This window comes from Felis catus, chromosome C1 (genome assembly GCF_018350175.1).
Source record: "Felis catus isolate Fca126 chromosome C1, F.catus_Fca126_mat1.0, whole genome shotgun sequence".
Lineage (NCBI taxonomy): Eukaryota > Metazoa > Chordata > Mammalia > Carnivora > Felidae > Felis > Felis catus.
This window is the reverse complement of record NC_058375.1, coordinates 95,334,332-95,619,950: the sequence shown is the minus strand read 5'-3', so window position 1 is coordinate 95,619,950 and position 285,619 is coordinate 95,334,332. Positions and strand designations below refer to the sequence as shown.

The 285,619-nt window shown below is 50.6% G+C and overlaps 1 protein-coding gene and 4 long non-coding RNA genes across 8 annotated transcripts in view; 1 reads left to right on the top strand and 4 right to left on the bottom strand.

Moving 5' to 3' along the window:
* The window catches only part of LOC109502533, a 12,447-nt gene extending 8,895 nt beyond the window's left edge, over nucleotides 1-3,552 (bottom strand). For both annotated transcript variants that reach the window (XR_002744652.2, XR_002744651.2), the window contains exon 1: nucleotides 3,186-3,552. This is a non-coding gene — a long non-coding RNA (uncharacterized LOC109502533). The remainder of the gene's footprint in view (nucleotides 1-3,185) is intronic.
* A 53,488-nt stretch (nucleotides 3,553-57,040) lies between these two features.
* LOC109502532 lies at nucleotides 57,041-60,182 on the bottom strand. Its single transcript, XR_002744648.2, has 3 exons — nucleotides 59,789-60,182; nucleotides 57,849-58,003; nucleotides 57,041-57,242 (listed from the first exon to the last, which is right to left on the bottom strand). It is a non-coding gene; the product is annotated as an uncharacterized LOC109502532 (long non-coding RNA).
* Nucleotides 60,183-60,334: 152 nt separating this feature from the next.
* Nucleotides 60,335-64,226, bottom strand: LOC111561793. The gene is made up of 2 exons (XR_002744649.2): nucleotides 62,770-64,226; nucleotides 60,335-60,735 (listed from the first exon to the last, which is right to left on the bottom strand). It is a non-coding gene; the product is annotated as an uncharacterized LOC111561793 (long non-coding RNA).
* Nucleotides 64,227-71,538: 7,312 nt separating this feature from the next.
* Nucleotides 71,539-281,127, top strand: KCND3 (potassium voltage-gated channel subfamily D member 3). Of its 3 annotated transcripts, XM_023258982.2 has the most exons (8): nucleotides 71,539-71,669; nucleotides 78,431-79,608; nucleotides 270,124-270,286; nucleotides 276,411-276,512; nucleotides 276,844-276,933; nucleotides 278,387-278,443; nucleotides 279,621-279,868; nucleotides 280,679-281,127. In XM_023258982.2, the coding sequence occupies exons 2-8, from the start codon at nucleotides 78,503-78,505 to the stop codon at nucleotides 280,878-280,880; spliced, it is 1,968 nt and encodes a 655-aa protein (XP_023114750.1). In that variant the 5' UTR covers nucleotides 71,539-71,669; nucleotides 78,431-78,502; the 3' UTR covers nucleotides 280,881-281,127. The 3 variants fall into 3 exon arrangements, with proteins under 3 accessions (XP_023114750.1, XP_023114751.1, XP_003990512.1); XM_023258983.2 differs by lacking the exon at nucleotides 278,387-278,443; XM_003990463.6 differs by lacking the exon at nucleotides 71,539-71,669 and having other exon boundaries at nucleotides 78,200-79,608.
* LOC109502530 lies at nucleotides 81,406-85,220 on the bottom strand. Its single transcript, XR_002161179.2, has 2 exons — nucleotides 84,849-85,220; nucleotides 81,406-81,795 (listed from the first exon to the last, which is right to left on the bottom strand). It is a non-coding gene; the product is annotated as an uncharacterized LOC109502530 (long non-coding RNA).
* Nucleotides 281,128-285,619: the final 4,492 nt, after the last annotated feature.

The following is a 285,619-nucleotide window of genomic DNA, read 5'->3' as shown; positions in this document are numbered from 1 at the left end:
CTCAAAAATGTTTGTTGACACTTTCTATAATCTTTTCCCTGACCACAACATGAAGTTGTTAGGAGGATCAAAAGAAGTGTTTTGTCAAAAATAAGGTAAAAACAGAGAGGGAGACAAACCATAAGAGACTCTTAAATACAGAGAACAAACTGAGGGTTGCTGGCAGGGTGTTGGGTGGGGGATGGGCTAAGCGGGCAAGGGGCATTAAGGAGGATGCTTGTTGGGATGAGCATTGGGTGTTGTATGTGAGTGATGAATCACTAAATTCGATTCCTGAAATCATTATTACCCTATATGTCAACTAACTTGGATGTAAATTAAAAAATAAGTAACACAATTACATTATATAAAAAAAAGAAGTCCTGGGGCGCCTGGGTGGCTCAGTTGGTTAAGCGTCCGACTTCAGCCAGGTCATGATCCCGCGGTCCGTGAGTTTGAGCCCCGCGTCGGGCTCTGGGCTGATGGCTCAGAGCCTGGAGCCTGTTTCCGATTCTGTGTCTCCCTCTCTCTCTGCCCCTCCCCCGTTCATGCTCTGTCTCTCTCTGTCCCCAAAATAAATAAATGTTGAAAAAAAAATTTTTTTAAAAAAAGAAGTCCTTTGTAAACTGCAAAGTGTATATAAGTGACAGGAACTTCTATGTCAGGACAGGGGTCTGCAAACTTTTTCTGCGAAGAAACAGGTGGTAAATTATGTTAGGCTTTGTGAGCCATACAGTTTCTGGCAAAACTACTCAGTTCTGCCAGTGTAGCGGGAAAGCAGCTACAGACAATAGGTGAGTGAATGGCAATGACTATCCACCAATAAAACTTTATTGACAAAGCAGGCAGCAAGCCTGCCTTAGCTCGTGGACCAATTCACCAACGTTGTGTTAGGAAATGGGGTGGGGATAGGGCTCCCTCGGGCTGAGTGACCGAGGCCTGCTCTGCAGCTCTCTCTAGAGCTCCATGGGGAGTGTTTGATGTGGATCCACTGGGAACCCCAATCCACAGGAGCCCCACCTCCCAGCAGGAAGCTTAAAAGGAACGCGAGAATTACCTTCCACTCACCCTGCTGGCCTCTTGTGAATCTGCAGGGCTGGGCCTGGGAGGGACTCTACAGGAGTCAAGGGTCACTCCCATGCTCAGCAGGAGCCATCTGGAGCAAGAAGTGTGCAGTCAAATGCCCAGAAACAAAGTAGACGATAAAAATGAGAGACGGATGTGGGTACAACCCAGTCTACCTGCGATTTTCGCACTTTTGGTTCAGGACTGGAACACATGTGTTTCTCTGCTATGAGAAAACAGCAGAGCAAGCATGGTAATAAGTGCAACTGATACTCAAGGTCAAACAGCAACAGGGAATGGAGGAGACTGGTGACCAGATAGGTAATGCCCCATGTACAAGGCTATGGGGAGCTGCTACCTCCCACTGGATGTTGCCACCTGGGAACTGGAGACCAGTGTGAAAAGATCCCCCATCTTCCAGCCCAAGCTGTGAATACAGATTTCCTGGCAAAATCTTCTGAGTTTGAGTATTGGATCCATTAAAATAAACAAAACAGATCTCGAACAACTAAGAAGATAATTTTGCACTTGTAAGTTTTTAGATATCTAGAAACAAAACCTTCGAGTCCTGCTCTAGAGAATGCAGGGCTGTGCAAGGAAAGGTTTCTGGGGGAGAAGCCCAGGAACGTTCTATATTCGGGTTTCTCAGCCTCAGCATAATTGACATTTTGAGCCAGAGAGTTCTCTGTTGTGGGGACTTTTCCTGTGCATTGTGGATGTTTAGCTGTATCCCAGGCCTCTACCCACTAAGGCCAGTAGCATTTCCCCTCCCCAAGTAGTAACAACCTAAAGTGTGTCCAGTCATTGTCTAACATCCCCTGGAGGCCAAATCACCTGGATTGAGAAGCACTGGGTTAACCCCTCCAGAGACAGAGAGATCAGACCAGGAAAGGGACAGCGGTGAGTTACAAGCCTGCCAAGTCGTAGGGCTTCAGCAGCGATTAGTGGGCAAATGTTTCTAAATGAGCAAATTTTAATTTAGACCTAAATCTCCATTATTGTCTGAGGCTCAGGGAAAATTGGTGACCGTTTAAAATTATTAATTGGAACCTGCTGCAAATCAGTGGAGGGTGAAAAGCAGAAAAGGTCCAGATAATGAACTGGGCTGGAGCAATGGGGGGCAGAGGGGCAGGGAAGGTGGGGCAGTGGCTGGCGACTGAGTGACGAAGGAGCCACGGCTGGCTGGGAACAGGGAGTCCTGCCAGGGGAATCCAGAGACCGTCCTGTGGGAGCCGCAGAAGTAGGGATCCTGAAGATAGTCAAGTGTTCAGGCTTAGAAGGTCTGGAGCCAGAGCCCAACAAGTCCCATGAGGAGCGTGACCCGGCAGGGACAGACGCAGGTAGAAGAAATTCCCGAAAATAAGGAGGAAGGATTCCTAAGGCAACGGGCATTTCCTGAAGTATTCAGACACCTTGGTGCTGCGCTTCACAAAAACCCCTCCAGTTGGTGAATCGATTCCTTCTCATTAAGACTCAGAAAACCACAATAGATACAGATGGTCTTCAGACCCAATAGTGTAAAGGTTTAAGGTCCGACCTTAAAGGTTTAAGGTCCGACCACAGGTGCTGGAGGCCTGGAAATGCGGAGGAAGGGGTACAGGGATTTGAGGGACAGATGCGCTGATGGTTGGAGGGGCAGGCCTGGGGGTGGTGGCACAGGACAGTGAGAAAGAGGAAGGGGCTGAGGAGGTTTCCTCTGGAACAGAAGGCGAGCTCTGAGGAAAGTCTGTGGTCAGAGGGCCGAGGGCGCTGAGAGGCTCCAGAGGGAGGAGGGGGAAGGGCTGGAGGAGGACAGCTCCGTCTCACGCCTCCTCCGAGTTTGGATCTAAGTGAAGCCCTAGTAAAGCGGGGTTTCTCTTTTTGAGTTTCTTGCATGGATGCTTGAGGTCAAAAGAATACAGCTTGGTTTGCCACGCTAGAAAAGTCCCTGAGGCCCTGGCTGCTGGCCTCCAAGGGCCTCCCAGGGAGGGGAGCCGAGGAATGTTCTGAGCCCTGGCCATGTTTCTGGGACCTCAGCAGCCAGAGCTGGCCATAGTAGGGAAATGAAAACCCACATTCCAGCCCTCTAAGCAGGCAGGGCAGTGATCAGCAGTGTCATTTCATGGATAAAAATACTGAGACACAGAGAAGTAGTGACTCACCCAAGGCCATCCAACCAGGAAGCCGCAGGCCTGGATAGTTGCCCAAGAATCCCGACTCCTCTTCCAGGATCCTGTGCAAATTCCATGTGGCTTGTTTTAAGGGACTAGAGCCTGTGGATGCAGAGTTAACGTGACGAACGGAGCCTGAACCCAAGGTAGTCTGTGGGGAGCAGTTGGACTGTGTCGGGGGCCCCGTGGTCTGCCTGGGACCCTTCAGCAAGAGGACGTGAACGGTGCTGTGAACCTCAGACAAGCCCGAATCGACTGTCCGCCCGGCCCAGCCTCTCCACGTGCATGCTGACCTTATTTCCCTTTGACAAGGCATGCATGGTCTTCAATAATGCAGGCCCCCACCTAACACAGAAGAGGCCTGTCACCCAAAAATAACTTGAAAAGCACACAGAGGGAAGCAGATAAGCATTCACAATCATTTATTTATAGCGCGGAGCACAAAGCTGTCAAAGAGACTATAGGCAAGCGACAGCCACAGCAACCCTTGGGGGGCAGCTGGGCACCTCTCCCACCCCACCGAGCTGCCTCAGAAATGTGCCTTCTGGATCTGGCCCTGCCGGGTGGGTGTGCAGAGAATTAGAAGACAGGGTGAGGTACAGGGTAAGGAGGGGAGAGAAGGAGCAAATGCCATGACCTCTGTTGAGTATTAGATCGGAGAGCTTCAACAGGAGCATTTTGAGGTCCCTATCACTGGAAGGGTTTATGCAGAGGCTGGGGCCTCCTCACGACTGTTTGGTAGAACTCCTGCTTGGGCTGGGAGATTGGGTGGATCAGTGCTTTCTGACTCTGGCTGTAGCCGAGCAAGGGAAATGTTTGCTGTCATTTCTGCTGAGAGGAGAAACACCTGTGGCTTGGGTCCTCTCTCTGCCCACTCTTTCCTCCTTAGCTGCAGCCCTTGGGTCCACGGCATAGAAGTCATTCTCCAGTCTGGATTGGACACTGTGCACTGGACAACCTCTAAATCCCCTTCCAACTTTCAGTTGGGTTCCGGAATATTCCAGAGAGCCTAGCGCTATACTCTTTAGAAAAGAGACATCAAACACTCATGCTGCATAAACAATTCTTTCAAAGGAACAAAAGGGCTGAGAAGTCAGAGAATTTCAGACTCGTATAACAAAATTATTATTCAGAAATTTCGATGATGAAGGTGCCGTTGGAACTCTAAGTGTGTGTTTTGTTAACTGAAAACCCAAAAGAATACACTGGTTGATCAAAACCGACAACACCAAAGTTAAACGTCACCGAATCCGGAAGAGCACGCGGAATCAGACCCAAATCAGCAAAATTCTATCTAGACCATCAAAGTGAATGGCAGCCTAGTTCCCGACCACAGATGGTCAGCAAACGCTTGCAAGGCCGGGAGACCAGCCAATGAGTGAGACAGAACATCTATGGGATTCTCCAGTACTCACCACCGATTCCTTCCCTCACTCGAGATGATTGCTCCGGATGGCACTCAAGGTAGACCCAACAGTGGTGTGTGAAGGCAAGTGTAATCGCTAACTGGTCAGTCATGTTACATGTGAGGAGCAGCACTGTACGTTTATGCCGTGGCCTGCCTGCCAGCAAATCAAAGACTCCCTGTGTGGCTTGCAACGTGTCAAGGGAAACCACAGGAGTACATGACAGACCCCTTGTCTCAGGGAGCTGAAATGGCCTTGGGGAAAAATGACGATTAGGTTTACTCTTTTTTTTCCTGCATTAAGAAAAACTAATTTGTTTTGAGGTCATTTCAAACTTCCTGCCAAGTTTTAAGCACACCGCAAAGAATTCTTGTTTCATGTCCCTTCACCCAGATTCCCTCTTTGCTAATATTTCAGTGCATTTTCCCCTTTTATGTGTGTGTATGCTGATTTATTTATCTGTGTTTATGTATACCCATTCTTACTAAGTCTTTTTCAGAACCGTTTGAAACTGAACTGCAGACACGACATTGTATTGCTCGCAAATACCCCAGTGTGTTTTTCCCCCAAACGAGGACATTCTCCGCATAACCACCATACAACCCTGCAAATCAGAAAGTCTGCATGGATACAATATCATCACCCAATCCACAAACTCCATTCAGATGCCACCAGGTGTCCAGACAACATCTCTTTCCTCTCTGGTCCAAGTTGCCAACAAGAACCGGGCACTGCATTTGCTTGTCGGGTCTCTGGAGTATTCTGTATCTGCCACAGTTCCTCCGTCTTCCCGACTTGCGCGTCCTAGACCATCTGAAAGAATACAGGCTTTATATTCTCTCGGATGTCGCTCAACCTAAGCGGACTCGTGTTTCTTCTCGGCAGAGCCGGATCGGGCTCTCCTGGCAGGAACACCGCGGAAGTGATTCCCCACTCCCATCAACGCGTTACACCACTTGGCGTCCATCTGTCTCGACACTGGTGGACTCTGATCACGTCGCCAACTTCTCCGTCTTAAAGTCACCATTTTCCCGTTTGAAATCTAGCAGTAATATGTATGACGCCCATATCCTGATCCTCATCTAACCTCTGCCCACCAGCCTGAGCCTCCATCGCTGACACCAGTGTGAATCAAACACCGCTGTGATGGTTGCCCAATGGCAATTTTCTATTTCCACGATCCCACCCTCACTTATTCTGCATCACGCTTTAGGGAGGAGCTTTTCCTGGACAGTCAGTCACTCTGGAAATAGTCACTCTGGAAAACGGTATGGAGGTTCCTCGAAAAGTTAAAAATAGCACTACCCTATGACCCAGCAATTCCACTGTTAGGTATTTACCCAAAGGATACAAAAATACAGATTCAAAGGGGTACATGCACCTCGGGGTTTATAGCAGCATTATCAACAATAGCCAAACTATGGAAAGAGCCCAAAATGTCTGTCGACTGATGAATGGATAAGGAAGATGTGGTACACATACGATGGAATATTACTCAGCCATCAAAAAGAATGAAATCTTGCCGTTTGTAATGACATGGATGGAACTAGAGAGTATAATGCTAAGTGAAATAAGTCAGTCAGAGAAGTACGCATACCATATGATTTCACTCCTATGTGGAATTTAAGAAACTAAACAGATGAATATAGAAGAAGGAAAAAAAGAGAGAGGGAAGCAAACCATAAGAGATTCTTAACTATAGGGCCACTGGGGTGGCTCAGTCAATTAAGTGGCTGACTCTTGGTTTCGGCTCAGGTTCACAGTTCATGGGATCCAGCCTTACATTGGGCTGACAGCATGGAGCCTGCTTGGGATTCTTTCTCTCCCTCTCCCTCTTCTCCTCCCCTGCTCTCTCTCTCTCTCTCACACACACACACACACACTCTCTCTCTCTCTCTCTCTCTCTCTCTCTCTCTCTGTCTCTCAATAAATAAATAAACTTTAAAAAAGAGAGAGAGAGGGGTGCCTGGGTGGCGCAGTCGGTTAAGCGTCCGACTTCAACCAGGTCACGATCTCGCGGTCCGTGAGTTTGAGCCCCGCGTCGGGCTCTGGGCTGACGGCTCAGAGCCTGGAGCCTGTTTCCAATTCTGTGTCTCCCTCTCTCTCTGCCCCTCGCCCGTTCCTGCTCTGTCTCTCTCTGTCCCAAAAATAAATAAATGTTGAAAAAAAAATTTTTTTAAAAAAAAGAGAGAGACTTTTAACTATAGAGAACAACTAGGGTTGATGGAGGGAGGGAGGCCATTCAGGATGGCCTGAATGGGTGATGGGCGTCAAGGAGGGCACTGTTATGATGAACAGTGGGTGCTATGTAAGCGATGGATCACTAAATTCTACTCCTGAAACCAATATTACACTGCATGTTAGCTAAATAAAATATAAATAAAGTATTTTTAAAAAGAAAAAGAAGTGCTTTTCCTTCCCTCATATTTATCTGTTGATTCCTTGATTATTTATTTATTTATATCAGTATGGACTTATGGATTCTTATTTTGCTCAGTGGATTGTATCTCTTATCACCATTATTGTTTTGATGCTAAATCTGGCCTAGATTTAGCCAGTGAGAACGCCTCCAAGGTTGAACATATACAAACACCTGTAATACCATCACCATAATCAAGGAATGGACATATCCAAACCTCCCAGAGTTTCCTTGTGTCCCTGTGTGTGTGTATGCATGTGTGTGTGTGTGTGTGTGTGTGTGTGTGTGTGTCTGTGCATGAGGAACACTTAATTTAACGTGAGACCTATCCTTTTAACAAATCTTGAAGTGCACGTGACCATATAGTCACCTACAGTCACCATGTTGTACAGCAGATTTCTAGAACTTATTCATTTAGCACCACTGGAACTGTCTACCCAGTGAGAACATCTCCTCATTTTCACCCCCACTCCAACCCTTGGCAACCACTGTCATATTCTCTGCTTCTGAGTTTTACTATTTTAGGTACCTCGTGTAAGTGAAATCATGCAATGTTTGTTCTTCTGTGACCAGCTTATTTCACTTAGCATAATGTCTTCCAGGTGTATGCATGTTGTTGCAAAAGGCAGGATTTCCTTCTTTTAAAAGGCTGAATGGCATTCCATTGCATGTGTATACCACATTTTCTTTATCCATTTATCTGTCAATGGACGCTTGGGTTGTTTCCATATCTTGGCCATTGTGAATAATGCTGCAATGAACACAGGAGTGCAGCCATCTCAAAGAGATGAGCGGATTTCAATTCTCAATACATATACCCAGAAGTGGGTGTATATATATACCCAGAAGTGGGATTGCTGGATCATATGGTAGCTCCATTTTTAATTTCTTGCAGAATCTCCATACTGTTTTCCATGGCTGCTATACTATTTTTCATTCTCATCAACAATATACAAGTGTTCTGATTTCTCTACACCTCATCAACAATTGGCATCTTTTTTTTTAATATTAGCTACCTAACAGGAGTGAGATGATACCTCATTGTAGTTTTGATTTGCATTTCCTTGATAATTGATGATATTGAGTATCTTTTCCCTATACTTGTTGCATTTATATGTCTTCTTTGGAGAAATGTTAATTCAAGTCCTTTGCCCACTTTTTGATTGGGTTATTTGTGGTGGTGTTGTTCTTATTGTTTGCTGTTGAGTTGTAGGAGCTCCTTGTATATTTTAGAAATTAACCCATTATCAGATATATGGTTTGCAAATATTTTCTCCCATTCTGTAGGTTGCCTTTTTGTTTTGTTAGTCGTTTGCTTTGTTGTAGAGGCTTTTAAGTGTGATGTAATACATTTGTCTATTTTTGTTTTTGTTATCTACACTTTTGGTATAAACCTAGTAATGATAATAAGCATTTATAGAGCAGTTACAGCATCCAGGCACTATAATAAGCTCCTTGCTATGTTAAATCATTTGATTATTGCAAATTTATGAAGTGGATACTATTATTATTTCTGTAAAAGGGTAAAAAAATTTCCAAACTGTGGTGGATTAAAGATGGCTACAAATTCACTGTGACTCACCCCAAGGAAAGCTGGGGCCTATTCCCCCACACTTACACCTGCAAACGCCTCTAGCCAGTAGAATGAGATGCAATGGTAATACCTGAGTTTAGGCTTTAAGAGATCTGGGGCTTTCACTTTGGACCACTTGGAGCCTTCTCCCATGAAGCCAGCTGCCATGTTAGAATTCCAACCTCCTTGGGGTGCCTGGGTGGCTCAGTCGGTTGAGCATCCGACTTCAGCTCAGGTCACGATCTCGCGGTCCGTGAGTTCGAGCCCCGCGCCGGGCTCTGGGCTGATGGCTCAGAGCCTGGAGCCTGCTTCTGATACTGTGTCTCCCTCTCTCTCTGCCCCTCATTCTCTCTGTTCATTCTCTGCCCCTCATTCTCTCTGTTCATTCTCTCTGTCTCAAAAATGAATACATGTTAAAAAAAAATTAAAAAAAAAAAAAGAATTCCAACCTCCTAGAGACCACCATGCTGTGAGGAAGCTAAAACTCACCACCTGTAGAGAGAGATACCACTGGAGGAGCACTGAGGAGCCAGACATATGAATAAAGCTCTCTAGGACATTCTGACCCAGCCTAGCCACCTGAATGACCCCAGTTAACACCTTCTGAGACATAGTAACTACCAAGCTGAGCCTTACCCAAATACCGACTCATTGAATTATCAGCAAATAAAATAGTTGTTATTTGATGTTATTAAGTTTTAGGGTACGTTTCTATATGGCAAAAGATAGCCAGACAGCCAGGAAATAACTGAGCTGGGACTTGAACCTAGTATGTCTGGTTTCACAATCCATGATATTAACTACCACACTGTACTACCCCTTTAATGTATGTGGTACATATAATAAACACAATTGAGTGATTATACTGCAACATCCAAAAAATCTTTCCTCAGAGTAACATTGACACATATCTGGCCAAATAAATGTGTATTCTCATCTAGCAGACACATTTGGAACAAGTTTACCCACCAGTGTGTGCCCAAATCCATATAACCTCACCACTGAAACCATAAAGTATATAATTATAGCTTATCATTCACATCCAGTGAGAAGTGGTTAGTGTATTCATTTTCTATTGATCATGACAAATTAATGTTTATTCATTTTTGAGAGACAGAGAGAGACAGAGCGTGAGCAGTGGAGGGACAGAGAGAGGGGGAGACGCAGGATCTGAAGCAGGTTCCAGGCTCTGAGCCGTCAGCACAGAGCCCGATGTGGGGCTTGAATGGCGAGATCATGACCTGAGCCCAAGTCGGCCACTCAACCGAGCCACCCCGGCACCCCGATCATGACAAATTATATCACAAACTGGTATGTACCATAGAAATATAAAAAACATAGGGACTGTTTATACTATATAGTCATAGCAATGTTTATACAATGCTCAGTCTCTTACAAGGCTGAAGTTAAGGTGTCAGTGGGGCTTCGCGCCTTTCTGAAGCATGGAATCCTCTTCCACACTCATGTGAGAGATTTCAGCGCCTTGCAGATAGAAGACTGAAGTCCCGTTTTCTTGCTGGCTGTCATTGGGGCTTGCTCTCGGCTCCTGGAGGCTGCCTGTAGTTCCTGGCACAGGATCTCACAGCCTCAGAGCATGGTAGCTTCCTTTCCCAAGGACAGCAAGAGAGTCTATCCCCCACGTCTGCTAAGGATGAGTTTTTAAAAATGTAATGACGTAATCACAGGAATGATACCTCATCACCTTGGCCATATTATGTTGACTAGAAGGAGGTCACGGGTGTTGCTTATACTCAAGAGGAGGGGATTGTGCAAGTACCCTGGGGATTCCCATTAGGGCGTAACTGCTACAGTTAGCCTTCCATGATTTCCCTTGGTTACATCCATTTCCTGCCCCCAGTTTTCTATACAATCCACTGATGCCAAGATTACTTGATGGGGGAAAAAAAGGCAAATATGAAACAGGCAATCCATGTTGTGGAAGAGGTGACAAAGATCAACTGACGCCATGTGCTCTAGAACCTGAGTCAGCACGCTACGTGTGATGGTCTCTTCTGTTACGTGGTGGAATGAACTAGAAGTCTTAGGTTTGGGTTCAGCCGTGTACAAATTGTGTAGCATAGTCATTTAACTATTGAGATTTTTTGCTTGTTTCCTCATCTGTGAAATAGGCTTAGGTGACAGAATGTAAACAAATGGGCTTTGTGGACAGTAAGATTTACAAGGCTCTGCAAACTCAAATGTTAAGGAAGTTTAAAGGCACAATCAGCACTTTCCATTGTCCCTTCCTTTCTGCCTGTCCCTTCCCTTCCCAGCACAAAACAGAAGAGGCATCTCGGGCAGTGTCCCCTCTGGTACCCAAGGATGTAACACTGCATGATGTCACTTACATGAGGTATCTAAAATAGTCAAACTCAGAAGCAGAGAATGTGACAGTGGTTGCCAAGGGTTGGATGGGGGTGAAAATGAGGAGATGTTCTCACTGGGTAGACAGTTCCAGTGGTGCTAAATGAATAAGTTCTAGAAATCTGTTGTACAACATGGTGACTGTAGGTGACTATATGGTCACGTGCACTTCAAGATTTGTTAAGAGGTTAGGTCTTATGTTAAATTAAGTGTTCCTCCCTCTTGCACTGTTGGTGGGAATGCAAATTGGTGCAGCCACTCTGGAAAGCAGTGTGGAGGTTCCTCAGAAAATTAAAAACAGACCTACCCTATGACCCAGCAATAGCACTGCTAGGAATTTCCCCAAGGGATACAGGAGTACTGATGCATAGGGGCACTTGTACCCCAATGTTTATAGCAGCACTTTCAGCAATAGCCAAATTATGGAAAGAGCCTAAATGTCCATCAACTGATGAATGGATAAAGAAATTGTGGTTTATATACACAATGGAGTACTACATGGCAATGAGAAAGAAGGAAATATGGCCCTTTGTAGCAACGTGGATGGAACTGGAGAGTGTGATGCTAAGTGAAATAAGCCATACAGAGAAAGACAGATACCATATGTTTTCACTCTTATGTGGATCCTGAGAAACTTAACAGAAACCCATGGGGGAGGGGAAGAAAAAAAAAAAAAGAGGTTAGAGTGGGAGAGAGCCAAAGCATAAGAGACTCTTTAAAACTGAGAACAAACTGTGGGGCGCCTGGGTGGTGCAGTCGGTTAAGCGTCCGACTTCAGCCAGGTCACGATCTCGCGGTCCGTGAGTTCGAGCCCCGCGTCGGGCTCTGGGCTGATGGCTCAGAGCCTGGAGCCTGTTTCCGATTCTGTGTCTCCCTCTCTCTCTGCCCCTCCCCCGTTCATGCTCTGTCTCTCTCTGTCCCAAAAATAAATAAATGTTGAAAAAAAAAATAAAAAAAAAACAACTGAGAACAAACTGAGGGTTGATGGGGGGTGGGAGGGAGGGGAGGGTGGGTGATGGGTATTGAGGAGGGCACCTTTTGGGATGAGCACTAGGTGTTGTATGGAAACCAATTTGACAATGAATTTCATATATTGAAAAAAAATTAAGTGTTCCTCACACACACACACACACACACACACACACACACACTCACTCACACAGGGACACAGGAAAACTGGGAGGTCTGGATACGTCTATTCCCTTGATTGTGGTGATGATATCATGGGTGTTTGCATATGTTCAAACTCATCCAAATGTACACACTAAATATGTGCGGCTCTTCATGTATCAATTATACCTCAATAAAACTGTTGAAAAGAGATTTAAATAAAAGTGTTATTTCCCACTCTGGACTGTGATCCTGGAAGGCAGATGTTAAGCTTAATACATCTTCATTCTTCATGGCTCTTGCTTGGGTGGCACTTTGACATGTTAGTATAAACTATACGAAATTGGCTGATATTTGACCTTTCTGACATACAAGGATGGCATTTCATATATTTCAATCTAATAGCATATGCTCAATAAATGTTTATTGAATGAATGATAAGGACTTGGTATTTATTTGAAACTAACCAGTTGACTCAATGAATTTTAGCCTGAGTCTCTGTTCAAAGCCAGACTTCTATATCCAACTGCCTTCCTGACTTTTCCTGTTGGGTGTCTAATAGGCATCTCCAACTCCATGTGTCTGAAATGAAACTCTTTCCCTAGAGCCCATTTTGCACCCCTTTTTTCCCCATCTTGCTCATCCCAGTAAATGACATCAGTATTCCAGTAAAAAGCGTAGGGATACTCTTCGATTTCTCTCTTCCTCGTAGCCAACTCACAAGCAAGTCTGGTTGAGCTCCTTTCAGACAACACCCTGGGCCTGGAACCGCCCTTTCTGCCCTGGTCCAAAGCTCCATTGTTTCTCACTGGGTCTCTCTAGTGATCCCTCTGATTCCATTCTCGCCCCGACTCCCCAACCTCCTAGAGTCCAGTCTATACTCCGGACCCCAGGTGAGGCTTAAAAATGAAACTCTGGGGGCGCCTGGGTGGCTCAGGTGATTGAGCATCCAACTCTTGATTTTGGCTCAGATCATGATCTCACAGTTTCATGAGTTCAAGGCCCGCATCAGGCTCTGTGCTGGCAGTGCAGAGCCTGCTTAGGATTCTCTGTCTCCCTCTCTGTTTGCCCCTTCCCCAGTTGTGCATGCATGCACGTGCACTCTCTCTCTCAAGAATATTTAAAAATAAATAAATAAATAAATCCTTTTCTCTTAAAAAAAAAATTCTCTCTGCCCCCTTCCCCCACTTGCACACACATTCTCTCTCTCTCAAAAATAAAAAAAAAAATGAATGAATGAATAAATAAACAAAATGAAAATTAGACCATGACACTCCTCTCTCACAATCTGGGACAGACCATGTCTCCAGTCTCCTCTCCTATATGCTCCCTCTCTTCCAGTCCTGTCTGTTACACTGGTTTCCTGATGTTTTTTATTTTTTATTTTTTTAATGTTTATTTTTGAGAGAAAGAGAGAGCGTGAGCAGGGGAGGGGCAGAGAGAGAGGGAGACACAGAATCTGAAGCAGGCTCCAGGCTCTGTGCTATTAGCACACAGAGCTCGAACTCTGCAACCATGAGATCATGACCTGAGCCAAAGTCAGATGCCTAACCAACTGGGCCACCCAGGCACCCTTGATTTTTTTTTTAACATGGCAGCTCATTCCCTCCCTAGGGCCCTCCTGCCTGGGACCCTCTTGCCCCAGATACTGACATGGCTAATCGCTCACTTCATTCATGTCTCTACCAGCTCTCACCCCCAAAGAGACCCCCTCCACCCCCAATAGTCTCCCTGACTCGAGTGGAAGAGGGTGAGACTTGTCCCTGACTTGTTCATCACCCTCCATGTGGTGTCCACTCAACAAATAGCGAATAAAATTTAAAATTACAAATGGAATAGAGACATGGGAAGCTGGGGCTAAGGGAAAAGGAGGGAGATACGAAGCATTTCAAAAGGTATCAATATATGATTTCCAAAAGTGACATATTTTTTAAGGGAAAAAATAGAACTAGTAAGTCCAGTGGCAGTACGGAGGAGGGTGCTCTTGGAAAGTTCCATGGCAGAGGTGGCATTTGAGAGAGGTGGCATTTACCCATTTTACGGTTCCACAGCAAGTAAGTAACAGAGACAGAATTCTAATTCAGGCAGCCTGACTCCATAGCCCTTGCTCTTAGCCAGTGGGTGAAATGGAAAATAGAGCCCCAAGTTTGGCTACGCTTGAGCTGGGCAGGAGAGCAAGAAGGCTGCCCAGGGTCCCCAGGGAGTTCCCTCAAGGAGTTTCCTCTTCCTGACTCTTCTAAGATGAATGGGTAGAAGCATGCACTGGGCTCGCCCCCAGTGTGAGACGGCCGCTCAAGCCAATAGTGCTGGATCTGTTCTAAGACTTCAAGCTCTGGATCATCGCTTTTAAAACACCACCTATTTTTAAAAAGAAGAAATGAATTTGTTCAGTTTTATTCCCCGTATTTGGATAACATACAGAAGCCACTTAGAGCTTAATATTAACACTCTACATCAATGTCGGCCCTGCTCTCAGTGGCGCATGTCACATTTCAGCCATCTGCAGACTCTAAATGTTAGACTCTAAATGTTAACTTGGTTCCTCCCCAGCAGCAGAAGCTGGAAAATTCAACGAGAAGCCCCTCCCTCTTTAGCTCAGAATTTCTGCAAGAGGATGAGTCTCAGGACCATCTGTTTGTAGGGATATCTGAGAACCTGTCCCCAGCCGTGTCATCCTGTGTGGCTACAAACATTAGCCCTGAAGCTTGGCAAACACCAGTCATGTGTCTCAGTTAACCCCTGGATGTGCCAGTGCCTCCCAGAACTCTCCGTCTTCAAAAGGATGAAGGGGTGCTTTCTAGGATCTCCAGGTCAAATGACATCTCAGGTCAAGTTGCTATTTCCTCCGAAGCATGCTCCCCATGTTGGTTCTTGTACCCAGTTTTCTGCCCTGTTCTCCCAGTTGCTCTTTCTCCTTCTCTCTATCTCTCCAGTGCCTGCTGCCTTGGGCCCATCTCTCTTATTGCCCCTTCTTCCCCTACTTCCCTCTCTGTCTCCAGAACAGCTTGCCCTGGCCTGGACCCATTACTGATCTCTTCTGTTACTGATATTTCTTTATTGAGGTATAATTTACATACAGTAAAGTACACAAATCTTCATGGACAGCTCAATGGCTTTTGATATACGGACAAAGCCATGGAACCAACTCCCGGATCAAGATATAGAATCTCTGGCACGCCAACAGGCTCCCCAGGGCCTCTCGCCTCACTGAACGGGGGACCACTGTTCTATCACCCTTCTTGAATTTCCTCTAAATGAGATCATACAGGATGTCATTTCTAGTTCCTCAGCCATGGCGCTGTGGAAAGGAGGAAGTGTAGCAGAGGGAGGCCTGGCGGGCCTCCTTACATGGACTCACACTGCCTCCACCCCTTCTTGGAGGCCCGCAGTGCAGAAGGGCTTTGTGTCTGGAGTTGCCCCGGACCACACTGGCCTGGCTCTGGAGTGTTCCTGGAAGGGTGCCCATCCCTGGTCCCCTGGGAGCTGCGTCCTGCTCCAGGGAGCTTCAGCTACATCCTTAAATGAGCTCCACAGATCCCTGCACATTCCAGATGGCCTCATCTTCCTTTCTATGTCACCATAGAGCATCAGGTATAAAAAGCAATCAAAAAGATCTTCCTATTTCTTTTTTTTTTTTAATTTTTTTTTTCAACGTTTATTTATTTTTGGGACAGAGAGAGACAGAGCATGAACGGGGGAGGGGCAGAGAGAGAGGGAGACACAGAATCGGAAACAGGCTCCAGGCTCCGAGCCATCAGCCCAGAGCCTGACGCGGGGCTCGAACTCACGGACCGCGAGATCGTGACCTGGCTGAAGTCGGACGCTTAACCGACTGTGCCACCCAGGCGCCCCAAGATCTTCCTATTTCTTAAAATGAGAAACTAAACCACAAAGTGCCTCCACTGAGACTCGAAATCAGGCCTGTTGACCCCATCCTGTGTTCTTTCTGCCCCCTCTCCCTCCCCTGGCACTTGCCGCTGATCTTCAGAATGTATTTCCCACCAGGGCCCACAGAGCTGCTGTAGGGACCAGTCCTGAGGTGGGGCCCAGGGATGAGAGATATCCCTACCCCAAAATTGACTTTGCCTTCCTGTCCCTGAGATCTGGAATTGCTTTCACAGGGACTGTGCCCATCACGCCGTAGTGAGAGAGTGGACTCAGAGGCAGACATCCCAGGATGGGAAATACATTAACTTCACACTGTTTGCAAATGATAGCTAGCCTTTCATTCATTTATTTTTCTATGAAGACTTCTAAGGCTTACTATGAATCTTTACTTGGAATAGGTTTGGACAGGAGGGAGGGGGAGCCCAGTGGCCCTGGGGGCTGGGAAAGTAGAGATGACCCCGGGAAAGGGGAAAAGGGCATAGGCAGCATCCATGGAGAGCTCCTCCAAACCCCAGAGTGGGAGACTTCCTCAGCTTCCTGCGGCCCCCGATGAGCAGTGTCATTGTCCTAGAGACCTCTAGACCCAGGGATGCCACCAGACAGGTGAGGCTGCCCTCCACTCAGCACCCCCTCCTCCCCTCTGTCGTCTGGGGTCTCCTGGCCTGATGGAGCAGGCTATCTCGCCACCCAGGAGCTTCCCTGTGATGGGGGAATGGGAAATCTCACATAAGAGGGAGCAACTTGGGGCCACAGAGGAGTAAGTGCCTTATATGCGGGTGTACACAACATAGGTCAGCTGAGCCCGGAGGGCTCAGGCTGATTAGCTCACATGTGCCCAAGCATGTATGGGAGCCATGGCTAGGCGAGACTTGAAGGAGAGATTTCATCCTGCCCTCATTGATATTCAAGTCAGGGGCTGGGTTGACCAGCCCGAGGCTAATCCAACTATCTCCCTCTTACAGACAGAGCTGCCAGGGAGAACCCCCATCTTTGATCCCCACATGGCAGTGTGGGCTGAAATCAGGTGTAACCCCATTCCCTCGTCTCTCTCCAGTGACCTCCCACCCCACCTTCACCACCCTCCGCTTCCTGTCCAGCAGAATCCTTGGCAAAAGTTCTGTCTGCTCACTACATGCTTATTCTGATGGCTCCCAACTCACCAATCCATGTGCTAGTCATCACTTGTCCCTCACTGGCTTCTGAGACACACTCCGTGGGAAAATAACGTAAAGTACCCAAGTGTCTTTTGGTGTCTCAGATCCCGTGGCCGAAAGGTGGTGGAACTGAGGCTCAAAGCTCCATCTCTGATTCTGAGTCCAGAGATGTTTCCTAGGATGAGGAGGCAGGGGCCTTGGTGAATAGTCACTTTGAATCTAGGACTTGGGGTCCTCACTAATGCCAGGAGACTGCCTTCCTGTAGGGCAGCCTGAGTTTAGTCCCCCGGGTTTTCTCTCTGCATTCTTTGGCTCAGCCAAGGAGCTGAGGAGGAGGCTGGCGGGGTGAGAGGCAGCAGAGGAGAGCTGGAGTCCTGTTGCAGGAAAGGGAAATTGGGGGGCGGAGGAGAAAGATGGTAACAGGGATTGCCTGGGAAGTTTTGGCATATTAATGCCCAGTATAATCCCCTCTGCCTCCCCATTCAACCTTTGGGGGAAAAAACAAAGTTGCTCATCAATGTTTTTGGAGGTGTGTGTGTGTGTGTGTGTGTGTGTGTGTGTGCATGGTACAGTACCTGCTGACACTGGCCTCATGCAGGAGCTACAGCTGAGCAGCACAGCCAGAGGAGGTCCAGGGACAGGGAAGTTTCTCATGTGAGGCTGACAGCATAGCCTGCCCCCTGCCTTGATCCTGCCCAGGCTCAGCGTCCCCTCCCCTCCTGCCCAGGACTTGGACAAGTCGCCTGCCCGTGAGCTCACCCCTTGGGACAGCATCTGACACACTCCTCTGGAGGTTTCAAGGTGAGATGCTGCCTGGAAGTTAACCAGGAAGATGTCTAGAGGCACTTGCAAGGACGGACTTGAAAAAAGAGGCAGGGCGTGCCACAGAGATGAGAGAGGAGGAAGATGGCCGAGAGCTCCCGGACTCGGCTGTGCTGATTTCTCATCAGCTTTGAAGGTGGGGAGAAAGAAAAGAGGATTTTTTTTCCACCCTCCTTTTTCCAATAAGCACCGGAGCCACTCAGAGTTTGAGTTATAATCCTTATTGACTCCATCTGCTAGGAGGGAGGCGGGGGGAGAGAGAAAGAAGGGAGTAGGAGTCAGGCTCCAGGGCCAGGCTGAGGGGCAGTGAGTTGGAGGGACGCCCAGGTCTTGTTTGTCTTCTCTCTGCCTTGGCCACAGGCCAGGGAGGACACTAGTGGAGATGGGGCACTTGAAAGAAATCCCTGGAGCCGAGAGCTTCCAACTGCTGAGAAAAGGAAACCACAGGTTTAATTATCCCCCAAATTAGGGGGTTTCTTTGTATTTTGGATCTATTCTTAGTTCCAGAAATTAACAACAAAAAAAGCTGTGTACCAAATGCAGAAGTGAGCTGAGGTTCTGTAGAAACTGGGGTGGAGGGAGCCTCTCACACTACCTTCAGGGAGCTGCCTTGCTCGAGATCATCTGGGGTGTGGCCCCAGCCAATGACTGGTGGAGGCGGGGTGAAAACCCCAGCCACTTCAGCCCAGGAAGGACATCTTTTCTCCAGAGCTCCCTGACGGGGGACCAAGGCTATGGTATGGTGTCGAGGACTGGCCTCTCCCTCCACCTACTCCTGCCACGGTGTTGATCCCAAGGGCCCTCTTCATTACACATCCCGCAAGCTCAACTGGCTCTTTGAGTGTATTTCCCAGGGAGCCTTCCCAGCCACATAAGACCACCAGGACTTGTAATATGTGCAAGAAAGGAGTAAGCAGGCTGTGTGATGGAGAGTGACTGCAGGGGGGCCGGAGTGGGACTGGGGGTCTGCTATAAGTGGGATGGCTGGGACATTTGGCTTGACACCAGACAAGGCACCGATCTTGTGAAGAGTTGGAGCAAATGCTTTCCAGCCAGAGGGGACAGTTAGAGACTCCAGGGCATCAAAGGGCCTGGCATGTGCCTGTGTCTCCCTAGGTGAGAATATGGATGAGGTGGGTCATGGAGGGGCCCCCAGCAGAGAGGACCTGGAGGAGAGGCTTAAAGGTGAAGTAGTTATTTCCAGGCATGAAAAAGGGGGAGAACATAGAGAAAGGTATAGAGTAAGAAGGATCCACCGTGGCTGGAAGGTGAGATTGGCCCATGGCAATGCAGGGAAAGGGGTAGAAAGATAGATTGGAACCAGAGTTCACGGTGGCCAACTCTGTGTGGGAGGTGGGTGGGTAGGGGCGTTCTGAGAAGAAAACAGAGAGCCGTGCTGAGGTGCGACTGGCAAGGAGAGACTGGCACCTAGGGGACCAGTCGGAGGCCCCAGCAGGAGTCTAGGTGAAGCCCACGAAAGCTAGCCTAGAACAATGGCATGCGGCATAAAAAAAGGAAACTGATTCGAAAAATGTTTTGCAGAACTCAGATAGAAGGAGGCTGACTGGGGCTGAGGGGAGAAGCGGAGAGTGAGCACTGGCTTTCCTGGTTTTGTTAACACAGAAAGGGCAGCAGATTTGCATGGTAGAGGTAAGGAAGAGATGCCAGAGTCCACGTGATGGTTACAGGTGAATTCAGAACAGGAGGGAAGGCTCTCCAGGAAGTCATTCATCATATGTGGGCCCTTGAAGGGAGCTGAGGCCCTCAGGAGAGAATGCAGCATGAAGTGAGAAGAGAGAAGCCCATGGAGACCATGCAAGAGGCAGAAAACCCACCACGGAATCCTGAGCAAGGATGCTCGGAAATTATGCAGGGGAAGCCGGGAGAAGGAGGCAGGAAGAGTCAGACTTCGCACTACCGAGGAACAAGGGTCAAACAAAAGGAAAGGACGGAGATGAGTTGGTGGCCTGGGAGGAAAGCAGGGTCAAAGAATGTTGTTTTGATTTTTAGGACTGGAGGGCATTTCACATGCACATAGGCTTCTGGGAAGGAGCCAGAGAGGTGGTGATAAAAGAGCAGGGAACTGATGGCTTCAGAGGCGGGAGGGAACGGCATCAAGCATGGGGGATGAGCCTGGAGAAGGGTCAGCCCCATCCTCCTCTGAACCGGAAGGCAGAGACAACATGTGCGGGAACAGGCAGATGTGCCTTGAGGCCAAAGGACTGAAGTCAGGGCAAGTTTGCCTTTGATGGTCTCAGCCTCGTCAGTGAGGTAGGAGGTGAGGTCACTTGCTGAGGCCTAGCCAGCAAATGTGTTTGTTCAGGACAGACACCTAGTCGGAGTAGCCTAAGTACAAGTGGAGATTTATTGGGAGGCAAGCAAGTAGCTCACAGATGAATTGGCCAGGAAAGACAACTGAGCCTTGTGGGGACAGTCTCCATCTCCCTGGGGCCACACGGAGTCCCGTCCCCACCTCTCTCTGACCCTCCCTCCTAGTCTGCCCCTGTGGAGCCCTGGAGTCCAAACGTGGGCAAATCAGAGCTTCTGTGTCCCAGTTCCTAGTTTTCAAAAGATGGGGTCTAATTGGTTCTTAACCTTGGGCAGATAACCACCTTTGGTCCAATCAGAGGTGGTCAGGGTTTGGAACCTACTGAATCCAGGAAGATTCGTCGGACTCAACATGGTGGAGGATGGACATGGAGATAAGTGGCCCCAAGAAGGAGTGTTGCAGGTCTGAAGCTTCCAGCATGCTCCCTGCCAAGGTACCACGAGCCAGCCCTCTGAGCCGACTGAGGCTGGAAAACCTTAATGCATAATGGAGCTCATCAGCAGGGATGTGAGGTTTTTCTCTAGCTTTCAGAAGATTGGGAGCAGAAGTGGAAGAATCCTGCCAGCCCATTGTCTCACAGTTGGAGGGACTCGGGAGGTAATGGGCAGGAAGGCTAAGCAGACAAGGGATTTGGGTTGGTGACAGGATAGATGAAATGGTCTTACCAGGACTGGATAGGGAGATACCATTGTGGGAGATGGGTGTGCTGAAGAAACAGGGAACAGTCGATGACCAACATCGGGGAAAGGGGGAAAAACCAATCTGGGGACTTCAGGAGGTGGGAGAGAGGCCAACTGAGCTTGACTTACTGTCAGGACCACTGGGTCCTGCTCTCCTGATCTTCACTATCTGTACGTACTCTCCACTCTAGACAGGAGACCAGTTTGCTGAGCTCTCCCCACTTCCTCTGAGAAGGTTGACACACGACTTTGGCCCAGTAAAGGATTCCTCCAGGCCCTGATAGCTATGTAGCATGGAGAGCAGAACACGACCATTATCACTTTGTAATGCCCTCAGAAGTGTGGAGAAAGCGCCTCACGCAGAGAATCAGCATCTTCCCTGCCCTCATCCCATCAAGGAACCTTCTCACACGTCCATATTTGATGGCCCTCACTTTCTCCGTCTGGCTGACACCAGCTCTCCAATTCTGCCCGATGAATCGAGAGCTCCCCTGTTGAGGGGAGGCCAAAAGTACGGAGGCTGCAGTGTCCAGAGCAGTGGAGGCTGGCGGAGGTCCTGAAGGGAGAGGCCAGCACTGGGCTCCTCTGTCATCCTCCATGCTCCTTCGAGAAGCTGGCCTGACCTGGAGCAGGAGGAGGACTTGAGGCCAGACAGGAAGGGCAAGCATGACCAGCACTGGAACCCCATTCTCCAGGGATTTTGGAGTCAGAAAGGTCTAGCTTCTCCTCTAGCAGACTCAGTTCCCTGAGGGCAGGGCCTGTGTCTGACGGACGTGTTCACCTCTCAGTCCTTGGCGGTGGGCCTGTGGCCGCCCACACGGGTGCTTAACTGAACAGATGAAGCACGAGACTCTCCGGTCGTGGTGAACTCAGTGGCAGAACTGCCTGGAAGCAGGTGAACCAACTGGGGCAGCTGCCGAGACCTGAGAACCCTGAACCTGGGCCAGAGACGTGCTTCAGAGAAACAGGCTGTGCGCTGCAGGCCAGGGCTCCCGAGGGAAAGCTCCCTGTCACTGTTCCAGAGCGTCTTCTGCACCTTGGCCCAGAGGACAGTATCTGCAGGGAACTTCCTCTTTCTTAGGGTTAAATGAGGAGCCACAGCCTAAGTCCAACTGGGACAAACTGGGCCTGCTTTGGGAACGGTGTCACTTACTGGGTTAAAGTTCAGGTGTTATTCATTCATTCATTCATTCATTCATCCATTCATTCATCCATTCATTCAATAATTTTACTGAGAGCCTTCTACATTCAGGGTATCAGGAAAACCATGATGAACAAGATACAAAGCACTCATCTCTTCAAGGAGCTCTCGGTAATGTCTGGAATGATTATTTGGATGCAAGTTAGAAACTCGCTGAAAACTAGACAAAATAATAAAGGGGGATTTGTGGAACGATGCAAGCATAACCTATGGCAGCTGGGGACAAGAAGTACAACCAAGATCCAGGAACAACATCCTCCTTCCTGGGGAGGGACGATGTCTCTCTTCTCTCTGCAGACCCGCACGGCTGGTTCAGCACCACATGGCAGTAAGTGGCTGCTCCAGGCCTGCCCTTGAGGAGGCTTCCGGTTCTAAAACCCAACACCAACGCCTTCAGCCTCTGTCCTAATATTTACTCCCTTGGGTTCAGATGTCCACCTCAGCTATGGCTTAGGAAGGAAAGGACTGGTGGCCCAAAGGGCAGATGGAGTGCTAGGGGTGGGTAAAGGGGGTGGGGAGAAAATCCACCTCCCTTCTTGTTCTCTAACTCAACCCATGAGAGTGGGGGGTGGGGCTCCTTTCCTGAGACCTGCCCCCTCCCCTGCCCCACCGCCTAAACCACACAGTGACGCTGAGAAGGAAGCCCCATCAAGGCAGAATGAAGTCTCTTTCTCCTGCTTTTCAGGCTGGGGAATCGTTCCATAATTAAGGGGAAAAAAATGACAAATGCAGCGATGGGCAAGTCCCCATACTTCATCCTTATAGCCATTGAATGAACAGTGTAACACATAATGCTTTATTATAACTTTCTAATAATTACAGTTATTACTGAGTTCATGTATATGGAAAAGGCAGAAATACCATCACTGTGTTAATCCATGAGGCCTTTCAATGGGATTTATTGAGCAATAAGTGAATTCCAACCACTTGGCATGAAACAGAAGACTTTCCCCAGCACTATTAGTTATTGTGAAACTCAAATAGCTCACACAAGACCAGGCAGTCTGCCCCAATTATTTTCTCCTCCTCCAGGCAGTCTGCCCTGATTTAGAGGGCTGTGTTTAGAACTTCCCTCTTCACAGTAGAGCTAGCACCCACACTCTCTTAACGTGTCTCAAAGGTCATGAATGTCAGCCCGAATGTTGAGATAAATGTTTTCTGTTTGCACAGAGCTTTACAGTTTTCCAAATGTGATCACAGACATGATCTTTCTGTTTGAAAGGTCAAAGGAAAAACTCTTCTGAAAATAGAGATATATGGGCACGAGGGCCATTAATAGACTCTGCTCTCGGTGGCTTTTGTTGGGGGGGGGGCAAATTGATTTCATGCCAAAGCCTATGCCATTTTTAAGAAGTGACCCAGCCCTTGACAATGACCATATGCAGTCAAGGAAGGCCTATGGGTACCTGCTGTAACCATCAGTGATCAAAAGGGGCTCTTTTGTGTAGCTGGAAACAGACTAGTTCTCTGGGCTCTGGAAGAGGGGCGGAGGGGCCAGAGCCAGGATCCAAAAGAAAGAGACTCAGTGGAAGATTCCATTTGTCCCAAGGCACAGGATTGGGTGGGAAGAGTTGTCCAGCAGGAACAGGACAGCCTTGGTAGTACAGGGCTTCCTGAAGTTTGGGAGTTTGGTTCATCAGTTTATTCAACTCATGCTTACCTAGTACTCACTTTGTACAGGTGTGTGGGCAACCCCACTCTCAGAGAGCTCACAGGCAAGTGGGGCAGTCAGACAGTAAATGTGAGCAACCACCCAAAAGCACAGTGACATGTTGTAGAATGGACTACAGAAGGAGGGGGAAGGGAGACAATGTGAAAGAAGGGAGAAGGAAAACACAGGGACCTTGATACTGAGTGTCCAGTAAGTGCTACAGGCTCACACAACTCCTTCTGTCCTCAGGACCCTGAAGGTAGATGTTACTAGCCTCCATTTTTATAGATAAAGAGACCAAGGTTCGGGAGAGGTTAAGTAGGTTATCCAAAGTCATCAGGTCAGCACACATTTTTGAGCACCTGCTTTGTAAATGACCCCACCAGGACTGGAGCCCAGTCTGGCAGGTGCAGGTGCGTCAAGATGGCGCAGGAGAGTGGAGGACAGTCCCCTGCTGGGGAAAGATCAGGCCATGTGGCTTGACAGCTCACAGATGAGAGAACAGTGAGAGAATTTTAAGATAAGGAAGGTCAATTGCTTCCCCAAAGCATGGATTCCCTCTGCAACACCTTTGTGGAGCAGCCATGCAGTCTGTGTGCAAGCATCTTCAGGGATGGGGTTCACTTTGTCCACAGGAGTCACCCCATCTTTGGGCAGCTCTCACAGGTGGAATGTCCTTTCTCACATCAGACCCACCTGCCTCATTCTGGGACACAGCCAGCAGGCTGGGACTCTCTTCTACATGAGCTCCCTTTCTAGAGGATTTCAAAACCAAAAAGCCTACTGAATCCAAAAGAATGACTGGACCTTGTGGGTGTAATTTCAGGCCTAAGTCCCTTTTGGGTTTACTCTTCTGCAATTCAAAGATAAAGAAACCAGAGGACCCCTCACCTGGGCCCGTATAGACATCTACTATTCTGCTGAAGGGGACCATGGAGCTGTCCCTTCTCTTCAGAACCCAGAGGACCAGCCCATCCCTGCAGCCCAGCGTCTGCCCCAGGGTTGTCTGGTTCCCCACAAACACTGCTCCCATTGCTACCATGTTGGCTGGCTGCTGGAATTCATGGTTCTTCCTGGAAGACCCTTCCAATCACAGTTCACTCATCACCAGGCTCTGATTGGCAGGTGACTGGCGGAAGGGGTTCCCCCTTTCGTTGTGCACGGTGCTGGAGAGTGATGAATACCTGCTCCGACTCCTACCCCAGCTGCACTGCTAAACCTGCTCCTGCTATAAATCCCTCTTCCAACAAGGGAAATGGGGCCACACGCAGCCTTGCAGGCATCAAACTGTGGGTCTGCCGCCTTGCTAAAGTGATGCCCTTCTGAGGCCCTGTAATAATAACGTAGCCGGAAGACCATGGGCCTAGTGTCCAGAGACCTGGCTTCTGTCCTTTCTCTTTCACTACCAGGCTGTGTGATTTGGGACAAGATCTGCCCTCTCTGAGTCTCAGGCCTTCCATCCTTAAAATCAGGGCCTGAGTCACTAAATGATCCCTGAGATGCTTTCCAAGCTCTAACACTGTAGGATTCCAGACGTGTCCCGGGACTGTACATAGATCAGCCTGAAGCTTAAGGCCCAGCTAGGGTGTCACTCACACATCAGGAGGAGCTCAGACGCGATGACCTTCCAGGCTTCTTCTAGTTGTGGAAGGCTGTGAATTCGCTCCCCCAGAGCACTGAGAAACAACCAGAATGCCTGGCCCCTGGGCAGGGACCTGGGTCTTGTTCCACCTGTCTGCAGCACTCAGTCCAATGGCCCCAACTCTGACGGAAGGAAGGGCAGGTCAGTGTGATGGCCGTAGGTGTTCCTGAAGGCTCTTTCTACGGGGGTGCTCGTGGGTTTTCTGGATGGGAGTTTGGTGGTGGGGGGGGGGTGGTGATGGCGGTAGAATAGGGGTGTTCGGAAATGACAGAGAGATAGGGTAGCAATAATCACTGAGTGCCTGTGATGTGTGTGCCAAGGACTTTACTAAAGCTTTCACAGCGGTTTCGTTTTGTACAGAAAGCCCAAGCAAGGTCTTCAGCAGAATGCCTGTAGCGTTTGTTTCTTCCTCTGGACGCGGGTGGCACAGTGCGTTCAATTTACGAAAATGCATTCAACTTAGGACATGAGACTTTCTCTATATGGTCAACAACAACAACAACAGCATTTTGAGTTACTTTATGTAATACTCACACATGCTGCTGTCCTCATTTTCCCAGCGATGACCTTGAGGCGCAGAAAGGTTCAAGAGCTTGTGCAAAGGCACACAGCTTGGAAATGGCGGCGCTGAGTCTGCAAGCAAGATCCGGCTGGCTTCAGAGGTGGTGCGCACCCACCCCCCGCCACTCGGGTGCCTCTCACCTCACCTGCCCCTAGCCGTGCTTGCAGGCCAGGAGCCTAAGCTGGAGGGCTGGGGCTGGGGGTGGGAGAGGGAGGGGCCGGAAGGTTGCAAAGACCAATAAGTACAATTCTGTCTTCAAAGAAGCTTCCAGCCCCCTTGGGGGAGGCAGAGAGGGCACAATAATCGAGACTGTGCATGCAGGGGATGGGGACCATGCCAAGCAACAGCCAGGCATGGAACCCGTCAGCCTCGGAGTGTTGGGTGCTCTGAATAGGAGCCACTGTCATAGGCCTCCGGTGGGGAGAGGCCAGATCTGGGGCTAGTTCTCTTTTAACCCCTTCCTGCCCAGGGCTGCTGCCGCCGAGGTGACCGATGGGCCCTGCAACCCTGCTGGCATCGCAGGGTGGCGTGACTGGATTAATTAGGCTTTATTAATAGGCGAGCACTTCATGAATTGTAATTAAGCAGACGTGCATCTGGTGGCAGTGGTGGCTGAGGGTGGGAAGAAGTGATTCCAGGAGGCTTCGGGGTACCATTAAATATGAATACTCTGGCAGGTGTATATACAATACAGCCGGGACTCGGTCCATGGGCCTCTGTCACGCAGGCTGCCCTGTTAAATAAAGTACCCTGGTGTCTGAGATCCCGATTTATTCGATAAACATGTCTTGAGCCTACTGTATGCTCTCCTCTCTCAGTGAGACAGACACAGTTGGGGATGAAAGTTCAGGGAATAGAAGAGGCCAAGTATCCAGTTCTCTCAAAAAGACAAGGAAGTGATAGGGTGCTCTAGGGGCAGGGACAGGAGTTTGGGGCAACTGTCACATATAAGGGCTCCTTCTTGAGGCAGTAAATGTCACCTTACAACACACACACACATACACTCATGTATCAGATTACACCCCCTCTTTCTGTCTCTGTCTCTGTCTCTGTCTCTGTCTCTGTCTCTCTCAGTCCTTGGCCGAGCAAGGCAAGAGGCCTTTCTGTACCAAGGTGCTACAAGGGCCATGCCGGCAGACGGCCAAAGAGGCAGGGACAGACACGGGCAAAGCTGGGCTAAAACCCCACGCAGGGTACAGCCTGGGAGGTGGAGCAAACAGTTTGCTCAGCAGAGAGAGGGGCCTGGAACCAAATGTTTAGACAGGGGACGGCATGTTTAACTCATGGAAAAACAGAGTGCCAAATGATGAGTGGGCTACGGAAAAAGAGGTCTGAACAGTGAAATCCTCCTGTGTTGCTGCAACCCTGACAGCATGACAGATGTGGAGAATAAACTTCCATCTGGCCTTTTCTAAACCCACCCCGACTTTCCATTTGGCCTCAGAAATACCCCAGAATCACTTCTTTTGCCTTTCGGAAATCTAGGATGTTTCCAGTTTACCCGCCTTCTGCCTCTGTGTACTTTGCAACACAGCCTGCGAGATGGGCCTGACCATGGACTGTTCTGTGCACCTCCCCTTGCCGGGCTTGCTCGTGCTGTTCCTTCATCCCGAGATGCCCTTTTCACTTTTCAACCTGCTCATCTGCGAAAGCTCAGTTCATGCGTAATCCCCTCGGAGAAGCCTTCCCCGAAACCGCCAGTCATAGTTAGCTACAGAGTAGCTTCTCCTGCTCTCCTGGGCTGTACGGGGAAGAACCTGGAGTCAAAGGCATGGATTCGAGTCCCAGCTCCACTCTCCTTAGGCAGCAGGCCACTTAATGGCCCTCGACCTTGGTTTTCTCACCTGCAAAATGGGAAAGATGGTAGCACCTTCCTGACAGGGTTGGAAGATTAAATGATGACTCAGGTACTCAGCATAATGCCCTCTAGGTCCAGCCATGTGGTGGCAAATGGCAGATTTCATCTTTTTTGATGGCCGAGTGATAGTCCACTGTATACACACCACATCTTCTTTATCCATTCATCTATCAAGGGACACTTGGGTCGCTTCCATATGTTGGCTATCGCAAATGAGGCTGCAATAAACAATCCTTCCAAATTAGTGCTTTACATGTTTCTTGGGCAAATACCCAGTAATTCCACTGGAATCACGTAGTTCTATTTTTAATTATTTTTGAGGAACTGCCATACTGCTTTCCATAGTGACTGCACCAGTTTGCATTCCCACCAAAGGTAAATACCATATAATTTCACTTATAAGTGGCGTTAAAAAAAAAAAAAAAAAAGCAAAATGAAAAGGCAAACAGGCTCAAATACAGAATACAAACTGGTGGTTGCCAGAGGGGAGATTGGGAACGAGGAGTGAAATGGGTGAAGGGGGCCAAGAAGTACCAACTTCCGTTTATAAAATAGATAAGTCATGGGGGTGAAAAGTTCAGCAGCAGAAATACAATCCAATACTATTGTAATAACATTGTATGGTGACAGGCGGTGACTATACTTACCACGGTGAGCATTGCATATTGTTGAGAATTGTGGAGTCTCTGTTCAGGATACACCTGAAACTAATATAACACGGCATGTCAACTCTACTTAATTAAGGTAAATAAATGAATAACTGGCAACACTAAGAAAAGGAGATTAAATGAGATGAAGTTTGTAAAAATGCCTTATCAGTTATAAGGTACGTGTCAGCATAAGAGCCTGCTTAGTACTTTGTGTTCGTCGTCGTCTATTTGTTTTTTTATTTTATTTTTGAGAGGGCGAGAGTGAGACAGAGCACACGTCGGGGAGGGGCAGAGAGCGAGGGAGGCGCAGAATCAGAAGCAGGCTCCAGGCTCTGAGCTGTCAGCACAGAGCCCGACGTGGAACTTGAACTCACAGACTGCGAGATCATGACCTGAGCTGAAGTTGGACGCTTAACCGACAGAGCCACCCAGGCGCCCCAGTCATTGTCTATTTGATTTGACGGGAAGTCCCAGGTCTTAAGGCTTATTTCCCTAGTGCAGTGGGTGCTCACTGCCTGTTCGTTGAATGAATCACTGGCCGAACGAGGTAGAAGCTGAGGGCTGGTTGGGTTCATGGTTTCCTTCCGCAGGATCCTGGGGGCCTGCGTTAGCCCAGCAGTAACCCCAGGCAGAGAGAGTGTGAAGTGAAATGTTGGGGGTAGCACAGGAGTATGTGCCATCCTCAAAGGCCAGGGTGTTTTAATTAGTATAATTAATGATGGCACCAACTGGCTCATTACCTGATGGAATTAATGGAGATCATTTGTCTCCTTACAGCAGCCTTTCGTATTGGCGGGGGCTGTCGGGGAGATGGGGAGATAGCACACGTTCTCTGCCCCGGGGAAGGATTCCTGAGCCTCCACCTGATCTGTCTGCTCTCCAGAAGTCTCTCTGGGTCTCCCCTCAGCAGCCCCCTGCCCAGGGCTTCCGCCACCATTCTGGAGCCTAGCTCCACTTCACTTTAGACTAAACAGTGGGTATCTAAGCACAACTATGTATAGGGATTTAAAACATAACAGTGGCGGGAGGTCTATCTCTCCCCTAAATCTCCCCCTTTCTCCCTCCCTAACCCTTGACGGAGGCCACACTGACCCCATCATCAGTCTGGGCTTGTGACTCCCATACAGCCCTCCAGTAGCTATTAGGGACCCATCTTAAGAGACCCTCGTCTCCTGCTGCTAAGGCTGACTTTGGGACAAGCTTGAGACAAAGCAGTTAGGCTCAGTGACGTCTGATCCCACTTGGAGACACATGGGCTATCTCTTCCCCTCCGACACTGCCTCAGTTTTGAGCTCTTCTTCCTTTTGACTGTGAAGAAGTACCTTCTGCAGCCGGAATCTTGAGTTCTACCATCTTTATGTGGGAGCAGAATCAGAGTGCCTGGACCCAGCTCCTTTCCACACAGCTGAGAGCACACAGTCCGGGCAAAAGAAAATTCTCCCTGGAATCCCTCGGCCTCTGGAACTCGCGGTTGTGTGCAGGCATTTGTGGGGAGATACTGAAAGTCCTGGCTTCTTCAAGGACTGTGATGGTCAGATAAAGGTTGAAGCCCCTGTGGGGAGCCAGGCAAATGCCTTTAAATCATCCTACAGAAGGATCCAACTGGCCCTGCATATTTCAAGCAATAAAGGGTCAGCCACCCAGAAAGGAATGTCTACCACAGAGCTCAGCCCCAAAACTGTGATCGTAAAATAATGGAATAGGGGCGCCTGGGTGGCTCGGTTGGTAAAGCATCCAACTTTGGCTCAGGTCACGATCTCACGGTCTGTGAGTTCAAGCCCCATGTCGGGCCCTGTCCTCACAGCTCAGAGCCTGGAGCCTGCTTCAGATTCGGTGTCTGCCTCTCTCTCTCTGCCCCTCCCCCGCTCGTGTTCTGTCTGTCTCTCTAAAAAATAAATAAAATATTAAACTGTAAAATAAAATAAAATAAAATAAAATAAAATAATGGAATAAACTTAACTCTGGCATATTTCAAGGCACATCTATAGACCAAGAACATTGTACATATGGACGAGCCTCTGTAGCTACCTTTTTGAGGGTGTGTGTTGATTTCCACATGAATGTGTATTTGTGTGACATAAATGCGTGCTCTCTGGTGTTGCGTGGGTCTGTCTGTGCCGTAAGTGTATCTGTGTGCAGAGGCTGTCTCTGGAAATGTGTGTGAGCCTCTGAGGGTTGCAGGTCTTTCTGTGCTGGTGGCTACATTTGTCTTGTTGTGAGTATATGTGTATAGCTTTCTGTCTCAGTCTGTATGTGGGTGACTAATACAAACAGTAAGGACAAAACATCTGATGAGTCAATGAATCCCCCCTTTTCCTTTGACTGGACCGTAGAGGCCCGGAGATTGAACACTGACTCAATTCATCTACTAATGGAGTGTCACCCACGGGGCAGTATAAAAACACACAATAGCAACATTGTAACATTCCCTACAGACTATCCCTTAATGTTTCAGAGCGCCCACCATTCTGGGATCCTGGTCTACACCGGGAACACACTGTGGGGGCAGAGATAACCAGGGGTTACATTTGTGTGTTTGCTTACAACACAGCTGGCAAGGGTACTCTGTGGCATTTATCGCTGTTGTCCCTGTGGACCGTCTCGTGCATGACCTGCAGAGACCCCGGGGCCTGTAAGGGCCAGAGCAGCATCAGGAGAAGGCAGAGGCACCATGCAGGTGTGCGTGTGCGTGCATGCATGCAGGTGTGTGTTATGATAATCAGGGCCACCCCATTGCCCAACTCCAGAAATACCACTTGGCTGTGTCTCCTATGGCGTTCCAGGAGACATTCACAGCAAACACAGCCCCCGGCCCTGCACCAGTGCCGCCAGCCCAGGCCCTTTCTTGCTGTAGCTTCAAGCTGAGGTGGAGGCAGGAGAAGGCCCAGCACATTCCCGGTGGCTGGGAGTGGCTCCTCAGGGTGTAGAACAGCCAGAAACCAAGTCCTCCTCCCTTGGAGGGTTACCGTGATTTATTTTTTAAAAAAGGCTCTTTCTGCTCAATGGGGAAAGAAATCAGATGGAAAGGAGGAGGAAGAAGGTGAAAAAAAAAAAATCTTTAAACCTGCATTTTTACTTTGGAAAGGTCAACGGTGAGAACTTGCTTCCTTGCCAACACAAAGCCGGTGCTGGTGCTCAGCGGCCTTCTTTGGATCGATATGACACTGATCACCTCATAAAATGGTGTGGAGGTGACAGGCGCCAGGGTGAGGGCCGCTGGAGGGAGGAGTGCCTGCCACCAGCTCTAAGCCCCTGGGGGTCAGCTAGAGGCTGAGCCCCGTGCTGCCCCAACCTGCCCCCGGCCAAGCCCTCCCACCGCCCCCTAGGAGACCAAGGCCATCTGTTCCTCACTTGCAGGGGTGCAGCTCTGTGAATGGCTGTCCTTGCTTATTTTTGTGACTTTGGGAGCTGCCTTCCTTGAGCAACCTGGGCCCCCATAGTCAAGCCACCTACCTCAGTCTCCCAAGGCTCAGGCCACCCCAGAGTAGTGGTGTTGCGGCGGCGGGGGGGGGGGGGCTGTTTGGAAGTAGTAGGAAGGGCTGGAATCCTTAAGCGGGACACGGGGGGCATTTTACCATTGGTCAATGGAGCCACTTGCATATTTTGTCTTATTTGCATGAGACATAGAGGTGGAGCTGAGGGAGGGAGAAGTTGGGGGCACGGTAGGTAGCGGTGACCTTCATCCCGGAATCCTCTGTGCATATGCTTGGCCTGCACATGGGCCATCTGGTAAACCCCTTGCACCCTCAAATGATGCACAGCATTGACATCTTCAGCCAGCCCTGGCCATAAGGCACAGCGCAGACGGTCTGCCGGCTCGGGGGTGTGAGGGGCAGGAAAGGGGGACAGTGACACTTTCAAAGAATGGAGGACGCTGTTAACATGTCAGTCCAATTATGGTAATGTGCTGGGGTAATTGGCCCTCCAAGGGCGAAGGGGATGCACATGAGTACAGTAATTGCAGGTTCATTTTGCTCTGCATTCTTTCTCCTGCTTTGGTGACTAATTATTAGTATTTAGCAAGTGGATATTGTCATCTTCAAAGCAGGTGCAGCTGTGGCTCAGGCATTGGAGCTGGGGCCAGCTAAAGGTCAGCTTCTGCTTGGGGATAATTAATTTGTCTTTTATGGATCTGAAATGTGCTCCAACCTTGTCTCTTCTCCTTTGCTTCTAAACAAACAAACAAACCAAAGGAAAGGGGAATATACTTTGTGGTTTATTTCCATACAATTTCCATTACAAGGCCGGAATTGACAAATAGGGGTAAACAACTGGACGGGGTCATGTACCTCTACCCTCTCTAGACAAAGAGCCAGAAATTGATCCCCCAGGCAGGATCCACATGAATAAAGAAGCCAAAGGGTCCGGGGTGACCATCAACAGGTAAGTACAGTCTATGGGCTCTTGATACCCTGTTTGTTTATTGTCACTTATATAGTGACACTCACTTATATAGTGACTTATATAGTCACTCCGTCCCTAAAAGGATTAACATATCGGAATTCCAAAAGGGAGAGGAATAATAACAGTGAAGAGCTGTAGAGTACCTACTGTGTATCAGACACTCGTTTTACCTGTGCACATAAACTACTCACTTGGTTTAACAACAACCCTAGGATGTAGGTGTTCTTCTTACTCCCATTTTACAGGTGAGAAAGTGAGGCTCAAATAACGGGAACTTGTTACTCCCAACTAAAGTAACAGCTGACAATCCCTGGGCTGTCAGATGCTTAACAAAACCCCTTAACGGAGTGTGGCGCTAGGCTGAGTGCTCTGGCCCGCCAAGTCAGGCAGCCCTCCTTAACGTGACTTCGTGGAGGCCCACGAAGAAACCGTGGAGGTGTTTTCTTACGATCCACCTGCCTGGGCATTTTTATCCAGGAGCATGATGCCTGGTAGAATTTTACCAGAGACTCAGAAGAAATCAGTGTAGATGGAAATGGAAGGGAAATGGCCCCACAAGTCCTGCCTCTTCACTGAGTCTCCTCGACAGCCACAGCCCATAGAGCCCTTTCTCCATCCCAGCGGCCCCGTGCCCCACTAGAGAGCTGGCTCAGTTAGATTCCCGCCTATTTCCATAAGCTATCTTGCCCTGTGCTCTAGTCTCATCGGACCTGCTTGTCTCTCCAGCGAGGATCCAAATGCATTTCGGCCGGGGAACTGGCCTGTGCTTTAACTGCTCCTGTGACCCTCATCCCTGCCCTGAGCACCTAGTGGGGGTCCAGGAACTCCTGACTGAATCAAATTGGGAGGTGGAGCGGACAAGGCTTCCCCTCTGACAGTTCGGTTGGTGAAGGAAAATCCCTCATTTTTCACGTTGGCTGGGCAAACAGGATAATTTAGGAGAAGTAGGTGTGACCCTCTCATCCGTATACATTCTAAATGCAGAAGAGTGCATTCCTTACTTTTGGAAGTTTCTTACGATCCGCCTGCCTCGCAAAATGAAATTCCAATCATCGTTCTAAGAAGAGGCTGGCAAGCGGGGAGAAGTATATAGGAGAGACGGGCAGCAGACGTGAATAACTACTTGGGGAGCTCAGGTTGGCATTCCAGGCCCGCTGCGGCAGGGCAACAAAATTTTGTTCTGTGGTTTTGCTGCAGCCTACATATTGATGCAGCCAACTGAATTCCCCTCTTTGCAACCTGACCTCCTTCTTACTGTGAAATGATCTCATTTCGAGGCTAACCACAAGAGGTTTGGCTGGGCACCTGGCATGCCGTGTGCCTGGCATTTGCAAATCTTCATGCAAAGTGCAATTTTTTTTTTTAAGACAGTAAATAAATCCTGTCCAAAGAAATCTTGGAAAGGTCTGCTCCCAGCCACGAGGTGAAAAGAAAAGCAATCGCTCTCCCCACCCTCACAACTATTATCTGCCTCTCTTCTCGAATGTTAAGGCTTAAGTCGCTTTTAATTTTAGATCAGGAACAATCTGATTTGGGGCCAAGGTCTTTTTTCACTGTCCTTCAAAATGTATTAAGCTGTGGTGTTTTTCCACCTCCGGCCTGCTCTGTTTCAGTTTCTTGAGTGCCCAAAGCTGAAGCCCCACCAAGAATGTGACCTACAGCCAGGATGCAGTGAGACCATACCCTGCAAAGAGCATCCCCCTCCTGCCTGCAGCAGGAAGTCTAGCAATTGTGAAAAAGAGAAGGGGGTTGTGTATCATCTGTCCAGGTTTGGGGGGAGGTTCTTGTCACCTCCTTGGCCAAGTGTGGCCATATCCACATGGCCGCCCAGACAAATGACCATCCAGCAGACCGAGTTCCCAGAAGCTCAGGCCACTACTTTCTACTTCTTCCCAGCCCAATCCCTACTGTTACCACGGAGAAGAGCAGGCCCTTGCAGATCGGGCTGTTCCTTGGCCAGTGCCATCTTGCTCCCAGTCTCCAGCGCCATCAGCAGACCATGAGACTTGAAGGTCATTCCTTTCCAGCTCTGCAGAGGACCCAGGCATGGGGTAGGGGAGGTGCTGATACCTAGACCTTCCTTCACGTTCTGTTGGCAGAAGTCCAACTACCCGCTCAGCCTGGCCTGTGACACCTCAGCTCTGTCTGTCTCCCGGGGTGCTCTGCGTCCAGCCTGAAACTCCATCCAGGACGAGATGTGTGGAGATGGCGGGAGCTGAGACACATAAGACCCATTTCCCTAAGCTGACTCTGCCTTCCCTGAGACATCAGCATCCAGTCTACTTGATGGCACATCAATCCTCTGATTTGGCTCCTTCAAGGTCTTCCCTACCTCAGTGGGCAGACCTGACTCCAGACTCCGACCCGCTCCACACTCTCCCGTCTGCAGTTACTAGACCAGGTCCCAAGATACGACCATGGGGGCTCCTGTTCACCTGCACGGTCTGGGTACCATTTTGGCGTCCCATTGGTAACAGAACACTCTCTGGAGAAAAGCGTAAAAGTTGGGTAAAAACCTACTGACACTCTTGTGGGAAGCCTGCACGGTCCTCTGCAGGCCTCTGACAAGAGGAATGTGCTGGGGTGAGGGAGGAGGCAGAGTTAATAGGGAGGATGGAGGTGAGAAGAATTTGACTCTAAGCCACTGCCGGGCCCCTCGGGATCCCAGGCTCTGCAAAGCCTAGGAAAGTGACAAAATATTTATGTTTTTCACTTCCCTCAGCCACAGCCTTTCTTGGGAACATCTGACAAGGTTGTTGGTGAACAAGCACATCCAGCGTGCAGCCAGACAGGCTCGCAAGGTGCTAAGGAGGGAAGCGGCGGCGGCGGCTGATGGAGCAGCCTCTTCCAGAGGAAGCAGGGCCCTCCCCAGCACCCCTGCCTGGCGCCAGGGTGCCGGCAGAGGGGAGAATCGGCCTCTGGAAAGAGACGAATGTCTCTGGGCTGCAGTAATGAAGTGTCCTGAGCCCGGCCTGAGCGCTCTTTGGGGTGGGAAAAGGGGGGCGCTGTCAGAATGGCGTGGTCAGGGCGAGAGACTTGCTTTCCTAAAAAAATCTGGCTATATATGGCTCTGAGTCAGTACAAAGGAGTCTTTGGAGGGACCTCAGTAACTCACCTTGTTTCGAGTAGGTGATTTAGGATTCAAAACACAGGGGACCCCTTGTTCCAGTACTTGATGCGTCACCCCCCACCCCCAGCCCTCTCACACGAAGACGCGGCTGGGAGTGAAACAAGGTGCTATTCCTCAATCCTGACCTTCGTTTGAGCTGACCTGTCATCCCACATATGCCCCTTCCTCTTTTTTCTCTTCAGACTTCATTAGACTCAACATGGGAAGGGCACCGGGATAAAAATGATGTGGAGAATTTTCTCCCTTCGAGCCCCAAACAGCTGACTGTAGGAGAGTTGCTGTCCGTCATGTGAGATCTCCGCTTCCCCGTCATGGTGCTGCGCTTTCAAAGATTAGATGTCTCTAATAAATATTTGACCCTCCAGGGGCGCCTGCGTGGCTCAGTTGGTTAAGCGTCCAACTTCGGCTCAGGTCATGATCTCACAGTCCGTGAGATCGAGCCCCGCGTCGGGCTCTGTGCTGACAGCTCGGAGTCTGGAGCCTGCTTCAGATTCTGTGACTCTCCCCTGTGACTCTCTTCTGTGATTCAGTCCCTCTCTCTGACTCTCCTCCATCATGCTCTGTCTCTCTCTGTCTCAAAAATAAATAAACATTAAAAAAAATTTTTTTTAAATACTCAACAGTCCAAAAACTATCTTCCCTTTGGTTAGGACACCTTAAATGCTAGTGTGGCTTTAGAAACCAAATTCAAAGTTCTTCCCTAGGCCACAGAGCTCTCTCCTGAGATTCATCCTAAAGAATCTTCGGGGTCTTTTTTCCTCCTATGCATTGGCCCATACCTTCTTTTCTTCTTGGCTATGCGCTTCCAAAGTCCCCAAGGTATTATTTCCACTCTCTACCTTTTGACTTTCCAAAGGAAAATATTTCTTTCACTTGTTCAACAACTGTTTATTGAGTACCTTTTATATGTCAGGCCATGGAATAGTCAGCAATGCTGCCATAATGCTGCGTAAGAAACTACCCCAGGGGTGCCTGGGTGGCTCAGTCGGTTAAGCATCCGACTTCTGCTCAGGTCATGATCTTACGGTTCGTGAGTTCAAGCCCCGCATCGGGCTCTGTGCTGACGGCTCAGAGCCTGAAACCTGCTTCAGATTCTGTGTCTCCCTCTCTCTCTGCCCCTCCCCTGTTCATGCTCTGTCTCTCCCTGTCTCAAAAATAAATAAAACATAAAAAAAAAAATTAAAAAAAAAAAGAAACTACCCTAAAATATCAGTGGCTGTCAACAACAAACATTTGTTTTCCTTGCTCACAGAGCTACAGATTGGCTCAGAAAGCTCTTCTTCAGAGCTGAGGATTGGGTTCGGGTCTGTTTCACAAGGCCTCATTTTTGGTTTCAGAAAGAAGAAATAATAGCGACATATGAAGGCTCTTCTCCTGGCAGGAAGAAATAGCTCCAAAAAATCAAGCCAAGCCATGTAAGTGTGTTTAAGGCCTTTGGTCAGATGTGTGTGTATTTTACTCCCACTAACATGTCATTAGCCAAAGAAAGTCACGAGGCCAAGTTGAAAGTGAGAGGGTGGGGCGCCTGGGTGGCTGAGTCCAGTAAGTCTGACTCTTGATTTCTGCTCAAGTCAGGATCTCAGAGTTTGTGAGTTCGAGACCCGCATCAGGCTCTGTGCTGACAGTATGGAGCCTGCTTGGGATTCTCTGTCTCCCTCTCTCTCTGTCCTTTCCCCACTCTCTCTCTCTCTCTCAAAATAAATAAACATTAAAAAAAAATTAGTGAGGTGGGGAAGAATGCTCTGCTTCTAATTAAGCCATGGCAAGTGCAGGAAAAGAAGGAATAATTGTGAACAAATAATACAATATAATACAGAACAGATCCTACTTTCATAAAGTTCAGAGTCTAATATGGGAGACGGATATTAAACATGCCAACAAGTAAGCGAATATAGAATAAGCTGGGATACGTGTTATAAAGGAAATGAATAACACAGGGATGTACTTTCCAACTGGGAGGGCTACACACAGACTCTGTGAGGTGGTGTCAGTTAAGCCAAGGTCCGAAGGATGAAAGGGAGCCGGGTTTGCAGATAGAGGGCAAAGAGCTTTCCAGCTGGTGGCAAGGACTTAGGCAAAAGCCCCAAAGAAGCAACGGTGTCCCTGTGGTTGGAAAACTAGAGTGAGATCCAATGTGGCTGGAGCGTAGAAGGAAAGTGACAATAGTGTGAGCTAAGATTGAAGGGCCCTGACATGTCACTGCTCTCCCCCCAATCTCCCAACTATTGCTATGTATTCAGTGCTGCTAAAGAAAACAATGCTGCTAAAGAAAACAATAACAACATCACCACCTCCTTGAAGCCTTCTTAGGTTGATCAATGCGTTGAAATCACTTTATGTTTCTCTAAGTGAAAACAAAGACAAAAACCAGTAAGACAAAAAAACCCCTTCAGTCTGCATGTTGCAGGGGCTTGTGCTGGGCCCAGGCTGGAACTGGTGGACCCCTGCCCCACACAAATGAGGATCTCAGGAGTCTCGTGGGAGAACCATCCTATAGGGGGAGAGAGCCAGGCCTGATAGGTGGTGCCTGATGACATTATAGATTTCTGAGCACAGCTTTTTAGGGGCCCCTCAAATCTGCCCCGGGCATAAGGGAACTTTTCAGACTGGTGGGAAAAGCTCCCTATCGTGATTAGAACATGTTTGTCTTTTTTCAAGACTATCAGACTATACACTTAAAATGGACACATTTTTACTGTATGTAAATCATACCTCAATAACATTGACTTTAAATTTTTTTTTCAACGTTTATTTATTTTTGGGACAGAGAGAGACAGAGCATGAACGGGGGAGGGGCAGAGAGAGAGGGAGACACAGTATCAGAAACAGGCTCCAGGCTCTGAGCCATCAGCCCAGAGCCCGACGCGGGGCTCGAACTCACGGACCGCGAGATCGTGACCTGGCTGAAGTCGGACGCTTAACCGACTGCGCCACCCAGGCGCCCCTAACATTGACTTTAAAAGTAAAAAAGAAAGCAAATAATATATAAAAATATCTATTTACACACATATAATTTTTTTTTAATCTTTGAGAGAGACACAGAGTGCAAGCGGGGGAGGGGCAGAGAGCGAGGGAGACACAGAATCCGCAGCAGGCTCCAGGCTCCGAGCTGTCAGCACAGAGCCCAACATGGGGCTTGAACTCACAGACCGCGAGATCACGACCTGAGCCAAAGTGGGACGCTCAACCGACCGAGCCACCCAGGTGCACCATCTTTTCAGATACATATAAATGTATATAAATATAAATTGGGGGCTCGGCGGGGGTTGGTGGTGCCGTCTAGTGGACAGAACAGGACCTACTGGAGGACGGGGATCCCATCCCGTGGAAGCGACGGCGATACCCAGTAGTATGAAGATGTGCATGGTGGCAAGGGTGCGCACCGGCCAGGTGGAGCCCAGGAGAAATGGCAGCATCCACTGCAACCCAACAGAAATGGAACGCCCCCCCCGCCCCCATCCCCGGTGGAACCACACGTGCAACCTTAAATTTTCTAGCAGCCACATTTAAATAAGTAAAACAATAGCAACAACAAACCCAGGCGGAATTAATTTGTAATTAATCTACAATTTAATTGTAGCTAATTTAACTACCTCCACAATAGCACTGCAACCTGAAATCAATCCAACAAAGATAGTACCGAGATATTTTACATTTCTGTGCTGCGTCTTTGAAGCTCCATGTGTATTTTACACCACAGCACGTCTCAGTTTGGATTAGATGCATGTCAAGTGGCCCATAGCCGCCTTCTGGATAGCACAGGTTTATGGGAACAGCAGCCCCTAGGTGATCAAAGTCACTGTGAGCATGTGAGGCCTCTCCCCACCCTGACCCATTCAAGAAAGGAGCCCACGATGCTGAGCCTCTAGCAATATCAGGGTGTAGGGTTCTGCACCTAGTAAGGAGGTGGAGGTGACAGCCTGAGAAATCTGAGCTCTCACGATGACCAACAGAGCACTTGGACCCATGGGCTTGAGAGGCCCAGGGAGCTCAGAATCCACAGGCATCTGTAAAAGTCCTATTCTAGTGTGCTTTTAACTTAAAAGTGCTTTTAACTCAAATGTGCTTTTAACTCCGGGCACCACACAGAAACAATCAACTGCATCTTGCCAACTGATTGTGACCTTTGTGCTTCTGTTAACCTGCAGCATGAAGGCTGTGCTCCGGAACATCTTTTTCATTCAAGCCACCTATAATTCTTTCTTATTCCATTTGCTTATTCCTCGCATCCTAACCCAACTAGCACAGTAGAATATTTTAAAGCTTATTTCTGTCCTTGGTGCTGTAAGAAATCAGTGCGCTGAATTATTGTTTCCATTCTCCTCCGCTTCTTTCAGCCCCTCCCGCTCCCCCTCCCGCTTTGTCCAGGACCACTTGAGAAACCAGAAAGCATTGCACAGCTTAGAGGAGATCAAAACAGTCACAAGTCAGCATTCATTACCAACCAAATGAGTTACATCTACAAAGCTTAGGGTAATGCCCGGCACAGAGTAAGTACTCAAAAAGTCTTGGCTGGTAAGGACTTGTGGTACCTTAGCATCTGAGCAAGTCAATTCAACAGGTATTTCTTGGGGGTCTGCTCTGTGCCAGGCCCTACTAGGTGCTTGGGAACAACAGGGAACAAAATAGATCTCACCCTTCAGAGAGCCGACATCCTAGCTGGGGAAGATGTACGGGGAATAATAAACATCCCAAATATGTCGATTGCATAGAATGCTAGAGGGTGGTAAGTGCTGTCAGCGAAAAGACAAAGTGAAGCAGGTTAGGGGGATTGGGAAGACAAGGTGGGGGCAGGTGGCATATTAAATAGGGTGCCTTGGGGCACCTGGGTGGCTCAGTCGATTAAGCATCCGAATCTTGGTTTCTGCTCAGGTCATGATCTCACGGTTCGTGAGTTCGAGCCCCACGTCGGGCTCTGTGCTGACAGTGGCAGAGCCTGCTTGGGGTTCTCTCTCTCCGCTCTCTCTCAAAAATAAATAAATAAACTTAAAAAAAAATTAAAAAAAAAATTTTTTTTAACGTTTATTTATTTTTGAGACAGAGAGAGAGAGAGAGACAGAGCATGAACGGGGGAGGGGCAGAGAGAGAGGGAGACACAGAATCGGAAGCAGGCTCCAGGCTCTGAGCCATCAGCCCAGAGCCTGATGCGGGGCTCGAACTCACGGACCGCAAGATCGTGACCTGGCTGAAGTCGGACGCTTAACCGACTGAGCCACCCAGGCGCCCCCCAAAAAATTTTTTTAAGTAGGGTGCCTTGCTCATCGGTCCTCATTGAGAAGGGCATGAACTGAGCAGAGTCTTGACACAGGTAAGGGCACCTCTCTGGAGTGCACAGCCAGTAGACAGACAGGCCTTCAAGCAGGGTGTCTGGTGGGCTTGAGGGACAGCCAGGGGGCTGATGTACAGAGCATGAGGACCACGGTAATGAGCAATAGAAAAGGAAATCAGAGAATTAACAAAAGGGAGAGGGGTCCTTCAGGCTGGTGTAAGGACTTTGGTTTTCACCCTGAGGAAAAGGAGGCCATTACAGGACTTGGAGCTGAGGACAGACAGACCTGCATTTCCATTTTACCATAGATCACATAGGCTGCTGTGGTGAGAAGAGACGGCGGGGGAGGGAGGCAAGGGTAGGAGCAAGGAGGCCAGTGAGGAGGCCAGCGCAGTAATTCGGGCAAGAGAAGGTGATGGCTCAGAACAGGGGCTGACAGTGGACTGGTGAAAAGCATCACCGTAGAGACCTGCCACCAGGGCTGTGTACCCGGACTCCGACTGTAACTCCCGCACAGGCAGACAGGAGGCTTCCCCCTTCCTTGCGTCCCCCTTAATAACAACTATTAGTCATTCAGTCACCTAAACCAAGTTAGAGGTGCAGCTGCAAGGAAGTCATTGAGAAAACTTCTTGGCTGTACTCAAATTACCAGCAAATTTCAAGCAAAACCAAATATATCTGCAATGGAACTGTGGCTGAAACAAGTAAAACTTTGGAGAAAAGGGAGTCACAGGTTTTCAGCAGAACAATGTAATTTGGTGAGCGATGGGAGGGGAGAAGGCCTTGGCCAAGAAGGGCCTTAGGCCTGGAAGTTGGGCTGACGTGGGGTCAGAGAGGAAGAAATTTCCTCTGCCTTTCAAAGATTCTTCTAGTTGGACTAAGAATCAAACTGACATGAGACAGATTAACAGAAGAAAATCAAATTTAATTTTGTGTGTGTGGGGAATCTACATGAAAGTCCAAAGCCAGGCAAAACGAGGTACATATGTCATCCTGAGCTAAGGAGAGGGGCAGGGGCCTGGGGATACAGAGAGGAGGAAGGAAGGCCATTAGCAGGTGCCTGAGAGGAGATGTTTAATAAACAAAATTCTCCTGTTGTGCAGCTAGGTTTCCTAGGTAAAAGGGAATCTCTGTTAATAGCTCTCTTCCTGGTACAGGTCCTCTATCTAAATTCTTTTTAGGCACTCGAGGGGGAGGTCCAAGTATCTTCCTGAGTCTTTTAGGCCCTGGTTGTTTTCAGCTCAGAATAATCTACATGACACTGTGGTTGTCTTGGGGCAGCTTGCCCTTGGCCCCTACAATGGCAGTTTTGGACCTGGTGAAATCATGAAGTCGTGAAATAAGGAATCAGGGTCAGCTGGAAGAAAGCTTGTATTCAAGCCTGAGGGAAAGAGATTACGTACAATTAAAATTTGTAGTTAAGCATTAATAAAGGTAATACATTGTACTTAGCTTACTAGCACTTTTTCAAAGTAATAAAGTTTACTTTTTTTTTTTTAACGTTTTTATTTATTTTTGAGACAGAGAGAGACAGAGCATGAACGGGGGAGGGTAAAAGAGAGGGAGACACAGAATCTGAAACAGGCTCCAGGCTCTGAGCTGTCAGCACAGAGCCCGACGTGGGGCTCGAACTCACGGACCGTGAGATCATGACCTGAGCCGAAGTCGGATGCTCAACCGACTGAGCCACCCAGGCGCCCCTAAAGTTTACTTTTTAAGGCACTCTATCATTTCTTAATGTCATTAAGTGTTTTTTTTTTTTTTAAGGAGTTTTATTTCAGAGGAGGAGAAAAAAGATATAATCGTGGCACAGTGAAAAGAACATGTGCTGACATCAGATGTCTGGATTTTTAGCTCTGTTCTGTGCGACCTCAGGCAAGTCATTTCACTTTCGTGAGCCTCAGTTTTATCTTCTGTGAAACGAGAGCACAGGCTCTAAAATTTCGTGTATTTTTTAATTGAGTGGAAAATGCATTTATTTCTTTCTTGATTAACATGGGCTCCCTGACAGTGTGAGAGTTGAAGTCAAGGTCTTAAGCAAGACATTCCTTATCTATAGGCCATAGACCCTGACTAAGGGCACACAGGGCATTTCCTGAGAGCTGACTTTGCAAACTGAACCCGCAACATGACGATGAGTGGCCCAACCAGAGGGGTAAGGAATCAAACACAGACCCTGGCTACCTCACAGCTCAGCCAACCTGACCTTGGCCCCTCCCTGGAAAGTATTATGTCTCTCAATTTAAATATTGAACAACTGTGAGGGCCTACCCTCTGGCACCACGGGTTGGGGGAGGGGGAGGTGTCTCGCCAAGTTTTCAAGCTTTCATGTCACAATTTTCTTTTCCTTTTTCTTTTGTTTTTTGAAAGAGAGAGAGCAGGGGAGGGGCAGAGGGAGAGAGAGAGAGAGAGAATTGTAAGCAGGTTCCCCACTCATCGTGGAACCCGACGCCGGGCTCGATCTCACAACTGTGAGATCATGACCGGAGCCGAACTCAAGAGTCAGAGGCTTAACCGACTGAGCCACCCAGGCGCCCTTTTAATGGCACATTTTAAATGCCTTATTCTGTCAACTGTCAGCTGTCACTAACTGAGCACACACATGTGCCAAGCCATGTGTTGTATGCCAGGACGCAGCTGTGAGCAAAGACTAATGCAGTCCCTGCCTGGTGACACTCACAGTCTGATGGGGAAAACAGACATTAAACAGCAGCCATGAATAATTTATTACAAGACTCTGAGCATGCAGAGTGCTGCAAAAAGAAATTCCAGAACTACAGAAGCATTTACTGAGGAGCCTAATTTAGTCCCCTAGGCTGAAGAAGTGATATTTAAGATGACCCTGCAAAGATGAGTTGGAGTTAAGTGAAGAGAGAAAAGAATATTCTGGAGGGTGGGAACAGCTGCGAGAAGGGAATAGGACCCCTCTTTTGGACTTCTAAGCCATCATGCCACTGTGTTTATCTGAGGTTCCAGCTGGGATTTAGAGGGATAAGGGCATTCATTCATGTGTTCGTTCGTTCATTCATTCATTCATTCATAGCTGTTATGTTCCTGTTATGTGCTGAAGAACAGCAATGGACCCTCTCCAAAAAGAAAAAAAAATCCTCTCTAATGGAATTTATATTCTAGTGGAGAAGACAGACAAATGTGTAAGTAAAACCTGATGGTGACACGTATGCAGAAGAAACTGTAAGGAGTATCTGTTCTGGGGGTAGAGAGTGCAGTGTTACGTAGGAGGAGGTCAGGGAAGGCCTAGGCCTGGAAGAGTGGAGGAGGCGAACCTTTTCATCCTTAGGGGAAAAGCATTCCTTGCAGTGGGAACAGCAATGGCAAAAGCCTTCAGCTAGGAGTGTGCTTAACACACTTGAGGAGAAGCAAGGAGGCCAGAACAGCCAGGATGAGGTGAGCAAGGAAGGGGATGAGGCCACGGAGCCATGAGGCCATCTTCATCATTTCGAGGTCATTGCGTCATTGGACGTCATTGCAAGAACCTAGGCTTTTCCCTGAGTGAGGCTTTAGGCAGGGGAGTGACATGATCTGAAACGTTATAAAAGGACCGTGTTGTTCCCTGTTGAGAATAGACTGAGGGGGCTGGTGCAGGGCAGGACCCAGGAAGACCACAAAAGAGAGGGTGGCAGGATGGGGAGACGGACTGAGGTCCTGAGAAGTGCTGGATTCCTGATATATATGAGAGGTAGAGCCAGTAAGATTTGCTGATGGATTGGATGTGGGGCATCGAAGAAAGAGGCAGCAAGGAGGACACCAAGGTTTCTGACCTGAGAATCTGGCAAAACTGAGTTGTCCCTTACCAAGATGGGATGGACGGTAGGAGGAGCGGGCTTAGCGGGAGAAATCCGGAGTTTGTTTGGGGACAGGCTGCAGGTGAGACCTCCCTTGGACATCCAGTGGGGCTAAGGGGTGAGGTTCAGGAAGAGAGCTGTCAGGAGGCACAAATAATGTGGGAAGGAAAGTTAAGAGACTGAATCCTAAGAGTTCTCCTCACAAAGAAGACATTTTTTTTCCTTTTTTTCTTTTTGTCCTTTTTATGGTATATGAATCAAACCATCATTCTGTAACCATCACTTACACAGTGATGTACGTCAATTATTTCTCAATAAAACCAGGGGGAAAGCCACTGTAAGAGCTGTCAGTTATTTAGAGCCAGGAGAGTAGATAAGGCCACCTATGGAGTAAGGGTAGATTGGAGAAGAGAGGGTCCCTCGGGGCCCCCAATGCTGAGGATGAACCTGTAAAGGAAAACCACCAAAGAAGCCATGCTCGAAGTTGCCTTGAGAGAATCGACCTTTGTTCTCCCCGATACCCCTCCCCAGGGGTATTCCCCAGTACCCCTGGCCCCTCGCCTCCTCCACACCCAATGCCTGCCATGTGTACCCACACACGTGCACCCACCCATTCACATACACTGAACGCAATCACCTATCTCTTGGGTTCACGCCTTTGACAGGGGCTGCGAGAGTGTGGCCCACCTTTCCCAGCCTCCCTGGGGGAGGGACAGGTTTGGACATGGGTGGGAATGCTATGTCCCAGGAGGTGAGCACCCTGTACTGTTATTTCAGAATTCCTTATTGTTGGTCCTACCGATGATGCCACCGTGTCCATGGGAGAACAAATAAGAGATTTCCTATGTAAATTCATAGCCACATGAACTTGAAAGGTAGTGTTTGAATTTGAATGCCAGCAAAACCGTAGAAGCCCCATACCAAAAGAACAAGTCGTCTCATCCATGCCCCTGCCTCGCTGCACCTGTCCCAGGTGGCTAGGTTGCCATCTACTCTGTTCCTGGGATCTCAAGGAGGGGTCAGGCAGGACAGCCTCATTGGCTTTGACCATGTGCCACGTGCCAGTCATTGGCCATAGCCACGGCCATCTTCACTTTTGTGCAGTCCTTGCTGTGGGTTAAGGCCAATTTCTCCTGTCTTGTCGTTAAATACAAAGAGCCTGTTGAATCCAACTGGCCACTCAGTCATCCTCCTGGTGTGGCCACCAGGGAGACGCGGTGTCCACGGTGGAGAATCATCTCAGACGTTGCATGCTCTTCTGTTCCCAGTGTCCTCAGGTCCTAGCAACACGCAAAGTGGATGGGTTAAAGGGCTCCTGGCAGCTTTGTCCCCAGTGGTCTGATTTGCTGAATGGTGGTGGTCTGACTGGTTGAACAGCGAGGACTGCCCCGTGTAACAGCCAATGGGGCCATTCCTTGAGAAAGTTGGGGAGGCCTAGGGAGAGGAGGGGGCCCACCCGCTCCGTGGAGAAGCCACAAACGCATGTGCTCCAAATGAACCCCAGAGACTGGAGAAACCAAATTGATGCCATCTATTATTAGATGAAAGTCAGACACAGCAAAAATGAGCAGCGAGGGAACCCAGATGCTAACAACGTCTCCTCCTTCTGATGTTCCATTAGAGCCCCCATTTCGCATAAGCACCGTATGTCTATAAAACAGGGATTTTGGAAGCAGAGAACAGCTGACAGAGGTGTCAATAAGCCAATTTGTGGCTTGTTAGAGTGTTACACTTGTTTATCGGCATTTAACGAGACAAGACATTGATGTTAACACAGTGGGAGGGAAGTTGCCTGGACCAATAGTATCCCTTGCTGAAAATTAATTTAAGCCCTTTTTTTCTTTGTGCCAGAAATGGTGGAGGTAATTCATTACCAAAGTGTTGAAATGCCACTGAAAATGAGCTAGGGTAATAAGGGAAGAGTCATCAGCAGCTGAACAAAATCCCAATTTAGCTTTCTTCTGGTAACCTCTTGTAAATGAGACATTGTGAAATAATATGCTTTATGGCAGCGAAGAAAACAAAGGGGTTTGTTTAACTTGGGGGATGGGGACGGCTGCAGGGCTGCGAAGGGAAAGTTGCATGCACGGATCTTTGAAAAACCACAAGAGCAGCGGTCTCCGCAGCGGAGCCCACAGCCACACTGCACTGACGGAAACTGAACAGTCTATATCTTGGACCCCCTTGGCTTGAGGAATCCCGGGTCTTGGTGAAGCCACGCTCTTTTATCAAGATTCTGTGAAGTCACTGTTGGGATCGTTTACAGGGTCTCAGCTCCATCCACCGGCCTCCAGTTGAGACTGGGCACAGCATCGCCCATGTCTGCGCCTCACATGTCCCATTTAATAGTCACATGGGGTGTGTGACCTGAAAATGTAGTGGCTTCCGTTTTCCACTCCTTGCAAATTTTGTCTTTCCATTCTTTACGTACCCACATGCCACCCAGGGGAAGATGAACAGGCGGATACGAAGCCAAGTTACTGTGGGCCGATTGGGTCTTTCTTCATAGGACCCCCATCATCTCATCCACTCCCTCCCCACCCTGCTCGTCTTCCAGGCAGAAGACTTTGAACCCAGCTTGAGGCTATTAGGGGCGAGTAGAAGGGCACTTCTGCAAGAACTTCACGGGACAGAACATGATTTGGACATCTGGCTGGGTTAGGCAGGCTTGTGTCATTAGCCCAGACTTGTCACCCCTCGCTATTCATGCCCTTTGCTTTGTGACTTTGCGTAAAGAAGTACAGTATATTTCCCCACTCCTTCACTTTGCCTTTGGCTGTGTGGTGATGTGACCACTCTGCGCCTAGGTTGTAAGAGACACGGGGTGTTTCTTCTCACCATCAGGTGCCTCTAACCTCTCCAAGATGGAGATGGCCAAGATCAGCTAATTGCAGGTGACCTACAGACCAATGAGCTATATAAGAGCTTACTATTGTGTACCACTGAATACAAAATCGGAGTGGCTTGTTACATAGCAGTAGAAAACAATAATGGCCCATTAAAACCAGGAAAGAGATCCTTATGTGCAAGGAGACCAATCCTTTGGAGGGAAAGACTGACTTCTACTTGAGGAATCATCTAAAATTAAGAGTCAGAGTATGTTTCCCAGGCGGGTGCCCTTCTCAGGACAAAACCTGCCTCTCTCTGCCTCTGCCACCTGGGCCACTCGTTAAAAGCCTCGGTTTCACACGGAGAAGCCCTGGTGGGGCATTCCCCATCCCCTTCCCCATTCTCCCGGCATCTTAAAAAAAGAAAACAAAAACAAAAACTACAACCTTCCATCTGTAAAAACAAAAACTACAACCTTCCGTCTGTTAGGGACTCTTTCCAAACAATGGTTTTTGAACCTGTATTAGACTCCTTATTCTATTCGTGATAGGGGCAGGTTTCCATATTAATACTTCCAGAAGCCAAGGGCCAGAGACACGGGAGATTCCTTGTTGAGGGCAGTCAGCTGCCTGGACATCCTATGTTTTCATGCCATCCAGCCCGCTGCCGGAGCTGAGAGCCCAGACCAGCATCCCCGCTGGCTCTGGAGGGGTGATATGTCTCTCAAAGCTTTTTATAATGTGAGCACTGGTCCCAGCAGCTTAGATGTGAGCCGTTTGGGGATAAATACTTGGATTATTCATTCTTCTGTTCATGAAAGGCCAGCGATCTTACGTTTCGACTAAGCATGGTTGGCATATAGAACAGAGCCTCATTTTTCCTGCTGTTTATATAAATGGACTCACCCTGCCCAGACTCCCTGCTGCAAATGTGTGATTAAAGGATTATAAAGGTGATGGAAATAGTAATCACGTCTGTTTTCAGACAGAGCCTTCCCTCATGGGGCCCAAAATGGCTGTGTTCTTATTCATATCTGCAAGGAAAGGGAACGTAAGGGTACTCTCATAGATGGGCCAGTAGGCCCCGGGAAAGGGTCAGATAGCAAATTACCCCAGGTTACCTGGCTTATCAGTTTCCAACTTTGATTGTGGATGAGGGAGGGGAGGTTGCTGTCAAAACAGTTTAGAGCCTGCAGACAATAGAGAACACGTCACCAGATCACTCAGACTGGGCTTGGGATTTGGACTCCCAGAGAGGAAGGACCCAGCAGGGCAAGGCAGGGCCCGGGCTCAGAGGAGCTAGGGGTGGGACAGGTTATCAACGGAGTGGAGGCTGGCACTGGAACCATGCTGAAGTCCTCTACAGCTGAGACAAAGGCCGATCCGCCAGATCAATTGGTACCGAGTCACCCAAACCACTTGTTAGGCTCATTCTATGGAAATACAGGTCAGGTTCCAGCAACCAAAGAAAGAGTTAATGTGCTCTGGGAGGTCGGTGAGGGAGGTGGGACAACACCCAAAGGGCATTTAATTTCAGGTTTCTGGGGCTCATGGGGACTTTGAATTGTTCCCAGCTGGAATTTTACCTCCTGTGTGGAATCTCAGAATAGAAAAAGTTGGGCACCAGGGCAGAAGATGGGGTGCTAGCCCAGGCTGTGTCGCTGGCCTGTTGTGGGACTTGAGCTGAGTAGCCTGCCTTGTCCCAGCCTCAGTTTCCTCACCCGTAGAAGAGACCAGTACCTCCCTAACTCCCTCCCTCCTGTCATTGTTATGAAGGGCACATGACATAGTGTATGAAATCATCTTGGAAAAATCTAAGACCAGGGTGTTGTCAGTATTAGTTTGCCCTGACATGGGAAGCATCGTCCCTTCCAGTGGAATTTTCTGGGGCTGATTTGCCAGTTTGAGGACTATCCAGTCCTTCTTCCCCTTTCCCTAATTCCCTTGTCCTGGACACTTCCTTGTCCATCACCTCCCAGCAGGGGCTGCAGTGATCTTGATAATTTCTGAGATAGAGCCATAGCATGTGAAAATGGTGGGGAGCTATGGGTCATCTGATGGCCTGTTTTAGTTTAGTGATGTGGGCACCAATGCACACATGGGGAATGTTACCTGCTGTAGGTCACACGGCTAGTTAACGCTAAGCCAGAAAGCACAGTCTGGTACACGGTGGGAATTCAGTATATGTAGGTAGTCTTTACTATTATCCCAACTATACCACGCTTTCACAAAGCAATCCATTTTGCTAGTTACCACTGACTTTGATAAGAGGTTTGGGATGGGAAAGAATGAGGGTTGAAGAAGAAGGAAGTCATAACTGACGTTACAGAAGAAATTTTTAGATTAGCTAATGTCACCTTAAATGCCTCCTCTTCCAGGAAGCCCAAGCTGATCAAAGGCCCTTCCCATGTTCTCATTTTATCTCCTTGTATCTCGTCCTTCTCCTGTATGCCACACCAAAATACTTCCTCACTTGTCTCTCTCCTTCTAGGCTAGGTTCCCTGAGGATACGTGCTCCTACTTTTTCAAAGTTGAATCCACAGTATTTCATGTTTAATATGTGAAGCTGAAGATTTTATTATAGTTTAGGAGTCAGTGATGTTTCTTAGATGTTCCTGATTTCTTTGGGCCCATGGGCCCAGAAGGTCTTGGACTGAGGACAAAAAAAAAAAAACAAAAACAAAAACAAAAACAAAAAAAAAAACCCAAAAAACAAAAAAACCCCAAAAACCCTTAGTTTTCATCCAGTTCCATTATTTACAATCTATACTATTTTAGTCAAGTCACTTCCTGCCTTTAAGCCTCACTTTTGTCATCTCTAAAAAAATGGGGTATCTATGGAAGGCAACTCGTCAATAACTATCAAATTTACCAATGGATAAAGCCTTTGACCAAACAATTTCACTTTTAGAAATTTATTTTCAGATATTCTTTTTATTTTATTTTATTTCAATGTTCATTTTTTGAGAGAGAGAAAGAGAGAGAGAGAGAGAGAGCATGAGCAGGGGAGGGGCAGAGAAAGAGGGAGACACAGAATACAAAGCAGGCTCCGGGCTCTGAGCTGTCAGCACAGAGCCTGACACGGGGCTTGAGCTCACAGACCACAGGATTATGGCCTGAGCCAAAGTTGGACACTTAACTGACTGAGCCACCCAGGTGCTCCAATGTTCAGATATTCTTGCATACATCCTGCAGATACACTTACAGGTTATTCACTACAGCATTATTCATAAAAGTTAAAGAGTGGAAAGACTTAAACGGGCTTGTTAAATAAGCTAATTTATATAACAGGATACCATGTAGCCACAAAAAGAATGATGTAGGTCTGTACATACTGATATCGAATAATCTCCAAAATATATTCTGGAGTGAGAAAATGCAAGGTGCATAACAGTGTGTAAAGCAAGCTTTCCATTTGTGAAAAGGAGGGAGAGACTATATATACTTGCTTGTATATGCATAAAATATCCCTAGAACATTTCTCAGGGAACCAGTGATTTTTGTCTGCACCAAAGAAGATGGGGATGGCTATGGACGGAGAAGAGGGGTCTCCTGCTGTATAGACTTTAGGACCATTTGAATTTTGAAAAATGTAAAAATAAATCTTTTAAAAGAACACTAAAAGAAAGGAAAAGGAGTGAAGGTACCAACCCACTCACTCTTCTGTTGTGGGAAGCATATGTGAGAATGTCTATAAAGGTAGTTTCAGCTGTAGGATGAGATACCATGGGGAGACTCTTGCAGCCCCCAGGCCCACGGCCACCCCTCGCCTCTGAACTTGAAATGGCTAGCCGTTTTCCAACCAAGATCCTGGAGCAGATTCACAGCATAGCTGTCCAGGAACATTTAGATAAAATACTTCTACTCTTCATTACCAGAGTTCTCTGGCGAGGCGGAGAAGGGGTAAGGCTCTCCCAGGAGAGTCTAGGACTGGAGTCTGAGAGCCCCGTCATGCCAGGGTCTGTGGTCAGCTGGCGGGCAGGACTCATGCTCCTTCTCGTAGTGAACAAGCCCATGTGGGCTTTACAGCTTCAGCACATATGCCAGTTGTGGTGACGTGGAGCCCAGGGGATACAGGAAATATTGTTCCTGCAGCCGGAAGGGTTTCTTTGTCTCCTTTATGCCCACACTAGCTTCTAAGGCTTTATTGCTTTGGCATCAGGAGGGAGATTCCACCTTAGGGAAGATAACTATGAGCTACCGACGAGGGCTAGCTATATTATGAGTTAACTGACTGACTAGATATGAAAACAACCACTGACTTTAAAATCCCTTCCCCAGAGACATCTGGAACCACACCATTAGCCACTTACGCATTAAGCGTTGCCATCAACGTGCGGATCTTCTGTTTAAATTTAAATTTTCCTGGGAAGGGTAATACCTTGGGAAAAAAATTAGCTTCGAAGTACATTCCCTCATCGAGTCGATGATTATTGAGTGTTTATTCATGCCAGACACTCTACCAAGTACCTGGATATATAGGCACATAAGACCATCATCAACCTCAATAATAAATATCACAGCAATGCTGCTGCTGCTGATGGCTAACGTTTCCTGAGAGCTTCTCACACGGCAGGGATGCTTCTCATCTGTTTGTAAGCATTTGCACTGGATTCTTGTAACGCATCCCGGGAAGGCGATGCGGTTATCTCCATTTGTCAGGTGAGGAAACTGAGGCACAGAGATATCAAGCAACTTGTGCAAGATCCCACAGCAGGTAAGTGAGCTGGCACACACACGTTTTATCTAACAGGTATGTTTTCCGGAAGAGGCAGCAGCCAGGAGTTGAGGGCCTGTGGTTTGCGGGGAAGGGTGACGATCCAGGATGGCATCCCAGACAATCCTCAGGCAATTCCTGCCCTGGCAATGCTGGGAAGAGCTCAAGGCTGCAAAAGACTTAAGGAGACAAGAGAGCAATAAATTGAAAGGACACCAGGCAGGGTGGCTGGTGAGCCCAGTAAACAGAAGAGGCCAGAATAAGGAAAGGGCCTGGGCTGTGTCTATACCCTCACAGATGCGAAGAAAGCAAGCTTTACCTGACACCAGCATGAAGTCTGCACCCCCCACCCCACACTGAGACACCAAGGGAAACGAGAGAAGTAAATCTGCCTTTGGCAGCACTGTGGACGTTGAGCGAGCTGGCCAGGAAGGACCAAGGATCCAGCCACCTGAGGAGTCAGCCAACTGGGGAGTGAGACAGAATGGTCTGCAAAATCCTGAGCCACACTCCAAGGTCAAGCTCAGCCAAGTTGAATAGAATTGGGAACACGAGGCTTTGGGCCTGGCTGAGTGTCCCCGGTGTCTCCCAAAGTGGCCCTGAGTTGACCTGACTTCCAGGCCGGAGGCACAGCCCAGTGCACTGAATTCAGGCTGGTTGAGGGGGCCCGTGTCCTGCTTTGCTCCCTCCTCATGCCCGTTCTGGATGTGCTACTGAAAGAGAGATGGTCCCTTCTGAAAGTGCCCCCTGCAACATGGAATCGAGCCCTGAGTAATAAATTCCTTCACTTTTCAAGTTCCCTGCCAGTTCTCCCTGGCTGAAGTGAAAGCCAGCCTCCCTCCCTCCCTCTGGGCTGGACCTTCTAGGAACTGGGAATCTGGAAAGATAGAGGCAGGAAGAGGCTGGGGATTGGAGCTAAAACAGACCCCCCTGTTACCAAGCCACAATCAGAACCAGGTCTGCAGCACTCATTTGGGGTCTGGGTGTGGAGTGGGGAGGATGAGCTTTAGTCTGTTCTAGAAGAAAATGAAGCCCGGGTTGTTGTTTTTTTTTTTTTTTTTTTTTCCTCCCTGATTAGCATTTTTATTGCGTCCCTCCTATTTGCTCTGCCTGCTCATAATTAAATACTGCCCATGGTGTCTCGTCTATCTTGGTAATGTTCTCTTGGACACCGATGAATTGGATTTTCTTTATGGACTCGCTCCACTGATAGAAAATAAGACTCAAGTTCTGAGCCTCTCCTGGCAGGGTGGGTCAGCCCCAGGAGGGTGTCTCGTATTGAGGTCAGGATCTTCTGCATAGAGTCTTGGACTCTGTGATCTGAGATCTTGGGAAAAAAATGAAAAAAGCACCAGGTCTTCTTGTCCTCAGAGCAGCCCCCATGAGAGGTGACCCGTGGTATAAGGCAGCTGCCTCTGTTGTGCTGGGGAAGGGCCAGACTGGCAATGACTCCCGGTTAGAAGGGACAGATGGGCAGAGGTATGAGGCTCTCAGGGAAGGAGACTGGACTTTTGGCCGGGACTCCAAATAGGACCTGAGGCTGGTTCTAATCCTATGCTTTCTCTCTGCCTAACTCATCTTCGTCCCCTTCGTGTGACCCCTAGTCATGGCCCTCAGGCCACACTCCTCTTGTGTCATCAAATCCTGAACTTTCTTTGGCCTGCCTTTCTCTTGCCAGCCCCGTGGCTTCCCTCCTCCCCACTCCCCGTCCCTGTGTCCCAAGTAGAATCTTCTCTACTTCCAAGGAGGTGCCTTACCTTCTCCGCTTTTTCCTCCCCCTCTGCTCTTTCACTGAAGCCTGGCTTTCTGTCTTCATGTCTAACTTGGGCCATGAGAAAGAGTGGAGGAATTTATATCTGAAGCTTCTCAAGTGAGGGCTTATCAACCTAGACCAGCCTCGATTCAGGTGGTCCCCAGACCAGCAGCATCAGTTTGCATTGTGGGGCTTGTTAGAGGTCTCTTGTTAGAGACCTAGTGGATCAGGAACTCTGGGGGTCAGGCCCCACCATCCGTGTTTTGACAAGGCGTCTTGCACACTCAGGTTTGAAAGCCACTGCTCTAGACCAATTTCTCACAACTTTCTCTTGGTCGCATCTTCCCTGAAGCTCACATAGGCTGCGTACCTGCCTTCTCCTACCATCCATGGCCTCCAGTCACTCCCCACCTTCCCAAAGGAAACTGACCACCCTGCCTCAGACCATTCACCAAGGAGCTATGTTTGCCTCCTCCTGTGTCCCTGCTCTGTGCCTTCTCCCTGGACAATGTCATCTTTGCTCACAGAGTCAGCTGTTACCTCTGGGCCGGTAACTCCCACATGCTCATTTCTAATAGGCAGCTCCCTCCTAGGTGCTAGAAATACGCTTCCTTCTGTCCATCAGGCGTTTGACCTTGACTTTCTCAGACTCCTTACCCACCTATCCGAAACATGGCTGCACTTGGGTTCCTTATTTCACTGAATTCCCAGCCCTGGCTCTATTCTAAGCATAGAGACTTCTCTGGCTCTTTCATTTTCTTCAGCTGTCAGCCCTCCCTCCTGCACACCTCTTCCACCCCCCTGCACAACCAGCCAGGCATGGGGCCCACAGATTCTGGGGCTCCCCTTCTTGGCTGTTTCTGTCGCCATTGCTAATTCAACAGCCTTAGTTTGGCCCCTCACCACCCCCCACGACCTCTCACTTCTACCCTCCCTTCTCACTGCTCCAGAGTCGTTTTGCTAAACCACAGTTCTTACCACGATGGCCCCCCATGGCCTACAGGATGGAACCCCAGCTGGCCTTGCTGTCCTCAGGCCTTTCCTGCTAGAGTTCTTACCACTGTCCTTGCTTGGCCTGTGCTCCCGTCACGAGACATGCTGCTCATTTCCGTACCTCTGTGCGTTTGCTCATGCATGCTCTTGTCTTTGCACAGAAGGGCTTTCTGTCTCAAGAATTCCTTCTCAGCCTCGAAAAAGCAATTCAATGTACCCTGCCTGCCTTGCATGCAGTCTTCCCAGACAGCCCTTCTCCCTCTCTCTCCTCCCAGCTCTGGGCTCCCAGTGTGCACTGCTCTTGTCCTTTCATACGATGCACCCTTTGGAGCGTTCATTTGTCATGCTTCCCAGGTTGGGAGCTCCTCAAAAGTCTCTGCGGTGCCTCAGTCATCGGTGTTGTCCCAGTGCAGAGCACAGAGCATGACTCCCGGGACACAGCTGAAGCTACATGACTCCTCCTTTTGCTTGCTTCCCCCAGCTGTTACTCAAAACACCGAGCCCTATGCACATACAATCACCCATAATCTTCGGTTGACCTTCTTTGTGTCACTCCCTATCACCCAAGCAAAGTGCTGGCTGTCCGGGGGAGGGTCCGTGACTCCCACACACGCCTCAGGCAGCTCTTTGACATTGGCTTTCATCCTTGTCATTTATCTTATATGTCAAAATCTCTCGCACATTAGCACGGTGGAGAAAATGAGCATGGGTTAGCCCTCAGGCCCTGCCCAGGGTGGTCCCATTCTGCTTTCAGCCCAGTCTGATGACACTCCCTCTGGCAGAGAAAGGAGGAAAAGGAGAGTTTCCACAATCCCGACCCTGGCTGGCAAGTCTCCTGATATCTCAGACGCGGAGATGTGCTGTAGGGGTCTTTCCGGTGGCGCTGGATCCTGAGCTGCCCCCAGAGAGACCCCTGTGTCCAGAGACAAGCGGCAGGGCTTAGGATACAGCTGGCTCTCAGTAGGCGTTTGTAGAAGGAGTAACAAAATGCTGAGGAACAGAAGATGCTCTCAGAGTGTCCCTGCTCGCCTGGTGTTGCCAGTTCCTGCCTTTACAGCCCAACTGCAGCGTCTTTCTGCAGAGTGGAGCCAGGAAGCAAAGAGGAAGATGGAGAGAGTCTTGGAAGGAACATTTCTCCAGGATTCTCTCTTCTACCTCTGAGGAGGACCTCTGGATCAGGAAAAGCACACTGGTTCCAGGGCCACCAAGCCCTCCTCTTTCTTGCCCTCAGCCCTGGGCTTGTGCCCTTCTAGGCTACGGGCAGGAAGAGGTAGACAGACTAGCGTGGAGACAACTTTAAGTGAATTCAATTACCATAGCAACCAAAACCACCAGAATGGAGATTAGGCTCCCGACAGCAGTGATCCAGGCATCTAAGAGAGGCAGCGATCCAGAGGCCATCACTGTGAGACTGGGGGGCTGGCCGGGGGGTGGGGGCAGGGACACCTCTGCTCATCTACCCGCACTCCCTCCCCCACTCACCTGTGCTTTCTGGGACTCCTCAGAGCTCTAACCTGCCGAGGAGCAGATTTCCATCCCTGCCTGGAGCCGGAGAGGCCTGGAAGGGCTGTGGGAGTCAGAGCAATGAGCAGGTGCTGCTGGCCTTCCTGTGGCCTCTCATTATCTACCATGTCCCTTCATGGATAACAGGGCACTGGCCTGCCTTCTGCATCTCTCGGCAGAGCTGCATTTAAAAGTAGGGGCTCTGGGGTCTACTGTTTGTTTCCAAATCCCAGCTCTGCTAATGATCTTGAGCAAGTTGTTGAACTTTTCTGAGCCTTGGTTTTTTTTCATCTGATAAGTGGGGGTGATGGTATCTGTTTCATAGGAGTGCTGTAAGGACTAAAAAATAAGAAAACAAGAAATGAGAATGCATATAAGGCCTCTGCACAGTAACAGTTGTTACTAATTCCATGGTGGTGGTGATGATGATAATGATGATGATGGCAACTCCAGTCCCTCCTTTCCCTTGTCTATTTCCCTGCCATGAGTACCACCTTTGACAGGTAGAGGTACCCAGCCTAAGGTAGGCAGAGAAGATTCCCAGAGGCTGACAAGCTGGGACATGGTAGTCAGTTTCCTCCTGCTCCAGAAGCCCGTCAGAAACCCCGAGAGACTGCACAGGCCACCTGACAAGTGACCGAAGGCCTTGCTTTCTGGAGACTTCATCTGGACCCACGAGCTGCAGTCAGCCTGGGCAAGCTCATTTGCCCCACTGATGTTCGACAGGTCTGATCTTTAGCGCCTCCCAAAGCTGATGGTCTCCCTGAGGGTGGAACCCTCATCTGTAAAATGGGGATAAAAATAAAGGCTGATTTATGAGACCTGCTCTAATAATAGACCAGCTCACGCAGAACTGAGGGCAAATGGAGGCACTGTCTCTGCTACTCTCCTCTCATGTGTATGCATGTGTGCACTGGTGTGATTTCCCACGGAGCGTGCGAGTACCTGGAGGGCAGAGAGGAGCCTCTTCATTGATGTGAGAGGAACATGAGGAACTTGGGACCTGGGCTGGGGAAGATGTCTCGTCTACCTCCAGGGCTGTGCTCATTCCTTTCACAAGCGGTTTTTGAACACTGGCGAGACGGTCAGACCTTGTGCAGCTGCCGGGGAAGCCAAGATGAATACGACTCAGGAGTTGAGCTTGGAGGTGGAGAAAGAGCTCAGAGCAACTTAATCACAAGGTGCTATTTGACAGCGGGAAGTGGGGTGAGGATGCCTGGGGCAGTCATCGAGGACCCGCATCTGGATTGGGCTGGAAGGAGGAACACAGTTTGCCCAGTGGGGAAGGAGGAAGGACTCTGCAGGCAGAGAGAACAGCAGGTGCAAAGAGGGAGTGTGAAAGGGCCTGGTGTGTCTGGGGGAGGTGAGAAGTTTAGGGAAGCTAAAGCGCACGCACGCCTGTGTGTGTGTGCGCCTGCGCGGGCATGCATGTTGGGGACAATAAGGGGGTGGAGGGAAGAATGGCAGGGGATGAGACCCAAGGGTTAATTTCTCCTCTTATCTCACAAGAGGTCAGCAATTCTATAGGCCTCTAGCTACTGTGGCCTGCTGTGCTGAGATGTGTTCAGCCCTATTTTGAAAATTCATTCCCCTACTACCAGAGGAATTGTGAGCTTGTTTTGAGGAAACGCCAGCCTGTTTCTGAAGGTCTGCATTGCTCACAGGTCTTGAATGTCCCCGGCTGACAGCTTCCTCCAGCCCGGTATAAACAGCCCTGCCTGGAAAGGGCCCCTGGAGAGGACTGTGACCAGCCCTCCCTCCCGGAAGGGCTGCCTCTGCACCCCAGCTGGCTCCACGTGGCATCCCCCAGCCCTACATCGGTAGGGTCGTGTGGCCAGGTGGCACAGCCTGACCTGGGGGCCTCTTGTGCTCCATGCCCAAGCAGTCCCAAGTCCTGATAATTTTACCTCCAACTTCTTTCTCTCATGCTCCCTTTTGTCCATCCACCCACCACTGCCCTAGCAGAGGCCCTCATCATCTCTCTCCTAGAATACTGCAATAGCCTGCTAATTGGTCCCCCTGCTTCCCATCTGGTCCTCCTCAAATCCATCCTCCACACTGCCAGGCCAGAGTGGGTTTTTCTAACATAGATCTGCCTGCACTACGCAACTGCCCGGAGCCTTCTGGTGGCTCCCCGTGGCCTGCAGGACAGACTCCAGCTCCTTGCCTGGGCTTCCCAGCCTTAGCCCCTGCTGCGCCCTGACTCTGGCCCCACACCCCGGGCACACGCTGGACTCATTCCTGTCTTGGTGTGTTTGCTGCCTGGTGTTCGCTTCATCCCCTCAGCCGTCATCATTCGGCTGATTCCTTGTCCTCTTTCTGCTCCCAGCTAAGATGTCATCTCGTCCAGAGCATCTTCCCTGACCCCACAGGCTGGGCCAAGTGCTTCCTCCCTGTGCTTTCCTACCTCTCCATGCATAGCCCTGGCTCTGTCCCTAGGTAGCTATGTGATGCTCGCCTCCGATTCTTTGTCGGCAATGGGAATAAAAATAAATCGACCTCATGAGATTGTTTTGAGAATTTGTGAATCTAGCTTCCGTTCACCCCTCGGGCTTCTCTGACCCCCAGAAGAGGTTGGTGAGCCTAAACCTCAGTGCAGAGCACACATCCACGGTCTGTCTTCCTGTTTAAACCATGAGCTCCAAGAAGTCAGGGCCTGCCTCCATCTTGCTCACCACCATATGCCCAGCACAGCAACTAGTGGATATTCAATAACTACGTGTTAAAGGAATGAATGGTTTGATACATGTTTGTGGAACTGGTGTTAGTGGATGAAAACCTATGGGTTCAATTAAAATGTTTCCTGAGTGCCGGGCTCGGGGCTGGGGCTCCCCTGTTAATATTCAGGTGGGACTAGAGACGCAGATAAGACAAAGCATACTCACGTGTCCTAGTCAAAAGTGCACCTTGAGCTGTGACTTCAGTTCAAGTCAAAGGAGCATTTGAGTAGGCCGAAAAGGAAGTGAAAAGAATCTTCCTGGGGAAAAACAGTTCATGCCTGGAGGGATATGGCCCCCTCCCCATATCCCTCATCACGGCCTCACCAGGGCAAGCAGCACTGTGTAATTCACTAAGATGGCTGTGGTGTGTTTCCTTTTTTGTCCACTCCAAGAATCTGCAGCAAAGAGGGAACCTGCTAACGTTGAGCTTGTATCTGCAAAATTGACTCGGGCATTAGCTACAATGGTGCACACTTACCACTTTAAAGATGCCAGTCTGCCTGGGTGGGAGAAGCACCCCTAAAGAGCCATGGGAAGGGTATTCACTCTGTCATCATCAAAGGACAAGAAATTTACTAACTTCTTTAAGTATGCAATTGCTTTTTTTTTTTTTTTTTTTTTTTTCACGCTGAGCCCAGCTGTCTCCGTTCTTTATGACTCTGGACATGATTTAACGTGTACACTTAAAAAATGGAAGAACGACTTCTTAAATTTGCAGTAAATGTATTGTTCAATAGATTTGATTTACTAGTCATGAACCATAGAAGAGCCACCATGGCAATTTATTGTGATGTTGTCTCAGGAGTTGGAGTCCACTGCCTGTCTCTGCTCTGATCCCCATAAAAATAATCCAGTGAAGGGAAGACCCATGGTTTACCTTGGCACCAGCCTGGGTTGTGACTGCCACACCCTCATATGCAGATATCACACCCTGATATGCAGATATCAGGCCCCCTTTTCAGATGATGACAGCATGGCAGGTGGGAGCGGGGCACGTTCCATGGGTTTAGTGGCATTTGTTCTGAGCAGCTGGCTGGGGTCAAAAAGCAGAGGTCTCTGGGCATCGCTGCTTGTGAGAGATTTACAGGGCTCCACTTGCCTCCCTGGTGACTCTGCAGAGGAATCAAATGGATGGAAAACATGTGGGTGTGAGTGTGGGTGTGTGTGTTGAGGGGAGGGAGGCTCATAATTTAGAGGGACTCAGAAGGGTCAATCTCTTGGCAAGAACTTGTACAAGATAGTCTCTACCGATTCCTAACTGCAAGTGCCTCCTTCCTGTTCTCAAGGAAGACTTGGAAGTGTGGAAAGTTCTATAGCTGGTCAGGGCTGAGAGTCAAGGGAGATGGACTGGAGGGGTCTGTCCCAGGCTGAGGGGCAAGTAAGACCTCCTGGAAGAAGTGTTTCCAAGCTTAGGGGGACATGTAGGCTTAGCTAAGCAGAGGTGGGAAAGGTACATAGAGTTCTTGAGGAAAGAACAGCTTGAGCAAACAGGGGTAAGAGAAAGCTGGGCACTTAGAGAACTGCATCACTTTTAATACGGTAGGAACATGGGCTTCTATCAAGAGCTCAGGAGTTGAAGGTGGGAAAGCAGAAGAAGTAAGGATTGGATAACAAATGAGACATGTAAGCTATGTGTGCTTACCTGTGAGGGCAGTGAGGATTTATAGAAGGGTTTCAACCGAAGGGCAATATGGTTGGATTTGTGTTTCAGAAAGATGGTTGTGGCTACCCTGTGGGAAATGGACGCACGTACTTGGCATCCTTGGTTGGGCTTCTACTTCTGGAAAATTCCCTGTCAATCCCCAGCCTTGGCCAGGAAGCACAGCCCTGGGTCCTTGTGCGCAGGTGTTGAGGTAAGAATGGGATACCACCCTGCCCTCAGGAGACACAGTCCAGTGAAACAGGTAGGGCTCATTCTGTCAGAAAAAGTCATACCGAAGCCTGTGACCCTGAGGACAGGAGGGCCACGAGTTTATAGCTGGGAAATTAACTGGGGAAGACAGGGACAAAGACCCAAAGTCTGGGTGAGGGCTGAAGGTAGGAAAAATTTCTTCTCTACCCTTAAGTTCTTTGAGCTGGACTCAGAATTAAATTTACATGAGGCAGATTAATAGGAGGAAAAACCCAAAGTTTTATTAAGTGCCTAGGGAGCCTCGATAATGAAACTGAGGCCTAAAGAAATGACCAAGGTGGGCAGTTTTTTTCTATTTTTTTCAGACAAAGAGACAATAAATATATGAGGAATTGATAGGATAAAGAAAACAGATGTTTGGGGGCTTTCATTAGTAAGGAGTTCTGAGCAGAATTTGGGCTGAGGTAGCAGATTAGTAAAAAAGTAATAGTTTTGTTTCTATAGTTTTCTTGCCTTTAAAGCTCCTATCTCTGATGATGAAAATGGCTCTTTACTTCTTAGTGCAGGGAAGCTGCCTTTGATATGTGAGATTTATTTCCTGCTTTTAGGGAGACAGAGAAGGGTCTGAGTGTCCTTGCACCGGCTGTTCCCCAAGTAGATCAATACAAAATAATCAATATGACATTGTGGTACATATTAGGCGACCTGCTCTTGGCCCCTACAGGGGAAAGGCCCCTTATGCCTGTGGATCATCCTCTGTCCTCTGCGTCCCCGGCCCTTCTGTGGGGATTTTCAGGGAAAGGTACATTGCAAGTGTTGGGTCTACATATGACTTTGTCCGATGGAACTTTCTGTGATGACGAAAATGTCCTCTCCCTGTACTGTCCAATGTGGTAGCCATTAGTCACATGGGGGCTACTGAGTACTTGAAATGTGACCAGTGCAATTAAGAAACAGATTTAAAAATTTTTACTTTTTATAGCCCTACGTGATCAGCAGCTACTCTATTAGCACAAACCTAAGATGTGAGATCCTCACAGGCAGTTCGATCAAATGCTGAACATGTAGGAGATTATTATAAGCAATTCTGATTTTTTGTGCCTGGAGGCAGTGTGGTGTAGGGCAAGGCTTTGAACACTGGCATAGTCAGCTTAGGGTTTAATCCTTTTCGTGCTACTGTATTGGTCAAGGTAGGCTTACTGCTCTAACACACACCACCCATATTTCAATGGCTTAACATAATAAAAGTTCGTTTATTTATTTATTTATTTATTTATTTATTTATTTTACTCACTTCACAATCCAGTGAGGGTTCAGAGAGGTATCTGCTCCACACAGTCCTCCAGGCTCCCTCCTTCCTGTGGCTCCATCCTCCCTTGGGCCTAGAAATTCTCTCCATTCAGCCAGTGGATGGAGAAAGAAAGAGAATATGTAGGATTGCCCTGGATGTCTTATTTTTTTAATGGGCCTGGCTTATATTGCCTTGGCCAGAACTCAGTCACACGGCCAAACCTGACTGCAAGGGAACCTGGGAAATGTAATCCAGCTATGCCCATGAAAAAGAACGGAGTTCGATTAGCATCTAGTCAGTTTCTGCCTTGGGTATCGACTAGCTGTGTGACCTTGGGCTCAGTTTTCTTATCTATAAGATAGAAGTAAAATCAGAATTGGTGAAAGCTGCATGAAATAACACCCGTGAAAAATGCTGAGGCCAGTTGGGATTCACGACGATGATTTCTGCCTCTTAGTTTGGGTCTCATTTCAGTTATTGGGCAGCAGCTCAGCTAATACTCAAAATCTTGCACAGGGCAGTGCCTCTGCGTGACATTTTATGTATGTCCCTTTGTCCCCAGGGAGCAGGACAGATTTTGGACAGAATTCACCAAACCCTTGAGCTTGCCTAACTTAGAGACTAACCCTGGGACACAGATGCAGACTGGTCAAATATTCTTGGCATCATGGGGGGGAGGTAGGAAGTTCTTCTCCCCTGGAAAGATGTACTATGTTGGTCATAAAGAAGGTGTAATTACTGAGATATTTACAGATGAGATTATATTTCATCTGTAAGTGAAATTTTCTTCAAAATTATCCGGGGACAATGGTAAGCAGGGGTATGGATAAAACATTATAAACCTGAAGTTGGTAATTATCAAAGTGAAGTGATATGTTCATGGGGGGATTACACAATTCTCTCTTCTTGTGCATATGTTTGTAATTTTCCATACTAGAGAAGTTTTAAGGGCCGTGAGGATCCTTTTTTTTAACAAGGTTTTGCAGAGAAGTCCAGAAACTTCTTATGACCTTGCAGTATGGGAATAGTAGCTGACTGTCATTGTTTATTTGTTGACTCACCAAAGCAATTAATGATTTTGCAGCTGGGTCTCCCACAAACCCAGTGAGGCAAAAACGTCAACCCCACCCTTGAGCTCTGAAGAAAAAATGCATTTGAGGGGGAGTATCATAGATGTGCAGAACTGGAAGGGACCTTGGCATGCAGGAGCTGTGTCGGTTTACCAAGAGGAGGTTAGTATAAAAACTTGGTGCACAAATTCCTTTATTACGACACTTTTGCAAAGGCTGCAGACTTGATTTTCTAGCTTCAGGATGCAGAAATAGAATACAGAAATACTTTTTTGTTTATGGCTGCACTAGTGGGGCCGGTATTATGAGTGGACAGTGACTCTGTGGCATTGAAGAGACTCCTGTCCCCTAAAACTTCCCCCCCACCCCCGTATTACTCTGATGGATGCCTGAAACCCCACCTACTCTGTTTCATTGCCTTCATATCCTGTTAAAAATGACTACTGTAGGGGCGCCTGGGTGGCGCAGTCGGTTAAGCGTCCGACTTCAGCCAGGTCACGATCTCGCGCTCCGTGAGTTCGAGCCCCGCGTCGGGCTCTGGGCTGATGGCTCAGAGCCTGGAGCCTGTTTCTGATTCTGTGTCTCCCTCTCTCTCTGCCCCTCCCCCGTTCATGCTCTGTCTCTCTCTGTCCCAAAAATAAATAAACGTTGGAAAAAAAAAAAAAATGACTACTGTAGCCCTGGGCAGGACAGTCACTTACACCTTAGTTTAAATGATCTTATCAGTTTTTGCTGATGAGGAGGGAATGGGGAGAGACAGGCACTTGAAGCTCAAGGCTGCAGAAACGGGGTGCCACACAATGGAGAAGAGCTAATAGAAAAGGGTATCTGGAGACAAAGTTTTCTGATTTCACACATTTCTCAGGGCCTCAGCATGAACCAGAACCGCATGGAAAGAACTTGAGTGGCCAAACTAATCTTCTTCACAAACAAGCACTGAAGCGAGCTGTGCCCAAGATTTAAAAGAGCACGTTTCAAACGCCTGCAAATTCAGTTACAGTATTATAGTAACAGCCCACATCCTTGTTTACAATTGCATGAGATATGTTACACACATTATGTAACTCAATCCTCATGAACCCTATGAGCTGATACCGTCATTATGATCCGTGTTATAGGTGAGGGAACAGAGGATCAGAGAAGTAAAGTGGCTTGCTCAGAGTCACACAGTTTGTTAGAGTCAAGATTTGAAGCCAGGTCTATCCCAAGCCCATGCCGTCACCATTAAGTCTCCACTGTCCCAGGTTTCCTGATGTGGTGTCCATACAATTTTCTAATTAAACACCAGCAAGCTTCGGTCTTGGCATCTCCTTGAGCCAAGCCAGGGTTTTGGCTAATGGGATTTTAACAAGCACCCGTGCCAGTTTTCAGGGTAAGCATAGTCACAGCCGCAACTAGGTACCATTTCCAACTGACAGAATCCTGGCTATTCCCAAGGAGGTGATATTCTGGGGATGGCGTTGACCTTCTGCCAGAAAGGAAAGAAAAGAGTTCTCTAAATACCAATCTGGTTCAAGAGCAGAACACTGGCCAAGTCTCTGCAGGTAGCATTGACTGAGGCTCACTTTGTAGATTCGTAAAAGGCTGGAGGAGGGGGGCTTTGAGGCTCTTTTCATCTAAGATCAGCCAAAAATTGAACACCCTGAACCTTTCTCTCTGTCCTCATGCCAGTGCTAAAGATCAGTCAGGACCCGGAGGCTGACCAGTTGACAAATTTATCACATATTCTCAGTTACACACAATCAAGGGAGCCAGGTGAACGAAAGTTAAAATAATCCTAATGTGAATTTATTGAGCCTCTGCAGTTGCCAGGCACTGAGGTAACATATTCAGAGATGAGTAAGACATGGTCTTTGCCTTTAAACAGCTTAAAGCCAGAGCATGAGACCACCATGCAAACAACCAAGGTAATAAGGACTTAATTTGAAGAACAACTACGGTAGCCCAAGAGAATGGCTAGTTCCTCCTGGGGGGTCAGGGTGGACTTTACCAGTACGTCTTGCGTGACCTTTGGGCTGCGTGTTGAAGGTTTCAGGCTGAGTGGATGCTTGCTAGGAAGACAGATGGAAATAGGAAGTGGTGGGAGGCATTTCCAGAGGACAGAACAGCATGTACAAAGGCACGAAAAAGTGAAAAGACGTGCTTGGGTCAGGTAACAGAGAAAAGGTCTATGTGCTGGAAAGAAAGGTGTGTGAGTGGAAAGAGGGAAGGCCAGAAAGGAAGTGAGGGGGGTGTCATGATCAGAAGAGGGTGTTTTTGAGGAAATGATCTATCGCAGAAGATTGAAGGAGGCTGGTAAGGTGAAGCAGAGAAGTACCTGTGTACACAGATGGAGATGCCCAGTAGATACTTAGGGGGAGGAGAAAATTCAGGAAAAGATCATCAGCACCTGAATGAACTTGAAACCAGGGGCTCCCATCAACTTTCCAGGGAAAAGGGCAGACGGAGTAGGGAAGAACAAGGATAGAGCCCTGGGAAACGTCAGTTTCCCAGCAAATGGAGCCACCAGAGGAGACTAAAACAGTTACTACATCTATGAGCTGTACCTTCAGCCTCCCCCAGCCCTCCTCCAAATTGTCTCTAGCAAGAAAATGAGCAAATGATTAGGGTGTCTCTCTTCTTTCCGGTGCCGATGTCCCCTTCTCAGACTTGCTTTCCTTCTTCCCATCCTTTTCTTCCTTCACTTAGCCCCTTGCCTTCAGGGAGGTCTTGATGAGCAGAAAGTCCCCCATCACGGATATGCCTCCCCGGGATCTGCCTGGGTTCGAGCAGGCATCGGGCTGGCAAAGGTCTCTTGGACAGACTGACTTTTGGAAGATCCACTGGAGCCCATGAATTTTGATGACTTCTCATTTGCCCTAACTGGTCTAGGCATTTCGACTAATAAGATGACCACTCAGGCAACTACTGGCCTCCCTGGTGGGGTTAGGGATGCAGGAAGTGTGGGTTCCCCCCACTCCCTCAGGAAGGTACCAGAAGTGTCTGATGGTTTTGAGTTCAGCCATCAGGGCCTGAACAAGGTGGACTGATTTTGAGGCTACAATCTCAGTCTTAACACACTGAACCCTGTCCCACACCCAACCTACACAGGCCAGATACTTGAGAGGCCAACAGAGCCAGGTCAAGCATGTCCTCTCAGGGCAAATCTTATCTGACTGAGGGGGTCTCTCTATTCTCAGAAGAGCAAATGACCAGCAGCCTTGGGGAGTGGAAAGAGGGAGGATTCAGAGCTTCACTCTAGGTGTATAGCCTGGGATGCATCCCTTAGCATCAACCACCTTCGGTTTTCCCATCTATAAAATGGTAATAATACTTATGGTGCAGGATTTATAGGAGACGTGGCAAGGAGTCCAGCATATGGTGGCTCTGCTACTTAAGGCCAATATTAAGTCTGATACAATTCAATGACTTGCAATGTTGCTTTGGATCCCTTGGACAGCCTTCCTATTCTTGGTCTTTGACTGTTCTCCTCTTATTTGTGGCCTCATGAGTTCCTACCTGTGACCTTGAGGAAGCCACTTAACCTCTCTGTGCCTTGATTAGATGCTCAAGGACTGAGGGAAATGAACTCAGATGGCCAATGAATGAATGCTGATATGCCCAGCTACAGGGATAAGGGATGGGAGGCAATGGCCAGACCAAAGCGAGAGGTCCCCAAGCCCAAGGGGAGACTAAAGGAGAATGAGGGGCCACCCCCCACTGAGTCCTTCACCAGATCTCTACTTCTATAAAGCCTTGCTTAACGTGGTTGGGTAAACAGGGGAGGCTGGGTCCATATGGCTAGCATAAAATTGGCCCCCACGAAATGTCCCATGAGCTTTCCACCTGGTCCAGCCCCTTCTTTATCCCTGTGGCTCTTCCTCTCTGTCTTCATCAGAAGTTCCCCGCTTCTGGGGCATAAGGAGTCAACTATCTCAATAAGGTGAACTTGACCCGTTGTGGGCTGTGGCCTGGCATTGTTCTTGTGACACGCGTGGAGGTATGTGTTTGCCTACGTCTGTGCATATAATCCAGCAGTTCTGACTTCTTCCCAGGAAAACCTCCTGTTTGCACCACTTCTGCCTTGGACAACAACAGCAGCCAACAGTTACACTGTGCTTCTTACGTTCCTGGCACTGTTCTTGAGTGCTTTATTTGAGAGTTCATTAAATCCTCCCAAGGACCCTTTAAGGTAAAACAGTAGTATTTATTGTCATTTTATGGCAGATGAGGAAATGAAGGCACAGAGAAATTAAGTAGCTTCCCCAAGGTCACACAGCTAGGAAATGACAGAGGCAGTTTCAAACCCAGGAAGTGCGACCTCAAAGCCTGTGCTTTTTACCTCCAAGGTACACAGCGCATTGAATGTGGAAAGCCTGCAACCATCAGAGGCGCAGTCTCTCTCTCTCTCTCTCTCAACTCCTGGGCCAATATGGGGCAAACTACTGAAGTAAGACAACCACAAGCAGCGGGGGGAGGGAGGGGGCGACCTTAAGATCACTCTGAGGCACAGCTTCAAAGAGCAAGCCTGAGCAGGGTGGCCCTGGGAAAATAGCTGTGCAGATACACCAGCCTGGCGTGTCAGCACAGAGGCTGCTGACTTGGAGCCGGGTTGCCGTTTAACGTCACAGTCCTCACAGTGACAAGCTCTGCAAATAGTGGCCGGAACCACGGGACTCAAGAAGAATCCTCATGTGCGCACAGCTTAGGAAGGACACACAGACACAGAGAACAGTCATCCATAGGAGCACCATCTTTAAATAGAAAAGATAGCTTGAAATATACTCAGTGCACTCTTGCTAGCTGGCTCTCTCGCTCTCTCTCTCTCTTTCACATACACACATACACACACATGCACGCACACAGACAGACACATAGGGCCACGGCCAACGGAGTGACTGAACAAATGCCTGAGCTGTGCTGGTGGCAAGGGGGAGGAAATCTAGTGCCCCAGCAGCTCCTGACTTTCAGTTCCTATTTAAAATGTCTGAATTGGGAGCATGGACAAGCTCCCAAATTAGCTTTTTAAATAGAAGCTGAGAGTTAAAGGAAAAGCGGCCGTGTCATGGGGGAAAAGCAAGTGAAAATCCCGGCCAGGCCAGGCCAGAGGCAGAGAGGGGGAAGGTGAGGCCACGCAGTTCTGGAAAGATGCAACGGAGGGTGGCAGTCGGTGGGAGGGACAGCATCTCCTGGGCAGTGGCTCCTCCAGGTGCCAGAGTCAAGAAGCCTCCTTCCTGCCCATCTCTTGGTCTTATTTTCCAGATCACCTAGTTGTGAGAAAGGCCAGTAAATAAAAAACACACTGGCCTAGACTAGAAATTCAAATCTTTCCAATTTCTGTCTAGATCCTCTGGACAGCTACTTCTCTTGAATGATGAGATGTAAGCCTGGGCGGAACAGGGCCAGGTGTGTGTAAGGAGGGAGGGGCAGGGAGGTGTCAGAATCAGTGTCCTGTCTTTAAATACAACTTACAAGGTGCAGGAGAGCACAGTGGTCCCATCAGTTGACCGCTCTGGAAGAGGAAGGATGCCCCCAGCTAACTGTTCCAGAAAGCCTGTATGCTTTGGGGCAGACCCACCCCCTGAGCAACAAAAGGTGGGATGTACAGGAGTTCAAATGCGGGCAGGAATACAGTACTGGGTTTTAACTCTCCCCAGTTGGACTTGGTGGTGGAGGACTGAAGGCAAGTGCCCCTCCCTGGACCTACCCACCCAGAGTCTGGGGCAGTCCCAGGGGTCAAAGCAGCTGAAGTGGATAGTTGTGAGAAAATTAGCTCTTCCCCAGAGGGAAGGGAGGAGGGAGGTGGGAGCAATGCCAGGGCCTTCCCTGAATTCTTCCTCTGTCTGCCAGGGAGTGGCAGTGTTGTTAATCATTATTACTGTATGTAAATCAGTATGCAAATCTCACACCGCTCTGGGACTCCTGGCAAATGCTAATGGATCCCACGCCCACCTCTTGAAGGACCAATTGTACACCTTTCAAACCGACACACTGAAGGGGGTTTTGGGGAGAGTGGCAGGAATAAGGGGAAGAAGGGCGCCAGCTGCCAGGAACCCACAGCGGCCTAGACCACAACGACCGACCCCCAAACTGTCACCTGGAACAGGGCTGGGCTTCTCACAAGCCAGAAACCCCCTTCCGGACTCAGCGAGGTTCTTTCTAGCACACCCTCGCCTTCACCGCACACTTTGCTTTTCTGTGTCTGTCTCAGGCTCTCCACACTCCACCTCTCCCCACTCAGAACTGTGATCTCTCAAGCCCTGTGTTCCGGTCCTGCTGAGGCACGGAGTCGTCTGGCTTCTCGAGTGGCGGGCTGAGATCCCGGGATTCCGGGCACCGGGGCCGCAGACCAGGGGAAAGCTGGAGCCGCGGGTCGGCACAGTCTGGGTCTGCGGGGACTGAACGTTCCGCGCGCCGCGGCCGGGAGTGTGGGGGAGGCTGGGCCTGATACCACACTCCGGGATGCTCCAGGCTCCATCCGCCGGGCCCTGCGGGCACGTGCCGACCTCCTGCTCCCCATCCTGGGTCGAGGCACAGGGCAATGGGGATCCATGGGCTTTGGGGAGGGACCCAGGGATCCGGCGGACGCAGGCAGAGTTCATCCTCCCAAGTCCAGACTCTCGGATCTGGGTGCTAGGAACACGTGGCAGGACAAGAAGGCGAAATCCTACCTTCGGGTCGTGCCCCTCGCGCCCTGGGAGGAGAGCGGCTCTTACGTGGGATAAGGGCAGTATGAGTCCCCCTTGGGATCTCCAGCCCAGGCACACGGCACTCGGAGCTGAGTCGCGGCGAGCCGGGAAGCTTGCGCGGTGGCTGGCTCCACCTCGCCAGGTGGCGGGGCTCGGCCGTGAGCAAGTGCTGGTGTCGCGTGGACAGTCGGTGAGAAAGAGACACCCGGCTAGCTCCACACCCCCCCCCCCCACGCGCGCGCACACATCGGGGCACCGTGCCGCCTCTCCCCGGGTCCCCAGCATACACGCCCCCGAGCTCACACTCGTGCCCACTCCGTGCTCCGCCCCCACCTCAAGCCGAGCTCACCTTGCCACGCTCACCCCCGTGCCCACCCTCGCCGGCACACGCGCTTCCACCCGCGCTGGTACACTCCGCCACCTCCAGGCACACCCTAGGATTCCTCCACTCGCTCGGGGAGACGCACCAGGCTCTGCCTCGTCTCCCCGCCCCCCGCTCGCGCGCGCGCCCCTCTCTATACACACACACACACACACACACACGCACTCACACACACCCTCGCGCGGGGAGTCACACGCCCTCGCCCCGGGCACCCTCCCTCGGCGAGCCTCCAGGTCCTCCTCCTCTCTTCCTCCGCTGCCTGGCGGCCCGCGCTCTCCGGCCGGGCCTGGAGCCGCTCGGCCGCGGGGGATCGGCAGGGAGCGGAGGGCGCAGCCTCGCCGCCGCCCCCGGACTCTCCTCTCCGCCCCGCCCGCGCCGCGCCCCCAACGCCTCCCCCTTCGGGAGAGGGACCTCGCCAGGCAGCCCGTGGCCCGCCGGGCTCCGCTCCGCGCGGCGCCGGCAGCGGCGGGGGCAGGGCGCGAGCGAGGGAGCCCGCGAGCCCGCGAGCCCGCGAGCGGGGCGGCGAAGCGGGGAGGGGACGCGCCGCCGAGCCGGGGCTGGAGCGGCGGCGGCGGCGGGGGAGGGAGGGCCCCAAGGACCGAGGGACGCACGAACGGACCGAGCCAGGGAGAGAGCGAGCGAGACTTCGCCGGCGAGCGGCGGCTGCTGGGCGCTTCGCCGCGCTGCTGGGCGCTCCGCGCCTCCGCGGCCCCCGGCTCCCGGCCGCAGCTTCCTCGCGCGCGCGGGCGCGGGGCGCGGGGCCCGGGGCTCGCTTCGCCGAAGGTAAGAGGGACGCGACCGAGCCTTCTGGAGCCAGGAAGTGTGAGGAGCGCTGCTCCCACGCCTGTTGCTCCCGCTGCCCACGCGGCACCCTCCCACTCCTGCGCCCGGGTGGGTGGGCGCTGGGGCGCCGGAAGGATTGGGGGTGGGGCCGGCGCCGCGGGGGAGCAGGCAGCCGGCCCGGGGGCGTCGGTTCCCTCCGGCTGTGCAGCCACCTCCGGGCAGCTCGGAGACGTGAGGCTTGGGGGTGGGGGTGTGAACCTCTGCCCTCTTTCCATTGGCCTGCCTTCCCTCGGGGGTGCCACAGGCAGCGCCCCGGGATCCGGCGGCAGGTGGCGACGGCTTGCTCGGTCCCCTGGCTCGTTGTGAGGGGAGAACGAGAGAAATGGCTGAGAGTGGAAGCAAGGAGCAGTTTGGGGCGCTTCGCAAAGTTCTCCAGCCCACCGAGCCGGCGGTGTGCCTACCAGAGGCTCAGGGCCGCACATCTGGTCCTACCCGGTTGCCGCTTCCACCCCTGGAGCTCCAGGAAAGGTCTCTAAAGTGACACCCGGGGCCAGTGCGGCCCGGGGGAGGGGTTTCTGAAGACTCACTTTTTGGAGGTGTTTACATTGGGGATGGGGCACGGAAGGGACAGGACAGAGAAGTTACCTGGAATCAACTAAATTCCTGCACTTGCTTAGCGTTGACATTTGAATCAAGTCCAAGAGGTTCTGCTTTCATCCCGGGCAGCCTGATATGTCAGCAACAGGCTGAGGTTCCGGACCTGGAATCTTAGAGCAAAGAGAAGGCTCCGTGGTTGTTTCTGAAGAGAGGGCGTCTGAACTTTCTTGTGATCCTTGGCACAATGGGTTCCGTTTGTAAGACTGGGCAGAGGTTCCTATATGGTGCACGTTGGCATGTTGCATGAACTTATGTGATGGTTAAATTTGTGCCTTATTTACCGTTACTTCAAGGGACCCTGGATATTTAGTGTCTGTAGAAAGGGCGTGCACGAATTCAACGCAAAGTGTGTGTACATTTCCCCATGTGGACATGTTGGCACACAAACGGCAATTGATGTGTTTATTTTTCCGTGTCGCTACTTGAATGCAACAAAATGCAAGTACACAAGGGACCCCCAGAGGAAGAAAGATTAGTAGCTTGTTCCCTTTTGCAGTTGAGGAGGCTGAAGAAAAAGAGAGTTCAGGAAAGTGCCCTGGCCAGCCTAGGAGTGGCACTGTGGGAAGAGAGGATCTGTATGTATGTCCCAGGCCTGTACCCTAAGGATCCCCAGCCTAGCACCCTGTCATTTCATGCCTGCTTACCCAAACCCTGTGGGCATGGGAGAAGGCCCCCTGGATCACCAGGACCCTCCCCTCCCCTGGACTGGCCCCATTGTGAGCTAAGCGACATGATATGAAATTGTGGAAGGTAAAAGTTTCCAGAGACTCTCCACACCCTGCACTCTGCTGAGGTCATTGAAGGGCAGACCTTGGTGACGCGATGCTTTTGCTGCCCTGTGCCTGCCTGGGCTCAGGTCAGGTGTCAATCCCCAGGACAGGCTCTCTGGTCACTTTGCCCACTTTTGGCCCTCTACCTCCAAAACAGAAGCTGTTTAATAGGGCTGACTTTTTACAGCAGAGGGAAATGTATTCCCCTCTTCCAGGATTTTTTGCCTTTGTCGTTAGAGCACTTACCTGTTTTAAACGGCTCTTCCCCAGCCTCCCCCCACCCCCATCTTTCCCACTGTCAAACTCTTCTGCCAAAAGCAAAAATAGCTTCAGATTTTTCATTTGTAAGGCGTCCACGTCCTAGTAAAACCTTGGCATTTGAGGCATGTGCAGTGCCATTGGCTGGAAATGGGGCCGCACTCTTGTGCCTGTTGCAGGAATTCATACCCAGATCTGCTCCAGGAGGTGTTGGTCCCTGTCAGGGGGCGAGCGCTGCGGTGAGAGCCACGGAGAAGCCCTGCTTAAGCCAGGTCATGTCTGCGGGGTTGTGCAGAGCTAGTATGGCCTTGGGCACGGTATCTGGTGGGAAACTTTTCCTCCCCTTCCAAGCCCCACCCCGCCCCCTACACACACACACACACACACACACACACACACACACACACACAGAAAGTAACAGTGGGGTAATTGCTCCTTTTGGGGTACCTTTTACCGGGGGGAACAGAGCTTGAGCCTCTGGAGACAACCTGGCTTTTGCCTGGCCTTCTTTGGGAAGATCGTCCTGGATTGGTTTGGCCTTGGGACTAGAGGCTTTTATGATAGATAGAGAGGGGTTGATTTTCCTTCCTTACCTCTCAATTATTCATCTGAAAGCAGTATATAGAGTACTCATTGCCCTTAGGAAGAGGGATTTGGCCTGAGGTGGAAAGGGTAAGGTGGTGGAGCTCAGGTTGGCAGGGGCAGGCACCAGGCACTGAGGTTTGGGAGTCAGGGTGGAGCAGCCCTGGGAGAATGGAAGGGGAAGGGCATTGCCTTTTCAGGGTACAGAGCTGCATGTCTGCAAGCTGGATGCTCCAGGGTCTCTTGGTTCAGATGCTCTTGGCTCAGCAGTCTCTTACCTTACTCTTTGCCACTTGAACCCCCTCAAGGTCCTACCTCTCTGAGCTCCATTCTAGGATAAGGCAAAAATGTTAAGGGTCAGAGGTCCAGGGCCTGGTGTCTGGGAGCCTGGCCCCCTTTCTCCTCCAGGGAGGAGGCCGGGCCTTCTGCTGTTAGACCCAGCCTTGGACAGCCTTGAGTTCTGAGTGATGCAGATTGTGCACCCTGTTCTGGGCACCAGCCTCATCAGGAATTCTCAGAGCTGCCTCTGCTGAGATGAGGCTCGGGCTCAGTCTGTCCCCACAGCAACAAACCCAGATGCTCTGCTTCCTGCTTTGCATGGGCAACCGTTAGGAAGAGGTCTCAGTGAGACCTTGATGTCCTGGATCCTAGTGGAATCACGGATTCCTTGAACCAAGGGCTCCTTGTCACTTTCTTGCCCATTTGTCTCCTTGTACAGATGAGGATTCTGAGGCCCAGAGTACGATGGTGGCTTGCCTTCACACATTCAGGGGCGAATTGAAGCTGGAATGTAGGACTTCCCCACTGTGTGCTCTTTGCTGCCTGGGACGGGGGGAGGGGAGTCTCTGCATCCTGCTGTCTTCTGTGGGGAGCATCAATACCTACCTATACTTGGGTCGGGAGAGCCACTTGGCAGTGACTCAGTCAATGGTCTGTTTGAAAAATCATCAACTCCTATATACATGGAATTTAGCCACTTTGAAGGAATCTTTCTGAGTCTCTGCTCCTTCCCTGAAACTTATGGGCAGAAACGGCCACGTCATAGGATTTTTTTGTGGGGACAAATTAAATTTTTGCTGTAAGAGTGCCTAAAACAGTGCCCAGAGCATTGTCAGCACTCCATGAGTGTTAACCAAACGTGAATTGGAATTATCTGTGACCAACGCTTATGTCGTGGGCTTGCTTGCCAAACTTCCCTTGCTCCTTAGAAAACCCAGCTAAGAGTGTGTGGAGGGACTACAAATCCTCCCGATAGCCTGGAGGAAGTATGGGAACTAACAGGGTAAATTTCTTGCAAAGGATATTAAATGCACAGGATGTGTTCCCACATCCATCCGTAGCATGTGGACCACCCACTGCAGAGGGTGAACAACCCCCCTGTTCTTTCCCCATAATCAGGAGCTCATCAGGCTTGTGCTGGTTTTCTGTTCTCTGAGAGATGACATTTATGGGGAATGTCATTGTCATTCCTGTTGTCTTCTGTGGCATCTGAATCAACCTCCCTTTTTGAGGGAGCAGAGGGGCCTGTGAATATTCTCTTTAGCATGCAGATGAGGAAACTGAGGCAGAGATTGGCTCCTTGAGAAAACCCGACTGAGAGCACAGTGAGTCAGAGCCACTTCAATTGGCTTCTTTTGATTCCGATCTGTCTGCAGAGTGTATTGTCTGTTAGGAGAGAGAAAAGTCTACCCTGGACTCCCCCCCCCCCCCCCCCCCCCCCACTTAGCACGGCGTGGAGTAAAATTGACAGAATGCAAATGGCGGCTGTAAAATCAGGGTTCCCAGTCTGAGAACCTACTGACAGCAGCACACTGAGCTACCTCCTGGGCTGTCATGTAAAAACTGAGGCGTCCGTGGCCTTTACCCTTCAGGAGCTTACTATGGGACGGGGCGGGGATGGGAGGAACAGGGCTGTACCCTTGAACTCTGCATTGCCTGGGTTTAAATCTCTCTGCTTTCTTATCGCATCCTTAGGCCAGTTACTAAAGCTCCTCATGATTCTTCTTCTTCACCTGCAAAATGGGGACCACAGTGGTGTCTACCCCCTAGGGCCATCGGTGGGCTCAGCTGACGTGGGCCACATAAGCATGTGGTACAGTGCCTGGCACACAGTCAGCCCTGTGTAGACATCTGCTGCCATTCTTCTATGGACGGAAGACCTTGAGAAGTCACGTAGCATAGGCTGGGGGGCATGGGGTGACGGGGGCCAGGGGGTGGAGGTCACCCTGCCCGAGGTGGGATCCCCGATCTGTCCATTTCCGGCTGGCACGCCGCCAACTCTCAGGCGGCTTCCAGGGTTGCTGGGAGGATAATGTGAGATGATGACAGGAGCCCGTTCGCGCAGAGACTGGCATAGAGTACGTGCAGGACGATAGTGAGCCGCGAGTGTTAATAAGACATGTTGAAAGTGACTTGTAATCCAACCCAGAGGGCAATAGGTGCCAGAAGAGAGGAGCAAACAAGGTGCTGTGAGCCCAGAGAAGGAGAGGATTTCAAGGGGGCGTCACAGAGAGGGTGAGGAACAGGGAGGCGAAGAGGAGGGCCGAAGGGAAAGGATATTCCCCACGGAAGGAAGAGTGTCCAGAAACAGCGCCCCACACAGTGTGTGCACGAGCCGCTCTGGCCTTGTTGCTGGAGGTCTGCACGGGTGCATGGAGCTTGGGCTGGAAAGGTAAGCCGGGATCCGTCTGTGGCAGTCCTGGAATGCCAGGCCAGAGTTTGGACTTGATTTTGTGGGTTGTGGGATAAGGCACCACCGGAACCTTGCTTTAGGGAGGTTACTTTGAGCAGAATGGGTTCCCCAGGGACCGGGAGAACCGGTGGGGGTCGGGTGGGACGAGAGATGAGCAGGCCAGTGGGAAGGGAGCAAACTGGGGCCTTAACGAGGGCGGTAAGAGCTATTGTCTCATTATTTGGCAAACCGTGTGGGTGAAGCAATGAGAAAGATGGCCAAAGGGACAGGCCTGGGGTTAGGGAAGCCGTGAACAAAAGGTTGACTGATGAGCAGGTTTTGGCAAGGAGGGAAGTTCAGGTTGACCTTGTCCAGACGGGAAAGTCTAGTGGCAGCTCAGGAGTGAGCGGCGGTAGACATCTGACAGCCTAGAGGAGCTGGTAGTCAGGAGAAGGAAGCAGGTTTACAGGGAAAGACGAAGATCGTCTGCCTCACTGATTTAAACATGGAGTCAAGCCAACTGAACTCCAGAGTGTCCAAATAATTCTGAGTTAGGGCTGGGTCCGGGTGCCAGTTTAGGATTAGTGAAAATGAGTGTGTCAACCCCAAACAATTTCCTGGTGCTGTTACGTTGTTTCTGTGTCACCACATGTCTTCCCACAGATGGCAACACATTTGGGGATTCAGAGTCATTTCAGTATCATCTTTAAAAAGCCAGATTTGGGAAGGTAAATCTGTTTCTCAAGGCCAAAAATAATTCTTCAAGCCATTGTTTCCCCCCAGCCATGCAGGTGACAGGGAGGTGTGTCCACGGTGTGGTTGAGAGACTGGTGGGTGAGGGGACGAGGTGGCCCAGCTCTGGAGGAGCCTCCAGGGGTGGAGCGGGGCCAGGTGAAAGGCACTGGCATGGGAAAGAGTGTTGTTATATAACCCGAGGGAGCTCTGGATGGTGGGCAGATGGAGACGGGAGGCGAGGAATCTGGAGACGGCAGTGAGTGTGGTTCAGCTTCCTCTTGGAGGGAGAGGGACAATGCATGGAAGGCAGGTGAGCCAAGAGCCCAGGACCCCCTTTACAGGATGGGGAGGGAACCCCGCCGCACCTCACGGCCTCTCCCACATCTTTCTGTCATGGCTCTGAGGGATACGATTGGAGGCTAGGTTGCCAGGTGTCCCAGAAGGTAGCACCAGGGACAGCCTTCTCCATGGGACTTGGGGAACAGAACTGTACCAAGCTGTAGGCCTACCGTCTTCACCTGCCATCTCAGAGAACTTTCCAGACACGGGCAGCCCCGGCCTCCATCTCACCAGGGGGGAGTAGAAAGCATGTGTTTACCTGATCTCTCTCACCCACACCCCATTCCTGATTACCCTGGTGGGTGAAGAGTGAAATAAAAATTAGCATGTTTATCCCACTTTTAAATTCTTTTAATGAGAACTCATTTACCCTCTCCCAATTTAAATTCGTAATAACGCCATAACCTTTCAGAGCTGATTATTACCTGCGTCTTCCCAGATCTTCCTAGTAAAGAGGCTTTCCCTCCAAATGCTCCTGAGCCTTCTCGGAACTCGACAATTTGTCGGGCAGTCAACAACATCTGGTGATCCCACACTGCGGCACTGCCCTGTGCTAGGTGCTCTCCCTAGGAGGGGAGGGAAAGGAATCCAGTCTCCTCTCTTCGGTGGCGGCCTCGGTTTCGTTAATTTGCCTTCAAGACTTTTGCTCGCTGTTCCACTCAGCACGGACCCTTCCCTGTGTCCCATTTCCTACCTGGGAGGCAATCACGGACTCACCCGGTTCTCTGCTCTCTCCTCCCATCTCCCAGGGGTCCCGGAACTAACTCCAAGCTGGTGTGCAAAGCCTCTGATCAGTGGCCGGCCCAAGAGCTGGAGTCACCATGGCGGCGGGAGTGGCAGCCTGGCTGCCTTTTGCGCGGGCGGCGGCCATCGGGTGGATGCCAGTGGCCAACTGCCCCATGCCCCTCGCCCCCGCCGACAAGAACAAGCGGCAGGATGAACTGATCGTCCTCAACGTGAGCGGCCGGAGGTTCCAGACCTGGCGGACCACGCTGGAGCGCTACCCGGACACGCTGCTGGGCAGCACGGAGAAGGAGTTCTTCTTCAACGAGGACACCAAGGAGTACTTCTTTGACCGGGACCCGGAGGTGTTCCGGTGCGTCCTCAACTTCTACCGCACGGGGAAGCTGCACTACCCGCGCTACGAGTGCATCTCGGCCTACGACGACGAGCTGGCTTTCTATGGCATCCTCCCGGAGATCATCGGAGACTGCTGTTACGAGGAGTACAAGGACCGCAAGAGGGAGAACGCCGAGCGGCTCATGGACGACAACGACTCGGAGAACAACCAGGAGTCCATGCCTTCGCTCAGCTTCCGCCAGACCATGTGGCGGGCCTTCGAGAACCCGCACACCAGCACGCTGGCCTTGGTCTTCTACTACGTGACTGGCTTCTTCATTGCCGTGTCGGTCATCACCAACGTGGTGGAGACGGTGCCGTGCGGCACGGTGCCCGGGAGCAAGGAGCTGCCCTGTGGAGAGCGCTACTCGGTGGCCTTCTTCTGCCTGGACACTGCCTGCGTCATGATCTTCACCGTGGAGTACCTCCTCCGGCTCTTTGCGGCGCCCAGCCGCTACCGTTTCATCCGCAGCGTCATGAGCATCATCGACGTGGTGGCCATCATGCCGTACTACATCGGCCTGGTCATGACCAACAATGAGGACGTGTCCGGTGCCTTCGTCACGCTCCGGGTCTTCCGCGTCTTCAGGATCTTCAAGTTCTCGCGCCACTCCCAGGGCTTGCGGATCCTGGGCTACACGCTCAAGAGCTGTGCCTCTGAACTCGGCTTTCTCCTCTTCTCCCTCACCATGGCCATCATCATCTTTGCCACTGTGATGTTTTACGCGGAGAAGGGCTCCTCTGCCAGCAAGTTCACGAGCATTCCTGCCTCTTTTTGGTACACCATTGTCACCATGACCACACTGGGGTAAGTCTGTGCCGGGAGACCGGAAGAGGGTGGAGGTTGGATGGGTGGGAAACCGTGGATGGCATCAGGACTGGGCAGAGGAGTGGGGAGTCGCTTGGCCAAGTTGTAGGAGCAAGGGGAGTTGCCTCATCAGAAGAGGAAGGCACACAAGTGATTTGTTTGGGGGTGGTAGCTTGCTCTGAATTGAGTTTTCTTTTGGGGGGGCATGCATTTGATACAACATGGAAAATCAAGCCGTCATTTGTCTTCTCAGCCATGCGTGCAGTGTGTTGTGGGGGGTGGGGTGAGTGGCTGTATTCTTACAAGCATCCGTGCTTGTAAGGCTGTCACTGAGAGAGAAACGGGGCAGCAGGTAGGAAGGAAGAAGGCCCTGAGGAGTTCCGTGAGTGTCGTAAGGAGGGTACACATTTCCATTAACCAGAAGACACCGAGAGCACTTCTTCTGGACCCTTCTTGCATTTCTTCTCTGTAATATATCTGCAGGCTATTTCTCTGTTGCCTTCTCTTCTCTGCTGCCACAGATGCTCAAGGGTTCAGTGGATCTGAGCAGACTTTCTCTAAGTGACTCTGAACTTGGGTTTTCTGCAAAGCGGGGCATCTGATTTGTTTTCTTCTCATGGAAGGAGTTGCAGTCTTGCCTCCTCAGCCTGACTCTGTGATTGAATGCCCCGGCCTACCTGGGCGACTCTGAGGTGGTCTGCACGGATCACGTGGTCAGGCACAGAAGCAGCAATATCATCAGAGGGAGGGAGAGGCACTCAGCAAGGCTACGGGTGACTCTGTCTCTTCCATCTCCCCGAGGTCCCTTCTCCAGCTGAGGTCACAGAAATGTATTTATGGTGCTGGCATGCGAGCTTTCCATCAGAGGAAGGGGCTCAGGAAGGAGATTGCAATCTTCACCCTAACAGGATTAGAGCCAACGAAGGCAGCTTTATGGAGACATGTATTTCTTAGGGGTTTCTGCTTTGGGCGTTGCGAGTCACGGAGGCTAATGCAAAAATCCCTTTACAATTCATGTGCTGGGTCTGTATTTGCTTAGGCCAGGAAGCGTTATATTGCTGATGGAGAATTCATGAAGCTTTTTATTTGGTCTTTGACAATTCGGTTGGTGGCGTCCTGGTGATTCGATTTTTTTTTTCCTGGCCTGAAACCCTGCGGCACTGGTGTCGGTTTTTCCATAGTGCTGTGTGTGCTTATTGGGAATGACTGAGCAGGTGACGGGACCTTTTAAAATGATTACATTTGTCATTGTGCCACACGGGAGGGGGAGAGCAAGGGGTGTCATTGTCCATTTGTGGAGGCCATATTTGATGGGGGCATTCCCTTTGTCTCTTGTCGGTCTGACACAGGCCATCCTGCCCCTTCCTCTCCCTCCAGCACACACACAGTTCTTTGAACAGCTGCTCACGCCCGGAGTGGGTAAGAATGTCTCGTCATCTGACCTTGTCTCTTGGTTTAGGTGGCAGATGTGGGCTTCTTGGCACAGCAGGATATTTAGGGATAAAGTGGCTTGGGGGCTGGCCACCGTATCAAGAGAAAGAGACACATTTACCCCTTCTAGGCTAACCCTGCCCATCCCTTCACTCTCCTGAAGGCGACCTCACCCATGGCCAAGACCTCCCTGGCCATGCTCCCGATGTGGCTCTGACTATCCAGTGTCCTTAAGTGCCCTCTGATGGGGACTCATGACACCAGAGTCATGATGCCTCAGGACTGCCATGGGGAGAAAACAGGGCAGACAGATGGATGTCAGAGTTAAAATGGGATCGTTTCAGAAGAGATCGATGGAAACTTCAGTGGCCACCTGCCTATTACTTTTTATTATTAGTATAACAGCATGTGTGTGTGTCTACCATGTGTCAGCAGTGCGCTAAGCACTTTGCATACATTATCCCTTGAAGTCTTCACAGCAGTCCTGCAAGGTAGGAAAAATGCCATACAACTTTGAAGACACAGAAAGAAGGCGAGGCTCGGAGAGGTCAAGTAGATTTCTGTAGTCATACAGCTGAGAAGGGGCAACGCTGGTTCTCCAAGACCAGCCTGACTGTCTCCAGTGCCCTTTCTCTGTCCACTCACCACTCCGCTTACACCCAGACTGTCGGGGACATAGGTGGAAGGCAGAGCCCCCCAGGGTTACTTCTTTTATATGATGGCCACGGAGTGTTAGTTTCTTCTAGTTACATCACTCTGCAAGAAAACATCAGTGCGGTGAGTACTACAGCCACTCTACTAGGCACACAGAGAATTTGTAAATAAAACATCTGCCTCTGGCCAGTTTAAAGACTGCCTTTGAAATTAATGGCTGCTTTCCTAGCAAAAGGCGCTGTTTTACTGTCGCTGGGGAGACCACTGATTTCCTTTAGCATTCACCCTGTAGATCAAGGGGTGAGTTCAGTGTCAGGGGACGGACAATCTTGGCCTCATATTTACTTTCTGAGGGAGGAGAGAGGATGGCAGGGAGCAAGAGGCCTCTGCCAGAGAGTGAAAGCAAAGAGGGAGGAAAGGGCACCTGCATGGGAAGTAGCATGCTTCCCCTGACTGCTGGCCCTGTGGGCTCCTCTCCCTGCTCTTCTGCATGCGTCGAAACATCTAGCCTCTGGGAGGGGAAACGAACGAGCAAGAAAAGAAGCCTTCAGGAGTGTCTCCCCTAACCTCAGATAAGTAATGGGACAGCAGGCTTTTTCTTCCCCTCCGCCCTGGCTGGTGTAGTCTAATGCTCGATTGGACTACTTTGACTTTGACCTGAATTGGCAGTTGGAACCATCACCAGGCTCACTGCTTGGCTATACATAGCAGGTGCTTGGCAAAACGCTTTTTAATGGATTGGTCGATGTGAATGGGGTGCCTATACCATTTGCCTGACCTGATACTGTTCTCAGTCCTTTCCAGACCTGCCTTCCCTCTTTCTAGGGTGGACCTAAGATTTGGGCTCTGTCCCAGCCCTGGGCCCTGGGGGCAGAGGAGGGCAGCCTTCACTTGGTGTCTGGTCCATCTCCTGAGACACTCTGCATTGTGGGCATCTTCTTGTCCTTCTTGAAGGCCTTCCCAACTCGACCCTGGCTGGTTCCTGTCCTGAACAGATTCACTGGCTAGTCGTAGGCTTAAACTGCTCCAGAAAACCCTTCTTTTTCTTACTGTCTGCTGGGATTTGAGCCCCCAAGTGGCTGTGGAATACCAAAGGCCAACATTCTGCCATAGTCCACGTTCTGTACGGCTGCTTCCAACAACTCCCAACAGACACTTAGTTTTCTCCATCTCCAGACCCTCCCTGCCCTGATTCTGCCCCAAGTTCCCGTTTCCGTCTGGGAGAAACTTTCTTTAGCTTCTTTGCAGAGCAGGGCTGACCGACAGGCTGCAGGGCTGGGCCTAGGGCCGATGTGCCAAGTGGAGTTCACTCTTCCTTGCTCCAGTTCCCACCTCTGCCTGCTTTCCTAGGACTCACTGATGAGTTACTCAGGTGTCCTCCAGGGAGGGATCTCCTGGAACCAATTATTTCTGTTTATTTAATATCTCAAAATACCTTAAGCACATAGAACAATAACAGCCCATCTGCCACCAAGGCCTGAGGATGGCTTTCCTTTGCACCTTCCTCTGCTGGTGGGGAAGACCCCCATGGCCAGTCCAGGTTTCCCTTATGCCCCCTTGACAGTTGAGCTCCCAGATGCACCATGAAAGGATTAATTTCGGTGCTCATAATTGATGCTATAAATAAAATCCTCAATTATCTCAGTTAACCGAGGGAAGGGATAACACAGAACTCCCAATATTAAATAAGACCAACACACCCAGTTTGTGAATGTATTCTATGTTGTAGATTTTTTTTTTTTTAAGCAGATTTTCCTTCTTAATTGTGTTTGACTTTGCTCAGCATCACGATTGGCCCAGACTGTCTGAGTCAGTCCGTGGGTGAAGCTCCAGTTCAGCGTGGGGAAGAGAGGATCGTGCACAAGGAAAGCGTCGCAAGAGAGCACCCATCAGGGCCGTCGAGGGCCAGCTCCGAGACTGGATGGGATGAGGCTCTCTTGGCTATCTTGGGGAGGGGGGGACGGGCTTGGGAAGGGCACAGAGCAGCATCGCTCCTGGTAAGATGGCCTGCTGCTGCCTGCTTGGCTTGCTTATGTAATTGAGACTGCCAGCCTATCTGTCACCCCATGCCCCGAGATGAGAGAGCTTTTGACAGGGTCCAAAAATCCCTTTAACGAAAACAGAATCGATTTTTACTTCTTCCAAGCATGAAGCAGCCTCCAGGTGATTTGCATTTCCCTTTAAAACCTAATCCTGGAAGGGGCCTGCCTGAGGTTTTGCGAGACTGGGGGCTGGCCCTGGACAATCAATACAGGCACACCACAGAATGGGGTACTTGGTCAGGCTGACCCCCCGACCCAGTGCCGGAAGTGGGGCCAATCTGGGATCTGGTTAACCCTCAGTTCCCAAGATTCTGGCTGCACCTTCTTTCACTGCCTCGAGGCCCACCAACCCTCTTCCCAACTCCCAATTGCCTTGGCCTGGGACCCTGGCCAGCCGTATCTACCTGGGTGGTGGCGTGACCCTGCCCAGGGGGGATCTGGTCATAGCATGCTTACTGGGAAGGAATGACCCCATGCTCTTTTCTTGGTTTGACACTTCTTACCCAACAATTCTCTGGTGCTGCAGTTCCCAAGAGAAGATACAGACCCACATCTTCACAAGAAATCTTGTATTCATTCCACGTTTATTGAGTGCCTACTGTGTCCCTACCGCCTGAGAATACAAAGCGCTATGATTGCACCCCAGCCTAGCGTCAGGTCCAGACAGAATGAATTGAATGAGACTCACTGCTTTTCCTTTGAGCCAAACCAGGAAATGGTAGGTAGAACAGTGGACCAAAGGTCAGAAAAAGAAGACTTTATGCATACGCTTCCTGCCACTCCAGAGATTGCCCCCCATCTGCTCTGTGTCCGACCAACTCCCATCATCCTTCAAAACTCAGGCCCACACCATCTCCTCCAGGAGGCCTTCTTGCCACCCCTGCTACCAGGATGTCCTAGGACCTGTCCTCTTCCTTCCCATTGTGGCCTTACGTACCTCTGTCTTGTCGGCTGCCATATTTTATTAACTTTATCTGCGTATGTGTCTCTCTCGCAGGATGTGAGCTCTTCAAGGGCAGATCTCTGTATTCCAGAGATCATTGTATGGCCCGTGCCTAGCTCAGGGTCTCACTAGATATCTGTTCAACCAAACAGGTTAGTAGCCCAGCTTACCTCTCTTCAGTTTTCTCATCTGCTAACCATCCCCCGGCCGTTTTAAGAACCGGTTGGAAGTGCTGTCCGAATGTTAGCCATATTGTCATCTCAGACAAATCTCCATTTGTGGGCAGGTTGGAGATGGGGAGGCCAAGCAGGGCGTTCTCTGGTCCTGACGTCAACCTTAGCACAGCTGGGCCTTTCTTGCACAGGAAGCTGAAACCCTTCTCCTTCACCGTTTTGGGCTACATGGCCATGCCCCCCACTGCAGACTCTGGGGTCAGGGAGGAGCAGAAAGGGAGCTGTAGATAAGCACCCCCATCCATGAAATTTTCCTCCATCCAGTTATTTCTGCAGCACATATTTATTGAGTAGTCAGTCACTAGGCAATAGGAATACAGAAGCCAAGACAATAGTCTGTGATGTCATGGAGCTTACATTCTAGTGGAGGAACCCAGACGGTAGATACATAAACAAATCCATTCTATCAAGCAGCAGTTCATGCTACAGAGACAAATAAAGCATGGTGCGATCCACAGGGAGTAATGAATGTGGGAAGGTGGGAGAGCCAGGGAGAGTTGCTATTTTACATGAGGAGCGCAGGTGATACTTGAGCAGAGACCTGAAAGAATGTGGGCAGCTTAGGGAAGAGCATTCCAGGCCAAGAGAACAACAAATGAATGCAAAGGCCATCAGGCAGGAGAGGCCTTGGAAGAGCTAGACGGTCTTAATGGTCAAGCTGCAAGAGCAGAGCCCTCCGGGTATAGGAGGTCACTGGGGAAACAGCCCATGCAGGGCCCTCGCAACCAAAGACTTGGCCCTTTGCCCTTTACTCTGCTTGGAATGGGAAGCCACTGGAGGGTGCTGAGTAGGTCTCACTTAAGTTTGAAAAGGATTATTCGGGGGGCAGCTGGGTGGCTTAGTTGGTTAAGCGTCTGACTTCAGCTCAGGTCACGATCTCACGGTTTACGAGTTTGTGCCCGCATCGGGCTCTGCACTGGCAGTGGAGAGCCTGCTTGGGATTCTCTCTCTCTCTCTCTCTCTCTCTCTCTCTCTGCCCCCCTTCCGCTTGCATGGATGTGCTCTCTCTCTTCAAAATAAATAAGTAAACTTAAAAAAAAAATGAAAAGGATCACTGTGGCTGCTGGGGAGTGAATGCTTTGTAGGGGGAGAAGCTACCATCATAGTCCAGGCAGCAGATGATGGCGGCTGGGCCAAGGGTGCTGGCGGCGGGGAGGGGAGAGCTGAGACATTCTGCATGTACGTGAAGGCAGGGGCAACAGGAAGCCATGCTGGTCCTGCTTCTACCGCAGCAGCGCCAAAAGCTCCCGTAGCAAAAAGCCAAAAGCTCCCGTAGCAAGCACTGGCCCAGGAAGATATGGTCCTCAAGACTTTCCTCACCCCTGGGAGAAGCATTTCACAAGAAGGCATGAACCAAGCACCTGCCAAGGACTGGACACCCTCTCACCACCATGGGGGACAGTCTTGGCTCAGAAACAGAAACAGGTGACTCAGAAAGTCAGTGGTTGTGAGAGCGGCTGAGACAGAGAGGCGGGCAGGTGATCAGGGCTGCAGATGGGGGACAGGCGGATTCACACGGGTAGGATATAGGAGACTTTGGGTGCTTCACACTGGAACCGTTACGTGAGGTTGGTTTTCCAGTCCAGCAATTCAAACTGCTGCAGTTTTTGGAAAGGGATTTTCGGGCTGGTGCCCATTTCACAGCTCTCCTCCTCAGTCTCTCAAAATCAATCTCAATCTCTCTCTCTCTCCCTTTCTCTGTTTGGTTTTGTTTGGGTTTCCCTCTTTAAACACACCCGTAAACACAAACTTGATTCTTCCTGAGGAATAGCAATTATTCTGCCGGAAAATAGTGTAAATAAAAGGCAGGCTGGCCCTCCCTCCCCTCAGGGGAGGGGCAGAAGCCCTCAGTAACTACTAGAGCATTTTTGTGTCTCTCATCCAGCGGGGGAGCTCCTGTTCTGGGGCCCAGCAGGGCTCTTGTGCACATGCTGTCATGACTGGAAGGCCCCCCTTCCCCTTCCCCAGGCAGGGAGAGGAGCAGAGACTTGGCTGTGAGTCTCCCGGCCCCTGGACACACCAACCCCTTCCAAGAAGCTGACACCTGTACTCCAGTCGTCAGTGTTCATCCTCTGGTGCTATCCAAGCAGTCTTTCTTTCTTTCTTTCTTTCTTTCTTTCTTTCTTTTTATTTATTTATTTTTTGGAAGCAGGGACCAGTCCCCCAGCAATCTCTTTTGGAAGAGGTGTTCTATAGTGACCTCAGACCAACTTCCAATGAGGACCTGTTTGTGACAAGGAGGAAGGAGTTACCGCAATGCCTCGGAGTTCTCGGCCAGAAGGCTCAGATACCGTGCCCTCCAGGTTGAGTCCAGGGCTGGTGCCTCTGTCCAGCTTGCATCCAGGCCAGAACAGAGGCCCAGCCTCCCCCGCCCTCCACCCGGCACAATGCAAATGATGGGTGAGTGGGAAGGTGGGGGACAGGGAGGGAAGACAGCTCAGCCTTTGCTGACCACAACTGGATGGAGGAAGATTGCATCTCGCTCATGTAATCATATTCCGGGTGTCAGGACTGGAATGAGTGTCATTAAACTGAATCAGAAAAATCGTTTTAATATAAGTGCCACCTCACACACAAGCTAGTTGATGGAGAGATGGATGAGGCTGGGGACGCCTCCTTTGTAATGTGATGCTGTAAAATCCCATCACCTTCATTATTTCCCACGGAGCCAACGCATCCTAATACCCATGAGCGGCAGAACAGCTTGAATTTAATATACAGAAAGTCCAATCAAACAATAAATGGATGGAACTATATAAAGAAACCATTTTCTGGGAGGCTGGCTCCATTCTCTGGGACTCAGCTCCCTGACACATGAAATGTGCATCAATTTTCCCCAACTCATGCAGCTGCCGAATCACCACATGTGATATTTGTTTGCTTCCAAAGTGGAAGCGGGGAACTCTCCCCCCCTACATTATCTGGCTATCGATGCAAAATTGCAAATCTCATTTTCTTTGATTTGCGTCCAGTGGTTCCCGGTGGCACAGCGAAGGCACCATCCCGATGCCAGCCAGACTGGAAGCACAGCCCCCCTCCGTCCCAGGACCTTACTCAGTCCCAGTGACACTTTGTCGTCGTCCTTAAACAAAAATCTGGACACCGGATTCGCGACACCAGACTGGGCTGCTGGGGGGGCTGGCATGTCTCCACCCTCGCAGTCATCTGAGAGAAACTGGCCAAAGCCCTCACCGTGCTGACACACGCCGTGTGCCTGCGACGCTGGGACCGCCCGGCCTTGCCTTGGGGTTGTGCGGAGCAGACGTTCCGTCCCAGGCTGGACCCGGCCACCAGCATGTCTTCCGTCTTTCCTTCTGTCCCTCTTACCCAGCCAGCCATCCGGACTGTGGAGGCAGATATCAACCTGACTGGCCACGCAGGGTTGAAAAGGCAAATCAGCTCCTTGATGGCTACACAATACATATCAAAGACTGATGGCGATAATGTTTTTATGCTTCTGGTGGGAGATTCCCTCCAGCACTGTCTCCAGTATCATGGGTAACTTAGGGTTGACCATAATTACAGGCTTATAGCTGCTGAGAAGTATCATTAGTTTATTTTTACTTCTTCCTGGCCGCGCCTACTTAAGCAGAAAAAATCAGTGGAATTTAAACGAAATGATACTAAAACCACAGACAGCACGCATCTTGATTCAACCCAGCAGATATCCTTGAGCAGCTAGTATTTGTGACGCACCCTGTTAGGCAGTGTTGGGGAAATAGAAATAACTAAGACCTCGCTCCTGTCCTAAGAAGTTGATGATACAGCAGGGGATTTGAGTGTGTTTATGAGCAGACAGGCAAGGATGGGGCATGTTCTGGAGTGATCGGGAAGTATTTGGCACGGAATGCTTAATAAATATTTGCTGATGAATGAGTGACTGGCTTCACGGAAAAGGTGACATTTCAGCTAGACCAACAACAGTGGGTAGGATTTTGAGATGCGGAAATGGGAAATCCAAGTAAATTGCAAAAGGGCATGGTGCTCGGGAGCTTACCCGGTGCGCTGGTTTGCTAGTGTTTAGGGTATATGAGGGAAATGGCTAGAGATAAGCAGGAACAAAAGGCTTGCTGGAGACACAGAGGACCTCAAATATTAGGCTAAGGCATTTATCTGGGAGGCATTAGGGAGCCACTAACGGCGTTCCGGTGTCGCGGTGATTAGGAAGATCTGAAGCCATCTTCTGGTTGAATGTTAGAGGGGGCCCTTGCCCACTGTGCAGCCAGCCAGCAGTCTGATCCAGGAAAGAGGTGAGGAAGGCCTGACGTGGGATGGTTGCGGTGGAAAGGGACAGAAAGAGGTAGAGTGGAAAGACATCCAGGAGAAGAGAAGTCAAAAGTAACTCTGGAATTATGACGCCGGGTGATTAGAGATGGGGAGGCGGCACACGTCACGGGAGGAACAGTTTGGCAGGAGGGCAAGGGAGGGTAGAGACAGTAAACTTGGCTTTGGACCTTCTCTACTTGCAGTTGACTCTGGGCAGCCTTGAGGCAGCCGGCAGGGTGGTGGGAAAGTGGGTCTAGAGCTTAACACAGAGAAGGGGGCCAGGCCAGCAAGGCAGTTTTGGGAATGGGGTGAGGCAGGGAATCGATGAGATTACCAAAGAAAACCAAAGGGAAGGAGGAGGAGAGGCCCCACTTCTCTGGCACCCTGCCCCCTTCAGAAATGTGGAAGCCACCCGTGAATGGCTTCCAGGACGCCTCCATTCAGCCTCTGTCCTTGGCCTGTGGCTGTTCCCTGTCATACTGTGTTTCTGCTGGGGCCAAAAGGTCATATTGGTTTTCTGAGTCAAATAAGGTTTTCTTTTAATCTCCTACAATGATAATTAAATAAACAGTGCTGACCCAGGAAGGCAGAATTGGCTTATGGGCTTTGCTAAAAATAAATAAATAAATAAATAAAAGGATCCTCACATTGGCATGTGGATAGGATAGGTGGGGTCTGAATGGTCACAGAGCAACGGCCGTCTGTGCCTGGCCCAGGGCGGTGCTAACTGGGAGTGCCACAGCCTCTCCGGACGGCTCTGTCCTGGTCCCTGAAGTGCCAGACCCCTGAGCAGAGCCTCTGGGGACTAAAGACACTGCCAGTACTCCTCCTCCCCCTCTTCTCCTCTGAGAGAAATGTCGGACACACTCCTGGCCTCCCTGGGAACCTCCTCTGGCCTGGCCCCTCCCGGAGACACCTGTCTGGGGCCCGTGGTCAGCAACTGGCCAAGTCATGGCTCAGTGATTTAGCAAACATGCACCGAGCCCTGGCTGTGAGCAAGACTCAGTCGAGGTTGACTGGGGAGGCTGTGAAGAGAAACCGGGGCGAGGACTACATCCTGTGGGGTGGGTGCTGGGCTCCCATTCTGTATATGAGAAGACCGAGGCTCCGAGGGTGTAGGGAACTTGCCCCGCTGAGGTCTTCTGACTCCTTTAGAGTCCACTGCTTCTTAAAGAGCTTCAGTCCCGTAACGGAGATGCCCTGTGGGCACAGAGCTGTGTTTCTGGGTTCAGCAAGGTAAGAGGTATGAGTGAAGGGTAGTAAAGTGTGAGGGGAAGGTGGAGGAGGCAGGAATCAAAACGCCTTCTCGGAGGAGGTGGCATTTCAGCTGTAGTGGAAAAGTTAAATGTGCTCGTTCCTTATTTATTCAGCAAATATTGTGGGTCTACACATGCCAGGCTGCGTGCTGGGGGCTGAGGAGGTACTCACGAACCGAACGGCCAAATCCTCGGAGGCCAGCATTCTCACTGGAGCAGCAGACAGCAAACAAGTGAATGTATAAAATGAGAATGTAAGGTTGACATAAAAGCCAAGAAAAAAGAGATAAAGCTGATAAGGGGAGAGAGAGGGAGGGCATCGGCTGGACTGGGGTGAGGGTTCAGAGGAACAGCCCCTCTAGCCACTCTCCAGGTGGAAGTGCCGTCCACGGTTGGTCAGGCGTTGGAGAGAGGCTGACCCCAGGACAGACACGACAATTTAACAGCTATGTTGGAACCTCGTGAGGGTTGCTGTCCAGAAAGTGGGGAAGCAGCTGTTTGCCATCCTCGCTGAAGACTGAGTGAGTAGAGATAGGCTCGCCCTGACATGTAAAGGGCTACTGTCCCTCATTATCAACAACCACAGCAACAACAACAATAATAGCTTCTACGGTGTTCCAGGTACTGGGCTAAATATAAATTATTTATATGCATTTCCTCATTTACCTCCCCCATTAGTCATATGAGAGGGAGAGATCACTGTTTTCTGTGTTTTTTATTATTTTAAAAAATTTTTATTTTAATGTTTATTTATTTTTGAGAGAGAGAGAGAGAGAGAGAGAGAGAGAGAGCGAGCATGAGTGGGGGAGGGGCAGAGAGAGAGAGAGACAGAATCCAAAGCAGGCTCCAGGCTCTGAGCTGTCAGCACAGAGCCCAATGCGGGGCTCGAACTCATAGACTGTGAGATCCTGACCTGAGGTGAAGTTGGAGGCTTAACTGACTGAGCCACCCAAGGCACCCCTATTTTCTGTTTTAAAGCTGAGGAAACAGAGGCTTGCTCAGAGCCTACTGCTGATAAATGGAGAGGCTGGGGTTACAAGTGCACTGGTCTGACCTGCATGGGCACCTACCCTATCCCTAGGGACCCAGATTTCCATCCTTGGAGAGGCCTTTGGGGGAAAATCTCCTTCCACAGCCTCTGTCTTGGGCAGGGGGAGGGGAGGACACCATGTCCCCAGTGTGCTAATGTGCCTGTACCAACTCTTAGGCCTGTTGGCAAAGGTCATGAACATTAGGAGTGGACACAGGATGGTGAAGAAGGACAGATCAGAGTCACTGGAGACAAGGCCAGTGGGGATTAAGCTCCTCTGGGCCCCCAGAGACATGACCACAGGGGACAGGCAGGGGACGAGGTCACCAACAGGCACAGTGCGTCCTGGTGAAGGGGGGACAAAAAAGGAGATAGGAAATTTTAGTGTAGTAGTAGAGTCTGTGCAAAAAAAAAAAAAAAAAAAAAATTAGGGAAGAGGGAAAGTTGTAAATATGCATACTATGTAAATATCCTATGTAAATTTCTTTTAGAATAACTTTCAAATCTCGTGCCATCTTCCTCTCTGGAGAGATTCTGGTCCCAGGTGGCTTTGTTGCCTTGTCCTCCATCTGGGTGTTGGCAACATCCCCACCCTCCCCTCAGCAGGCCTCTGGGCATAACAGCTTTTCAGGGGTCCCTCCCAGCGCCCTGGAGAGACGGCAGGCCCAGGTCCGGCAGCAGAGAGCTGGAGGCCAGCCTCACGCGTGGGAGTGATGGGAAGCAGCTCTGATAGGGCCTCTCAGAGGCCCTGTCAGAGCCCGGTGACAGAGGGCAGGCTGGCCCTGTCCATCGCGTCTGCCCCCCACTCTAGGTCCCGCCCACTGCTGATGGGGCAGGTGAGGGGTAGGGTGAGGAATCTCCTGGGGACCTAGGGAATGTCACCCCTTGCACGCATGGGTCACAGGTGTTACCTCGTACCCACCCTCGGTGAGGAATCACAGTACAGGTGTGACTCTCTTCATGAGTGGTGACCCTCACTCCTCCCCCGGCTGGCTCTCCTGACGGCTGGTGTTGGACATTTTCTGCTTTTTCATGCCACACGAGAGAGGAACGGGAGCAATTTGCCATGTGTGACCCTACATTTGTTTTTCTTCTTTCCCTTCTTCCTCAACCTGTTTCTCTTCTGCGTCCAGAAGCTGCTAGAAGTTCTCCCCAGAGTTGTGTATCTTGAGGGCATGTGTCTTTGGAGCCAAAGCCCCCTCGTCTCCCTCTCCTCCCCCCCCTCTCCAGCAGAAGCTTCTCTCTCCGGGCTAGGAAAAGGGCACTGTGTCGATTAATAAAACATTTTTCTGCAGTCCGATTGCCATGCTCAGAGTTTGGGCAGGGCTTAGAGATGATGAAGCATTATGCCCACCCCCACCCCACACATTGTGTTTGACTTTCTTGATATTTCCATGTAAGGTCAGCTTCTCATCTGAAGAGCAGAAAGCCGCTGCGTTCATGCTCTGAGTTAGGTGTTTTACGCCTGGGCTGGCCCACGTGGGTTGCCCGAATCCTTTGGCTGGGGAGGGCTCCCTAGGACAATTAGGAGCCAGGAGATGTGGGTTGAGGGGCCAGTTTTGGCAGGCTGTGTGACCTTGGGCAAGCTACTGTCTCTCTCTGGTGCTCAGCATTCTCTACTGAATGATGGATTGAACTTAGTAGTTTTCACCTCCTAGCCAGTTCCACAAGCTGTAAGTCTCTCACTCTTCAAAGAAAAACTGATCTTTAGTCCAGCAGCCTAGAGGATCCATAGCCTGTGGATGGCAAGGCACTGGGGACCTTCCCATTTCCTTCTCTTCACCTCCAAAGAAGAAAAAGTTAAAAGAGCCCCTGGCCAAAGTGGCCACAGAAAGGCAAGTCTGCAGGAGGGCCTGGGAGGTCCTGCTTGGAGACTCCCCCAGAAAGCTTCAGGATGCCTGATGGTGAGCCAGGACGACAGGGTCAAGGTCAGCAGCCTGCAGCCACATAATACTGTGTTTGGAGACAGCAGGGAATTGTGGATTCAGCCCCAGGGCTCCTCTGCACGGGCTGGATGAGGGGAAGGCATAAGATGTTAACCCTGGGACCGTCAGACAGCCATCTGAGGCACACAAGTCTTGGGTTTAGAAAGAGTCCAGTTTGCTATCCCGCTTCACAGCTGGACTCCCCTCAACAACTCCCAGCAGATGGTAAGAGGTCTGCCTGACCATTCAGGGATGGATGCTAACCCTTTTGGCCACAGCGCATTCCATGCAGGAGAGGGCCAGTCCCTCTTCTGTGTATTGAGCCCAAGCCTGCTTCCTCTACACCCCAAAAGGGTGAGAGATTTAAGAACCCAGAAGGTTTTGGGGCACCTGGGTGGCTCTGTCGGTTAAGTGTCCAACTTCGGCTCAGGTCATGATCTCACGGTTTGTAGGTTCGATCCCCGCGTCAGGCTGTGTGCTGACAGCTCAGAGCCTGGAGTCGGCTTAGGGTTCTGTGTCTCCCTCTCTCTCTGCCCCTCCCTTGCTCATGCTCTGTCTCCTTCTCTCAAAAATAAGTAAATATTAAAAAACATTTTTTTTTAAAAGAGCCCAGAAGGTTCTGTTAAGGAAACCATTCTGCCAGGCAAGTATACTTATGGTCAAGGAAGTTACTAGGGGACTCGGTGGCAAGAAGACCCTGGGACATTGGTCCTGGCACAGCCTTAAGGTGACCCAGGTCCAGCCCTGGCAGCTCCTAGCCCTTCAGGGAATGGAAGCTTGATGAGCGAATGAACTCCAAACCAGGCCCTTTGGGGTGAATAGTCAAGGGCTTACACAGCGCTGATGGGCGGATTATGAGGCCGGTGGAGCCCCCGTCCTTCTACAGTCTCCCATCACCCCATCTCTATTGACACCTCCACCAGGGGCTGGTTTCTTGCTTGTCCCACCCCATCCCTATTATCCCATTGGTCTGGAAATGACCCTCTGTTCTCCACTCTCATTATTTTATTACGTGAGCTCCCCACAGGAACGCAAGAGAATCTGTATATTGCTAGAAGCATTCGTGTAGGCAGAGCGGCTTACATTACCTTGAGGTATTTGAATGAAACTAACCGTTTAATGCTCACAGAGGGCCAGGGAGAGGGTGAGCAGTGAGTGGGCTCTCTCTGGCTGTGAGCATGTCACGGGCTTTCTTTCCAGTGTGCACAGAGGACAGGGACTAAGGAGCGGGCAGCAGGTGGTGGCGGTGAAGGGGAAGCTTGGTGGACATGGGCCAGCTTCGTGAGTCTTCTCCTAGGGAGGCTCTCTGCCTTCTGTCAGCACCATCTGAAAGCCTGGGTAAACAGCCCCATCTGCACAGGGAGCCCCTGCTCCTCCCAGGCAGGCACTGTGGTCCCAGACCCCGGCTCCCAGCAGAGGGCCTGGCACACAGACGGGGCTCTGGTGTCAGGTCCTGGCCCATCCCTTTCTCTTCACGTCCTGCCAGTTTACTTCAGACAGTGAGAAGAACCTACACATGTGGGTGTCAAGAAAAAATGACAGCCGAAACTTGAAACCAAGTAGGACTGGCCCGTGAGTCAGGTGCAGGGTTTGTGCATTTCAGGGCACGAGGTGAAGGAGGATGTGCCCAAATTTAGGGTGGGGTGTGTAGCTCTGGAACCTTTCCTATCTAGATGGGGCAGGGCCACAGAGATCGTCAGATCTATTCGACCTGGAGATGCCACGGAAGAGACAGGACATGTAGGAGTGTGTATGTCATGTGAAGAAGTTGGCTTGGAGAGCTAGAAAGGGCAAGTTGTTCCGGATAAAAGACGAAAGTTGTAGGAGCGACTCAGAAACAGGCACTATGCTCATGAGGTGTGTGTGTGTGTGTGTGTGTGTGTGTGTGTGTGTGTGCGCGCGTGTGTGTGCACACATATGTCTGACGACCTGGCAGCAAAGAGGGGTGCATAGGAAGGAGGTTTTCAGTGTAACCCTAGGCTCTTGGTGGCACTGGGGAACCTCTTTTTGCCATCTCGAGTGCCTCCAATTCTTGGAAGGTTGGCCTACTGAGAGGTGACCTTTGTCCCTAGCAGAAGCATCATCCTGAGTCAGGCCTGGGACTTCTGGCACTCACATGAGCCCCTCACCCAACCACCCCTCTTTCCCGGAGAGTGATTCTGTACCTGGGGAATTCAGAGAGAATTGATGGGGATCTTGTCTTTATGAATTTGACTACTCTAGGGAACTCATGTGAATGAAGATGTTAGGTCTTTTACTTTAAAAAATTATGAAATATATCAAACATACAAGGGAAAAAAAATCTTACCATCTCTCAGGCAGCATCCGTAAAACTCCCTTCTGCCCACAGACGTGAGTGCCTTTTATGGGAGTGGCAGGATTATTTAATAAAACTCATGTTATAGGATAAGGGCAACTTTATTTTAAGGGGGGGGTGGGGCTTGTATATATACAAAGGTATGTATGTTCTATTGTAAAAAAAAAAAAAGTTAAAAACCTTTTTTCTTCATGTTAATTGTTTAAAACTAAACCACAGACTAGAGACCAGCTTGTTTACCATTAAACCTGAACCTGAGAGATTCTGTAGACCTTGGATTTGTAGTCCTGTTTCCACAAAAATGTGTTGGGAGTGGGAGTGGAAACCACAAGCCTCTGACTGCAGACGCGATTTGAATCTGTCAATGTCAGTGTCCTTTATTCATTCAACAAACATTCCTGTTGTGTTGACCATTTGTGCTCTAAAGGTGATGGGAAGCTCGCCAGGTGAGGTCGTCAGGTCCAGAAAATGAATCAGATGAACTGCAGTGACACCTGTCATCTTGCTCGTTGGCAGAGTTAAGGACTCTGCACTTTGGGCGATGGGGGCAAGGTGAAGGCAGAAGCCGTCTCTGATGATCCAGCCCTGAGGGATTCCCCTCCAGGCGGTGCTGGCCCCACCCTGGCAGGGGCATGGCAAGGACCATAGCCCCTTCACTTGCCAACCGTGTAAGAGCAGGAGCCAATTCTCTCCTTTTCCATTTGTTGTGTCTACCTCCTCATGACAGCTAGAATTTCAACAATATAAACTTTGCTTCTGACCAAGAGGGCCCCCTCCACCCTGAGTTTGTGCTTCCTTCCTGGCTCCAAGTTTGATGGCCATTTCCTTTAGCTCTGTGCTCCCTTGGCCATGCCTTTGACCTTGCTCCCTTGGAGCTGGCCAGGCTTCTTGAGGTAGGAAGATCCTGATCAGGGACTTTGCTGCCCCCACCACCCAGCTGCCCTAGGGGCTGAGGAGATCTGTGCCTCCCTGCGTGTGTGGAGCCCATTCTTAGCCACTCGTGCAACACAGCCCACAGGTTGGAAATTCTAGAATCCTTGGTTTCACCTCTACCCACCTGGCGCTCTCAACGTCCCAGCTGGGCCATCCTCGGTGGCAGTCTGCTTTGGTCCAGCACTGTCTGCCAAGCCAGGGAAAGACAGTGAAATCCTAGAGTCCAGGACTGTGGTCCAGGCGGAGTCTTGGCCCCTCTGCCCTGCCTGCCCGGCCCTGGCCAGGAGCCCAGGCAGCCATAATGGTACATAAGTGCCTGTTTCCCTCCTTCCGCTGAATTGCAATAGAGTTATAACCAGAAGGCAATTCAGAGGTGCTGACTGGAGTGTGGGATTAAGGAGTGAGGTAAGGGATGAGTTCTCTTCTCCCTTTTTGTGGAAGACTGATTCCCCCCGACCCTTCGAGAAGCTGAAGATTTGCTTAGGCAGGACACCTTTCAAAAACGAAGAAATCCTGTGTGTGTGTGTGTGTGTGTGTGTGTGTGTGTGTGTGTGTCACTGTGCAGCAGGAGGGGAGATGGTGCCACCTGCCTGGGTTCCGCTTGGTCCCAGAAGGCTATTTGTCTGTAAGCTCCCCTGTAACCTTTGCATCCATCAAGGCTCCCTGTCAGGCAGGCTTTCCTGAGGTCCAGCCTCTGTTCCTCATGATAGGGTCTATTCAGTGCTTCAGCTCAGCCATCCCGGAAGCTGGGGGTCTGCAGGTCAACCTCCTTGCTCCGTGGAACAGCTCTGGCTTTTGAGACCACGGGAGGGCTGTCTATTCTAGTCGTAATGATAGGAAGCCCTTCACAGAGTGGGCTAGGCAATACCCTAAATGCTCCGCATTTGTTAACTGGGTTTTCCCAACGGTGTCCTCCCCTTGCAGATGAGGCATGGAGAGACGAAGTAACTTGTCAGAGTTCCTCACTCAGTGGCAAAGCAGGGTTTCAAACCCAGGCATTCTGGCTCCCGTCCCCCCGCCCCCAGCAGCTGCACTAGATTGTCACTCGCGTGTTGACCGTTTTCTTCACCACTTCCTTTGTGGGACTCCATGTCAGTTCACTTGTATCGCATGACACATCACCCCAGAAATCTAGCGGCTTGTGCCACAAACATTTATTATTTCTCATGACTCTGTGGGTTGGTGGGGCGGTTCTCTGGGTCTGGGTTGGCTCAGCCGACCTCTCTGCTTAGCTGTGGCTCGACTGGGGATGGCTGGTGTAGGATGGCCCCCCACATCTGGCGGCTGGCTAGAGCAACAGGGATGGATTCTGTGTCTCTTGTCCCACCATCCAGTGGGCTCCCAGGACCCTCCAACCGGTGACAGGTCACTGAGGTACCAAGGGCTAAAAGAGTGGTTAACCCTAATGCACAAGCCTTTTCCAACCCCCTGCCGTGTCGCATTCGCTAATGTCCCAATAGCCAAAGCAAATCACACGTGCAAGCCAAGATCCAAAGGGTAGAGAGATCAATTCTGCCTTTTGATGGGAGGAATTACAATGCCACACTGCACAGGGAAGTGAATACCAAAGGATGGGAAGAATTGGTGGACATTTTTGCAACCCGCCACAGCATCATTACTGTGAGCTACGGGGACTTGATTTTACAGTGGGTGATCAGTGGGGATGTATGGACAGTCTGGGCAGGGGGCTGTCCACGGGGACCTCAGCCTGGTCAAAAGTCCAAGTTGTTTTCATGATGTCAACCCAGGGGCAGTGGCTTCAAGCTGTAATACAGTGGTGTGACTGTTTTGGTGAGGGTCAGGGAAGGCAGTGAAGAGAATGGGTTTTCCTCTCTGGTGACACCAGTCTTCCTGTCCCGAGGCCAAAGGAAGGAAGCCATAGGCTTATTCACTCCTGAGGACTGTGATTGCTGGCCTGGCTTCTCCAAGGAGGCCCCTGCTAGAGAGAGTGGACTCCAAAAGCAGACAGACCTGAGTTCTGTCCTCAGCTCTGCCACTCTCTCACAGCAGGACCAAGCAGCAGGCTACCTGCAGACCACAGTTTCTTCTTTTGGCCAATGAAGATTGCTCTCGGGTTTAGAAATAATGCCGCTCGTGAAGTGCCTAGACCAGCGCCTGGCCATGCGCGTGCCCCGGTGTGAGGGCTGGGAGGGCTCCTCTACCCTTGTGCATGGGCGGGGATGGCCAGAGGAACAGAGCCGTCATTGGTAAATAACTCTTGGCTCACCCAGGAATACCAGATGGTGTGCCAGCAGCTCGGGCCAGGGAGACGCAGGCCAGAAACTACAGGGAGAACAGAAGTGGGACTATAGCTGCCCAAGGGCTCAGCTCCGTGGGCACCGCTCACACAGGTGAGCAGGACGTTGCTTGAGCCCCTGAGTCTTAGACACGGGAAAGCTAGGATGACAGCCTCCGTGTCAGCCAGGGAGCAGCCACAGCCACACTGGAACCCAGATCACTTTATTTCCTGGCCACTGCTCTTCCCTCCACGCCGTGAGAGCTAATGTCTCCCTCTGGCCTCCCTTAAAATACCCAGTTCCCCGGGTCATCGTGCTGTTGGGTCCTTGTCCGGTTCCCATGCTTCTATGCAGAGCCTCAGTATAGGGAAGTCGGGGTGGGGGGGAGATGTATCGTAGGTGCAGAGGGTGGCAGCAAGGAGGGAGCGTGGTATCTGCTGGCAGCTGCCAAGGAGGAGACAGGCCTTTGCAGAGGCTCTGAGCAGAGGTCAGTCCTGGCTTTCAGACATGGACGCCGAGGAGACAAAGAGAGAGCCATCCCCATCAAACCGGCCTCTGCCCTCCTCTCTCTTGGAGCTGCCTGGAGTGAACGAGGAAAGCGATTATTTATCAGGGTGTTGGTCAGGAAATTGGACACCTTCAACAAAGACCGGGAAACATCGTGCCAACTGGGTCTGATGGGGGTGACTGGGCTGCTTGGAGCACAACGGCCTCGCTGACGTCAGTGTTTGCTTTCTGGGGACAGCTAAGGACGCCCACTGCGTGTAAGATGAATGCAGGAGGGCAGACCCTCTGTGGCCAGCCCGAAAGCTGGCTGCCAGCTCCTGGTGGGACAGCCAGGGAGCAGCAAAGTAGGCCGGGCTGTAGCCCAGGTCCCTGGGCAGAGAGAGCTTCACCCTCTGCAGCACCTCCCTCCTCCCCAGGACAAGAGCGAGTCTGGGCTCCTGGGCAAATGCCCCACTGCTCTGGGGCCTGACCTGGGGGCCTTCCCTAGAGTGGAAACAGGCATTTGGACGGGGTTCCCCCAGTCACTCGCCGCCCTCCCCCACTGTGGAGGCCCCAGGCTCCCCTCCGGTCCTCATGAAGAAACAGAGAGATGAGAGCCCTAGGGAAGGCACTCTGGAAACAGTCTGTTCTGTTCTCTCCCCTGTCCCTGGGGACCTACGCTCATTCTTAATGCGAGAGGGGGTTTGAGAGAAAGCGTCTCCCCTGGAATTAGGCACTTTACATACATAACTGTGTCTGCTTCAGTCACTCTCTCCCCCTGGTTGTCTCAGCCTGGTTGGGGGTTGACATGGGTGTCTCCCCCACCCCACCTCCAGCCCCAGGTTTCCCTGAGGACCTTCCAGCATTTTGTCCCTGACCACTTTCTGGGCAAGGGTGTGGGGGCTGAAGAGGCTCATGCTCTTGGGGGCCCTTCTGTGCCTGACCAGTCCTATGGGGAAGAGAGGAAGGGCTACCCAGTCGTGTGGTGGCACCACTCCATGGCAGACCCGGTTTCTCCATTTGGAGGGTGACTGCGGGCCATGAGCGTTCCCCCTTGATGTTGCTAAGTGGGGCTTTTTCAAGTGTTCTGAGGATCAGCATCCTTAGCTAAAAAGGATCTTGGGCTTTGGGGTATTTTCTCTGGGCCCAGATTTTAAGCCCTAAATATCTACGGACTGGTGGGGCCATGGAAGATTCATCTGGGGTCTTTTGTGAAGCCAGCTCCAGTAGAGGAGATAAGGTCCCAGCAGGGGGGTGTGGAGGAGTTTGGTTCAGGGTGGGTAGGGGAGGAGTGGCTAGGACTGAGGGACCCTTTGACCATGGGACTCTCACACGTCCAGCCGGTTCTGTACCTCAGGGCTCTGAGGAAGGAGCTCTCTCGTGGCCTCTTACTTCATACTGACTATATGCCACAGAGCACCTGGCAGGGACAGCAATGGCACAGAACTTGCTTCCATTCATTCATCACAGCCACCACTCTTCCCAGAAGTGGACAGTGAGAGAATATAGATGTTCCCACCCCGCTGGACCCCCGAGCAGGAGACAGTGAGTGAAGTTAAAGTGTCTGCAACTGAGTTCATGGCCGGATGGAGGTGGGGGTGGGGGGGGGCCTGGAAGCTTCCAGTGCCTGCTGGACCTTTAGGAATGAGAGAGTTGCCTGCCTGTTGAGGGTGGAAAGTAGAGGGTGGGGAGCCACCTGGAGAAAGGGAGTAAGAGGCAGACCCAGGGTGAGGGAGGGAGGGCTGTGCACCCCAGGGTGCTCACGGTGGAGCGTTTAAATACAGAGGAGAAACTCAATCTCGGCCTGTTTGTTTATAGTTGCTTTTGCTCCTGAAAAGCAGCTTCCATCCCTTGAGTAATTACAGCAAAGAAGGCTGAGGTTTTACGGAGGGTTTACAGGGAGCTGGGGAGCATGTAAAGGTGCCTCTGGAACACGGGGCAGGCAGTCCGGCACTGACGGCCTCCCTTTGATTTGCAGAACCAGGAACAGTGAGTAGAAACACGCTGTGTCTGGGCAAGTGGGCAGAGTCCAGCTCTGGGGACTTCAGCACGACCGCTCTACTTAACTGTTAGGCAGCCTGGCTACCTCTGTGAGTGTGTTTCCCTTCCCCGATGTGGATATGTCATTGGGTGATAAAATAGAACATGATGAGTGTCATTCTAAAGCAATTACAAGCAAGATGCATAATGGCAGAGCTGGGGAACACGGCATATGGCCTCGGGCAGCCGCCGTGTGCGATGCTTCTGCTTCGGGAGATTTTGTCCCCACCCCCCACCGCCCTGAAAAACCAGATTGGGCTTCATGGTGAGGAAGAAAAGGCCACGGAAGCCCCCCACAGCCCACCAGGCGGAGGCTGAAGGCCCTGGGGGTGGAGATCAAGGGCGGCCAGACAGAGGGAGCCTGCCAGCTCCAGAGGGTGCAGAAGAATGGGGAGCCACAGGAGCACCCTCAAATCGCAAGCTGAGCAGCCCAAGCCTGGAGAGCGTTAGGGGACTTTGGGGGGCACAAAGAGTGGAGGCTAAGTGGTGTTCTTATTTTACCCATGCTGAGTCTTCTGGCTGTCTTTGTTCCCTCACTCCAGCCCCAGCCACTTCCTGCTCCCCGGGCAGCTCCCTGGCAGCTCGCAGCTCTGTTCATACATCAGATTGCTAAGTGAGGCTCGCAGGGCCTCCAGGCTGCTCTGTTTGTCAGTGACCAACTTTTCCCACTCTTCCCAGGAAATGCCTGTGCTTCTGGGCACTGCTAATTGGGCCTGAGGCTCTCTCCTACTCTAGTCTCAGCTCAGAGATCTGCAGGGCATTGGGTAGGTGTTCTAGAGTGGATTAACCACGGGCCTCTGCACAGCCTGGTCAGGTTAGGTTCGATGCCTTTGTAGAAGCTGTATTACCACCCTCTCTCTGCCACATTCGTAGGATGCAAATATCTCCCTGGCCCAGCCCAACTGTGTGTGTGTGTGTGTGTGTGTGTGTGTGTGTGTGTATACATCCACACCTGCACACGTGTGTGTCTCTGTGTGTGTATGTCAGATGGTTTGGGGACAGCCTGTCTGTAGGCTGCCAGATCACTGGGCAGAGCTCCCAGGGACTCCAAGGTGCTTATCCAGGTCCCCTGGAAAAGTACCAGTGACCCCTACTATTCCCTGATCTGCAGTGGGAAATAGTCTGTTTTGCCCAGAATCTCCCCAGACATGTATTCCTGATCTCAACTGAGAGAGTCCTTGACTTTCTTCTGTCCACCCACTGACATGCACTAGCAAAGAATGGCAAACGTCTTTTGTAAAGGGTCAGAATAAATATTTTAGGCTTTGTGGGTCGTACCTTTTCTGTTGCAACAACTCACTTGTGCTGTTGTGGTGCAAAAGCAGTCATAGACGATAGGTAAATGAATAAGCATGACTGTTTCTAATTTTATTTATGAAAACAGAAGATGGGACAGATTTGCTCCAAGATGGTGGTTTCATAAGGAGCAGAGGGCAGAAGCCTGACACCAGGACTTGCCCTCTGCAGACTTCCTCTTTCTTTGGGAGCCCAGTCAACATCTTGCTTTAAAATGAAAACTTAGGGGTGCCTGGGTGGCTCAGTCAGTTACACATCCCACTCTCGATTTCAGCTCAGATCTCACATGTCTTCATGAGATCAAGCCCTGCATCTCTCTCTCCCTCCCTCTCTCTCTCTCTCTCTGTGTCTCTCAAAATAAACTTTAAAAATAAAATAAAATGAAAACTTAGCGTTAGCTCATCTATATTCCCTTTTTGGTACATGCGTGCACATACTACATACTTTTTTTTTTTTCTTTTTACTTAGAATCACATCTTTGTAGAACTTGGAGCTGAAAAGGTCATTTCATTCCACCCACTTATTTTTAAGATGAGGAAAACTAAGGCATGGAGAAGTTAGGCTACTTGCCCAGGGCCATGTCACTAGTTGGTGGCAGGGGAGGGATCATGCAAATCCTGGAAACTTCAGGGCAGATCTCTCCTCTCTACCATACTGCCTTGTTTCCAGCCCGTCATGTCCCTAGAAGGGGGCAGAACAAAACAGAACTGGGCACCAAGAAATCATAACCTGGGCTGTGCTGTGGCACTGTGTGTGTGTTTGATTCTGGGGGCCTCTAAGGAGTTGGGGGGAAGTCCTAGAGAAAGAGACTTACTACTTTCTGGGAAGACACTCTGATTGGCATCAGCCGGGGAGAAGCAAGGACTTCTACCTGGTGCTCTCTTCCACAGTATAAAAATGTATTGAGCAGATGGAGCTTTGCAATCATTGTGCTTTGTTCTGGATACCCTCCCTCTCCTCTCCTTATTGTGACCCTGCGATCTGGGCCCCAGGCCCCTCCTCTCAGCCTCTCTCAGACATAGCATTGAGTACAGCAAAACGAGATTGGCCATGCTTTCGTGAGGAAGAGAAGGAAGAAGGGAAAACTCTAGTTGTGAGTTTATTTCTTCTCTGGAGACTTTTAACAGGATCTTCACTTGTCTGGGTCTCAGTCTCCCTGTTGGTATAACAGCAAGGTGTCCAGCAGAGTAGGGAGAAGGAGGCAGAGTGTCCTCATTGCAAAGAGAGGGGAAAGCTCGGGTTCCGGGGCGCCCAGGTGTCCTGCCTCCTGAGGTCTCTGCCCGGCCCTCCCTCGGGAAGCCAAGTAACCCCGTGAGTCAACCACGGCTTCCGCTGGCATGGCAGGGGAGTGGGGGGGAGGGTTGGGAAAATGAGCTGAACCCAAGCCTGTTGTTTGGCTGCACCTGCCCTTGAAATTAGGAATGCTGTGTGTCAGGAAGAGAAAAGTGGGACTCGAGAGCCCAAGCCAGGCCTGGAAAGGCTCCCGGAGGATGCTGAGCTCAGAGCCCAGACCCTCCAATCAATAGGGCACGGCTATTTATAGCATCAGCCCGAGAGAAACTTAATTATGATCAAAAGGAGCTATTTAATACCGTGCTTGCCGAAGACGCAACCTCTTGTCAGTGGAAATTAATCAGCGGCTGCCGTGGGCTCCTGCCCCCTCGGGCTCCAGAACTGGGGAGGCGTCTGGCGGGAGCCGTGCACCGGCCGCCCCAAGAGTGCTGATGACATCGGCGCCCTCACTCAATCAGCCGGCATGCAGCCGTCTCCCCCAGGGCGCCAGAGGCACGAGGGTGAGGGTCCTGGATGCCAGCAGGGCACGAGGAAAGGTTAGGGTGAAGAGGTTTCATGACTCAGGTTCTGGCTCTTCTGAAAGCATCCTCCCACCACTGCAGCGCACGAGTACGCCCTCTTCTCCGTGCTCCTGCATATTTTATAGTCTGGTTGGGACTCATATGCCACCTCCTAGCTGGGTGGCTCTGAGTGCTGGTTTCCTCATCTGTAAATTCGAAATGGTAGTAGCACCTTTTTCAGAGGTGCCTGTGAAGATTCGAAAGAGTTACCACCTGGTGACTCACCAGGAGCACAGGCTGGCATGGGGCTAGTACCCAGTAAGTGCTAGTTGCTTTTAGTGGCACTAAAAGACCGCCACTCTGCCTTGGTCTTCCTGGCCAGACTGTGTGTCAGGAGGGCAGAAATGCTGCCTTTACCCTTGAGGTGACCCCTCCCCGTGCTCAGCGCAGTGCTGGCCATGGAGAGGGCAGGGAGATTGATAAATGTCAGCTCTGTCGTCCATCTGATGCTGAAGCTAAAGCTAAAGGAATTCATTCACTCATTGATTCAATCACTAATTTATTCTCAAAACCTTCATCGAGCACTCATGTGCCAGGCCTATACCAGACATCGAAGATAAAAAAACCATTAAACACACCCGGACTTTCTGTGGAGCCACTCGCTGCCTGGTGACATGCGTGCAGGTGACACGCGTGTAGATGGGTCATTGCAGTGAGGTGTGAGAGCAACAATAGGAGTGTGGCCCAGATCCTGCAGGGGCACACGGGAGGGGACACTTAGCCTTCCCGCAAGGCCTCCGAGGCTTCTTGGAGCAGCTGATATTTAGGGTACGACTGAAGGATCATAGCAGGACACGGAGGGAGTGTGCAGGTTCTAGGTAGAGGGAAGAATGTGTGCAGAGAAAGGCCTGGAAGTTAGTATACCAGTCCTTCAGGAGAATCTGGACAGAACATTTCATTTCTTTTTCAAGTTTGTTTATCTGTTTTGAGAGACAGAGAAAGCACAGGTCGGGGAGGGGCAGAGAGAGGGAGAGAGAGAATCCCATGCAGGCTCCAGGTCAGCATGGAGCCTGATGTGGGGCTCAGACTCACGAACCGTGAGATCGTGTCCTGGGCCGAAGCCGGACCCTTAACCGACTGAGCCACCCAGGTGTCCCTGGACAGGACATTTCAATCCAGGTTGACGTGAACGGCAGAGCGGCAGGGATCAAGCAGTGAGAAAGGAGGAAGGTGCGCCTCAGAAACCCGCTCTGCAGGTGCTTTGGCTCAGTCTTTGGTTCAAAGACCAGTTTCCTTTCCTCCCCAGAAAAACAAAGGAAATGCCTCAAATGGAGGTTTAGAATAGAAGCCCAGAAGTGATGGGTAGAATTCTGAAGGAAGCTGCTGAGGGAGAAGGCGGGAGTCTCCCGCTTGGGACAAATGCTGAAAATCACAGAGATTCCCCTCATGATGATACCGGCCCTGCGGGAAGCTGTGGAGGAGATTGGCTGGAAGGACATGGGCTCTGGAGCCAGGTGCCTGGGCTGGACCCCCAGCTCTGGCACCTCTGAGAACAGCTGGATGGCGAATGAGGCATTTTCGCCTATGACGAGAAGGCAACCTCACTGTCTTTCCTGCTGTCCCTGTGAATTTATTCAGTGGCACCAGCTCTTTTACAGCCCTGGGTAGAAACAGGGCCAAGTCTCATGACTTCTGAGGTCATTTTTAGGTATCACAAAAGCCTCAGCTCCTCAGAATTGCTGTGTCCAGGCCAGCTTGATAATCGCAGCCTTAAACTCCATTTCAAGCTAAGACGTCTCCTGTCTCCTGGCCCTGTGTGCTGCAGGTGGAAACCGGGTGGTGGGCACCAGTTGGCTTCTTTCCTCTTCCCCTTCCATATCTATCAGGGTCCTGACAGGAGGGAAATGGCTCTCAGAAGCTGGAGAGTTAAGGGGGGTTTTACAAAAGGCCCATTTACAAAGGTGGTGGCAGGGAGCCCTGCAGGTACTAGGGAAGGAGAAGCTACCAGAAGCAAGAGAAGGGAGCTATATGCTCGGGGCCACTGAGGGGGCTGAAGCCTTTGGGAGAGGCGGGACAGAAGCCCACTGGGACCCCAGGCAGGGGAAGAAGAGGGAAGGCCATCCTCCCACCCTCGTTAGCCCACAGTGCCTCCTGTCTAAGGGCATGGGAGCCCAGAAGGGGTGGGCAGAGCATCTGGGGGCACCTCATGGGGCCTTTCTCTTCCTCTGCTCCCAGCTTGGATGGTGAAAGGGAGGACAGGAGGTCAGAGTGTGGATGTCTTCACCCGAGTTCTCTGGGCCTGGCAGATATGGAAAGCTGACCGTTTCTCCCCTGGGAGAGGGGGCATTTGGAGACACTTGGCCCACCCGGTTGCTGGGAAGTTTTCCCGACGCGTGTGATGCCCGTGTCCTGAGTGAGCCCTCAACCCCTTGCTCAGCTCTGAGCGTTGGGCAGGGCCCCCTCTTCCCTGTGGGGCCCCCACCCTCCAGGCAGCCTGGCTCTCTTCACATCAGTCCACCCCAGTCCACGTGCCTGAAAACCTGGGAACGCGAGGCCACTTTCATTTCGCTCCACCTCCAAGCTGCCAGTGAGCACCGGACCTTCCCTTTAGATTGTTCGGGCAAGAATCAGACACCGGTTTTCCATGTCTCCAAGTGCAGAGGACCTGGGTAAATCTCTCTGAGAGGTCTCCCTAAAGCCCCTCACTCTTGGCTTGACCTGAAGGAGGAACGTTCCACAGCTTCCCCTTACACCAGTGACTCTTCAGTGACTCTCTCCCAATCTCCAACCACCTTTTTCTCATTCTCTTCAACCTCACTGATGCATGTGGTGAGTGGACAGCTCAGGTCCTGGTCGGGGGCCTTGCACCTTGCTGGAGAAATGTGGTAACCATGGATGCGGAGCCTCGTCTGAAACTGAGATTCGAGACGTCCGCTATCCAGTGGCACCAGCTGTGTGACATTAAGTTAATTAGCTTCTCTGTGCCTCAGTTCCCTCATCTAGACAGTGGGGAAATGGTGCCTCATCAGGTTTCATGAGGATTTAGTGAATTTATTCCTATGCAGCATTTAGATAATGCCTGAAATATAGTAAGTGCTCAACAAAATGTGGTTGAGGGATGTTATTTTCTTTTTCGTGTGATTGGGAAATGATTTGGGGGAAGGTCTCTTGCAAGAAGAACTGAGGAGAGGAAATCAGAGAGCCCCCTCCTTCCCCTCTCTCTTGCTGGCCTTCGAAGCCTAGTGAAAGAGCTTGGGAGGCTCTAGGCCCCTTGCCAAGAAGAGGAGGCAAGGACTGAGGTCTCTGGGTTTTCTCATAGTTAGTGTTAGGTATGACAGCAAGCAGGCTTGTGGCCAGCATTCTGCATCTCGTCTGGGAAGGAGTGAGCTTCCTCCCTGGCCCGGACATGTGAATGGGTGGCTAACAGGGGAATGGCAGCTGAGTCTAGAAACTTCTTACCCTTATCATGACACCAGGAGCTATAAGCTCTGAGGCAAGATGGTGAAGCGTGAGTGGGGGTGAGGTGAATCACCCTGTTGGGGGCTGTCCTAGGCCCCCAAATGCCCCTGAGCCTGCCCCAGGGTTTCCTTCTCTTCTCAGACCCTGTGCTGGAGAGGGGGAGGCAGAGGGCACGCGTGTTTGCAGAAGAGGCTTCCAAGTCAGCCCTGTCCCATAAGGAGTGGGGGGCGGGGGAGCAGGACCCTTTTGAAAGCAAAGCCTCCCAGCCACACTGCAAGCAGCCACCTCCCAAGAGGCTGTAGGAGGGCGGCATTTCCCCATCCTGACTCCTAGAAGCTGGAGTCTGAGACCGGGGGCTGTGCCCTGTTAGCGGTCCACAGCACGCTCTCAGAAGATGCCACGATTCCCAAGGTGCGCCCTGGCTGATGGCAGCATCTGCTTGCTTGGCAGTGTTTTGTCAATAGTCTCAGTGTTTCACTGGGGACATTCATGCCTCCTGGCTTTCATGCTGTTCCTGGGCCCTGAAACATTCTATGTACACAACCTAACTCCAGTCCTGCTTTTTTTTTTTTCTTCCTAGGATTCACTGTCTTGCAGCATGACTTTACATATCTATTTGATTATCATCTGGCTCCCTTCTTTCTTGGAATGTGGATTCCGCAAGGGCAGGGAACTTTGTTTTGTCTCCCGTTGTGTCTTTAACATCTTAGCCAGTGTCTGGCACATGGGAGGCACTCAAAAAACGCTTGCTAAGTGAACGCATGAATGAATGAGTGCCCTACTCCACACCTTGGATGTACCCACACTTAATGGTGGCCAATACCTGCCATCTTCACCCCACCCTCGCCATCCAACCCTCGGCCATGAGCACATCTACTCCCCTCCTGATTATAAGCAAGCCCCAATTCTAAAGGAATGGGGAGCTCATACACTGTGTCATCGTAGAAACTGATGGACAGGAAGTGGGGGGGGAAGGCCGTGATGTGGAGGGGAAAGCAGTGTGGACCGTGGACTCAGACTGACCCAACTTGAGTCCCACCTGTGTCACTCACCAGCTGTGTGACCTTGAGCCTGTGGTTGTAAACGGCAGATGTGTGCACGAGATCTGGGGTAGTGCCTGCACATAGTAGGTGGTCAATAAACGCAAGCCATCATGACTGTGGGTCTTGCCTTCAGGCCAGAGACTTGGGGTCCTCTTTGCCACTTATTCTGCGCTACCTCTAGAGCTCTCTGCCATCAAGCCTTGTCACCTATCCTTCCAAACGGCCGCAAGGCACAGCTTTCATGGCTGCTGCAGCCAGTGACTCGGACCAGGCCCTCCTCTTCTCCTGCCTGAGTTTTGCCCTGCTGCCTTCGCATGCTTCCTTAAGATTCGCTGTACCCCACCTGATTTTCAAGGCCCTCCTCATTTCATCCTCCTGTTGTCTTGCACTTCTCTGCCCCAGCCAGACATCCCTCCATTCAACAACTCATCCATTCAGCACTTTTAAAGCACCTGCTGGGCACCAGGAACAGTGCTGGAGGCTGGGTCCCGGGGCGAGCCTGATGAAATGTCTATCCTGAGGGGGTTTGCGGCCAGCGGCAGGGGTGCAGACACGCTCGGTGACCCAGTGCAGGGAGTAAGTGCGACAGCAGGGGTGAACAGAAGGTGGTGTTGTCAAACAGCAGGTTACCAGCCCATTAGTGGGTCATGAAATTAACTTAGTGGGTCACGAACAGCATTTAAAAAAAATTAAATAGAGCAGAATAGAAATGTCACAGAATGATATTACGGGAGCACATTCATAATAAGGGGGAAATGTTGTTGCTTTAAAACTTCCATTTCCATTTTATATATTGGGATCTGTGTGTGTCTGTGTGTGCGACATAAAATGTTTTCTTATTTGGGGTCCCAGTAGAAATGTTTAGAAAACACTAACGTAAGGTATATTGGAGCATCCATTCTTGGGAATCAGGAAGAGCTTCTTGGAGGCAATGACATCTAAAAAAAGGCCTGAAATATTAACACAAGTTCACAAACAGGAAGATAGGAGCCTATTCTAGGCTGAAGAAATCACCTAAAAATGCCCAGGAGTGAGAGAGGAGGGAGGAGAGAGCGGGCAAAGGAACAAAAACAGAACAACTCTCTGATTGTCTCACAAATAAAACAAGTATATTCCCACCTCCATGGCTTCCTTTGGGTGTCCTGTCCCTTCCCCAGCCTTCCAATCTCTCCTAAAGCAGGTTGTTTATCTTGCCCAGCCCAGCCCGATGCCTTGGCCTCCAAGACTCTGACCGCCCCCAAGTGGCCTCAGTGCCTCGGTATCGAGTGCTTTTTGCTGTTTCCTGCATTTCTGTCCTGTTTTAGAATTTACAGTTCATTCTGACCCACGGTGTCTCCTTTGAGGGCCCCTGTGGGCATGCAAGAGGTGTTGTGCTGTGTCTATTTTACAGAACGGAAACCAAGGCGCAGGGAGGTCCAGTACAGACCCAGGCTCACACAGAAGTGAGTGACGGAGCCAGAACCGTCACCAGATTTTCTGTTCACCCGGATAAAAGCTTTTGTATTTGTATTATGTTGGACCTTGAACATTTGATGCTCATACCGGCCCTTCACCCAATCCCCTCCGGGATCAGGCCCCTCTGGGACGAAAGCCACCTTTTACACCTGGTGCATCACCCCCAATGCTAGACATGCAGAGGGGAGACCCAGAGATGCTTACTGAGGCTTTCGGCCCACATTGGAACATGACGTTAGGCACCTAGGAAGGGACTGCTGTGCTATCAAACCCTCTGCCCTTTTACCTTCTTCTCCCTTTGTAGCCTCCTCTTTTCTCTGCTTGCCCCTCCCACTGTGGGCCTCCAGAAGCCCCTTCGCCACGCACCGTCCCTCCCTCATCTCTTCCCCTCCCCTCCCCGTCCTGCAGTGCACAGGCAGCCCTGCATCAGCAGGACGGAGGCCAGGTCCCAGAGGAGAGATGTCTGCTTGCTGAGAAGGGAGAACAAAAGGGACCCTGGCCACAGACTTCAGCTAATTTGTCTGAGGGTTTTTAAGCCTCCCTTGGGAAATGCCCTGCACAGCTAGGATGGAAACTCTCTCCAACTCTGGGGGAAAAAATAAAATAAGTGGAAGAACTAGCAGAATAGCCCGACAGGCTGTGGGGAGGGGAAGAAATAAATCCTACCCTTAAATGTGGGCCAGAGTCCCGTGCCCCTCCCTGGAACCCGCCAGGGCCGCTGCCTCCCCGCGCCTCGGGAGGCTGGCTCTCTGCCCTGGTGAATCACGGGCTCGGTGGGGAGCGATCTATTTGCTACTAAGCACTTGTCTGTGGCTGCTTTTCCAGGAGCTGGAGCCATTTACAGATGGGAACAACACTCATCTCTGGCAGGGGAGTCCCATGCCCAGTGCCAGCCCAGGTGCCTTGAAATAGATCGTTCTGTAGAGCCGGGCAAGGTGAGGGCACAGGAGGGGGCACACGCAAACCCATTTGGCCAGTGGGCATGGTGGGGTGACCTCCCCAAAACAGGCAGACAGGGCTTGCCTCGGTCGTCCTTGTACCCCAGGGCACACTAGGAACTCACTAGATATTTAGGGGAGGAACGAGTGGTGGCCAAACGAGGTTCCTTGGAGGTCAGGACGTTACCTGCTGTCTTTGTTTATCTCTCCCTGTCTGCTTTCCGGGCTCCCCTCCCATGCATATACACACAGTCCCCATTGGAGAAACGTCTTCATACCCAGGACAAGAGCTACACAGCAAAACAAAATAATACAAGCAAATAAGCCAACACGAATCAAATTCCAATTATTATCGCAGCCCAGGATTTCGCAGATTCCCGTGACAGTTCTTAGCGGTTTACCATAGGTCATTCGTCAGCCATTCTGACAAAACCGGCCTCCCTCCGACCTCAGCAAGGTCCCCTTGCAAGACCCACACACTCGAAGGAGAGCCCCCATGATGAATACCCCTGCCCGCCTTAGCTCTTCTGATAACAACACCTTGTTCTGACAGAGCATTGTCTCAAGAACACATGACCTTGTGCTCAAGCTGGAGTTTGAGTCCTGGTCTCACTGGCTACCAGCTGTGTGGTCGAGAGCAAGCCACTTACCCTGTCTTCCCTCTATCTACTCGCTGACAATAACGGAAGTACAGTGATCACAGGACTAAAGCGAGAATTGAGATGATGTCTGAGAAAGCGTATTGTAAACTTTACAGTGCCGGACAAATGTGTTTATTGTCTTCGTTGCATTTGTTGTACGTGTTTATTGTCTCTCCTGTTAACACGTATGCTACATGAGGGCAGGATCCTTGGCTTCTCACCGCTGTGTCCTCAGCACCTAGAACAGCTCATGACACACGGTAATTACTCACATGCTGAATAAATTAACAAATGACTGGTTATCCAGACAACAGAAATTGGGCACCTCACCTCACTTATCTACGGCACAGCCTCCTCACCCTCTGGGGGAGAAGGACTCATCAGCAATCTGCCATCGTATCTGCACAGCCTAACGGTTCCTGACTCCTACATCCAGGCTTACGTGTTGGTTATCGATTGGCTGAACGTACGTATGACTCTGCCAGTAAAGATCTGCCTCCTTGGCCTCGCCTGTCCGGCGGGGCCCCCTCGGCTGGCTTCCCGTGCAGGGTGGGGTGCGGAGACACAGAACGGCTCTGACAAGGATGTGGATAAGCCCTTCGCAAACACCAAGAGCAACATAACCTTCCGCGTTCACACGCTCAGTATTTAATAATAATCTGCCAGTCTGCGGGGGAGTATTACAAGGAGGATGTGTTGTTCTCTGTCCAGTGAGGTTAGATAAGGAGCAGGCGGGATGCACTAAGCCAGAGGGCCCTGGAGACGCCTGGGAGTGAGCTCCGGCAGGCCCCTGCTGGAGGCCTGTCAAGACACGTCTGGCTGCCTTCCTCCAAAGAAGGCGAGAAGGGCTCAGGCAACATCTGTCCCGTCTTGTTTACTCAACAGGTACCACAGGAGCACCAACTCCACGCCCAGCCTTGTGCTCAGCGCCGTGGGGTATGTGGAATGGTGGCTCCTGCTCCGTTCAGTTTCTGTCCGGAACACCTCCCCTTGTCCCCCACGCGATCAGGAGTTGTGGAGGCCTTCCCAGCCATCCCCATGCTCCCCACATGTGGCCCCTTGCGTGCTTTCCCTCTCTCTCTCTCTCTCTCTCTCTCTCTCTCTCTCACACACACACACACACACACACACACACACAGGATGTTACCAGTCCCTTCCTGCTTGTGTGTCCCCCGCATTCTGACCGCGGGCCCCACTTTAGTTTCTATAACACTTTCTTGCACTGAACGTGACTCCATGAGGCAGGTGGGCTGGTAATTTATTAAGAATAAGAGTAGGTATGGAGTATCTACTATGTGCCAAGCACTGGGCCCGGGGTGGGGGGCAGTCCGCCTCTTAGCACATTTCATCCTCACAACACTCCGTGAGCTGGGTGGTGCTCTCCCCTCTTCTCAGATGAGGGAATAGGCTTGTCCAAAGTCACAGGGCCAGTAAGTGAGGTGGTGAGGCCAGAACTCGTGCCCAGTCTATCTGACACCCAGATTCATGTTCCTGGTGGCACTCGTGCGTGTGGAGACCGCACACCACGGCCGTGGAGCTCCCCGATGGGTCAGGCATTGGGCAGTGCAGGAAGGCAATCTCTCAGCCAAGGCTCTTCTAATTCCCCATCACCGCTCATCGCCAAGGACCTCATTCCAGGGTCTCACCTGGCAAAACAGTCAGCTGCTGGGCTACTTGACCGCAGAAGCCCACTGAGGCAGGACCCCTGGAACCTCAGCGTTCTGAGAAAGTAAGGAAGGGACAAGGTTGAACGCTGGCTGACGCTTCAGTTATTTCTGTACCAACAGCCTCCCCGGTTCAGCCAAGCAGCTGCCAAGCTCCCCATTGCACCTGGGCTCTGCCTCCACCTTTAGGGATCACCAGCCATGACCTGGGCATACTTCTAACCTTCTCCGAGCATCTGTGAGCTCATCTGTGAAACGGGTAATAATAGTGCCCACTTCCTGAGATTGTTGTCAAGATTGAAGGGGGGGCGGGGGGCGGAGATCATCTACGTCAGTCTAGTCTACACTGCATCTAGAGCTGGCAGTGCTCCATTGGTGGAAGGTAACTGTAGAAGGACCTGTGGGATATGCCGTTGACCTTGAAGGCCGAACCGTGTGTCTGGGCAGCTCCACAATCCAGAGCGAATCTGTCTTCTTTGAATCCCCCCACCAATTCCTCCTGTGCCACGTGAACCACACAGGCTGCCGTGTACGGTTGAGCCACTGTGCCTTGTGCGAGGGCACCAGGATGGGGACCGGTGTCCCCCCTTGTTCTGATTGGCACGGAGAGGCCAGCAGCAGCCCTGCCGGGTAGAGTATGCTGCCAGCTTGCCCGTGGTGCTGCTGTTCACTCGTCCTGAGCCAAGACTTCTGTCCCCTACAGGGTGCCAGCCTGTGTCATGGAGGGGCTGCTGTAGTCCAGGACTCAGCTCACCACTGCCCCCTCCCTCCTTCCCTCCTTCCCTCCTTTCCTTCTTTCTCCCGCTCCTTACACAAATACCTACTGAGGACCTCCTGTGTGTCGGGCACTGTGCTGGCTGTGGGGACGTGAGGCCCAGCCCTGCCATCGTGGTGCTCAGGGTCAAGCGGTGCAGGCAGGCCTGCAGACAGTTGATAGCCTGGCATGCTGTGTGCCCACGCTGAGGCGGGCCTGGCAGGGCGCTGCGGTACGAAGCCCCATGCTACCTGAATTGTGGGGTTCACCCTGGGCCTCTTGTACTGGTAATGGCTGAAATGCCCATATTTGTTTTCACTTCCCTCCTCTTGGAGTGTAATCACCTCCAGGGAATGTATTCACGCGTTCGAGAAGGAACATTTACTGAGTTCGTTGTATGTGCCAGGCACCGCAGGGGACACGCAAAGACCAATGAGCCGGCATCGCTGCGGTAGGGGCATCCGGGAGGCACATGAGCAGAGCCATGACAGGGCAGGCACACACACGCCCTCACAGAGGTTGGCGGGACCCCCGAGGGGCTGGGCAAGGGGTACCAAGGAGGGGCGTCTGGGGCCCACCCTGTGTCAGGACCAGGGCAGGCTGGCCTCACCCCCCAGATGGTCTATTGTGGGAACAGAGGGACGGAGAAAGTGTGGGGCCCCTTGGGAAGGACCTTCTCAGGGCCCTGCGAAGCTGCTTTCTCTCCCACTGCAGCAATTAAGGGCACCATTTGGCTTTTTGATTGTGTCCTAACCTTTCATTAATTGGAAATGGAATGACAATGGCATAGGCCAGCAGGGCGGCGATTGCCGACTCCGAGTGGGCATCAGCTTGCATCCCCCTCCCCACATCCCCAGCCTCCCCTGAAGCCGTGCCTCCTGCTGGGCCTCCTGGAGGGACAGAAGGACCCAGGCCTCCCTCCACACCCCCCCCCCTGCCATCTACCCCTTGCTGGCAGAGGCGGCCCCAATTGGATTTTAGTGTAGTCTCCCCTCCTCTTCTGTATTTACATAATAATAAGTCTAATAAATAGTTGTCGAGAAGATGGATGAGGGGCCTGGCTTTATGTTTTCCTGACAGATTTAGTTCTTTATGAAACTCGCCAAAGCAGAGGCTTTTCTGAAGCTAATGAAAGGTAATCACCGCGAGGCCCCGAATGGGCTTAGCTGGACGTGATTGGAAAGAACGTGAAACTCAGAATTGAGAGTTTCTGGATTTGGAGCCTGGCCGTGCTACCCCTGGCCCAGTCGCCTCCCCTGTACGGCGGGCGGGCTGAGTGATGCCTGTCCTGTCTGAGTCACAGGACGGGATGACAGTGCTTGGTGAGTCCTGCTGCATCCCTGGCTGTCATGAAGGCATCTGGATGGCCCCTTGCTCTCACCCCCCAGCCTCCTTCCTGGGGGGAAGGCTCTGGCCTATCCAGTGGCCCACAGGAGGCACGGGCAGGCAACACCCTGTGCGAAAGAACCCCTGTCCTGGGAGACAAGGAAAAAGCATCACCAGCCCCAGAGTTAATGTCAGGACACCTGCGTTCTAGCTCTAGCTCTGCTCCTGTCTTGCTGTGTGACTTTAGACAAGTGATGCCCCCTCTCTGGGCCTCAGCCTCTGCCCTTGAGCAATGAAGATACTCCATGAGCCAGCATCCGGATTGTCTGCACCGTTCCCTCCTCCAGTCCAGCGGGCAGAGAGTAAAGTGGTGCTGTGTGCCCACGGCGGGGGGTGTTGGGACAGTACCTGTGGGTTAGGAAGGCTGGGCCCAGTGCTATCCCTGGAGAAGGAGCCAAGTGGAAACAGACGGAGGCCAGGGTACTTCTCTGTTCGCAGCCTACTCTCACTGGGATGTAGCCAGGGTCCCCTGCTGCAGCTGAGCTCACTTTGGGTCTCCCCACTATCTTACCCCTCCCTTCTCCGATAGGACGGCCTCCCCTCCAGCCAGCCTAAAATGTGACTTCTGGCTTCCCTTTGCTTGACTCTCATTCCTGTCCCTGCCTCTCGTAGGTCTCCCTTCTTTTCAACAGCCTGTGCCCCTTCCCTGCTCAGAGCCCTCCTCATCCAGCCTTCCCACGAGTGCCTCCTCCCTTCATTTCTGGCATGGCAGATTCCGGCCCTGTGCCTTCATGGTTTCAACCCTAACTCTTCAACCAGATGAAGGGTGAGGAGTGGAGTGCTTCTGAGACACCTTCACGCGACAAAGAAGGTGGCCAGTCCTATTCTGCCACTTAGCAGACAGACTTAAGAAAGTTGGAGGCAGAACCTAATTTCCTCATCTAGAGAAATGGCGCCATTATTTCCTGACTTAAAATGGAAAGAACTTTCCAGGTTCTTTCCATCTTACTTTACTTTCTCCCTGATATGCATCACTCTTATGCCTGAGTTTGGACTCCCCTGAAGACAGATCCCAGGACCAAGAGTCGGGTACCACGACCTGTGGGTGGTGATCCAGGTGGCAGGGTGAGTGAGACAGGACTGGGGAAAGACCAGCAAGAGGGGCTGATGAGCTCAGCCCCACAGGGACCTCAGAGTTGTCACCCCAAGCACACGCAGAGCCTGGAGCACTCCTGACACCTGTCTCCCACTGGTCGTGCCTCTGTGGGTGCAGAGGGCTCCCCAGGCTTCAGAGGAAACCTGAGAGAGCAAAGCAGAGCAACCCCAAGGCTCCCCGCCCAGTGTGGACTCTGGCATCACACCACTGTGCCCCTAGTGAGACGGGAGGAGGTGTGGCGTGGCACCCCACCGGCTGCCCCACCGTTTGATTCACTACTAGATGCTTTTGTTATTTATCTTACCATCTGCTTTCCTCCCCCCACCCCCGCCCCCGCTCCCAACCTCACACAAACATAAGGTCCTCAAGTGCAGGGATTTGTAGCTGATGTTCACTTCTGTGCCCAAAACTGTGTCTGGTACATAGTAGATACTCAATAAACGTGTGTTTGAATGAATGAGCAGATTAAGAAGAATAATGCACATAAAATTCGCAGCACAGGACCCCGTCATAGTAAGCATCCAATAACGTTCCCTGTTCCCATTATCAAATTAAGTGAACACGGCTGTGCCCTCCACGGCCCAGGTGGGCAAAAGGCAGAGGCATTTTTCTCCCACACCTCCGAGACCCAGGGGCAGATGAGCTGACAGACGCAGGAGCCTGTGAAAAGCATGAGGTCAATGTAAGTGAGGCAACGTGAGCTCGTGGTTATTGGCAGTGGGTCAAGACTGCGCCCTAGATGCCCCGCCTCCATGCACATGACCCCTGACGGGCTGACTGATGGGGCTCTTGGGTCCTGCCCCAGGGAATACTTGTCCTTGTTAATTGTGTGTCAGAGGAAAGTTATTTCCCATGTCAAAGGCAGTTTCCGTTCTGCTGTCAGAAGCTCAAAGACTATATTCCAGTTCCAAGCAGGGAGACCATGTGCCTGGAGGTCCCTCTTCCCCGGGGCCAGGGCTGAGGGTCTCCTGGGCCTGCTCCCCGTGGCTCGGGGCTGTCGGAACCCCGCTGGCCCCTGGCTGCCTGTCATCTGTTGGGGCTCCCGACGCCATTTGTTCTAATTCTTGTTGACATTTCATTTCACACGCTATTAAACGAACCTCTCCAGAAGTGATGGGAGAGAAGTTTGTTTTGGCGGGAGAGGAAACGTAGCGCATACTTTGGGGTCAAAGAAGGCCCCAATTTATTTCCGTGATAGAAACCAGAGTGGATCTGGAGCCAGGCCCCCCCGCCGAGGGTTTCAGCCCGGGTACTCCCAGGTCATCTTGCACAGAGGCGCTGAGCAGCTCTGTTGTGTGCAGGGGCAGCTAGTGCAAGAGGACCCTAGAAGGGGGCCCCACAGACAGCAGGCACCAGGCCCCCTCTCCTCCTCCCCACACTGAGACCCTTGGTTCTTTTTTTTTTTTTAATGTTTATTTATTTCTGAGAGAGCACAAGTCAGGGAGGGCTGGCGAGAGGGGGACTGAGGATCTGAAGCAGGCTCTGACCGCAGAGAGCCCGACGCGGGGCTCAAACTCACGAACCGTGAGATCATGACCTGAGCCGCCCAGGCTCCCCGAGACTCTGGATTCTTAACGGCTCCCTCTGGTGAGAGGCCAAGCCCGCACCAGCCAGGCTGTTGGCCTTCCTGGCACCTGTAGTTAGCGAGTAGAGGTGGCAAATTTGTGAGGGTTTAGGAGCAAAGTTGGTCAGCCGCTCGGCGATGACCCTGCCCTTCTTGTTATCCCTCGAATAGCAGCAGCCGCTATCATGAGGTTACTCAAAGGAATGGCGTAAAGCATTTAGTCACGGCAAGGGTTCAAAGACTTAACTGTACATTGGAAACCTCAGGGTGTGTGTGGATGGGGAGAGATGAAAATAAAAACAGAAACTAAAACCAGACACCGATACCTGGGTGCTGATTGCACTGTGAGGCGCGCAGCTGACCCCCCGTCAGTTTTCAGTGTCCCCAGGTGGCTGCACGTGCAGCGAGTTTGAGAACGACCGAGTGACCATGCCGTAAGTGCTGTGAAGGAGGATTCAAAGCTGCTTTTAGAGAATGAAGTCATGGGTTGGGATCTCGTGGGGGGTGGTGGGTCAGAAGAGGATTCCTTGAACACGTCTTGTGTGGCCTGAGGTCCAGAGTAGGACTTCGAAGATTTTAATGGGTCTGCTATAAATCTCCTGCGGGTCTTGCTTAAATGCAAATTATGATTCAGAAGGTCTGGGGTTGGGGGTGGAGGTTCTGGCTTTCGAATAAACCCCCTGGAGATGCCAATTCTGTTGGTCTGGAGATCACACTTTGAGTAGCCAGGATTTAAAAAAAAATTTTTTTTTAACGTTTATTTATTTTTGAGACAGAGAGAGACAGAGCATGAACGGGGGAGGGGCAGAGAGAGAGGGAGACACAGAATCAGAAGCAGGCTCCAGGCTCTGAGCTGTCAGCACAGAGCCCGACACGGGGCTCGAACTCACGGACTGTGAGATTGTGACCTGAGCTGAAGTCGGAGGCTTAACCGACTGAGCCACCCAGGCGCCCCGAGTAGCCAGGATTTAAAGAATGGTTAGGCATCACCTGGACAGTAGGGGTGCAGGTGCAGCTCCAGGACCTGTGGGGGCTAGCCCCCCCCCCCCCGCTCAGGCTCTGGGTCCCCAGGGCTGAGATGTGACCCTCTTCCTCCCACACACAGCTCATCTGACCTTGCCCTGGCCTGGACTTCCTTAACTCTGGGATACTGTTCAAATGAAGGGAAAATGCCAGAACCCTTCTTACTCCAGATGCCTGACCAGGCCCCCACTCACCTTTCTGCCTGGAATAGTTTGTCTTTGTGACACCATGTGGTGGCTAGAAATGCAGGCTCCGGAGCCAGACTGGCTGGGTTTTTGTGCCACTCTGTCATTACCAGTAGCATGGTGTGGAACAAGTGAACCTCTCTATGCCTCAGTTTCTTCATCTATAAAATGGGTGGAAGTGAAGTATTAAATGAGTTACTACTTGGCACAGTTCTGGGCATATAGTGAGTCCTTCATAAACGTTGGGCTTTATTTTTAGATATTACTGTTTTCTCCTTTCCTTCTCCCCTAGCAAACACACACACACCCACCCACACACACACACACACACACAGCTCCTGCCCATTCTGATTTGGGAAGCTAGGTGGGGAGACTTCCCTGCCCCCATCCCAGTGCCACTGTGGCTCACTGTGATTTTGTCACACTGCATAGTGTCAGCTCACATCCCTCCACTGCTCAGGACCTCATCTCACTCAGAGTAAAACCAAAGTCCTCACCCAGTTGGCCGGTCCCCCACTTCTCTGGTGTCCTTGGCGTTCTCTGCCCCCCAGCCTCCTAACTCGCTAAGGTGCTCCTGCTTCAGGGCGTCTGTGAAGGCTGCTTTCTCTCCCTGGGCCCCCCTGCCCCCAGGAGACCTCACTTCTTCCCGGTTCCTGCCCTAACGCCCACTTGTCAGAGAGGTCCTCGGTTAGCACCCTCCATGAAAGTTGCCCGTCTGCCATGCTCTCAGTCCCCTTCCCCAATGTTGTTCTTCTTCACTGTCCTCGTCTCCACCTGACACGTGTCTTTATTGATTTTGTCTCTCTCTGACTCTCCAAGGATGCAGGGACTTCTCTTTTGTTTACTGTTGCAACTTGGCTCCCAGCCTGGCACATAGAAGGTGCTTAATAAATAATTTGTTAAATAAATGATTAAGGGAGGTTCCATGTTTTTATGTGAACTAGGATAGCATCTGGCAGGAAATTGGCATTGAATTCCTATGGAGTGAATGAATGAACTAGCAGCCTCAGACTCAGCTCAGACCCTGGCTAGAGGCAAGTCGCTTACCTTCTCTCGTTCTGGATTTCCTTGTCTGTGGAAGGAAGGGTTCCTTCCGTCCCCACAGTCTATGATTCTTTGTTTTTTAGTTGTAGTCCACACGTTACATTAGTTTCAGGTGTACAACACAGTGATTCCGCACCTCTAAAATTTTTTTAATGTTTATTCATTTTTGAGAGACAGAGCACTAGCAGGGGAGGGGCAGAGAGAGAGGGAGACATGGAATCCGAAGCAGGCTCCAGGATCCGAGCTGTCAGCACAGAGCCTGACACGAGGCTCGAGCCCATGAACCATGAGATCATGACCTGAGCCAAAGTCAGACACTTAACCGACTGAGCCACCCAGGCGCCCCTGATTCTGCATCTCTGTATGTTATGCTATGTTCACAGGTATACTTACCATGATTCTGCCTTTTTCAGGGGGCTCACGTCAGCAAGGAGACCAGTCAGACTGGAGTGAACTGACCTTGTGGGGGCGGGACGTGGGGGTATGTGAGCTGAAACGTTGGGAACATAGCCTACGGTCAGACTAAAGAGGACTGTGGAACACTGGGCTTTGGACTTCAACTTCACCCCAAAGACACTGAGGAGCCACTGAAGATTGTTGAGTAGGAGAGTGGCCTGACCACTTTAGGAAGACTAAGTGGGCAGGGGAGCAGGCTGGGTGGGGTCCACGGCATGGAGGGAAAGGCTGGCCAATCCACTTCCAGGCTGGGGGCTGAACCCCACGTAGAAGCCTCTTCCCTTCTCCTCGAAGGTTCCTGGGAACCCAGATGGAGAGGTTGCCCTGCCCTAGTGTTCCCTCCTGCTGGGACCCTCAGGTGGTTACACTGCCGGTCCCTTCTTATGCCTCTAGGAACAGATGTGTTATCCTGAGAGAGAAAGGTTGTGACAGCCAGTGGCCTGTCTGGAGAGACTGCTGAAATTCCATTTATAGGGCAGGCATCCTGTTTCTCCTGCCAGTAAGACCAGCAGTTTTTGTGGGCCAGGCATGCACCTGCCTGCCCCCAGGGAGTCCGGTGACCTGGCCAGGGCTGGTGGGATGGCCAAGGGCTGGGACCTCGTCGGCCTATGGTGCCTGTGGAGGGGGTGTCGGGAGTGGCCACCGTGGTCACGGTGTCTGTGACCCCAGGAGGGGAACGTCCTGAGTCTCTGGGAATTCAAACTCATCATGTCCACAGTGTAGTCATCTCATCCCCCCACCCCCAAACCTCCTCCTTCTCCCTTATTCCTCATCTTGGCAGGTGGCTCACCAGCTGTCCAGGAGTTAGCCCGACCTGGGATACCCAGGCAACCTCTCCGTCTCCCCACACCTCCATCCATCAGCGTCTGTCTGCTGTTGTGCCTTCAGATGAGGTCGACACGTTCACTCCCTGCCCTTTACATCAGACCCTTATCATTCTTCAGGCAAAGTGACTCAACTAGCCTTCCCACGGGTCTCCTGTCTCCAGGCTCACCCCCACCCCACCATCCCATGATCAGCTGCAAAAACCATTCATTAGCCATTTCCTCATTCATTCAACAAGCATTTATCAAGGGACTCCTATGTAGCAGGAACTGGGTGAATGAGAAGGCCCACGGTGTCTCGTGGGGGACACAGTGACCCAAGATCATGTGGATAATTCTATAATAATGGTCGGAGTTAGAAGCCCTGCATGGAAGGGGAAGGAGATCTGAGAGGGTCTGGCAAGGGCTGTAATCTATCGAGGCAGGGAGCAGGGAAGGGCTTATTGGGTAAGTGACACTTAAGCAGTCCCTAAAGGGTAGACGGGCCTTAGGCAGTGGCCAAATGGGGAGGTTCCTTGGCGAGTGCCCGTTGTCTCGTGTGTGGCTGCCCCTCGCTCACCAGCCTCAGCCCTTGCCTGTCCTTCTCCCTGCCTGGAGATACTAAACCCACTATCCAGTCTCTACCTAGAATGCCTTCTCTACCATCTTCCCCTGGCCACCATATTCATTCTTCAAGACTGAGACCCCTCCTCCAAGAAGCCCACCTGATCTTCCCGTTGAGCATCACTATCATACCTACTTTGTCATGTTATCCGTTCAGGGATCTGCTTCCTCCCCAGGACCCTCCCTCCTCCCCGTGACCCCTCTGCATACCCAGTGCTAGCGTGCAACAGGGACTTGCTAAACGTGATTAAGCTGAATAGCCTGAACCGAAAGACCTGCCCAGGCTGCCAGAAAGTGGTCACCAGCTCAGCCTCTCAGGTTCCCGTCCCTAAGCTGACAGCTCCACCAGGGCACAGCCATTATTCAGACTGGGGCTCTCCCCATCTCTTTATCAAAATACCAGCCAGCCAGAGGCAGTCCGTGCATGCGTGCGAGTGTGCGTGCATGTGTGTGTGTGTGTGTATAATCAGCAAATTCACAGAAAGCACAGTTTATCAGGATAAGATGTTTCCATGCTTTTCTCTATGAATTATACAGAGCAAGCCTGCGCTGTGCATTTTGCTATTTTTATAAGGCAGTTTTGCAGAGTTTATTTTCCTTTAGCGCATTTGTCAGGATAATTACAGAGGGGGCACGTGTGTGTGTGTGGATAATTGGAACGTGGTTTGGGGGGTGTTCCATGCCAAGGGCAGGAGCCCTGTTCTCCCTGCAGACTAGAATGAGGTCCGGGATTCCAGGAGGACGCGCTCACTCCCCGGATCTGCAGCCGGGGTTGGCCCCTCGGCCCCTCTTCCACACACCGGAACAGGCAAAGTTTGCCCGTCGGTTTGCAGCAAAGAGGCAACGCTTCTCCTCTGCCAAAATGAGGTGTGCTAATGCCCGCGCAGTGCCTGGCACACGGGAGTGTCAGCAAGAGATAGAGGCTGTCACCAGCTTCGTCATTAGCATCATTAGCATCGTTGCCATTTTAACTATTATTTAGTATTCATTATTATTATCACCGATCGTATCACTTAGAATCCTCAGCTCGTACCCATTACGCTAAAGATTTGCATCTCCCGGGGGGAAAAGACATGTTTTTCTTCTCTGTGAGCAATTACCACCAAATAAAGACAGGATATTAAAATGATTTCACTTATGTAGATATCTCCCTACATAAATGAGTAAAAAAAACAGGCAGTTCAATTATCTGCGAATCAGGGGAGTAGGTGGTTGCACCAATAATCCAAAAGCCAAGGGTGGGGCTCTACAATCAACTCAGAAATCTCTCTGCAGTCAAGCCATGAGGTGGGGCAGGTTGGACCAGACTGATGAAGCATCCAAAGGTCCTTGTAATAAGGTGGTTGAATATATCAAAGACTCCTGTCGACGTGGACTCTAGGCAGGGTAGTTCCACGAAGGTTCTTGTGAATTTGAGAATCTACTTGAAAGCCCGAGTCTTGTGTTTATGTGCCTGCTCTGAAGGCACAGATGATTTGGCTTTGAGTCTGCTGACCTCCAGGGACTCCTTCGTGCCTTACTTTGAAGTCAAGAAGAGGTGACTCTGACCAGCCAATTGCCCTGGAGAACAAACAGAGCTAAGAAGAGTAGTTAGCTGGCTGTTCTTGAGCGTGGACCATCTACCAAGCATTAAGTGCTCTGTACACATTAACTCACTGGATGATCACACTGTCCCATGAATTAGGCTATCTGTATTTTATGAATGAGGAAGCCAAGGTGTAGCAGGTCGGAGCGATCGCCCACATCCACCAACTGGAAGTGACCATACCAAGGACGTAGACCCAGAGTCCAGAGCCTGGGCATTCTGCTGTGTCCCTGCCTGCAGTGTCCACACAGGCACAGAGGCGGGCACACACACATCACATACGACACACACTCACATGCTCACGCTCATGCACCACACCTACACACTTGTGTGCACGCTCTTTGGCAGAGTTAGAGCCCTCTTACTGTCCAAGAGTGATATTGGCACTTCTAGAACACACACAAGTCTGGCGGGGCAGTGGTGGTCTGGGATGAATTCTGATTCCCTTTGAGTTGAACAATTGCATTCATCTGGGCCTCCCATGCCTAGGATGGGGCTCCTTGCTGTGGCCAGTATCTGCCAGCCCTGGCCTCCCTGGTACTGTCCATTGTTTTTAAGGAACATGTGCTTGGGCTGATCAGGCCGTGCCTTTGACTGAGTTGCCCCTCACCAGGCCAGAGATGGAGCGGGCACGGGGGCTGGGTGGGAGCTGGTGCATGTGGGCAGCCATACAACACCGGGAAAATAGCCCTCCCTTCCGTGCCTTGCGCATCACTTCCAAATTGTCCTCTCTGTCCAGCAGTGGCCCATTTACAGGGCAAGAAAGCACTGGTTACTTGGAAAGATAGCTACGATTATGGCATGCTCTTACCAGGACAAAAGGTGATGTTCACCAGAGGAAAGAGGGGCCACCAGGGCCCTCGACACCCACCTGCTGTTCTCTGGATGGCAGGAGGGGCGTGGGTGCGAGAGGAGACTAAGGAACTCCCAGCCTCCTCTCATCACACCCAGGCCTATCTGGCCAGTCCCTGCCACCAGCTCTCAGGACAAGCCAGGGGAGCCTTGACCTCGGAACCGCTTCCCCCTCCTCACTTAGCCCTTTGGTGGTGACGTTGCCAACTTTCTACTGCCACGGGAGGATATTCCACAGCCTGTCTGGTCCCAGCCAGCTCCCCACACACCCAGGGGCACGTGACTCAGAATAAAAATTCATCTTCATAGCTGCCTTCAGATGCATATAATCAAGGGTAAATCTGCCTCTAAAACAATCAGAACACGCGTCATCAACATCAGAGCCAAACAGAAAGGGATTTGAGTAATATGCATTCCTCCAGTGACATGATGAACGAGAGCTGTCTACATTTCTTAGGACAGGGGCCCCTTAGCTTCCAGGGGGCCAGGGCTGCTGCCTCCGGTCCTACGGAGGGGAGGGCAGTAAGGAAAGCCTAAACCCCATTATTGCCAATCTTTCTGTTCTCCCTCTCTTCCCACTGAATGGTGAACAACACTGGACAAGTCGTTTGCACTTCTGTGACTTAGTTTCCTCGTCTGTAACATAAGAAGGACCCTATAGGATTGTCATGAAGTTGGATGAAATTAACCAAGTGTTGGTTGTGAAGTGTCTTACACACGATCAGAACTCGCCAGATTTTAACTTTGTTCCCTTTTCTAAGAGCAGCATCTTAGACAAGCATGGGCTTGAACACAGGAGGGGGTAGGGGGCTTGGCAGCAGGTATCCTGAGTGGATTCAGAAGTAAGAATTGTCTGTCATTGTACTGCCTTGTCTCTGTGTCCTTATTAGAGAGTGTACCAGTCTCATGGGTTCGAGCCCCACATCGGGCTCTGTGCTGACAGCTCAGAGCCTGGAGCCTGCTTCAGATTCTACGTCTCCCTCTCTCTCTGCCCCTCCCCAGGTCACACTCTGTCTGTCTCTCTCTCTCCAAAAAGTCAATAAATGTTAAAAAAAAAAAAAAAAAAGAAAGAAAAAGAAAAGAGAAAAAATTAGAGAGTGCACCAGCCTAATCCCCATTCTACAGAGGGTAGATGGAGGCCCACATTGGAAACACATTCCTGGCATGGGGCTAAGCCAAGGAGAGGTGATAGCTAGACTGGCCTGGACTTTCCAAGAACATTCACCTCTGGACCTTCACTTTTAAAAAGCAGGTGGGAGAAGAAAAGAAGAAAGGCAGGAGGGAGGGAGAGAGAATGGGAGGGGGTGCCCAAATGCCCCGGACCAACCAGGGGGCCCTAGGTCCTTGCTGTGGCAGCAAAGGCCTGTTTCTATCACAGTGCCATTGCTGCCTCTTCCTTGAGGGCCCCCAGGTTGGAAGCAGGGGTTGAGGGGCTGTGCCAGCCTGGTGTGCCATGATAGCTTGCCATCCATCCACGAGGTTCCTCAGGGACACGTTCCAGGTGGCAGACTTTTCTCGTCCATTGGGTACAGCCTGGCTCTGGTTGGAAATGTCCCAGCAGCAGCACAGGTGCGTTCGGCTCCAAATGGACCCCTGGGTGGAGCTGAAGTCTGCTCCAGGCTCTGAGGACCTTCTCCACACCATGGCCCTGTGAACTTGAAGACCTACTGTGCACTCTGACAATACTGAGAGCACAGCTGACCATGGTCAGCACATGCTATGAGACAGGGACTCCGAAGTTTCCTTCACCTTCGTACCGATCCTGCTATCACCTCCCCCGCAGTCCCACCCCTATCTATAGAGGAGAAAACTGGGCCTTGAAAGGGTTAAGTGTCTCACTGAGGTCACGCAGCTAGCATGTTGACCGAGCACGTGTAACCAAGTAGAACCTGGGGTCTTCCTGGCGTCCTGGGCTAGCAATTAGGGTAAGCCGTGGCTTCTAGGGAGAAGACCCCTAACCCCAGAATCCAAACCCCAACCCAGCTGTGTCACTGAGCAGTGCTTCTGCCTTCCGGCCCTGCTTGTCCATGTGAAATGCAGGCACTAAAATGAGTTGGCTCAGTGGCCACACCTCCCAGTCCCTGCCACCCACCTCCCAGTTGCATAGGTGAGGGGATGGCAGCCAGGAAACTTGAAGTGATTTACCTGGAACCACACGATGAGGAGCCTGGCTGCCACCGTGCCCCCTTTCCCAGGGTCTTTGGGAGGGTGAAGATCAAGTGCTACCCTAGTGGGATGGATACGGGAGGAGTCTTCCTCTTCCCCGTCTATTCCCATCAGTGAATGTTGTTCAGTGCCCCACACCTACAGCACAAGCCCTGGGTGAGGGAAGGTTGGGGAGAGTTTTGGTTTTTCTTTTTTTAATGTTTATTTATTTTTGACAGAGAGAGAGACAGAGCACAAGCAGGGGAGGGGCAGAGAAAGAGAGAGAGAGAGAGAGGGAGACACAGAATCTGAAACAGGCTTCAGGCTCCGAGCTGTCAGCACAGAGCCCAACACAGACCTTGAACTCGGGAATGGTGAGATCATGACCTGAGCTGAGGTCAGACGCTTAACCCACTGAGCCACCTGACCCGGGGAGAGTTTTGAAAGTGCCTGGCAGTACCAGTGGATCAAACGCTTTAATCCAAATTAAGTAAGTGCTTTTATGTCATGACTTATAAGTGCAGATTAATGCAGCACAGGCTCCAGAGGAGAATATAGAGGAAACGTCTAGTAAAAGTCACCAAAGTTCTGTGGGTGTAATCATGGAATGCTTCCTGGAGGAGGAGTTGAAAAGCAGGATCGGGAACACCCATCGTCTTTGAAAGGTGAACCTTGGCCTCCCTGCCTCCTTCCCCATATGCATGCCACTCTTGATTTGGTGCTGCCTCCTAGGGGCCTCTCCAGCCCCCGCCTTCAGAGACTCCTCAGAGCAACCCCCTGACACTTATGAGAGGTGGCTGTGATTTTGTGTACGCTCTTCTGCCAGGATTCAGAGCTCCTGACCACTGTTCCCTGCGGCTCTCACAGGAAGCTCACATGGAACCCTAGGAAGAAGCTGTCTTCTCAGCTCAGCCCCTATGTCGTCCCCCTTTACGAACTAGCGTTCAGTGAGGACTCACTAAGTGGCTGGCCCCGTGCTGAGGGGCCCCTGTGCCTCGTGTGCCTCATGGGGAGACTGGTACATTGTGGGTACTCCATGAGTGCTAATGACAAAAGCCCCCCCGGCCAGAGGTGGCTGGCCCGGACGGGAGCCCTTTGCTCCCACACGCCGCACCATCATGCCACATGGCACCACTCCTTTTTAAGTCTCCAGCCCATCCATGCGCAAACTTTTAGCCTGACCTGCCATTCCCGGTGGGGCCCTTCTCCAGGGCCAGCTTCCGGATGGGTGAGTGGTATGGGCAGTAAGAGTCACTGCGAAACCAGGAGAGCGACGTGTGACGACATGGGTGCCCTTGGAGGGCATCGTGGCCGAGCGAAAGGAGCCAGTCACAGGAAGCCAAGTATGTTTAATTCCTCTTGCACGAGATACTTAGAGTTCTCAAATTCACAGAGACAGAAAGCAGGATGGGGGTGAGTTAGTGTTTAACGGGCAGAGTTTCAGTCTTGCCATCACTGGAGATGGACAGTGGTCCCGGCTGCACGACAGTGTCGATGGACTTAATGCCATAGATCTGGACACTTTAAAACGGCTAAGCTGCTAAAAACCAACCAACCAATCCGAGAGACGGAGGCCTAAGCCCAAGCAAAAAGATGGAACTGGTCGGGAGCTGGTCCACGTGGAAGGCACAAGAATGGCCCCAGTGATGGCCACACCCCACTCCCCAGAGCCCCCGGATGTGTTGCCGAGGGGGATTAAGGTAGCAGATGGGAATCACAGTTGCTGATCAGCCGCCCTTAAGAAAGGGCGAGTATCCTGGCTTATCCAGGTGGCCCAGTAGTGTCACAAGTGTCCTTACACGTGGAAGAGGGAGGCAAGAGAGGGCAGAGGGATGCCATGGGAGAATTTGCCGTGCTCTTGCTGCCCTTGAAGGTGGAGGAAGGGACTGCAAGCCAACACTTTGAGCCCACTGAGACCCATTTCAGACCTCTTACCTCCAGAACTGTGAGACGACATGGTTGTGTTGTTTAAGCCACTGGGTGGTAACTCATTACGGCGGCAATAGGAAACCGATACAGTGGCTGAGCAGGGACGTTCGGAGCTCTGCGGTTCCTGCCGCCGCAGCGAACCTCCCACCGGAAGCTCTCGTGTCAGGCTGGCCTCTTCCCTATCCTCGAGAGGTGTCTTAGGGGGACATCTAGGAAGGATGAAGGGAGCCCTCACGCCGTGGGACAGGAGATGAGTCACTGCAATCGCCCCTAACCAGCGAGCCCTAAAATAATGGTAACCGCGAGAGCAAGCCCTGACATAATACTATGTGCCAAGGGCTGTCCTAAGCCCTTGCTCTGTACTAGCTCATAAACTCCTCCTAATCATTATGTGAGGTAGTTTCTGCTTCACTCCACTTTACAGATGAGAAAACTGAAGCCCAGAGAGGGTAAGTGACTTGCTCAAAGTCACACAGCCTGTAAGTGGTATAGCTGGAATTTGAACCCAGCCTCCAGAATCTTTGCTCTCAGCCGCTACACTATGAAAATAATAGGCTGCCCTTCCTGTGGGGCCCATTCCTTGAGGAGGAAAGAGTCTGCCTTCAGGAGGAATTCTGTGGAGTTTGGCAGGGCGGGGGGAGGGGGGACGGTTGGTCCCTCCACACCCTGCTGGTTTCACTTGTTTCTTTTGGAATGTGTGAAGGCCCCATGAGACATTGCCAAGGCTCTAAGAGTCAAAGCTCTAAGAAAAGGTATCCTCAGGGAAACGTCCCTCCCTCCTCGTCACTGCCCCCTGTTGTCATCCCCCCTTCTTTCCACCCCTTTCCCACTTACCTCTTGTAGGTAACCAGTCTCTTAAGTGTCTGGCTTATCCCTCCTGTATTCCTTTTGCACAAATGAGCAAGGTATCTGTGTCCTTTCTTCTGTTCCTTTCTTTCTTAAGTGATGGGTGGCATCACTGTGGGCACTCTTCTGCACTTGGCATTTTAAGATGCAGTATCTTAACTACTTAGCAGGATGTTCGGAAGGAACTTGGGCAGAAAGCTCGGTAACGATGTGCCGGGCCCAGCTCCCTTCACCACAAAGATGGGAGCTGGGGTGGGTCCCGGAGAAAGAGCCCCACTCACCATAATACACTCATGCTTCGGTTTAAGACAAAATGACCTGGGAGTGGCACCACATTGCTCAGCCAAAGAGCTGAGCTGCCTGGGTGTGTGCCCTCAGAGGCCTCCTTCCTGATGTGTCCAGATTGCCACAGCTGAGCCTCCCTCTACCTTGGCCATCCGTATAAGGAAGAGACCAGAATCCCTGTGTTGCTGGGGTGGGGGGTGGGGGGGGAGAAACTGAGGCTTAAAAGGGTTTTTAAGCCATTTACTCAATCACATGATGATTCAGCACAGAGTCAAGCCAAGACCCTATTTTTCTGTGTAACACTCGGATGTAGTCAGGTGCTTTATGGAGAACTGAGGACCAGAGGCAGACAGGTGCAGACCACCGGGGACAAGGTGGGCGGGAGCCAGAAGCCCCTCGCCCCGGTCTAGGTGCTGGCTGGTTTCTTGGCTTATTTGCTCAGCCGCTGATTCAGTTACCCATCCGGCCAGGAATTCACCGAGCAGCACCTTCCCTCGCTGCAGACAAAGAACTTGCCCGTCCTGTGGATGAAGAGGGCTGGTTTATGTGTCATTTTAAACAGTGTTAAACACACCCGGGCCCCTGGGTGTTTTTGGGTTCAGCAGTTAATGGAGACAGAGAGTGATGTGAGCGCCCTTTCGGGTCCCCTTCAGCCCCAGGGTTCACTGACTACGAACATGGAGAGCTTTCCTCTTTGTTGTCACCTCGGTTTTCAAGCCAGTTTGCTGTGAATCCCAAACCCAGGCCCAACACAACTTGCTGTTTAAAAAAACAACCCCCCCCCAAAAAAAAAAACAGTGAATTGCATCAAATCACCTCGCTTTGTCCCGCATTCCGGCAGCCTTTCTAAATCTGCCTACCTAATTAGCTTCTTCTCCTAACCCAAAATATGATTAAATCTGTATTAAAAATATCTATGCAGAGTAGGATCAGACACACCTGAGCATTTCCTAAATTTAGCAAAGGACAATAGGCTCTGGGTTACTTTAATTGGGTGCGGGATTGCTGCAGGAATACATTTTAATTTGGATTTCCAGAGCGTTTCTCTCTGTCTCCTGCCTTTAAATTGCGTAGCAGAGGAAGGGGGAGCATAATGGGGCCCGTTCATAACTGCCCTCCCTCCCGACTTATCTCAGAGCTGAATGAACAATGCGAGGCTGGTGGAGGAGGGGACAGGCGGGAAAGGGTGTTCCCGTCCATCCGCTCATCCGCTCTGGCTCTGCTCGGCTGGGAGCACAGCTTTGACGGGTAGCAGCACCAACAGGGTGGCCCGGCCCTGCGGCGGGGGGGGGGGGGGGGGGGAAGCAGCTATGGGATACCAGCAGCACCTTCCTCATCACCCACCTGTCCCGGGGAGTCCCCGTAGTTCCCTCTGCTTTCTGGAGCTTATGGGAGGAGGTGCTCACTCAAAGCTGAGAAATAGCCCTGCAGTTCTGGACAGGCCTGGGACAGGTGGGAAGGAACGATTTCAACCAGGGGCATCTCCAAGGCACTAGGTCAGTCCCAGTGCTGAAAGATGAAACAGTGCCACTCTCGTAATTATAATGATGCCCCCCCCCCCAGCTGCCCCCGGGAGGTACCAAGGTGGGCTTCTTACAAAGGGCTTGAATGACTTCCCTGATTGTACCTATCCCCCTTCATCACCAGGGAAGAAAGAGGCCTGGGTGTCTCAGCACCTGGAAACCACTGGATGCATTTGGTTTTGCTCAGTGGAGAGCTGGTTACCGACACGGCGTGGAGGCGTTACCAGCCTAGAACCCAGGAGGCCTGACTGCTCAGAGACCAGAAGTGGGCAAGGTCCCAGAAGGGCAGGGGGGCCTGGCAGGCTGGCGTGAGCATGCCCTCGGGGTTCTCCACTCCCTGCTGGAATTCTTACAGCAGGTGCTTGCCACTGATTTTCAATTTGCAAAGCAAAACAAATTTGCATGAATCTGGAAAAATCCACAGGAAAGACTGTTTAGATTTTAACGCAGCTGCTGGAGCCATTCAGAATCCGAGTTTACAGGAGGCTCTGTTAACCCCGATGCCTTCACAGGCTTGTTATCTCTCCTTGGAAACAGTCATGTCCGCCGAGCAGAGATTCCCTCCTCTGGTCCCAGGCGATGCTGCCTTCCCCCGTCCTGCACACTGGAAGACAGGGGCGGTAGGTGGAGGTAGGAAGGGCTCTCACATCCCGTATCCCACCTCCCGCAGTGACACTGCTGCCAGGAAGAGCTGTCACAGGGAGCACTGTGAGGTCCACTTGGAGCTGCTCTGAGCCCTGGGGCCAGGACACCCAGGGGCACCTGTAAACTAGACTCAGGTCCTGTTTTGGCGGCACCGTCGTTCCCAGCTGGCCCCTGCCCTCTGCCTGCTCTGCCTTGGGGCTCCCTGTTCCATGTCTCCACATCGGTCCCAGCCAGCTAAGGCTCTGGGGGAGCAGAGGATCCCCACCCCAGGACCCGTTCTCCTTCCTGTGTATCGTGACCCCACTCCCTCTGGGCCGTTCATTTAACAGGTAATTTGTCGCCATGTGACGGGTGCCGTTCTAGTCATCTGGGGATACGGCAGTGAATAAAGTAGAATGCAGTTCCTACCCTCATGGAGCTGATGTTCTAGTGGGGGTTGATAATGTAGAGATACATAAGCAAAAATAAAAATAAAAATAAAAATAAAAATAAAAAAAAGGAACCCTGTCAGGTGGGGGGGACTGCCGGGTTAGGAGACCAAAGTGGAGTGAGAGGGTGAACAGAAAGAAGCCTGGCAGTTTTGCTCAGGCAGCAGGCAGGGGAGGCCCCTTGAGACACGTGCGGCAGTCACAGGAAGCAAGGGAGTGAGCCATGCAGGTGTCTGGGAGACCCCCGTGCTCTGATCTCAGCCTTTCTGCTCTAGCATTTGTAACACGGTTGTAATTTCTGGTTCACAGCGTCTCTTTTCTGGTGAACTTTTGTTGCCCTACGGCGGGGCTATATCATTTATATCTGCACCTCTGGTGCCTAGCCCAGTGACTGGCATAGAGTAAGGGCCCAGTGAATGTTGAATGGATGTGTGGATGGACGGATGGAGGGCGGGAAGTGGGGGAGAGGGCAGGGAGAAAAAAGAGAAGTGAATATAGGCACTGCCATTCACATTTCATCCTGGAAAGCCCAGCACCTCTTTGGTGAGTGCTGTCTCCCTCTGCGTGCCTGGGAAGTGGTGACTACCCTTTCACCTCTTGTCAAGCCTGCCACACAGAAGGACATTGGCTATCCCCCACGTTCCCTGTGCTTGGTACTTCAATGGCTCATAGCCAAAAGAGGGAGGCAAGCCAGTCAGGGATGGGGTTCCAAAGTGGATGGCAAAGTGATGTGCCCTTCTTTACCCGTGGGTGGGAATGCCCAGGTCTGAAGGCAAGACCCAGGGTGAGAGGAGTTGGGCAGGCTTCCGTGGTGGAGGGGGGAGGTTCTCTGCCCCAGCCTTCCCAGCCTCCTCAGCCTGGGGCTCCCTCGAAGTCCCCCCTGGAGGGCAGCCCCAGCTTTCTGGTCTGCCCTGATTTCTGAGGAGTGGAGAGTCCTGGAAAGTGCTGGTAACTGACTGTAGGAAATGGGAGGGTCCTGCTGGCCAAGCTCAGAGATCAGAAGGCCCAAGAGGTGAGGAGTGTTGTTTTGGAAGAAGGAACATTCTAAGCTTCCAGAATGCTGTTTCCTTGCTCCTCTTCCCTGCCTGTTGATAATTCTGACATTAGGCAAGAAGAGTCTTCCTGGTCTGTGGAGTTTCGTATCCCGGGACACAGAAACAGAGAGCCTTCCAGAAACACTGCTTAGAATCTAGCCTGGCCCCTCAAGTGCCCATAACTGTTGGCAGTACCCAAAGCTCTGGAATAGGACAGAAGGCAACTTTAGAGCCACGTTGTATCTTTGGGCTCAAAACATGGGGTGTTTGGTTTTGGCTGCCTAGCAAAGAGAAAGAAATGTGAGGCTAGTCTGGCAGCCATCAGATTAAAGTTAAGAAACTTGGGGCGCCCGAGTGGCTCAGTCGGTTAAGCATCCGACTTCGGCTCAGGTCACGGTCTCGCAGTTTGTGGGTTCAAGCCGCCCGTCGGGCTCCGTGCTGACAGCTCAGAGCCTGGAGCCTGCTTCAGATTCTGTGTCTCCTCCTCTCTCTGCCCCTCCCTTGCTCATGCTCTCTCATTGTCTCTCAATAATAAATAAACGTTTAAAAAAAATTTTTTTTTAAGTTAAGAAACTTTATGTTGTGCCTTGACCTAAGAGAGCAGGCTCTGGAATCAGAGACACCTGGCCGTGGATCTGTGCACTGACATCACCAGCTGTGTGACTTTGGGCACATCACTTACCCTCTCTGGGCCGCACAGTCCCTGGCTGGAAAATGGGGAGATGGTGATAGTTTCCACCCCGCATGAGTACTGTGAGGATTGACTAGCAAAGTAGATGTAAATCGCCCATAGTAAGTACTCACTAAGTACTATGACACCTTGCGAGGGAAGATCGATGGAGTGAAGGGGGATGTGTGTTTAGAAAAGAGAGGACCGGAGAGGAAGAAAGAGACCAGGCATCTTCCAGAGGGAGCGCTTCTTAGAGCTGGCCAGCTTTCAAGAACAGGAGTAAATGGTGTTCTCGACCCAGGTGACGACCCAGCCCTCTCCGCGGGCAGGCCCCTCTGAGGTAGTGAAGAGGTCAGACTCTGACCGCACACATCTGCACCTGAACCCCAGAACTGCCGTTCCCACCTCTGTGAGCTTGGATGTCTTACCTGCCTCCACTGTAATAATAGAGAGGCCTTGACGTTTAAAGCATATAATGTATACGCAGTGCTTAATGGTATCTGTTGTCCGTCCGTAATTGCTCGATAAATTGTAGCCATTATGTCTCCTCCTACTGCTACTCTCACCCACCGTCACAGAACAGATTGACCCACCCTAATGTCCCTGCTCCTGCCCCCAACTCAGCTTAGGGAACTTTTATGCTATGGGAACCACAAAGCATGGAGATTCCTCACACACAAACCATTTGGTATTGAAGTTAAGTAAAATTCACTGCAGAGTTGCCCTGATACATTCCTAATGGTATGCATAATTGTTTCTGAGCTGCACAATAATTAGACATAAATGGTAAGCTAGGCATGTAAATGAAAATAATTAGTATATGTAATAATTAGGCAAAGAAGGCATTTTTGTGATCAGCAGGGAGGAGGGGGGGGGATAGAGGGCTGCGTAAGAGGATCGGCGGAGGGGGAAGGATGCCCGGGCCCCATCCTTCTATCCCACAGGAGAGGGCTGGCCCCTTTTTCGGGTCACATCAGGGCCAGACCTCATCGGCCACCGTGTCCCAGGTTCCAGTGCTGGGGCCGGACAAACCACTTAGCCGGGCATTCTTCAAACACTGGACTTGTGACTAGAGAAGAAAGAACACAGCCGACCGCCCCTGGGAGTCTCAGCGGGCCCAGGTGGGAAGGGACCCTCTCCTCTACTCGAGAGTCAGTGCCTGAAACAGTGACTGAGACACGGAAGTCCTGAAGGTCTGTCTGGTAAATGCGTGCATGCATAGAGGATGCATAGAGGATGCACTGAGGAGCAGTGGGAAGATAGGAGAATTCGGGGTGATGGGAGAACACAGGAAACTGGCGGGAAGCACGGCAACCCCTTGACAGACCCTAAGCAAAGCGGTCAGGACTGTCTGTTTTGAAGCCCAGGCCCCTTGCGCTCAATTTCCTGTGCAATTAGCTGTCCCGTGCCTCAGTTTTGTGCCCTGTGAATTGGAGACAGGCTGTGATAAGGATTAGTGAGTTAATATAGTTAATAGTGGAGAGTGCTTAGCCCAGTGCAGGGTGCACTGTCATGCAAAATAAAGCCACTTATTAGCCATTTTTATGGCCCTTTCTGTTAAGTATCTGCGCCTCATGGAACCTAGCTTGCGTACTTCTCCACGTAGCAGCGGAGAGGGGGACACAGGAGTGGGAGCTGTAAGAAGCAGTTCTGACTTGAGGAGCCCTGTTGGGGAGGCAGGCCAGGCTCCCAGGGGCTCAGGGAACAGGACAGGCAGGGTCCCTGCCCACCTGGAGCTTACAATATAGTGGGGGTGGGGGAGATGGTTAATAAACGTAAATAAAACATTAAGTGGTTCAGTTAGTGCTAAGTGCAGTGGAGACCAGGGGAGAGGCTCAATAAAGAAAGCCCGAGGGGGTGTGGGGTGGGGAAACAACATTGGCCCAGAGACAGTCGGAAGGTCACAGACTCTTTGCATCTAAATGTGTGTGTAGGGGGGGAGGGGGGGTGCTTTTCTGGGATGAAGTCAGCTGGAAGCCTCTCTCTCCCCACTGCCTAGCCCGGGTTTGCTTGGGGAATGCTTTATGCTATCCAGTGTTTTACAGAAAGAAAATAGTGAAAGGACCTACCCAAGGTCACACAGCTAACAATCAATTAATTATTGGGCAGATCACCCATGCAAAGCCAAGAAAATATATTTGTAAATGCTGATTGCTCCCCTTGGGGCATTGTTTACCAGTGAAGGACACTGTACTAATACACGGTCCTATTTTTACTTCGTGCAAGGCAGGTGTTCTTATCCCAGTTTGTAGATGAGGAAACTGAGGCCCAGAGAGATTAAGTGACCTTCCCAAGGTTACATAGTTAGAAGCCACGTCTGCTTGTGTCTGACTCTAGAGCCTGTCCTGTTACCCGATAGAGTCACTAAGTGAGAAGAAGCCACTGTGGTGTTTCCAAAGCTAAAATGAGGAATTTGAGAGAGTAATGTAAGTGGATAACAGTGCAGGCTCTAAATTCATATTCCTAGGGTTTAAATCCTGGCCTGGCCACTTACTAGCTAAGTGACCTTGAGCAAGCCTCATGACCTCTCAGTGCCTGGTCGATAAAGTGGGGATAGTTAACAGTAACCTCTCATAGCGTCCTTGTGGGCACTAAGTGAGTTAACCCATGTAAACCATTAGCACCTTGCCTGACACAGACAATTACTGTATGTGTCGGCTATTATTATCAAGAAATGCAGTCATGACTTGTTGGTTCCCAGACCCTCCTTCCAGTGGCATAGCCATTTAACCAGCCAGGGGAGTGCCAGAGTGAGCCCAGGCAAGGCACATGTGGCCTGGCTGGGGTTTTCTCTAATGGGGAACCCCTTACCTAGGCAGGACCCAGAGCTGGGCTCTGGCCCCTGGACTGTGACTGGCAGCACCCCATTCTGGAGAGGCTCTCTTGCCTCTCCCTCTACTCACAATAATGTGACTCAGACCCCTGGCTTGGAGTATGACACTGTGAAGGCAGGCATGACCTTATCCCCCAAAGAAACAGGGCAGAGACCTGTTTGCAGTTGGTCTAGCTCAGCACATCTCAGTATTTGGCATGATGTGGGCACACACTGGGGGGTTACTGAGTGCCAGTGCTGGAGGAGAGGACTCCCACAGCCTCTCCTTGAGAGCAAGGAGTGAGGCCGGCTGGCCCCTTCCTCGCTCTGCCCGGTTCCCCACCAGTCAGCTGACTGCAGAGGTCAACGGGACATTTGATGTCTGAAGGTCCGAAGCATCAGCTGACACCCAGCCTCACGCTGGCCCCTGGACACACAGGATGCCCCAAACGTGAAGACAAGCAGTGAAGGCCTTGGTTTCCAGAAACCTGACCTGGCTCCACGGATCCCTGCCTCAGAAGCGCTCACTTACTGAGCGCATCTACTTGCAGAGTCTGGCTCCTGTCCCAGGTAGGAGACAGTGGTCAGGAAGGAGGATGCCTGTGTCCCTCTCAGGGTCATAGCCAGAAGCAATATGTTTTCTCCTCCAGGGAAATTAAAGAGTCAGGTGCAAGGGAGCCCGTGTCTGGAGGGAAGACAGGTCGGGCTGTTATTTCTCAAGTGCATCATGTCCTGAAATAGCCCAGAGCTGCAGCAGCCTTGACATCTCTCTCTGCCTAAAGTAAGTTGGTCCGAGGGCACTCTTGTCCTCGTCCTGCACATCAGCAAAATCCTCCTGGGGAGGGAGGCACTTTCTAAACACAAGAGGCCCTTGGCCACTCTGCTGGGACGGCTGTGCCGCTGGGCAGCCCCGGAGCTGAGCCTCCAGCTTGCGGCTGGGTCTCCTGCGCCCGTTAACAGCCAGAGGAGAAAAACTCCCGCGCCTGAAGTGGGAGCTGGAAATGCTTCTGGATGATCTGGGCAGGCTGATTGAACCCCAGTCTCCACCTCTCTTAACTGAATGTTCTGCAGGGCCTGATGTTCTCCAGAATCTTCCACGCTCCCTGAACATAGCGTTTATTGCTTTATTATAGCACTTAGCAGCGCGCCATTGTAATTATTTGTTTATATGTCCATAATGCGCTCTTCTGGGCTGTCGGCTCTCCAGAGGGAGGGTGCTCACGTTGCTCACCTTTGTGTCTTCAGTCCCACGCTCAGTGCCCGGCACACAGGTGCTTGGCGAATGCTGTGGATGGGATGTGAATGAAGGGAGGGAGCGAATCACAGCCCTTCCTGGTAGTGCCCATGGGAGCCATCTCTGGTGACTGCTCGTGGGCAAAGGGAAGCCTGGACAGGGCTCTGCCGGGGATCCTTGCCTCAAGGCATGTCCCTTGCCTGAGGGACAGCTCACGAATTCCTTCCTGATTTGAAATCCCAAGCCCTGCACACCTGCCCGGCAGCCCAGCGCTGCCACGCCCTCTGTCCAGCCCCCTCTCTAGCCAGTGGTGCTTACGGTGGCCCTCTGCCCACCCCACTGCCTTCACGCAGGGGAGAGGGGTGAGGAGAGGGCCATTCACCTTCCTGGGGCACAAGCCCCTGCCCCTCTGCTGAGGAGCTTAGAGCTTCCAAGGAGGTAATAAGGCCCCTGCTGGTTTTTCATTGACACAGAAACGTGTGCTGCCTCCTTAGCTGAAGGCACAGAAATGCATTTCCAAGATGTTGACCCAGGTGTTAGAATGAGGGAGATTAGAGTCCTGGAGACGAAAGTGAAAAGGTCACACACACACACACACACACACACACACGACTGCATGTGTCAGTGGAAGGGCCAGCTGAAGCTCTGTGGAGCAACAGGGAAGGTGATTTGAGGGAATGTGGAGCCCAGGAAGAAGGAAGAACATGGGATGGGTTAGGGGCAAGTCTCAGCTTCTCAGATTCAGCCCTGTACTGCGGAATCAGATGGTGATGACCGGCTAGACAAGGGAAGCAGGCAGGAAGCCACCTTTGAGGGCGTGTTCAGTGCTGTCTAGCTTCGTGCATTTATGTCTGCCCCAGTGAACCCACCCACTCTGCTCCACCATATTGGTTCTCAAAAATGCGTCTGACCCAGGGGTCCGAAGAGTCCTGGGGAATGTGCCTTGGAAAGGTGGAGCTGTGGGGCTCTTGCGGCCATGGATTCCATTCTAGTGGTGGGGAAACTGAGGTTGAGAGGTCAGGCAATCTGTGCATGGCCACCCATCAATGAAGGCAGAGCCAACACAGAACCACGCCTGTAGACTCATGTCCAATATCTGTCCAGAACCCTCAGGGATGATCACACCTGAGGACACGTGTGCGCCTGGCTCATCCCCAGACATAAGCCTTAAAGGTAAGGTCTTATCTCTGTTTCACTTACAGAGGAGACACTCAGTAGACATTGATTCCTTCCATTGCTATCTCATTGAATACTCACAACTAGCATATAAAATAGGGACTGCTCTTCTGTTGATGAGGCAATTGTGACTCAGAGAGGTCAAGTTACTTGCCTCAAGTCACACAGTTACTAACTGCTGGAAATGGAACTTATGGACAGATCTGGCTTCACAGCCAAAGGTATCTATGTAGCACAGTTTCAGTATGCTTCCTGTATGTTTGGGTACTGATCCAAACCCTTCCGTGCACTAAATTAATTCTGCCCACAACCTACGAGATAAAGGCTATTATTATCCCTTTTAAAGGCACAGAGAGCCTAAGTATCTTTCCCAAAGTCACACAGCCAGTAAGGAGCAGAGCCTGGATTTGAACCTCGACTTGCTGACTCAGAAGACTCTCAATACTGTACCAGGTGCACTCAGTAACCATTTGTTGAATGAGCGAATACAATAGGACTGACTGCTGGTATGTCACAAGAATCCCTCCCCTGCCAACCATGACCCCATCACCTCTCCTCAAAACACAAAGTGAAAACCACTTAGCTGCGTTGGAACTGGCTGGAACCGCGATTTTACCTTGAGTTCTAGGCAGTTCCTCCAGCTGTCTCCCGCCCTTTCCTCCTGCCACTGCCACCCCGCTCATGAATTAAAGATGCTTCCTGTGGCCATGGGTTCGTAATGGTTTTGCCTCCTTTGTGTTCATCTTGGACAAATTAGGGCTGCCTGGAAGCACTCTTGGGCTTCAAGGCAACAAATAGTTGGAGGCAGACATGTCTACAGAGTGAGTTTTTCAGCTGCCTTGAGAAAAGAACACCCGTGGCTGCTGCAGTAACTTAAAGAATTTTTTTAAATAATTGCTTACCCACAAGCGCCTTCCCGCTATCATCTCCACCATAATGCCTTATATTTAGGTACCCACGTTATCTCCCCAGGAGCTCCGAGCCCTAGTTTATCCTGATGATCTTCCTAACAGCTCTGGGAGAGGCGATGCCAGGTTGCCTTTTCAGCTCTAATGCAAGAAGGAAAAGTCAGTTCTGAAAATAAGCAGTGACTGCTCCTATCCAAAGCCTGGGACAAATCAGGGGGCTGATGGCGCCATGGGGGAAAACATCACTGGGAACAGTTGGGAGACCTGTACTCTGAACCTTTGCTCTGCCGTTATTAACTAGCTGTGTTACCTTGGGCAAGCCACTCACCCTCTCTGAGCCTCGGGAAAGCGGGAGGTTAGGACGAAGATGATTTCTGAATTAAGATGTGGCAGATGGGTGTGCTCGGAAGCCAGGGCTTGAATTGTAACCGTTCCGTCTCCTACCCGTGTGGCCTTGGACAGTGTTCTGTATATACCTCGCTTACCAACGTCCGAGTTCAAAGCAGTGAAACAGAGAAGGAATTTCATGCGGGAAATTAGTGACCAGGTGACAAAGAATGAGAAGCCAGACTGGGGGTGAAGAGGTAACCAGGCATTAGCAGGACGCTACTGCCCCTGGAGGGAGGCTGTATTACGGGAGCCCGCCCACTGGCATGGCTTCGCAGAAGGTGCAGTTGTGACGGCTGGAGGGAAACACCACACAGCAGAGAAGGGAGAAATACCCTGGCTTCTCACTTCCTCCCACCCTCCAGTCTTCTGCCGGTGCCTCCCATTGGCTGAATCCAGCTGGAAGCCATTTGGCGCAGGAACCCAGGAAATGTAGCCCGTGGAAGGCATGGGTCCGAGGGCCAAGCCGTGCAGGACCAGTGCGCTCTCTTTGCCTGAGTGTCTCCATCTGTAAAATGGGACGATGACGTTGCCCGTCCCGTCGTGTTGTTGGGAGGATTGTGTGAGATAACACATGCAAAGTCCTGGCCTGATGCGTGCTAACATTACCGATTGATGAGAACTCTTAATTCTTAGCATCTTCTGATTCTTTCCTTTGTAACTGACCAGGTGGGTCTGAATGTGGGGAGTGCTGCACTTGGAAGTGTACAGGCAGAGGTTGTGTTCTCCGGACCAAGGGAGAAGGAATCTGTCATTCATTCAACAAACAAGGAATGCTACCATATAACAGATACTGTGCTAGTTCCAAAGGGCTCAGAGATGCAGGGTATGTGATCCAGGCACAGGCTGCAGATGAAATGGTAGTTTTCACAGTCAAATAACTTTTTAAATGATGTTTAAAATTATTTGCATGATTAAGGGTTTTCTCTAAAGAGACCCAGACCGAGCTCCTATTTTCCCACCTCCCCTCCTTATCCTTCTCCTCATTCCTCTCCTAAAGGCCACACAGTCCTTAATTTCTCTGCCTTATCTAGACTCCGGCTTAGCTCTGAGTATCAAGGGTGATTTGGGCCTGAGCTATTCAAGTATCTCACTTCTTTCACGTACAGGTCGTTCTGTTTGTCCCTCGAGATCCATTTTCCACCCTTCTGGGTGCCCCGGACTTCACCCCCAATCCTGTCTTGCCATCAGGTATCTAGTTGAGGCACCAGCAGGGGACCTGCGGGTGGGAAAAAGAGAGGCTGGGGTATTTACTCCCCACTTCCCCACTGCTGTGGACACTGGTCCATGATTAGCACTCCAGCCAGGCAGCCCCTGCTCCCTCGCTCAGGCCCTTGATGCCCCTGCCCCTGCTCCATCGGCAAGGGGCTAGTGACAGCCTCCGGCCACTGCTAGTACCTGGGTACCCGGGCATCCGTTGTTGGCCCACTCAGTCCTGCCCCACCTCTACCAACAATCCTTCCATCAGAGCCTCTGGACCTCCTGAGTCTGTTAACTGCCTGACCCCGACCCAAGCTCCTTTGAAGAATAAGCTGCTTGAGGAGGTGCTGTGGTTTAGCAGCGGGTAGGAGGGCCTTTACGCCAAAGGGCTGTGAAACCATATTCCAGCGAAACTTTTTCAACTGTAGCCTCAGGCAAGTTACTCAACCCTTCTGAGTTTCTTTCTTCAACTGGTTTACAGAGGTCAGAATAAGAATAGAGGAAAAAAGGCAGCAAGAGACAAGGATCCCCGCACCGTGGGGTCATTATAGAGGCTCAACCAGAATAAATGAGACAACTGGAGAAGAGCACTTAGCAGAGCGGCTTGTAGCAGGAGCTTAATTGTGTGAGTTTTCCTTGGTCTTGCAAGGCGTGGATCCTATCTTTCCTCCCCTAGAATCCCCCTCTGCTGGGTATGCTGGGTATGGATTCAGCACCCCAATATATGGGGTTTAGGAATGCAGGAGCCGAGAGAGGGGCATACTTTGCAAAGTCTCCCTCCTGCGATCAGAAGAGGGACTAGGTCACGGTAAGAGGGCTCGTGGGCAGTGACCTATCCCCAAGGTCAGGGGTCCTGGGGGGTGGGAGTGGCGGGGCAGCCCCCGCATGGTCACAAAAAGGTTGGCGACTCTGGAGGGTGTTGGGGCGTGCGCACACACACACACACACAGCTGCTGGTGGTGTCACGGGGTAGACCTCCGGTGTGAGTGTGGGGCAGACCGAGTGGAGGGGACACCCCAGCAGAACGCACCAGCCCAGGGCGGGACCCACGGTGGGGGCTCCAGCTGCCCCTCCAGCTCACACTTGGCCTGGGGTGTTCAGCAACAAGGGACTGTTTCAGAAACAGGAGAGGGAAGAGGAGGAAGCGCCCAGCACGGGGAGGCTCGAACGCTGCCAAGCAAGCTGGTACTGGAATTATGTGCAGTCCATATGCCAATTTGCTTTGTCATTGCCTGGCTATTTTTAGAAGCCACTGGCGTATCTAGGAAACCAGAATCTGTTGACTGTGTTTCTTCAGCGTGGGGAGTGTGATTATTTCCCAGAGATGCTAAAGGAATGTGTGAGGTCGGGTGGTGGGAAGGCAACCTCTCCCCCCTGGGTCAGGGCTCACGTGCAGGCGGTGCCCACGCGGCTGCACGCCCCGCCCTCCACCATGTTGGTTGTGAGGCCAGCGTCCTGGTGACCTTTCCCAGATGGAATACCGGCAGGGAGTGGAGGCCTCCATTTTAGCTCCCAGCTGGAGAGGCCATTGGGGTCCTTACCCCCGTCCCACTCCCCCAACTAACGCTCCCCAAGGTATCAGATGGGCAGCCTTTGCCCAGTGGCCTGGGGTCCCAAGGAGGAGTAGGAAGCAGAGAGGACAGGGATGGTAAAGCAACAATCTGGGCTCCAAACAGCAACTTTGGAATATTCTCCATCTCCTTCCATCCAGTCTGGCCCCTTCAAGGGCAGCGTCATTCATTCCGACACTGTCTGGAACCCAGGGAAGAGTGGCACTTGTCTCAGACCGAGTCCTAATGGGCCAGAGATGCCATCTCGGGAGGCAGGGGGTGCCAGCCTTAGCTGGGTTAATCCTTTGGTAAGACTGTGGTTGATGGAACTTTGCCATGGATTTGCCAGAAGAACCTTCAGTTGTGAGATTTGTACTTGTTAACATGTAAATCTGCCCAGCCTGCTTCAGGGACAGGGTCAAGTCAGGATTATGATGACTTTGGTAAGGGGCAAAATGAAGGCACTTAGAACAAAATCCAAACCCTCTACCCTGATCATCCAGCTCTTATCTGATGAGATCCCACTTCCTCCCCAAACTCATCCTATACCATGCCCCCTTGGCCTCCAGGCTTTAGCCTGTCTGGCCTCCTTTCCGGTGCTTGCTCCTGCCAATTTCATGCCTGCCTCAGGGCCTTTGCACTGGCTATCGCTTCCACTTCCTCCAGATCTTCACAGGGCAGCCTCTTCTCATCAGTTAGGTCACTGGCAAATGTCACGCCTTCAGAGAAGCTTTCCCTGAGCACCGTATCTGAAGTTGCCATCCCCCGCCACGCACCCACCATCAGCACTTACTGAAATGTATGGAAAGTGTCTATATGCCCGTCGCCCTACAAGGCTACGAGTTTGCTAGTGGCGGTTCTGTCTCTTTATCTCTGCCTGCAGCATAGGGCCCGTAAGGCCCCAAGAGACGCTAGAGAAACTTCTCTCCCAAACCCCATTCCCGTCATTCTGTTCACAACATGCTTTTTCAACCTTCTTTTCCACTCTCCGACTCTCTCCCCAACCCTTTCCACACTCACGCAAATGACACTTTGCTCCAGCCTTCTTTTTTGGTCTCCTTGTCTTCTCAGACAGTTGCTTGCATCGACATCACATTTGCGCTGCACTTTACAGTTTGCAACGTGGTTTTCTCGTGCGTGATCATTTCTTCACATCTAAGTTGCTCATGTCTCCTCTGGGCTGCAGTCAGGCTGGAGTCTCTTAGGTAGACATTTACTGAGCGTTTATGTACCACGATCGGATTTGGGTATTTCATGCTTTAGTCTTCTGGGCGGAACAACTTGTGAAAGCCAGGGGGCAAAACCCCAGGGCCCCCAGCCCACTATACCACAGTGAGGCCCACTTGTGTTCTGGACCAACCTTCTCATGAATGTGCCCACTCAGATTTGTCAAAATTCCAATACCTTCTGCAGCAGCAGGATACCCCTTATTGTGACTTATCAGGTGGAAAGGAAGGGTGGGGTAGTGGTAAGTGCAGTGGTCCAGGGTGGAGACCTCAAGACTAGCTCTGTGCTATTTTTCTCCACCTCAGTTCCCCCATCCTAGGATGAGGAGAATTCATCTGCCCTGTCTCGTCCTAAGGTCATTAAAGGCTTATAAACGATTTCGTGTCCCAAAGGAGAAGTTTCGTGAGGAGAAACAAGAAATATGGTGCTCATTCTTTCCCTGACAGTGACCCTCCCCACCCCCTGCCTACGTGAACATCTGCTCCCTCGGAGGCCACCGGGCATGTTCCCATAGCCCTTCCTCCCACCAGGCCAGTCCCCCATTATGTGGTCTCAGTTCTGTTCTGTGATCATTTGCGTAAACAATTGTAGTGAGCATTTACTGAGCATTTATTATGTGCCAAGAACTGTTCCAAGCACTCTGCAAGGATTAACGCAATCATTACAACTTCCATAGGGAGCGGATGCTGCTACATAGATGATCATGGAGCTGGAGAATAAACACAGTGTCACTTCCTCATTCCCAGTCTGTATGTTCCCGGTCTTCCTTTTCTGGCCCTACTCTACGAGGTAGGGCTTTCCATACAACGGTGAATGAAAGGGTGAATGGAAATGGTGAAAGCTGTCATCCTTGCCTTGTTACCAGTCTGAGAGCATCTAGTCTTTCACCATTGAGCACAATGTTAGCTGTAGGTGTTTTACAGATGCCTTTTTCCAGTGGAGGAGGTTTTCTGAGACGGTTTTTTTTTTAATTCATAAACGGGGATTATATTTCATGAAAAGCTCTTTATACATCTATGGATATGATTATATGGACTTTCTCTTTTAGGCTATTAATGTGATGAATTACACTGAAGATTTTGTGTAGAATTGATATTATTTGTTCCCTAAATGTTTGGTAGAATTTATCAATGAAGCCCTCCATGCCTTGTTTGTAACATTCTTTTCTCTTTTTGAGGTGTGTAGAAGCTAGAGTGAAGTTTAGTCTTTCACGCTTCTTTTTAAAAAAATTTTTTTTTAATATTTGTTTATTTTTGAGAGAGACAGAGGGCGAGCGGGAGAAGGGCAGAGAGAGTGGGAGACACAGAATCTAAAGCAGGTTCCAGGCTCCGGGCTGTCAGCACAGAGCCTGATGCAGAGCTCAAACTCATGAACCGTGAGATCATGACCTGAGCTGAAGTCGGACACTTAACCGACTGAGCCACCCTGGCACCCCTAGTCTTTCATGCTTCTTATTGGTGATTTTGTCTTTTTTTTTTTTTTTCCAGATTGGGAGTTTTCCAATTACACTCAGTTTTTTTAAAGAAAGAGATTTTGGTTTCATTGAATCTATCTTTCTGGTTTTCTGTTTTCTATTTCATTCATTTATGCCCTTTTCTTTCTTTCTGTTTAATTTGGTTTTAATTCTGTTTTTTTCCCCTAGTCTCTTACAATTGAAGCTTAGATCATTGATTTGATACTTTTCTTTTAGTATAAACATTTAATGCTATAAATTTCTAAGTACTGCTTTACTACTATATACTGCTAAGTTTGATGTGTTCTGTTCATTGTATTCAGTTAAAGTATTTTCCTATTTTCTTTGTGACTTTTCATTTGACCCATGGGTTATTTAGAAGTGCACTGTTTAATCTCCTAATATTGGAGGATATTTCAGGTATCGTTTTTAAAAATGTCTAGTTTAATTCTATTATTGTCAAAGAGAAGACTTTGTATTATTTCAACCCACTGCAACATATTGAGACTTGTTTTGTGGCCCAGAATAGGGTCTGTCTTGGTAAGTGATGTACATGCATCTGAAGACAATGTGTTGGGTGGAGTTTTCTAATTATGTCAATTATGTCAAAAAGGTTGATGGGATGGTTTGAGTTTTTTGTATTCCTGCTGATTTCAGTCTACCTTTTCTATGAATTACTGAGAGAAGAATGTTCAAATTTCCAACTACGGTTGTGGATTTGTCTCTCATTTCACTTATATTAGTTTTTGTTTATATCATATCATATATTTTGAAGCTGTATTACAAGGTGCATGTACACTTAGGGTTGGTATATCCTTTGATGAATTTATTACTTTACATTACAAAACTCTCTCTCTTTATCCCTGGGAATAGGCCTTATTCTCAGGTCTACTTTGATATAGTCACTCCAGTTTTGTTTTGATCAGTGTTTGCTTGATCTGTCTTTTTTCCAGTCCTTTACTTTTAAGCTATCTGTGTCTTCATACTTAAAGTGCATTTTGTAGAGGCAGCATATAGATCTTGATTTTTAATCTAATCTAACCATACACTAATCTTGATTTTAATCTAGATCTTTTTTTTAATCTAATATGACCATGCTTTTTAGTTGAAGTTTTTAGACCATTTATATTTAACGTATTCATCAGTATGGTTGAGTTTAAGTCTACTGTCTTGCTGTTGATTTGCTAATTGTCCCATTTGTACTTTATTCCTGTTTTTTCTTCCTCTGCCTTATTATGTATTAATTGAGTATTTTTATGATTCCATTTCAACACTATTGCTGACTTATTAGCCATATTTCCTTATTTTTTTACTGATTAATCTATAGTTTATACTATACTTATTATATTATATATATTATTTATTATATATTATTTATATATATTATTAAATATATATTATTAAATATTATTTAAATCTATTATAAATAATATTAATATAAATAATATAATATAATATAAATAATATAATAAATAACATTATTTAAATATATATTAGATATTATTTTTATATATTATATATTATAAAATATACATATATTTTATTGATTTTAATCAGAATATATCTTAAAATAATACATAGCTTCATGTGTAGTATAAAGAATCTTATAGCTATGCATTCTATTTATTGACTCTTGTTCTTTGTGATATAGTTGTCATACATTTTATGAACCCCTCACTACAAGTGAAATTTTTTTGTTCTAAACAGTCCACATTTTTAGAGATTTCAAAAATGAGTAAAAATATGTTTCTATTAATCCCACATATCTATTACTTCCAGTGATTTTTATTCCTTTGTGCAAATCCAGATTTTCATCTAGTATCATTTTCTTTTATCCTGGAGAACTTCCTGTAACATATCTCAGGTAGGGCTGCTGGTGATGAATTATCTCAGCTTTAATTTGAGAAAGGATTTATTCTGCTTTCATATTTGAAAGATACTGTTGCTGGATATAGAATTCTAGGTTGAGGGACCCTTAGGTGGCTTGGTCGGTTAAGTGTTCAACTCTTGATTTCGACTCAGGTCATGATCTCACAGTTCATGGGTCTCTGTGCTGACAGTGTGGAGCTTGCTTGGGGTTCTCTCTCTCCCTCTCTCTCTCTCTCTCTCCTCCTCTGCTTGCACACTTGCATGCATATGCACTCTCTCTCTCAAAATAAATAAATAAACTTAAAAAAGGAATTCTGGGTTGACAGTTTTTCCTCTCGGTTGTTAACACAGTTGTCAGTGTGATCTGGTTTGCATACTTTATGACAAGAGGACTGCCGCTTTGCCGTTGTTCCTCTGTATATAATGTCTTGTCTTCACTGGTTGTTTTTGAGATTTTTCTCTTTATCATTGGTTTTCAACAACTTGGTTACGATGTGCCTTGGTGTAATTTTTTTTAATGTTTACTCTATTGGGAGTTCAGTGAGTCTCTCGCATCAGTGGATTTATAGGTTTTGACAGTTTTTGAAAAAAAAACTTGACCATTTCTTCAGATATTTTTTCTACATTCCCTTTTTTGCTGGGGAAGGGGGTGTCTCCAATTATACATATGTTAGATCACTTGATATTGTCCTGTAGGTCACTGATATGTTCATTTTTTTCAGTCCTTTCTTCTTTTTTTGGATATTTTCTATTGCTACATCTCTAAATTCACTGACATTTTCTTCTGTTGTGTCTGGTCCCCCCCAATCTCCTTCACTATATTTTTCATTTTAGTTATTGTATTTTTTTCATTCTTAGAAGTTTCATTTGGGTCATGTTTGTATCTTCTATTTCTAGTCTCATCATGTTCACATTTTCGTTCACATTCCTGAGCACATATAGTATATTTATTATAGTAGTTTCAATATTCTTGAATGCTAATTGCATCATCTCTGTCAATCTGAGTCATTTCCTATAGATTAGTTTTCTCTAGGTCACTGGTCACTTTTTTCTGCTTTTTTGCTTGCCTTATTTTTTTTCCTGTTAGATGTCAGACATCGTGAATTTTACTTTGTTGGGTGATTTTTTTTTTTTCTTAAAGGGTGTTAGACTTCATCCTGGTGTATAGTTACTCGGGGTCAGTATAATACTTTTAAGGCTTGCTTCTGTGCTCTCTTAGTGTGAATCTGAAGCTGTCTTTCAGCACCACTACTAAGATACTTCCTTTCTGAGGACACTTCCTGATGCTTTATGCATCTATTGTAAGATCTGTTTGCCCTGGCTCATGGGAACATCGACTCTTCCCAGCACCATTTAAGCTCTGGAAATTGTGTGGCCTGTTGCTTTGTGATGGTTCTTTCCCCAGCCTCATGGAGTCCCCTTTCTTGTATGTGCATATCTGTATTCAGCCAAAGATTTAAGGATATCCTTTTCAGATATCCAGAGCTCTTTCTGATATTCTGTTCTTAACATTCTTGCTGCCTCTGTCTCCTTTAAACCCAAGAGACCAGCCTCTGTTTGGGTCCCCCTTCCCTGTGCTGCAGCCTGGAAACTGGGTCCATGCAGTAAGGTGGGAAGCCTGTAGGCCCCCCTATACCTTGTTTGATTCCTTTCTCTCAGGAATATAATCCTGTACTCTTGTTGTCCACTGTCTCTTGTTATTTGTTTCCTATATTTTATGTGATTTTATAGTTGTTTAAGACAAAAGGCTGAATTCAGTCCCTGTCACTCGGTCATGGCTGGAAGCAGAAGTGGGAGTATTTGCTTTCAGTATGCTTATTTTAAAGATAAGGAAACTGAGGCACAGAGATTCAGCAGCTTGCCCAAGATAACATTATTTAGGTGGCAGAGTCCAGGTTTGAGTCCTGGTCAGCATGCTCCACTAAACCATCAGCTCCTTGAGGTCTTGCCGGTCAAGTTCATTGCTCTATCCTAGGCACCGAGGACAGCACCTGGCACATGGAGCTGGTACTCAGTAAATGCTGTTGAATAAGTAATTGACTGACCAATCTGGAACTAAACAGAGCTCTTTTGGGGAAGGAGAGAGAGGGTGCTCAGCCTTTCTTATAATGCCCCCTGGTTGTTTTATGCAACCTGCCTCAATGGTCCATGATGATTAACAAGTCCTGGGATCTCCAGGCCCCGACATGCTTCTTCACCTACCCCTGCACGCACCTCGAAGATATTTCTGTGTGCAAGCAGCAGCTGGTACTTTCTAGTACCAAATCTGCTGTCTGGCTCCCACATTGAAACATATCATTTTAATCATGCACTTTCAAGCCAGGAAGCCAATTTGCATTACAAAAGTCAAATTGTTTCCCCAGTGGCGGCCATGCAAAAGACTTGGCTTCTTTTTCACTTTTGTCTAGCGTGGAAGTCCTAGACAAGCAGAAGCCCATCTTAATCTGAGTCGGGGCCACACGGAAAGAGGGAAGAAGTAGTCATCCGGTGTAGCATACCTCCCTCCAACCACCCTGTTTCCTCCCCTGCCTTTTGGGTGGAAGAAACGGGACCAGAATTCTCTCTTGGTGGCCCCCTTCTCCAGAACCATAGTTCTGTTTCAGATGATTGCAGAGCAATTGATTGAAAATTATATGCCCATTTCCACATCTGCATAATTTTGCATATTTACTTTATGGCCAAATCAACCCATTTGGATTCTCTCACTCCCTCTTCCTTCCTGCTTTTGATGGGTCATAAAGGTCTGGCTCAGCCTGGAAAAATGACCAGTTCTTCTGGTCTTGTTTTCTACAGGGCAAATTGAGCTCTTTTCAGGAGACTTCTGGGCGCCTCCTGGTCCAGACTTCCAGAATTCAGTCCTTTGCTCCATGCCTCCGGCACCATGGCCTGGATGATGTCCTAGCCAGCTGAGGTCTGTGCCCAGCTGGGGTATGTGGAGGAAGTGGAGGGGTAGGAAGGGGTCAGGAAGGTTTCAAGGAGACCGGTTGTCAGGCCGCCCTGCAGACAAGTGTCTCCCCAGGGATTAAGCTGCTGTCACTGTGGGTAATTGAATTCCTGCTCCCCAGCAGGACAGACTCTGGTAACCTTTAGGATTAATTGCTCTAACCAACCTCAGCTGCCTCCTCTGGCTGGCTGTCTTCCCCAGTCTTGATCAGAAAGCCCCAGGAGTTCAGTGTTGGGTGGTGGGCATTGGGACAGGAGTGTGAACTGGGGACTTCTTGATCCGAGCCTCAAGAGAGTTCCCATGAATGCTTGCAGAGGCGCCCGTGGGTCATGCCATGCTTCGCTTTTAAGACAAGGCCCGTTTATGCCATAGACCTTTCTCAAGTGGGGTTAAATGAACTCTTTAGTTGATGGTGATATGAAGTGAACCACCATTCAAAAGAGGAATGCCACGCTGTCGACCTCCTCTCTTCCCAGGAGAGAATGGCAACGGCTCTCTTGTCACATTGGGGGATAAAGAGGGTTTGGGAGTCTGTTATAGTGAAAGGCTAAGGCTGGGGCTCATGGGCCACTGAAAAGTCATCCCTGCTGTGTTGTTCCCCAGAACATAGCACCTAAGGTGGAGAGACAGGGCGACACTACAGTGGTGCTGCACGGAGCATCCATGATGACCTATGATAATAATGGCTAATATCTACTGAGTACTTACCATGACGCAGGCACCTCGCCTGTGCCTTACCTCATTTAATCCACACAGCAGCCCTGAAGGATATGGCACTGTGATCCCCATCTCATAAAGGAGAAAACTGGGGCTGAGACATATTAACAGTGAAGGGCAAACAGAGGCTAACTGGCAGAGCCTTCAAAGCATGGCGCATCTGTTACCAGACCCATGGCTTCACGCACTCTTGTCTTGGGAGGTCTCGACAATAGGACTTTTCCATTTTCTTCCTGGGTTTGGGCCGGTGGGGGGGGGGGGGAAGTTGGCAATGACTATGGTGACACTGAGGTTTTATAATCTTCCACGTTAGTCTCCGTGTATCTTTCATACAAACCATGTGGTGGTTACAACAGTGAAAGGCCTCTTGCTTTTGTCGTTACTATTCGCTAGTTGCATTCCCCTCCCTTCTCATGCTGCTCAGTAGTCCATCAATCAGCAAATACACCTTAACGTGGATAGTTAAGTGTGTGCCTTCGTCGGATAGGGAGGGGGAGCCACCACTGTGCCCCATTAATCGGGTCCTCGCACACTAACCTTTATTTCGCGTGGCTCTGGCACTTTGCAATGAGCAAGCGTGTCGTTGTGAGACTTTTCTGGAAAGCCTGATTGGCCACTCATTTGTTTCCGCTGCCACCTCCCCACCCCCCAGATGGCAATGGATGTTGCCATGACAACATAATGGGAAGCAATCACACCTATTGTGGGGCAGGGATGTTGACTTGCAGGAAAGAGCATGTGTGGGGCTGGAGAGAAGATGAGAGAAGCATAGACCTTCTTGTGCCCAAGAAGAAAGGAAATGAATTCAGAACTGGGGAGCCTCCCTTCTGAATTTTAAGTCCCCACCCGGTGCCTATGGAAACTTTATTTATACTCAGCAGGTCACATTATATTCTCCTCCCGACACAGTCTTACCGAAATAAGGAAAGAAAGAAATAAGAGGGCACAGGATCAGGGCTTTTGACTCATTTTGAACCAAAACTTCACCTCAGAGATGAGAAATTCCTTGTTATCCTAGTTTTGGGGATTTTTTTTCTCTCCCGTCTTTCCTCCTTCCTCTCCTTTTCTTCACTTGTACACAACAGCACAGCCTCTAAAAAGTTGGGGAAGGCAGTGGGTGCCATTTCCCTAGGATAACCTAGGAGAACTCTGGTTTATTTTTGAGACCCAAAAAAAGTGTTGAATTAAGTCAAAGAAAGACTCAACCAAATCAATGGTCAGATTAGGAAGTCGCTGGACCAGGGGAACCTGGTGAAATTGGCTGGATTGGGAAGGCTGTGGAGGAGGCGGGGAAGAGCCATGCTGGGTGGGGAGGGAGCCCCACCTCGAGCCAGAAGACCTGAGTTTCAGCTCTGCTGTGACCACCAGGGTAAGAGTAAGCCTTCCAGTCAGACCCCAGGTTCTGTTCCTGGCCCTGGCACTTACTAGCTTACAAGTTTAAATTTGGGCAAGCTGGGGTGCCTGGGTGGCTCAGTTGGTTAAGTGTCCAACTTCAGCTCAGGTCATGATCTCACACTCCATAAGTTCGAGCCCTGCGTCGGGCTCTGTGCTGACAGCTCAGAGCCTGGAGCCTGTTTCAGATTCTGTGTCTCCTTCTCTCGCTGCCCCTCCCCTGCTCATGTTCTGTCTCTCTCTGTCTCAAAAATAAAAACATTAAAAATTTTTTTTAAATACATTTGGGCAAGCTACCTAATATTTATTTGCCTCAGTCTGGGCTGATGGAGGATTACATGTGCTAACTCGGAATATTCTCTAAGCATTAACTGTAATTTTTACTGGGCAACTTGAACGAGTTATTTGACCTCCTTGAGCCTTGATTTACTCACTAGTAAAATAGGAATTGTCTGGGCCTCACAAACAAATATTTGTGAGGCTTAAAGGAGCGACCATTTAGGAGAATGCCTAGGGGCTACTTTCCAGACATACAATAGATGCTAAATAAATGCCATTCAAATGTTAATCTATTATTCTAAGGGGAGAAGGGCTAGGATCACGACTCTCAGCCACCCATTCTGTGCCTTCTCACACAAAATATACCTTTAAAATGCCTCTGACAGACAACTCTTCATTTTCTCTTCCTCAACCGTCAGTTATTTGCAGAGCGCTGAACTTGGGTGGGTGCTGTGGAGAGCCCAAAAATGCAGAATTTCCTGCTTCCCAGTGCTTTTCAGGTGGCCAAGGGGAAAATACCAGTGCAGATAAAACAATGATGTCTGGGGGCACCTGGATGGCTCAGTCGGTTGGGCCTCCGACTGAAGTCACCATCTCGCGGTTTGAGAGTTCCAGCCCCACATCGGGCTCTTTGCTGACAGCTCAGAGCCTGGAACCTGTTTCGGATTCTGTGTCTCCCTCTCTCTCTGCCCCTCCCCGACTTGTGCCCTGTCTCTCAAAAATGAGTCAATATAAAAAAAAATTTTAAAAAATAACAATGACGTCTGCACTGTCAACTACACATCTCCTGCACCCCAACTGTGCGAGGTCCGTAGTAGGTGTTGTTCTACAAATATATGTTGAATAAATGAATGAATGAATGAATGTCAAATAGAAAGACGAGGAAGCACTAAGACACGCTGGGGACATTTTAGAGGGGCTGAATCCATTGAGTTCTAGGACGGTTACAAAGGTAGGAAGGCAGCTGGCATGTGAGCAGGACTTTGAAGTGTAGAAAAAACACCCGTACTTGTTTGTCTTCATTCAGGACTCTTGTTTCTGAGCACTGAGTCCTCAGAGGGCAGGAACTCAAAGCTGTCCCTCCCAGTCCACTGGCCTGCCCTAAGCTCTGTTAGGTGCCACTTAGTCTTGCATATCTACAGTGTACATGCCTGTAGGAGGAATACAAAGGACACGTATTAGTTATCTATCGCTGTGTAACAAAGTACCCCAATACTTAGCGACTTAAAACAAGAAACCTCTACTATCTCACAGATTGTGTGGGTCAAGAATCGGCGTATGCGTTAGTTGGGTGCCTCTGGCTCAAGGATGCTCATGTGGTTGCAGTCAAGCTATCAGTCGAGCTCAGTTATCTAAAGGCTTGACTGTCAAGGTCACTGGCCCATCTCAGTCCCTCACCATGTGGCCTGCCTCTTGACATGGCAGCTGGTTTCCCCTAGGCAATCGATCTAAGAGAGAGGGGGAGCCCAAGGCGGGCACCACAGTCTTTTGGTATCTTGGAAGTGAGACTCCTGTCACTTCTGCCTCATCCTATTGGTTAGCAGCAAGTCATTAAGTGGAGCCACACACAAGTGTGAATGCCAGGAGGCAGGGCTCGTTAGGGGCCATTTGAAAGGCTGCCTACCGGAAGACACAGGATGGTTTTTCTTCCAAGTCCCCCAATCAGAAAAGAAAGCCACAGTGCACTAGACTAAGCGTCCTTTCCCCCGAGTTATTTCACACATGCATAAAGCAGACATCGCCTTCTAGGTCCCCTGAGGATGACATCTGGGACTTCCTGAGCGTGCCCCAGTGACGTGTCTGCTCCCTTGTGGAGATCAGTTCAGTTCCTCAACCTTATGGAGCACTTGTGGCCTTCGAAGTGTAGCGGATCACGAGGGCTGGATGAACACAGGGGAACAGGAATCCAGTGTGGGCAGGTGCAGAGCAGAGAGGGAATGAGGGCAGAGACGTCATCCCATAGAAGGAACTCTGAACCGATGCCAAAGGACCCGATGTTAGCCGGCAGTGGGGAGTGGCTGTTGCAATCAGCAGGGACAGTGAAAGTAGCATCCTGTGTGGGGACCACAGAGGCGTTGGGGCTGTAGGAGTGTGGGAGAGTCGGGAGCATGAAAGACTCTGGGGGCGCGGTCACACCTCACTTAAGGGAGCAGCAGATTCTCTAGTTTGGATCCACCTCAGTGGCCTCGGTCAGACTGGACTCGGGGGTGGACGCTCTGTGCACAGGTTGAGCTGGAATAAGGAAGGCGTGAAGGGTCACGACCTCATCCCCCACTTCCAACAGTGAGGATTGAGGGGCTGTTTCTGAGCCTAGGGTGGGACAGAGAAGCAAGGTGCAGGGAGCGGTGTCCCGAGACAGAACCAGGTCAAGGCCAGGGCAACATTCAACATTCAAGGCGCTAGTTTGGTTTGGTGAGACACATTATTTAAGTAATGTGGTGATATGGGTGTGTCACAAACCACGAGGAAATGACCAACGGCCAGGTAACTGATAGTGGCACAGGGTCACACAAGCTCAGAAAGGATGAAGCTTCTCTCTCCAGAGTGGTCTGGACAAGGTGGTATTTTAGATGGGCCTTCCAACCCCAGGCAGAATATTCGCTAGGCAGGATGTGCTGTGTCCCAGGCAGGGGAAGCAGCCCAAATGTTCAGGTGTGTTCATAGTCACCCCAGAGGCCAGGGGTCAGGGGAACTGATAGGGTGGGGGCTCTGGACCCCGACATGCCCTTCAGAGCAAAGAGTTCTACCTGCTTTCCTAGCCTGGGAGCCCTTTCTTCAAATTTAGGAGTCTAGGAGAGGAAAAGTAGCTTCCTCCCTGTGCACCGTCCATCCGAGTGTGGGACTCCCATGGCTACTTCTGGGCTCACAGCCCCTGTGAACACAGAGCTTGGAAGTAAGAGAGCTCCGAAAGCGGGTCAGGACACTTGGATTCCCTCTGGCTCTCTAGTCAGCTGGCTGTGTGTCTGCCGACAACTCACTGCCCCTCCCAGAGCCACGGGGTCCTCCCCTGTAAAATGAAGGGGCCCAGAAAAGTGGTTCCCCACGCTGGATGCCCATTAGAATGGTGCGAGGGGCTTTCGGAAGTGGGTGACGCCCCTTGAGAGAGGAGATGAGAGATGGGGGTGGGGCCTAGGCATCGCTGTTCCTTGATACTGACCGACCAGGGGGTTCTGACATGCTGCCGGGCTGAGAACCACAGGAACCGCCGCCTCGCTGAGGTTCCCGAAGCATCGCCAGTTTCACGCGTGACTCCCAGAGGACTGCACACCACGGTCACCTGGGGACCAGTAAACACTGCCTCTGGCTCCTGACACGGAATCTGCAGGTCAGAGTGAGACCCAGGAGTCTTCACTGAAGAATCTCCCCAGGAGTCTCGGACGTCACAGGTTCACAGTCCGGAGCTGGGGATCCATCAGGTGCCCTCATCCACCACCGTGGCTAGAAAACTTGTGTGTGCCCATTCTGTCACTTACTGGGGGTTCTTATGAAAGGCACTGAGCCTCTCCCTTCTCACATTCAATTGGAGTTCTAACCACTCCTCCCAGGTTTGTGACAATCAGCGTAGAGGCTGGTACAAATGGTATTTCTGTTTTTATTATTTTCCTGCTGCCAGAGTGTTCTGGGTATACGTTTCCACATTGGTACATCCTGCTTTGTGCCTCTGGGGGTACAGCGCCCAGCATCCGATGCTGTGTGGTCACAGAGGCTTAATCAAAGGGTGTGGATGGAGATAATGAAGACCGGGGCCTGCTCTGGAGTGTGCCTCAGAAATCCACTGAAAGAACAAGACCACGCAGTTTCTAAATCAGTCATTTGGGCTGGTTTAGCATGAAAGGCTCTGATGAGCCGGGACTGATTCATCCATTCTCGGTGTTCTGGGGAGGGCACATGGAAGAGGTCCCTGAGAATGCCGTGGACTTCCGGCATGAATAACGCCGCCTGCCTCCCCCTTCATCGCCCACAGGGCTGCACGCTCTGCAGGTGGCCTGGACACAAAGCCTCCAGCCCGGAGCGGCCAGGGCAGAGGGACAAGCCCACGAGGGTGGGCTGAGTGTGCATCCCGAGTGTGTCTCCCCACAGCCAGGCCCCTGTCCTCTCCCCCACTAGATTGTGCGAGGTCACCATGGTGACTTCCTGTCCCCAGTATGTCAGGGCTCTATCAGAGCCGATCGGTGGCAGGTGCAGATAAGGGTCTCTAAGCAGGGGCGGCTGTCACGCCGGCTGCCGCCACCAAGCACAGCATTGATCTCGCCTGTGCCCGTGCCCAGAGGAGGAGGGAGGCTGGGGGAGGAGGGAGCCCTTTCTATATTTAGCTCCTGCACTGGTACATCCTAGTGGACAGCTTCGAAAGAGGCTGACTTCCAGCCCAGCACGGGAAGGTTTAACATGCCTCAGTTAGGCACACCGTACATGGGCCGTGCTTTGCCCATTGAGAAGGTTTTGAAAAAATAGGTAAAAAGGAAAGTAGGAGAGAAGAGAACAACGACGTCAAGCTGATCTATAGCAATAAGGGGAAACTGCCCCTACACAGCTCCTCTACCCACCCACCCCCAGCCCCGTCCCTGGACCTACTGGACAGTGGAGGGGGGCCGCCCCGGCAGGCACTGGAAAGGGCAACAGGAGCATCAGAGAACAGCATTCTCTGGATTGTTGAGCAGTTCGATCCTAGAGACCCCACCCAGAGCAGAAGCAGAGCCCAGGGGGAATAGAGTATTTTCCCCAGGGTCCTAGATAGGGACCCTTCTGAGGGGCCCCACATTTGGAAGGCGGCGCAAGAGGGACTTGGGTCACTGGAAATCCGGGTCAATGGATTGATGGCCTGGAGATTTGTTCTGAGTCTCCAGCCTCCCCCATGCAAAGCCCTCCAAAGAAACAAGAGAGAGAAGCAGCACAACAGGGGGCCAGAGGGCTGACAAATTGTTTATGTGCTTGAATTCACCAGGTAATTGCATATCCCTTGCTTTGCCTCTGCTGCCCAGGCCATGGCCTTTCCAGTGGCCCTGACTGAGCTCCTTCAGCCCCAGGTGTGGTAGCGAGGTCAACGCAGGAGAGACTGAAGCTCTGGCCTCCCCAAGGTTCCTGAGATCCCAGGAACACAGGCATGAACAAGAGACAGAGGACAGACACAGGGACGCTCATGCAAATAAGCATGATGTGAACTGGCAGAGGGGCCGTGGGAGGAGCAGTCAGTGGGTCTGGGGGACTGTGACTAAGGGTGGGGGCCCGCCTGGCTCAAGCCTTGCACCCCTCCCTGGCCAGTCTGCGTGGGGAGTATCTAGCCGGCCTATTATTCTTCAGCGATGTCAGTGGTGCCGGGTAAGGCATTCAGTGCCATGTTCATTATCATTGTTCAAATTTTGCTCAAATATGGCAGTGGATGCAAATGACCCTGCTGCTTAATGAGCAAGTTAAAAGACAGATCAGAAATCAATGGTTTTTCTGCTGGAGGCTTTGCTCTGTAGCGTCACTCTGAGCCTTGGAAAGTAGTGGCCTTCAGAGGCCTGAACCGCAGCCGGCCAGGGCGGGGGTGGGGGGCACTGAATGGGTGCTATCTCCTGGGTTCTTGGCTTTATGTGAGCTGGGACGTTTGGAGCATCTTCCCTCCCCTTCTACATTCATGTTGCATGATCCCCCCCTCCCTCCAGCCACCTGTTCAACCTTTTCTGCCCTCTCACCTGGTGGTAATAAGTAGGCCCAAGGGAGACCATAGAAAACAGCCAGGTATTGGAACTGGCATTTCTCTTGTGTTCCCTCCTAGTCTGATGGTCACCAGGCTCTCAGAGACGGTGAGCTGGGCCAAGTGTATGTCACAGACCGGTGCCCCAGCGAAAGGGTCTGACCTCGCTCTCTGGGTAGCCCAGTCCTGCTCCAAAGCATATTGGGTCAAGAATTCATTCTGGGGCCGCCTGGGTAGCTCAGTCGGTTAAGCATCTGACTTCGGCTCAGGTCATGATCTCACAGTTCGTGGGTTCGAGCCCTGTGTCAGGCTCTGTGCTGACAGCTCAGAGCCTGGAGCCTGCTTCACATTCTGTGTCTCCCTCTCTCTCTGCCCCTCCCCTGTTCATGCTCTGTCTCTGTCTCAAAAATAAATAAACATTAAAAAATAATTTAAAAAAAAAAGCATTCTGGCCATCAGGGGTCTGTTTCTGGAAGCCTGCAGCCTATGCTTATGTCTGTGCATAAGGATTCGTATGTATGTAATGTGTTTATCTATCTACATATGTAAATATGCATCTTTAAAAATATATATTTATACGGGGCTCCTGGGTGGCTCAGTCGGTTAAGCATCCGACTTCAGCTCAGGTCACCATCTCATGGTTTGTGAATTCGAGCCCTGCATCGGGCTCTGCTGACAGCTCAGAGGCTGGAGCCTGCTTCAGATTCTGTGTCTCCCTCTCTCTCCACCCCTCCCTCTTTCTCTCTGTCTCTGTCTCGCTCTCAAAAGTAAATAATAAACATTAAAAAAGTTTAAAAAATATATATTTATAGCAAAGCACTACGCTACTCTTTAAAGTGTGTTGGAAATGCGCAGGCGAGTAAGTGAAGATGATCACATTATTAGTGGAGCACTAGTGGATTCCAGGCTTTGTTTAGGTGCTTGGCAGCAGTGTATTTAACTTGTGCCTCACAACAACCTTGAGGCGTTAACCCCATTTTGCAGATGAGAAAACTAAAGATTGGAGAGGTTATACTTGCCCAGGGGCATCACACTGGAAAGTGGCTGGCAAAGCTCCGACTTGAATCCAAAGGATCTCCTGACTCCAGTGCTCTGAACCACTAGCCATGAATCACACGTGGCCCTTTTCTCAGGGACTTTGATGCTCAGTGAGCAGAGACAGCCACATTTACAAACTGCGATAATTGCAAAGTGGTGAGGAGGCAGGGGTGGGAGTAGAGTCCGCTTGTCTCCGAACAAGAATGCTGTGCTAGGTCCAAGGTCCTGCCCAGGAGCTGTGGGCACGGTAAATGGAGTGGCCTGGGGTCCTCTGTTTCTATAGGGCTCTGCCTTCACTCCACGGTCTCTCTGTTCCCTTCTAGCACTGATGCTAATGTGTTCTCATGGGGCACAGGGCTCCTGGGGACCTGGGGATAAGACCATAGTGGGACCAGCTGCTCTCAAGGACAGTCTGGTTCTCTCGCTTCCTGCAGGGTGAGGTCAGGCTGAGGCTTTGGGACCCTGGTCAAGAGGTGTTGCTGGGTCTTTATAAGCACATCTCCCAGGGAAGAGAAGGTATTCTTCCTTGCCCCGTCCCCAGGAAGTACTGGTAATGAGCCTCCCTGCCCCACACAGAGGTAGGGCGTGCAGTGCTCTGTTTTAGCATTTATTGTCCTGGCCCATTTTTATGAGATCTTATTCTCCAGCCTGAGAGCGGCTCCTCTAATTCACAGTGCTTATCTCCATATCCCTAGTGCCTAGCTAGGGGCCTGCCGTTGCACAGCAAGTGAGCTGTGATTATTTGCTGAAGACCTACCTGAAAGTTTTCCACTAGCCTTTAGAACACAATCTGAGTGTTTGGCCCAGGCTGGAAGACATTTATGCTAATGAGTGTGGATTCCGCCTTCCCAAGGAGAAGGTAAATCCTTTAGGAGGGTAGTTTGACTTAATTCTTCTGTATCTTGCAAAGGAGCTCCCCCATTCCGTGCATAAAGATGTACTCAGTATAAACTTGTTAAAATAAATGGAATGGAATACAACATATCACCCTTTGGACTGCTTAGATTCTCTGGGTGTGTCACTCTGTAGCCTTAATTACCTGACTTTATATCAGCTCTGGGAACCAGTCTGACTGGAGGAGAAGAGATTGCTTCCACATAATAACTAACAGTAATAACTGCCTTATATTGAATGCTGCATGTATGACATCGCTGTGATAAATGCTTTACTACCCTCATCTCATTTAACCCCGGTAACAATCTTGTATTCATTTATGCACCCGTCCAGCCTGCAGTTTCCAGCACTCACCGCTAGGGAGGCGCTGGTAGACACCGTCTGATTTTCCCCATTTTACAGGGGACTCTGACTCTCAGTAACTTGCCTGCGGTCACAAAGCTCCTAGGTGGCAAGACGGGGTCTTCTTTTTTCTCTTCACCGGGTCAGGGAAATGGCATCCGCTCTGCCAGCTCACGTTTGTAGCTAGTTTGCAGAGTGGGGGTTCCTGCTGGGTTCTTGTAGAAACCACAGTTCTTTATGCACAGGGATGTTTGGCAGGTAAACATAGCTGGCCAGCAGCCCCTAAAGTCCTCTCTCGGGGGAGGGGGGGATGAAGGTATTGGGGAAAAGCACCCGCACCTGTCTCTCAGACTCAGCATCGCCCGGGTTTCAAGGGGGAAATAAAGACCTCTTTCCTGCCAGAGGTGACACAAGGCAGTGGTGCGGGGGATGAAAGGAGAGGCTTGAGTGAGGGTCCTGGGGAGAGACTGGAGGAGGCATGAGTGAGGTGACCAGCAGCCCTGCCGATGGCCCTGATTGTCCCCTGCTCTGGGCCACGTTGAACAGAGTCTCTGGGAGACTGTGCCTGGATGTGGTGGTCCCCCAGGGACTCCTGCGGAGCCTGTGATGGAGTCCCAGACCACCCTTCTGAGCACGTCCCATACCCCCCATGTGGTCAGGTGGCTGGCATGGGGGTGTCCAGCAATTCCAGTCCCCTCTGCCCTCCTTTGCCAGCACCCTACTCTCACACATGCGTATGTGTTCACGCCCTACACTCACATGCACACGTGTGTGCTCACACACATCCTAAGAGGAAATTAAAAACAACCTTCCCAGCTCTATACAGCGAATGGGATTTGATCTCCTGTTTTGATGGACTGACTCACTGAGGTTGGGCGAGAAAGCAGGATGCTACAGGGATTGGGTCAGGGTGTGTGGTTGGTGAGGAACTCGGTAGACATTTCTGCAGACACATTGTTCCTCTCACCTGGAGCCAGAAACAGAAGGCCCAGGGCCTCCTGTCCTCCCCGCGCATGCCCCCCGACCCCCGCCGCCCCAGGAGGGAAGCCGAGGCTAGAAGAGGAGAGGGGCTAACATATGCACAGGGCCTCCTGTGCTTCTGTGCCTTTGTGCTGTGCCTTACTTAGTCCTCACAAGAGCCAGCTGAAGGGCCAGTGTGAGCATCCCTGTTCTATAGATGAGGCAGTCAGGGCTCATGGCATTCTCGCTGGAATAGTGACACATTAGAGATTGGGCCAAAAGCAGGGAAGATGCTGAGCAAAGGTTTGAGAGTGACCCCGGCACAGGCAGATTAGCGGCTAGAAGCCCCTCGGGAGAAGTGTGGAGCCCTGAGCCCCTAATGCTGGGAGGCTGGAGCGAGGGAGAGAGCACGCCTACCACAGCCACTAGGGGGAAGGGACAGGATCGTGCCACCCCCCTGGATCTAGGGTGATGGCCAGTATCACTGATCACAGGGGAAGGAACAGTTGAGATGGTGCTGAACCCCTGGCAAATCTGGTCCTTAAGTAGAGGAGTCAGGGGATCACCATGTCGGGCTGGGTGCTGGCCCCACAGCTCCCGCATGGGGAGGCCTTGGAGTATGTCCCCCACTCCCACCTCTGCTTCTGGCTATGACCTCAGCTTAGACCTCACTTCCTCTGGGGAGCTGTCCCCACCCCCATACTGTGGTTTCTGCTCTTTCTATCCCCCAGACCCCCTCACCTAGGACTCTGAACTCCTGGAGGGCAAGACCCAGGCTTTGTTTATAGGTAAAGCCTCACACTCAGTAAATAACCAAGTGCAAAACACACACTTAGTGCCACTCTACTCGAGCGATTTCATTTCACTGAGCATTAACTGAAAGTCACCTTGTGCTAGACCCCAGAGACCCAGTGTTGAATAAACAGTCCTGGCCCTTAGGAGGCCCACAGTCTCGCAGGGTGGACGGTCACACCCCCCCAGCCGTAATCCCTTCCGGTCAATGTCAGGCCAGGATCATGATAATAGCTGCACTTTTCAAGCATTTCTGATGTGCCGGGCTCTGGAGGTGCTAGCCGTGAGTGGCAGGACGGCAGATGAAGGGGCAGTTTCCAGCACCCCTTCTCAGAGCCCGCAGCTGGGCTTTTTGGGATTAATTTTAATTTCCCGCTGCAGGGGCATAATCAAGGTGAAGATGGGGATAAAAATGAAAATGACTGGAGTCCTTCACTCTCTAAGTGCTCCACACGGATTAATTTATTTCTCCTCACAGTCCCTGTGGCCCCTATCTTACGGCTGAGAAAACGGAGCCATAGCAGAGAAATGACATGGCCAGGGCCACAGCTTACAGCGCGGGGCTGGGATCCAAAGCCAGCAGCCAGCCGGCTTCCTGAGCTCATCTCCCAAGGATGCCCAAGGGCTGACGAGGCTGAGTAGGGAGAGAGGGTATGTTTTGTGGAAGAAGGGCTGTGTTCGAAGATGGGGAGACCTCCAAGGCCCCAAAGCCTTTGGCGGTCTAAGGCAAGTTTGGAAATAAAAAGTGTTTTCTCCTTTACAACTGACCTGTGCCTATCCATCCTTCAGATTCCTTATGGAAATGAAGTACGAGGTGCAGTCATCTGTCTGAGACCTGGTTCTGGAGACCAGGACCGAATACCCTTTACACTGCTGTTCCCACCGCTGTTCCCTCCCCGTCCATCTAAACACCTAAGCCCGCAGGCTGCACCGACACCCTCACCCTACCTCCCTTGCCCACATCCGGATGATCTAGCCTCTTCCTGCACCCCAGGCACCCACACATGGGCCCATCTGCCTTCGCTTCATCTCAGTGCACACCCTTTAGACCCGTGTGCACAGCCCCACATGGTCCCACCTGTGCAGGCACACACACGTGCGGCTACACATTCTCCCACTCCTGTGCTCCCAGATTCCCCCCACATTCACGGGGATACACGCAAGCCCCCACCGCACACAAAACCAGAGGCAAAGTCTGAAAGGACATGTGGACTGAGGTCCAGGCAGTTTTCTGGGGTGAGGAGACTAAGGAGAGAACAAACCCAGGACGGCAGAGAAGACCCCCTCCCCAACCTCTAGGCTCTGAGGACCACCAGGGGGCAGCAGCCAGGCCCCGAGGCTGGGGGCTTTGGTGCAGTGGAATTGTTTGATTGTCACAGTTGAGAAGCTGGCAACCCCAAGGAACCCCACAAACCCCGAGTGCCAGCAAGGATTTAAGAAAGCCCCAGAGTGGGGCGCCTGGGTGGCGCAGTCGGTTAAGCGTCCGACTTCAGCCAGGTCACGATCTCGCGGTCTGTGAGTTCGAGCCCCGCGTCCGGCTCTGGGCTGATGGCTCAGAGCCTGGAGCCTGTTTCCGATTCTGTGTCTCCCTCTCTCTCTGCCCCTCCCCCGTTCATGTTCTGTCTCTCTCTGTCCCAAAAATAAATAAACGTTGAAAAAAAAAAATTAAAAAAAAAAAAAAAAAAAAAAAAGAAAGCCCCAGAGTTACGTAGATGCAGTATGGCGATGATGGTCATGAGAGGCCTTGCTAACCTTGGCTGCGTGCAGAACCCTCTGTCCACTTAAGCTTGTGTAAATGCATTTAATCCCTATAACGACCCATGAGGAAGGTACTGATGGTAGTCCCACTTTAAAGAAGGTAAAACTGGGGCGCCTGGGTGGCGCAGTCGGTTAAGCGTCCGACTTCAGCCAGGTCACGATCTCGCGGTCCGTGAGTTCGAGCCCCGCGTCAGGCTCTGGGCTGATGGCTCAGAGCCTGGAGCCTGTTTCCGATTCCGTGTCTCCCTCTCTCTCTGCCCCTCCCCCATTCATGCTCTGTCTCTCTCTGTCCCAAAAATAAATAAACGTTGAAAAAAAAATTTTAAAGAAGGTAAAACTGAGGCACAGAGAGATTAACTAGGTAGCTTGTCCGAGGTTTAACCGCTAACAAATGAAGGAGCCGGTATTTGAACCTAAGCCGTCTGAGAACCCATGCCGTTAAGCATTTGATGATACTGCTCACAAAGGGTGAGCTATCTCCCATTTTGGCATGACGCTTTAGAGTTTGCAAAGCATTTTAAACACACTTTATGGAGGTCAAATGGGCTAAAACCCGGTGGCCCCGGAGGTGGTTCTCATTCCTCCTGTTTCACAGGTAGAGAGATGGAGATCAAAAGTTTAAATATACTATATACCAGACAGCTGGTAACAGAATACACCTCACGCCCAGCTTTGTTGGGTCCGGACAGCATTGCACAGCTTCTGTGATGCCACGCCCAGTCACCTCCTCGTTCTGGGCCTCAGTTTCCCCATCTGTACCACAAGGAAGAACCATGCCTGCTCCCTCCTGGTTTCTAGGAATATGTAGCGTGGTAGAAAGTGTAAAATAGGAGGTAAAGCAGGTTGAGGTCTTCTGGGTAAAGAGCCAGGAAAAGGTCCCCTCCTAGTGCCTCTGTCTTTTGTTTTCACCACTAGTAACTTGGAAGGCAAGTGAGCTCTTGACCATCGTGCTATGCAGAGAGGTGATGGACTGCATCATCCGAAATCTGACAGAGTTGGGTTCAAATTCTGCTCTGACACGTAGCAGCTACATTCTCAGGGAAGTGCCTTGACCTCTCTGAGCCTCTGTTTGCCCCGCCTTCACGGGCTGATACACCTGCCACCAGGGCCGTTGTGAGGAGAAAGGAAGGGACGTGTGAGAAGAAGCGTCTGGCCATTCCCCAGGGAGTGTAAGCACCCACACTCTGGCTGGGAGTCACCGAAAATTATCCTCATTATTTTTATCTTTAGTCCTGGAAGTGCCCGTTTCTGAGGGGATGTCGCCACAGCTTCCTGAACTTCTTCCTCCTGGCATTGAACCAGGCTTTCTTCGAAGAAATGCTTTGCCACACTTGCTGTGGTCCCAGATGGGGGACTAGTCATATCCTTGCCCCCGGGGGTTCGAGCCTCCCCTCCCCTCAGACGGTCCTGCTGGGGGAGGCTGGCAGCCTTTCTTCCTAAGCTTCCTGCTCCCCACCCCCCTCGCTGGGCCCTGTGGAGAAGGGGTTACTCCGCAGCCCCCTGACTCATCCCTCCGCTGAATAATCCGAGAAGGTGACTGATTTAGGGAACATGCCAATCTGATATCAGGGCCTGATCACTGGAACGCAGCTCCCTGGGGAAGAGAAAATGAAAAAATATGACTAAACTATCCTCCCACACGGGCTGTCATTAAAACAGTGCTCGGTATGTCACAGATATTTTTGCTTCGTCTCCAAATAATTTGTTCTTCCAACTTAAAAAAATTTTTTTTAATTTAATTTTTATTACCCCTTCCTCCACCTCCCCGTTTGGTGTGCACTTTGCTCTGGGAGGCCAAGGGGAGGTGAATGCGAGTCCTCCCTGCCCTGGCCCTGAAACGAAAGGCAGATAAGTTCCCCGCCCCCCCCCCCCCCCCCCCCCCCCCCCGCCAGGCTGGTCTATACAGCCAGGTCCCACAGCCAAGGCAGAATCCTCCCTCTCCCTCCCTCCTCGCCTTCCCCTTCCCCTCCTTCCTCCTCCCCCTTCTTCCTCTCCTTCCCCTTCCTCCTTCCCCTTCTTTCTCTCCTTCCCCTTCCCCTTCTTCCACCTCCCCCTCCCTCCCCCTCCCTCCCCCTCCTTCCCTGTTCCTCTCCCTCCCCTTCTTCCGGACCTTCTGCCTGGCCACCTCCCATCTCTTTCCTCCTCTTCCTCCTTCTCTCCATCTCCCCCGCCCCCCATAACCACTCTGTCCCTCCTCCTGCTGCTGCTCTAACTCTGGCCCCTGCCCCAGGGGGTGGCTGGAGCATACCATGAACTGAGGTCTCCAAGACCCACCCTGGCCTGTGCAGGCCCCACTGCTGAGGCAGAGTCGCTTTGGGTAGTTGCTTGGGAAGAAGAAATCCTCAGAAAGGTGGGACACACACAGGTCCTGACCCCTGCCTACAGGTCCCGTAGCACAGTGGGAGAGCCTCCTTCTCCAGCCGTGAGGTACCCAGGTGACTCCAGGCCTGGAGAGGCTGGGGCAGCCTCCACGGACCCCAACTAGATGCTTCCTGCATTGCCAGCCACGCAGCCCCGTTTGATAGTGGTCACTCTGCCACCGTTAGCTCCTGGGGACAAAGTCAGTCAGTGTTTATTACATGCAGGTACTGGGGGTGGGGGTGGGGGGGCACAAATAAGATGGAGTGTTCCTGCTTCTGCATTTGGGGGATGGGGGGGTGGGGGTGGGGGGACACAAACAAACATGTAAACAGACAAACACACAAATGACTAAGATAACTTCAGCCAAGCGCTATGAAGGAGACGCAAGAAGGGAGGGTAGGAGAGAAAGACAGCTTTAGGCAGGGTGCTGACAAAGGGCCTGGGTGACCCTGATGGAAGGAGTTCACTCTGCAAAGACACAGGGGGAAAGTGTTCCAGGCGGAAAGAGAACACACGGAAAGAGCGTGCAAATGACTTGACTCGTCTGAGAGACAGGAGGGAGGCCATGAGGCTGGGGCCCCTGAATTACTGGGCAGTGAGGGGGCAGCCAGCAGCAGACCACCGGGCCCTCACTCCCTCACAGGCCAGGGGAAGATCTGGAAGATTTTAGGTACAGTGGAAAGCCACTGGAGGGTTTGAAGCAGCGGGTGATTTGATCTGGCTTGTGGTTTAAATCGCTAACTCTGGCTCACGGATGAAGGACAGGTTGTACGGAACAAGAGGGGCCAGAGAGCCCAGTGAGGAGGCTGATTGCAGAAGGAGCAAGGGGGTCTTAGATCTAGCTCTTCTGTGCTGCCCCCCAGCTGCAGAGTACCCACACCTACATGTCCGAAGCAGAGCTGTTGGTTCCCATTTCCCTGAATCCCACGGAACCCGGAGTCAGTGGCCCCACGGTACATCCCTCTGTCCAGACCAAAGATTGAGGCATCACCGGAGACTGCTGTCTGCTTCTCAGCTCCAGAGCTGGCCGCACCTCCAAACGCACCCGACTCTGACCACTTCTCACCACGGCCCCTGGGCCTTGTGTTGATCTCCCAGGCGGGGGAGGGGGGAGGCATGAGGGCTGGCTTGGCTCTTTGCCAGCTCTAGTCTTCCCAGCACAAGGGACAGACCCTGTGGAGAGGCTAACCCAAGGTGGGGCACAGCGTAGGTCAGAGGAGCACTTGCTGAGTGTTCAGCCGGTATTCCAGGAAGGATTTCGTGTGCATGGGAACTCCATAAGGACTTAGGGACTTTAAAATTATCCCCCCATCCCCCGCCCCACACATACACCTTATTCTCCAGCCTCACCGCCTTATAAACCGGTGGGTGGGAGGCTTTGTCACACCCACAAGCCTTCCTACATGTCCCCCATCTCTCTGAACACCTCCTGACGGCCTTCTCCCCATAGTCCCTGGCAAACTCCTAGTCCTCCTCCAGGCACCAATGTGTCACCTTCTCTGCAAAGTGTCCCCAGGCGCCACCTCCCCTGCCCCAGCCTCCTGCCTAAGGGGAGTCCAGAGCTTCCTGCTCAGAGCTACCCTGTACTCATGTAGATGCCACAGCCTCATCTCAATACGTGGTGATGATCGATCTGCCTGCCTGTCTCCCTTGCGGAACTGTGAGCCCCCAGAGGCCAGGGACCGTCTTCCACCATCTTCCGGTGCTCGGCCTGGAACAGCTACTCAACAAGCCTCTGTGGACCCAGAACCTTCCCTCTTGGTCACCATTTCAGCTAAAAGCCAAGCTGTCTGATCACATTTGCAAATCTAAGGCTGCTCACCATGTGGGATCAACCCTGAGCAAAACCCACCTCTTCCAGGAAGTCTTTGATTTGGAAGGATGCTTCGCTGTATCCTCCCAGCGCTTGGGCTCCCTGCTTCAGTTCCATGCCTCCCTAGAATGTGGCTTCCAGGAGGTCTTCCTGCCTGCTTCCCTTCTGTTCATTAATGGATTCAGTAGATAGTTATTGTTCAGACTCAGCTGAAATGTCAGAGACTCCATCGCTGAATGCCAGTCCGGAGAGCCCCCAGCCACCTACCCATTGTCATTCTCTGCGTGGTACTATGGTAGCTTTGACTTACATGCTTGTTGATTTATTTATTGTATAATCTCCTCCAATATGATGCATGTTCTAGGAAGCAGGGCCTGGTCTGTCTCACTCATGGCTGCCTCCCGAGTGTCCAGAACAGTTCCTGCCAGGTGTTCAGCCCTCAGGAATCATTCTGTGAACAAACGATTCTTGAGCTCTCCCTATATATAAAGTGTTGCTACAGGCACCATGGCCCTTTCCCTCGGAAAGCATGCCATCTGCCTGAGGTCTCAAGGCTCACTGGCTTGGCTAACTGGCTGACGGATTGGGGCAATGCCCAATAAATGATACCCAGGTTCTGTTAGCATCAAAGTGGAGGAGAGTCTGGGGGCCAGGGTGACAGGGCAGGCTTGATGGAGGGCATGAGGACAGGGGCAAGCCCTGGACACTCGCTCTCACTGCCAGGCTTCTGCCTGTGTTGTTCCCCCGCCCGGAAGACCCTGGACTTCCATGTCACAGCTTGGGAATGGCCTTGCATGTCTTCACACACACACACACACACACACACTCAGAAAGTTGGCTAAATGGGGACAAAGGTGGCATGCGATTCGTCTTCAGTTCCCCGGAACCTGACACTGTTCCTAGAACATAGTAGATGCCCAGAAAGTATGTGCAGAAAACATGAAGAAGGGGGCTTCTTCCCTTCCCTGATGGGCAGGGACCTCCCTAAGTACAGGTACCAACATGTTTGTGTATCCAGCACATATTCATGGAGCGCTTGCCCTGTGCCAGGCACTGTTCTAGGCTCTGGAGTTACAACTTTCAACCAGACAGTCAACACTCCCTACATTCCAGAGGCTGACATACTAGTCGGGGGACAGCAAGAGAAGTAAGTAGAGTGCCACGTTAGATGGTGACCAATGTGATGGGGAGCAACAAAGCCGAGAGGCAGCCAGGCAGTGTCAGGAGTGCCGTGCTTACAAGGGTGGTCACGGGTGGTCCCCGAGAAGGGCTTGGTGATACCCTGGGGGAGGCGAGGGGACCAGACATTGCGTTATTTCTTCATTCTTGAAAGACCTTCTCCCTTTCCTTCCCCCACCACTTCCCTCTGTGCTTCTCTTTGGAGTAAAACTCCGTGAAGGAATGTTCTGCTTCTCCTCCTCCCATTCTCTTCCTTCTTGTCCTCTTTCCTTTCTAACTTGATGGCCTTTTACTGTGTGGCCCATGTGCCTGGCACCTTACGAGTGCTCGCTGATATAACCCTCCTAACGGTGGCCTCAGATTCAGAAACAGGAGCGTAGAGAGGTTAAAGAACTTGCCTGAAGTCACATAGCTGGTAAGAGGCAGAGCAGGACTTGAACCCTGGCCGGCTGGGGCCCAGACCTGTGCTCTCAGTCACTGCGCTAAGTGGCCTCTGGGTGCCACACCCTCTAACGCCACCACTCTCCTGAAACTCGGATGGGATCAAGATCACCTGTGGCCCTGTATTGCCAGATCCCACGGTGGCCTCTCACTCATCCTCTCCCTGCCCTCAGGGCAGCACTTACCACGTTTGGTCACTCCCTCTTCCTCTACTTGCTTTCTTCCCCTGGCTTCTGGGGCACCACACCTGGCTGATCTTGCCCCCTCACTTTCACTCCCTGTCTCGCTCCTTTGCTGGCTTCTCTCCCCCGACCCTGGGGTGGGGTAGAACCTGGAGCTGGGTCCTTCATCGTTTTCTCCACATGCATCCACTCCCTGCTCCTTCTGTCTGTTCTCCTGGTTCTCAGTGCCCTGCATGCCTACTCCTGTGTTTATAATTCCCGCACCGAGCTCTCCCCAACCGCAGACTCCTCCGTCCATCTGAGCTCTTCCCTTTGCCGCTGCGATATCTCACAGACATCTCAGAGCCAACGTGTCCAAATGGAACTGGTTTCCCTGCCCCATCTTGCATGGCCCAAACCCACTCTGCCCATATTCCTTGTTGAGTGCAAGCACCTGCCTTTCAGGTACTCAAGCCCAAAGACTTAGAGTTGTGTTGAACCCCTCTGCTTGTCTCCCACCCCACATTCCATCTGTCAGAGACTCCTGCTGACTCTTCCTCCAGAGCACACGGCACCTGACCACCCTCACCGTCTCTACTCCTACCGTTGGTGTGAGCCACCCTCCCTCCTGCGTTCCTGCAACGTCCTCCTGGTGGGGCCCCTACTTGCATCCTTGACCCCTTATCGAATCTCATCAGGGCAGCCAACGCACCCCTGTTGCAACTTGAATCACAGCATGGTTTCCTCCCCTGAGAACCCGCTGATGGCTGTCCTTTCATCCAAAGGCAAAGCCAAAATCTTTATGGTGCCCTCCATTCCGGCCCCCAGAGCCCCTCTGAATTCGTGGACCTCTCCCTCTTAATGCTTCAACATTCCATTAAAGCTCAGGACTTTGCCCTTGACTGTTCCCATGGCCTGAAATGCTCACCCCAGATGCCTCACGGCCAACTTCCCAGATGTCACCTTTGGGATAGAGGCTGCCCTGAGCTTCCAGGCTTCCTGCTCCCCCTCGCTCTGCTGTTTTGTCCTCCGTAGTACTTTCCACCTCCTAACATATGGTGTGGTTGACTTAGTGGAGTCAACCTCCCCTCATAGCATGTGAACCCCGCTGGGAACAACAATCTTTGTTGTGTGCAATGATATTCTAAGCATCTGAGAGACACCCCAACAGACCAGTGCTCTGCAAACGCCTCTGAGTGCCTATCTGAGTGAAGACATTCCAGGCAGGGGGACCAGTGGATGCTTGGGTTGACCGTGTCCTCCCTGCCTGCCTGAGCAGGGTCAGGTCCATCATTCTGTCCATGGAGCAGACCTACTGGCAAGGCTGTGGCATCTACCCCCCCCCACACACACACACACTTTGGGCACACCTCTGTTCACATATGGGGTGACATTGGCGGCCTCGCCCAGGATGAGCAGTGGGGTGCTGAGCGAACCCCGGGACGGACTCCTTACTTTGAGGTAGACACGCTGCCCTGCTCTGAAAAGTGACACACCACCTTCTGTGTGCCTCTGCTTCCTTGGGAGACACGGCCAGAGAAGAGCTGTGCGTCAGCAGTGAGTGACGGTCAGATGCATTGCGCTGGGCCATGAGGCAGCCTTCCACCCTGTGACCTGCTGTCCCCCCTCCCCGACCCCAGGGCTGTCTGCCTGCTGCCACTTCCTTCTTTTTTTTCTCCAAATGTGTGTTTGTCTCTTTCTGCTGCTGCTTCTCTGTTGTCCCTTCTCCCTGGTCCTGTCTCCCCCCCACCCCCCGCCCCGGCAGAGGCTTTTGTCTCTCTCTGTCTTTGGGTTTCTCTCTATCTAGGTCTCCGTGTCCCAGTCTGCGTTTTCTCCTCCATTCCACCTCTCCCTCCGAGTCCTCCCCTTCCTTTCCTGTAATTAGCACCTTCCTCCTGCTCTGGCTTCTCCTCTTGGCCTCTGACCTTTGCGGGGGGCAAGGCTCTGTCCAGTGGAAACTCCTGTATCTCTTCCTTCTCAGCCCCCGGCAAAGGTTTCCATCCACGACGGTTCTGGTCGAGCATAGCCAGCGGTCAGTCCCAACCCTCCGAGTGCCTCTGTCCTCTCTAGAGTTCACTCTGCTGACACTCCGGTCCACCCACCCGGGGTGACCTTGTCCCAGCCCCACAGTGTTGGCCTGTCTGATGCCCCACGGCCTCGGCCGGGACCTGGGACTTTTCCACTTTCCCCAGGGCCCACCCTGTGCTAGTTTTCTGAAGCTCGTGTGTAAACAGGCTCCCTGGGAAAGTTCTCTGAATGGTAAATCCTTCTCTGTGGCTCCTTCCCACCGGGCCAAGACTTCCCATTCCTGGATGCTCCAAAGTGATTCCTTCTCATGTTAAGCCCAGCCTACCTTTCTCTTTTCCAGTCAGCGTGTCAGGTAACTTTTTAAAAGTGAACACCAGCCTGTGCTTTATGTGCTTCGATTCAGCCAGTTTTAAATCTGGCGAACTTGCTGTCTCTTCCTTTTTCCCACCAGGGAACGTTCACCCCTGCTACTCCATGACAGAGGAGTCGTGGGGCACTTGAGGGGTCCTTTCCTTTTGGAGGTCTGTTTCGATTAGGAATATTGTTAAGGACTTGAAGGCAGCGAAACCCGTCTGTCCTGGCTCCCAAATGAGGCTGAGAAGAATTAGGAGGTTTTGGGGGTTTTTGTTTCTTCTTTCCTCTCTCCCCTCCCCCTCCTCTTCTCTAGTCTGACCACTGCTAAATGATTGTCTATTTTTGTCATTCTCCCCTCTGTCTCTGGAGACATCTTTTCCGTCCCTCCTCACCCCCACCTTCCAGAAGGGCATTTGCTGAAAGGTGGTCGCATACTAGAATGGGATCATGCCCATGAAGGAGCTTCGCGCATTGGTAGGCGAAATAACTCAGGGTTTGTAAGTACCCTCGCAGCCTCCGTGGACAGACGGGGCGGCTCTCCAGTGCCAAGCAGTGTTTCTTACTGGCTCACCCCTCTCTGACTCCTAACTGGCACCACCCCCACCCAAAACCTCCAATTTTTAGCCTCGATAAATACTAATAGGAACCTGCCTGCCTCTCTCTCCCTATGCCTTACTCCATCCCCTGGCCTTCTCACAGGCCCAGGGCTTCTCTTCTTAGAGGACTGCGGTGTGTTAGGCATGAACAGCCTCTCCTGCAGCTCCCGAGGGAGCTTCCTCAGAGCATTGTGGGCAGGTAGAGCTTACATCTCTCTTGAATGCTGGCTGCGACGGACAGCTCACTACCTCTTGGCAGCAGGCACGCTGGTCAAGTATACAGGCTGGGCTGCGTCACCTCAGACACATTTACTTAACCTCTCACAATCTCCGTTCTCCCTTTTCTTAAAAAGACAATGAAAAAAAAAAAAAAACCTTTTCAGGATGTTATGAAAAGCCGGGGAGATAATGCAGGGAAAGTGTCTATCATAGTGCCTGATGCTTTGTAAGCGCTCGGTGAGTGTTAGCTATTTTATTATTCTCTCACAAGGCAGCCTTGGCATGGTTCTGAGAGGAAATGGGCCTCCCGATAAACTAAAGAGGGCTTGCCTCTGCCGGAGCTATATATGCAAAGGGCCCCTGATCTCTCCCACATAGGACAACCCTTCAAATGTTTGAGGACAGCTTTCGTGTCCCTTCTAAACCAGCTCTTCCTCATTTAAGCCTCCCTGATTCCATCACCTACACCTCATACTTTTCACAATCTCCAGGCCCCTCGCCATTTAGGTCACCATCCCTTGTACACACTTGTCAATGCGCTTCCAAAAAACACAGCCTACGAAAGTGAAGGTAGGGCTACGGATTTGGTCTGAGCTGCCCAGGGTACGAAGGGGACTGTTTTGCCCTTGACCTGGATGCCATAAACAGTCAAAGCCTTCATTAGTAGTGGATGTCGGGTGTCTGTTGATTGGTTGAGTTGGCGACCTGGGACCAACTAAAAACTCCTGACTTTTACACGAACCTCTCAAGTCTGTTCTCATCATACTTGCCGAGTGAATTTTTTGAACTAATGCAGGACGGATGTTGTGTCTGTTCAACTGCATTGTATTTATTTTGGCCCCTAGTGTAGGTTGAAACTCTGTCTCATAATTTCATTATTACGTCCATGTTTAGAAATCAAATAATATAACAAAGTAAACTGTGAAGAGTCCCCCTGCCACCCCATCCGCCCAAGCCCCTCTCCGCCAAGATCTGTAGTGACCATGTGCCTGGCTTCCCAGGTACCCTCCTGGGGTTTCTTTACACAGGTACAAGCCAGTACCAATATCGGTCCCCGTGTTTCACCTGCTTCTTACACAGACAGCATCCGGGGACACAGTGCCCTGAAGCTTTGCCTTTTTCACCTAACGATGTTAGAGACCCTTTTGAATCTTCTGTCTTTTATCTGACAGAGCTCCATATCCACCGGGCTGGTGACATTTGTACACAACGTAAGTATGTCATCAATGTCCTCATCGCTGTGGCCGATAGACACGTATGGAGCCTGGAGGCCTGTCACTATGGACATGCCCCGGGCTGATGCCCATTCAGCGATCAACACCGCTGTGCACAGTGTTCTGCCAGTTTCTGTACAACTAACTGGGCTGATTCCCAGCCCCTTTTCCTTTTCTTCTCAGGGATAAAGTGCAAGGGTATCAAATACCTCACCAGAGAAGCAGGTGCAACAGTGGTTCTGAGCCAGGGAAGATTTTCCCCTAGGGGACATTTGGCAATGTCTGGGGACATCCTTGGTTGTCACAACCGAGTGTGTGTGTTGGGGGTGGGGCTGCTGTTACTGGCATTGTGGGTAGAGGGTGCAGGGTGTGTACCTAAACAGCCCATAATGCCTAAGAAAGCAACCCCCCAGCCCCCACCCACACAAAGAATCAATGAGTCTAAATGTCAATAGTACCAACGTTGAGAAACCTTGATCTAGAACCTTACCCAAATACAAACATTTTTAGACATGAATTTGGTGCTACCTGGTCTTAATTAATCTGGTTGCTTCTTAACCACCACCATTTTTCAAAAGTCACATGAACATGCAATTCATTTTTGGCAAGAGAGAATCCTCTGATTGACTGGAAACTCACCTAGACTCTCTAGTCTCGTATAGTCAGTCCCCAGATTTGGGGACTAATCTCCTCCAGGGATGCCCTGCTCCATGGAGATACCACAACATGGGAATTTTCTCTCCAGAGTTTTCTCTCCTCCTTCCGGGACTGCTCACATTCCTGGTGATGACTTTGGCTCTGGCTTCTCAGCCTCCGGTGCCCCCTGCCCCAGGCAGGAATGGCACAGAACCTCTGGGAAGTCGGGAAGTTGTACAGAAATGTCAGTAACAAGGGGAAAAGCACGGGAGAATAGTTCTCTTTCCCTCACTTTGGGAGGCATCAGTGTCGTCAGACAAACCTCTTTAAAGCCTTGACAAATGTGGGGGGGGGGCACTCCCCGTACCTCTTTAGAAGTCTGTCTAAAGAGAATGGAGTTGAAGCTTTAGAGAAGGGACTATTGGTGTCAGCAGAGCCCAGAGCCCCGGTTCCCCAAGAAGATGGTAGTGACCAGTGCTCCCAGCTCGGAATGGTCCATCTCTCTATTCGCTCAGTCCCGTTGTGTCCAAAATGGTGTCAGGGTCCTATTCACTCAGGGATAAATGAAGCGCGGACCCAGCACTTGAGGAGCTTGAAAGAACCAGCCTGTATAGTGGGAAGGCATGAACTTGGGACAGATCTTCATCCTAATGCCACAAAGGTAGTGAGACCGTGTTGTTCACTGGATACAGGACCCAATGCCCGAAATATCAGTCTCTCCCCTGTAAGAATGGAGATACAGCAACAGCTGGATCATGGTTGGGAGAATGAAATGCAAACAGGCCTGCGAAATGCCTCGTGCACAGAGCGAGCCATCAATATTGTAGTTATTATCCAGCACTCTAATATCCTAGTGCAGATTTTTGACACAGAATCTGATAAGCTCTAAATAAAGGCACACACAAAGGACCACGGACGCATAAAAGAAGAGTCACTGAAGCAGTCAAAGTGTGAAGAACATTGAACTTGGAATTGTTGGCAGACCTGGCTTTGGATCAAACCCTCCTCCATCACTCAGTAGCTGAGAGACAAGGGATAACTTTGTTTCGTTTCTCTAAGCTGCTGTTTTTCTGCCTATGAAACCGAGATAGATGGTCCCACCTACATAGCAGTAAATAGTAAATAAGTCCGCAGTTATTTTGAGTCCCTGGTTGAGTTTCAGCCAGGGAGACTTCTTGAAGTAGTTGGCCTTTGAGCCAGGCCCTGAGGAGTGGGGAGGATGTCTTCAAGGGCAAAAAGGGACCAAGAAAACCTCTCAGAATAAGAGCTGAGCGAAGCAGGGAATCGTGAATGTCTGTGGAACTCTCCACGATTTAGGAACATAGGTTTTGGGTATCACACACATGTTGGTCATGTGGTGCCTCCACGCCTCAGTTTCTTTGTCTGCAAACGGACGATGTTGAGTATTCAGTGAAGAAATTTACGAGAGCCCTTAGCTCGGTGCCAGGCCTATGGGAAGTGCTCACTCGTCATCACTGTCAAACCTGTGGCTGGGGGCTTGCTCTTGGCACTGGAAGGTCCAGGTGGGCTAGCTGTTATCAGACCAAGGAGGAGGCCCCCGTTTGGGCACAGTAAGCCATTACTAGCCTTTGAGAAAAGTGACATGATCCAAACTGTTTTAGGTTAACTCGTGGTGAGTGTGGAGGGGAGGCTGGTGAGGCGTGAGACCAGTTGGCCTGGAAAACTGGAATGCAGTTGATTTCTTTACTCTGGAGTCTGGGGCAAGCTGCAGAGACTCAGAAAGACCCCAGGCTCACAGCTGGGCTGGGCCGAGGTCCTGGTGGGGAGTTAGGAGTTCCAGCCCCTCCCTGTGGACTCCCTTCCACCACCCTCACCAGCTCCCTATGACAGCTGTGGCTCCCACCCCCAGTCCCTGTTTGGAGCAGTGATTAATACAGGTTTAAAATAATCTTTGTCTTCTCCCTTTGTCCGCCCCCAGCACAGCCGCTGCTCTCCCCCCATCCCCCCACCCCCTCGTTGGCCACACCTCAGGGCAGCTGGGACTTGGGGGCCAGACCTGGCTCACACACTGAGGCTCCTCCCCGCCACCCCAAACACTCTCCAGACCCCGAGCAGACACCAGACCTTCACTTCCAGGCCCCTTCTTGGCCCTGGACACATAGTGGTCTGTTCTGCGAGGGTTCTGGGCCCCGGGGCAGGGAGACCCTGACAGGAGATGATCTCTCCTTGCTAACGCTGACCTCCAGAAGCACAGGGACAGCACCTACTGAGCATACGAACTGTGTGCAGTAGGCCCTGCTTCACTCCAATATGGAGTGCTAGTCAGTTCTCTCACACGTAAGGGGGGGCCCCCCAAGCCTCAGTTTCCCTGTTGGTCCTCTGACTTTTTTCCTTCCCAAAGGACATTTTTTCATTTCGTCGCTGGTGCTCATAAGTGGAGGGCCTGGATAATGTCATCCCATTAAACCAAGGAGGAAAATCAAAGCTCAGAGAGGGTACATGGCTTCCCCAAAGGTAAGAGCCAGAAACAGAGTGTAGGGGACAGCCCCCCAAAGCAGCAGGAGCTCTCTATCCTGGAGGGGCCACCACCTGCCTCTGTTCAAAGCTTCTGGGTCTCCATTCATATTTCTTCAGTACACCAGGGCACCAGGCACCTCCCTTACTCTCCTCCTCTCCCTGGAGTAAAGTGTGTATAGTCTGAAAATGAGCAGACTAGCCCCTTCAGAGCCATGTGACTCAGGCTAACATGGTGCTTTTGTCTGGCTCTAGCCATATATGTTTAGGTCCAGGGAAGGACATGTGCACATGGATAGGGCAAAACAACCAAGAGTAGGTCAAAATGGATGTTACTGACATATGAAGTCATGGGGTATTATAGTTCAGAGGAATGCAAAGATATGCAGTGTACCTTCCGTGTTTGACAAAGAGGGAAACTGAGGCCCAGAGCAGGGAAGGGGCACTCAGAGCCACACAGCTGCGGGATGATGGGCTCTCTGCCCTGCGTGCCTCAGGGGCTGCCCTGGACTGCCCCTATGTCACGTGCCATGTAGATGCTGCGCCTCGGCTTCTCCCTCCTGGTGACCTTGGAGGTGACGTAGCATAAAGAGAATTTGCCGCCCACCCCCTCCCTCTGCCCCCACGGCCAGCACACCGTAGCCAGAGTCAGAGGGAGTTAGGAAAGAAAGCAACATGTCAGGTGATGGGGGAAGCCCTCCCAGAGTTCAGCCTGAGAAATGGGACAGGAGAAGCTGCATGGGGGCAGCTGGTGGGGACTTGAGCCGGCGCAGCCTTGGGCAGGTGCTCACTTGAATGCCAGGCTGAACTGGGCATCTGAGAGCACAAAAGGCGCATTCTCTGCTCCGTCTGGTGAGAGAGAGCTGAGGAGCTCACGCCTGTGCTCAGACAGAGCTGACAAATGCCGAGTTAATCCCAGATCGCTTGCTTGGGATTAAAAAAAAAAAGATGGAGAGATGCGGTGGGGAAATGTGTCACTTTGGGGAGGAAAGGGAGACAGGAGCGTGTTTGATGGCCTGGATGGAGTCGGGCTAAATATTTAATGTTCTTGACAGAGACCTGGAGGGGGCCGTCCCTCTCTCTAAACAGTGACACACGAGGCTCCTGGGCTGGGAGACACAGCTGCTTCGAGCTGCCTCTTAGGGGAAAGGCAGGGAAGAAGGGCCCCATTGGGAAATGCAGCCGAGGACCCAGGAGCAAACGGCGAGTGCAGCTGGAGGCTGGGGGCGCAGAGGGCCGGGGCCAACCAAGAGCTCCCTTTATTAAAAAAAAGTAATGGTTCATTCTTTACATTTGGAATAAAAATCCGTTGTAATTACCTAGCAGTGGGAAAGCAATTTCCGAGCAGCTTTATTGTTCTGCTCCCCAAGCAAATGTGCAATGGAACATCCACCCGAGGATAGCAGGAGCGAAGACACACGGCAGTAACTATGATATTTAAATGTTTCCACAGTAGAAATTTCAATAAGGTTTAAATGAGCCATAAGTTGATTTCTCTCTGGATTATTTTTTTCCTTCTCCTCCTTTATTACTTAAGACATTGTGCTCCTACTCCGAATTTATATGGCACTAACAAAGACATCCCCGCAGGAAACTTCAAAACGTTAAGTTACCATCCCGAGTGCCTCTCTCCTAATCCATGCTCTTAATCCAGAGGAGATGGGCACCTTCCGTCCAGTAGAGACATCAGCTGGATGAGCCTGAAGCCATGGGGTGTCACCTTAGAGCCCAGAGATGCCCTAGGTAGATTCTGCCCGGGCTGGCTGAACTCTGCTCAGAGCCCCTGTTCTCAGTTGTACCTCCCGTTGTAGAAGTTGCCAGTATATAACCCAGTGAGAGTAAAGAACCTTCCATAACTCAATTTATAAGTTCTTGATGATCAAGGCCATGTCTCAAGTATCCCGCTGCTGAGTGTGCGTTGGGCTGAGATCCTAGCGATGGGTGACGCCTGAAATCAGAATGTTTGCCATCACCCTGTATTTTCCACATATGTAAATTCCTTGAATACCAGGCAAGTTCTAGGCTTAGAGGGGGGATACAAAGAAGGGCAAACTGTTCCACCAACCTATAAATACGTAACAATGGCGAAATTTGTGTTGTGCTACTATAGGACAGCCATTTTGCTAAGTTTTATATATATATATACATATACATATATATATATACTTATATATATGAGCATATATATATATATACACATATATATAAGAGAGCATATATATACATATATATATAAGAGAGCATATATATACATATATATAAGAGAGCATATATATGTGTATATAACTTTATTTACATATTTATTACTTCATTTAATCCTCATGACAACCTTAAGAGTGGTTACCACTATAATCATCCCATTTTTCAGATGAGGAAGCTGAGGTACAAGGAGCTTAAGTAACTTGCCCAAGTTCTCCTAGGCGGTCAGAATCTGCCCTGGGATTGACCCAGACAGTTGAGCTCTGGCACAGTGCTGACCCGCACTGCCACACTGCCTCTCTAGCCCACCCCTGGATTCACCTACTCCAGTGTGCATGCCAGAAACATTGACTTGCCTTAGAATGAAAGTGTTTGAAATCTTCTGGATGAGCCAACTCTGGAAGAAATGAGTGGGCAGTCTTGTGATACCTTCCTCTGAGACTCTGAGGGGCTACAGAGACCACGTATCTGGATGAAGGCCCCTCCTCTTGGAGGCACGAAACTGGCAAAGACAGCCCCCTTGAATGCAGCCATTGTCTTCTCCAGACATTGCTTCTGGACACGCAAGCAAGCTTCTCCCTGCAAGGCTGAAGCATGTTCAGACTTTCACACCATATGGTTCTTTTCAGCCCTTGCAGCACATACAGAGCTGGAAAAGAAGGAAGACCTCTGAGCATGGGCTTTAATTTCAAGCTTTGAAAACCAGGCCATATCTAGGAATATTTGGCCAGAAAAGTGCCTTCATGCTGAGTTTTCTGCTCCAGGCTGCATTTCAGGGGCTGCTGGAATAATCCCTGGAAGCTGAGAGGCAAGAATGTAAATGCATTGACTCGGAACCTTCCCCTGCACTCAGAAACCCAACCCAGCAAGCTCCAAGCCAGGTCCCCACCAATGAATATTTATGGTTCTGGGATTACTGAGGGTTCTCCAGAGAAACAGAACCAGTATAAGAGGGTTCTCTTATAAGGAGTTGGCTCATACAGTTATAGAGGCTGAGAAGTCCCAAGATCTACAGTCATCAAGCTGGAGGCCAGAAGATCTGATATGTAGTTCCAGTATGAGTCTGAAGGCCTGAGGACCAGGTGAGTTGACCGTGTGAGTTCCAGAAAAGCCGATGATTCAGCTCAAGTCTGAAGGCCCCAAAAGACCCTGGTCCCAGTTCAAACCATCAGGCGGAAGAAATTTTCCTATAATTTGTAGGAGGGTCAGCCCTTTTTTTTCTATTCAGGTCTTCAACTGATTGGATAAGAGCCAGTCACATTGGTGGGTGGAGCGGGGGCAAACTGCTTTCCTCAGTCTACCACTCAGATGTTACTCTCATCCCAAAATAATACCCAGAATACCGTTGGACCAAATGTCTGGTCACCTCATGTTCCAGTCAAGCTGACGTGTAGAATTAGCCATCACAGTGACCCTGCCCGGTTGCAGCCAGTCCCTCATTCTCCACGCCTTGCCCTCCAACTGATGCTCTGGGAGGCAGGAATGTGGGCATCCCATTGGCTCCTCTAACAAGGCTGTCCTTTCTGCTGGCTTCCTACCTCTGTCAGCCAGCTGCGCAGCTTAAAACACAAGCCTATGACTGTGGGAGTGCCTCTCTCCGCTTCTTATCCCCTTCTTTTCCTCCCCAGACCCCACACTACTAGGAACAATGGGGCAAAGTCACCAAGGATGGGAAGAAGGGTACACACATGGGTCCTGCCTTGTCAGAGCCTTGGGCCTCAGCCTTGCACACCCCGGACAGGAGGATGCTGGAGTGGAAGCAGAGTCCCCAAGTCTCCCCTTCGTTCAACATCTGAGCTTGTGCTGACTAGAAGCCCCGTGTCTTATTAGGCATAATAAGGACATATTGTGGCTGGCAGGAGGGAAGCTCATTTCACACTCTGGGAAACGGGACTCAGCAAAGAGACAGAAAGAGGTTTCACGTACATGCTTCTCTGCCTGCTAGTCTGAAAGTTGGCGGTGGCAACAAGCCAGAGCAGATAAGGACAAACTTCTCTTTCCAGTAACCAGTGGATAGCAGTGAGGTTCATCTGGGTGCTTCTGTTGCAGGGACGCCTCCTCCTGCATCTACCAGCTGTGTGACCTTGGGCAAGTCGTTTAACCTTGCCGTGCCTTTGTTTCCTCATTTGGAAAAAAAAATGAGAATAACAATACCACTTACTCCATAGCATTGTTTTTGTGAGGACTAGATGAATTTGTATACTTTTAGTTTTTAGTTTTATTTATTTATTTTGAGAGAGAGCAAGAGCAAGAGTGGGGGAGGAGGAGGGGCAGAGAGAGACTGAGAGAGAAAGAGAGGGAGAGAGAGAATCCCAAGTAGGCTCTGCACTGCTGACACAGAGCCCGACATGGGGCTCAATCCCACGAACTGTGGGACCATGACCTGAGCCAAAACTAAGAGTCAGACACTTAACCAACAGTGTTACCCAGGCACCCCCCCCTTTTTTTAAGGTTTATATATTTATTTTGAACGAGAATGAGAGCGTGAGTGGGGGAGGGGCAGAGAGAGAGAGAGAGAGAGAGAGAGAGAGGAATTTGTATACATTTAAATGGCTGTTAAAAATGCCCAACACACACGAAAAAATGCCCAGCATGTAGTTAAGTTCTCCCCAAAATGTTAGCAGTTATTAATATCTATCGGCCTCCTTTTGCTTCCTCGGGTTTGGAAATTGGGTTTTCTGCTAGTGGAACATACACAGCAAATTTAAAGTCCTAGGTGGCCCCACCCCCCAGCCAAATGATATGTGCTCTGGGGAAATAACTTACTCAAGAGGAAGGTCAATGACTCTTCCCCTCTGCCCTCACTATGTGTCATGAGGCCGAAGGTCAACAGCCGGGGGGCTTGGTGGGCCTGGGAAGAATATGTAACATCCTCCATTATTACACCGCTCTGGCATGGGCAATTGACCGATGGCCGTGGATCCTCGATAGAGGATAGAACCATATCTGTTAGCCCCTGATCCCCCACTCCCTCCACTGCACAGTCTTCCTTGGGCCTTCCTCACTCCCTCTGATCACCTTGGAAGTGAAGGATCTACTCCTTTCCTGCAGGCAACTCAAAGTGTGTTCTCCCTCCCTCCCCAACCCCAGGTCTCAGGTGTGTGCGCACAGAGAGGCACACAAGAAACAAAGGTGTTGGGGACACTGGTTTGATGGAGCTTCAAGTATTTGGGGATACAGGCAAATTTAAGACCTCCTCAGTTTCTGTTACCTGCGGTCAACAGCGGTCCAGAAGCACATGAGCCTCCTTCTGACATATCGTCAGAAGGTCGACAGTAGCCTAATCCTGCATCACAAGGCCTGCATGATTCCCTCACCTCTCCTCACGTAGGCATTTTACCATCTCACATCATCACAAGAAGAAGGGGGAGTACAGGACAAAAAGATACTTTGGGAGAGAGACCACATTCTTATAATTTATAGTATATTGTTATAATTGTTCTATTTCCAGTTATTGTTGTTAATCTCTGACTATGCCTCACTCGTAAGTTAAACTTTATTAAACAAAGACAACTTGTAAGCCTGGCACAGTGCCCAGCAGTTTTTTAATGCATTCGAATGGGTGAGGGAATGAACGAATGATGGCTCTCTGAGACAGGATCCCCATCAGTTCATGTAGACGTGGGGCCTTCCTACCAGAGACATAAGATGGCGAGGATCCCCGAGGGACCTGGCTCCACGTGCTGGGTCAGGACCAGGGACTGAGTTTCACCAACTTTATCTCTTCCCTCGCTTCTGGGCAAGAAACCCAGGTCCACACCTTCCTTCCTCTTTCTATAAATTTCCCTCCGCTCTTCTTCCTCCCCCTTTCTTGCCCTGTCTGCTTTGGGAAGAGCACGGTCAAAAGAGGAAGAACAAAAATCTCTCTTTCCCGACTCTGAAGTTGTCTGAAAATAGTAACTAATCCCCAAATCGCTTTTCCTTGGCCTCAGAGTAAGTCCCGTGAGTGTTTGAGAGCAGAGTGAACCTGCTTTTGTTTAACGTGGGCTGGAGTTAAGATCCACTCACAGCTCCTGGGGTAACCCCCAACTGAAGCCAGGGCCGGCGGCCTGAACGTAGAGGTGACAGATAATGTGGGGTTGCATCATAGCAATTAAAATGGTCTAGAGAGGGCTTAGGAGGTGGATTAGCTACACACTGGGCCAAGTCCATAGCAGCCACCTAGCAGCACAGGAAAACTCACAAGCACTATACAAAATGCACAGTTTGATTGCTCCGGGCCTCTGCCCACTCATGGGGTTTGTCCTGAATCAATTCCAGGTAGTGGCCCCTGGGATTAGAGAATGTCCCAACTGAAAAGGATCACTTCACAGGTGTGGAAACTGAGGCCCAGACAGATGAAAGGACTTGTCCCAGGGCATAACACAAGTCAGTAGCCAGGGTCCAGGCAATGAGTCACTCAGAAACGTCAGCTTCGTGGTCTATCCCGTGGGCTAGCGACTTGGCCTAAGGAAGACACGCATTTGGGGGCCCGTTTCCCCACCAGCTAAGTAGTGAACTTCCTTGGTGTGTGTGTGTGTTTTCAATCTTTACTGCCGTGTCTGGTGCCTACCTTTGAACAGAGAAGGCAAACGGCAGGCAAGCTCGCTGGCCCTGTTTTTCTGCTCTCTCCACGAACATCCATCAGCCACAGTTTCATGTTGAATGGGGCTGCGAGGAACTTCAAGGCTGAGATTATTACATTTTGTACATTACACTTCTGCCAGAGAGCTAAAAATACCCTCCTGGTGGTTGCTAAGTGCAGGTCTAATGGTTTTCCTTAGAGGGAAGAATGGGATTCTAGTTTCTGTGAATCTGGAGGCTCCGTGTCCAGGGAAATGCAGACATGGAAATTGTTGGAGCTGGTTGTAGAGTATCCCTGGGGGAGGGGACTCTAGGGACAGGCCCAGGACTCGCTTCTCCTGAGCACCAGGGAAGATCTCCGGGGACCGGTGCTCACAGAGGTTATGGATCCCTGAAAGGAATACAGGAGGGGCTGTAGCTTCCATGGAGAATTCTCCCTGAGCTGCAGATCCCCTCCTCCTAGACTCTGGCTTTCTGAATTTTCATGCTTGGAAATATCACTCTTATTTGTGCACAACGGCCAGCCCCCAAAGTGGCACCTACAGTGTAGAGATTGATTTAGGGAAATCGAGCAGGATCCTAGCAACAGCTTACCTGCCTTCCTGGAGACCTGGTAATGGGCCTAGGGTAGCTCTCACTTGATAAATGAATACCAGACTCCCCAAGCACACAGCCACCCAACACCGCCTGCCTCCTCTTGCCTGGCACAGAGCTCCCTCAGAATACAGACAAAACATTTGATTTCTTTTTTAACCAGTGCATCAGAACTCCCAAATCCAATGAGGATTTAGGATTTGGATTGAGCTCCCCTGAGAAGTCCTCTTGGGGAATCCACACATGGTAGCCATTACTGTCTCCTAGAACCCGCTTCCAGGCCCTTCCTTTGGAAGCCTGTCCCAGGTCACAGCAGCCCTCATTGCCCCCACCCCCACCCCCAACCCCCGCCGGAACCGGCCCGTCTTCTCAGGACACTTGATTCCTTCTCCAAAGGCTGTTGTCATGGTACCATCCTCCTGATTCTCTTGGACGTTCACATTTACATGGAGTTGCCCTTCCTGGCACAGGCTGATGAGGGGCCCTGGGAGGTGGGAGTTGTTTGGGTGGCAAGGGAAGCTGTCTTGGAGCAAGGTGTTTGAAGCAATGTTTCAGCAGCTCACAAAGGAGAGGCCCTGGGGGCTAGTTAGATGTCATCCTGCCCATGTGGCTGTCAGTGGATGCCAGGCAGAGAGCTGTGTGCTCAGAAGAAGAAAAGGTACATGTGTCATTGTGGGGGGGGGGGGTGGGATTGGTTTTCTCTTGCTCATTTCGTTCAGGGGAGCACAGATGAGCTCACCCTTTGCTTAGGCAATGCTCATAAATGCAAAGTTCATCTTAAACTACTTTCCTGGAAAAAAATGAAAAGAAAGAAGTGGGAAAACAATTCTTTATGAGTAAGAACTACAAGGTCTCACTTGACTGTCTACACTTGGCTCTGAAATGCTTTCTGCTCTCACTTAAAATCAATCCTGCCTTCCCAAGGTGGATATCTGCCCCCGTGCCAGAAGACAGGTACTTGGAAAAAAGACCGAGACGCTCCAAAGGCAATCCCCCCACCCGCCCCCCACAAAAAGAACTTCCAGAAGTGTCTTAAGCAAAGCAGCAGCAGCAGCTTAGGCCCAAGGTGAATATTTTGAAAGAACAACACCCTTGAATATGTGCGTGTTCTCAGGTGTTTGTTAAAACACCCTCCTGGCTGAAAGCTCCTTCACTCTGACAGGGCGAGCCGTGGGGTGATTAATTCAAAGCGGTGGGTGACCAAAAAGCTCACTGTTGTTTGGCTGCAAATGTACGGTAGGAAACGTAGATATTATACATATCTTAAAGCATGCTTGCCTTCCTAATTATGTTTTGCTTCAACCAGTATGGAAATGAGCTGGCCGGCTACGAGTGCGCACCAATTAATGGCTGGGTCAGGCTGCTTGGAAGCTTTGTAGGTATGTAGAGCAATGAGGGAAATCTCACAGGATTTAACATTTTCTACAGACAGCTCACCCAGTGTGTAATCCACCTGGGTATAATCGAGTGCTGGCTACAATCAGATTCATTAGCAGCCCAAGAATTAAACCTACCCCCTCATCCCCACCCCCTTCCAGTCTTCCATTCTTCCCTGCCTGTGCCAGATAGTTCACGAATCTTGAGGACCAGAGGCTGCCAAGCAGGCAGCTTTGCCTCCGTGGGCAAGGGGGCTCATCTATATTCGCATATTAACCATACTTCCCAGTGAATTTCCATAACGTGGAAATGGGCATTTAGCAGCTGGGAAAGAGAAGGCATGTTAAGTGCTCAAAACAAGTCTATAATAAGCATCTGCTTAAAAGAGACCCTCTCCAGCCAGATGCCCTGGGCCTGATCGGGGCTCCGGGCTGGGGCTACATCTGCACATTAAAATACACTTAGTCTGTCTTCCCAGGTGGAGCAAGCAGCATTTCTTTCCCGGTGGAATGGACCTGACCCAAACAAGCAGGCTCCTATTCATAAAGTAAAATTTCCAAGCCAGACTTAATTCTGCCCACAGTCCCCTGCCCCCAAGTGGGGCTACTCGTTTAAGACTCTTTCCTTCGGAAGTCTTCACACAGTAATTCCTGCCACCTGTCACACCACACGCGTCTTGTGCCGCATGCCACACTGTTACATGCCCGCTTTATATGCGGCTAGGCACGCGGCCCTAAGGAGAGCGTGTGTCACCTCTGCCCCGGCCAGATGTGTCTCCTCGAGGCAGCGTCTATTCTTGCCTATGTGCCCTCATCCTTTGCACTCCCACCACCCCCTGCCCCGACACACATCCCAGAAGAGGGCACGGACATTTCAAGGGAAGGAAGGAAGGAAGGAAGGAAGGAAGGAAGGAAGGAAGAAAAAGAAAGAAAGAAAGAAAGAAAGAAAGAAAGAAAGAAAGAAAGAAAGAAAGAAAGAAAGAAGGAAAGAAAGAAAGAAAGAAAGAAAGAAAGAAAGAAAGAAGAAAGAAAGAAAAGAACAGCACTCCCACAGCCCCGTGTTTCTATCCGTGACTTTATGAAAGAGTCTGCACACCAGCATTTCCCAGACTGTGCCTTGTAGAACGCTGTTCCATAGGACGGTAATGGTAGGAAGGTTTGCAGGTCCAATAAATTTAGAAAACATTGGTTTAACAAAATTAAACAAGTTTCTTCAGTGCAGGGCTCCTGAGTCCTTAAAATACTCATCTGCATTCCTAAAAGGGGAAATGCCAAATTTACTTAACCTCAGAGCCCTTTTCTGTGCCCTTCTCGCGGGACTAGGGTTCTGCTGAACACGCTTTGGAAATCCAGACTTTCCCTTTCTTCCTAGTCTCCTCATTGCCCTGCGTCCCTTATCTGTAAGATGGCGATAATACTGGTACCCTCCTCATGGAGTCATGTGGAGATTGACTGAACTAGTACACGGAAAGTGTCTGGAAAGTGCCTGGCCTAATAGTAAGCATCAAAGACACGGTTTTATTATTTTTATGGTTATCTTTATTATTATTATTTCTGGCTCTTTCTTCATCACTCCCCCGACCATGCCCTCTTGACAGTCACGGGCCGCTTCCCAGCCCCCTGATCTGGCCGCCTTCTCTTGCTTCTCTCCCCTTGGCCTCTGGGGGCAGCATTTGATACCCAGTCTCCTAGTCCCTCACACTTCACCCTCCCTTCCTGGGTTTCTCCAACTCCTCCCTGCTCTTGTCCTCCAGCTCTTGTCGCTCCCAAAGGCCATTGGTCCTTTGCTTCCTCCTTTCCTCCACTTTATAAACTGAGGTTTCACTCAAGAATCGCTCTTTGGCTTTTCCTTGCTGTCCCTCTATACTCTTTAGGAAATCCCATCCCATTTCAGAGCTTCATCTGTTAACCTTGGTGAAGGCAGATGGTACCCAAATGGGTTGCCCAACCCCAGCTTCTCTCCTGAGCCCCATGCTGTCCTTCTTTCCAGCCTTAATTCCCGCCAGCCCCTCCAACTCGGTGTGTCCAGAGCCGAACTCACAGCCGGACCCCTTTCACTTTGCTCTTTCTTTCATGCTGAATGCTGCGACCTACAGAGCAAAGTTGAGACTCAAGTCCATTTACAATATCGTTTCGGCTGTCTTTCTGGTCTTACCACCATGATTGCTCTTCACAAAGCCTCCACTGCATCCCACTGAATTTCTCAATCCGCCTCACATATGCCCCTTCACTTCCCCCTCCCCGCATCTCAGTTTCTACTTCCTTCATGAAGTCACAGTGGCTCTTGCTACAGGTTACCTTGTTCTCTTCTGCTCTCCCCCTACTGGAGGTTGTATTTCTTCAGGACAGGATCCATACCTGATTCATCTCTGTGTCCCATCCCCCATACTTTGCACAGGATAGTAGCTCAATAGATATTTGTTAAATGAATGCATAACTTGATGGATGGATGATTGCATGGATGAATGGATAAGTGGTTGGGTGGAGGCCCCCTCTTTCCTCTTTTTGTGTTTTTTTTCCTTTCACTAAGTGCAATCCCGGGGGCCATCTTAGACAAGAGACCCTGTAGCACCATACTCATTGGTTTACGCGGCTGTCATCCCTGATCTTGGAGTTGACGCTCCTTCTCCCCTGATCAAAGCTCTCTTAACAAGGCAACCAGCTGAAAACTCTCCAAGCTGTGCCCCCCCCACCTGCCGCCCTCAAATGCCTGATGCTCTTGTCTTCAAAATGGTACTGACACCAGCCAGCCCTCTAATTAAAGCCATGAGCCTTTATTATCCCTAGTAATTTCCTTTAGTGTCAAAGTGACCATCTGTCCTCTTAATTTGGGTTCAGCCTGACTCTGCGGCAGAGTGACTTAGGGCCCAGCATCGGAACAAGGGGAGTCAAAATCAGACTGGTGTCTCTCAGTGTCCACCATGCCCAGGGCCCCTCAACCAGGATTCCCATAGCTGAAAATCTTCACAGTGAAGCCTGTGCCCATGGTCTGCTAGAAAATTGTGTTTATTTGTGAGATGTGAATTTAGTGTCTGGAGGCAAAAATTAAATATTAAAAGTGACTTCTGTGATCTTGCCTTTTGGGGTTTGAAATCCTCGTAAAAGATAACAAGACACTAGTAGTTAAGAGAACATTTTCTGGAAGCAAGCTGCAGGACCCATGTATGATAGTGTGCAGGGTCCCATCAGGAAAAAAGAGGCCACCCAGAGGACATTCAATAGAGGGGATTGGTTGCACACCTGTTCAAGAGCCAGAGGAGCAAGAGAAACATTGGAGTAACCCAGAGATCATAAATGCAGGATAGCTATAGCCCCTGGGACTTGGAGGGAAGAGTTCCAGAACCTGGAGCTCCAAGGAGCTGGTACTCAGACCTCTGAGGAGAGGGGGCCACCTGTCTGCCACTGGTCCTCCAGGGTACAGAGAGGCTAGTTCTGAGATGCCCAGAGGAGTTAGTAGCTGGAGCCAAGAACCACTGTTAGAGGTGCACTGGCAGAAACAGGAAAGATGGGGAAAGAAGCCTCCTCCTCCCTTCCTCCTGCTTTCCAGTTTCCTTTTAATGCCTGTTATCAACAAAGCCTGAAGAGAGCCAATTATCAAAGGGAAGCCATGGATCCAGCTTAGAGTAGAGAACAGGAAATGGATGGTGCAACCACGGCGGATAAGTCACTGGCACAACTACTGGCAAGCTCTGTAACCTTGGGCAAGTGGCTTGTCTTCTCTGTGCTTTAGTCCTCTCATCTTTAAAATGGTGGTAACCATCATACCTGCTTCATAAGGTCTTTGTGACATTTAACTGAGCTAACACTCAGAAAACTCTTAGAGCAGTGCTTGGGACATAGCAAGCGCTCGACAAATTTTACCTATTATGATTCTGCCTACATGTGTCTCAGTTAATTTCTTTGTTTCCCATCCAGTGATATGTATAATGCAGCTTTCCTCGATATTGATTTTATATATGCACTTTATTTCAGTGCCTGACTCCGTGTGTGTGTGTGTGTGTGTGTGTGTCTCATTCTTTGGAGATGCAGTTTCACCCACACACACAAAATCTAGACTTTATCAGATGGGAATTCCAAACCTAGAGCTACCACTTCCTGGCTACATGTTAATCCCTGTGAGTTCCAATGTCCTCATCTGCAAAAAAACAAGCTAGCACTGCCTCCTTGCAGTATCATTAAATGAGATGATTCACATGAAACTGCCTGCCACAGGGTCTAGGACCCAGTGGGTGCTCGCTGGCTTGGTTTCATTCCTCCCTCCCTGACCGAGCACAATGGACCATGCTTGGCTTGGAGACTTGAGCTCCAAGCTCCCTACTTGCTGTCCATGTCACCCAATGCCACATGCAAATGGGCACTCCCGAGATCATGGTGCACATTGTGGACAGGGGTGAGAGAGATCTAGGAGCAGTCCAGGACAAGATTTAAGCTCCAGTCCCATCTGTGCCTCTTGACCACTCAGTGATCTTTGTTCACTTTCAGCATTAGCTTCTATTTCTGTTTTCAGTCTGTAAACAGGGACTACAATATCCCTGAAGGAATATGTGGGCTGGTGTGTGTAATGTGGCCACAGCCACAACCCACTCATCCTGTAGTGACACTGGGAGTAGAACTGGGTGAGGTGATACAATGACAAAAGGAGAGAGCCCAGGCTCTCCCTCTAGGGAGGAAGCCCTCACCTAGAACTCCTAGGGGCCTGGAGGACGGGCTGGGGGCTCTAAGAGCTGTGTTTCTGTTGGATAATTCTAACAGCTTGTATTTCTGTGTCTGAGGAGCTCACTTTAAAGAGTCTGCAGTCTATGAATGTTAAGCAGGCTTTTCAAGAGGAAATATTATAACAAGGAAAAGAAAAGAGGGAAAGATATGTTCTGATATTAGCCTGGCGCTGCTGATGTCTGCTGTGAGAGGGCCCATGGATAGAATGGGTGGCTTATGGAAGGGGGCCAGCCTGGAGCTTTAGAGGCAAGGCATCTCAGGTTCAAATCCTGACTCCTTACTTAATATTTCTATGACTCTAGGATAAAACCATCTAAATTCCCTGGCCTCAGTCTTCTCAACTATAAAATGGAAATGATACCTCAAAGGGGTATTGCAGAGTTTGAATAAAATAACGTACATAATGTACTTTAGCAGACTGGCATATAGTGAGTACTCAGTAAATGGTAGCTATTGTTATAGTCAGCCACTTAGAATAATAATAGTGACCACTTAGAGAGAGTTTCATGTGCCAGGCACTCTGCTAAGTGCTTTGCAGGCCTTATTTCATTGATATCTTGTAACAGCCCAGTGAGCTAGATGCTAGAATTATCCCTGTTTTGACTGATGAGACGCCCTGGCTTACAGCAATGAGCAGCTTCCTCAAGGTCACACAGCTTGTGTATGTGGGTGCTGGAATTGGAACCAAGGTCCGACACCACGGCCTGTGCTCTTCCCCACCAAAACAGTGTCGTACACGATGCTAGGATTTTCACTGTGCTCAGAAGGGTTTTCTTCAGAGTTCCTTACAAAATATCCAAAGTTCTCCGATATGCTTTTATCAAGGTGCCTGCAATGCTTTCCCCAGAAAATCTATTCTTTGAGTTTTTAAAGCTTTTCACTCACAGAACTGCATGTTACCCCGGGAGAGGGGGAATTCATCTCAAAACACTAACACACTAGCAAGATCCACTTTCTAATACAATGCTTTTGAGAGCACGGACCCCATCCCTCCTGTACCACTGCATGGAAACGGTGGGAGACGTGTTCCCATGGGGGAAAAGCGGTGCTCACAGAGGACCCCGAGGCAGACTTCCCTTCCAATTTTGCAGTCTCGCCCAGTTATGGCGCAGGATCGGGATGTTCTGCATATTCAGATAATATCCAAACCATGTTGATCTTCGAAATCTATCCAAGAGAGTTTTCCATTTTTAGTAAATCCTAATGTAAGCCCTCTAGCTCCTAAAAGGGCTATATTTAGTTCTAGTCAGAGCAACAGACGTACTGAACACCTACCTGATGCCAGACTCTGGACCAAGCTATCTAACATGACTTAACTCACTAGATTTTCTAGTTGGAGGTGTGCCTAGAGGATGAAGGGCAAGAGGTTGCATGATGGGATGGTTGAAAGTAGCCATCAGCTGGGCTCAGCATTGTACTGGGCACTTTTACTTGTATCAACATTAGCAACTGTGACTATCCCCTTTCTCCAGAGGAAGGAACAGGGGCCCAGAGCACAGAGAAGTTAGGTAACTTACCAAGGCCATACAGGTGAGTAACTGGCAAAGCTAGGTCTTTAAAGCAATAAAATTTTATTTTTTAAAATAAGTACACATAGGAATCTTTCCATGATGTGCATTTGAAAGATCACAGTGCCCTTCAAAGGGCTTCCTTGGGAGGCTGCATACTTAATTCAATGGTGCTGGCATTGTTGATTGGTTGCAGAATGCTTTTCTGGAAATGACCATTAGAGCCGATTTAGGAATTAAATAGGAAAGTCAGCCTTAATACATTAGAGTCACACCTTGATTTTGACCCAAAATAGCACTGCTCAGCTTCCCAGCTACACTGTGTGTGTGTGTGTGTGTGTGTGTGTGTGTGTGTGTTAGGAAACAAACAAAATCAGAGAAACAGCACAGAAAAATGAAATGGTATTGTCTCAATTTTGCTGTGAAGTTAGAACTGCTCTTAAAAATGTCTATTAGAGTTTTAAAAATAAAAATAAAATGGTTAAAAATATCTTACTTCAAAAATAACTTGTACCCTCAAAAGGAAGAATTTTTGCAATCAAAAACATATAAATAAGTGTTTTAAAGACACTTAAAAAAAAAAGAGTCCAAAACTGCTTTGAATAAGCAACATAACAGCAACATAACTGGATTGGCTTAGAAACTGCTAGAATCTCTCTTATGAAAGATTCTTTTTTAGATCTCTTTTCTATAATATTTTAAAGATACTCATTTACAGAAACACCTAAATTCCTCCAGACCCTGTCCCTGTTAGCACAGACATGCAGTATCCTAGTAGACACATCCCTAACGAAATCCATGCTGGCTCACTCTCTGTGTAGCCCTGACTCCTTTGGTCATCATTTAAATGTAACCAGAGACAAGTTCTCTCCCCTCCTTTCTTGTGCTTTTTTTTTTTAAAGGTTCTTGTAACAAAGTAAGATAGTTTCAGTCAGTATCCGCTGGTTTGGTTTGAGTCACCGAAGGCAAGACATTGGCAGTTCTTTTAATTATTGTGTTAAGAAGTTATTATATGCTTAAATGAGATAATATGTGTGAAAGCAAGTGACAGAGGATCTGGCATACAGTGGGAACTCAGCAACTGTGATAAGGAACCTGGTGACTAGAACAACTTAAAGGCATAGCAAGTTTCACTCCATAGGGCCTCGCAGTTCAGCACCATGGCCAGGGACACTTTAAGCCGAGGAGGAATTGTTGCATTTAGGCTGTCCCTGATACGCCACAACCAGCACCCTGTATCTGTCTTCTATTTCTCCTATTTCTTGTCTCCTATCTTCTGTTTCCACCACCGCTTATCTGTCTGCAATTTCACATTGTGCTTCTTTTGTATGTGAGCATTCTCGCTGACCATATTTGTCTCCTATGTCTTTCTCTGCCTTTCCTTCCCTTCCCTTTCCCGCTTCCTCCCCATATACACCGACAAACACACAGGCAAATGTGCACACTATCCTATTACTCCTTGGAAAATCCTTGCCCTTCCTCCCTTCTTTGAGGTCAGAGCCGAGGACTGCAGTGAGTCATTTGGAGGGCACAGTCTGGGGACCTTGCTGAGTCAGGAGTTCCATCTGAGACACCCTCGGTGGCACCCTCGGGCTGTCTCCACCCCATGGTGTGGAGGCAAACGCAGCAGCCACCAGGGGATGATTGGGGTCTGGAGGGAACAGGGAGAGTTAGACAATTATTTTCAGGCAACTTGAAAGGAAGGCTGTGTATAAGAAAACCCTCCCTTGTTCATCTTTATTTAGCCCTTAAAAGGTCAGATAACTGTGTCCTAGAGTGACCATCAGAATTTATACTTTACTGAAACACGAAATAAGTGAAAAAGAAATGAAAAAAAAAAAAGAAAGGAAGGAAGGTGGTTCACTCCCAACTTGTGTTCTTAAGAAAGGAGGATTCCTACCCATGGTTTCCCTTACTCCAAGATCCTTCCCCAGGGTAGAAGGCAGAGCTACCCCAAGACAGAAGCCTTAGGGGTACACTGCACTCTTCCCCCAAAGTTGGTTATCTAGGTCTGATGCGTGTACTGTTCCTCAGCTCTGATCACTGAGTGCCACATGGGATTGACAAGAGGATATGTATCCTCCTCTTCTCTCCAGTCCTCACCATCCAGATACCCATATGCCCCACCATATCTGACCCCACACCAGCCATTCTCAGCATATCCAAACTGGAACTTGTTCCAGAAAATCCTGCTCCTCCCCTTTCATCCCCATCAGTCAAGGTTTCATCTCATCACCCAAGGCCCCAAGTCACCCTAGACTCCTCTCTTTTCTCCCCTCCCACCCCTAATTCCAGTCGTCAAGTCCAACCAAGCCTACCTCCCCAATAGTTCTCAAATAAGTGTCCTCCTCCCCATTCCCACTGTCACTTTTTAGTTAAACTCCTCATCATTTCTCTCCTGGATTATTTCAGTTGTCTTTCAGATGGCTGTCTTTCTGCTTCCTACCTCATTCACCTTCCAGTCCAATTTCCATTTTTTTATTTCTAATACACAGTTTGATTCTGTGGCTGCCCTCCTTAAAACCCTTTAAATGTCTCCCCATTGCATGTAGAATCAAGTTCAAGCTCTTCGTCATGCCCCACTAAGGCCTCCCTGAGCCCCCTGTGACCTGCCTCTCCAACCTCACTGCCCACTACTTGCCCTCACAGCCCTCCAGAACAAATGAATGGCTGTTCTCAAAGCACAATGGCATTTAATGCCTCCATCGGTTTGCATATGATGTTACTTCTCCTTGGAATGCCCTTCCCCCTTTTCTTCCCAGCATGCTCCTGTTCATCCTTCAAGACTCAGCTTGAGTGCCTCCTCCTTGGTGAAGACTTCCTGCTTCCCCAAATTTGCCTTTGTAGTCCCACCTTAATGACTGATTTAAATTCTCACCTCCTCCCTCTAGACCAGGAGCTGGTTTTATCTATCTCTGTTTTCCAAATACAAGATAGTCAGTGTCCGACCCATAATTGGTAAAAAAAAAAAAAAAGAGAGAGAGAGAGAGAGAGAGAGAGAGAGAGAGATTTGATGAAAGAATGAACTTCTAATTAAGCAGACCTTGAACATGTCACATAACCTTTCTGGGACTTAATTTTGTCTATAAAATGAGGATAGTGATGCCTACCTTGCAAAGTTTTGTGGATTTTATGGAATAAAATATGCAAGACACCTAGCCCTTCCCAGCCCATTATAGCACCCCAATACATGTAATTTCCATATCCTTTCTCTTCTTTTTCCCTTTGCTATAATTCTAACCAAAATATTCAAAGGCAGGACACCTGGGTGGCTCAGGTAGTTGAGCGTCCGACTCTTGGTTTCGGCTTAGGTCATGATCCCAGGGTCGTGGGATCCAGCCTCATGTCAGGCTCTGTGCTAAGTGTGGAGCCTGCTTAAGATTCTCTCCCTCTCCCTCTGCCCCTCTACCCCACTTGTGCTCTCTCTCTCTCTTTCTTAAAAAAAAAAGGTAAAAGCAAAAGAGAAATCTCAAAGGCCCAATGCCGATGTGCCTGGATGGGGAGATTCATCTCCTGCCCCATCTGACAGGAACAGTGTCCTCATACCTTCACTTCACAAGCCCAGGTAGACGCTAGTCAGTGTTTAGTGAGGGTTAACTAAGGTCTGGCAACTGTTACATGTGAGGACTGACCGTGACTCAGGCATTCTTCCAAGTGCTTTACCTGTAATGACTCATTCAGCTTCACAGTGGCTCTGTGAGGATGCACTGTTATTGTCCCCATTTTATAGATGAAGAAGGTGAGACAGTGAGATGGAGGTCATCCAGCTAGTAAACTACAGTAAAGCAAGGACTGAACCCAAGTATTTGGACTTCAGAGAGTGTTTTCTGAACTCCAGCACAGTCCTGTCCAACACTGATTAAGGATGTTGTGAGAGATAATAGCCCTAGATCCATGAAAGAGCAGCTCCCTTGGTTTCTGAGACTTGGATACAACTTGCAGGTTCACCATGTGAGAATTTAGGGTAAGCTCCAATGGCCCCATTTCTGTGTGTACAGTTTCTTATTGTAGAAATTGTCATTTATCGTTATTAATTGGTAAATCTTGTTAAGAACATGGAGGCTCTCCAAATTCTCAAAGGTTAGGGGCGCTAGCCTTCAGCATTCAGTTCGTGGGCCAGTCACCTGTTTTTTCTAAATAAAGTTTTATTGGAACGTGGCTACTCTCATTCATTTATGCATTGTATGTGGTTACCTCTGCACCACAGTGGCAGAGCTGAGTGGTTGTGTCAGAGGCCTCATTGCCTGCAAGACCAAAATATTTACTATCTGGCCCTTTATAGAAAAAGTTTGTTAATAGTACTTTCAACCACCACCCACTTGTCAAAGCAGGCTGGGACAATCCCACGGGTGTCAGACACCTGGGCAAAGCCTCCAGGGACTGCTCCCTTTCCCAGCCAGTGCAGGGTTCTGTGCAGGCGACAAGGAAATGCATCATCTCCTTTGGGGATTCTGTGCAGCCCAGGGTGGGATAGGTGGTGCAGTTCCTAAGGTGCTAGCTCCATGGATGATCTTCGGGTTTGCTTCCTTTGCTGGTTTGGGGGTCGCTGGCCTGACTTGAGCCACAGGAGCCCGAATAAAGTGGCGGCGCAGTGCAGTCAAGACAAATCTCCTGACCCCGTGGAGGCTGCCGGAGGCGGGCAGCTGATGGATGGCAGAGGGAGAAATTCTCAGTTGCCGTCTAATCTGTGCCTGGGAAATAAATTGCTCTTGTCACTGGTGTCTGCCCCAGCCCTGCAGGTCCCTCTTCCCTGCAGAGGCCTCCCTGCACCCCACCCTTCCTCTGGCAGCCTGGAAATGCTGCCTCAGGAGGTGGGGAAGGAGAGGACAGGGGAGGAACAGGAGGAACGACACGTTCTGTCCCGTCCCCAGTAGCCCTGGGGAGCAGTGAGCCGCCTGCTGCCTACAAGAGCTGTCCTGCTCTGGGCCTGCTGCAAGCCTTAGGGCCTTAGTCTTCTTATCTGTAAAATGAGAAAGCTTTCAAAGTGATCTCAGGACCTTTTTTATCCCACGTTCCTGAGACTGCTGAGGGAGGGAAAACCAGAGTCTGGAAGGATCCCCAAATCTGATCATCAAGGGCCTCCATGTACGGAAATCTCTGAGCCTAGAGTTAGATCACATCTTCATTGGAACCCTGGTGTAGACTCAGGTTGGTTGGGGTTTGTCCAGAGCCTCTCAGCAGAGCCTCCCCTAGGAAATGCTGCTTTCTCTTTTTAAAGGAAGTTTTTCTGGGGTGCCTGGGTGGCTCAGTCAGTTAAGTGTCTGACTCTCGGTTTCAGCTCAGGTCATGATCTTGTGGTTCATGGGTTCTAGCCCTGCATTGGGCTCTGTGTTGACAGTGCAAAGACCGCTTAGGATTCTCTCTCTCCCTGTCTCTCTGCCCCTCTCCCATTCATGTACATGCTCTCTATCACTCCTTCTTTGTCTCTCTCAAAAATAAACTGAAAAAAAATAAAGAAAGTTTTCCCCCCAAAATTATTATCTGTGCCTCTGTGTCATCTATCTTTCTCCCTGCCCCCTCTCATTCTCTCTCTCTCCTTCTTCCTCCACTTTTGCCCCTCAGCTTTCCAAAAGACACCCTCAACCAGCCACCATCTAAGAGCTGGTGGGTTTATCATGTGCAGCCCTTTGGAAATGGGACATGGTGAGACAGGCTTTGCCGGACGGCTCCTGCTTGAGAGAGGATTCCCTTTGAGAACAAAAGAAATTCCCTTACTGGGACCTAAACTGTCACAGAGATGACCTATCAATAATCAAGACGGGGGGGCCCTGGGTGGCTCAGTTGGTTAAGCGTCCGACTTCGGCTCAGGTCATGATCTCACAGCTTGTGAGTTCGAGCCCCGTGTCGGGCTCTGTGCTGACAGCTCAGAGCCTGGAGCCTGCTTCGGATTCTGTGTCTTCCTCTCTGCCCCTAACCCATTCGCATTCTGTCTCTCTCAAAAATAAATAAACATTAAAAAAAAATTTTTTTTTAAATAATCAAGACGGGGACAGACACTGGCTGAGATCTGGGCCCAAAGCTTTCTCTGGATGGATGGAAGGGCCTGTGTCAGCTGGCAGCCGACATCCAGTCAATCCAGGAAGGCCTGATGGAAGAAGTAGTGTTTTAGAGCTACCTGAATGAGGAAGGACAGCTCGTTTGTTGTAGGGCAAGGACAGAGAAGGGGTCACCTCCCTGCTGAGGCAGACGTAATCACAGGCTCATCCTGGGAACTAAACTGGATCTGTCACTACGATTTCACAGCTGCACTCAAGGATGGGTATGGCTGGAGGGAGCTTGGGAGCGTGGGTCATCCATTAGCAGCGCGGATAGGGCTAAATCCCGAGCAGGGAGGTGGGGGCGGGAAGGCCAAAAAGCCATAGCTAGGTTCCAGATTCCTCCCCCCACTCCCCGAATGCCTCTCCCGCAAGGGGCTGGGTGCACCATGTTGCTGTTTATATCCCAGCTAGAGCTGCCCATCATCTTCATTAGGCACCTAACCAGTGTTAATCAAGCACCTAAGCCTTTAGAAGCAAGTCAGACGGACTGGGAGACAAATCCCAGCTCCAACATTTATTAGTTGTGTGGCCTTGCTTAAGCTGCTTCTTTCCTCAGAGCTGCCATTTCTTCATCTATTACATAGAATTCACAATAGCTACTTCTGAAGGCTTTGTGCGGCTTAAATGAGGCAATGTTTGCAAATTATCTTTCAGAGCATGGACACTAAGGACCCGCTCAATACATTTATTTATTCACAAAATATTTTTCCGCGCTCACCATATTCCCGGCACCGTCCAGATAACTACTGTTGGTGGTACCCAAGATGTGAAACCAGGGTCAGCTCCTGCCGCAGCTACAGCAGGACAGCACAAGTGACGCCTCCTCAGGACTGTCCTGACTGTCCTGGCGGGGAGGAGCAGAGATTTCCTCCCCAAAGCAGGGGCTGGGGGTGGAGAAAGGCTCTCCCACACTTCCTGCCACCCTGGTGTCATAGGGCGAGGGAGTTGGGAGCTCCAAACTCCCATTTCATTAAACGGTACCTGCTGTCGTGAGGAATAAATGCCTTCATGCATGTAAAGTGCTGAGGACGGCTGGCACATGATGAAGACTGGATGCCTATTCATTTTTACTGTTTCAGGAGGGTCCAGCTTTAGAACCAAAGGGCTCTGAGGTGGGGAAACCCCGTGGCTCTCCATTTCTACTCAGGAGTAAGGCCATAGCATGCAGGTGGGGTCGGTGGAAAGAACTTCCCAACTGGACCCTGTGAATTCTCTATTCTCTGGCTTCTGGAAAGTACTGTCTAGCCTCAAACAATACCTGGAGGTAAAGGAAGGCAAATATTTCCAAGCAAAATCCTGGCACAGCTTCCCTTGCCGGGTGGGACCCAACGTCCTTCTGGGTCTCCACAGAGGTTCCAGCTGGGCTCAGGGAGAGAATAAACTCCAAACTTGCAGGGCCTCATGGGGTCCTCCCATCTGTCCACTTCTTTCCTGTCAGCACCAGTCCCAAGTCTTCCCCTGCCACCCCGAGGTCTTTGCTCATCTTAGATGAGGTGACACTGAGGCTCGGGAGCCCCCAGAGAGCTTCTCACAAGGTGGTGGGGGCAGGCCGTGCACAGGAGGGCCTTGGGAGGAGAGAGGCTTCAAAAGATGAGCACTGCAGCTGCCACCCTAATGTCTCTCAGCAGAAGCCTAAAGCCAAGAAGCATTTTTAAACAGGGGGCAGACCTGATCGGTTTGTTTTTTTGGAAGGTCACTCTGGCTGCTGTGGAGAAGGCACTAGACCTGAGCAGGAAGGAGGAAAGGAGGCCAGTGAGAGGGCTGTTGTGTTGGTGGTCACATTTGGGCAAAGATCTGAATGAAGTTAGCTAAGTGTTTGGGCCATGCAGAGGGAGGGATGGGAGTGCAAAGTCCCTGAGGCAGGAGTGTGCCCAGTTTGATGAAAGACCAGCCAGGGAGTCTGTGTGTCTGGAGCAGAAACTAGCCAAGAGAAGGGAGCAGACATTGAGGTTAGAGAGGCAATGGGGAACAGGATTAAAGGGGGCCTTGTAATAGAGTGACCAACCATCACCATCTGCAGAGGACTGAGGGGTCTCCTCGAATGTGGGACTCTAGGTGCTAAAACCAACACAACTAACCCATCCATCAGGCACAGTAAACACAGTGCCTAGGACCTACAATACTTATGAACGTGTTCTAATTCTAACTTTTTTTTATCAGAATAAAGAAATGAATATGACAATAATGAATCTACAATAATAAATTCAGCCTGGATTACATTTGTCCTTATACCAATGCAGTTGTAAAGTATTATTTTTCATGGAGGAAGAAGGGCTCACATGAGGAATATGGCAGCCAGTTTGTGACCTTGAGCAAGTCATGTAACTTCTGAGCATCCATCAGTTTCTTATCTCCAAAAGGGGGTTACCAAAAGCTATCATTATTGTAAGAAGCAAAAGATTTTTTTAATAACCCAAACAAAAGTGTGTGGTGCATAGTAGGTGCTCATAAATATGAATTGAACCTTCCAAAGTTCCTGTATGATTCATTCACTCATTATACATCCAGTGAGCAAACAGTTTAGTACCCTTCCTTTGTGATACTTGTCTTCTAATGGGAGACACAGACAGCAACGCAATGAAAATCATACATTGTGGGGATGAATATGTGCTATTAAGAAAAATCGTGTGGGGCGCCTGGGTGGCTCAGTCCATTGAGTAGTAGAGTCACCAACTTTGGCTCAGGTCATGATCTCACAGTTTGTGAGTTTGAGCCCTGCATCAGGAACTCAAAAACAAATAAATACTAGGAAGGAAGGAAGGAAGGAAGGAAGGAAGGAAGGAAGGAAGGAAGGAGATAAAGAAAGAAAGAAAGAAAGAAAGAAAGAAAGAAAGAAAGAAAGAAAGAAAGAAAGAAAGAAAGGAAAGAAAGAAAGAAAGAAAGAAAGAAAGAAAGAAAGAAAGAAAGAAAGAAAATCGTGTAAGAAGATAGTCACAGAGGGGGTTTTTGGACAGGTGGCCACAGAAAGCCTCCCAGAGAGGCAGGTATGGACAGGTGAGCTCCCCTATAGTTATAGTTGGGGGACCCTTCCACTGAGAACAGGGGCATGCCTGGGAATGCTGTGGGCACTGGCAATGGGGCAGAGCAGAGAAGGCAGCTGGAATGCGGACGAGCCCCGGCCCTAGCATCCTAAGCATCGCAGTTGTCAGAGGCATAGGTTTGCTGAGGCAGCGACAATTACCGCACTGTTCCTCCATCCCAGGGTTGCCAGCAACCGTTCCCCACCCCCACCCTGTAAATGATGGGAACTTACTTCTCCCTGCTGTACTGCTGGCAGAAGGAGCTCAGCCAGGAGAGGAGGAGGACAACAGCTCACGAATTCACAGGGACACTTCGTCTCTGTCCCCACTGCCTGGGTCAGCAGAACCTGCCCCATGCACCCAGTGAAAGGCAGCAGCCTGCCCCCTCTGCCACCCGCATTTGGGGGTGGGGGGCGAAGCGTGCAGCCCCCCACTGATTGCAGCATCTGTAAAATGGGAGGATGGTAATAATAGAAGCTGTGCAGGGCTGCTGTGAGACTTACACGGAGGAATGGGTGTGCAGAGCGCTTTGTAAACTGTAAGACATTATACAGATGTTCATTTGCGATTTGTAAATGAGTTCGATGGGAGAGGGCGCATGGTGCGTGCCCAGGAACCGGGGGAAGGCAGAGCAAGTTAACGAACGGGGAGTGGCCACAGAGCGCCCAGGGGACTGTGACCCACACAGGAAGACAGTGTGTGAAAGGTACATGAATAAACATGAGCCATCCTCCGACTCCTAAGTGTCTTAATTGTGCTCCAGTTAACGAGGTAGACAGGCAGCTGCTGGTTTCTCTCAGGGCAGGAAGGCCCTCCCCGGCTTCCTGCCCTGCTTAGCTGCTTGCCCAGGGTGCTGGGGACAGGTCCCTGCAGATGGGCCGCCCCTCCCTCCTCTGCCCCAGCCAGTCAGGCCCCAGCCCCTTCTCTCACCTTGGTGCCCAGCAGAACAGTGCGGCCACTTGGGGCACAGAGCCAATACTCAGAAGCAAACCAGGGCGGGAGCTGGGATGCGCTTGGTGCTGGCCAGTAGTTATGGAAATTGGCGGTGGGGCTGGCAGCCGGCTTCCTGGAGCTGACCCCAAGCTGGGCAGAGCCTTGAGCCGCCCATGCGAGGGAGGCCTGGCTGGAGGGAAGCTGGGAAAAGACAGACAGCAGGCAGGAAGCCTGGGATTAGAAGGAAGCACAGGTCACCAGGCAACCTTCTTCTGACATTTAGATCCAGGGCATGCTTACTGCACACCTACTGTGTGCCCGCGCCGTGCTGAGTGCTTGCACTCACATTATCCTAGGTAATCCTCACAGTGGGCCCGTGTGGTCAGCACTACCCTTCATAGTTGAGAACACCATCTCCAAGAGATAAGGGACTTTATCAAGGTCACACACACATTTCAAGGTCCCAAGACTTCTGGGACCAAATTGTGTGTTCTTTTTTCTGAAACTTCTGAAAATATCTACACACACCACATCAGTGCTCTCACAGAAAACAATGTGGAGGACGGAAACACCTCCCCACCCCCACCACCCGCCTCCCGGCCCTGAGGGAGGGCTCCCCCGACCGTCCTCTCCCTACCCGCTCTCCTCTGCTTCTGGCCAGGTTTGCTGATGAGGAAGCTTGGCAAGAGCTCACAGAGAGGAAGGACAGTAAAGCGGAAGTGTCCCCTTGGCTACTCCCTGTGAGTCACCTCGGGCTGGCTCTGTCCCACACCTGAAGGCCCAGGCTTCTCTCAAGGGGGTCCTTTCTATATGATCCTCTTTCCCTGGATTTGGTGCCATGCCCTCCCCTCATCCCTCTATCCTAGGATGTGACAGCCCAGCTGTGCCCAGCCCTGGTATACTGTGCTGTCCCTCATGGTTTAGGTGGACCCTGCCCAGGCGCCTCTGTAGAGACTCTTTATCAACCTTCTCAGTTACCTTCGTTTGAGCATGCCATCTGTCAACAGTAGGGGGTGTGCAAGGAGGTTATGGAAAAGGTCTGAAGTAAGCTGCATGGCCCTCTCAGACCCAGGTGGGAAGAAGGATGCTGACCCGGACTCATTGCACAAGGATGCGTACCTTGGAGCTTCCTCAAGTTCCAGCAGTCTGGAAGGAGGTCCCAGAAGCCTCCTTGCTGTTGTGTGATCCCTCTCTGGCCCTCCCACGTCTGCCTGGCATGTGGTCATTAGCATGAGACACAGACTTTTTGCTCAGAGAGGACCATCGAGATGCAGCTGAGGTGTGAAAAGTAATTATGAGCTGGTGATTAGAGTCCCCCCTGGGTCTCACTTGCTGGGACACGCCTCTCTGACCCTCAGAGGGTGGATGAGATGAAGTAGCTTGGAAAATGGGCACCAAGGACTCTCCTACTCAGGAGAGAGACAGACGGGCTTGTCCCAAGGAGATGGATGGAATTGACTGGAGAGGCCCAGAGGCTGCCCTCCTGGACGTCCTGGGGCACTGCAACATGAAGGAGCAGTCCAAGCCTTGGAGGCCCAGAGTCCAGTGGCAGGGGACATGGCGGGGGTTCGCTGGTCTCACTCCTCCACTTGGGGGTGGGCCACATCTCTGCTTCGGAGGTCTTGGTCTGGGTTTGACCTCAGCTTGACGTCCCCCATGGGCCTAAGGACCTCAGCTTCACACAGTGGCCCCCAGTTGTGATGAGAGCAGCCCACTAGGCCAGCATGGAGACTGGGCACAGGGGGGTGGGAGCCAAGGCTGCAGGGCTGACTGTGTCCCAGAGCTGCAAGTACCCAACTCTGCCTATGACATGGTACTGGGAACATAATAGGCTCCCAGGAAACATTAGTGGGAACCTTCGGGCTCTTCAGAGTTCATTCATGCACAGACTCAGCATCATGGCCCTACCTTCATGACTTTCCAAACAGGAGCCCAGCACCGAGCCAGGGTCCCGGTCCCAGCTTAGCAGCTAACAAGCCAGGTAACACAGGCCGTGCTTTCCGTGACTCTAGGCCTTAGTTCCTGAATCTCTGCAGTGAGGGTAGCACCCACTGTGACATTACTGGATGAAGTCATTTGCAAATGGAGAAGGCATTTTAGCAGCCATTGGCAACTAAGAGCAGAGATGGCTGTATCACAAGGGGGATACCTGTATTCACACCCTGTTATACCCACTCCCCAGAGAGCCAGCCTCTGCCAGTAGCAGGAGTCTCATCCTTTCCATACCTCTCTGCTCCCTCCTCCGGCCTCCCTGCCTCTGAGCTCACCAAAGCCCCGACCTAAGCACCACAGCCAAGGAGGAGATATGCTTACGACCAAAGACATCTTCTTCATGTCTCCATCATCTCAGAGTGCCTTGAAAAAACATCCTCTAGCTAGGACATGCCAGATTTGGCAAATAAAAATACAGGACAATGGATAATGGGTTTTTTTTTTTTTCAGCATAAGTGTGTCCCAAAGTTGCATGGGACATACCTATACTAAAAAATTAATCATGTTTATCTAAAATTGAAATTTAACCGGGCATCTTGTATGTTATCTGGCAACCCTGCTCCCAGACAAGAAGGTTCTTAAATAGAGTCAGCTGCCTGGTGCCTGCTCTGGCAAGTGCCATGCTCTGAGTGATACCAAATGCTCAGCTATGACCCTCTGAGAGCGATAAGCTGTCCTTTACTGTAGAGAACAGCTGAAGGCCTCATGTCTCCAGACCTCCTCCTATACCTTTTCAGATTCAAAGAACCTTCAAACGCTAATCCACTCAGCGAATATTTAGCAAACATCTACCTTTTGCCAGTCACTCTCCCGAGAAGTGGAGTTACATGGTAAAGGCAAAGAGGCCAAGGCTCATCTCTCATAACCATCATGTTTGGAACAAGTGTCAAATGTCAGTGGTAAGCATCCTGGAAGCTGTGCCATGTGATCCATACAAAAACCCAAGAGGGTGGTAGTTTACAGATGAGGACACTGAGGTTTACTGAGACTAACCATTTGTTCATTCATTTACCAAGTGTTTATTGAGCACCTGATAGGTGCCACGCACTGTGCTTGGTGCTGGGAATGCAACAGTGAACAAGACAGATAAGCATCCCTGCCCTCATGGAGCTTCCACTCTAATGGGGAGCAAGGGTTGGAGGGGGCGGGCATAGACAAAGTATAAGGTATAGTGTATGAAAAGAAGATAAGTGTTATTCTGAGAAAAAGAGGACAGAGAATCAGGCTGTGGAGTGCCGGTGGCAGAAGGTGTAATTCAAAAGAGGGTGGTCCAGGGAGAGCCCCTGACAAGGTGACATTTGAGCAAAGATGTGGAGGAAGCAAGGGTAGGATGGTGAGAAGTGGAAAGGAGCTTCGACTTTGAATGGTTCCGATTTTAGCAGTCAGATTCCTGATCCCTCTGCATTTCTGCCCACCAGACGTTTGATTGAGGATCTGCTCCCTGCCTGACCCTTTCACACACATAAGATTTCTTTTAATCTCCACATCAGAACAATGCTAAAGGTAAGTTTTATTATTGCACTTTTCCAGAGAAGAAAGATGAAATGACTCAAAAAGATGAAATGTCGAGCGTAAGATGCCAATCCTGGGCTTCAAGCCCTGGTTCTTCCATTTCCAAGTTTACCACGCATAATGGGAAGCACTCGGGTCAGCCTAGCTGGCTGGTCTGGCACAACCTATTTCACTTCTTAAGCCTCAATTTCCCCACCTGGAAAGCAGGGTTAATGTTATTACTCACCTCATAGCATTCCTGCCAGATGAGCCAATAATACATGTCAAGTCCCAGACTCAGCACATTCACACCATTACTATTATTCTAAGAATAGCGTTCTACCCGTCGAGCCCCGCTGGACGATGTGGGTTAAGCAGTGTGCTGCCCAGTCCCTGGGGGAGGAAAAGATGGAACTGGAGCAAACGCTATCAGGGCAAAGGTGGGAAGGGGACCACCACAGGCAAGCCCACCTGCATGTGAGCAGATGAGTAAACGTTGTGTGAACCTAAGTGGTGCGTCTCTGTGATTGTAATTACGCTGGTTTGAGGTTATGACTTCAGCTATTTTGTTTTTCTTTTGGAGGCACTGGCTCATTTTTTATGCATGCACAGGAGCTAATTGCGTCCCAGAGAGCGCTCTCCGCCTGCTGGTCTGGAGGTGCGCCGCCATATGCTTGGCGTGCGCGTAATTAACCCAGTTCAGCTGCACTCCCCTCTGGCTGGATTAGGGATTCAGCTTCGGTTTCATTCGCAGGCAACAGTCCCGCAATTCATATTTATTCAAATGATTACCCTAAAGCAAGGTGCCGAGGACAGAGCCCAGTGCCAGGCCAGAAGCCGTCTGGGCCAGCTCATACCAGCGATGTCCAGTACAGAGCATGGGGCTCCATCCTTGCCAGCTCCCAGAAAGGGCTCCTTGCCCACCCACGTGTTGGGGAGCAGGTCCACAAAGAGCTTTGGGCTGCCTTGAGGTGCTGAAGCTGTTTTCCTGGCCTCTACAGTTTCTTGTTCCTGGACTTGCTGTGCGGGTCCAGCCCTGACCCTGTCTTCTCCCTGCCAAGTTTCCTGCAACTATAATAGCCATGGGCCACACTAGCTCTCTTTCCAGAAAAGTGCTTTCAGCACCTGGGACAGGGACTTAGACATAGTGGGCACCTGATTAACACTGAGCAAGGCATGGTTCAGATGGAAGGAGGACAAAGGGATGCTCCATTACTCGTCTGGGATAGAAACCTGAGCCTGTGACCCACATGTTCCATGACCTCCACAAATGGTCACCTGTCCAGGTGGTGGCCGCTATAAAGATGGATAGGTCAGGTACTCTTGGGAGCTTAGGGACAGGGACAGGAGGAAGCTATGGGGAGCCAAATCAAGGACTGGCCATCTGTCTAAACTGCCCTAGCACTTTACTGCCCTCTGCAAGTGGCCAGCGGCTCCTAGCAAGGCTGTTCTATGAGGATCCAGAGCTATATCAGTCTCATGCCAGGGTTTCCATTGAGCTGTAAGCCACTCTTTGTCCCATAGCCACAGCCTCCTTCATGGTGGTGATTCACTCCATATGCAGGCTCTGAGCACACACATCACACAGACACCCTGCTAGGTGCTGGGATGGGGAATACAAAGAAGATGAGAAACACACTCAGTCCCCAAGGAACTCACAATGAGTGGGAAAGACAGATATGTAAACAAATGGTTGCAATCCAGTGGGATAAATACCGTAATACAGGCATGTTTACAGAGGTTCGAACACAGAGAAGAGAGTGACTAAATTTGCCACGAGTTGGTAGTGAGATTGTTGAGATTTTCACTGAGTACAGATGAGTTTGGGGGCAGAACTAAAGCAGCGACATTTCCTTTATTCCACAGAGGTGTGGACACATTTCCGTGCTAAGCATTCTGCTGGCTTGTAGAAGATGTATGGTTCCTAGACTCAAGGAGTCTGCTCTCTAGGCGGGAAGACTCATACTGCACGCATTTATTCAACAAGCATTTTCTGAGCACCTACTATATACCAGAGGCTGTGCTAGACTCAGGAGATACAAAGATGATTAGACAGGATCACTGCCCTGATCTAGAGGGGAGACAGAGAGATGAACAAAATACATTACAAGTCAAGGGAATATATCCATCACAAGAAGAGCCCTTTTAGGATATGAGGAGAAGAAACAGTTATTTGACTAGAGACAATAGCAGCTCAGGGAAGACTTCCTAGGGACAAGTATGTCCATGTTGGGTTTTGAAGGATGATTAGGAGTTTCCAGGTCAGGCGCACCTAGGTGACTCAGTCGGTTAAGAGTGCGACTTCAGCTCAGGTCATGATCTCGTGGTTTGTGAGTCCAAGCCCCTTGTCGGGCTCTGTACCAACAGCTCAGAGCCTGGAGCCTGCTTCGGCTTCTGTGTCTCCCTTTCTCTCTGTCCCTCCCCGGCTCGTGTGCTCTGTCTCAAAAATAAATAAACATTAAAGAAATTTCTTTAAAAAGGAGTTTCCAGGTCAAAAGTGGCTGGCTATAAGGTCAGCGCAGATGATTATAAGGACATAAATAGCTAATATGGGAGCTCATCAGGAATACAAATGAGAAATATGTAATGCATTCCAACGCTGGACTAACCTCCTAAGTGCCAAATGACTATCACCGAAAGCAAGCCTATTCAGGTTTCTCTGCATGTGAGAAACGTACTTGGTTCAGTCTTAGTGACGTGGCTCAAGCCCTCTGGGGATATATCATGGGGGCATTTGAACACGGAGCTGGCATTTGAACACTGGTCACTTTCCCAGTCCCTGGGCTTCCTATTAGTTGAAGGCAAACATGGGAAAGTCACCTGGTATAGTAGCACCCAGGGGTCAGGGACTGAACCAGTCACCCCAGAGTCCCCTGAGGGCCTTGATAGCACACGGTTCCTTGCTGTTCTCCTGGACATTCCCACTCAGTGGGCCAGGGTCTGTGTACTCTAAGTTCCCCAGAGGGATTATGATAAGGCCCATTGATCATGTGTCCCTCCCTTGGTTATTCTTCCTTTCACAATGAGGGGTATGTTCCAAGGGGAAGTGAGGCCTGTGGGTTGGCTGTAAGCGGTCCCCAGATAGTGCTTCAGCCTCCAGGGCTTCCTGAGGAAGCAGAGGCCCGGGAGACATGTCTCCAGGCACACTGGGCAAGGGGAGTGGGGGTTGCTGTTTGTCAGGTTGTTTAGGCACTGATGAAGATACTATTCTTAGCACTCAGGCAATTTGGGCTCCTCTAATCAGGGAGCAGGGAACAGGCCAACTGAGGGTGCCAGGAGATTTGAAATTCTATGCAGAGCCTGTGAGGACTGGACCAGGAAAGATGACATTCTCGGGCAGGGTTAGTTGGAGGAGAATCAGATATTTTCCAGCCCCACAGACGAAGGAACAAGAGGAAAAGTTGCTAAGGTTGAGCAGGGCAGAACATGGCAACATGGTCAATGAGTTCCCTGGATGGTTCCCTAGAAGAGAAGGTGGACTCTCCTTTGCCTTCAGAAAGGCAAGAGGTGAGTCGGACTGCACGGTCCCGTGGCTACTGCGAGGCAGGTCTGATGGAAGGCATGGAGGGTGCAGGGTGAGGAGACTGGGGCTCGAATTAGGGATCCTGTAACAAGGAGGCTGGAGCAGCAGATAAGAAATCTGGCCCCTGAAAGAAAGCCCAGAGGGACCAAGGGAGGAGCCTAGTCACAGAGGAAATGAGTCCAAGGAGGGAACCGGGCCACCACGTTCTAAGGAGAGCCCAGAGAGAGACTGTAGGTGAGCAGGGCCCAGTCAGGCTAAATGGCATCTTCATGTGCATTAGAGAAGGCACCCCTCCCCACAGACGCAGCACACAGATTACAGCCCCTCAACCAGGACTGCAAGTGGAGCGCATGGTCTTGAGGCCGAACTCGTACATGGTTGACCTTGTACTCCCCCACGCCCCCTGCCTAGAAACAGGGTCACTCCCAGAGCCTGGCCCCAGGCCGCCCCTAATGCCACCACCCACAGGAGGAGAGGCTCTCGGGGCACTGGGCCAGGCCTGAAGCCACAGGTGCTGCTGCCATGAGTGGGGCTCCATGAGTCCTCAGGGGGCAGGAGACCCACGTCCGATGGGAGGGGAGGAGGAGAGCCAGGTCCTGGGGGCCGGCTCTTCCCCACCCGTTGCTGGAGGCTGGGCGCCGTTTCTGGGGACAGCAGCACAGCTGGCGACTTGCCAGATCGCAGCCTCAGAAGGAGGTCGGGAGGCTCAGCCTGCCAGGGGGAGGGGAAATAAGTGCCGAGAGTCATCGAAGGTGTTTTTGGTGATTCTACAGCAAGCGCCCACTTCAGGAGGTTAGCCCCGTCTACACAGTGTTGAGGCCCAATCGACAGGACACTGGGCTCCGAGGGCCGCCTGCACCTGGCCAGGAATAGACACGTGGCCCACCACAGGTGTGCCTGCCATCCTTCTGATGGCCCCTGTCTTGAGGAGAGGCTTAGAGAAAGGAGCGGAAGTGGGGAGGAGGGAGGAGGTGGAGAGGAGGGCAGGGTGGGGTGGAGACCGGAACTGGAGGCTGGGACCCAGAGGAAAGGAGCAGGAGAACAGAAAACCCGCTGGCAGCCTCTGCAGGTGGGAGTAGCCAGCACTTCCTGTGGGAAGTCCTTCTGGTGTTACCAGCATCCTTCCTCACTTACCTGTGCTCACCTCACCCATCCCCCCCCCCTCACCCATCTCCACTAGGAGGGACTCTCCTTAGCCATGGCTTATAGCCAGGAACTGAGGCACGGAGAGGCACGGGGATTCTCCCAAGTGCTCAGCACTAAAAGGAGCCAGAATTTGTGGGGGGCAGGCCGGCCCCAGAGGCCACACCTGCTGGCCTGGCTCGTACAGCAGTTTGGGTGCAGCCCTCCTGGGCTCATGCCAAGCTCCAGGGTGTGGAATCCAGGGTTTCTGAGGCCTCTGGGTTTGGTAAGAGCGTGTATGAGAGCCTATCTTCTGCAGCTGTACCAAGAGACACCTGAGAGTCACCTCAGGGCAAAGCCACATCCAGGGAGAGGGGGGAAGGAAGGGATCCAGGCAGGTGGCAAGAAACAAGGCTCCCAGCTCTTACTATGGGAAGTTTCCACTGAACTTCCTGGAATATAGAAGGTGTCACCGCCACCGCCACCACCACTCCCACCCACAGCTATACCCCTCCGAGGACACCTGGGGACCTTGGGTCAGGAATCACAGAAATCTACAGAGCTCTGTCTGAGACTCAGTCTCTATCTGCTCAGGACCTGCAGGGCACGGCGCCCTGCCATGCACCTGGCAGTGTCCCCCTGGCCAGGAGATGGAGTCACAGAGGAGTGAGCCACATACCAGCTGCTTGAAGCCAGGTGTGCCTTGTTCCGTCCTCTGAGAGCCAGTAGGGGATCACATGCTGCATTTCAAGGGTGTCAGACAGCAGAGGGAGCTGTGGCCTCCACTCCACGGGCCCGGGGAGGGGTTTGTGGTGGGAGGAGGGCCCCACAAGGGCTTTCTCAGAGATACAGTGAGGGCTTGTGGAGGCCATGCCAGGGCAGCGGCTCAGTCAGCCTGGGGCACATCCTGCGAGCTTCTCCTTGACTATCTTCACCTCCAACTTTCCCCTCCACTCGTCCCGGGGATCCTGCCCGGTTAGGAGCTGGAGGACTCTGTTCCCTCCGTCCTCCCTTCCCCACTGCTGAGAACAATTAAGCCCAGGACAGCCATTAGCTAGCACTGAAGGGCCTGTATTGATTAAGGATAATTATATTTACTCTTCAGCACTTTGAGGCCTGGTAGGAATATTTTTTGTTAATTTGCTGCTGCTTAGCCTCAGGAATAGAGACTGATATGCCCCCACCTAGATCTCCCCTACACACACGCACACACATGCACATCCACATGCAGACACCCACGCACACACATCCACACGCACATACATACGTGCATGCGCATACACATACACGCATGCACACGCATGTCTTCATTGTTGCTGAGTTGCTGTAAATGCTCATCCAAGTTCCATGGCATTATGAGCTGTCCTTCCTAAAGCTTTTATTCCAGAAAAGAACGTGGAAATGGTGGAAGGAGGTTTATTTTCTTTTGGCTATTTTTGTCTTGGGTGAGAGGCATCGAGGAGCCCAAATTGCAGCAAAACACAAACACACACACACACACACACACACACACACAAACACACTCATGCACTATTTTCCTCCCTCCTCCCCAATGCACGTATTTTTAAATCCTATATTCTAGAAGGAAAGGAGACACAGAGGTGTCTCTTCTCTTCTCTCTCTCTCTCTCTCTCTCTCTCTGCAATATCAGAACCCAAATCCTGTGAAGAGATAGCCCTGTGCCCCCTTTGTCACATGGGGGAAGACATATTACCTCCTCACTTCCTCTGGCCCCCCTGCCCTGCCTCCCAGGTAACACTGCTCACTCACTTTTGGTGTCTTATTTGGCCTGAGTGCAAACACGCCTCCTCGCTGTCGCCGGGTCATGAGCACCTTTCTTCCTTTGGTAAACATTTTCCAGACTGGGCCAGACACGGGGCTCAGGCCGAGGCTACAGAGGCAGGGGGTGCGTCTCTGCTCTCAGGTGGCTCACAGTCTAGGGAGGGAGACCAGGTAGAAAAAAAATCACAGGTTCCTCACATGCTGTGGGTCCGGCACTTACCAGAGCTGCTTCATTACCTGGGGCAAGGAACTTCGTTAAGACTCAGTTTCCCCAGTTGTAAAACTAAGAGGAAAATAAGAGCCACTTCACAGAGCTGTGGTGACAGACGGCACCCGAGGAGGTGCATGGGGCATACTCAGCCACTCGGCCTGTGGCACATGCTCAGTAAATAATAGTAGCTATGCTTAATGAATGTCTACTATGCCACAGGCACATTTCGCGGGGACTACCCCGTCTAATAATCCTCATGAGACATTTAGGAGGAGATGGAGGTGTGGGAAGGCTAAAGAACATAATCCGGGTCCCACCGTAAGCTGAGATTCCACCCCAGGCGTTCTGGCTCTCTTGCGTGCTTTCTTGCTCTGCTACTATACCCCCATCCCCCGGCCCTCACCCCCAGGTAACACTGGCTCCCATTCTTTTAGCAGCAGAGTGTCATGGGTGCACAGAGGAAGGGTGCCTTACATAACCTGTCGGGGGGGAGGGGGGGATGACATCAGGGAAGAGTTCCGGAAAGAGGATAAATGGCCTTTTTCCGGTAGAGGGAACTGTGTGTTCAGAGGCCCAGAGGTAAAAGAACACAGTGTATTCGGAGAACAGCAAATATTTCAATCTAAGTGGATGAGAGTTAGGGTGACCATATATCCCAGTTTGCCTGGGACTGTCCTGGTTTATACTATTGGCCCAGCCTAATTATAAATAGTATCGTGTTCACTCTCAGACAATCCCGGTTAGGACAATAAATTATATGGTTGCCATACTTCCAGTGTGTTGGGCTGGAGACGTAGAAACAGAGTTTTGCTAACCCACCCAGAGACTCTGATTTTACTCTGAAGGACATGGAGACCCACCGAGGGATGAATTATAGGGAGCAAGGCTGAGGCCAACCAGACCTTTAGGAGGCAGTGGTCCAGGGGGATAGTGATGATGAATTATTAAGGAAGCAGAATCCACAGGCTTTGGCTACAGAGAGGTCGTGGGATTCATGGCTAAGGGCATGGACTCTGGTGCCAGGCTCTCTGGGGTCAGATCCCAGGTGGCCACTTGTTAACTAGATGACCTTGCGTTGGGTAAATTATTTCATATCTCTGTATCTCACTTTCTTTGTCTCTGAATAAGGTATAATAATAGCAGCAGCTCACAGCGTGACTGAGTTAACCTATAAGGCAGTTGTAAGCAGTGACGGGTCAGGGATGTCCCGGTCTCTGGCTTAGGTCACTGGAATGGAAGCAGTCCTTAAGAACAAGAGGAGACATGAGGAGGAAGGACGTGGGGATGGGAAGATCCTTTCAGGATATGCTGGATTTGAGGTGTCAGAGGTAAGAGGAAATACCAGACGGGTAGCTGGATGCGCCGAGTCTGGCATGCAGGGAAGGTCCAGGCTGAAGATTCTGACCTTGGCACCATCCCCTACTGGATGGAGTAGGGGAGAAGTACCTGGAAACCCCTGGGAGCACTAGACTTTAAGTTGCCTATGGAAGGGAGGGGCCCACGAAGGGATCTGAGGCACGATCAGAAAGGCAGGAGAGAAACCAGGAGAGAACGATTTCCCAGAAGCCAAGGGAGGGTTGAATTTCAGCAAGGAGGGCGTTTTCAACAGAGGCATATCCCGCAGCAAAGCCAGCCAGTTCAGAGACGAAGAGCCACCTTCCGGTTAATCCATGGAGACCATCATGGCCTCGGTGGGCACGTTGCACTGTAGATGGCAGGGATTACAGTAGGAATGGAAGACAAGGAAGGAGAGGGAATGAGCATGGACCCCTTTTCAGAAGCTCAGCTAGAAAGGAAAGGGACAGTGGCCACAATAGCGTGCAGGGCCAGGAGAGGTGTGTTCGTCTTCAGCGAGCAGAGCCTTGAGCTGGGGAGAGAGCAGTGGAGCCGGAGAGGTTGAAGATGCCAGATAAAGGCATAATTGATGGCACACAGTCCTGGAGGAGGCAGGAGCCGATGAGGTGCTGGCGTGCTGGCAGGATTAGCTGACGGGAGGAAGGCAGCCTTCTGTAGTGAGATGGAGGGGGAGAGAGAAGGACAAGTGGGGATGCAGGTAACTTTGTGGGGGGGGGCATGCTGAGCACGCAGCTGGCACCCTTTTCCCCGGAACCTTGGAGGCAAGACTTCCAACGGAGGGAAGGGCTGGGGGGTAAGGGGGCTTGAGGGAAGGGTGCATCTGTGCAAGAGCCATGTGGGGAATGAAAACAGTGTTTCCTGGGGGGCCGGGAGGATTGCTGTTGCCAGGGTGGTCCACATGGACCCTGCGGTCACCTGGGATGACAGCCGTGCTGGGGCTGGCATGAGACGAAATGCCATGGTTCTCAGTGAGCAGAAAGTTGATAAATGACGGACCGACAAAAGGATAGAAGAAGTGTATATCGAAGCATCAGAGAAGCAGGAGGCTTTTGTAAAATTTGACAACAGAGGAATCATTTTGAAGCGGCATTGGTTATCAAGGAGGGGCCTCCCTGCCTCCTAGAAAAAGGAGCTTTTCCTCCCAGAGAGGTCTGCAGGGACACGGTGAACTCGAAGGTGGAATCTGGGCCCAGTTTGCCTTTGCCTCATTTTCCTGCCCATCTGGCATATTTGATAAGCTGTTTTAAAATGTCGGCTGGTTGAGAGTGAGTGAGCGAGCGAACCAGCAAACGAATGAATGCCTCGCTCCCATTCGGAGAGACACTTCCACCTGTACCCGTGTTTCTTGCTGTGGACCTTGCCTCTTTCCTGTCCCTGAGAAGTGCCAGCTGAGCCTCAGCGTGGGGGCCGCCTCTCTTCTCTGGGGCCATATGGGGAGCTGGAAGAAAGGGGCAGAAGGGGTGTTTGCTGTCACTCTTGGAGAGAACCAAAGTCCCAGGGATCGTGAGACCTGCCCGCCCACCCAGCTCCACTCCTGTACCCCATTTTAACGCCAACATAGAACGACCGCACCACGGTCCACCAGCACTTGGGTGTTCAGTAACTCTAAGTAACATTTCAGTGCATAGCCAAAGGAGCAGAGGTAATGTAGCATAAGGGGAAACACAGGGTCAATTGGAGGGGTATAGGTTTTTTGCAACCGTAGATCTAGTTTCTCAACTGGATTTATTTTGTGCCTGTCACTACCTTCTACCTTACTCCCTAGCCTGGCACTGATGCCTTGATCAGAGAACCCTGAGCTACAGGGAAGAAGGCGCCTCGCTGGCTCCCAATGGGGCAAAATGAAGCAAGATGTCCACCCAGGCAGGGAAGACCACAGCCCTCCTATCCCCAGAGACCACCCAGACTCCCTCCAAGAGAGCGGAAACAGACTGGCTTTATTTTTAGCTCCCCTGTGAGCCCCTGAGCCCTGCCCCAATTTCTGGGAACAGAGAGCTTGGGGCCCTCACCATCTGGCCATAATGGAGAGACTGGGCGAACCTTGTCTTCTCCTGCTGCTCACAATGAAACACCAGGGGAACGCAGCCCTCTCCACGTCCACATTGTCCAGCCCAGGAAATCTACGTATTGGAGCCTCCAGTGGGACTGGAGTCTACTGGAACCACAGGATCAGTCCCATGCCTGGGGCTCTGCCTCTGGCAGGATCTTCAAGGGCCTTGCTATGGGAACCCCAAGCTCCAGCGACTGTTCTGACTATGCGGTCTCCTCCCCAGACCCCAACTACCATTTTTCTGAGTTTAGCTTGAGCTTCCCGTAGGACTGGAAACAAATCAATGACTCAGAGAGCAAAGGACAGTGCAAGTAATCAAAGAGGATCCCAATTGAGCTCATCCCAGACAAGGTAATAAACAGCATCATTTATTCATTCATTCAGCAAAAGGTGGAACTCAGGCCTAGAAACATGCTAAAGATGCCAGAAATGAACTTAAAACATCATCTTTGCCCTCAAGATGCACCGCTGTTGTTCTCTGTCCCCCAACCAGGACTCCTGGGATCCAGGGAGCAGAGCGGAGGGGGTGGGGGGTGGGGCTGGGAAAGCTGGTGTTTCTACTTCCTGAGCTGAATCCTCAGGGTTATAGTTTCTCCTCACTTCTATTCTCTGGCAATGCCCCCTTCGTTCATCCTCTCCGCCACGCGTTCTCGGCCCGTATGCACAGCGGAACTGGGAGAGCACCTGTCATACAGACAGTCGTACAGATGGCTGACAGTGGGTGTCACTCACCTTGGCAGAGTTTCTTGGCATTAACTGGCTGCTCCATGGAGCCCCTGATGGTCTCCGTCCATCAGGGTGAGGACCCTCCTTGGAATCATTCTCTGCCCTGATCTCCAGTTACCCGCGCCTAGGCTGAAATATTTTTCCAAGTCCTTCCAGACCCAGCTGGGTCTTTGGCAGCCCAGATATCTCTCAATGGCATTTGCTCCCCAGTGAGAGTCTTGGTAGGTCTCCCCATGGATAGTGGTATCCCCTTTCTCACTCTTGGGCTCTGGTACCTGTAAGAGGCCCTTGCTGCCCCCAAGGCTGATCCTCAGAGGGACATTCAAATGGAGCAATTGAACTAAAAGACAGTGGTCTGGCCAGGGGAGCCACTTAGGGCGGGTGGAGAGTCTGGACCGCTGATGCCGATTTGGAGGTCCACACTGACTCCCCATCACCATGGCACTCCTGCCAGGAGTTCTGTTGAGCCCCACATCCCCTGTGAATGCCCAGCTTAGCAAGAGCAGTCCTGAATCCAGGACACCTGGGCCCCTTGCTGGCTGGCATTTGGGACCCAGATTGATGTCTGGATGGCCTCTTCAGGCGCTCCGCTTCCCAGATGCCCTTCTCTCCAGAGTGTATTTCCGTGCGGCAAAGCCCCGGTGTGCCCCGGCACAGAGAATCCACAGAGAATCAGGAATTGTTGAAAATGGCATTATCTGGGTGAAGAGTTATCCCCCCGGCCCCGGGGCACATTGGGCCTAGCCCCCTGCCACCCTCAGCATGTGAGGACATACTTCTCCATTCTTTCTTCTCTCCTCAACAGCCCCGAATAGGCAGAGACTAAAATAAGACACTCAAGTGGTAAAGGCCAGGGAGGCTGGAGGAAGACCCATGTGACAGCGCGGGAAAGGCAAGCGAGCCGACCTGGGTTCTGCCCTTTTGTGGGGGCCTATTTGGCAAGTGGCACTTTAGCGACACACCATTGTCTCATTTACTCCTCCCATCGGCCCCACGAAATGAATATCATTATCCTTGTTAGAGAAAGGAAGGAACCTCGGGGAACTTAACTTGCGCGCAGTCACGTGGAGAGTCAGTTAAGCACACTGATTCTAGAGAAAGCTGAGAAGCAGCAGTTCCAGAGGAGAGTTAGGTTCTCCGCCGTCTCCCCACTAGCACAGACAGTAGACGACAGTATCGCTTGTCATCTCCTGGGCCCTCCTGCCTGCCTGATGGCGCTCATGCCCAGAGGGTACAGCAAGGAAGGTTCTAGCTGCATAGGGAGAGGGGAATGCCACATGCCAGGGAGGTGCCTGCGTGTCTGAGATCTGTGAGCCAGAGGGGGCAGCCCAGGTGAGAGATCTGAGTGGGGATGTGCCACGACGAGCTGCCTGCCAGAGGAGCCCAGGAGTGATGCCCCAGCAGCACAGGACAGAAGGAAATGGTGATAGGATCGCTCCCTAATTAAACACCTGCAGTATCGCTCTGCTAAAAGCAGGAGAGCTGACGTCTTTTTTTTTTTTATTTGGCCCGCTAATAATTTTATTCCTTAAAAGGTAGAATGGGTGGGATACCTGGGTGGCTCAGTCAGTTAGGCGTCCGACTTCGGCTCAGGTCATGATCTCACAGTTCGTGACTTCACAGTTTGTGAGTTTGAGCCCCACGTGGGGCTCTGTGCTGACAGCTCGGAGCCCGGAGCCTGCTTTGGATTCTGTGTCTCCCCTTCTCTCTGCCCCTCCCCCATTCATGCTCGCTCTCTCTCTCTCTCTCTCTCTCAAAAATTAATAAAAAAATTAAAAAGATAGAATGGGAAAATAGGGGAACGGAGTCTAGATTGAACCGTGATCCACAGAAAAGAATTATTTGTTATCTGGCGAATGCGGCGTCCCCCAGGGGCAAAGACTTTGCATTTTGTTCACTGTGGTTCCCCCTCTGCCTAGGACAGTGCCTCGCACATTGGAATTGTGCAAATATTTACTCGGTGTATCAAAAAGAACAGGGATGGGAACCTGGAAGAGAGAGCCACATCATCTTAGCGCGACTGATAGCCGGGGAAGGGAACGCTGGCATTTGCAGACAGAAATTTGCGGTTTTATAAACAGAGAATCTGAAAAGCTCAGTGGAACAGTAAGTTTAGTTCCAGGGCCAAAGGGGAACACAACTTAGAGGGTCGGGGAATTATAAATATGAAATATCTGTGCTACAGTCACAAACCATCTCTGAGAGAAAAAGGGAGGCATCACAAACAATGACTCATACGTGTTTGAATGAAGGGTGGATAACAAATCACTTTGAGGACGTGATGAAACTATAGCCCATTTCTCCCAGAAAAAAAAAAAATGCACGTCAATACAAAATTTTGTGCATGATTTGGGGAGGGGTTGGAGACTTCGTGTTACAGAGACCTAACATAAAGGGACCAGTGAAGGTTCTGAGGGCTTCCTGCTCGGAAGGGATCGGGGACACATCAGAGGACGGAAGGCATTATAATGAGGAGGGGTTCCAGGGGTCACCACACCCTGCAAGAACTATGTCTGAAAGTCTAAGCCCGGAATAGACATGCTTTTAAAAATGCAGACAGCAAAAAGGCACTTGGGGTATTTCTGTAGTTATTGCTGCAAGGATTCAGGAATCAGACCCACCTGGTTTGAATCTCAGCTTTGTGATAGCGGACAAGCTCTTTAACCTCACCAAGCCTCGGTTTCCTTACCTGTAAAACGGAAGTGATATCTAATCCGGAAGGGTTATTGTAAATAATATGCTTGATAATGCCTGTCAAGTGCTTGGCTTAGTGCTTGGCACATTTGGTCTAATACATATTCATCATCATTATTATTATCATTATTCTCTGCTTGTAATGCCCTTGTCTCCTGTTCTATCAAACCCTTCAATAAAGGTTAGCTTTTAGCGGTTTTTGTTATTTTTAAGTAATGCCTGAAGCAGGAAAATGAACATGATAAAGGACTGCTCCTTGGGGAAGATGATGTAATATTAACTTTGTTCAAAAGAAATAGCTAACAAAAGGGAGTCCGGGTAGCACTGAAGGGCAGGCGAGAAATACAGCACATGAGCCTGTGTGGAAAACCGTGCCCCTGGAGGAGACAGAGAAAAGTAGGGCCACCCGCCTCTTGTTTTGGGAACAATTTTCGATCTGACGTGTCAGGAAGAATATATCTATCATCCTTAAACGCGGTCAGGACTCTCAACCCAGATGTTTGATGTCCCGGGATTTAAGGAATTTGCAGATACGATGGCGGAAGCATTGCTTGCGATTGTTGAGAAACAACACAAAACAGAGGAGATGGGCAAAGACTGGAAACAGCTTGCTTTTCCAAAAGCAAGAATCCAGAAGCTCTGGATTGAGCAGTCTAGGATCAAACTGATGAAATTCTAAACAGATAGAGTGGTAGATTGCTCGTTTGTGTGCACTTAGAAAATATATAGATACCCAGGAGCTAGCAGAGGGTCACTAAAAAGAAATCATCCAAAATTAACATGGTTTTTTACTAGGTATATTTTTCGAGGATAGTAGAGGAATATGATTGGCATATGATTGATTTCAGTAAAACATTTAATGAGGTCATTCCTTCCCACATTGTGGATAAGATGGAGAACTGTGGTCTGGGCACTGGTACAATGATGTGACTTCAGAAATGTCCCCTAGAATGCCAGTTGTGCCCCCCAAGTGCCCCCCAAGATTTCAGGAGAATCTCTTTAAAGGTGGTCTGTCCAATGGCTGTGTAAGTGACACAGAACTCATGCTCATAGATGCATAGACACCACCCAGCCAGGAAAGTTCAATTACCAGATGGTCACAGTGTCAGGATGCAAACAGGTCCCCAGCACCTGAAGTGATGGGCTTACTCTGAACAAAATGTAACGCAGACATGCAAGTGATTTCTGTAGATAACCCGCCCTCGAGGAGACAGAGCGTAACTCCCCACTCCCAAAGTGCAGACTGTACCTTGTGACTTCCTTCCAAGAAGGACAGTGTAGCGAGGGGCAGGGACGATCACTGTAACCTCACGGCGGAGAAACCTGACAACCACCACCTCAGCCAGGTGCTCAAGGTGGACGCCAATAGGGACAAATCATGTTGAGGGCATGATTCCATACCTCGGTATGATGTGATAACAGTGATGCTTTATCTCTGTGGTCCCCCTCCCCAAAACCTATAACCCCCCTCTTATTAGAGAAAAATATTAGGCAATTTCTAATTGAGGATGTTCTACAAAATGCCTGGCCAGCGCTCTTCAAAACTGTCAAGATCATCAAAAAGAAATGCTAGGACACTTTCACCCTCTAGAGGAGCCTAAGGAGATATGACAACTAAGTATAAGGTGACGTCCTAGATGGAACCTTAGGTAAAAACTCAGGAAACCTGAATACAGTATGGTCTGTGCGTAATAATAATTGTGGGGAAATGTAGCACATTAACATGTAAGATGTTAGTAACAGAGGAGACGGGGTGTGGAACTCTCTGTACTATCTTCACAGTTTTTCTGTAAATCTAAAACTATTCTGAAATCAAAAATGCTTATTTTAAAAACGCAATGGATGTAAGTGTAAACTCCTGCTTTTAACATAAAAAACGACTTATAATGTAAGTGTATCTTGGGGGACATCCAGATTAAATACAGCTTATGAGAAAGGCATCCCAGGCTTTCTGTCGACCACATCTCAGTGTCTGGCGCTGGGCAGCACGGCTGTAAGAGGCCGCGAAGCCCACTGCTCCTCCAGCACTACCTCCAGACGGCTTGGCGGCTCTCTACTACTCAGACCACAGGAGGACTCTCAACTCTGCAGCCCAAGCTTCCTGGGTTCAAGCCCAGGCTCTACCCCATTCTAGCTGTAGGAACCTGGCCAACTCACTTAATCTCTCAGGTCCTCAGTTTCCTCATCTGCAAAGCGGGCAAACAATGATGAATGCTTCATAGAGCCATTGGCGGAGCAAAGCCCCTGGCCCATGCCAACTGCTCAGGAGGTGCAATTCTGTGGGCAACAGAGGTCTGACTGGGGCAGGGCAGGATCTCTGGCTTATTTTTTGAGGGTAAACCTTATTTCAGAAGGGTGTTCTGTATCTCAGAGAATAGCATTAGATGAGGGGAGCGATGGGGAACTCGTGATATTGACCTTGGAGAAACCACCAGACCAGAGGAGCTATTGCTTCAATGCAAAGTGAGAGCCAGCAAAGGGAAGTGACAGTCTTCGTGATTAATTTACTGAAACCCTAAGTACCTCCCTAAGCCTTTCTGGATCTGTGCTTCTTTATCCTCCACGTACAGATAAGGACACATTTTGGTCAATTTTGCAGAGTAACTGAGAGGATAAAACGCGTTAATAAATATGGAAGAGCACTGAATGAGAAGCAACTGTTGTTAGTAAGTACATGTTTTATGAAAACTACCTTAAATGTATATTTCTTGTGGTGCCGGCTCGGCTCACAGAGGTTGGGCAAGAGGCCAAGACTATGCTTTTTGAAACGCTTACTTTCCTAACTGCAAAGCCATCAGGGGCATGTCAAGAACACAGGCTTCTCTTCAGGGATGGAGTCTCGCGTTGCGAGCTCACGCAGAAGTGAGGGCTGCACTGGAGACCATGCATAGGCTTTGGGAGCTGATCCAACTTCTGGGAAACTCATGCCCTCCCCTGGAGGACGGAGAGGATGGCGTCAACATCACGTGGCTGCTGCGCGGTGGCGCGCATGCGTGGGCCAGCCCACCGTCGGCGCGTAGTAGGTCGTGGTTGCTGTTGTAATTTGGCGCCACTGCAGGTCTGTGGCATTGGTGGGGTTCTGAGACCCCCCCCATCACTCTGGCCTGTCAAGTGGAGGGGTCGCCATCCCTGGGGCTCCGGGGTCAGTACGGGAGAGCCCACTCCCGCGGAGACCAACCACAAGGCCCAGAGAAACATCGCAGAGAACAAGGTACAGGGTCTGCGTCAACGGGGTGCAGACTAAGAAGAAGAATCCATCCTGGATATTTCAAAACCACCTTTTATGGAGCTGTTAACAGTCAGTGAGGTTCTGAGTAAAAATCAGAGCCCAGAGGGAACCAGATTACTGGGAAGGAGGGGAATTGGGTTGGTGAGAAAGGTGAGGGGGTCATTGCAAAACGCCCCGGTGGTGATTGTGGCATGGAAGGAACCATGGGGAGAAGGCAAGCGGCCCGAACTGGCAGCGCCCAGTCCCGGAGGCAGCGCTGTGACGGGGACACAGCAGAGGGAGTACCGTGACTTTGTCCTTTGGGATTCACGGTCACTTGTCTCCTATCTCAGACGCCCGAGAGTCTCCCGTCCAGCATCCGCCCATGTAAATGTCAGCATCATTCAGGGCATGAAGCCACGCATTCTGCCCACATCTTACGCCAGAGATTTCTAAAGATGTTACCACATGCCTTTGGAGAAAAACAACAACAATTGTATTAACAATTTTTTACAGAGCCTGGAGGTACAATAGACGGTGACAGATGGATCTGGATTTACATAAAATGACACAGACGCTGATTTTCTGAATATTTTTGCTAAAATCAACAACAGCTAGAATGGATCACCCCCACCACCACCCAACCGCTGCCAAACAGGAGAGCCAGCGCTCTGTGAGTGCCTGGTTCACAAAGCTCAGGAGTTAAAGTCTCATTGGGTTTGGCTGACTCCCTCCCACAGCCCCCGCCCAGCACTGTTTCCATCTCGGCAGGCTGCTTTGGATGAGCCTAGAATCCGAGAAACAGCTCTTAGCTTCCCCCTTAGATGGACCAAGCACCCTTCCAGCCACCAGGGTCCAAGCTGCTGCCTGTCCCTCTGGGTCAACGCGACCCCACTGGTTGCAAATGAGTTGGCTTATCTGTACCCAGAACAGGGCCCCACATTTCAGGAAGGATATTGACAGACTGAAGCAGGTCTGAGGTTGGGCACCTGGATCATGTCCTGCTGGGGAAGCAGCGTGCTCCGTGTCTCAAATACCTGCACAGTTGTCATATAAAAGATGGGATAAACTTCCTCTGTGTATCCTCAGAAGGCAGAGTTAGAACCCAAGCTGGGGAGAGGCAGATTTTGGCTGGATCCTGATGAAGACTTTCTCCCCATTGGTGCCTCTGATAATCTGATTACATGGAGAAGTAATTCATTCTTCGTTATGGCAAGGGTTCAAAGACTGGATTATCACCTGTCAAGGTTGCTGTTGCGGGGTTCCACTTTGGATGAAAGATCGGTTGAGAAGATCTCTAAATTCCTTTCCAAGCTTCAGACGATGTGTTTGTGTGTTCTCAGTAAGTAGAGCAGAAACTGAGGATCATGGTTTAGCTGGAAAGAACTGAGATTAGTATGTAGAACTGAGATAAATTCCTCAAGTTTAGTAAGTCTTGAGTTTTGGTTTTAAGCTCGTGTTTTGTTTTCCAAGCTCTTTTTAACAGAAGGAGCAGTAAATCTGAGTCTGAGCCACAGGACCAGATTTGGCTCCTATTTGAATGTTTAAAGACACCTGCTCTTTATAGGAAAGCTCTCTCCAAATTCCAGTGGACCAGTGGACATCAGTGACTACTTTCATTCCCTGGGCCTTATGCTCGCATCCAACTTTAAGGTGGTCACAGGAACAGGGAGAGAGCGGGATGAATATACCTAACCCCTTCCATGGGTCAAAGCCTTGATCTTGCCCCGTGTGAAATGGCAGAATAGATCAATGGAATTAGGCCCACCCAAGGGGCCATCTCAAATGACTTAGAGCCCTACTTGCCCCTTTATCAAAGAGGCATCCTTGCCTGTGGGTAACCAATCTTCCTCCTACTCTTAGCCTGTGAGCCCTGGGCCCTCGACCCATAACCTGGACAGTTCATTTCCCTTCTGTAATAAGCTCTGTTCAGGGCTACGTCTTCTTGGGTTTTCTTCAGTCTTTTCCAGCTTTTTAAATCAGATTAGTTTGTTCGTTTGTAAAGGTTTTCAGTCACCGCTGCCCACCTCTGTCTTCCCTGAAGGCTTACCTACACACCAATTATCAGCTGTGCATCCAGAGAGATGCCCCTCTGAATTAAGAAATTGATAAAGAGGGGCTCCTGGGTGGCTCAGTCGGTTAAGTGTCCGACTTCAGCTCAGGTCATGATCTCACAGTCCATGAGTTCAAGCCCCGCATCAGGCTCTGTGCTGACAGTTCAGAGCCTGGAGCCTGCTTTGGATTCTGTGTCTCCCTCTCTCTGTGTACCTCCCCTGCTCATGCTCTGTCTCTCTCTGTCTCAAAAATAAAAAAAACATAAAAAAAATTTTTTTAAAGAAATTGATAAAGAAAATGGTATCGAGAGGCTCTATTTTAGACTCCCTGGCCTTCGTGTATGGACAGCAGAAGGCACAGTGCTTGTGCCAGAAATCAGCACCGCCACCATTTGGACAGTGTTCCCCTTAATTTGTTCTCTTTTCTTCGTCCAAAAAAATTCTGGCTGGCTTTCTGCTCTTACCTTGACCTGTCTGAATTTCTTATTGTGAGCATGATTTCTAAGGAACTGAGGACTTGTTACAGGCTTGAAGCATAATTTCAGGCAAGACGCCTCTCCTTCTTGGCCTCAGGCTCTTTGCCATTGAGCCATTGATGCCCCTGTGGGCCACATTAGGAAGGGCCGCTCATTAAGGATCCATTGGATGGCGACAAAACAGTTGCAGGACTTCGAGCTGCTCGCAAGAAAGGGAAAGGTCTACACTAATCATCCCAGAGTCTAAAAGGCTTCCAGCATCTGTCAAGATTCAAGTGTAAACTAGGCGCCATAATTGGGCCCTAGTATCTCTAGCAAGTTTTCCTGACACCTCCACAGAGTAGTGGATGGATTAGAAGTGGTGTCAAACGGCGAGCCTGTTAATGTGCAAAGCAGAGAGGTGTCGAAACTGGCAAAAAGCAAAGCCTCCATTTCTTCTCAATCTCCATAAAAACGAGTGAATGTAGATGCTTGGCTGTCACCAAGAACCAGGGACCAAGGCCAGTTTGGCAACACTGCCGATGTGTGGTCCTACTGTTTTCCTGGCTCTCTCCCCTCTTGCCTCCCACCTGCCCCTGAAACTTTAATTACCTCCTGGACCCAGTGTGGTGTCTGCTTGCTGGTGGTGAGCTGGAAGAGGGAGGAGAGATGGCTCCCCTTGACATACAAAAGCCCATCAGCCTTCACAGCAGCCATGGGGAACAGAGTGGCTGTTTTTAGTTATAAAGACATCTTGGTGGGAAGATTTACCAAAGATGTATTTATACCATTAGAAGTACACCTCCCTTCGGCCTAGTTATCTCCAGTACCACATTTGTCATTCTGCCACTGCATTCCAGGGGGATTCGGGGGTGGGGGTGGGGGTGGGGGGGTCTATCTGAATTGAAGCTTGAGTTTTTAGATGGAGCAGTTACAGGTCTAGGTAAAAAGCAGGACCTGGGACGCCCTCCGTAGCCACCTTTCTCGGTGCCGACCCTAGAAATAGTTTTAGCTGTCCCACGCTTGGGGAAGGGGGTGAGGTTGGGCACATCTTCGGAAAAGAGTTAAAGGATTCGGACACGGCAGAAATATAAAATTATAGAAGAGATAACAGGAGAATTGCATTAGTGTTTATTAAAGTTAACTTGGATTGGGGCGCCTGGGTGGCGCAGTCGGTTAAGCGTCCGACTTCAGCCAGGTCACGATCTCGCGGTCCGTGAGTTCGAGCCCCGCGTCAGGCTCTGGGCTGATGGCTCGGAGCCTGGAGCCTGTTTCCGATTCTGTGTCTCCCTGTCTCTCTGCCCCTCCCCTGTTCATGCTCTATCTCTCTCTGTCCCAAAAATAAATAAACTTTGGGGAAAAAAAAATTAAAAAAAAAAAAAGTTAACTTGGATTGACAAAATCATCCTGGAAATTCTTCTGGAAGTTAGAAAGCCTCCAGAAAGAGAACCAAAAAAAAAAAAAAAAGAGCAGATCTGATCCACGTTGTCACTCAACATCCCAGGCTAGTGGCAGAGTTAAAAGCCCCTTTATGTCTCTGTGCTTTGCACATACACATGCTTGGGACTACATACACCCGCCTTTGAAAGATGCCTGTTGTTGGCTTCCTGATCATCAGCCAGGGAGGTCCAGGGCCAGAGCAAATGAAGGTGGGGCTTCCTGAGTCTGTGACTTCGGTCGCCCGGTTCAGTGGGGTTCTAGAAATGAACCACCAGCCCCGCGCACAGCCCTATGCTTTTGGTTCTAGAATATGAAGGAGAGAGATTCTAACCCCTGTGCTCCAGGAGATTACAGCCTTGCTGAAGAAAAAACTTCAAGGTAGTGCCACTTACCCAGCACTTCCCACCCCTGGCTACAAGGGGTCTCCTAGAGAGAGGTTTTTGTTTTGTTTTGTTTTGTTTTTTAATGTATATGCCTGGAGCCTGTGAATCAGAATCTCTGGCTGTGGGCTGGACCCAGAGAGCTTGTGTGTTTTAAATGTTCCCCCAGGTAATGCTCACAGAGCCTGCCCAGCACAGACCCATGGATCTACATTTGGGAGCACAGGGACTGGGACAGTTGGTGCCTTCCTGGAGGAGGTGAGACTGAGTGGTACCTTGAAGAGAAAAATATAATGGGCAGGCAGGCAAAGTTCAGGAGGAGCAAGAAGGAGGAAGTAAGAGTGAGGTGGGGCCTTCAGGGCAAGAGATTTGAGACTGCCCAAAGAGAGAAACTGGCGTCCATCCGTCCATCCGTTACTTTCCTTCTTCTCTGAGGATGAAAGAGGGAGTTAGCACAGCCACCATTAAAGCAGAGTGAGTATCGCAAACCTTTGAGGCCAGCAGGGATGCTGCCTGAATCCATCCACCACAAATTTCTCTGATGTCTTATTTGATTATAAAATTCATGCAAACCATGCTTATTTTAATATAAAAAAGAACATTTTCCCACATCTTCTAGTTTAACAGACTGGTTTTCAACCTTTCTGGTCTCAGAAAAATCATCAAGGACCCCAAAGAGCTTTTATTTATGTGGGGTATATGCAGTATTAGAAATCAAAACTGGAATTTTTAGGGGCGCCTGGGGGGCTCAGTCTGTTAAGCATCCAACTTCGGCTCAGGTCATGATCTCATAGTTCGTGGGTTTGAGCCCCACATGTGGCTCTGTGCTGACAGCTCAGGGCCTGGAGCCTGCTTCGGATTCTGTCTCCTTCTCTCTCTGCCCCTCCCCCACTCGCGCTCTGTGTCTCTCTCAAAAATAAGTAAATGTTAAAAAAAAAACTGGAATTTTTAAAGTATTTAACAGCGTGGGTCCATTAATTCATTTGAAAATAATAAATCCATTGGGTGTTAACATAAATTTTATGAAAAATAGCTATATTCTCCAAAATAAAACCAGCGGGAAGAGTGGCATTGTTTTACATTGTTGCAAGTCTCTTGGGGGGGGGGGCGGTGGGGAGAGAGGTCTGACTTAACAGGAGGCAGGTGGATTCTCATACCTACATCTGCATTCAGTCTGTGGTTATGTGTGGTTTTAGCTGAGGCAGATGAAGAAACCCCAGACCCACACAGCAAGGCCAGGACCAAGGTGGGATCAGCAGAGCACCTAGGAAACACAAAGGAGGCACCTCTCTGAGGGTCGGCCCAATGCAGGGTCGGCCCTGAGCGTGAGGGAGGGACTTCTCAGCTTGTGTGCTCCGGGAGCCTGGCACACAGATACTAGCACTGAAATGGCCTTGTCAGGTGAGGGTGGGCATTCTTCTTTGACGCCACACCAAAACTCAGCAAGCATTGCACACGTAGTTGCATTGTGGAATCTGAACCATACCGATGTACTTTTTATGTCCTGTCGACCTTAAAATCTATTAGTCATTCTTGCATATTCACTGACCACTTTGAAAGGGTCTCAAGACTCTTGGGACTGCACAGACCATCACTTGGACAATTGCTGGGTTAAGAGATGCTGTAGGAACTGCAAGGAAGTTCCCGTGGCTGGAACGGAGACAGAGGTACAGAAAGCGATGAGTAGATACAGGAGGCTTGAGAACTGAGCTGGGACCAGACCTTATATGCTACGCTAAGAAACTGGCCTGGATCTGGAAAGCTATAGGAAGCTGTGCAAGAGTCTTAAGCAAGGGTGAGGTGGGACCAGATTTATATCTTTAGATTCATTCTTTGTTCAACTGATATTTATTGAGCTCCTGCTGCGTCCCAGGCACTGGTGATGATAATGAACAGAGATTTCTGCCTTTGTAGAAATGGAGCCCACATGGAGCATCAATTTTAGTGGGAATCAGAAAATTAAAAAATATATAGACATATAGATCCACCCTGCTGGCAGTAGGGGATGGGCTGGCAGAGATTTAGACTGAGGGAAGAAGGGTGAAGACTGTCATAACGACGATGTCCAAGGGATGATGGTGACCAGGCGAGGGGCAGGGGAGTTACCTGGGAGGGAACATGAGAAGGGCAGAAGCAGCGTTAAAGGTGCCGTGAGCCATGTTGCCATGTGGGAGTCTGGGATGGTGCCCAGCTTACCACCTCAGACAGGCAGTTGGGTGCACTGTCCTCTGATACAGTGCCCCCACAGGGAGAAGCATTTGGCAGAGAAGGACAGTCCGCTCAGTCAGCAACCTGTTGGGCTTGCGGTGCCTGGAGAGTGGGGCCTTTCAGGTGGAGATGTCCAGTAAGTTGTTGGATTGTGTGGGTCCAACTCCCAGGGCGGAGGGCTGGGCTGGGGACTGATATGTAAAAGTCATGACTTATTCGGGTGCTGAGCAGATAACGTCACTGAAGAACAGTGCTCAAAGTGAGGAGAGAGCACACCCAAGGGACACGGCTACCTATCCACCTGCTCCTGCTACCTGCCTTGAGTGCAGCATGTCTAAAGTCAGCCGTGTTGTCGCCACCTACCCCTGAAGACTGTCCTTCCTCTTAGCTAACGAAGCCAATAACCATGTCACTGTCCCCCCGCCCCAACCCCCTAGAGATGCTCTCCCAGCGCTCAACGAGCATGGCTCCATGATCCACCCAGCTCTCCCTGCCTTGCCTTCTGTAGCCCTAGACTGTCTGCACTCTTGCATTCTGTTCCAGAAAGCCCACTTGCATTACCCCTGACATTCTCACCAGAAGCTCGTCTACCTAGATAATCCCTACTCATTCTTCAAGACCTGCTCGAGCGCCCCCTTTCATTTTAGGTCTTCACCCCTCCACCTCCAGCCACACACAACCACATGCCATCAGACGTATTTGGTCATCTTCCCCCTCACTTCCCGTTCTGCCTTGCCAGGACTGCATTCTAACGCCCGTGGTGCTGTGGGGCTTTGCCGTGCAACCGCAAGGGGTATGTTCATTTGTCTTCAAGTGGCTCTAGCTGCCTCAAGGCCAGAGGGGATCCAGGATGGGGTGTGAGCAAGGCTGTAAGCATCTCAGAATTCAAAGACAGGGGGAGGCAGTGCCTTGGTTCCAAGCGCCCCATTTGTTCAAAGACAGTCCCTAGCTGCCGCGTCTGGGTGGCCTGCTTAACTTGAGCATCTGACTCTTGATTTCGGCTCAGGTCATGATCTCACAGTCATGAGACTGAGCCCCAAATCAGGCTCTGTGCTAACAGCGTGGAGCCTGCTTGGGATTCTCTCTCTCCCTCTCTCTCTCTCTGCCCCTCCCCTCTGCTCTCACACGTGCTCTCTCCCTCTCTCTCAAGTAAATAAATAAACATGAAAAAAGTTAAAAAAAAAAAAAGTCCACAGCTTAAGCTGGGTGGCAAAAGGGGGTGTCCACAGCAATGAGGAAAGTCAAGTGTCCAGACGAGAGGACAGAAAGCTGAGCGGAGCTTCAGGGCTCGCTCCATCCCCTAGCATACTGGGCTGTGGCATGTGACGGCTCACAGAGGTCCCCTCAGGCCACAGTGAAGACCTGTCCTCTCAGGGTGGACCTAGGGACTGGGGATTGCCAAATCTTCTTGGGTGACGTAGAACAGATACCTCAGAGCCCTCCAACCAGAAGTGTGGTCCAGGCAGCACCTACAGCATCTGAAGCACACAGATTGCATCCGTGGCGTCACTGCCTGGGGTGACAGTAAGGGAGCCAGCCCAGCCAGGGCAGCGGGTTCGTGCTGTCACTAATGGGAGATGAAGATCCGTAGTATAAATGCACTCTTTTTCTATTCAAACAAGAACCGTAACAAGCTAAAAGCCGAGACAGAAACCCATAAAGCAAGACAATTACTATGAGACAGCCACAGGTAGACGGAAGCGAAAGCTGGGTCCCATCTTTGTTCACAAAGCCCCAAGGACATTGTATGAATGCCAAGCTCTGTGAGGGAAGGAAAAAGCCTTTGTCAGATCTTGCTGCCTGCACCAGACACAGCCCTGAGCCCAGCGAACGTGGCGGGAACCGGGATCACTGGGGGTGTTGCTTCCCATGCCCAAATGTGCCTGGTTGGGACACGCTGCTTGCTGTGGAGGGGCGAGCTTGGGACCCCACATTGCTCCTTTGGAGGAGCCGCTCCCAGTAGCCCCTGTGCCGAAGGCAGGTGCTCCCCACCACCTCCAAACACCAGTGCTCAGTAGTGAAAAGGAAATGGAATAGAACAACCCGGAAACTGTCCATCTTTCTTCTTACTTTTCTCTGTCCCAAGGCTCTAGAGAAAGAATGGCAGGGTCCCCTCCTGGGTCCCTTGGAGCCCCATTTCTTCTTCCTCTGCTCAGCCCCGGCTCACCATCACCATGTCCCAGAGCAGAAAGGAGAGAGGAGCTAGATCATTACCAACACCACGCACCTGAGGGAGGGGGCAGCAGAGGGAAGTGGAGACAATGTATATAGACTTGGAAGTCAAGTAGGCTCTGCTCATTAAAGTTATAAATCTCTCTGAGCCTCAGTTTCCTCATAGACAAAACGGGTATGATAACGTACTGGCTTCATAGGAACGTTGCAACGAGTGCATAAGGTCATGCACACGAAATTCTTAGCCTGGCGCTCGGCATATACTCAGTGCTCGCCACAGGTTAGCTATTGCCACCGTGATTATCTGTCCCTGCCCTCCTTAGGCCCGGGAATCCCTATACCTAACTTACAATATAGGCAGATATCAAAGTGCTGTCTGCTCAGTGTCTGGGGCGGGGGGCGGGGAGAGATTGCTGGGGAAAGCCCTGATTCCTGTGCAAGATGGGTTCCTGTAGTACGAACCCACTGTGGGTCACGGAGCCAAGCGGGGTCACGGGATGCAGTAGGCGCTCACTCAGTCTCCCCCTCCAACCAGCACCTGTTGCCTCCCCCTCTCGCCTGGGCATTTCCCGTTTGCTGCCTCCCCGCCTCACTCCAGGAAACTCCTGCTCACCTGCGTGCACATCTGTTCTCTTAGTGGTACAGCCTATGTCTCCCAGCTCTGCGACACACTTGGGGAAATTACTTACCCACCCTGTGCCTTCGTTTTTTTCATCCGAAAACTGGCAGTAATAACCGCGCCAGCCTCACAGGGTTGTTGGAGATTAAGCCAGGTGATTCATGTGCAGCACTTAGAACAATGACTGGCATATTTTAAGTGATTTTTCAGTGTTAGGTGTTATTATGACAGAAGGCCCGTGTGTCCTATGAGTAGGGATTTGCTCTAGGGTGCCACTGCCCTCTGAAATCCTGAATGAATTCTTCATCCTTAGGAATCTTTCAGGTATTATGAATCATTAACATAATAAACCACCTGTGAGTGACCTTCCGACCTGAATAAGCATTCACGAGAGAGAGTAAAAAGCCCTGAACCACACCTGAGGGCGTAAGGCCTGAACATCTCTATGTGTTCATGATAAGGGACGGGGTGGGGTAGGGGGGCAGTGCACTCAGGTGCACTCAACGGAGACCCATGATGCATGACAGCAGATATATATCCTAGGCTTTAAAGTTAGAAGTGAAGTTATTATGGTCCCATGGCTGCAAACTCCAGAAGAAAACATAGCTCACAAGGTGTGGGTGACTTTAAAAATGAAATTATAGCAATAAAAATCACATATAATTCCAATGAGGAAGAAAATGGAGCAGCTAAAGAAATCAATGTGGCTATATGGGAAATGTATAATGAACCCAGATTTTAAAAGTCACACTGGGAAAAATATATTTGCAGCAAATATTGGATAAATGGTTAATATCTTTAACATATAAAGAGCTGGTATAAATCAATAATAAAGCCCCTGAGGCATAATGGGAAAGGGAGCCAAAGAGATGATAAACAATTCACTGAAAAAAAAATAAAGTCAGTTTTCCAAAAGATGAACATTTTTCAGTTTTATTAGTGATCAAAACAAAAATTGAAACAACTAGAGAGCTACTCTTGCCTTGTCAATTAGCAAATTCATAAAAATCACTTTCCATTTTGATTTTTAAAGAATCTGAATAAATCTGGTAAGGGTGCAACATATAGTCCCATTCAAACCTTGCAAGTAGGACATGGTACCCAGGAGAGGCACTTCTTAGGTCTATCCTCAGGAGACAGAGCTGTTATTAATAATGTTCGTTGTACAAGCAAAAGAAATAATCAACATGCAGCATGATGTTTGTGATGAATTCATCACAGTATAGGAAGAAACAAGAGATAAAAATCACATGGATAGTATGTTAACAATGACTTTTTTTTAAAAATTATTTTTTAATTTTTTTTTAATTTTTTTTTCAATGTTTATTTATTTTTGGGACAGAGAGAGACAGAGCATGAACGGGGGAGGGGCAGAGAGAGAGGGAGACACAGAATCGGAAACAGGCTCCAGGCTCTGAGCCATCAGCCCAGAGCCTGACGCGGGGCTCGAACCCCCAGACCGCGAGATCGTGACCTGGCTGAAGTCGGACACTTAACCGACTGCGCCACCCAGGCGCCCCTTAAAAATATTTTTAATGTTTATTTTTTTTGAGAGAGGGTGCAGGTAGGGACAGACAGAGAGGCAGACACAGAATCCAAAGCAGGCTCCAGGCTCCGAGCTGTCAGCACAGAGCCTGATGCGGGGCTCGAACTCAGGAGCCGTGAGATCATGACCTGAGCCGAAGTCAGACGCTTAACCAACTGAGCCACCCAGGTGCCCCCAAAAGCTATGTTTTTTAAAACTAATAATAAAAGCTGGTAGAGTACAAAATACAAATGGTGGTATCTTTGGGTAATGGAACGATGGACAATTCTAGTTCTTTCTGCTTTTCTGCTTAGTGATCAGATTTTCTGCAATGAGCAGGCATTACTTTTATTACGGAAAAAATAAATGTGATGTGAAAATACTGGAGATAGGAAAAGACCTGGAAGAAAGCTCCCATAATTGAAGACAAATCTGACAGACAAGTACGATCATGTGGCCCAACGTCAGGGACCCTTAAAGCTTCCTGGGGGTCTGGCTGTGGGCAGCGCTGTGCTCAACAGGAGGTTCAGGGGTTCGTGTTCACGTCCACAGGACAGGTGTGCTGCCTGGGAAGCATGTGCAGAGTGGACAGGAACCCCTGTGTGCGGTGGGCCACATTGTACACTGCAAAGTGAGGAGAAATCTCAGACCACAGGGTTGAGACATCAGTGACCCACAGTTTTGCCCACTGCTCCCCCAACTGTGGTCTCTGGATCACTGGTGGCCCTCAGAATAATGCTGAGTGAAGCCTGAGGCAGCTGAGGTAGTGTATGGAACCAGAACTTTTTTTAGTTCCTTATTTTTCAGTTTATTCGACCTTTCCAATTATACTAAGGAGGAAGTCTTAGTTTGGCTCTTAGAGTCTCTGTAACGCTGGGGTGAGCCGTGCTGATCTCCCTTTCTGACAAAATAGGAGCAAGCTTTGGGCTGGGAATCTAGAACAGGCAACAGCATCCAGCTTGAATTTCATAATGCAGATAGTATATGGACATCATAGAATCACCAGTGTAGGAGAAGGGTGAGTGAAGTGTGATAAACACAGAGTCCAGGACCCTGGGCGTCTGGAACATGAGAGGGGCAGGACGGGGAGTGTCTCACAATGAGGAACCCGGCTGTCCGAGCCTGGCCTCTCCCCCCATCCGCCTGGGCTCCGTCCCCCATGCCCTCCTGCCACCCGAGGAGCTGTCTCCTCTACATCAGTGTTCTTCCGCTTTTCTCTGAGCAGCAGACTCACCCTGTCTTGTTCTTTGCTGTGAGTGTTGTTTTTCATATGGTTTCGTTGTGTTTGTTGTTGGACTTTTTTGTTTGCTTGCTTGCTTGTTCGCTGCATTGGGGAGGGCATGGGATCGTGCTATCAGCACACCTAAAAATGTTTTTAGTTTGTGTCCGCACTTTTCCTAAAAAGCTGGCCTCTTCCCCATCCTTCTCTGGGGGCCACGCTGCTCTCCGGCGCTGGGCTTTGCCTGTTTACAGCTAAAGCAGCCTTTTTCTTTTGTGTTTAGTTTTGGTTTTCAAATGAGCGTTTATCTGAGAGTCCCCGGCGTGGCCACATTAGTGTCTGTGGATGCCTCCTGATTGGGATGATTTGTGCTTGTGTAGTCAGAATTTCCCCTAACAGTCTTGCCGGGGCCGCTAACTAGCTGAGGGACCCTATGCAAGTCGTTCAACCCTGCTCAACGGGTAATGACACTGCCCTACTTAGCCCCCGGGTCACAACGAGGACCAAATGAGCTGGTAGTCACAAAGCGCTTTGCAGGGCGTAATACGCCCCGCAATGAAATGCATTATTCGGCTCCTATTTTTCCTTTGCTTTTCCCATCAAGGCAAACGTTCTTCAGATTGGAAAGCGTAAAACCGGCACTATTGAAAAGGGAACTGAAGCTCAAAATAGGGGAGAAGAGAGAGAGGAGTTCACTCTCTTTAGATGAGCTCAGTCCCCTGGTGCCTTGGAATCGTCAGGCCTGATTCGCCGGCTGTGGTGCGATGTGTCAGGCTCTGCTGTGTTAGGGGCCAGAGCAGGTCCGGCAGAGGGAGAGCAGGAGGCACAGCGGGGCTCTGGCCGCTGTCACGCTTGAGAAACTGTTGAAGGAACCTGGGAAGTTTAGATAGGAAAAGACCTTGAAGATGGCATACAGACCCCTGCCCACCAAGCCTCACAGCCTGCAGAGCACATCTCTCCACCCCACTCCCCACCCTGCCCAGCTGCCGCAGGATACTCCTCGGGATCTTCTTTTTTTTTTAATTTTTTTTTTAACGTTTATTTATTTTTGAGACAGAGAGAGACAGAGCATGAATGGGGGAGGGTCAGAGAGAGGGAGACACAGAATCTCAAACAGGCTCCAGGCTCTGAGCTGTCAGCACAGAGCCCGACGCGGGGCTCGAACCCACGGACCGCGAGATCATGACCTGAGCCGAAGTCGGACGCTTAACCGACTGAGCCACCCAGGCGCCCCACTCCTTGGGATCTTTGAGGGGAGTTCACCATCTCCCCAGTGGAGGGACGATGCAGCCATGAGCACCCCACCCCACCCCCCCCGCACTTCTATGGTTCCATCCAAAGCTCAGCCACCTGCCTGGGCCCCACCGCGGTCTGTCTGGGTTCAAGGTGCGGCCCCACCTGACAAACCATGTTCAAGGCTGGGTCTTGGCTTTCCCAGCTCTGCGACGGAAACGATAGCTCCCCCACAGGCTTGCTGTACCCTTTAGATCAGATGACATACAATTCCGAGCACAAAGTGTGTGTTCAAGTGACGCTAGTGCTTCTCCTTCTTCGCTTCTCCTGTGCCTATTTCTGATTCTAAAAAGAGGGTTGCTTCCATGAAAATTAGAGATGCCCGTGTCCAACAGTACCATCTCTGGGTGGATACTCAAAAGAATGGAAAGCAGGGACTCAAACAGATGCTCGTATACCAACATTCATAGCGGCATTATGTCCAGCAGCCAAAAGGTGAAAGCAGCCCACTGTCCGTCATCTGTCCGTCAACAGACGAACGTGCAGGTAAAATACGGTGTAACATGCAATATTGGGATATTATTCTATCCGTGGGCTGTTGCTCAACCGTAGAAGGGAAGGGAATTCTGGCACGTGGCCCAACCTGGATGGATCGGGAAGCCATTGTGTGAAGTGAAATTCGTCAGACACCAAAGGACAGATGATGTATGATCCCACTTACACGAAGCACCTAGCATCGTCGCCCTGGAGGCAGAAAGTGCAATCGTGGTTGCTAAGCACAGGTGAGCGGGAAATGGGGAGCTGCTGTTTTATAGGTAGAGTCTGAGTCGGGGAAGAGGAAGCAGTCCTGGAGGCGGATGGTTGCCCAACATTGTGAATGTGCTTCGTGCCATTGAACTGTATACCTGAAAATGACTGAACTGGTGCGTTTCTATGTGACGTATATTTTACCACAATAAGAAAAATTGCTTACGTAACAAAATATGTCCATATATAACCCATCACAGCTCAATGTCGAGGGCAGAGAGAGATCCAGTAGGCTTTAGGGGGAAGTCTCAGACAGAGGGTTGATTATAGTTCCTGAAAAGAAGTCCCACCTCTCAGTTCTGGGGGGTGGGGGGCGGGATAAACAGCACAGGAAGTGAGCCCCGCTTCCTGACTTGTCTAACATCAGCACACACTCCTGCCCCTGAGAGCTAGCCGGGCTCACCATCCTCCTTCCAGACAGCAGCGGTGCTCAGGATAGCCCGGGCCCCAGGGACCTCTCCCCAACCCCTCCTCTAGGAGCAGCAGGAACCCACTGCCTGCAGACAGAGCAGGAGCCCAGTGTGAGCGGGTACCCAGCTGCTGGTGCTGCAGTGGAGGATGCTGGCCTGACCTCCACTCATCAGTGGGACAGGGAAGACCCACCACTGGGTGCTTCCAGAAAGTGCCCTGAGCCCCGCATCCTTCCAGCTGCCTTCCGGAAAACCCGAAACCCAGAGCAACCCTGAGGCCCAGGACCAGAGCTGGCCACACCCCGGGCTTCCTGAGCGGGGAGGTAACCAGGCAAATCTCCGGAGTCCTCCCTCCAGCACTACAGCCCCAGGACATTTGTAGAGGGCACCCGAGCAGGCCACGTGTACTTTCAAGGACCTGGGTTGGGCTGACCTCACACACGGAGGCAGGTTCCACGAGGCGCCACGTTGCCTGGCTGCCCACGCCCAGAACCGACTCCACTGCCAGCTATAGCCATAAGGTAACTGACCTCTCTGGGCCTCTAACACCCATCAGTAAGATGCTAAATCCGTTCCCGGCTCCTGGGACCTCCACAGGCAGGGAGCAAAAATCTCCACTCCATCCGCAGGCCTTTCCTGGGTACCCGCCAGGTGAAGACTTCTCCAGTCTGAGAAGCGTAACAAGAAGGGCAAAAACGGATGCTGCCCTTGAGGATTGTATTCGTTTCCTAAGCCTGCGGGAATAAAGCACCACCAGCTGGGTGGCTTAGAACCACAGGAATTCATCCTGTCACCGTTCTGGAGGCTGGAAGTTAGAAATCAAGGTGTTGCAAGACGGGTTCCTTTTTCAGAGGTTCTGAGGGAGAACCCATTCCCTGGCTCTCCCCCAGCTTCTGGTGGTTGCCATCAGTCCTGGACTCGTAGACACGTTATTCCAATCTCCACCACTTTTCCTCCGTGGGTCTGTGTCCACGTTTCCCCCTTCTAATAAAGATGCCAGTCTTGGATTAGAAGCCACCCTAATGCAGTGTGTCACCGTCTTAACTTAATTACATCCACAAAGACCCTATTCCAAATAAAGTCATGTCCACAGGTTTGGGGGACTTTGGGAGGACACAATTCAACCCCGGGAACTTGCAGATGCGAGAGTGAGACGATGTAGCAAAATTTTAGAACCGGTTCGAGTTGGTCTTGGCCTCTCGGGACCCGATTTACTCAACTGTAAAATGGGATGATAATATCTAACTTGCAGGGAATGATATATGCAAGGCAACTAACACATAGTGGGCACTCAGAAGTAGCAACTAATATTGTTAAAACTAGTATTATCATTATACTATCATTAGCTGAGCTGCACAGATGTAGGGAACTGTAGCATAGGAGAGGTTCGAGCAAAATACTCTGGAGGGAGATTACATCAGATTGTGGGAAACGGGGTCAGTTTCGTGGAAGCGATGACATTTGAAATGGGCCTGGGCAAGATGGATAGGATCTTGACAGAACCTGCAGGGGAGGGAATTCCAGAAAGTGTGAGCTACATAAACAAGCCGTGGAGGCAGGAAAGTATAAAGCATTTTGGAGAAGAGCTCCAAGTTCCATTTGGCTGCAACATTGGGAAGTGAATAAAGAGTAATGGTCATTAAGGTTGTTAAGGAGCGTTTGGACCACAGAACATGAGGAGTTTGCACTTAATTCATAGTCAATGGGGAGCCAATGAATGTTTTTTGGAAGGAGTGACACAATTAAACCGGCATTTAAGAAAATTAATCTGGCTGCAGTGTGCAGGATCAGAGAGCTCTGGAGCAGGGAGGAACCAGCAGAGATCCCCGTGGGAGGTGAGAGCTTCCCTGGTTCCTACTAACGGCTGGAGGTGGGTTATGGAAAGTGCCCTGGCCCCAGTCATGGCTTGGGGTGGCCATGGGGGACAAATCATGCCCCTTTACATTACAGTTACCTCAAGTGAAATGAGGCAGAGAGAGAAAGGCAAATACTGCATGGTATCACTTACACATGGAATCTATTTTTTTTTTCAGTCAAACTTCTAGAAACAGGCAATAGGAAAGTGGTTGCCAGGGGCTGGGGTGGGTGAAGGTAATAGAGAGTGGTTGGTAAAAGGATATAAACTTTCAGTTATGAGGTGAATAAAGTCTGAGGATCTAATGTCAAATATGATTACAGATCTCCCTTGCCTTATGATGGGGTTACATCCCAATAAACCCATTATTAAGTTGAAAATATTAGAAGTCGAAAATGCACTTAATACATCTAAGCTACAGGAGGTCACAGCTTAGCCTGGCCCGTCTTAAATGTGTTTGAACACTTGCATTAGCCTCCACTTGGGCAAAAGCATCTAACACAGCCTCTTTTACTGTGAAGGGGTGCATACCTCACGTAGTTAGTTGAATGCTGTACTGGAAGTGACGAACACAGTGGCTGTGCGGGTACAGAATGGTTGTCAGTCTATCGGCTGTTCACCCTCGTGATGGTAAGACTGCCTAGGAGCTGCCAACGCCCAGCACCAGAGAGAGGATCATACCCCATATCACTAGGTGGGGAAAAGACACATTCGAAGCTGGAAGTATGGTTTCTACTGCATCGTTATTGCTTTCGCACTATCCCAAAGTCAAAATATCGCGAAGTTGAACCATCATAAATCGGGGACCTTACGTAGTTAATAACGCTGCATTGCACGATTGAAATTTGTTAAGAGAGAACTTAAGTGTTCTCACGAATGAATGAATGAATGAATGAATGAATGAAGTGATGGATGTGTTAATTAACTAGATGAGGGAATCCTTTCACAAGGATGGACACATACATCAAATCACCACGGTATACACTTTAAATATATCAACAATTTTATTTGTCAGTTTACCTCGATAGGGGCGCCTGGGTGGTTCCGTCGGTTAAGCATCTGACTCTTGATTTCCGTTCAGGTCATGATCTCACAGTCTGTGAGTTTGAGCCCCACATCAGGCTCTGCACTGGCAGCATGGAGCCTGCTTGGGATTGTGACTCCCTCTCTCTGCGCCCCCCTGATCACCCTCTCTCTCTCTCTCTCTCTCAAAAGAACAAATAAACATTATATATATATATATTATATATATATACTATATATGTATATATGTATGTATACATATATATGTATATATGTATGTATACACACACACACACACACACCTCGATAAAGCTGAAATTAAAAAAAATTAAAAAAAAAGTTAGGGGCCAGTAATGGGCAGTGGGGGAACTTCAAGCCCTTCCCATGAGGAGGGTATTCTCGGTGTCACAAGACAGCAGCAGGGCCTATGAGCTGCTTTCTCAAGGGCCCCTGGGGGTGTGGATGGGTGAGTCTCTACCCGCAGCTTTGCCTCACCCCTGCTCCCCTCTGCTGCCCCTCTGGGAGGCAGGGCCAGGGGCTGCTCAAGAGCTAGAGCCGTCTTAATTGTTGTGCATTAACTGAACTGTCACCTGACCTTACTTTAAAACCCTGTGAATATTTATGAGCGAACTCTTGCTTAATGAAGAGGGGAACAGAGACATTAATGAGCTTTTCTTCCCCCGTTGAGCTTGGGGATTTTTTTTTGTTTGTTTCCTGTCTGTGATCTGAATTCCAGCCACGCCATACCTTTTTCCCTCCTGCTTCCTCAGAGGTGAGAAGACCCTCTGTACCCTTTATACATGTTATTCACGCCGGCAGCCGCGAGGCAGCACGGAAACAGACAAAGGTAGAGAGGGGCATGTGTGTACTTGCGTGTGCACACGTGTGAGCACGTGCGGGGAGAGGCTGTGTGTGCACACATGTGTGAGCTCTCCTGAAAGCAAAGAAGGTCTGTCCGGGTTCAAGGCGAACTGGAAGTTGTTTCTTGTCTTGAGTTGGGCCTCTCAGGGATGAAAGAGAAAGTAAGGCAGGACTGTGGGGTGGGACTGGGCCCCTTGGGCCTGGGGTCTCAAGGGCGTCTTCAGGATCTCCTGACAATGGGACAGGGCCTGAGGCTTGCGTCTCTGCCCTTGGGAGCCTGGGAAGGCTGTGCAGAGAACGGAGCCCAGACCTGCCCTGCCAACCTGGAAGAGAAGGTGAGAGGTACGTGGAACAGCCAGCCCACGGTGGGGAGCAGGAAGGCAAATGTGGGGGGCAGTATACATTCTCACCTGCACCCAGGGAGCTCAGACAACATTGTGGTCCCTCACTCACACCTGTTCCTCTGGTGTCTCAGGCCATCTCCGAGTAATATGACAAGGCCTGGTGATTGCATAATTGATAGATTGATAGGAAAAAAGCAGAGGAGGCACCCCGGTAAAATGTCACGTTGCTTTTCCCTGGCCTTCCCTCAGCCTTTCCACTACTGCGGACTCTCCAGCTCTCCCCACCTGTCTCCCATCTGCTTTTAGCCTGGGATCTGACATTAGTCATGTCGCACTTCAGGGTACGTGTGGCCGAAGCCAGTGGGGATTTGTTCTCCTCCTGCTGGGAAGGAAGGACCAGGGCTTCAGGTCTGGGCACAGGCGGGTCCTCCCAGCCCTGGTCCTCTCCCGCCTCCACCCAGAGACCACCTTCCACCAAATCTCCCCACCCCAATTGCTTCTTCCGCAGCTTCCGCTGCCTGGGACTCACCAGCCCGGGAGAAAGGCTCACAAAGCCCAGCCCTGGGCACTGGCTGGCAAGACAGTTGATAATACTGTGTGTGCGTATGTGTGTGCACATGTGCACATGCACACACATACACGCGCACACACACATGCACACACACACATATGCGCCGCCTGTAGGAACAGCTCACACCTGGTATTGCGCTAAACGGCCAGCCCCCGTACAGTTAACAGACGCTAAAGAAAGAACTACAAAGAGAAAAACTAAACACTGGCTTTGTGGTGTAAGAGCCAGACTAATCACAGCTCTTTGTGAGCGCGCTTTACTATTTATGTCCAATCACATGTGCACAGTGGCTCTTTTGCTTGTCGGTGACGTGATAGATCATTTCTGTCGTAGGTGTCCCTTGACGACAACACAAAACCCTGTGTCCACACACTCGGCTTTCTATCACTCATGTAGTGATCTGCGCCCTCCCTTTTTCATCAAGTTTACTTTTTTTCTTTATTCTTTTTTTAAGTTTATGTATTTTTGAGAGAGAGAGAGGAGAGCCTTTGCAGCCTGTACAAGAGATCAAATGCTTCCATTTTGTACTTTTATAGGTGTGGGTGTGTGTGGTGGTGACGTGTGGTTATTTTCACGTTCTTGTGGGAGACAGGGAGGTGAAGAAGGAAGAAAGTAAGCTTTGGAAACTTTCAGGCTCAGAGTCAGGTTATGGTATGACTTGTTTAATCCTGGTTTCCTCGTCTGTGAAATGGGGATAATATCTGTGACATAGAATTGTGGAGAACATTTCATGAACCAACAAAGACTCAGCAGAAGCCCCCTCCAGAAGAGTCTCCCCTTGGCTTCCCCCAGTTTGGGGTGTACCGGTGGGCATGTTTGGGCGCTGATGGAGACCCATAGGTGGTGACCTCCTGGGAGCCATGCCAACCCCTTCTCTGCCCTCCAGTCACCAGTAGAGAGCCTGGCTCAGTCTTCAGGTCCTGCAAATGTCCGTGGAATGAGTGGACCTCTGTATGATGCATGTGGCCTTTACTAGAAGAAACAACAGGTCTGAGTTAATTCTACTCCAACCATCCTCTCTTCCTCGGGTACTTGAGGGCATGCCAGTCTGGGGTTGACCTTTGTCGACCTGATATGTTCAGCTCCTTTCAAAGGCCTGAGAGGAAAGAAGGAGGAGGCTGAGTGGCAATGGAAGGGTGCGTGGGGAGCTGCCACCAGGCACCCTCAGGGAGAGAGGCTGGGACGCCGGGGCTCATGCCCTTCCCAGGGAGGCAGCATGGTTGCTGGCGTGGGGAGTCTGGGGCCAGGCTGCTTGGTTCACATCCTAGCCCACCCCTCTGAGCAAGAGGTTCAGACACATCCTTGGGCCTCAGCCATCCCTTCTGCCAAAGACAGACAATTAAGTGTTCCTCTCCGAGGCAGGAGGAAGCTACGCTGACCAAAAGCCTGCCCGCTGTGTTGTGTTCTTTGGTCTAAAGGCACCACATGAGTCAGGGTAAATATAGCCAGGTATTCTACTATTTGATAAAAATATTAGGGCACTGGGCCTTCCTAATATAGCTGAGCAGACACATCCTAGGGACGCAGGCGGAGAAGATAAAGCAGCACGTGCCTCAGCCAGCAAAGCTGCAGGCTGGAGAGACAGATAACCCTGAGGAGAAAGCCGGCCGCCATCTTGGCACCTGGGCCCATGTGCCCTACACCACAGGACGCCCGCAGGACCTATGTAGGGGCTGTGTGTGAGCGTGGGTTCTCTGGCAATAACCTCCAGGCCCCCAAAGCGGCTCTTTAGCCCAGCAGGAGGCGTTTCTGAAGTAATCAGTCCTCTGCTTGAAGTACTTGTTAGAGCCAGATTCATCTGAGAGATAAGAGAATAAGAAGGGGCGCCTGGGTGGCTCGGTCGGTTAAGCGTCCGACTTCGGCTCAGGTCATGATCTCGCGATCCGTGAGTTTGAGCCCCGCGTCGGGCTCTGTGCTGACCGCTCAGAGCCTGGAGCCTGTTTCAGATTCTGTCTCCCTCTCTCTCTGCCCCTCCCCTGTTCATGCTCTGTCTCTCTCTATCTCAAAAATAAATAAACGTAAAAAAAAAAAAAGAGAATAAGAAGATGACCGAGGTACCTCAGTTACTCGTCACTCAGCCAGTCGCTCACGCGGCACCCACTGCATGAAGGACTCCCGCCGGAGAAAGTCAGACACGGCTCGGGTTCTGGAGACCCACCCAGGCCTTATCCCCAGAGGTGTCTGCCCGGCGAATGTTTTCTCTCATCACCGTGCGGGATCTGCAGCGCTTTCCCAGGCCTCCTGGGGGTGCCCCCTGGAGACCCCACTCGAGCGTGTTGCTGCCTCTGCTGTGTGTGATGCTTCCTGGGCTGTATTCATCTGTTTATATGTTGGGCTCCTCCACTGGTCCGCACCTTCCTAGGCCTGTCCCACCTTCCCGTGCCCCGTATCCAGACAACTCCGGGCACATGGAGCAGGGGAGTGGACACCTGCGTATCTGGCTCCGATGGTGGGCTCCCTGAGGGCAGGCCCCTTTCCTTTGTTTATCCCTGTACTGGAGACCTACCCTAGGGCCCAGCGCATCATAAGCGCTGTCCATCTGATGAGTGACCGGGGCACTCAGCAGATCTGTGAAAGCTCAGAAACAGCACCAGCGTGGGGGGGAGGGGTAGGACCCCGCAGCAGAGGGAGGTACTGTGTGCAAAGCATTCAGCCTGACAAAGGATAAGCACTCACTGAGTCCTATTATTGTTACCTTGAGCAAGCCACTGAATGCCTCGGAGCCTCAGTTTCCTCGTCTATAAAATGGGAGAGGAATCCCAGCTGCCACGGGATTCTTGGGGGTGAAGCCTGCCTGGCTCCTGACACAGCCCAGTTAGTGTCAGCTGAACCCATCCAGCAGCCTTTGACCCAAGGAGAGAGCTGGGGGCAGGGCAGGGCAGGGGGGCACCTAGAGCAGAGCCCCCTCACCTGGAGCAGGTGTGAGAGGCATGGGCCTCTGTGGCTGATCAGGCCTAGGCCAACTAGAGCCTTGGGCTGCGGGCCCCTAGCTACAGACGGCTGCCCCTGCTGACCCCGGTATCCTGGACGCAGATGACATTTTGCACATGCGCGACGATGTGAAGACGGTCGGGAGGTCTGACCCGGAAAACCAGATGCCCCAGCTGAGGGAGAGAAGGCTTGGCCTGGGCTCGGATGTTCAGCCTCCTCGTTGCCATGGCTCCTTTCTGACTCTTCATGTATTTTTTAAAAATACGTAATTTCCTAAAGGGAAATTAAATTGGATTGTGCATTCATTTGAGGGACTATATAGTCTGATAGGGCTGGCACCAGAACTGCTGGCTTCTAATCCTCGCTAGAGGCCAGAGGGCGATCTGGGGGCCTCCTGCAGCCCCTGGGTGAACTCTTCCCCACCCCCACCCCACACAGGCCGTTCCCACCCGGCGGGGCCTTCAGCTGAGCTCCCCCTGCTCTTCTCCAGCTGGGGCAACTTCAGCCCTGTGGCGGGCGTCCGCTCCTTCACCCAGGACCCTGAACCAGCTGTGCCTGCCAGCACGTTCTAGGCGGCTGGCCCTGGCCTGGCGGGGGTGAGGTTCTCCCAGGATGCCGGAAGAACACCCTTCTGAGTGCTCCCGGGGGCCGAGCAAGAGAAATCCGAGCCTATGTGTGTCAGCCTATGCCCAGCAGCCGGTTGCGGTGGGGCTTTGGTGCTGGGTGAAGCGGGACTGGGTTTGAGGCCTGGTTCTACTGCTCACAAGCCGGTGACCTCAGTGAAGTTATTAAACGAATGAGCCCTATGGTTACCATCTACGAAATGAGGGTGGTAAGAGAACCTACTTGGTTGAGCCCTTGTAGAGATTAAGATGTAAAAGGTCCAGATGAAGCAAAGTGCTAGCACAGTGCATGGCTTACAGCAAGCGCTCAGTACATGTGCAGTGCCCTTATTTTTACTGATTGCCTACGTTGGGCAGGGATCCTGCCCTGGCCGGCCCTGGAGGAGAGCCACATTGCAGTCTGATTGCTCCTTAACACTGACCCTCAGCACCAAAGCCCTTCGACAGCTCCATCTTGGGCAGCGGTGGGTGCACAAGGACTCCACAATCCTTGCTAGTGAGGGGTGGCACACGGGACCACTTAGCGTAGGGGCAGAACCAACTGAGTGGCTGACCTTAGGGGTGTGAATGCCAGCTCCTCCAGTGTGCCCAGCGGATCCAGGGAGACGGTCCTGACATCCCCTTGCCTCCTTACCCCTGCTGTTGCCGAAAGCCAGCGGGCAGGCCCTTCCTGGCCCAGCACAACCACTGCTCCCCTGGGATTTACTAGGCACCAGCCCCATAAGAGCGTCACCCCGCCCAGGAATTAGCATCAGTTTTCAGGAAAGAAACTCCGAGAGACTGGTCCCGCGGTTCACTACAGGTATCGTAGCCAGACTCGCTCCTGCCGGTTCTTAAGCCCCACATCACATCCCACTGCTTCCCAGTCTGCTGGAATCACTCGGTGCCGGGCCAGGAGACAGGGGTGGGGAGAAGGAAAGGAGATGTTCGAGTCTGAATTCTCTCGGCCCCAAACTCTCCAAGAGAAATGCCAGTGTTGCTCACCTATTCCCCGTGAGTAATACCTCTCCAGGGGAAGTTTAAAATAGAACTTTAGTCATACCTTAATGAAGCTGATTGATTTCTAAAAACAACCAAGCCCTGGTCCTCTGCAGCCGAGACTGCTGGGCGCTGACAGAGAGGGCAGAGGCACAGACTGTCCATCCCCAGCAGGATGGTGAAGAGCACATTTGGCTCAGGGGTTCCATGATAGCATTCACCCAGGACCCGGAAACACATACTCTAACCCCGTGGACTGGCCCACCGTCACCCTTTCATTCCCCACCCTTCACTGAGCCCAATACCCAGGTAAGGGAAGGGTGACCCGGCACAGATAACGCAGGGTTCATTCATCGAGCGTGTTTCTTGAGCACCTACTATATGCCAGCCACTGTCGGGGTTGCCTGGGTTTGAGCAGCAAATAGAAAAGGTACCAGCTTCTGGGTTTATATAGCGTTTTCTGGTTTTGTCCACATTCCTTGACATCTTTTGTCCCATTATACGGTCAGTGGAACAATGTATATGATAAACACCCAGCCTCGATCTGGTATATTGTTGCCCCACTCGGTGAGCATGAATCCTCTTTTCTTCCTGTGTACAAGTGACACAGGGGTCACCCCACCTCTGGAGCCGATGAGGGAAGTAAAGCAGGAATTGCCATCGCGGGATAGCGGCAGAACCAGGGCCTCCCTCGATCTCCTTCGATCTCCGCTCCCTCACCCAACTGTTTTACACAGATAAAATCTGCTTAAATTGACTATTGATTGTGGTGTGAGGAAGGCGTCCCAGCCCAGCCGGGCGGGTGAGTCAGCCTGCCGGAGGCCTAAGCAGCTGGAGGGGGTGATAGGCAAGGGCTGGAGGGAGCATACATATGAGACCAATTATTTCAGCCCCCAGTTATTAGCTCGCCTCCTCTCACAGCTGCCACAACCCTTCACAGCGAAGACCCCAATTTGTTAGACCCCAGGGAGAGTCCCTGCTTTCTGTGTGTGTGTGTGCGCACGCACACACACACACAAAACCCCAGGCACAGTCTAGAAAAGATATAGCCAACTTTTACTCTTATTTTAAGCTACTCAGTGGAATGTGCCTTTGCCTTTTCTGTTATTAAAGCCTTGGGCTGACAGCCGCAAACCAACTCCTGAGGTCCTGGGAGGCTACTCTGTCCTCCCCCTTTGCAGAGATGTCTGTAAGAAACACTGCATTTGCTGTTAGCTCCGGGCTGGAGAAAGGCATTTGCCACCTTCCTGGGCTCAGCTAATTGGCTGTAGATCATCACCGAGAAGAGGAGGGATGGTTCTCAGAGACCTGCTGTCTCTCCAGCCGAGATGGATGCTTGGGGAGAAATTCAAGACCTGACAGCCTGTGCCCAGCGTGGACCATTGGCTATAGCCTTTGGGCAAAAGAGAGTGAATGGAGCCCAGAGCGAGGCTCCTTCCTCTGCCATGGGTCCCAGGGCAACCAGGAACCACTCCTCAAGGTAGTCAGTCTCAGCATGAGGGACCTGCCCTCCTCCAGCAAGGTAAAGGCCCGTTTTATAAGGAGAGATTAAATAGTTGCTGGGTCCAGGAACTAATCCAGTCCCAAATCAGAAGAAGGAAATAAAAGCTGGGGGAAAGGGGGGCTTAGCAAGAGACACAGCATCCCCCCCCAGTTTATTTGAGATAGAGCCACAAATCGTTTCGGAAGCCTCTCCCACACTGACCCCTTGGTTATCTGCTCCATGATCAGGGGCAGAAGGGGCAGACAGGAGTCCAGGCAGCTCATCCATCCTTGGGCTCAGTAATTTCCTGTCCACAGTGGCAATGCTGGACCAGGAAGCGGCTTCTTACTTGAAATTTCCTGTGCTGCCTTTGGAGCCCAGGAGAGGCTGTGAAAAACCATTTTGGCCAGACTAGATATCAGTCAGTGAATGAAGAGGGCCCTAGAGCAGGCCAGGCACAACAAGGTGCCATCGGGACTGCCACATCTCCAGTGAGTGCGGGGGCCCTGTCCTGATCGTCTGGGAGTCCCCAGCTCTCGGCCTGGTGCCTGACACACAAAGGCCATTAACCAGCATTGTTTAAACTGAGACACCTGTCCTTGTTCTTGGAGAACCCTTGATCAAATGAGTCGGTGAATGCATGTGCGTGTGTGCACGACTACATACCCACCCCACACAGAGGAAATGGGACGCAATTTTTTCTAAGGCCAGAAAAATAATTTTCAGCTATTAAAACAGAACAGATGAGGCCAGGGCATTGGATTCTATAGTTCCCTCAGGCTCTTACTCATCAAAAGGCAACATTTCTCTGTCGCCTACACAAAGCACCTCCCTAGACTCCCACCCTGACCTGCTGGGGCAGCCCAGCACCCACCCCAAAGCCCCTCACAACTCCCCACCACCCCACCCCTGCCTTCCTCAAACTCAGCTCAGCCCAGCATCCTTCTCTTTCTCTCCCAGAGCCAATCCCAGCCCTATGGGATCTCACATCAGGCTTATGGCAGGGGACACAGCCATTGGCCCTGGTTCTGCCTCAGTTCTCTCTGGTTGTGTCCTTGAGGCCAGGAGTCTGAGATGACGCAGATCAGGGGTAGGGTTCAGGGCATCCCTATCCCTCTTGCTCCAGCACTTGGAAACGAAGGGCACACGGGAAGTCAAGTGCATCTCTGGACCTCTCATCTCTGGCAGGGCCCACTTGTGAATTTCAAAGGCCCTGGACAGCCAGATGCGGGGGGGAGGGCAGGGCACTGCGGTGGGAAGGGGGCTGTGGAACAGAAGTACTGCCTGCTGAGTTGACAGAATCCTCATTGCTGCTGGTGATTTCATTGGTCTCACTAATGGCCATCTGTAGCCACTCCTACTCACCAGCTTGGCTCATCAGAATTTCCAGAATGACCTTAGACCAGAAGCTGTGCAGGAAGAGGACAGCAGGGCCTAGGAGAGCCCATGTGTGTTCCCTATTGACCCTGAACCCAGAAGCATTTACAACAGCTCTTGGTCACTGGTTGCTTCCACTGCCAGTCATCGACAGGGGCACAGGATCCAGAAGCAGACCATATTCTGGAATTCAACAGACTCTTTTCCTCAGAGCAATGCCTCCAATAAGAAAGCCCTTGCATTCGTATGTCATCGTGGCAAAGAGGAGGAATGAGCTTGTGGACCAGGAAACTTTTGACCCAGGGGCATAGTTTTGGATGTGACTTTAGTTCTTGAATTCATTGATCTCAAGAAGTAAATGAGTTCTTGGCGATATGAATAAACAAGCACAAAGATGCTGAGAAAATCCAGAATAATGGAGTGATGGATGTCAAGCCAGATGAATCAGGAAAGATTTCCTGAAATAAGAAACACTTTTTAGTACTCGAAAGAGGAAACAGAATGAAACTAACGCGTATTGAGTTTCTACATCTGCATGTCTGGCTTTGAACAAGGCACAAGTACTTTCTCATTTGTTCCTGTGTGCTACGTTCTGGATAGTTCCTTCCAACTTTGAGTGCAATGATTTTGTCTTCAGCTGTGCCTAATCTACGCTCAACTCCATCCGTCAAGTGCTTAGTTTGGGTTGTGTTGGTTTTTTAGTTCTAGAATCTTTGTTTGGATTTCTTCAAAATCGCTAGATCTGCTTTTTAGTTTCCCTGCCCTGACAAAATTTTCAAGCTTGCTGTTTATTCCTTTGAATTGTAAACATAGCTGTCTCTGGGTGATAATTCCAACATTTCAAGTGTATGTGCCTCTCTTTGTTATCTGTTATTTCTTCTGGTTCTCTCTCATGGTGTCTTCTCTCCCTGTGTTTTTTGACTCTGTGCTGGACAATACATTTCTTTTTTTTTTTAATATTTACTTATTTTTGAGAGAGAGAGAGAGAGCATGAGCAGGGAAGGGGCAGAGAGAGATAGAAACCCAGAATCTGAAGCAGGCCCCAGGCTCTGAGCTGTCAGCACAGAGCCCAACGAGGGGCTCCGACCCATGAGCCGTGAGATCATGACCTTTGCCAAAGTTGGACACTTATCTGACTGAGCTACTCAGGTGCCCCTCAACATTGCTTAGAGGAATAATCTGTAGCATAGGATGAGAGTATCCTTTCTTTAGAGAGGATTCTAGTTTGCTTCTGTAAGGCCCTTGGGAATTCTACCAGTCCAGGACTACCTTAAATCTGAATATCTGTACCCAAATTCAAGGCTGTGTCCATGGAAGGGAATATTTTCTTTCAGTTCATCTTTACCCTGAAAGTGAAGCCCTTCAGGACCCTAACTTTGAAAGAAGTGGAGAGTATTTCTTCAGGCTTCCCACCTGGAGGGGAGAGGAGATCCTGCAAAATCCACAGCTCATTTTTGTCACTGTGACATCTGAATTAATTTATTTTTCAAAGGCGAGGGTGGGGTCAAGTACTGGGCTCACCTCTCTGAGCTCTCACCTCCTCAGAGACTATGATCCGATGATTCCCCACTGATGATCTAAGATGTTTGCTGTATTTCATCCAGCTTTTTATTTGTCCTCAGCAGGGAGGGTTTATTCAAATCACTTAACTTTCCATTCCTGGAAGCAGATGGCGTGTCTCTCATTTTCCCTTACAGTGATCGGGTGAGGTGAGCATATAGGAATATTCCCATTTTACAGATGAGAAAATGAGGGGCGGAAACTGACCGAGTCAAGCGGTCCCCCCGGTGGAGGATACAAGAGTTGAATCAAGACTGTTCTGAGCCCGAAGCCCGCAGTTTTCCCACTCTTCCATGCTTGGGAATAGAAAAGAGGAGCAGGAAAGGTATTTAAAGTGTCCATGAAGGGCTCAGAGGGAGCTGGGGGAGCTGGGCAGGGAGCACCATGCACAGCTGCGTCCACAGAACAGAGCTTCCTCGTCAAAAGAAAAATCCCCGAGTGGAAATGACAGGCCAGCGGAGCAGGTGCTCTCCACTGGGGCGGGGATCCCAGTGCCCCCTCAAGTGACCCTTTTCCTGGGGAAACAGCTGCTCCTTGTAGAGCTGAGTGTACAGGAGGCAGGTGAACATCCAGGTCGGGACAGATGTGCTCCCCCGGAGAGAGTGCCCCATGGGGGGTGGGGCGCTGGGCTCACATGGCGGCAGGGCCTGGGAGGGAGGCCAGAGCGGGGTTCCGATGAGGCCTAATGGGAACCACGCAGAGCCTGCTCCCCACCTTCCTCTCTCCTCTTCTGCCTCCTCGTCCCCCTGCTTCCTGGAAGTCACCCAACAGCCCCTCCAGAACACTTCGGTCCCAGGCCTCTGAGTTTATGAAACTGTTAACACATCCAGTAATTACTTCTCCCCTTTGCCACAAGCCGGAGGCTGCATTTTTGTCCCGCAGCAACAGCGGGAATTCGCTTCAGCGCTTGCTCTAAGCCCACAGCCAACAACAGACTGGACCCTCTGCGTCCCTCCCCTCCCAGCAGTAATCTTGCTCTCAAGTAAAAGTTTGCTTTCTCCCTAAAGTTGAAGGCCTCTGCTGAGCCAAGCTCCTTAAAGGCAGTGGATTTAGGGCCCTAGAGGACTTTCCTTTTGCACTTGGTAATATTTCTAAGATTAATTTTCACCCCGTCCACACAGGAGCTCATTAACACACAGAGGGTGTGTGTCTCAGTCTGACTGTGTGGGGCTCCGTGGGGGCCCTATCAGCCAGGAGACAGGGGGTGTGGACTGGGAAGCCAAGCAGGGGAGGGGGCCAGGGGGTTCTGGGTACGTGCCCAGGTTGCGGCCATGGCTCTTTGCCAGGCCCTGGAAGATTTCCTCCCTGCACTGTCCCCACGTGTCCCCTCCCCAGTGGACTGAGGCTGAGATGCATGTGTTTTCCTCTTGCAGATTTTCTAACGCGCTTTTTCCCCATCGGGGTTGCTGTTTCATCAAGATTAATAGTCGATTGAGTCATTTGTAAAGGGGCCCTTTGATGAAGAGGAAGCACATAAATAAACTCTGCCCGTCACTTAGGCCGCCCTTTCCTCATGCCACCTGGTTCTGCTTTGCAGCCCAGAAGCCCTCTGCCCTTTATTCGATACACCATCACCCTGCAGCGGCTCGCCCGTCCCAACAGTTGCGTGCACAGGCCCTCCAGGGGCCGCAGGAGAAGTGCCGCGCAGGCAGAGGGGGGGAGCTGTGCAGCCTTGTCGGAGCCGTGTGTTCTGGGTCCAGCATCCTTCCCTCACGGCAAGGCAGTGGTCAAGAGCATGGGCACCAATTCCAGTTCTGCTGTCTATTACCTGTGGGATTTGGGGATTGTTACTTCTCCTTGCTGAGCCTCAGTTTCCTAATGTGCAAAGTGGGGATCGTCACAGACCGTGTCCTGGGGCGTTGGGGGATTCAGTAAGTGAATGCGCATGGAGTCCTTGGGCCAGGGCCTGGTACTTTGCTCACGTGCTCCTGGCCTTCACTTGGGGCTGGCTGTTTCCCACAGAGGGTACCAACCGGGGGCGCCATGTAGAGCCATGCAGAGCCATGGGACTGGCCAGCATGTTCCCTTCCCTGCAGCTGCAGCCCCATGAAGCCCACATCTCTGAAGGTGACTTGAAGGGTGCGGGGCAAAATGTTATAAAGGAAGGGTCCAGAGTGCAGAGGCTCCGTGACAATGCAGTGTGTGTGTGCAGTCGCATTGAGGTTTGGGGAGTCTGAGAGATGCAGGGCCCAAGCCCATGAGCCTCCCTCCATTCAGATCTAATTAAATGAAATATTGACAACATGGAGAACATACTGCCAGGGATGACGGAAGGCACGGAAACAGGGGAGCCCTTGACCGAAGCATCCCCCGTCACCTTGGCAAGAGCCAGAGAGGAGCTGGGAAGGGGTGAATGTGGAGGAGTAACATGCTGAGGACAGGAGGATATGAAGGAGGTCTTGGTCCAAGGGGCAAAAAGTTGGGCAGCTCCCACCCTCGGTTGTTGATTGAGTGCTTTACAATTCGCCCAGCCCCGTGTTTTCGCTGTATAAGAGAATACAAAATAGCAAAGGACACAGCCCTGCCCTCAAGAAGCAAGAATCTGGTTGACAACACAAGCCCCTCTCCCCCAACATTAAATAAGCAACAAGGGATTTTGCAGGACTGTGTGTCATACATGAAAAATGAGCAGTGGCTTCAGCCATCTCTGAAAATGAGGGGGTTGGAGTAGATGGTTCTTCTTTGAACTAAGTTTAATTTTTTAGCCTCTTATTACGGAAGATCTCAAGCATATACCAAAGTAGGGAGAGTGGTCAGTGAAGCCCCACATACCTACCTACCTGAATGCATCTTGTTTCTCCTCGTGTGCCTTTCGTTCCTGGAGTATTTTAAAGCAAATTCCAGAGATGTATCATTTGCCCCATAATTCTCCAGTATGCGTGGAGCATAGGATATTTTAGGTTTCTTCCAACTCTGATCTGGTGTGAGTGCAGGTGCGGGGGTGAATGGCGGAGTATTTCTCTGGAGGGGTGAGGAGGAAGTGACGTGTCCATCTGGGGTTTGATGGACGTGGGGAACACTATTTTACGCACACACGGGCACGCACACACGCACATTCAACCAGCAGCCCCAGGAACCACCTCTAACCAGCCCAAGATTATCTTTACTGTTCCTAGCAGACCTCAGCCCAGACAATTCTGGCTGGAACAGCTTGGACATAAGGATCCAAAAGAGAGTCGAAAAGAAGTGGATAAACATCCATTTCTTCAGCAACCATGTGATAACCCCACTACCTAACAGGCATTGTGGTTGGCGCTGAGGGAGCAGAGGTGACCCAGGCAGGCAGGGCCCCTGCTGTCACCGGCAACATGGGGAGACAGGGAAGGGGGTGAGGGCAGAGAGCAGACAGCCTGGTACGCACAGGGAGTATCTGGGGTGTCACATCAAGAAGCAGCTCACCACAAGCAGAGGGTAAGACAGAGAGAGAGAGAGAGAGAGAGAGAGAGAGAGAGAGAGAGGCTCTGAGACCCAGAGACTAATGATAGAGGGAAGAGACCAGGCTGCTGGCCCTTCCAGGCAGGTGTGGGAGGGCCTGGACATCTACTGAGAGCCCTGGGAGCGGCCCCCTCACCCTTTCCTCCTCCGGCCACCTCCAGTGGGGTCAGGCAAGACAGAGTCCAGCCCACAGCTCATGTCCACCTTCCAGAGCCAGAGAAACACTTCAGGGAAGTGATAAAGGCTCAGCGAATGTAGGGAGCTAAATCAGACCAGACCCAGAAGCGCTGAGCCCGGGGCTGGCCGCGTGCAAGATGCCGAAGGATCCTTCTGGGTTTTCCCACAGCTCGGCATAAACCTTAACTTGGCCGCAAGCCCCGGAGCAGGATTTTAAGTGCCTGAGATGAGGTTAGAGGTAATAGTTAAGTGTCTTGGGGGACCCAGGAATTTAATTCCACTACGGGCTCAAGGCTGAATTTCATCTAGCACCGCAACAGTGCCTGTGCTGGAGTAACACACAAGTGAGAGCCCCCCTCTTCGCTACCATGACGTCAGGTTCATGAGGCACCTACTATGTGCCTCGCGCTGCACCAGGCCTGCTCTCATGCCACTGCTCACCTAGCAGGGAGCATGGCATTAATCCACAGTCGTGCAAATGCCGTGCTGCGAGTGCGTAGGGACCATCCCCTGCAAGGAGACGTTGTTCCTGGTTTTACAACCGAGGGATCACTCACAGGGCTAAGTCACCAGCCCAGAGTTGCACAGAGAGAGAAGCAAGTTTCCAACGCGAAGCCCATGTTCTTGGTGTGCCACTGCGTTCTCCCACGCCTGGGGCCTGCCAGGGAAGGGAGGACAGGTAGGTGTGAAACAGTGGCCTCCGGCATAGGCCAAATGCAATGGGCAGCCACGGCATGACTGAGCAGCTCCGAGGAGGGCTGTCCAGCTGGCAGAGGGACAGACACACTCTGTGACTCCCACGGCAGGACTAGGACTTACAGGTGCAAGTTGCAGGTAAACTGACAATGTGAGGCTCCCATCCATGACCCAGATTGTTTCGTGCAGAAGAATGACTAAGCTCTCAGTTAGAGCTGAGTTATGACTCGTTATAATAGTTACATAATTGTAACTAGTTATATATATGGATAACTAGAGTTTACATATAGATGGTAACTATAAACTATATATAGAACTAGTTATAACTAAGGTCACCTCACAGTTTATAAAGAGCTTTTAGAGACGTGAGGTTCGTAACAACCCTGCGAGGTAGCTCCCTGCGATGCCATTTTTCAGATGAGCAAACTGAGGAAGCTCCTGATTGCCGGAGGTCTTAGCTGAGTAGGAAGAGCAAGGACTTAAGCAAAGGTCCGTCTGACTCCAAAGCCAGTGCAAGAGAGGTCCCTGGAGGGTGGGAAAAAGGTTGATAGGCCACCGGAGAGGATCCCATGCCACCTTGAGACTCTGAGACAATGGGGACGAAGAGCAGTTCTGATAAGGCCTAAAGGAAGAGGGAGAACAGCTCCTGGTTCCTAGGGTGTGGGGTGGGAGGAAGAGGAGGGAGAACACCCACGACGAGGGAGGGAGGTATTAGTGCAGAGTAGAAGGGAGGGGGACTCTGTCTGGTCAGCAGAGCCGGGTTATATAATGAGTGGGGACAACTGGTGGCCATCTATAGGGTCCAGTGGCCACATTGCTTAGCCCCTTTAGCTGTTGTGGCCTGGGGCTAAGACTCTTCTCAGTCCTGGGGCGCCTGGGTGGCTCAGTCGGTTGAGCGTCCAACTTCGGCTCAGGTCGTGATCTTTCAGTTGTTCAGTTCTAGCCCCATATCAGGCTCTCTGCTGTTAGCACAGAGCCTGCTTCTCTGATCCTCTGTCCCACCCGCCCCCCCACCCGCCCCTCCCCTGCTCGCATGCTGTCTCTCAAAAAAATAAAATAAAACAAATAAAATAAAATAAAATAGGGACACCTGGGTGGCTCAGTTAGTTAAGCTCGTGGGTTCAAGCCCAGCGTCAGTCTCTGAGCTGGCAGTGTGGAGCCTGCTTGGGATTCTCTCTCTTCCTCTTTTGCTGCCTCTCCCCCATTTCTGCTTCCTCTCTCTCTCTCTCCTCTCTCTCTCTCTCAAATAAACTTAAAAAAAAATCTTTTAAAAAATAAATGAAATACAGTAAGACTCCTCCCAGCCCCGCACCCTTGCGTCCTGCCCACTCCCCTCCTGCCTGTCACCTCCACCACCGTCTCGCTGGAGCCACACAAGAAAGTGATGTGCTAACAGAGGCAAGACCAGACCTTCAGAGAAAGTCCACATCCACAAGTACTCGGTCCACAAGAATTTGTGTGCTTTTCCACCTACTCACTCCAGCCTCTGCCCCAGCTGCCTGTCCCTCCGTGGACGGTCCCCTCACTGCTCTGTCCCCTTTAGTTGTGCCGTCTGCTGTCTGACTCTGGCCACACCCCTACTTCTGCTCTACAGGCTTTGTGGGCCCTTCCCTCTTTCTCCCCAAATCCAGCCCACGCCTTCTGCAACAGGTGCTCACTCTGGCACAGGCCAAAGGTTTGTCATGGCTTGTCTTGCTCCACTTCATAGTCGAGGCAGCTCATCCCTGTCTGAGAAATGCATGCCAGCCCAGGGCGGCAGAAGGCCGAGGACCGCCCTGGGGAGAAGGGCTGTTGTGATGAACATATGGAGAAAGAGAAACAGATGGTGCAGGCCTGCGGGACAAGGCCTCTGAGGGACCACCGGGGTCTGACCAGACGCGTGTGCTGTTCCTCATGGCTCTTTCTTGTCAGTCTCTACTCCCGAGAGTGTGGAGGGGACAAATGGGGACAGGTCCCCCGGGGGCTGAGGTCGGGGAGAACGACTGAGCGAGGCCCAGTTTCCGGAAGAACGTGCCTGTGGAGACTGGGGCAGGGACTTAGGACATGCCAGTGTGACTCCCGGCCCGTGGATGCCCCAGACAAGGGCACAACTGCCGTCTCCGGGTCCAGGGCTGGGTCTAGTCGGGACTGGATGGTCTTGCAGTCTCTGGGACGCCAGCCCTTCGGCGTCTGCCTTCTGAAGGCCACGTGTCCTGGCAGACCACCCTTGGAGCAAGGCCCGTTCAGAGCGCACTCAGAACAACTGAGTGGGTGTTTGGGAAGTGTCACCAGAAATAACCAAATCCCAATAATCATGTGAATATTTTGCCATTGACGGGAGACCAATAGTGAATATGGTTACATCTCCTCTCCTGGTTTTTACACGAAGGTGGCTGGCCAGCCAGCCAGCCGGCACTGTTCCTGTCTAGTTATAACATCGGCTCACTGTCTTGATTTTGCTGTCTTCTTGTCTTCTATGTACTCTCGCATGCCAGTGTGTCTTTCCTGGGAGCTGTGAGAGCAAAAAAGGTTGTGTCTGGGTAAGAAGCCAGCTTCGTTCAGCACTGTGACGTGATGGCCTCTTTTGGTGACATGGCTGTTTGCAGACAGTGACATGGCCTTCACTGCCTTCCTACCTGTCATGACCCAAATACACTCAGGTACAAGGGCTTTGAGGCCAAGTGACCACATAAGGGTCCCCAAGGATTAGACTGGGAAGTAGAGGTCTGCTCCGGAGGCTGAACCCATGAAGGTTAACCTGTTGATTTAAGTCCTAATTAATTTTAGCATTTAATTTTTTCATGTCTGGAAACTCCATTTGGTTCTTTTTCAGATGTGCCTCATGATTTCTGATGGTGTTCTGTTGCTAGCTCATCTTTGCAATTCCATCCTTTATTTTGGAAAAACATTTCATGCGTAACTCTTTGTGTCTATTGATTTCAGTATCTGAAGTGCATGGGGGCGGGGCATGTACATCTATTGTTGGTTTCCTTCTGTTGACCGTCATTCATGGTTGCTTGCTTCTTTACGATTTGCTGTTTTTTAAGCAAACCCATATTTACATGATCTTAATCTGTAGGAATCCCGAAGGCCTGGGTTAAGGATTTTTCCACTGGATAGGATTTAAATCTGATTTTCCCAGAAGCCAGGTAATGTGACCATTCTTGGGAGCACTTTTGCTCACCTATGGGGCCTGGCTTTACTTGAAGACCGAGAGAGTTCCTTTTTGCTGTTGGCCCAAAGTTCAGTTTCCAGTGACAGGTCACAGGTCACAGGTCATGTTGGCCCATACCCTCGGAGTAATGGTGTTCCTCCCTCTGCTTACTCCTCCCTCCTCCTAGCTGGGCTTCCCCGCTGTGGTTGGTTCCTTTTTACTGGGGGTAAAGTGGATTTCCCCTACTTCAAGTGAACCCAGCAATGCATCCAAAAGTGTATTTGATTCAGAATTTAGATGTGTTGCAGCAGAAGGGCTCCCTGACAATCTGGTCTGCTAGAGTCAGCAGTTCCATTGCTAATCTGTTTATAGTTCACTCACAAATATCAACAAATAGTTGATAGTTCACTCAACAAATATCCCGAGTACACACCATGTGCCAGGCATGGTTCTAGGTACCAAGGATACAGCCTCTCCCCTCCTGGAGCTTGCGGTCTGATTCCAGAAGGAGCCAGCCTCAGGGGTCCACTCCAATCCATGGAACACACACCAGAGCGGCCACTTTATCTCCCATTCACTCTGAACTATTTCATCCCTACTGGGCATCATGCAACAGGCCAGGCACCCGCGGTGCAGAGATAGACAGCCCTGTGCTCGGACGGCACTTATCAAAACTCGGACAGGGGAAAAGGGAAAAGAGCCATTTCAGAGGGTTATATCACCACATAGAGGAGTATGTGTTCTGATGGAGATGGAAAGACAGACGAACGAATGACACTCTGCTTGGGGGTTGGCGGGGCGGTGGGGGGTGGGGGAGATTTGCTGAAGGAGGTGACATTTGAACAGCATCCGGAAAGATGAGTAGTTGTTGCCTGGGAAGGAGAAAGAGAAAGAGACAGAGACAGAGACAGAGAGAAGATCATTTCTAGCAGAGGGAAGGGTCTGGTTAAAGCCTTGCAGTCATGGAGGAGCCTGACGCATGTGAGAGCTCGGCTGGAGATGTACACAGAGTTTGCCCAGCTCCCAAGCCCGGGTGCCACCCTGGGTTCCCTTCCTTCCAGCCTCACACCGGGTCAGGGACCAAGTCCAGCAGCTTCTGCTTGGACTTTGCAAGTCTCTACCCACTCCTTCCCATCTCCGCCCACTGCTTTCGTTCAGGCCTCGCCATTTCCTGCCTGGACCGGTACAGCAGCCTCTTAACTGGCTGCCCTGCCTCTGCCTTCATCCCCTTCCAGTCTGTCTTCCACTCTGCTTTCAGGGTCCTCTTTCAAAGAGGAATATTTCGTCACATCACCCCCCCCCCGCCCCCCACTTGCAATCCTTAGCCGGCTGGAGCCAGAGAAAGTTCAGAGTTCTTGGATTAACCCAGAAGGGCCTTCATGTGGCCAGTTCTCCAGCCTCGTCTCCCATCTGCCCCTTCCTCCAGCCAGTAATTTCTTATATCCCTTGGGCCAGCCCTACTGCTTCGCAGCTCAAGAAACCAGCCCGTGCCGCCACCTCCGGGAGGTCTTCTGACCACCCCCACCCCCAGCCTGATTCAGAGCCCCCTCCTTCAGGCTCACACAGGACCCTGTGCACATTCTTCTTGTAGCATCATGCCATTGAATCATCATCGCGATCACTTGTCTGCCCTCCCTGAGATCGTAAGCTCAGGGGACATGTGGGCAGAGGCTGTCTATTTAGCTTTGCACCCCTGGGCACCTAGCAAAGTGAGGGACACAGGGTAAACACCCAGCAGGTGTTTGATGAATCGATCCACCCGGAGGGTCAGGGGTGGAAACGTGTGGGCTCATGCAGCTTTGGGTGTGTGTGGAGTAAACAAAACAGGCAGGGCATTTCTCTGGGCCATGAGAAAGGCTCCGCCACCTGATTTCTGATCGTGGGGTCTTGGTTTCCTCATAGGTGCAATGGCCGGCCTGAGGCTGGTTGCCGGCAGCTCTCTGCCGCGCTGACATTCTGAGTCTGCAGATGTGTGACCTGTGGAAAGAGGATGCTTTGGAGCAGTGGTTCTCAAAGCCTGTTCCCCAGATGACCGACAGCAGTGTCACTTAGGAACGTGGTTAGAATGCATATTCTCAGGGCACACTCCAGACCTGCAGAATCAGAAATCTGAGTGAGGTCGGAGCCCGGCAATCTGTTTTAACAAGCCTTGTGGGTCATTCTAATGCACATGAAAGTTTGAGAAACAGTGGTTTAGAACAGCTCCGTCACCTGGCACAATTGCCGTGGACCGGGGCGGGGGGGGGGGGGGGGCGAGGCATGGAGACTATTGCCACAGACTCCCAGTGGCCAAGAACCCGCTGCTGTGACTGGCTGCGACCCTGCACCGCAGGCCAACCACACCAGTGGCCTGGAAGGGTCAGGCAGACCCTTTCCCCAGGACTCTGTGCTGGCCGAACCCAGAAACATCTCCCTTCGCACTTCTCTCCTTTCCTGCAGTAGGACACAGAGAAAGAGGGGTGCTCTGAAGCCATGGGAGGCTGGCTTGGAACACTGGCTTGGCCATGCAGATGACCCTGCACGTGGCACTCAGCCTCCCTCAGCTTTAGTTTCCTCAAAAACGGAGCTAATAATACCTCGTATGGCTGTTAGGAAGATCAAACGGTGCATATTGATGCTAAATAAAAATAGATCGTTACTGAATTTTACAGTGACTGTTATTAGGTCCTCCTGCCCTGAGCCTCAGCTGCCCCCTCAGATGGCATCTTCAGAGCAACCTCAAGGTTCCAAAATGCCAACCCATCCTTTTGGCTCCTGGCTCACCACGGGGGCCATTTTGCAGGTGAACCCAGGAGAGTACTTCCCTGCAGGGACACAACTAAAGTGGGTTGGTTGTTTAGGGGGGATCGCGGGTGGGGGGAGAGGCACGCTGTAGGAAGGAAAAGTGATATAAGGCTTTCATTTGATTTCCCAAGTCCCGCTCCTTGACAATCAACAGCACAGGGCTAAAGTCATTTGCAAGGGTATGGCTAGGCTGTTGCCCTGGAGGCAGTCACCTCTGAAGCTCCCTGTTGCTCCTGTAACCAGCCAGGCTGGTGTTTTAGGGTCCTCCAGGATAGACTACCATTGTCCTTTGCCCTGGACAAGGAGGTGACCACAGGCGTCTGAGTCCCTAGAACTCGCCATGATGCCCAGCCTGCCCAGAGAAGGCCTCTCCCTACCCTGACCCCACCCACCGGGACAACCTCCAACCCCCATCTGCATCCCCAATACCAGGGGTCCAGGAGCAGAGGAGGAAACCAAGTTCAGGGGCCTCCCGGTGGAGAAGGTGGGTGCAGAAGTAAGTGTGGCAGTGAGGGGGAGACAGCCCCCTTGCAGAAACTCAAGGACGTGTCTCCCTGACGGAGCTCCCAGCAGCGGGGTCCTGAATGGGCACTGTCTGGCCTCCAGTAAAGAACGGACGCCCCGCCAGATGCGCAGCCTTGCCCCTGCCCGAGACGCAGGCAGAATCAGACCAGGGAGCTCAGCTCACACTTATCTCTCAGCACCTGGAGGAGGAAGTGAAGGCAGCAATTAATTGTACAAGGCGGGTGGTTTGTGCAGCTTAAGTTCAGATAAAAAGTTTAATTATCCCTAAACCCTAATACAAATTAATTAGCCTTCCATATTAGGAGGGTAAGCGTCCCTGCTCTTGCCACAGCCCAGACATCACTGCAGATTACCGAGGATGTGACAGGAAAGAGAGGTGGACAGAGAGGCGCTGAGTACCTGAGCCCCTCCTGCTCCGGGGCGGACGGCCACCTCACGTGCCACAGGTGAGGTCCTGGGTGAGCACCATAGTTCATCGTACCTGGGAGTCACTCCAGGAGGGACTTTCTCTTCCCTTCCTCTCCTCCACTCTCAGAGCCAGGCTGGGGAGTGGGGGAAGGGAGTCCTTATTTGCATGAAGAAGGAAGACAAAAGGAAATAAGGCTAAGGCCTTAAATTTTTTTTTCTAGGCCATGACATTTTCTCTTTTTCTTTCCTCACCCCTTTCTTTCCTCAAAATTCCACAAAGAAAATAGGCCATAGATGCCAGCAGCACTTAGAGAATCACTGTCCTCTCCTGCACCTCAGTGCTCCTGCCCAGGTGGGCCCCCGGGAGGCCGGGACAAAGGCCACTGCCCAGGACGATCCTTGCAGTCACGATTAGCTGCTATTTAACGAGTGTTTACTGTGTAGCAAGCATGTAGTCTTTGCAACAACATTGCCAGGTATGTTTTATTCATTAACTCACACATTCCACCAACATTTATTAAAGTGTGAGCTGGGGAAGGAGCATGCTTGGATCTGCATTTTAAAAATGTGGCTCTTTGTGAATTTAAAAGAGAACAAAAGTGCAAGTGAGAAGGCTGGTTAGGAGGCTTTTGCTGACGTCCAGTCTAGAAGCAGCGGCGGTCTAGGCCCTGGATTTGTTTAATAAACACCAATAAAGTTCTTACTATGTGCCATTGAGCATTTTCCACATAGGACCTCGCTAATCCCCCGCAACAACCCCGTGAAGTGTAGGTACCACGGTGTTAGCAGTCCCAGGAGCTGTGGTCAAAGACGCTAAGGGGTTTGCTCAAAGTCACCCAGCTGGCAAGTGGCAGAGCCAGGATTTGCCTCAGAGTCCACACGTTTAACCGCTGCACAGGACCACTGAGGCAGTAGAGACAGAGGAAGGGGTGAGCTCCAGCTGACTCCCCAGAACCCTCCCCACCACCATCCTCGTCCACCTGCCTACTCCCCGGAGGAGCAGGAAGTGGAGGACAGAGCAGGGCAATGGAAACAGACCAACCTGGGGTTTAACCCAGACGGTTCGGCCACTTGAGGACCTTACACACGTCACTGTCCTCCCTGGGCATGGGCTCCACGTTCCTATGGAGGGTTAGCCCTACCTGATGGGGTTACTGAGAGACCCACGGGTGCAGGTAAAGTTCCCAGGGTAGGCTCCAGTACATGATCCCCATCCACCCTTCCGTTCTCCATCCCTTCTTCTTCAGGCCAAACGTTCCTGGCCCCTTGATCGTTTTCCCTATGAGAAGAGTTCCAGACAATTGACCATCCTAACTCTGGATGTGATCTAGTTAATCAATGTCCTGTAGAATATATAGTGCCCAGAACTCCACACAGCGGCCTAGAAGTGGTCAGCCCCAAGGGGCAAGTCTGAACACCTACTCCCTCTTTCTGGACATTAGCTGTTTAGCAGCTGCATTATGCTGGTGGCTGTGTCAAAGTTAAATTTCCCTGGTGATTTTTAACACGGATGGCTTTCAAGCTGGTTTTTCCCATCAGCTATACAAGTCATTGATTATTTGAATCAAAATGCCAGTGTTGTCATTCATCTTTGTTAGATTTAATCTGGCTGGTTTCACCCATGATTACAACCTGTTAAAATCCTTTTGACTCCAAAAGACCTCAATTCATAGTAGCGCTGTCATTTAGAAATGTGAAGAGCTTGTTTAAAATAACCAGCAGTAGACAGAGAAAGGCAGATACTCTGTGATTTCGCTTAAGCGTGGAATCTAAAAAAGAAAACAAACGAACAACCAAAACACAATAGAAACAGCCTCATAGATAAAGGAAACAAACTGCTGATTACCAGAGTATCTAACGGATGAAATACGTGGGGTAGATGAAGGGGATTAAGAAGTACGAACTTCTGGGGCGCGTGGGTGGCTCTGTCGGTTAAGCATCTGACTCTTGATCTCAGCTGAGGTCATGATCTCACGGTTCATGAGTTCGAGCCCTGTGTGGGGCTCTGCGCTGACAGCACGGAGCCTGCTTGGAATTCTCTCTCCCTCTCTCTCTGTTCTTAGCCCATTTGTGCTCCCTCTCTCTCTCTCTCAAAATAAATACACTTAAAGAAAAGAAGAAGCACAAACTTCCATCTATGAAATAAATAAGTCACGGGATGTAATGCACACCGTAGAGAATAGTCAATAAGGTTGTAATAACTTTGTACAGTGACAGAGGGTAACTACACTTATCATGGGCATCACTGCGTGATGTATAAAAATATCGAATCTCTATGATGCATGCCTGAAGTGAATAGGATATTGTACATCAGCCCTACTTCAATAAAGAAAATTAATTTAAAAATAATAATAACCAGGGGCACCTGGGTGGCTCAGTTGGTTGAGCGTCCAACTTTGACTCAGGTGATGATCTCACAGTTTGTGGGTTCGAGCCCCGCATCGGGTTCTGTGCTGACCGCTCGCTGAGAGCCTGGAGCCTGCTTCAGATTCTGTGTCTCCTTCTCTCTCTGCCCCTCCCCTGCTCACGCTTTGTCTCACTCTGTTTCTCAAAAATAAATAAATGTAAAAAAAAATTTTTTCTTAATAAGAATAATCAGCAGTACCCTTATCAACACCACCACCATCATCATCATTATCATGGGATCCAAGTGGAAGAAGGTTAAAATAAAAATGCTGATTTGTGGGTGTGCAGAGTCCAAAGGATTGAACAGTGAAGCCATAGGAATGGTGAGAGTGAAGCCGGTCCCCAGAATTAGGGCAGGAACTCAGTCTCCATCACCCTCCCCTTTCCTCCTCTCGCCTCTACCTATGCGTCAGCCTGCTCCCTCTCTGACTACAGCCTGGCTTCTTCCCGTGGCAGAAAGCGGCTCCAGGGTATTGCTTGTTGCAGTGTCAACCTCCTTGAAGAGATTGGCCTCATCTCAAAGGCAAATATCCGGGGAAGGGAGAAAGTCGCCAGTATCATTAGCCAGCCGAGGGAATACACTTCACACCCACTGGGACGACGAGCCGCAAAAGACAGTTACAAGTGGTGGTGAACATGTGGAGAAAGGGGAGCCCCAGTTTAGTGCTGCTGGGAATGCAAGGGTGCGGCCACTCCAGAGAACAGTTTGGCAGGCCCCCTCACTGTTAAACGTGGAGTTACCACGTGACTCCTCAAAACTTGTGCGCGAACCTGCAGAACAATTTATTCATTTATTCATCGTAGCCTAGAAGTGGAAACAACCCGAAGGTCTACCCACTGATGAACGAAAAAGCAAAATGTGGGACATCCGTACAAGAGGATGTTTCTCGACAATAAAAAGGGATAAAGAAGTGACACCTGCTACAGCAAGGATAAACTGTGAAACCTTAGCACATCACGCTAAGTGAAGGAAGGCAGACGAGAAAGGCCATGTATTGTATGATTCCATCTATATGAAATGTCCAAAATAAGGAAACCCGTAGACACAGTGTCTAAAGTAGTTTAGGGGTTGCCTAGGGCTGAGGGGGGAGAGGTGTGGAATGGTCAGCTACTACTATGGGTGTGAGGTTTGGGACGGGGGTGATGAAAATGTTCTAAAATTAGACTCTGGGATGGCAGCACAACTCCATACATACACTAAAACATATTGAATCGTATGATTTTTAAAATTTTTTTTAATGTTTATTTATCTTTGAGAGAGAGAGAGCATGAGCAGGGGAGGGGCAGAGAGAGAGGGAGACACAGAATCTGAAGCAGGCTCCAGACTCCGAGCTGTCAGCACAGACCCCGACGCGGGGCTCAAACCCATGAACCATGAGATCAAGACCTGAGCTGAAGTCGGACGCTCAACCAACTGAGCCACCCAGGCGCCCCTGAATTGTATGATTTAAATGGATGAATCATATGATATATAAGTTATATGTTAATAAGGCTATTAAAAAAAAATGAATCCAGGAAAGGAGCTCATTGGCCCAGCTTGAGTCAGATGCCTCCTTCCAAACTTGTTAACTGCGCCTAGTGGCAGCAGGGGTGTCGGGGAAGGTTTGTAAGAATACGGCAGCTCCTCTGGACGGAGGTTCTGTCATAACAATGGGGGGGGGGGGCACAGTTCCTAAATGGGTAGGCTATTAACAGACAAAACAATAGGTGCCCACCGCACTGGCTATTTATAGAGAATTTACATTTACCCAGAGACAACATTAAGTGCTTCTCCTGAATCATCTGATTAATTATTACAACAAGCCTGTAAGTTAGATATATAAAACCTCTTTTATATTGGTAGAGGCTCCGCTTAAATAACTTTCCCAAGGTCACTTAACCAGTAAGTAATGTGGGGCTGGGGATCAACCTGGGACCTGTCTCCGGTCTCCTCTCTCAATCATTAGGCCATGCTGCCTCCCTCTGGCTTTATATAAGTTGTTGAAACATTCTGGAACACGCCACTGGAGACCTAGCTTTAGATTCATTCTTTATTTTATTGACTTATTTACCCTTTCACTAAAGGAGACCCTTGTAACACGAAAGCCGTGAACTTCCTTTGCTGGCATAGGACAATCTTTGGGAAGGGTCAGAAGCCTGGAGGTGTTTGTTCAACCCCTCCCGAGACCACACTGCTATCCACACCCATTCCTCCAGCTTGTCAAGGGTACGAAGAACTGGGACGAGAGCACACCTTGCTAAAATCACGACCCGGCGGCCTCCTGATTCGCCAGCCAGTTAACCCTCTCAAAACAAGAAATAAGGTTAATTTGGCAAGTTGCGTGCTTAGTGAGCAATACAGCTAATTTTCCAAGCGTTCGCAAGCTGTCCACTTAATATCTGCTCTCAAATTCTGCCAGCAGTTTCGTGGCAGAATTGATGGATGCCAAGCCTGTTGGTCTGTGGTTTCTCGGACTTCCTTGCCTCCTCTTCAGAAATATCAATACAGCTGTTTTTGGCCTCCAGTCTCTTGGTATTTCTGTGCGGCGCCATGGTTTCTCGACCGTCATGGGCCGTGTTCTGCAACTCCATCTAAACATCCCTCCTGTCTCCTGGGGTGCGATCCAGGTGCGCCTGTGATGTGCCTCCACTGAAGACAGCTGGGCCCTCGCCTGCTCTCCCCTCCCCTGCCTCAAGCTCCTCATCCTTCTTCCCCACATTTGTCCCGGCCTTTCTCAGAGGAAGCCTGGTCTCCTGGGTGGGAAAGGCGGAGAGCGCATGGGAGCTTGGTTCTGTCATCTGTTACCAGTGGACCATCTGCGCCAGCAGCAGGCAGAAAGCTCTGCTCCTTGTTCTCCCTTCCAGTGGATAAAACCACCTTTCTGTGTCCTGAGCATTTTTCACCACCTCAGTCACCTGAAAATGTAGCCTTTCTGACGCTGTGCTTCCATACTCCTGCCATGCTTCATTTCCACCCATGGTCATGAGCCCGATGTGCACCTCTCCGTCACAGGCCGGAAAGCCCCAGTAACATGATTGGCCTCTACGGGCAACCCCCTTTTCTTCATCGTTGGGATTATTTGAACGTGAGACAATCAGCTGTGCTTTTAGAGTTTCGCAGCAACAGAGACCACAGAGGCAGCTTGAGGCAGGGCAAAGGGCGAGACACTGAAGGAGAAGGAAGGAAGGAGAAGGAAGTGCCTTCTCCAAAGAGGAACCTAATTCAGAGGGTGTTGAGGGGCTTCCGTGAGGTCACGTATTCACTCACCAAATGTCTGCCAATGGCTGGCATCGCCTCCCAAAAGCCCCTGGGTGCTTAGGAGATGAGGACCTCACCCTTCTGAAACTGTTCACCCTATCCCCTTCCACATCCTCTCTGCATCCTCCGGACACCTGGGTCCCCTCAGGACAGGTGACTTTGAGCCCCACAATTTCGGTGGCATCAATTCCTGGTCACCCTCCAAACACGGAGAGGGCAGGGGAGCGGGGAGATGGTGTCGTTGGCTTTGGCCAAAGGAGACATCAGAGCTCTTCGCTTAATAAGGCCTTTAATTTATCTCAATAAAGAAGAGGCTACACACTTAACCACTGTGGAGAGTACCTTATTGATTGGAGGAGAGAGGCTCTGGCCTGACTGCCCGGGGATGCGCGGGAGCCAGGCCAAGCCGGTCCCCGGGGGCAGCCACCAGGGTGTGAAGTACTTATGAGAGGTCCTCTGAGCTCTGAGAGGCACCAGCACTGTCCCAAAGTGGCTCCGCGGCTTCCGGGGCTGGGTTTTGGAGCTCACGGTTGCCCTCCAAGACAGTGTGGTTGGTGGGAAAGAGACGAAAGCCCTAGGAGTGGGTTTTAATGCCAGCCGTCCCCAAACGTGGGCAGTCTATCTGCCGGTGAGCCCGACTTCCTGTATCTGCACAATGGGGCCAAGGACTCCAAGCTCACAGGGTTTGCGGAGCTCATATGAGGTAAGTGTGCAGGAGTGCTTTGTGTGTGGTGAATCTCCACGAGGAGAGGGCGGTTTTCTTACGTGTTATTTTGATAGACATACGTGAGATGGTGCTGGTTTCCTTCCTAATACTCACCCATGGCTGCTCGCTGCATTTGGGACAAAATCCATACTCCGTGTGGTGACCTCCACCTCCTTTTGTACAACCACCCTCCGTGCCCGCCCCACCACCTGCGGGTCTGTAATCATTCCCGCAGCAGGCCACGCTCCCTCTTGCCTCAGGGCCTCTGACTTTCTGTTCCCTCTGCCTGGCACACTCTTCCCCAAGTGTGTCCCCTGACCGGGGTCCTTTACCTTCAGATCTCAGCTGAAATGTCAGCTCCTCAGAGAGGCTTTTCCTGACCACGCTCCCTGCACCTGGAACAGCACCTGTCTCTATTCTCCTCCTAGAAATAAAGACAAGTCAGTGTTTTTATGTGTTCACTCACTTGTTCATGGTCTTCTGCTTGTAGGTTGTTGGCTCTGGGAACACAGGGATCTCGTCTGTTTTTGTTCAGTGCCAGGTCATAGCAGGCACATAGTAGGCACTTTAAACAATTGTTGAATGAATGGATGGGTGGGTGGATGGATGGATGGATGGATGGATAAGTGAGTGATGGGCAGGGATGTCTGGCTTATTTCCCAAGTGACCCTTCTTCCTCACACCTGTTTCTCTCTGTCTCTGTCTCTGTCTCTGTCTCTCTCTCTCTCTCAGATATGGAGATATGGTGCCCAAGACAATCGCAGGGAAGATTTTTGGCTCCATCTGCTCCCTGAGTGGTGTTCTGGTCATTGCCCTGCCGGTTCCTGTGATTGTTTCCAACTTCAGCCGGATTTACCACCAGAATCAGAGAGCCGATAAACGCAGGGCACAAAAGGTAAGCCTCGGCCCTGGGAGGCTGGGAGACAGCACCAGACAGGGGCCTGGCCCTCTGCTTTGTGCCGCTATCACAGTCAGGTCGCCAGGCCTGGACTGCCCGGGCGGATCCCAGCACAGACGGCCCCTGGCTTTGGAAGGTAAGGCAGCTTTGTGTCCCTCCCTCCCTACCAGTGTCCTGCGTTCCAGCTGCCAAGTGCAACAGACCCTCAGTTATCCATAAGCTGATGATCTCCCTCCTGGATGTTCCACGCAGTTTCCTTGAGCCCGGGTTTCCCCTTCAAGACCTCAGCCACCAACACTCAGCAGTGCCTGGGCCCCTCCCTCTCCCTGCCAGGAGCTTACTGGGGAACGTCATTGCTTTCCAATACCCTATGCGGCCTATACAAAACATCCGGACAAAACATAAATGTGCTGAGAAGAGAATGAATGCTCAGGAAGGGGAACATCCTGAAGCCACTGAGCTCCAGAACAAATGGCACGACGGACGTGGGTCACCCCAGGGTGTTTAGGGTTAAGGCGCAGAGGTGCAGCTGAAGACCGGGAGGACCACTGCCCTGAGAAAAGTGTTGCCAGTGTCCAGAACACCACGTGAGAAGGCAGGGCAGGTGGGTGCCCTCCTTCACTCACAGAGGAAGGGAAAGCACAGAGGAAGGGAAAGGTCTGACAGCTTTAGTGTACTTTTAGGGCATCCGGCTAGTGAATTGCCAGATTCCTATCAGGAAAGGGGAGGACCAAGGGGGGGGGGGGGTTGTTCATTTCTCTTCTGACCTGGGCTGAAATAGGGTACCCCTTAACCTCCAGGACGTACGGTCAGAGCCTTTCTGGGTACAGTGGACAGGGGAGACCTTGTTCAAAGAGTCACTTACGGAGGTCTGAGATTTCGTGTCCTTATTCTACTCTTCCTTCTCCTTTCTCCTTCCTTCCTTCCTTCCCCCTTCCTCCCTCCCTCCCTCCCTTCCTTTTCCTTCCTCCCTTCCTTCCTTCTTTCCTTCCTTCCCCCTTCCTCCTCCTTCCTCCCTCCCTCCCTTCCTCCTTCCTTCCTTCCTTCCTTCCTTCCTTCCTTCCTTCCTTCCCCCTTCCTTCCTCCCTCCCTCCCTCCCTTCCTCCTTCCTTCCTTCCTTCCTTCCTTCCTTCCTTCCTTCTCCTTTCTCCTTCCTTCCTTCCCCCTTCCTTCCTCCCTTCCTTCCTTCCTTCCTTCCTTCCTTCCTTCTTCCTTTCTCTCTTTCCACAAACATTTTCACACCTACTGTGTGTCAGGCCCTATGCTGCATGCAGCTGGGTAGTTTTCTCGCCCCCTGATCCCTGCTACTGGCCTTCCACCAAGCAGGGCTTCCTTGACATATCAGAAAAATCCAGAATTTCAGAACATATCTGTGTATGCTGACTGAAACGAAGTCACGGAGTTCATGAAAGTTCTGAAATGTATGGTAATTTATGTATAAAAATACTTAATAATATATATTATGCAACTATATCATGAATCCAGTTGGCTCCCACTTCTAACAGATCCCCTTGTGTGTGCCCTTGTGGTCACCCCCTCCGCCTGTGCTGAGGTGCCTTTTGACTTATCTTGACCTGGGTCTGTAATGTTGCCAGCCTGCCTTAGGTTCATCTTCTGGCTCCGTGCTGTCCTCTCCATCCTCTCCAGCACCCATTTCCTACCTTTTTGCCCAGGGTCCAAGCTTTCCCACCCCCACCCCCTGCAAGCCGTCCCAGAAATAGAAGTCTTATCTTGTTCCCTGTTCAAGTCAGCTGGCAAATGTGAACAATATCTAAATTCATTATGCTGTCCTAAAGAAAGGGCTACAGGAAAACTAGGATCTGCCTTCCAAACCAAGGAGCCTGAGGCCTTGAAGAGCCGGGGGTCCTATAGCAAACCCCCCCACCCACCCAGGAGCTAAGCTGAAACAGGTGTTTGGTCTAGTGGGTGAGGGTCCAAGGAATCCCCAGCTCACACACTAGCCTCCTGCTGTGTCCACTCAGACTGGGCTTTAGGCCGCTCCTGTGGCTCCCTTGCCCTCTGTGCCCTCTGTGCCCTCTGTCCCTCAGAGCATCACATCCCCTGCCATTCTGCCCCTGCCAAGAACAGAACAGTGGTCCTTTCCCGTGGAACTTTAAAAAGCCCACCCCATACAGAAGGAATCAGCCTTGGCCTATCCCTCCCTCTGGCTGCTAAAGATGATCCTCCCTCCCTTCTGCCTCCTTCCCCACCCTCTTCTCTCTCCCTCTGAAATCAGAGTAAATATTTACAGTGTTTTCACCTTGCCTGGATACTGTCTCTCCTCAAGGTTGCTCAACTGTCTCTTTCACCTTGGGCTTCTTCTGAGAGGCAAAAAAAAAAAAAAAAAAAGAATACAAGAATACCGCCTGCTTCCAGCACTAAGTCTGTCACCATGAGGCAAGGAAGGCAGGTACAGAGGATGTAGTGACGGTGGAGAGATGGGACAGGCAGGAGGTCATGGAAGCTGAGAATTCTCAGCCCAGACCACATACTCAGGAGCTAGACAGCCCTGAGGGTTAGCTCCAGTCCACCTGCCTCAGGTGTAAAGGAAATGCTTAAAAAGTTATCATCCTTTCCTGTCACAACTGGTTTGCTTGGGATTGTTACTCAAATGGCTCCGTGACCATTTGCTTCAGAGACTAGGTTCTCGAAGCCATGTGAATTGGAGACCAAGTAAGGAGGTCTAGCAGCGGACAGAGAGAGGGGAGCATGTGGAGTGGGAGGGTTTTTTCAGTGGAGATTTTTATTGAGATAATTATAGATTCACATGAGTTATAAGATTATCACAATCAGGGTATGGATGTTGATACAATCCACCAATCCTATTCAGACTTCCCCAGTTTTACTTGTACTCATTGTGAGTATGTAAGTGTGTGTGTGTGTGTGTGTGTGTGTGTGTGTGAAGTTTGATACAGTTTCATCACCCATGCAGGTTCATGCACCCGTCACCTCGGTCAAGGTGCTGAACGGCTCCGACCCATAAGGACTCCTCCCAGCCTACCTCTACCCTGTCCCTAACCCCTGGCAACCATTTATCTGTCCTCCATCTACATGTTTTCCTTTCAAAAACGTTACACAAATGGAGGTAACCATTTGGGAGATTGATAACCGTTGGGAGATCGGCTTTCTTTTCACCTCACGTAATTCCTGGAGACTCCTCCAAGTTGTGTGTGTCAATAGTCCATTCCTTTTTCTTGTTGGGCAGTATCCCATGGCATGGATGTATCCCACGCCACGGGATTATAAGAACCACGTTTTTAGCTATTATAAAGTACTGCGAACGTTCACGAACAGGTTTTTGTGTGGACGTAAGCTTTAATTTCTCTGGGATGAGTGCTTGGGAGTACAGTTGGCCGTGTTTTCGTGTGGCTTTTCCGTGCCTCCCTCTTTTTCCTTCTTCTGCCTCTCCCAGGGCAAGAGATGTCCATACTCATGGCCCAGTAGCATCTGCCAGCCAGCTAGGAAGTGCTTCCTGGGGCCTGACAGATTCTTGAGCACAGATGCATCTGGAACCATACCCAGAGGGACAGCATCTTCCTTCCAGACCTCTCCTTCAACCCTGGAATCTCCATCCCTGTTGAAATTGCAACTTCCTGGGCTTTGCTAATCTGGTTTAGAAACTTGCTGGCAGGAGTTGAAATTGAGGGAAGGAGGAGGGGGATGTTATGGAGGCAGCATTTGACCTGAAGGTTGGAAGACCCTCCAGCCTCACTGCCTGGCCCTGGAGAAGTTACTTCCCCTCGTACCCTCAATTTTCTTGTCTTTAACGTAGCCTAGGTGATGCCCACGTTCTCTTTTAACCTCTCACGTTGTGCTCATGAGCAGGGGAGGAGAGAGAAGCTGACCAGTCCGCACAAGGATGAGCCCACCACAAGGGCCTTACTGATGGATTTCTGACCAGCTGTGAGGGACCTTCTTCCTTCCTGGGTCTTCACCAGCCTGGCTTGAGCTCCTGCTCAGCTCACAGCTCTGTGTTAGACGCTGAAGATAAAAATACCCAAAGGCCAGACTCGGGCTCTCAGGAGCTCAAAGTCAAATGAGAAATCCTCACCAAATTTCATGTGCTGGGTATGGTTCTGCAAATACATTGCAAACCTCTTTATCCTGTGTGGGAAATGATTAAACAACGTTGTGCATTTGATATGACCATCTGTTGCTCTAATAGAGCCCAGGGTAAGATAAGATTAAAAGAAGTGCCACAAAGGAGAACAGGAGAATCTTTCATCTCTAGAAAGTAATGAAGACGGACCCCGGATACGGGAAAGGTCTGGCTCTAAGTGGTGCAATCAAATTATAGAAGGCAATAGTGAGCTTGACACAAGAGGATTTCCATATGCAGCTCTCAATACCCAGTCCTCACCCAAGGCAATAACAGCCGCATCCTCAAATGGCGGGCAACATGCTTGAACGTAGACATCTTAGCCGAGGGGAGGGCTGGCGTGGGCTCCCCAGGGAGGAGACCTGGAGCTGGGATGAAAGTTCTTTGCTCAGAAGAAGAGGACTGACAGGGCTTACTCACCATCCTTTCTTGGCTGGCTTCCCCTTTCCATTCTCTCCATCCAGAGAAGCCCTCTTCCTCAGATTCCCAGGTAGATCTTCCGGGCCCAGGTCCTGGTCTCGTGCCCATATTTAGAAGCCAGGAAAGGGAGTTGAGCTGTCCCCACTGGGACACGTAGGCCACAGGAAACAAGAGATACAGTGTGTCCTTTGTGCTTCTATTGACAGCCTGGATCTGACTCCCTAGCATCTTTTGAGCACGTGAACCAGCCAAGCAGGACACTTGGAAGGGACACTCCCCGGTGCTGGGGAGAGAGTGACGAGAAATGGAAATTGCCACGATTTTCCAAGGACGCTGGTCCTGCCCAGTGTCCATGCCGAAGTTACAGGGGACTTCCGCAGAGGCAGGAGGAGGGACCCCTCTGCCCCAGGATGGGTCTGTGAGTCCGTGGGCTCTGCTCCCAGCGGCAAGGACCTGGAGCCGGCCCTGGATCTCCAGGAACCCGGACTCTCGCTGCATTTTCTTAAACCAGCAGGAAGCCCTCTACCGTTCCTTTCTCCCTCTTCTCCCAATGACTCTTCCCTTTCAGCCTCCCTCTGTGGTTGTGCTGCAGTCATGGTGACACTGATTATGGTCATTAGGAAGGAAAAGAGCAGCAGCATGTTCAAGTGTGTCCAGCCTCCTGGGCCTCTGCAAGCAAGACAGATGCACTTGCATTGAGATACCGGCCCTAGTTGTCCTAGTTAAAGCCAGAGTGGCATATGAAAATGTGCTCCACCCCCCCCCCCCGTCATACACACACCGGCCCCCATGTCACATGCACCTGCTCTCATTCCCACAGACACGCGTGACAAAAATATACATGTATTGGCACATCCATGCATGAATCCACTCCCCAAAACTGAAATGCAACTTTAAAGTACACTTATTAATTTAAAAATTCCTAGGCACTGGGTACATATCAGTGAACAAAACAAGAACTCCTGTCCTCAAGGAGTTTACATTCTGGGGGACAGTTGCAAAATAAACAGAGAAACCAATTACTACCTTAGTAATAAGTGCTAAGGGAAAAAATAGAAAGAAGGGAAGATGTTAAGAAGTGGTGAAGGGCACATATACACACTCCTTGCTTTCCTCATAATTAACTGGTCCTTGGGCACCTGCTGGATGCGGGGAACCGCACTGGACCCTAGGGGACAATCGGGAGAGCTGTAACGTATGCTCCTTTATACCGCTGGCAGTCTAGTTAGAGATGAGACATACTCTAATGTGATACTGAGTAGATAAAGGTCATAAAGCTTTTGGAAGGAGGGAGGACTTTGATGAGTGGTATTTCTCCTGCCGGGATTCCACCAGGGCTCTCCACCAGAGAGACGAGTGGAAACCCCCAGGAACTCTGACCAGGACCAAGCTGCACTAAGTGGGTACACAGAGTCTCAGACCCGGTCCCAGGATCTATAAACAGAGATCCGTGCGGCTGGGAAGAAGCCGCTTCCTCCCCTTCTTCAGACCTCATCTGGGATCGCAGCCGTGCAGGGGCAGCCCGCTGCCTCTGGCTTTTCCTCCCAGGCTTGTTGTCTCATTTCTCAGTCTCGCTCACTCTTTTTTCTCTGCCGATTGCAGAAGGCTCGCCTGGCCAGGATCCGCGTGGCCAAAACGGGCAGCTCCAATGCCTACCTGCACAGCAAGCGCAACGGACTCCTCAATGAGGCACTGGAGCTGATGGTAGGCGCCGGCGGGACCCGGGCTGGGAGGTGGGCTTGCTCTCCCTTCCCAGGGGCACCGCCACCCCAAAGCCCCAACATGAACCCTAAGGAAGACATGTTTCCAGGGAGCAGCCCCGTCCACAGACCTCTCCCATAGGATTATCACCACTACCCTTAACCCAGCTGTAGACCAAGGGCCGCCAGCCCGAAAGCTAGCATGTTCTATGGTGACCCTGAAATTTGGTCCATCCCGATTTTTCTGGTGCTCTCCCACCTCCTGTGGAGAAGTGAAGAGATGGAGACGGGAAGAGTCACCAGCTTCATCCTTAGCCTCTTTTTTTTCTTCCTAGGGCACCCCAGAGGAGGAGCACATGGGCAAGACCACTTCACTCATCGAGAGCCAGCACCACCACCTGCTGCACTGCCTGGAGAAAACCACTGTGAGTCCCAGCCCAATGCGCTTCTTCTCACCCCGACCCCCGACTCTTTTCTGAGGGCCAGAACTCACAGAGAACTCTGTGCGCATGGCCTCGCCCTGGGCCCAGGCTTCAGAAGTCGGAGTCGCCTTTAGATCCAAAAAGTAGCAATGGGTTCTCTGTTAACCCTCAGGGGGAAAACCCCAGTGAGTGGGGCACAGTCACCCGGATAGGAGGCCAGCTCTGTCCTGCAGCAGCGCAGGAGGTCGGTCCCCCCACCCCCAGCCTTTCTGCAGTCCCCATAGCCCACTTTGTGATCACTGAGAGCTAAGGGCTCCGCCTCTCCGTTTCTCAGTTCCGGAGGCCATCACCCTCCAAAACTAAGGCCGAATTTATCCTAGATTGTTACAGAAGAGTGGAGAAGGGCGTCAGTTTTTGTCCTATCCCTCGGGCTAGGTTGCTGCAATTTGTGAGTCCTTCCTTTGCTCCCTACATAGCTCTTAGGACAGAAGACAGTGAATGAAGGAGGCGGTGCCTACATTTCTGTGGCCAAGGATGTTATCAGTACCACCGCTTCTTCATCACCCTGTGGCTCCCAGGGAGTTCAGACTCCACAGGGCTTATTGTTAAAATAGAGCCGTGGTTTAGGATGCCGTAGCTGGAATGTGGCATGATGCTTGTGCCTCACAAACAGACTGAAAGGAAGGGCAGTGGGGCCAAGCCTGGACCCTTGGCAACAAGTGTTAGGAATAGCAGGGAAGAGGAGAAGTCAGGGTGGACAACCAAAGAGAGACACGGTGAAACCCTTCCCTGTTCCTTTCTAGGCCCTCCCTCCCCAGAGAGCCCATGATCAGGGCTCAGCACCCTAAGGAAGGACCTTTCTACTTCCGAATGTTCCATATCCTGGCCTCTAGATGCAGGGGGAATAGATGTTAGATACCTCTAAGTATGAGCCAAATGTGGACACTATGGATGGCAGTTGAACCCAAAGAGGGCTTCCAAAATGGGAAAGTACTCTGAAAACCCTAGTTTCCCAGATTTATCAACTATGTCTGACGGTCAAGAACTGTACAGGTGCATCTAGAAGTTCTCTCAAAGACTCGGAGCTTGCCAACGGGATAGGCCCGGATCCAACTGCCCTTTCCGAGTTGCATGTGCTGGGTGGAATGTGTCAACTGAAAGGATGTGGGTAAAAAGATTTGGGTTTGAAGGGCTGGAATGTTGGCATTGAAGAAATGAGGCTTTGGGGCCGGAGGGACGGAATGCTGGCATTGAAGGGGTGGAATGCTGGATTTGAGGGAATGAATGTCGGACTGTGGGGGTGGGGGGCTGGGGTGAAAGAGATGGAATGCTGGATTTCGGGGTGGGGGGGCGGGGAATGTTGGGATGGAGGGACTGAATGTCGGTACTGAGCTTGGGAATGCTGGAATGTACAATCAATGGTGTTTTTATCTTCTGTTGGCATGTTGTCCTGTAGGGGTTGTCCTATCTTGTGGATGATCCCCTGTTATCTGTACGAACCTCCACCATCAAGGTATAACTTTTTAAAAATTCAATTGATGTGTTTCTCTCTCTGATTCTTCTGAGTCTGTGGATTTTCCTCCCTTCACCCCCCGGTCTGGTTCTCTGCATGTGCCGTTGGTTCTTCTGGGGCTTATTCCTACCTCTACTGCCATACCCAGTACCAGCTCAGGCTTTTTTTGTGCCCGACAACCCGACTGCCTTTCTGATTCCCTCTTTGGACCTCCCTGAGGGCGCGGAGGGGGTGGCGGAACGTGGCACCCATGTTGCTATCCCCTGGGCATCCGTGTGCCACTTTCCGGCCCCGCAGGGACTCCTGGTACTGGCTGCCGGGGCTGGTCTCTCTGTACGCTGTTCTCATGCTCCCTCTCCCCAGACTTTCTCCTCACACTGGCGGCCTCGGCCAGACCGCTCATGCCATAGAGTTTTAGTCACCTTGGCGAAACAGCCGTTTTTTAAGTTATCCTGGGTTCAGCACCGGAAGGCTGTTGTTAGCATCCCTTCCCATGCTTACATTAACGACTTAGGGAATCCTGTGCCTCCGGATATATTAGGGGTCCATATCCCGTAATCAGGTGGGGGGGGGAGGGCAGGGGGAAGCGCGTAGTTAAAAGAAATCATAACCCTGACATTTTGGCCCCACGGGCCTCCACGAGTAAATAAAGCCCTCTCAGCTCTGTGAATAATCCAGGGCCTTTAAAAGCTGATGTCTCACACTAACCCGACATTCGTACTGATGTCACCCATTAGATCCAACCTAGCGTTAAAGACTGCCTAGCATACTGGCTACCCAAGGCCAGTGACTCCTTGTCTGCCACTTCCAGGAGGTCGTGTGCAAGCCCTGCCAAGCAAGGAAAGTCTGCTTCTAGCTCTAAGGACACCACTACACCCCTTCAGGCCCTCTGTATCCCTTCAGCTCAGAGCTGCAGGTGGAGTTATTGTCACAGAAGGATTTAACATGCAGGCCCCGCCCTTCGGTCTCGTGGCCAGGGCTGCCAATAGGAATCTTTTTCTTTCTTCATTTGGTGCCTGTGGGACATCGCCCCTCTGGGATGCTTATCGGTGCGCTCCGTGCAGCTGGGAGCCTTCCTCTCAAGGCCCAGACAGAGACAGGCAGCCCCACGGGGCATGGGGGGCTCATCCCCCTCCTTCCCGTCTCCTCTTCCTACTTCTCCTCCTGCTTCCCACAGAACCACGAGTTTATAGATGAGCAGATGTTTGAGCAGAACTGCATGGAGAGCTCGATGCAGAACTACCCGTCCACGAGAAGTCCCTCGCTGTCCAGCCACCCGGGCCTCACCACCACCTGCTGCTCCCGCCGCAGTAAGAAAACCACACACCTGCCCAATTCCAACCTGCCGGCCACTCGCCTGCGCAGCATGCAAGAGCTCAGCACGATCCACATCCAGGGCAGCGAGCAGCCCTCGCTCACTACCAGGTGGGTGGCTTCCATCCCTGCCAGTCCCCAAGGCTTGAGTCGCGCCAGTCACAGAAGGAAACAGTCTCCGCGTTAGAAGACCCCCCCAGCCCTCCCTCCCCCTTATCTAATGCATCATCCTTGCAGGTTAACCCAAAGGCTCTTCAGATGCTTGGGAGGATACCATAGCAGGTTTAGGCCCGATGTGGGGTTAGATACCGGAAGATACCAGAAACAGTAACTGGCCATGGTGGTGGGGGGGGGGGGGGGGGGGCGGGAGGAGGGGGATGTACCCCAGTGCAAAGAATGAACTGTTTTCTCAAGGAAACAAGTGTCACAGTTGTGTTAGACATGGCTCATCTCAGGCTGCTGTTGAACCACAGACTGACCTTTTCCCTCCTTTCTCTGCTTACACTTTAGGCCACTTCCCACTATCTCCAGTGAGTGGCAAGGAATTCAGGGAAAGCAAAAAAATGCCACAAATGATAGGTAAACAGTCGTGGGAGTGGCAAGGAATTCAGGGAAAGCAAAAAATGCCACAAATGATAGGTAAACAGTCGTGGGAGGGGGTACAGTCTAACGTATCCCCTGAATTCCAAAGCCCAGCATACGTGACTTTGCAATTGTTAGAAATGATCATTAGAACGGGTAGGACAGGCTAACTACCAAAAACGGAGACAGAGGGACACTGGAGCTTCCTCCTAGTTACCATGAGCTAGACATGTCGGAGTCAAGGACGCTTTGGGACACCAGCAAGAGGAACCATCACCAACTCACTCTTTATTTTCTTCTTCTTCTTCTTCTTTTTTTTTTTTTTTTTTTTTACCCCAGTCGCTCCAGCCTTAACTTGAAAGCAGACGACGGACTGAGACCGAACTGCAAAACATCCCAGATCACCACAGCCATCATCAGCATCCCCACCCCACCAGCGCTAACCCCAGAGGGGGAGAGCCGGCCGCCCCCTGCCAGCCCCGGCCCCAACACGAACATTCCTTCCATAGCCAGCAATGTCGTCAAGGTCTCCGCCTTGTAAACCCACTGGACAGAGGGCCGGCGCGGGGAGTGGGAGTGGAAGGGGCTGGCATGTTGGTGAGTGGCCAGTGGGACCACTCCCTCCCCGTCCTCGCTATCTCTGCCTGCCCTGTTGCACCCCTAGCACTGAAACTTGTGCCTGGAAGGAAAAGGAGGCAGCAAAGGGGCACCCGAGGTTCACTGCTGCTAGCGCGGACGGACGTGGCCGTGGCTGTGGCCCTGTGGTCCTGCATCTGGGGCCAGAGGAAGTGGGGTGGGGGGAGATGGGGGATGGGGTGATGGGGGTGGGAGGGTGGTATAGAGGCTGTGTGCCAGGACGGGGCCTAGAAGGGGGGGAGCCTCAGACCAAATAACAGTTGTTTCTGGAGCCCCCAGTGAGGAAAATACAAGACCAAGAGCAGCACAGAGGCCGAGTTGTCACATGCAAAACAGGAAGAAAATATAACACTGTGTATTTAAGCACCTTTTTCAAGGCTCTTAATGGATAATATTTATTCATGGGAAAAGGTGGAAAACAAAACACCAACGGATTTTTGTGACATATTTTTCTCCATGGACCCAATACCTTTGAACCAAAACAATGCATTTTGTGAGGGTTTTTTTTTCTTCTTTTATAGCAGAAGCTTTTAGGCTAAGAAGTCCGTTATTGCTGAGTTCTCTCTCCATTCCCCCAGGTGGGTGAGGTCAACTGAGCCTGGGCCCCCACTGCCCAGCTGACCTGCACAGAGCTGCCAACTGACCACACAGCAACACTTACCCTCTGTATGTCCTCTGTCTCTGTCCCTCTCTGCTTCACCCCCTGGCTGTTCTTCTCTGTGTCCAGCCATCTGTCTCTACATGGACCCCGGTGATCCTGAGACGTGTTAGTAAAGCCTTCTCCTACTGCCAAGCACCTGCAGACTCGTGCCTGCAAGTTATATCTGTGTGAATGCAGCTGTGGAAGAGAAAAGAAAAAAGCCAAAAAGGGAGAGTTTAGGGATGAGGGAAGTCCACTCCCTTGTGGTTGGAACCACTGGTGTTTGGGAAAAAAAGGGACTGACCAGAAATTTCACGCTGGGATCTTGACACAAGAAATAGCCAATACCCGAGAGGCGTGGTCGAGTCTGGTGTGTGCCAGTGAAGAGAGAAGAGCCCAGGGCTCACAGCTGTAGTCGGCCCCGGGGGCATCTTGTTACGTACCCTTCTTACAGGACCCACCATAAAGCCCATCGGAACTCTGCCAAGAGGCCCCATTAGGAGTTTCATGCAGAAAGGGCAAGGTTCTGGCTTACCTTACAATTAAGGCAACTCCCATCTGGAGGCTGCGGAAGATCGAGCCTGTGTGCTTCAATGAAGGATGCTCCAAAGTGCAAAAGCAAGTGAGAGATTCTAGATGAGTCTTACGTGGTCTGAAAAATGACTTGAGGTCTGCAGAGTCTTCAGGCCTGATGTCCCTGAAGGTAACTGAAATGGAGGCGAAGCCTGATCACCTCCGTGCAAGTGAGGGAGTGACTGTTAACTTCTGGAGAACCTGTTCAAGTGGTTTGCACCCTGGTGGGACTGGGAAAAGCATTTCTGGAAGCCTCCCACCATTTTCACTGCTTAGAGCAGAGCAGGTGGGCCTCAGGATGAGAGAGAGGCCCCTTCCCGCCCTCCCCTGTTGCAGTCTTTCTGGCTTGGCCTCCGAGATTCAGGAGCTCCTCATCCATTCTACAGTTTAGTGGTTAGCAGTTCAATTGTAGGCCAAGAGCCTCTCTGCCCGCCACAGCCATCTAGACAAGTTGCACTAGTCAGGAACCTAAGAACACCTTCAGTGGGCTTCCCTATGTCCCCAGCTCTGTTGAGCCTGTGGAAGGGGGAGGCCAGTGGGTTCTGAGATGGCTCCTAACCAGAAGGTGTGCAAAAGGGCAGAGGAGAGGGAGCCTTCGACCTTTATCTCATTATACTATCCTCACTGACCACTGACTGAGTCCTTTCTCTCGGTCCAGCCTCCAAGATTTCCCCCTAATATGAGAATGGGGTGGTTTTGGCCTTCTGAGCCTGTGGTCTAAGTAGACAGAAAAGCTTTGCAACTACAGATGAATATACACACAGGAATATATACACAGGAATACACACACACACACACACACACACACACACACACAATAACAACAACCTAAACACACCTGAGAATCAGTACTTAAATCCGTTCACTTCATACACATATCCCATTAGGGAAGGGGAAAGACTGGGCTGGACTCCATGCAGAAGGCAGGCAAAGGACTAGAAACGGATTATTTCCTTTGAAAGAATGGTAATGGAACAAAATTAAGCATATCTAAGTATCTAAGTTTACATCATAAAAACCGAGTCACAGGGTGCCTGGCTGCCTCAGTCAGTAGAGCACACGACTTTTGATCTCAGGGTCATGAGTTCAAGCCCCACGATGGGCGTGGAGCCTACTAAAAAAGAATAAAAACTGAGTGCGGAGTAAGGAATAAAGAGGTAAATAGGAACATGGTTGCATACACATACAAACTGCCTGTGTTTAAGAACTGGTCATCACAGGGTTAGAATAATGACTGATCATTATGACTGAGCGTGTTAGTGCTTCCCATAAAAATTAATGAACAAATTTTTAAAATCATGTCCCACATAATTTCTCATTTTTTGACCCTAATTAACTATTTTGTATTCCTTCAATTTCATTTATAAATCTCACATTAAGCCAGTTCCTAAGAGACTTCAGACTGTCCCCTTCATCTCCATCCCCCAACGTAGCTGCAGCCAGGGATAAGAGACCCAGCTCACCAATGGTCCAAGAGATGTCAACCCAGGAAAAGGACTCCTCTACACAAGAGAGGACAGCAAGACTACACTGCTAGAAGACTTTTGTGAGTAAACAAAAAGGCCTAAGTGTGCTGGATCGGTTCAATGACTAACTCATTGGCCAGTGACCGAAGAACCGGGATATCAGGGTTTTCTGGAGGCAATGGCTTTCTGGGGCAATGATTCCTGAGTTTCTTGAACCACTTCAGCATAATAGAAGATTCCCGAAACACCTTGCCCCATTCAGTCCCACTAAGCATCAGAGAGGATTAAAAATAATAATGATAGTAATAGGCTATGTTCAAATGAATGGAAACTTAGAAAACATCGTATTAAGAATGTATTAGAACTAAAAGGCATTAAGAATATCTAATTGATTTTCCAGCATAGAAAGCTGAGGCCCAGAGAAATTAAGTGACTTGCTCAAGGTCATGCAATCATTTAATGTCCTAGCTGGGACCAGAACACAAGGCCCTTGGCTATTAGTCTAATGCTTTTTCCACTACATTCGCTGCCTCTAGGAGCAGTGATGCTTCAGAGAAGACCCATCAAAGAATACATGCTGTAATTAGAGACATAGTCTTATGTAAATGTCAATACCACTTGGACACAGCCCTTGGAAACCATTTGACTGTGCTAATACAAACCATCTTTTGAAGCCACCATTCTCTGGGTGGAACCAGCTATGGACTATCAATCCTGTCCAAAACAAACAAACACAAACAAACAAACAAAAGGTGAACAAGTGAACAGTTTTCCTTCCGTCGAATGCTACTTCTTCTCAATGAAGAGAGGGCTAAAACATTTCAAAGCATCCCTTCCGGGGTCCTTTTGATCCTTACTACTATCTCGGAAGGTCAAGTGACTAAGTCCTTGATTCACAGAGAGGGAAAACAGGTGGAGAGAAACTGAGTGACACAGCATGGCAAGTGAGTGGCAGAACTGTGATTGTGATCCAGGGCTTAGACTTCTCGCCCTGAGATTTTTCTTCCACATCATGTTGCATTACTCTGGGGCTTGCTTATATTTTTAATACTTGGATTTCAAGGGTGGTGATTAGGGGGAGGAAGCATTCCATTCAGGAGCACCGGGAACCGGGACCTCCAGAAGCAAACTCTGTACGATTTCGCCTTCATCCCCCATTCTTAGAACGTGTCAAGTTCAGGACTAACTTCCGACTGAAAGACCAGATATTCTCAGTGACAGTTGGACATAGTCTACAATCACATGGGAGTTTAAGGCCAGCAAGTAGAAAAGTAAAACTAAGGGGAACAAAGAATTTGAACAGAAATTAAAGTGGACAGTTAATGCTGATCCATGGTTAACAAGAGTCACCTTGTGAATGTGCTAAGGACTTTTACCTAGTTTTCAAATTACCATTCCTGCAGTTCAGGATCGTGTCACTTATTGGCCAGAATATAGGCAGAAGTGTACATTGAAACGCGTATGTAGATTTTTTTCCTTGACTTTTTAACTTTGCAGAGGTAGTGGTTGTAATTGAGCTAAATCTAGATTCTAAGATTATCAATGAAGTCCAGTGGTCCAGGCTCCCTCACTTCAATTATCAGGTAGCTACAAGGCAGAAAGATCCCAATGCTGTTAACCTAAGGCAATAGTAGTTTCCCTTCTAAACTAGTTGGCATGGTAACCATAACAAGAACCTGGAAGACTTTTATTTTCCCTTTCTGATTTCCTTATGAAGTCTCATTTGCAAAGCTTTAAACTGACTGGATGAAGGAAAACCATTTTTATGATCCATGACCCTTGGAGCCCAAACAGGATCATGAAGACAAAGTGGCTATCAGAAAAAGAAATAGCTTTAAAGGGGTTCCTTTTGAGTCTTGTTTTCTATTCAGAATGTTCTATGTTTTTCTCATCAAGTGTGGGAATGACATTTATCTTAGCAGGTTACTTAACTACACTGGATGATGTCACTCTAAACCAGTGTAG

What these genes read in the sequence shown, in the direction of transcription:
- KCND3 (XM_023258982.2), top strand. Translation starts at nt 78,503, where the DNA reads ATGGCGGCGGGAGTGGCAGCCTGGCTGCCTTTTGCGCGGGCGGCGGCC. An exon ending in ATAAACGCAGGGCACAAAAG is followed by an intron (nt 270,287 to 276,410) that starts GTAAGCCTCGGC and finishes TGCCGATTGCAG; the next exon opens with AAGGCTCGCCTGGCCAGGAT. An exon ending in TACGAACCTCCACCATCAAG is followed by an intron (nt 278,444 to 279,620) that starts GTATAACTTTTT and finishes TGCTTCCCACAG; the next exon opens with AACCACGAGTTTATAGATGA.